This window comes from Bos grunniens, chromosome 16 (assembly GCF_055505025.1).
Source record: "Bos grunniens cultivar Pamir isolate PY7600 chromosome 16, Bosgru_T2T1.0, whole genome shotgun sequence".
NCBI classification, from domain to species: domain Eukaryota; kingdom Metazoa; phylum Chordata; class Mammalia; order Artiodactyla; family Bovidae; genus Bos; species Bos grunniens.
Window position 1 is genome coordinate 34,194,714 of NC_141180.1, and position 274,123 is coordinate 34,468,836.

The 274,123-nt window shown below is 48.0% G+C and overlaps 7 protein-coding genes and 1 long non-coding RNA gene across 20 annotated transcripts; 4 read left to right on the forward strand and 4 right to left on the reverse strand.

Moving 5' to 3' along the window:
- Positions 1-16,933: 16,933 nt before the first annotated feature.
- NOL9 (nucleolar protein 9) lies at positions 16,934-36,108 on the reverse strand. 2 transcript variants are annotated; one of them, XM_086344246.1, is made up of 12 exons: positions 34,938-36,108; positions 33,682-33,901; positions 33,049-33,176; positions 30,509-30,644; positions 30,289-30,385; positions 29,647-29,744; positions 24,306-24,467; positions 23,830-24,127; positions 23,365-23,476; positions 21,705-21,882; positions 20,755-20,888; positions 16,934-20,166 (listed from the first exon to the last, which is right to left on the reverse strand). In XM_086344246.1, exons 1-12 carry the CDS (start codon positions 35,307-35,309, stop codon positions 20,017-20,019), a joined length of 2,085 nt encoding a protein of 694 aa, XP_086200372.1. In that variant the 5' UTR covers positions 35,310-36,108; the 3' UTR covers positions 16,934-20,016. The 2 variants fall into 2 exon arrangements, 1 of the variants encoding a protein (XP_086200372.1); XR_015143335.1 differs by lacking the exons at positions 16,934-20,166; positions 20,755-20,888 and adding an exon at positions 23,078-23,241 and having other exon boundaries at positions 21,715-21,882.
- Positions 36,109-36,234: 126 nt separating this feature from the next.
- Positions 36,235-44,415, forward strand: TAS1R1 (taste 1 receptor member 1). The gene is made up of 6 exons (XM_086344273.1): positions 36,235-36,425; positions 37,980-38,286; positions 40,011-40,772; positions 41,220-41,432; positions 41,729-41,849; positions 43,183-44,415. Exons 1-6 carry the CDS (start codon positions 36,235-36,237, stop codon positions 44,112-44,114), a joined length of 2,526 nt encoding a protein of 841 aa, XP_086200399.1. The 3' UTR covers positions 44,115-44,415.
- Positions 44,416-44,602: 187 nt separating this feature from the next.
- On the forward strand, positions 44,603-52,754 carry ZBTB48 (zinc finger and BTB domain containing 48). 9 transcript variants are annotated; one of them, XM_086344250.1, is made up of 11 exons: positions 44,603-44,923; positions 45,261-45,957; positions 46,646-46,887; positions 49,662-49,776; positions 50,358-50,450; positions 50,773-50,859; positions 51,031-51,185; positions 51,578-51,714; positions 51,787-51,951; positions 52,216-52,304; positions 52,394-52,754. In XM_086344250.1, exons 2-11 carry the CDS (start codon positions 45,268-45,270, stop codon positions 52,688-52,690), a joined length of 2,070 nt encoding a protein of 689 aa, XP_086200376.1. In that variant the 5' UTR covers positions 44,603-44,923; positions 45,261-45,267; the 3' UTR covers positions 52,691-52,754. The 9 variants fall into 9 exon arrangements, 7 of the variants coding, with proteins under 7 accessions (XP_086200376.1, XP_086200379.1, XP_086200375.1 ...); XM_086344253.1 differs by having other exon boundaries at positions 49,665-49,776; XM_086344249.1 differs by having other exon boundaries at positions 44,603-44,667.
- Positions 52,755-54,738: 1,984 nt separating this feature from the next.
- KLHL21 (kelch like family member 21) lies at positions 54,739-67,825 on the reverse strand. 2 transcript variants are annotated; one of them, XM_086344256.1, is made up of 4 exons: positions 66,731-67,825; positions 63,899-64,304; positions 59,610-59,682; positions 54,739-58,118 (listed from the first exon to the last, which is right to left on the reverse strand). In XM_086344256.1, the coding sequence occupies exons 1-4, from the start codon at positions 67,749-67,751 to the stop codon at positions 57,825-57,827; spliced, it is 1,794 nt and encodes a 597-aa protein (XP_086200382.1). In that variant the 5' UTR covers positions 67,752-67,825; the 3' UTR covers positions 54,739-57,824. The 2 variants fall into 2 exon arrangements, with proteins under 2 accessions (XP_086200382.1, XP_086200384.1); XM_086344258.1 differs by lacking the exon at positions 54,739-58,118 and adding an exon at positions 58,194-58,332.
- A 7,327-nt stretch (positions 67,826-75,152) lies between these two features.
- Positions 75,153-83,549, forward strand: PHF13 (PHD finger protein 13). The gene is made up of 4 exons (XM_086344269.1): positions 75,153-75,528; positions 78,145-78,246; positions 79,898-80,432; positions 80,955-83,549. The coding sequence occupies exons 1-4, from the start codon at positions 75,490-75,492 to the stop codon at positions 81,179-81,181; spliced, it is 903 nt and encodes a 300-aa protein (XP_086200395.1). The 5' UTR covers positions 75,153-75,489; the 3' UTR covers positions 81,182-83,549.
- Positions 83,550-84,454: 905 nt separating this feature from the next.
- On the forward strand, positions 84,455-90,100 carry THAP3 (THAP domain containing 3). 3 transcript variants are annotated; one of them, XM_086344267.1, is made up of 6 exons: positions 84,455-84,554; positions 85,264-85,332; positions 86,951-87,143; positions 88,645-88,707; positions 89,064-89,168; positions 89,391-90,100. In XM_086344267.1, the coding sequence occupies exons 5-6, from the start codon at positions 89,076-89,078 to the stop codon at positions 89,673-89,675; spliced, it is 378 nt and encodes a 125-aa protein (XP_086200393.1). In that variant the 5' UTR covers positions 84,455-84,554; positions 85,264-85,332; positions 86,951-87,143; positions 88,645-88,707; positions 89,064-89,075; the 3' UTR covers positions 89,676-90,100. The 3 variants fall into 3 exon arrangements, with proteins under 3 accessions (XP_086200393.1, XP_086200391.1, XP_086200394.1); XM_086344265.1 differs by lacking the exon at positions 85,264-85,332; XM_086344268.1 differs by lacking the exons at positions 84,455-84,554; positions 85,264-85,332; positions 86,951-87,143 and adding an exon at positions 87,661-88,284.
- Positions 90,101-90,471: 371 nt separating this feature from the next.
- DNAJC11 (DnaJ heat shock protein family (Hsp40) member C11) lies at positions 90,472-160,822 on the reverse strand. Its single transcript, XM_086344264.1, has 16 exons — positions 160,732-160,822; positions 136,000-136,129; positions 133,152-133,225; positions 123,809-123,910; positions 110,695-110,823; positions 109,636-109,758; positions 108,658-108,731; positions 105,447-105,636; positions 104,905-104,990; positions 104,461-104,577; positions 94,868-95,023; positions 93,728-93,797; positions 93,204-93,261; positions 92,932-93,074; positions 92,169-92,298; positions 90,472-91,769 (listed from the first exon to the last, which is right to left on the reverse strand). The coding sequence occupies exons 1-16, from the start codon at positions 160,801-160,803 to the stop codon at positions 91,744-91,746; spliced, it is 1,680 nt and encodes a 559-aa protein (XP_086200390.1). The 5' UTR covers positions 160,804-160,822; the 3' UTR covers positions 90,472-91,743.
- Positions 160,823-253,894: 93,072 nt separating this feature from the next.
- On the reverse strand, positions 253,895-255,057 carry LOC147356569 (uncharacterized). The gene is made up of 2 exons (XR_015143339.1): positions 254,230-255,057; positions 253,895-254,059 (listed from the first exon to the last, which is right to left on the reverse strand). It is a non-coding gene; the product is annotated as an uncharacterized LOC147356569 (long non-coding RNA).
- Between the last annotated feature and the right edge of the window lie 19,066 nt (positions 255,058-274,123).

Here is a 274,123-nt window from a genome sequence, read left to right on the forward strand (position 1 = left end):
GATTTGACCCAAAGCTGCCCAAGAGCCAGAGGGGTGTGTCCTGAGCAAATGCGTGCTGATCTCAGGAACCACCCGCCTCTCCCAACTGAAGATACTGATCAGAGCATCATAGCGGCCTGGGAAAGAAATGTCCCCCTTCTAAAGCCCCATGTAGCATCGTGGGGTAGGGCAGTCAAGTAGGGAACAGCTGGAGGAAGGAACCTGGACCATGGCCTCTGATTCTGTTCCTCACTATAGCCCAGAACAAACAGTGGCATCGCCTCCTGAAAATAGAGACCCCCATTCTCTGCCCTGCCCACCTGCATGCCTGGACTCAGTAAGAAGACATGAGAGGACACACCAGAATTCCTTTCTGGGGCCACAGAAACTGTCCACACAGTTCCTGCACACCAGCCTGGGGCTGGCCAGCCACTTCCTATGGCCGAGGCTGCTGTGGGCACTTGCACATTTGTCCACCACCGCAGACTTCCTCCCCAAGGTCCTTGGAGGAACTGAGAGTGGCCGAGGGAGGAACAGGAGCAGGACTGCAGAAACTGGTGTGAGATTCCAGTTCAGGACAGTCACGCTCCGCGCATAAGCTCCCTACCCCCACCCCCATTGCGGGGCTGAGCCAGAGCTGAGGCCCACCGCCCACCCCTGATGGGCCCAGGCCAGGCGCTGGCTGGATGCAGAGGACAGAGCCCACACAGACAGCTGTGTGCCCGGCTCTCCCACTCGCCTGCCTCAGCTCACCCGTGAGGCCTGCTCACACGCTGTGACCCACCCACCATGTGCTGGGGCCACAAGGCAGGGGGTTGTGACAGTGAACAGGGCCTGGTCCTGCAGCTCCAAGGCAGAGGACGGGAGTTGTGGCATTGTGGATCTGGACACCACCACTCAGCACGCCGCTGAGCGCTGACTACCCTTTCAGAGCAAAGGGGACTGCAGGAATCATCCCTGCCTCAAAGAGGGGGCATGGAGATGCTGGGAGCCAAGGGAAGCCTTGGCACAGGACATGTCCCCTCTAAATGCTAGTCGTGGGACCGGGAGACGGCCCTGGGGCTGGGGGAAGGGGAGGAGGTTCACAGAAGTTGCTCCAGAGCCCTGGGGAGGGGTGAGGGCCCAACAGCAGCAAAGCTTGGTTGGCACTCCGCAGTGACTGGACCCAGAGACCCAGTAAGAAGCAGGGGATCTGGCCCCTGCTGGGCCTCCCCGGCTGGTGTCTGGGACTGGCTGTGTGGTCTCTAGCCAGACCTTGGCCACCTTGCCTGCCTCTGTGGATAGGAACCTGCCAGTTGAAGCAGGACAAGGGGACAGGACTCAGACTGCACCCCGTGCCACTGCCCTCAACCCACACTCTGGTTCCAGAACGGTGCCCGGCTGGGCTGGAAGAGACAGGGAACGGTGCCCAGCTGGCCCGAGCATTCCCCTGCAGTTCTCCCACCTCCCCCTGCTTCCCTCCCAGCCTCCTGCATAGGTGCCTATGGTAGGCACTCTGGCCACCCCACCCCTCCCAGCAGCCACATCCCCCTATCCATTTTGGCCAATAGGACAGCTGGCCGAACAGGGCTCCTCACAGACAGGACACCTGTCATTTACGCTCACCAGGCATCCAGTCTCCCCTCTGGGAGCAGCACCACCCTGCCTGCTGGACCCGCACCCTACATGATCTCTGTCCGTGGCGGATCCCAGGCCCACCCATCACATTCTGAGCCTTCTGGCTGCAGAGAAGGACCACCCCAGGCTGGGGAGTTGCTCCTAGGAAAGGTTCCCGCTCCTCTGGGTCTGCAACCTGGAGAGGGGGGAAGAGCCTGGGGCCTGAGACGAAGCCAACAGAGAAAAGGACCGAGGCCTGAGACGCCATGCCCTGCTGGCTTCTGCAGGCCAGACCTGGACTCCCTTTGTCCTGGGCACTGAATTGTCCCGACAGAATCGGAGGTGCCAGCCTGAGGCTGAATGCTCTGCCAGGCTGCAGTTAAATGACCATGATAACAGCTGTACAGGACCATGCCCTTGCTTTGCGGTGGGTAGCGTTTGAAGGGCTCCATGTGTCACTCCAGGTAGTCCCCTCAGCAACCCCACGATGCCACAGGTATCATTATCCCCATCAATTTGGCACCAAACAGGCTGTTGGGCTCAGCATCCCCCACCACCTGTGCTGCCTTTATCTTTTTTTCATGTGAAATCTTTCAGTTCCCTGACCAGGGATCGAACCCACGCCCCCTGCAGTGAAAGTGTGGAGTCTTAACCACTGGACTGCCAGGAAGGTCCCACTTGCTGCCTCTTGAGGGGCTTAATCTCTCTGTGCTTCTGTTTCCTCACCTACAGTGAGGAAAATAGGAGAAATGGCACATGTCCTGGCGTCTTGAACATGAATGTTCCAGAAAGACTCGTCCCACCACCCGGCCTGGATTGTGGAGGCAGAGTCTAGCCTGAAGCTCAGCACCAGCCATTGCTGCCCCTAGCCCCAGCCGCCCTGCTTCCAGCCTAGCTGTAGGGCCCACGATGCCCGCCCTGGCCTATTGTCTCTGCCCTGAAGCCCCCCTGGATCCTCCAGCTCAGGCACCTCTCCTCCATCAGCAGTGGCTCTCAGGAGGGGCCTGGTCCCCATACTGTTGCTCAGTAAGTGACTGGCAGCAGCACATATATGGTGAGTGTGCCATAGGCTCTGGCCAGAAGGAGGCGGCCAGGTAGACCAGGTGTCCAAGCCTCATGAGCACCCTCCCGGAAAATTGGGCCTGCACCTACCCCCAAGGTCCTCGATGATGTCCAGGGTGGAGCTCCAGGAGAAGCGCTCCACAGCCCCCAGCTCCAGCTCGGCCAGGGCCCTAGGCAGGGCCTCCAGCTCGTAGGCGCCCCGCTTCTTCCAGTAGAGAAACATCCTGAGGTCTGGGCAGGCCTCCCTGCCAGGCCTGTGCCCTCAGAGGCTGGGTAATCCCAGGGCCCCAGGTCCCCAAGGCCTGGACACAGTGGGTGTAGGGACTGCAGAGTGCCTGCAGAGACCCTAGGGCTGGCCTCAGGGCCAGCGAGTGCGGCCCTCCCCGGGGAGGGGAGCATGCTGGGAGTGGCCGGGGGCCTCAGAGCTGACCAATGGCCAGGGCCCCAGCCCCACACAAAGCGCCTTTCTTCCCCTCCTACAGACATTTTACAAATTTCAACTTCCCGGCCCCCTCGGAGCCCCCACCAAAGGGATGGGCTGGCCGTCTGTGGACCGCAGAGGCCCGGAAAAGAATCCGATTGTTCCGTGATCTCTTTGCTAAGATAAGTTTTCAGAAGAGAAAAATGTGCTGCCCCAGGAGCAATTCCAGCCCCCCACCCCTGACCTCTGACCCCAGCCCCCAGCCCCAGCTGGACCCCACAGGATTTCTTAATGAGGAGTGGAAGCACCCATGGGGTGCTATGGAATGAGCCCAAAGTTGTTTTCAGCAGCCTGACTGGGCCCCCTCCCCAGGAAGCACAAGGCGTTTCCCAGCTTCCCTGAGCAAAGACTGGGGGAGGCCTTCAAGGGTCAGAAGGCACGAGCTGTGGGCCAGGCCGAGGCCCAGAATCAGCCCTTCCGGCTCTCACCAAGGGCCCTTCCCTCGCTGGGCTGGCCAAGCTTCTCCAGCCTGCCCACCTGCCCCTGCCTGCCTTCTCAGACCGTGTCACCTACACTGATGGTAGCGCCATGCATGGAGCCTGGGCAGGCTGAATGGGTGCTTCAGGTATCACCACGGGGCTTCACAGCCCTCTGTCCAGTGGGCACAAGTTGTGGGGGGCAGGGAGGATGGAAGGGCTGGGGTGGAGGAGCTGGGTGGGGCAGAGCACAGATGAGGAAACTGGGACTCAGCTAGCAAGGAGCGGAACTTGAATTTGAACCTAGGACTATCTGGCTTCAAAGTCAACTCAAGGGGGACTTCCCTGGTGGCCCAGTGGCTAAGACTCCCCGCTCCCAATGCAGGAGCCCAGGTTCATTCCTGGTCAGGGAACTACATCCCACAGGCGGCAACTAAAAGTTCACATGCTGCAGCTAGGACCTGGTGCAGCCAAGTAAATATTTTTATAAAAGCCAACTTGGGGGCCCAGACAGCCACCTGGGGGAGAAGCTCAGTGGTCAGAGAGCAAAGGAGTGGCACCATGGGGATCCAGGCTGGATGAGGAAAGAGCGCCGTGCTCAGCTGCCCAGCCAGCCTCCGCCACGTTGCTGAGCCCACTCTGTGTGACCCTGCCGTGGCTCCCCAACTTTCCAGGGTGCCAAAGAAGCTAGCCTGAGTGGGGGCAGAGATGTCTGCCCCTTGCCCAACCAGATACCTGGCAACGGAGAGGCACAAGGCCTAGGCATGGGGAGTTGACAGCAAAAGGCTCTACTTTCTGGGTGGTGGGGGGGTCACCTCAGGGCTGTGGCGGGTGGGAGGGTGGTGGGGTAGCCGTCCAGGAAGCCTGCATACCCCCAGCTGAGGGATAAGGTGCCAAGAGGCAGCTCAAGTAATTCAAACCATATGCCTGCCTGCCTGCCTGCCTGCCCACCCGCCTCCTCCTCCGGCCCAGGGCCAGGGCCAGACAAATGCAGCCGGGCCCTTTGGTCTGTAATCACTGGCTCCCACGAAGCCTGGGCCCACACGAGGTGGGGGGCACCCTGGCTCGTGTTTACAGGCAAGTGGCCAGCATGGGGGTGCCAGACCGAGCTCGGGGGAGTCAGATGATTCTTTCCTGGCAGCTGTGGCTGATCTCAGGGCCCACCCGGCAGAGGCCAGGGTTGCAGAGTGCAGAGTGGTCCCTGAGCTGTCACCCAGTCTAGACCTCCCTGCATCTAGGCCCAGAGGTGCTACTACACTTGGCTGTGTTTTCAAAACAGTGAGCTCCAAGGACATCACACCCAGGGGACTGGGGGAGATGTCTTCTGATCCTCAGCTTTGGGGTGAATCCAAGGAGCCCCCCATACATGCACCCACCTGTGGAGGCCTAGCTTGGGGGCTGCTGGTGCTCAGGCCCTGGGGCTGCAGAGATGAGGCCTGGTTGTGCCCCTCCCACTCCCTGGGGCACCTACAGCCTCCTCCCAGAGGTTCTCTCTGTCCTCAAATGTGCCTCCTGCTTCCCACCTCCCTGCCTTGGCTGTACAGTCCTGCTGCCTGATATCCGCCCCCGGTTCCCACGAGCATCACCCACACTCCTCTTGTCCAGGCTGGAGGCCCCTATCCCTGGCTTGGCCTCCATCCTCCTTGTGCAGGAGAGCAGGAGGCACCCAGGGACTCTGGAAAGACGTACCCAGGGGCTCTGGGAAGACCCACCCAGGCTGATAAATGGGCCCCCAGAGTGTCCCAGGGGGGCCCACCAGCCCCCACCACCACCATGAGGCAGGTGTCAAAGGCAAGCAGACACACCTGGGTCTTTTACTGGGTCTGGGGGAACTAGGAAGCTAGACAGCTAGTAACCCTGCTTACAAACGTGGGGAGGGGGCTCTTTACCACCTCTTAGAGAGCTGAGGTGTGCATGCCTGTCTGTTTTTTTTTTTCCTTTCCTTTTCTTTTTGGCTGCGCTGGGTCTTCGTTGCTTCATTCTCTAGTTGTGGCGAGCGGGGGTTATTCCTTGTTGTGATACTTGGGCTTCTCATTGTGGTGGCTTCTCTTGTTATGGAGCACAGGCTCTAAGGGCACACGGGCTTCAGTAGTTGTGGCTCCCAGGCTCTAGAGTGCAGGTTCAGTAACTGTGGTTCACAGGCTTAGTGGCCCCGCACAAAGCATGCGGAATCTTCCTGGACCAGGGATCAAACCCATGTCCACTGCATTGCAAGGTGGATTCTTTTTTGGCTTGTTTATATATGTATGTGTGTGTATTGGCTGTATATATACATGTATATATGTGTATATATATATATATGCGTGTATTGGCTGTGTTGGGTCTTGGTTGCTATTCTGGCTTTTCTGTAGCTGTAGCAAGCAGGGCTACTCTCCAGTTGCAGTGCGAATGCTTCTCACAGTGGTTGCTTCTCTTATTTCCGAGTTCAGGCTGTAGGGTGCACGAGATTCCATAGTTGCAGCACGTGGGCTCAGTTAGTGCAGCTCCCAGGCTCCAGAGCACCGGCTCTATAGTTGTTATGCAAGGGATTATTTGCTCCACGAATTGTGGGATCTTCCTGGACCAGGGATCGAACCCGTGTCTCCTGCATTGGCATGCAGATTCTTTACCCCAGGGAAGCCCATGTCTGTCTTGTACTCTGCTCTGTCCCCAGATGGGCAGAGTGATGAGAGTTACCATGGGCCTGATGCCATGCTGAGCACAGTTCACACATTATCTCCTTTAATCCTCATGTCAGCCCCATGAGGCCTGTACTATTAGTCCATGTCAGAGGTCATGGTTGAGGCCAGGGGCCATCCAGAGCTGGCAGGGGACAAATGGGGGTGAACTCTAGAGCTGTGCTCTCACCACGAAGCTGCAGTGCCAGGCCCTCAATGATGCAGTCATAGGGTATAGAAGGGGCACCCTGTGGCCAGAGGGAGGCAAGATGGCCCTGAGCTGGAAGCCCACCATCCCACAGTCCCAGGTCCTCCTCTCTGCCTAGCTCTTCCTGGAAGCTCATGATCTCTGGACAAATGGCTCATACCCTCTACTTGGCTTGCCCCTTGGAGTGGGGAGTCTTGGTCCCAAGCAGGGAGACCCCAGAGATTTCTCCCTATTGCAAAGAGCTCTCACCAGCCAGGGACCAGGGCTGTGACAGGCAGAGGGTGGGGAGTTGGAAACCCGAGGCTGCTTCACCCAGTTCCTGGCAATGGCCTTGGACATGGGGAGGGGGGTCAAGGCCCTGGCAAACCGCAGCTGTTTCCTTGAGAGCGGAAGTGCCACGTGAGGGCCTGAGCAGGGGGCCTGGGAGGCCCGCTGAGTAAGGGGCTGAAAGAGGAAGAGGAGCAGGTGGCTCAAGCTGGCCGTCAACCCCCACACCCGCCACCTCCCAGCCAGCCACAGTCGACAGAGACCTTGGTCGGGGGTGGGCACCTTCCCTTCCTGAATTCACAGAGCAGGGGGTCCCTGGGTCCTCTAAATGCCCCTTCCTCTTCAGCCCTGGCTGGCCCCATCCCACCAGGATAGCTAAGGGCAACTCCCTGAGGAGTGGACAGGTCCAGGGGTCCTGCCTCTGCCTCACTGGCTGGGAAGCCCCAGGCATGACATTTGCTTAAGCCTCAGTTTCCACATCTGTGAAAAGGAGTGAGGTGACAAGCCACTCCCACACACTATTGTCTCTAAAAGATCCCGATCACGTGGGGCCAAGCAGAGAACAAGAGCTCGCCCCCTGGGGATGAAGACCTGGGGGGTGGTCCCTGCATCCTGCCATGAGGCCCTGCCCCTCCCCTCACCAGGCAAGGTCCTCCCTGACCCTCTGCCGTCCCTTGAGCCCCCCAGGAGCAAGTGACCACATCTTTCTTCCACCTTCCAGTGTGTGGCGAGGCCTGTCTGGACCCCCAGCGCAGTCTGGGAGCAGTAGTTGAGGGGGTGGGGTGGGGTTGGCCGCTAACAGAGCTGACATTGCCGGATGGTGCCCAGTGCCAGCTGTGCGGCTTGCGTGAGAAGTGGCCTCACGGACTGTGCTGTGCTTAAGTGCTCCCAGGTCGGACTGCAGAGCCTGTTAGGAATTATGTCTGGCCGGCCAGCCAGAGGCCTGTTATATAACACAGCACGGGGCTGGCACTAGTCACCCCCAGCACCCCCACCCCCCTCTCCCCAGCCTGAGAAGAGGTGTGTCCCCTCCCCCCACGTAACACAGCAGACCTTCAGCTCCAGGTGAAGAGAAGGGTCTGCTCCCATCTACCAGAGGCCCCTGCCAAGGACCCTCCAGGGCCAGAGCGGCCGGGTGGGTGGCTCCTCATGGGGCCGGGAGTGCATGGAGACCATCCCCCCAGGCAGCAGGCATGCACCTGCTGGAGGGATGAACAATAGGGGGTTGGCATGGGTGGCACAGACAAACAGTAAACCAATCTGAAGCCTGGATACATGGGCCTGAAGCCTCAGCCACCTCTGAGTCCCTCAGTTTGGAAGGTGCCGAGCCCCGGGGCACTTGGCTGAGGCCCAGCCTGACCCTTCAGCCCCCGCCAGGCCGGCCCAGGGCTGTCTCCCCAGACACCTCTTCACAGGGTAAGACTACTGTGTCCCACCCCCAGCAGAGCAGGCTGCGCACACCATACCAGGAGGAGTCTGGCCCAGTGTGGGTCCCTACTCCTGCTGGGCCCACACAGCCCTTTCTCAAACTCTCGGGGGCCCCAGGGGCTGGGACAGAGACTTGTGAGCCGTCAGGGCATGCTGGGTCCCAGGACGGGGTTTGCAGAGGGGACTGAGGCAGGAAGGACCCTGTGGTGGGCTTCTGCTCCATTCCCAGGCTGGGCACCGTGGGAATGGGCACCAGGCCAGCCCCCCCGGCAGCATACCCCATAGACGGGCTGTCCCAGCACTCAGTGCGTGGATGGTCAGCACTGCTGGGGGAGAGTCAGCAGGAAGCCCTGGGCCAGGCAGGGAAGAGGGCCCTGTGGCCCCGGCTGGTAGCCTGTGCATCTTTCTCCCAGGCACTCTGACACAAACCCCCAGAAGCAGAGGCTCCCACTCGGTCAGGGACCTTGGCTCAGTCCTTGTTCTCCAGCCAGCAGCTGGGCAGACAGCAGGGACACTGACACCAGCCAAACCCCTCTGTGCGCCAAGCCCTGGACCCAGAGCCCTGGAGATGGATCTCCTTTAAGCCGCTTAGCAATGCTGTCTTTGCGTTACTATCTCCCCATCATCCAGAGCCGGAAGGGAGGTTCAAGGGGGCCTAGAGACCTGCCCAGGTCAGCCGGGAAGTGGGCGGGGGCTGCTACCAGAGTCTCCTTGCCACCACCTCCACCCTGTGTCACTGCTTCCTTCAGGGTCAGAATAGTCAAGCTCCACGTGCTACCAGGGTGCAGTCAATTCATGCCGTCCCCACCCATCGCTGCCAGCACCCTGGACTGAGACACGGGGACTCTGGGGCCCCTTTCCAGGGTCCTTCCTCTCCCCAGATGCACCGTGCTTTGGGACTCTGGGACCCACTGATCACAGCCCTCCAAGAAAATGGGTCCCTTCCTGGGCTCTCTTGAGTGTGTGGGGGAGGGTGACAGCCAGACAACAGGCCCCTCAGACCCAGGCAACTCCCCAGAGGGAAGGAGTGGGAGGTCTAGCCACTGTCCAGCATCTGGCCTGACTGTCCTCATCCACCCGTCTGCTCACCACAGCCTGGGGACAAGCACACCCTCAGGCTAGCTGGCCATGGACCAGCTGCCCACATCATTCTCAGCTCTGCCTCTAGAATGCCCTGGCCCCCACTCAGGCCATCACCACTGTGTCTAGGCCCCCTGTCTCATTCTTGCCCCTCCAAGTTGGCCTCCAGAATGCAGCCTGGCACCTGGCTGAGATCCCAGCTCCTGCTGGCTGTGTGACCTTGGGCAACTTACTTAGCCTCTCTGGGCTTCCGTTCCCTCATCTATCCAGTGAAGATACTCACAGGGCAGCTGTGGGGATTAAAATGACTTAGTCCAGAAGAGCATCCTCCACAGTCGGTGGACAATGACCAAAAATCACAGCAAGAATACAAAGCAAATCTGAAAATGTCCCTGTTTTGATTAAAAATTCACTGCCTATCATCTGTGGGACAAGGTCACCCTCCCTGGCATGGCCACTCACACCTTGCTGGACCTGTCCCCACCCACTTCTCTCTGGTGGAGCCATCCCCCAACCTCAGCCAGGCAACTCTGATCCAACCTCTACTGCAGGTGACCATACAGAAAGGTACAGGCTGGATCCTTCTGCACTGAGAGCCCCTTGAAGCAGCTGTGTGTGTGTGTGTGAGTCCCTTAGTCATGTCTGACTCTTTGTGACCCCATGGGCTGTAGCCCACCAGGCTCCTCTGTCCATGGACTTCTCCAGGCAAGAATACTGGAGTGGATTGCCATTCCCTTCTCCAAGGGATCTTCCCAACCCAGGGATTGAACGTGGGTCTCCTGCACTGCAGGCGGATTCTTTTCTGTTTGAGCCACCTCCCCTGAACACAGGACTGAGGCCAGCCTGGAAAACAGCAGGTGCCAGGGATTGCTCACTGACTGAATGAGTTCATAACCAACCATTGCTCACAGGGTCAACTTCCGAATACCTCAAAACTTCGTCCAGTGAAGGTGGCCAGGAGGATCCCTGTGCAGTGGGCAGCCCACAGGCCTGAACACCCAGCCTGAGGTCAGACCTGGCCACCTCGTGGGAGGAGTAGAGACCCCAGCTAGACCCAGGCCCTGTCAGCTGGTGCGCCAGGGTTTTCCCAGCTGGGAGCGGGCGGGGGGGAAAGGAGGAAATGGAGGCCTGCCTGTATCCCCAGGGCTGTCTGTGGCTATGGCAGGGTGGCCACATTCCACTCTTGCTGCCAGCTGCTGGCCACTGCAGGCTTTCAAACCTGGCCAGACAGTCTGAAAGGCTGGGCCCTCTGGAGGGCCAAGTCTGTCCAAGGAACAAAGGCGTTTGAGCCAGGCTCCCAACCACAGAAAAGACTGGCCAGACTTCCAGGACAGCTGGGATTTCAAAATATCTATCCCATTGTTGGAACGCTGATCCCAATGGTTGGAAAGTATTGTTGCCATCCCCTTGGACATCCCTGCAGAGACCCAGGTTGCCTGGGATGGGCTTTGTTTCCTTCTTGGTCCATGGAGGCCAGAGACCTCTCCTTCCCCCCAAGGCAAGGATGCAGGCCCAGCCTACAAGACACAGTTTCTGGGCAGGGCAACTGCTGGCTGTAATAGCTTACAGTGAATGCTGGTGCTCGAAGAGCCTCCTATTGGGCCTGGAGAGGGGCTGCCTCGGTCCCGTTCATTTGTAGCGCAAGAAAAATATCTGCTAATGGACAGAGAGTGACCATGAGTGTGCAAGTGCATCTGTGTGTGTGAGTGCATATGCACACTATTGAAGATACTCCTCTCTGAGGAAGGTGAGTTGGAACAGAGACTGGAGTGATGTGAAGCAGCTAGTCGTGCAGACTAGCTGTAAAGGAGCTAGATGTGAAGGAGCAAGTGCAAGGGCCCTGGGGAAAGGACATATAATGTGCTGAAGTTAAGGTGACCAAGGTCTACTTCACCTTGCCCAGACTAAGAGGAGTCCCAGGACATAAGACTTTCAGGGGTTTTCTTTTTTAGTAATTTTTATTTATTTATTTGGCTGTGCTGGGTCTTAGTTGCAGCATGTGGGATCTAGTTCTCTGACCAGGGATGGAACCTGGGCCCCTTATATTGGGAGCACAGAACCTTAGCCACTGGACCGCCAGGCACGGAGGTCCCGGGGCTTCTAGTTTTGAAATCAGGATATGTTGGTCACCCAAAGTGAAAACAGAGGCAGGTTTTATTTTCTGCGGATCCAAAATCACTGTGGATTGTGACTGCAGCCATGAAATTAAAAGACACTTTCTCCTTGAAAGAAAAGCTATGACAAACCTAGACAGTGTATTAAAAAGCAGAGATATCACTTTGCCAACAAAGATCCAGATAGTCAAAGCTTTGGTTTTTCCAGTGGTCATGAATGGATGTGAGAATTAGACCATAAAGAAGGCTGAATGCCAAAGAACTGATGCTTTCAAACTGTGGTACTGGAGAAGACTTTGAGTCCCTTGGACAGCAAGGAGGTCAAACCAGTCCATCCTAAAGGAAATCAACCCTGTATATTCATTGGAAGGACTGATGCTGAAGCTGAACCTCCAATACTTTGGCTGCCTGATGCCAAGAGCCGACTCATTGGAAAAGACCTTGATGCTGGGAAAGATTGAAGGCAGGAGGAAAAGGTGGTGACAGAAGAGGAGATGGTTGGATGGCATCACTGACTCAATGGACATGAGTTTGAACAAACTCCGGGAGATAGTGAAGGACAGGGAAGCCTGGTATGCTGCAGTCCATGAGGTTCACGAACTCAACTTAGTGGCTAAACCACAGGAGGATCGTGGAGTGCCCTTGATGCCCCCCACCTGTGGAAGTTTCAGAGGCATGATGTCAGAGCCTGCAGCTGTCCTTGTCCCTCAGCCAAGAGCCACAGCATTTCAGTAATGGGAGTGGACAAAGAAGAGAAGTGCCTGAGGCCGTGTAAGGGGACCCCATCCAGCCACCCACACTCATGTGCCAGGGATAGGCTCCGGACAGATGATGACCAGACATAGAAAGCACACGAAGAGCTGAAATACTCTGCTCCTGGGGGACAAATGGCTTTCTGTAGCCCCTGACAACCTGGAGCTAGCCATTAAAAAGCAAAATGTCCAGCACGGCCAATAAATGAAACTATTTTTCAAAAATGTAAAATGCTAATCCTCTTCCACCCAGTAATTCCACATCCAGAAATGTATTCTATAGATACTCTTTTCACAAGTCCACAGGTATAAGGATGCTCACTACATCACCACTTACAGGAGTGAAAAACTGGAAATAACTCCAAATGTCCACTCACAGAGGGTCAGTTTAAAAATTAAGTATATCAATACATATCAATATCATGAAGCCGTTAAAAAGAACAAGGTGGACTTTTATATACTACAGTTTTTAATGTCCAAAATACAGTATTAATTGGAAAAAGCAACTGCATATTTCCCTCAATTTCATGTCAACACTTTTACATATATGTGCATATTTAGGTATGTGCGCTGTGTATATATTCAGAGAAAAAATCTGAAATACAATTGGAAATAACAGAAAATCAGAACTTATAGCTTCATTATTTATGTGCTGTTTGAGAATTTTATAATGAAAATATATTACTTGTATAAGCAGAACAGGGTTTCCCTGTTATACTCCCTTTACCATCTGGTGGCTCAGATGGTAAAGAGTCTGCCTGCAGTGCAGGAGAGCTGGGTTCAATCCCTGAGTCAGGAAGATCCCCTGGAGAAGGGAATGGCAACCCACTCCAGTATTCTCGCCTGGAGAAGTCCATGGACAGAGGAGCCTGGTGGGCTACACCCCGTGGAGTTGCAGAGAAATGGACACGACTGAGAGACTAACACACATGCCAGCAGAACAAAGTATATACACATACATATGCATGTGCATACGTGCATGTATATACTTTTTAAATTTATATGCTAACTTAAACGGTTTAAATGACCACCTTTCACTTGCATTATGGCAAAAGTGTTAGTTGCTCAGTTGTGTCCAACCCTTCATGACCTCGTGGACTGTATAGCCTGCCAGGCTCCTCTGTCCATGGAATTCTCCAGGCAAGACTACTGGAGTGGGTAACCATTTCCTTCTCCAGGGGATCTTCCCAACCTAGGGATCGAACCTGGGTCTCCTGCAGTGCAGGCAGATTCTTTACCATCTGAGCCACCATGAAGTTTCCTGATTCTTTGTCATATTCTCCTCCTCATACTCCTCCAAATCCACTCTCCAAACTGCTATCAAAAAGGATTTTCTAAAATGCAAGTCAGAAAATGCTACCTACTCTATTATAAAAATGCTTAAATGCTCATCGCCCCAAGGATGAAATCTGAATTCTGTAAGATGCTCGGCCATCCTCTCTCTGGATCAAGCACAATTTCTTTATACTCCCCCCTTCCCACAGCACCCACAAGAACCCACCCACCTCTCAGTCTTTCCAAAGTGTGTCCCAATCATGCTGCACAAAATGCCATTTCTAGCTCTTGCTTTTCTCTCTTCCTGAAATCAAACCTTTCTACCCATAGTCTTTACCTAACTGATATCACTGTATCCTTTTGGTGATGTGATTCCTTAAAAAGAATCCCCCAGATGGGTGTTATAAGAGGAACCTCTCTTATGTATGAACCCATTACCCTACAGTCGCATCGCTCTGTTTAATACACATCAAACTGCTTTTCAATTTCCTGTTTTCCTGTCCTTGGCACACAGTGGTAGGATTCTAAAAGGACGGGCATTTATCTTGCTCATCACCACCAGCCCAGCCCCTGGCACAATGCCCGACAATTAATATGACCTCAGTAAATATTCTGCCAAAGCTTGTTTAAAACTTGGAAACATGGCAAAAGCATAACTAGCGGTCCTGTGTTCTTTTCCCCCTTCTTTGGCCACACCACATGGCCTAGCAGGATCTTACTTCCCCAACCAGGGGTCAAACCCACACCCCCGGCAGTGAAAGTGAAGAATCTTAGTCACCGGACTGCCAGGGAATTTACACCACTTGTCCTTCAATATCAAAAACAAATCAGTAAAGGGCTTAAAGACATAATCAGGGACTTCCCTGGAGGTCCAGTGGTTATGACTCCAAGCTTCCACTGCTGGGGATCTGGTTCAACCCCTGGTTCGATCAGGAAACTAAGATCCCACTAACCTCATGGTGTGGCCAAAAAAATGATTAATTAATTTAAAAGACACAAACAAACTGAAGCAGCAGGGGTGGGCTCTTCTCTGATGTCCATGTGGCAGCCATGATTTGGGGCTGTAGCCCACATCTCACACAAGCCTGGAAACAATCTCCCCTGCAGTGAGTGAGCCGTGATGGACCTTGAGTGAACTGGACATGGGTCACTGGAGGCTCATATATTAGCGTGAGAGGCACCTGTCCATTTAACTCTCTGGCCACTCCCAGCAGAGACCCCAGCATGGTAGGTAAGTTTTGCATGGGGGTATGAGCTAGAGGAAGACTACATCAGCAGTGCAGACCCTTCCCGGGGAGGGGATGGCTCTGCAGGGAGGCCGAGTGAGTGCTCAGAGTCCTGTGTGATTCACTGTCTGCTTCCTAAATCTGTCTTGGTCCAGCCACGGGGGTGGAGGAGGGGGTGGTGGGCCGACAAAGGTCGGAATGAGGGCTCTTCTGTGAGTGCTGAGAGGTCAGCAGCTAACACACCTTCAAGCCATTTTCTCTTTGGCCAGGAACAGGGTGTTTCCCAGGCCAGGGTTCTGACGGTGGAGTGCTGGAAGCCTATTTGAGTCCACACACACCTTTCCTGATCCCCCATTGCCAAAATGCGTCACGGCGTGCATCAGAAGTGAACCTACAAATATCTATGGTTTCAGAGGAATGTCGTGGCCCTACAAAGCTACAGTTGGGAGCCTGCTCCTGGCCATCCTGCCAGTGGGGACCCAGCTTTAATGCACAAAACTGGTTTGCAAGTATGGGGGCTGCTTTCCCACCTACCTTCTAAATCCCAGAAGAGGAAGCTGGACAGCCTCCCCCACCGCAGGCCCTCCCAGCCCCATCCTCAGCAGCCGCCAGTGGAGCAGCTCTTCATATGGGACCCTGTTCTTTCTTCTTTCAGGGGTCGGATGGCTGAAACCGAAAGCCTCCTTTCCCTGCACCTAAGTCAGAGCTGATGGCCAACCCTGCATTCCAGGCTCTCAGTTCATTAAATCACCCCTTAGGACGGAATGTGCGCCCAGCCTGCAGGAAATGTTCTCAAATGGCCCAGGCGAATTCTGCAAGTGAGGGGTCATAACCAAGCCCCTCCAAGACCCACCAAATCCCCTTTTCTCCCTCCTCTTCAACCCTCTTTTCTGAACCAGAGGAAGAAAATATACTCACCGGTTCCTGAATGGAGGCTGAGCCAGCTGTGCGGTGGAGACCCGTGTTTTGTCAGGACAGAATTCATGTTTGACCTCAGGTGGTGGCACCTTGCCTGGCCCTTGAGCCACGTGCTAGACCCGCAGTCTCCGTCCCTCTCTGCCCGGCTGCAGTCCCAACCCTGGAGGGCTTCTCCTCAACTCAGCCCCGATCTTGATTTCTCCAGCTGAGTCGTCTGCACAGAAAACCACTGAACTCTCGGCCCTGCCAATCTGCCTCTCCTCCAACTCAGGCCCCCTGGGCGCTGTATGTTTTAACGTATGGACTCAGTGGCTGGGGTTTGCACCGTGTTTTCTTGCTGCCGGTTTCCTCTCCTTGGATTTTCCATCCCCAAGTACCCATGTGCTCCCTGGAACGCACTTCTCACACTGCTGGCTCCCTCGGCAGGGGCCTTCCCTTCTTTTCAGGAAAGCAGCACCACGAAGACCCTTCCCGGCTGGACTCCTCAGCGGGGAGGAAGGCCTGAAAGTTCGTGGCTTGTCCCTGCCGGGCTGACATTCACAGCCCGGAGACCAGCTCCGAAGCATTAGAAATATCCCAGGCACAGTCTGCTGAGCGCCACAGCAGCATCGGGGCCAGTCGCCATGGCAACCCTTGGCTTCCCAGCCCAACACATTGTCTGCCCAGCTCGACTCTGTTAGCTGATTCCCAAGACTGCTTACTCAGCTCCCGGGATCTCCAGATTGGACCCGCTGCCCCTCAACTCCAAGTGTGGCTCCTTTCAGACTGCTCCCTCACCCCGCGGCCCACCCTCTGTCCTCTTCTTTTCCTGGCAAAGCCTTGGAACTCTTTCACTCGGCCAAACCTTTCTGGAGGCCCTGCATCACGTGGCTCCTCTACTGCACAGATGGGCCCCATATTTATCTTAGCCACTGTTCAGGCTCAGCCTGGCAGCCAAGTCTCGTTGCCTCTGCCAGGTCCCACCCTGGGGCCGAGGGCAGAGGGGCCAAGCGCTCGCTCAGGAAGAGGCAGTTACAGGCACAGACCCCCGGCCTGCTGGCTGGCTTCCTTTCTATTTGTACTCTTCTGGGAACAAAATTCTTTTTCCTACTAATAGAGTCTCAAAGATAGTCCAGGAGAGACATAACATACATCCTTGAGCCTGGTGGTTCAGATGGTAAAGAATTTGCCTGCAATGCGGGAGATCGGGTTTGATCCTGGGTTGGGATCCCCTGGAGAAAGGAATGGCAGAGGCATAACTGAGTGGCTAACACTTGGAGCCCAAAAAGAGAAACGAAGCTAACTCCCCTTGGAGCTTACTCCACTTGCTAGTGAAACAGGAAAAAGGTGCGGGCGCTTGCAGGGCCCTCCCCTCTTCCCTGCCATGACACCGGTTTCACTACCCCCTTCCAATGTTTCTGCCATTTCTTCTAAGCATTCAAACCATTTCCTGGAATAAAATGGTCTATCTATATATGGAACAAAATGACACAAATTTACATTCTCAAAAATATTTATTGATACAGAAGTTCACATGTAAGTGAAAAAAGCTGGATAGAAACCATACATACAATTGGACAAACAGGACAAACAGGTAAAACACACAAACGCACATGTGCAGTTTAGAAAAATACTGGGTGAGACAAGTCACGGCGTCAACAGTGATAACACGGCGGTGGACTTCAGGATCGTTTCCTACACAGGTGAGCTGACTGTAGGATTTTAAAAGCAATAGTGGGGCTTATGAAAAACTCCCAGGGGCAGGTGACGACGGGTGGGAGCCTGAGCAGGACCCACAGCAGGAAGAACGGTGCCACTGCCTGGGGGCTGTGGCAAGATGTTTTCAGATGTGAACACTGAGTTTCCGCTCCGACCCAAGGTGACTCTGAGGAACACAGTCTTCCTCCTGTCTGCTAGGATTTACAACCCAGCCAGAGACAGGCCACAGGCCAGGAGTTACAGCTAGGCCTGCTGTGGATGCGTTTCACGCCTTCCTCATGCGGGGACCCGAGAGAAGCGCCACCCACCCATCTTAAAGAAGGTCACAGGCTCAAGTGAAACACCCCTCAAAGCTACACTGCCAGCTGGTGGCCCAGTCAGGACATGGACTTGGAGCTTCAACATCACAGCCTGCCATGATAACAGCCACATGGCCTCACCCAAATCTAAGGGAAAGAATGAGCAGACAATCTAAAAATCACCATCCCGTGTCACTTGGTCCTCTTCATGCCATCTTCCAGGCAGAGACCTGAGTATCCGCGAGGGTGGGGACCTGCCCATCACAGGGGTCCTGATATCGGCAAGGGGGGCCCCTTGGCTCAGCTGGGGCCTCACCACGTCCTCTCCACCCCCATATCCTCTCCAGGTGGCCAGTCTCAAGAGTTTGTTTTCTCAAAAGTCATAATCCCAAGGCCAGCTCACCTACTCCTCTCCCCTTTCTCAAACTTCAGTTCTACACTGGGGTCTCCAAGGACAACTGGTTCCTGTCCCCAAGACCTCCCTGGGGACCGATGGGAACAACAGAACTACCTTTCTTCACAAAATTAAATCAACCCTAAGATTGGAGGATTTTTTTCCATTTTTCATGTTTACCTGTCCTAAAAACAGGTCTGAAGAACTGATTTTAACAAACCACAAAATCAGTGATTGAGGGCTCCCATGTTCTAAGTCAGATATTAATTTGATTTTCTTAAAATAAGTTATGTACCGCTTTGACAATCACACAGAAATGACTAAGAGTTGTTTGGTTTTTCACATCCCACTTGGCATGCAGGATCTTAGTTCCTCGACCAGGGATTGAACCCTTGCCCCCTGCCATGGAAGCGCAGCGCTCTAACCAATGGACCACTAGGGAGGTCCCAGGAGTATTTGCCAAGCGTATCTCCAACACAGAGCCCTCACTGGCCATCCTGAAGCAACACATGCTGTGGAAGTGACAGAAGCCTGCACCATCAACACTGATTATCCAACGGGCCAACACCCAGGGTGTGTGCACCGCTGCCCGTCTGAACGGCACACCCAGGTGCTGACCACAGGGCCGTCTCCAGCATCTCTAGACGCTGAGAAAGGTCTCCAGGGGCTCCTCTGCCATCTCCAGCCCAGCATGGCCAGCTGACCAATGGCTGACAGCTCCCTCTAGTGGCAACGCTGTTTTCCTTACCAATGGGGACTGGGGGGGGGCAACCTTAAAGGCCCGCAGGAAACAGCCTACCAGAACTTAATGAGTCAGGATTCAATGAAAATGCAAATGACAGATCACCACTTTCATTCTTCCCAAGACTTACTGCTAAAGACCTTAAGCATCACTGTAATGATACAGGAACTTGTGAAGAAGGCAAAAAAAGTTGATGGTGGACTGACTGCAAAAGTCACCGCAAGGCCAAGACAGAACATGTATGTACAAGTTAAACTTAGATATAAATAAGATGCAACTAAGAAACTAGACTTTAAATGGTCTCTGAATATCAAAGCCGATCCTGGAGGGTGACAAGAGCTCTATGACATGAGGGATCGGCCCCCAGAACACTGAGGACAATGATGATCAACGCCTCAAATGGACGTAAGCCGTAACAACCCTCATCCTAACAGTGGTCCTTCGAGGCGTCCTGCTCGGAAGCCGGAATGCAGAGCACCAGGACGAAATGCTGCTTCTGCAGGCATCTCAGGGTCCTAAACGCAGACACGATGTGATGTGAACCGGCCCGCCTGTTTACCAAACCATTTCCAACCCTGGAGGTTAAAGAAGGCTGACTCCGGAGAGAAGATGAAGGGCCACCATTTCCTCCGAAGCCCCTGGGTCCAGCACCACCACTGGCATTTGTGTCCAGCCACCGAGACCAACAGCAGGAGCCGCTCCGCTGGGCCTTGGTCCAAACAGCCTGGTTTCCGGCCCTGCTCACTGTGCGTTTCCATCTCAGATGAGAAGTCAATCAGGACAAACTGAGTTTTAAAGAGGCTCCAGGACAAGCTTCCTGGGTTTGAGAGTATTTTTTCAGGGTAAAATTTTTCAGCATCAGATTTTTAAAAGATGAAGGGTTCTTGAGGCAAACTTTTATCTATGAAACCTTGAATAAATTTAACACCAAATATAAGCATAATCCTCAACCCATGTGTATGGCAGAGGCCAGGGAGCATCCAGTGAGCAGGGCTGGGAGCACCCCCCAAGCGAGGACCACAGGGTAACTCTGTACCTTTCTATGCTCTCCATTCCACCAGATGTCCTGCTTTCCCCTTTGAGACATTTCTGTGGTCTGGTTTCTCTATTTTTATCCAGATACCAGCAACCAGGTCCTTGAAAAACTTCATGAGGAATCGACCACGTTCTGTTTCAATGGTGCACGAACTCGTCCCTGCTTCTTGATTCCTTTAGAAAACCAAACAGAAGACTAGGGAAAACCTCTGTCATGTCAATTGAAGAGTGTACGTACGCTAAATGCATCCATGAGCTACGCAGGAAACTGCACTGTTTGCTACGTAAGCATGCTGTTCTGTTCACGGTCACAGACCCCATCGTCCAGTGATGCCAGGCTGGAGATGGTCAAGCTTTCTGGGAGGAAGGTCCTTCCTGTATTAAGAACATCAGTATGTTTTTCGATAGAACTTAGGTTTGGGATGTCCTTTCTCTTTATACGTTGCCCCACTTTCTCTTGCTCCAATTTTCTCTGATGCTCCAGGAAGCTTAAAATTATAATCTGTTGTGACATAAGGTATGGTCCCTTCGAGCCCACCCTGAAATGGAAACACAGAGAAAACATGTGGGAACACTTAGAATCTGGCCAAGATGGAAGAGAGTATTAGATCGCTCCTAAGATCCTCAGCTCCCCTTCCTTGGAAGGGCCCACTTACATTTCAACCCCCCAAACATGTCCAACAGCAAGAGATGGGGCTCTCTCTTGAATCAGCAGGTGACAAGGGGGATACCGGCTGCCTCCTCAGCTGCCTACAGGTCCTGCCGTTTGGTTTGGGGTTGGTTTGGGGCCACACGGATGCCCTTGGCCAACGTGACCTTCCGTGACCTTCCCACAGGAGCCTCTGAAGACTGTCTTCAGGAAGGGTCACCCTGGGGTCACCTCCTCTGCCCTTTTTCTCCCACATCCATGCCTGAGATGACGGCTCCACCCAGGGCTCCTGCCCAAGGTGATGGGGACTCACACTCCAGACCTTCAGGCCATGCGGACATGTCACCCGGCCTTGTCCATCTCTACAAAGGAGTGTAAGCTTCCCAAACAAGAACCTGCTCTGTGACTCCCGGCCCAACTTCAGGTCCGCACTTTGCCATGCGACCTGGAGGCCAGCGAGCTCCAGGGCTGCACACACCTGGCTCTTGAGAACACACTGTGGGATGTTCACAGCCCCAACCAGCAGACAGTTCACGTGTCTCAGCTCCTCTGGGGGCACGGGAGTGAGGATGTGGTAAAGCTTCTTCTCCATGTCGATCCCCCTGCAAATCCCTTGAAGACACACAACACACAAGATCATCCTCCCCACCACTCAGAACTGCAGAACGGCTTATGAGTTTTCTAACATCCTTGGTGCTACAGTGGAGAGGAATCCATCAGCCAATGCAGGGGACATGGGTTCCATCCCTGGTCCAGGAGGATTCCATGTGCCGCGGAGCAACTAAACCTGTGCCCCACAACTACCGAGCCCCTGAGCATGGTGAGAACAGATGAGATTGAGGAGTCTGACACTCTGAAACGAGAAGGCATCAGGCTGGTGTGTGGACTGTGATAAACGAAACGAAGGGGTGCCAAGCAGGACCCAGGGGCCTGACCCAAACACAGAGTGAATCTTTCAAGGATCATTCATGGCCAGTGCAGGGTAGGAGGAGGAGTTGCGGGCGGAATGTCAGGGAACGGCTGATGGATCTATCAGGACCTCAGTGTTGGAGTGAAGTCTTAGATGCCAGGGAGACAACTAAGCAGAACAGTGACTGGTAACACTGGCTTGGAGCTCTGATGCTGTGCCGGAGAGCGTGTACAGAGGTCAGCCTACAATGGACTGAGAGCCACAGAAAACATGTCAGATGAGAGGGAGGCCTGGCCAGGCCTTGAGGACTCCTGCGTTTAGAGGAGCTGGCAGGGCAAGCAAAGAAGAACCGCTTCCTTCCTGCCCCCTACCTCCCAGGGCCCACTTCACAGAGGACAGACAAGCTCTCTGACCACTCCAGGCAAGTGACAGCAACAAGGTCAAGCCCCGCCAATCTACAGCTGCTCAGGTGGGTCAATTTCAGTAGGTTTACACTCAGATTTTCCTCTCAGACTCACCAAACCCCACACAATCGCAGATGGGACTCTGGGCAAGCAGGATGGGCCCGCTGGCGTATCCCCTGACGTCATCCAGGATCTTGCAGAGCCCGACCCAGCTGGCATTCACGGCGTACAGGATGTGGGTGGGGGCCACATCAGCGTGGATGATCCGGAGCGCGACGGCATTGAAAGGGACCTGGAGGACACACACGCACCCCCTTCAGTGATCTGACTCCAAAGACTGCTTATGTCAGTAGTTTCTACAAGCTGACGAGTCAGCCATCTGAAGTTTTATCTGCCAAACTGCCCACCAAAACATATCTAGACGGAATGGAAATTGTTTAGTGTTTCACTGCTTTAGACTGAGAACTGAGGAAAATTACACAAAGCTCATGCACACCAACAACACTTGCTAGAAATCTAAATTGAATGCCTGCAACTCTGCCTAAAGAGACACATGAGATGCGAATTCGGAGATGTGGGCATGAGCTGAAGGTAGGAGGGAGACTGAAAACTCATCAGCAACAGGTCTCTGGGCGGAAGAAAGTAAACACCCACAGAGTGAGGAGAAGCCCCTAAGGGAATTACTGAATTAAGAAAATGGACCACCTTCCTGAGCACACAGTAAAGGACTACCTTTAACATGTAGCTCTCTGGGTAACTACACACTTTTAAAATAGCCAGATAAGTTTCAAGTCCAGTTACAGAGCATTGCCAGTGAGTATAAACAAGAGCAAATCACCCAAAAAAACTGCCTTGGGTTCTTCAGTGGAGGGGGCTTGGAAGCCTGGGGCCAATCTCTCCACTGGGCTTGGGCAACATGATGCTGCCCCCCTACCCCACACTCCCTGGTCACCGTCCCTGCCTGTGTGACCTCTGCCCAGCATCTCCACCTGCCTGCCTGCCCAGTCTTCTAGCTGTAAGTGGGGTGTGTACCAGCACCTTCCCCACAGGCTCAGCAGAGCACCTGGCCCACTGTGTGCTCAGCACTGCGCAGGCCATACAGTGGAGTGAGGGCTCTGGTCCAGAGTCAGGCCACCTGGGCGCCAGCCAGTCCCAGCCCAGACTTTTCCTATGTCCTGTGGGCAAGCTGAGTCTGCCCCTGGCCTCAGTTCCATCATCTGTAAAGTGGGGGTAATAACAGGGCCTCGGTGAGTAGAGGACAGCACAGCATAGGGTGAGCACTTAGAAATGATACCTGTCGCTATTTGATTCTTCCATCATCTGGGACCCTAATACTATGGTGGTTTCTTCCCAAAACAGTCCTTCAGAGATTGGAATCCAAGATGCACATACTTTAGAGCTAGAATCAACCTGTGACAACATCTGAAACGCATTACACGTGCTCTCTGGGCACACAAGCATCTACGAGGCCTGTAACCACCACTCACAGCCCGAGTCGCACACGGCCAGTCGGCAGAAGGGTGGAGCTGGGCTGCAGGGTGTGGTCCCAGGGCCACCTCTGGTATTAGGCAGAACATTCCTGGTCAGGATGGAAACCAGGGTCAGACCCTCTGGAGGTGGATCCACTCCCACCGGATCCTTCAGCTCCCGACTGTAAAATGGGCACAGTGGGCACATCAACACCTCAAGGCTGAGGATGACACTAGTGAAGGGGTATAAAGAGGTGAGACGGGCACACAGGAAGCCGGACAGTCCCCCTGAGAGCTCAGGTTACCTGGTAGGGGGTCAGACCGTGTAAGGCACGCAGTGGCTTCGGCACTGGGGGTTGCAACTGGCTCAGGTAACCCAGCACTGCCAGCTCACGGAGGATTCTGTTATGTGATTCTCTGAAAAGTAAATCAGAAGGTGAGAGGCCCACCTCCCGCTCCGAGACAGGGCCCACCTGTCCTGACACAGCCCACGTTCCAGCCGCGGGACCGTAGACCTTGCCTCTCCATAAACCCACTGGAGATCCTTCAGGTCAAAGCTCCGAGAGGGGCAAGCAGATCTGGAGGCCAATTCTGGGCATTTCCACTGGCAAAGGAACCGTTCGGAACAGACCTGACTCTTCTCTGTAAACAGGTAGCTCTGACAGAGATCTGAAAGATTTTAAGGGACTGACCCCTTTGAAGGAATCGAGGACAGAAGACCTTGTCAGACTGAAGAAAATGGAATTCTCCAGCCATGGTGGTTTGCTTACCTATTCCTGGACGTTTTCCCAGTCACAAACTCTGACTTCACGAACATCAGCTTGTATCCCGTAGACATAACTGGACCCTCTTTTTCTTCATCAGCAAACTCCAAACTCTCAGCAAATTCGGGCAGGTGGAACCCTCTGTTTCTGACTCTGGACCTGCGTCTTGTGTACAAGCCGTCCATGTCGTCCACGAAATCGGGGGTGAGGTCCGGCATGTATTTACTCCGGTCCGAGCTAAACTGGACGACGTGGCTGGGTGACAGCAGGCGGATCAGGTCAATGAGAAGCAAGAGACCCTGGTCTGCGAGGAAGTAAACGACAGAGCCCAGTCAGTGCACCTGGGTGGTGATGTGTGCCCATGAGAGGCTGAGACGAGGAGCCTCCTAAGGACCGGGCTTCAGCGCTAACGTCTAAAAGCCACGCACGCACCCGTTCCCATCACCCAACCCTTTCTGCCAGATGCGCCACCATGGACTTACCTGCCACCCAGCCCATGGTGTTGATGATAAGAGGGGACTCTCGCTTGTAGGAGCTGAAAACATACTTTATTACCTCAATATAGTTTTCAAAGTTGTTTTTACAAGAAGTTTTCCCATAATAGACCATTTTCTGGGGTGTCCTCTGGTGGGTGAAAGGTGGTCCTAAGAAGATAAAGGTGAGAGTCATTAATCCATGAGAACCTAAGAGGTGGCAAGGGTTATGGTCTAGCCATGATCCCTGACAAAGCTGCTCAGGAAATCTGAGCCCATCGGACCACTAGGAACAGCTGTGCTCTCACTTTTGGAAATCTAAGCTTTCAACTTCAAACACAGACACGCCTGCATTTATACACGGTTAATCCAAACTATGTCCTAATATGGCCATTCATTCAACAAACATCTACCGGACGCCTGCTGCATGCTGGGCATTGTTCTAGATACTTAGGACACATCTGTGAACAGAAAAAACACCCCCACAGGGCGTACACACAATAATTAATACAACAGTAATCACTTGCTGGAATACAGTACTTACCATGTCCTACATGTGCTACACAGAGTCTCTAGTTTTCATAAACCCCTATGACACAGGTAGTATTTACTTTCTCAATTTTTACAGACCTTGAGCAAGGTCACACAGCTAGTAGGGATCAGTGGGACTGGAACTCAAGCAGTCCAGCTTGAGAGGACACACCCTCATCACAACAGCAGTCTGTCCCATCCCCTCTGGTCAGGGCTGCGGCCAGGGCCAGCGCACATGGCAGGCAGGTGACCAGGACCACGGCACAACATAGTCACAAGGGCCTCGGTCAGTGCGGCTGGTGCGAGGCCACCTAGGGAAGAGCTGGCGAGGCGCCCCTCAAGCTTGGAGTCAGGAGACCTGGGGCAGCCCACAACTAAGAGAGGCCTGCGTGGTCTAGGGAATGAACAAATATGTAAGTACATTGAGAGTAAGTGCAGCCAGGGTTTGCACCACTGGAAAAGGGGCTGATAAATGTGGAAGGGGGAAGGTTAACTAGGAGGCACCCTGGGTGTGAGATTAGGATCTGAATGATCACAATTCCTTGCTGGTCCAGGGGACTGGGTTGGATCCCTGGTCAGGGAACAAGATCCCAAAAGCCATGGAGATTGGCCAAAAAAAGAAAAAGAAAAGAATGATCAGTGCAAATTCATGGTTCTTAATAAACAGAAACCTATACAAAGACATAAAAATATGTATTTACATATATGTGTACAGGTATGCACACATATTATGTATGTACATATATGACATGCATGGGTTTAAGTATATGTATATTCCCTAACTGTCATGTATGGATGTGAGAGTTGGGCTGTGAAGAAAGCTGAGAGCTGAAGAATTAATGCTTTTGAACTGTGGTGTTGGAGAAGACTCTTGAGAGTCCCTTGGACTGCAAGGAGATCCAACCAGTCCATTCTGAAGGAGATCAGCCCTGGGATTTCTTTGGAAGGAATGAGGCTGAAGCTGAAACTCCAGTACTTTGGCCACCTCATGCAAAGAGTTGACTCACTGGAAAAGAATCTGATGCTGGGAGGGATTGGGGGCAGGAGGAGAAGGGGACGACAGAGAATGAGATGGCTGGATGGCATCACTGACTCGATGGATATGAGTCTGAGTGAACTCCGGGAGTTGGTGCTGGACAGGGAGGCCTGGCGTGCTGCGATTCATAGGGTCGAAAAGAGTCGGACACGACTGAGCGACTGAACTGAACTAACTGTCCACCGAGGGGCTTTGGAAGCAATGACATCCAGAAGAAAATGAAAACACCACACCTAGTTAGATCAGAAAACGCTACCTTAAGCAACTGATCAAAGCTAACGTCTCTGGTAACAGGACAAACTGACAGTGTGTTGATACGACACAGAGAACACAGCGTCACTTCTAGATCTAAATATGGGAAAACCCATAAATGTACTCTTCAAACTGTCAAGGTCATAGAAGATTAGAAAAGCCAGGTAACAGTCTCCATATTAAAGAAGACTAAAGATTTTTAAGTACGCACTGGGCCTACACAGATGACTGAGACAAAAGGGACAAAACCGAGTTAACTACACTATAGCAATGTCACCATCCTGATTTTGGTGGTTGTATTTATGATGATGTATCAGTGTCCTTGTTTTTAAAAATATGGTAAAAGGGGGGAAAAATTAAATAGGACAGAGAAAATGTAAAAAGAGGAACAATGAAATCAGCTAAAAGGGAGGAATCCCCTGGCGGTGCAACAGTTAGGACTCTGTGCTTCCACTGCTGGCAGCCTGAGTTTGATCCCTGACTGGGGACTCTAAGATCCCACAAGCTGCACTGCATGGCCAAAAACAACAACAACAACAAATTGTTAAAAAAAAAAACCACATACACACTCAAAAAAACTTTTTAAATAAGAAAAAACAAACAACAAAATCCCACAAAAATCAGTATGTTCCTACAGACCAGCAATTAACAATCTGAAAAGGGAATTAGAATAGCAATTGCATTTACAATAACTAAAGAATTAAGTCCTTAGAAGTGAATCTAACCAAGGAGGTAAAATATTGCTTAAAGAAATTAAAGAAGACATAAAAAATCAGAAAGACATCCTGTGTTCATGGATAGGAAAATGTTAATACTATGTCATCTACAGATTGAATGCAATCCTTGGGCCTTCCCTGGTGGCCCAGTGATGAAGACTCTGCTTCCACTGCAGGGGTGTGGGTTCAATCCAAGGTCGGGGAACTAAGATCCCACATGCCTTGCCACCCAGCCAAGTGAAAAACAAGACTGAATACAATCCCAATCAAAATTCTAACAGCCCTTTCCCCAGAAATGAAAAAGCCTATTCTAATATTCATAAGAAATTGCAAAGGGTCTCAAAATGACCAGTCTTGAGAAAGAATAAAGCTGGAGGACTCACATTTCCCAATTTTGAACTTCTTACAAAGGTACGGTAATTAAAAGTGTGGTACTGGCCTAGGGGCTATGTGTAAACCAATGGAGTAAAGAGCACGAGAAAAAAATCCTTGCATGCACGTGCTTCCCAGGTGGCGCTAGTGGTAAAGCACCCACCTGCCAATGCAGGAGACACAGAACTGTAGGGTCCATCCCTGGGTTGGGAAGATCCCCTGGAGGAGGGCCTGGCAACCCACTCCAGTATTGTTGCCTGGAGAATCCCATGGACAGAGAAGCCTGGCAGGCTACAGACCATGGGGTCGCAAAGAGTCGGGCATGACTGAAGCAACTCAGCACGCACTGATGTATGGATGTGTGGTCAGATGATTTTCAACATGGGTGTCAAGACCATTCATTGTGGAAAGAACAAATAGATAGTGAAAACTGGACATCTGTGTACATAAGGACGAAGTGAGACCCTTCTCTTGTGTCAAACACAAAATGTAACTCAAAATCATCAAAGACCTAAGTGCTAGAGGTAAAACTAGCAGAATTCCTAGAAGAAAACATTACGGAAAATCTTTATGAGACTAGATTTAGTAACAACTTCATGGGTGATCCAAAAAGCATAGGCAGCAAAAACATAAAAATTACGAACTTTTGTGCATTTAAGGATATTGTCAAAAACAAATAAAATGACAAAGTATCTGCAAATTGCATATCTAGCAAAGAATTAACATCCAGAATATATACAGAACTCCTAAAACTCAACAAAAACAAAGAACCCAATTCAACAATGGGCAAAGGACTAAAACAGCCATTTCTCCAAAGCAGACGTACAAATGGCCAATAAACATATGGAAAGAGGCTTAACACCGTTAGTCATTAGGGAAATGCAAACCAAGACCAAAAAGAGATTACTTCCATCCACATGAAAGGCCCTGATCAAAATAACAAGTGTTGTTGAAGATGTAGAGAAATCAGAACCCTTGTGAATTACTGATGGGAACGTAAAACAGTGCAGATGCTGTAGAACAGTCTGGCAGTTTCTCAAAAAGTTACACATGACCACCCGTGGGTGTGCATGTATGTGTGTATATATATCCAAAGGAATTGAAAGCGGTGACTTGAAAAGATAGTTGTAACCAATATTCACGGCACCATTAGTCACAACAGGCAGAAAACCAGAACCAATACAGGGGCTTCCCTGGTAGTCCGCTGGTGGAATCTGCCTGCCAGTGCAGGGGACAGAGTTTGATCCGTGGTGATTCCACATGTCGTGGAGCAACTAAGCCCTGGCGCCCTAGAGCCCGTGTGCTGCAGCAAGGGAAGCCACCACAATAAGAAGCCTGCCCACCACAACAAAGAGTAGCCCCCACTTGCTGCAACTCGAGAAAGCCCATGTGTAGCAATGAAGACCCAGCACCATCAAAAATAAATAAATAAAAACACAGTTAAAAAGATAGACAAAATGTGATATACATACATTGGTATGATTTTCAACCACAAGAAGGAGTTAATTTTGATATATGCTACAACTCTATGGACATGAGTCTGAGCAAGTTCCGGGAGATGGTGAAGGACAGGGAAGCCAGGCGTGCTGCAGTCCATGGGGTTGCAAAGAGTTGGACATGACTGAAGTACCAAACAATATGAACAGACCTTGAACCCTTATACTTAGTGAAAACAGCCTGACACTGGAGCACAAGTACTGCATGATTTCACTTGGATGAGGTGCCCAGAAGAGGCAGATTCACAGGGAGGGACAGGCAGCACACCAGAGGTCCTCAGAGGCTGGAAGGGGATGCACTGTTATTTAATGGACACAGCATTTCAGCCCAGGACAAGGAAAATGTTTTGGAGGTAGACAGTGATAATGATTATACAGCGCTTCGAATGTGTTTGATGGCATGGTACTGTACATGTATCAATAGTCAAAATGATAAATAACATGTTATGTACATTTTTGTATTAAAAAAAGCAGCATGGGACTCTGATTTGGATTCTGAAACATAAAAAGGGTATTAGTAGGGTAACTAATGGATTTTGAAAAAATCTATAGATTAGTTTATTAACTATATAATATATATAGTTATATATATAATATATAATATATATAACTATATAATACTATTGTATTATATCAATGTCAATTTCTTGGTTGAAATCATTGTGTAGCATTATGTAAGATGCTCTTATTAGAGGAAAGTGTTTCTAATTTACATAAAATAAAATGGATGGTAGTTCCATTTATTAAAATAGAACTCTAGAAAGGTATCATTGGGTTTTTAGGGGTTTTTTTTTGAGACCAGAGGAATTCTTATGGGAAGACCATAAGTTTCATGGGGAGATGTGTTCATCTTTTTATATTTTATACTTTTGTACTCTTTGACTTTCTTGTATCATTACTTTTGTACTGTGTAAAACCAAGACATTTAAGAAATGTAGAATACATACCTAGAACTGGTTCTGTAATATTAAGCAAAGAAATGCAACCCGGAGGAGTAAATTCTGTCTGCCCCAGATCACATTCCAAATAATCAACGCAGGATACACTGAAAATTTAAAAGAAAGAAATCTTAACTCGTTTTATTTACCATGTCCAAGGTAAATCAGAACATAAAGATTTTATGTGACACACAGGCATACCCCACCCCGCACAGCCTTGCAGGCAGAATGCTCCGAAGATGACACCAGCATAGAGAAAATATCAGTGAAGAGAAAACGGGATGCAAGCCTGGCTACAGTGTCTATTCGCTATATGGATACAACTCTGCCTTTCCTCAAACTTTATTTTTTAAATACCACAGACTTTATCCCTGCTCCGACTCTCTGGGTTTGGACAAAAACAGATTCTGAGATCAACTGATGGCTCTCGTGAGCTCCCCGACCGGCAAGGTGGGCACACCTGAGAGGGCCATAGCTGCACCCCCAAACGGCACAACCAGGAGGCCTCCTCGGCTGAGCGGCTCTGTACAGACTTGTATGTCATCTCTATGGAGGAGCTGAGATGCAATCCCGTCTAGCTTCTCAAATCAAAAATCCTACTTCCTGCTGAAAGTCTGGCAATATGTCACAACAGGATTAAAACACTCTTACCTATTTAACAGCTGGTTAATGAGGTATCTATTAAACGTTGACTTTCCAATGTCCTGGCAGCCACAGACCAGAATGACGGGGCAGCTGTCTGCTTCTTCTGGAGGGGAAACAAACATTGACCCCTGACACGAGCTGTCGTCTTTAGGACTCTGATCATGAACAGTAATCCTCTGAGGCTCTGGCGGACGAACTCTAGACTACATCAGTTTGTATCACTCACCGCTAGAAATGCTCACTAACTCTTCCATAACTGCAAAGGCGCTCTCCGTTAAACGCAAGCCAGTTTTTTTTTTCTCTCTTCTAATACCCACAGATCTCAAGGCAAAATACTCAGAGTTAATCTGGAAAGTCCGGACCTGAAAATGATAACATAATGTGCTTCTTTTACTTTGGTTCGAAATTAATAAGCCTCAAATAGTTGTGAGCTACAAAAGATAACTTTGGGGACTTCCTTGGTGGTCCCATTGGCTAAGACTCCACACCCCTAATGCAGAGGGCCCGGGTTTGATGCCTGGTTAGGGAACTAGATCCCACAAGCCGCAAATGGGACTTCGCATGCCATAACTAAACATCCTGAGAGGTGCAACTAAGACCTGTTGAGGCTAGATAAATAAACATTAAAAAGGAGAAAAAAGATAACTCTGATCCCTCCTTTCGTCTCACCTCTCAGTTGATTCTCAACTATCAATCACTGAGGGCAAAATAAGAACATCTTATAAAATGAGATAATCTAAAGGTTACTCTCTGCCTTATATGAAAATACAATTCCAGAAGGTACTAACACATAGGCATGGGGGGAGGAGGAAGTTATCCAAGAAAGATCATAAGGAATCTAAATAGTGGTGCTTGAGTAGTTGCAGGAAAAAAAACGAACAAACCTGAAAGTAAGTGAAAAAGGAACAAGTTTGATCACAGCACCTGAAACACTCACTGCCAGGTGGGGTCTCCATGTCCACCGCTGTGGCCCTCCCAGGCTGCTAGATTCTGCACTGACTAAATTAACGTGACCGCAGAAGCCCGTGCATCATCCTGCCTGCATTTCTTAGCTTCTCCTTCCATGTCAAACCCCCAACCCCTGCCTACTCCCTATGCCTCCGCTCAGTGATCCCCCGAACCATTTCACAGAGTAAGAGGAAACAATCAGAAGAGAGCTTCGCTCCTCCATCCCTGTCCTGGGCATTTCCTCCAGCCACTCTCAAGGAAGCGCCTCTGCTCCCAAGGCCAACAGACCACACAGACACTGGAACCCCTCCCTCCATCCTCTCCCCACGGCACCATCAGCGTGCTCTTCTGTGGCTTTTTCCTACAAGCTGTGTTCAAGCATGCGGTTCTTTCCATCCATCTTAACAAAACCCAGAACTCTCTCGACCAGGCTTACTCTTCCAACCTGTTTCATCTCTTTCTTTCCTTTATAGCTAAACTCTCTAAAAGCAAAATCCCTAACCACTGAACCCTTGAGCTCCTCCTTCCCCAGCCCTTGATTCCATTCCAATCAGGCTGGTCTGCTCAGCAATGCCATAAAACCACCCTGTCCAGAAGGTGAGCCTGCACGCAATTCCTTTCTCAGGCTTCATCTCACCATCAGCAACGTCAGGCACCCCCACTTCCTTCAGAGGCTCCCTGATTACACTCACCTGCTCTCCTTTAACATGAGCACTACCACTCCTCAGTCTCTCTGTTGCTCCTCAGGCTCAGACCTTGAACTTATCATTTCTACCTGCATCAACTTCTCAGTGTCATTATCCCATCTCATGGGCTTTGGAACCCTATTCTGATAAGAATAGATACTACACTTGATCTTAGTCCAAAGGCCAAGAAGCGATGGAACCCTATTCTACTGAAAGCACCCAAATTTACATTTGAAACCTCTTCTCTGGGCTTCCTGGGTGGCTCAGTAGTAAAAAACCCTCCTGCCAATGCAGGAGACATAAGAGACACAGGTTTGATCCCTGGGTCAGGAAGATCCCTTGGAGGAGGGCATGGCAACCCACTCCAGTATTCCTGCCTGGAGAATCCCATGGACACAGAAGCCTGGCTACAGTCCCTAGGGCCACAAAGACTCAGACACAACTGAAGCGACTCAACACACACCCATGCACACAACCTCTTCTCTGAATTTGACTCACACATTCAACTGCCCAGCAGGCATCTCCAATTGGATGTCTAAGAGGCATCTTTCAGCTACAGATCTAAGTCTCCTCCTACAGCCCCATGTCTTGGCGCACTCAGACAGTCCGGCCAAAAAACCTGCTGCTGCTCCCTGATTCCTCCTCACACCTCACATGAAGTCTGATGTTCCTATAGATTTGGCTCAATTTACTGGCTCATGGGAGACAATTTTAGGAACCAATCTGACTTCAGGAAATTAATAGTAAGGACAGCAAAAATTTGGAAATGAGCAAAGGAAGAGATGGGAGAAAGTGTAAGTACGCTGAAATTACTCAGAATTTATAAAGAATTCATACTGTCTCAAGTTGGTGAATCAAAATATAAAGATAACCATTTTAAAAATATCAAAAGGCATTTAATCAACTATAACAGAAAATGGTGACTTTATCTGGGGAATGAAGCTAAGTGGCGTAGAAGAGACAATTTTTCTGATATATCCTTCTATTGACTTTTTTACTGTACACGTGTGTTACATTCTGTATGACTTATAGCACAACATGACAGACAGATAAGACTAGGGGCATCCTACATAGTCATCTGACTGTTTTGGTGAAAGTAACGAACAAAACCCTGAATGAAAACTGGTTCTACCTCTTGTACGAAAATGTAAGATAAACCTGGATGGCTGATTATAAAGTTCACGGTGGAGGTTTTCAGACGTTCCAGCAACACGATGGAACACAGTGGAGAAAAACTGCTCATCAAACAATATCTGTCATCTGTAAAGAGAGACATAAGCTGCCTTAGAAACAGCACTCCATCAAACGCTATGCCCCGCGGGACTTTCCTCTCCTCTGCTAAAGTCCACACCTTTTGAGACTAGGAATTATGTATGACAGCCTTTTTCAGGAGGCCATACTGCATGACAGAAACACACCTGGATGGAGAAATCAATCCAGGTTTGCTACCTGAACACTGTGTGGCCTTGGTGACTTTCCTCATCTGTGAAATGGTAAAAAGAGCTTCACTCTCCAGACCTTGAGGGTTTAAATACATATAGTAAAGAGTGCAAGTTTGAGGCCACAGTAAACAACTAAAAATTATTCGCCTTGGGTCTTCCCTGGTGCTCCAGTGGTTAAGACTCCAAGCTTCCACTGTAGGGGACATGGGTTCTATCAAGGGAACTAAGACCCCACATGCTGCAGGGTGTGGACAAAAAAAAAAAAAAATGTTTTTGCCTTATTATGATACATCCTCAGTAAGTCACTCAGTTCTCTTCATTACCTTGGTTCAGATAAGGTCTGAGCAGAACTCGGGCTTCTCTCTTCATCTCCTTCTTGCTTTTCTCATGCACTGAATAATGAACAGCATTGATGGTCAGACGAGAGTGGGTGTAGGTGGAGAAGACATTTTGGGCAGGCTGGCCCTGGCTGATGGTAAAACCAAACACCTGCACCTGGCCGTAGAGGCAGGTCACACGACAGATCCCACTAAAAGTAAAGCCCTGGAGGGGACGAAAAAAGAAAGGAAAAATAAGCTTACAGATTCTGCTACCAATGACAGAAAACTTCTAAGATTTTAACTGGCTCTTCAGGTTATCAAAAGGAGATGAATTAAAAAAAAAGAGAGATTTATCGCTAAGTAACAGAATAACTTGTAGGTAATGATGTATTTTAAACTAATAGATTAAAATGTGAATACTTTTAATCTAAGATCATATCCGGAGCAGCCAAAGGGACAGTCTGACGCACACTGACCTAAGGGGGCCCCCTGAACTTAGTTCTGCTGTTCTCACGGCTCCCCGTCCTTACAAAGCTATAGTGCGGGGGACCTCCCAGACCAACGCCCAGGTGAAGGGTTTGACTGCTGGCTCTGCCTCCACTTATATCTTTCCGGCAGGTTACTTAAGCTATGTTCTGTTTTTCTTTAAACATTCTTAGTGGTAATGACTCCATAGAGCATGTAGCACTAAATGAGTTCAGATACCCATAACACTTAGAGCCTGACATTTCTGAGCACTCGATAAATGCAACCTATTATTACTATTAAAGTCCTTTCAGCCCCAAAGACGGAGAAAGCAATGGCACCCCACTCCAGTACTCTTGCCTGGAGAATGCCAGGGACGGGGGAGCCTGGTGGGCTGCAGTCCATGGGGTCGCTAAGAGACGGACACGACTGAGCGACTTCACTTTCACTTTTCACGTTCATGCATTGGAGAAGGAAATGGCAACCCACTCCAGTGTTCTTGCCTGGAAAATCCCAGGGACGGGGGAGCCTGGTGGGCTGCTGTCTATGGGGTCGCACAGAGTCGGACACGACTGAAGCGACTTAGCAGCAGCAGTAGCAGCAGCAGCCCCAAAGACCTAGAATTCCCTCAGGAGGATCCTTGTTACCCTCTGTCCAGCACTACAGCCCGAGGAATGCGACTGACCCGCGGACAGATACCCGCAGGGGGAAAAGGGCCTCTCCCAGCCTGCAGCTCCCGGGGCTGTATCCCCACCCTCCCGCGCTGCCCGCCCGGCTACCCCGGCGCGACCCACCTGCCCCAGCGGCAGCAGCAGGACAGCGCGGCCCGAGCCAGCCGGCCGCACCGGCGGGATGGGGAGGATCGCGGGACCACTCGGGACCGGATCTTCGGCCGGCTCGGGGCTGGAGGCCCGCCTGCGAGCCGAGGTCTTCAGCCTCTGGAGCGCCGCGTCGCCGGACACCAGACAGCCGCCCTGCAGCCAGTCCGCGCCGGCTGCCTGGGCCTGCAGCAGCCGTCGCCGAAGCCGCCTTCGGCTGCGCCAGCGCAGGTTCCGGAGCCGGCGGCGGGGCCGGCGGCTGAGGATGAGCTGGGGCCGGGCCTTGCGGGCCCGCAGCCACGTGTGGCGGGAGGGAACCCGCTTGAGCAGCAGTAAGGAGTCCGCCATGCTGGCTGCCAGGGCCGGTCGCTCGAGAATCTCGCGAGATCCCAACGCTCCGCCCTGCGGCCCGTCAAGGGTCTGGAAGGTGCGGGCGCCCTCTGCCGGCAGTCTAGGCGGCGCACCCTGGCCTCCGCAGGCGCAAGTGTGACTCTGGCCCGTTGGAGGTGGTGAAACCTAGGGAACGAGAGCCCCATTTACATTATGCAAAAGCCTCACCCCGGCTGCGTGGAGAGGGAAAGTCAGATACCCCAAGTCCAGGGCCACCTCTCCGGAAATCCAGCTAGGATTTTCCCGACCCCTCCCCGCTCCGCTCCCCGCGACTGAAAAAGCTCCAGGATTGACGTTTTAAACAAAACCTGTCTATTTGCATACCCTCTGTTTGCATGCATTTGTCTTTGAGCTGAAGGGACCGACTGTGTTTAAGGAGGCGAAATGGGGACGATTTACTCAGAATTTCAATTTCAGGAGACTGAGGATTGGGGTGGGTCACAAGTATAACTCAAAGCCTTGTCTCGTTCGGTAAACTGAGGCCCAGGTAAACGGTTCTAAAACCTGCAGCTCGCTGAGAGCAACCTTTCACACTCAGTTCCTCAAGCCCCTCCCCAAAGAAGCTGACCCCCCTCAAATCCCGTTCTGAACCAGGTGATGCCACAGGCACCAGAGCAAGGACAGAACCCACAACCGTCCAGAGGAAGGGTCAGTGGGTGCCACCTGCTTTGCACCTGTGCCTTTACCCTGCCCAGTTCCTGAGGAGGACCTCAGGCCCGGAAGGCAGAGGCAAAGAGCCCTACAACTGGGCTCTAAGCCCGCCCCCTTTCATAGGCATGAGACTGGGAAGCATCTGGGCAACTGCTGACCATTCTGTTTAAACGGCCCAACCTGGTCACAGGGCGTGGCGTGGCCATGCCAGGCGCGGGGCTGTCTGGCCAGCATGTCACTCTGGGGGGTGCGCCTGGTCGGCCTGCAGCTCTCCCTCTCCTGCTGTTGGGCTTTCAGCTGCCACAACACCCCGTCCTCCCCCGACTTCAGCCTCCCTGGGGATTACCTGCTTGCAGGCATGTTCCCTCTCCACAGTGCCCTTCCAGAGGCGAGAGGAAGACCCACGGTGACTTTCTGTGACAGGTGAGTGGGGGGGAGGTCAGTAGAACTGTCACGTGGGGGGAGCCTGTGCCTACAGGTCCTCTGCCAGCCTGCCTCTGCAAGACCTTGTGGGTTCTATCTCTGGAGTGACCATCTGGACTGCCTCCAATCCCTACCCAACCCACAGCCAAGCCACCACCTTTAAGGGCTGGCTAGCCTTTCCCTGGCACTTTTAACACATTCTTTTGTCCTGGCTGTTAAGCGTCCTTTGTATTATAATTCCAGGTCAGTTGTTTCCTGGCTTTGTAATGTAACTAGAGAGCAAAGGTTAAGCAAGGGCACCTTTCCCTCTTCCATCTCCTATCCTACCCCAATCCTCCCCAGTTCACACTCCTTAGTCTCTCAGATGGCAAGTATGGTTCTCCAGAGGGAGAGAAGTGGGGACATATAGCAGAAGATGCTTCAGTAGCCTGAATGACTTTGGTTGGTGCCTTCCTGAAGTGGACAGTCTAGGTAGAAAAAAAAAAAAAGCAACTGCTCTTCTTATAAAGGGAATAGTATTAGATTCGGTCAGCTCGAGGATGTCTCATGGCTCAGTGGCCCAAAATGTAGCATACCTGACAGCCAGCCTGGGAGGAAGATTCTAGAAAGCCTAGCGTGGGAGGACTGGCCCAAAGAGCTACAGTTGGGAGCCTGGGAAGAGGAAATTTGAGGGAGGAGGAGATACATGAAAAACCAGGTTCAGGTGACTGAAGGGCTGTCGCGGGCAGGAGGTACTACGCTTCCTTCCAGTGACTCAAGGACAGAAGTGGTAGGAATGATGGGGGAGCCTCCCAAGAGGCAGGGAGGCTGGGAAATGGAGCAGGCTGGCACACTGCTCAAGCAGAGCTGAGTCACGGCCCTAGTGTGCCCATGTCTGTGTTTCCCAGAGAGGCCATGAGGAACACAGGCCCCCACCACAATCACGAGTGTTCCAGTGAAAGGTACTAGTTAACCGGGTATAAGCGTGTACTGTGGTTAATTTCATGTGTTAACTTGGCTAGGCCCTGCGGTCCAGGTGCTGATTAAACACCAGTCTAGATGTTGCTGTGATGTGGTTAACGTTTTAGCCGTGGTTAACATTTAAATCAATAAAGCAGATGCTCTCCATAGTGTAGTGGGGCCTCACCTAATCAGTTGAAGGTCTTAAGAGAAAAGATGGAGATCCCGAGGAAAAGATAGTCCTCTCTTTTGTTTGCGCTCCCTCTCTCTCTGTGTATATATAGCTGGCTAGCTAGCTAACTAGATGTATACATATGTGTCTCATCTTGGTTCTGTTTCTTTGGAGAACCCTAATATAGCAGATATCTCTGCTACAGGACTTGGGAGCCCTTTGATCCTAATATGCTTTGGGGGGGGCATGGTATGTATACTTTGCCAGTTTGCCCCCTACCTCTCCCAAGGCCTGTCAGCAGAACTGTGTGTGTGGTCCAGGACCCATGTTGAGGTCATGGTTGTAGGGGCTGCACAGATGACCTCAGAGGTTCCTTTCTACCCCCAAGCCTAGGGTTCCAGGAGACCAGAGGTTCTTAGCTCTCAGCCTGGCTTTCCCTACAGGTCCAACAGCTTCAACGGCCATGGCTATCACCTCTTCCAGGCCATGCGGTTCAGCATCGAGGAGATAAACAACTCCACTGCCCTGCTACCCAATGTCACCCTGGGTTACGAGCTGTACGATGTGTGCTCAGACTCAGCGAACATGTACGCCACGCTAAGCATACTGAGCACATTGGGGAGGCACTATGTGGAGATCCAGGGAGACCCTGCCCACTTTTCCCCTGCGATGGTGGCGGTGATCGGGCCTGACATCACCAAGCACGCTCTTACCACTGCAGCCCTGCTGAGCCCCTTCCTGGTGCCCCTGGTAAGCTGGAGCCCTAACAGTTCACTCATCTCCCCTCCTGGTGAGTCCAGCGTGGGCTGGGGTGGGTGTGCAGGAGCTGCTGTGCCCAAGGTGAGTCTGGACTTCAGGACCTCCTGGGCAGTCACTGCTCTTGAGTCACTCATCTGGAGTTCCTTCTTCTCCAAGTGCTGCTTCCGAGATCTCCCTGCTTCTGTGCTCACCGGAAAGTCCTTTCTCCTTGGAAACCTCTGCTCGTCTCTCTCCTCCTGCTGTCCCATCACCCCACAGGCTTCACATCTACCCCATCCTCCTCCTCCCGTCCGTTCCTCCAGGCTCAGGCTCAGCTGTGTGGTGCCCTCCCCTCCTCTGCTCATCAGCCTCTCCAGGGCCTCCTCCTCTGCTGACACACTTGCCCTGTCCCCCTCCATCCTCCGGGCACTTCTCCTCAGCCTGGCTGACCTCCCCTTCCAAGGAGACTTCTCTGCAGCCTCTCCATTCCTGCTTGCTTCTCTCTTTGCATTTACTCCTTCCTCCATGGCCTTGGGCTCTGTCCTTTGAGCAGTGCTTGAAGGTGATGACTGCGGGTTGGGTAGGGGTTGGAGATGGGTCAAGTGACCACCCCAAGGCAGAACCAGCAAGGTCTTGCTGAGAAGGACTGGTGGAGGGCCACTAGGTCTCCAACCCATCTGACCATTTTGACACTTTCCCCCAGCATTTATGACCTCCCCCTTTTCCCTTGTGCCACTTCCTTCTTGGTTTCCTTTAGGGAATTCTGTGCCCCCCTCCATCCCCCCCAAGAAGGAGGTGACTGTCTAGGACACACCCCTCCCCTTCTCAGGAAAGCAAAAGGCCCTGGCTGAATTCCCATCTCCACCTTCCATCTCCACTCCTGAGAACCAGCTTTGTCTCCAGAGCCTCACCCAGTGCCTCCACTTAATGGAGCCACCAGGGCCCCAAATGAACTTACCTACCTCATAACAAAAGCCTCTTGTCTTCCTACATCCCCTCCCCAGCCTGTCTGGCAGAGTGACTGTCTCCAAGGAAGCCAGTGCCCGCTGCATTCCCTTCTCTGCTTCCACGTCTAGCCCATCACCACGGCTTCTGCCATGCGGCCCTCTAACCACTGCCAGGTCCATCCCTTCCCTATGGCCACTGCCCCAGCTTTAACTGACTGCAATCCTCTCCCATCTAGATGATTCCATCAGTTCCTTGGGGTTCTGACTCTGGCCTTGAGCCTTTTCTAAACAGGTTCTTCATTGATCAGAGATACACTCCTACAAGTTTGATGTCACTTCGCTGCCTAAACCCCGAGGGGCTCCCTGTGGCCTTGGGGTAAAGCCCTAGCACCTCAGCTAGGCCGAGTAGGGGCTAAGTAGGGGCTAAGGCTTCCTGCCCTGACAGAATACACAGGCTCATGCTCTCCTTCCTGGATCTGCCCTCCAGCTTTCCAGCTGAGTGGAAGTCCCTGGAGGGCCCCACACATATACTATTTCACTCCCTGCTTGCAGGTTGCATTCACTTTGTCCACAGGCCAGAGTCTCCTTCCTCTCCCAGAATTCTCTCTGGGGACCTGCCCCCTTATCCATGGGTAACTTAGCAGTGCTCTGCTTGAGACCCCAGGCCAGGACCTCATCTCCATTCCCCCTTCTCCCTCCCTTCCCGCTCCTATGTCCCTGCACCAATAACAGGGCTGGCCCTGGGGGGCCCTCAGTCGAGGCTGATGCCACTGAACTTGAACTCCACAGGTCAGCTACGGAGCCAGCAGCATGGTGCTCAACGCAAGGCGGCTCTACCCCTCTTTTCTGCGCACCATCTCTAGTGATAAGCACCAGGTGGACATCTTGGTGCTGCTGCTGCAGAGGTTCGGGTGGGTCTGGATCTCCATCGTGGGTGGCGAAGGTGACTACGGGGAAGTAGGGATACAGGAGCTGGAGTACCAGGTCACCCGGCAGGGCATCTGTATTGCCTTTAGGGACATTGTGCCTTTTTCTGCCCGACCGGGCGATGAGCGGATGCAGAGCATGATACGCTGCCTGGTCCAAGCCAGGACCACCGTTGTAGTGGTTTACTCCGGCAAACAGCTGGCCAGGGTGTTCTTTGAATCCGTGGTGCTGGCCAAACTGACTGCCAAGGTGTGGATCGCCACAGAAGACTGGGCCATCTCTAGTCACATCAACAGTGTGCCTGGGATCCAGGGCATCGGCACAGTGCTGGGCGTGGCCATCCCGCACAGGCATGTCCCTGGCCTGAAGGAGTTTGAAGAGGCCTATGTCCAGGCCGACAAAGGAGTTCTTAGGCCTTGCCCCCAGGGCTCCTGGTGCAACAGCAACCAGCTGTGTACAGAATGCTGGGCTTTCACGGCACAGGCAATGCCCACGCTAGCAGAGTTCTCCATGAGCTCTGCCTACAACGCATACCAGGCTGTCTACGCTGTGGCCCATGGCCTCCACCAGCTCCTGGGCTGCTCCTCTGGAGCTTGTTTGAGGGGCCGGGTCTATCCCTGGCAGGTAAGGCACTTACCGGCCACTGGCACCCACTGTCTGCCTTCCTAAGGCAGGCAGTGTGGTTACTCTTCAGCCACCCTAAATGCTGGGGGTGGGGGGCAAAGGGTGACCGCTAGAGGCTGATCCCTTCTCTGAGGCTCCCCTTGGTCTTCTCTGAGCTGTGGCTCTACCCACCCACCAGGCCTGGGATCCAGGGCTTGAAAGCTCTGGAAAGGGCTGCCTTCTTAGAGACTTCTCTCACTCAGGAGGCTGGTTAGGAGGGTCAAGGGGCCTTCTAGGAGGGGAGGTGGGCTGAGGAAGGGACCAGAACTTCCAGGCAGGCTGAAATGCCCCAGGTAGAAGCTCAGCAAGGCCCCATGCACTTGCTTCCTGGGCCATCTGGGTCTGGAAGGACGCAGGAGGAGCAGCCAGTGTCATTGGCACCAGCTCCGTTATCCCCGTTTGTTTCAGCTTCTGGAGCAGATCCGCAAGGTGAAGTTCCTTTTACACAAAGACGCTGTGACATTTAATGACGATGGCAATACCCTCAGCAACTATGACATAATCGCCTGGGACTGGAGCGGCCCCAACTGGACCTTCAGGGTCATCGGCTCCTCCTCTCCATTTTCAGTGTTGCTGGACATAAATACGACCAAAATCCGGTGGCATGGAAACGACAACCAGGTAATAGGGACGTGGTCACTCACCAAGTGACTGCCTGATGGGCAGCCTGGGGGCAGTGCTGACAGCTCACACAGAACATGAGGTTGGATCCCAGGTACCAGGCTGCCCTGCCAGGGAAGCTCCCAGGGCTCAGAAAGACAGATGCCCAGTAGCTGCTGGTTCACATGACCAAGCCGTCTGCTCTGGGAGTGAGCTGTGAGGGCAGATGCCCAGAGACCCCGTTTTCCATCCCATGTGTGACGGTCCCTTGACATGAGCATCTCCACGTGGCTGCAGAACACCATGGCTTCTTGCAGGTGCCTACGTCTGTGTGTTCCAGGGACTGTCCTGAAGGCCACCAGAGAGTGATCACAGGTTTCCACCATTGCTGCTTTGAGTGTGTGCCCTGTGAGGCCGGGACTTTCCTCAATAAGAGTGGTGAGTGACCAGTGATGAGTGGGTGAACCACCAGCACTCCTAGGGTCTGTAGAACAAATGGAAGTGCCTCCCTTGGGCCACATGTGTGCAGAGCCAGGGTCCTGGTCACTTTCCTGCCAGTTAGGGACAGTTTGGAGGACACCTTCCACCAGACGTAAGTTCTCATCAAGCAGAAAGAAACAAGCAGTTGAAGGCCTCATATCTAGCTGTGTTCTTTTTAAGAGAGCTCCAAACCAGCACCTAGAGAGACAATTTTATCCTAAACTCAGCATCTTTATCCAAACAGATGTGAGTTTCATTCCCTTTGTACCCTCCCATATTGTCCTTTTTTTTCTTTTTTCTTCCCATTTTATCTGTATGAAATCCCATTTATTGACCATATCAGTGACACCCACTGCCTTGAACAGCTTGGCTTGAATGCAGACACTAGCATGTGTGTGGCAGGACAAAAAGTTCTTCCATCCTGCGATGCAAGGTCAAGGGCAGAGGGCAGACAGAGGTAGCTAAGGGGCTCAGCCCAGAGCTGGACTCCAGGGGCCACATGCCTTCTTTTTACCATCTTGGTGGCAGTGGGAATGCATCTCTTCCATACTGAGGGAATCAACTCAACTCAGAGAAACCACAGAGTGCAGCTCAAGAAGGTGGATTTGGCTAGGGAGAGAGCCCTGGGAGAGATGAAAATGCCCTTCCTTTGGGGCTGGCTGCTTGCCCTGGATCACAGCCTCAGGGTGGTGCGGGCGGAGCTATAGGGTAAGGCCCTCTCTATGACCTCTTGGCTTGCCAACTTCTTCTGGGATCAGGAGTCACAGAACTGACCCAAATGTCTCCATGATCTGTAGTTCACACAGGCATATTAAGGAAACACATGGCCTGGGGGCTCTCACTCAGGGCTACCCTCATCTTGCTGGGCCTGGCAGAGCCCAGCTGCTGTGCTACAGCCCCACCAGCACCTTGCAGGGTTGTTGTTGTTGTTGTTGTGCAGTCACTAAGTTGTGTCTGACTCTTCATGACCCTGTGGACTGTAGCACGCCAAGCTTCCCTGTCCTTACCTTCCTCTGTCTTTCGGAGTTGGTCAAACTCATGGATTCGAGGAGCCTGGCAGGCTGCAGTCCAAGAGGTTGCAACAGCTGGACGTGACTTAGCAACTAATCCACCACCACCATGTCCATTGAGTCGACGATGCCATCCAATATCTCACCTTCTGTTGCCCCCTTTTCCTCCTGACCTCAATCCTTCCCAGCATCAGGGGCTTTTCCAATACAAGGGTTGTACAGCCTCCCTTTCCTGCTGTCCTCACCTGGCTCTCAGGAATCCTCTCCACCTTCTCTTCCAGATCCCTATAGATGCCGGCCTTGTGGGAAAGAAGAGTGGGCACCTGAGAGAAGCCAGACTTGTTTCCCACGCACTGTGGTGTTTTTGACGTGGCACGAGCCAGTCTCTTTGGTACTGCTGGCAGCTAATACGCTGCTGCTGCTGGTGGTGGCTGGGACTGCTGGCCTGTTTGCCTGGCACCTAGACACCCCCGTGGTGAGGTCAGCTGGAGGCCGACTGTGCTTCTTCATGCTGGGCTCCTTGGCAGGGGGGACTTGGGGCCTCTATGGCTTCTTTGGGGAGCCCACACTGCCCACGTGCTTACTGCGCCAAGGCCTCTTTTCCCTCGGTTTTGCCATCTTCCTGTCCTGCCTGACGGTCCGCTCCTTCCAACTTGTCTTCATCTTCAAGTTTTCTGCCAGGTTACCCACCTTCTTCCGTGCATGGGTCCAAAACCGTGGTGCTGGCCTGTTTGTGATGATCAGCTCAACAATCCAGCTGCTTATCTGCCTAATTTGGCTTGCAGTGTGGACCCCACTGCCGACCAGGGAATACAAGCACTTCCCTCAACTGGTGGTGCTTGGCTGCACAGAGGCTAACTCACTGGGCTTCATGCTGGCTGTTACCTACAATGGCCTCCTCTCGATCAGCGCCTTTGCCTGCAGCTACCTGGGCAAGGACCTGCCAGAGAACTACAATGAGGCCAAATGTGTCACCTTCAGCCTGCTCCTCAACTTCGTGTCCTGGATCGCCTTCTTCACCATGGCCATTGTCTATCAGGGCAAGTATCTGCCCGCGGTCAACGCGCTGGCCATGCTGAGCAGCTTGAGTGGAGGCTTCAGCGGTTATTTCCTTCCCAAGTGCTACGTGATTCTGTACCGCCCGGACCTCAACAGCACCGAGCACTTCCAGGCCTCCATCCAGGACTACACCAGGCGCTGTGGTTCCACCTGACCACTGGATCGGGCGTGGTCAAGCCTGGCGGGGCGGACTCAGGGGCGAAGGTGGAACGGGGGCGTCCAGGACCTGGGTGTCTGGGGAGGCTCCTCAGCCTTGGCGTGCGAAGTGTAAGCCACGGGAGGGCTCAGTCCGGGCTGCGCCGGCTGCCAATAAAAAGATGAAATGTGTGTCTTCGTTGCGCTTCCTCTCTAGGGCGACGGTAGAGCGCTGCCTCTTCAAGCCTCAGGGCGCTGTGCGGCCCGGCTAACCGCAGGCGAAACCTCGGGACTCCCAGCAGGGCAAGACCGAATGGCCCGCTTGGCGTTGCTAGGCAACCCAGGGAGGCGGTCCCAATGCCGGGGGGCGGGGGGAACTGGACTGGTTCCGCCTCTCTCTCCATCCCATTGGCTGCTATCTATGTGGTACCGCCTCCAGGGGCCGGATTCGGAGGTAAAGGCCTGCGCCCCCGAGGCGTCCCGCCCAGGCCGGCGCGCCCTGACGTCACGTCCGGCGGCGGCGACGGCGGCGTCTCTGCACTTTCGCCGGGCACGTACGGCCGGGGGAGTTGGTCAGTGGGGTTGTGGGGGCTATCTGGCTCGGGGCTGGAGGGGTAGGCGTAGGGAGCATGGGCCAGGGTGAGGAGGTCGAGGGGCAAGGGACGAGGGAGGGGGCTCTGTGGGCCGCCGTGACTGCTGATGGAGTGTGACCGCAGCCGCCTTCCGCCAGGCTGCTCGAGACGTGTGGGCGCGGCGTGGGTTCCTCTCACCTGTCTGCAGCCGCTGTCCTCCCCTGCCTCCGGTCCTCTCGCTGTGCCAGGCTGATAGGTTCGCGCTGATTTAGCGCCTCTTTTCCCAAACTTTTGATTTCCTCCCACCAGCACCCTTTCCCGACTGTGTCCCCACCTAGTCCTCCCGCACCCCCGTCACCCACACTCTCTGCCCACCCCCGATATGGCCTGTTTGCTTGGACCCCGCCCCCAGGGAGGCTATCAGTCTCTTCCCGCCTCAGCTTGCACCTTCTAACCTTGAACTAAGTCCTGGTTGTAATAAACGTGAAAGAATAGAGTCTGTCTCCCTCTACCCTGGTCTCAGCTCCAGGGGCTTTCTCTTGCTGCCTCTGGGTTGGACTGGTCAGTGTCACTGCCGTGTTTCTTCCCTTCAGAGGGACCATGGACGGCTCCTTCGTCCAGCACAGCGTGAGGGTTCTGCAGGAACTCAACAAGCAGCGGGAGAGGGGCCAGTACTGCGATGCCACCCTGGATGTGGGGGGCCTGGTGTTCAAGGCACACTGGAGTGTTCTTGCCTGCTGCAGCCACTTCTTCCAGAGCCTCTACGGGGATGGCTCAGGCGGCAGTGTTGTCCTCCCTGCGGGCTTTGCCGAGATCTTTGGCCTCCTGCTGGATTTTTTCTACACCGGCCACCTCGCCCTCACCTCCGGGAACCGGGATCAGGTGCTCCTGGCAGCCAGGGAGTTGCGAGTGCCAGAGGCTGTGGAGTTGTGCCAGAGCTTCAAGCCCAAAGCCTCGGTGGGACAGCCACGAAGTGGCCAGAGTGGGCTTGGGAAATCTGCCCCCCGGGATGTGAACAGCCACCTCAAGGAGTCTGCGGGTGTGGAGAAGGAGGAAGTTTCAAGGACTCTGGGTCAAATCCCCAGGGATCCGGAGCTAAGCGGTAGTCTCAGCCCCCAGAGGCCCCGGCTTGGCCTCCCTGCTCAGAGTGAGAGCCCGTCCTTTCTCCGTGGGAAACTCAAGCAGGCCCTGAAGCTCTGTCCCCCTGGGGACAAGGAGCCTGAGGATTGCAAAGTGCCCCCAAGGCCCTTCGAAGCTGAAGGTGTCCAGCTGCAGGGCGGGACTAATGAGGTACTGGGCTCAGGGTGTTGGAGAAGGGGAGATGGGGAGAAGGGACTGATACTTTTCAGGGGTAATCTGGACCCAAAGGTACAGTCTGTTTTGTGGGTTTAGAACAGGGTTTTTCCAAATATAGGGCTTCCCAGGTGGCGCAGTGGTAAAGAATCTGCCTGTCAAGGCAGGAGATGCGGGTTCAATCCCTGGATCAGAAAGATCCCCTGGAGAAGGAAATGGTAACCCACTCCAGTATTCTTGCCTGGGAAATCCCATGAACAGAGGAGCCTGACGAGGTACAGTCCATGGGGTTGCAGAGTCGGACGTGATGTCTCCTAATGCAGGAAGCCAGCTCCATCCCACAGCCTCAGGCTGACCTTCCTGCCAGTTGTGTCTGTGGTTGGCAGCTTCTTGGGGCCGACGTGGGCGGCATTAGGTGTTTCCCCAGGGAAGTGAAATCCAGGTGGACCTCCAGTTACCCACATACAGAGCTCCTGCTCTCAAACCTGGGATTGGGATGTTGCTGCTGCCCTGGGACTTTGAAGGGAACAGGCACTGATGAAGGAATGGATGCTTCCGGTGGCAGGCCTGGGTTGGGACTTGAGATGAAACCAGATGGAGCTAGCCACCCTGTAGACCCATCCCCAGAACCACTGCTGATTCAGTTTGGTGACCTTGCCCCCTCCTGCTGCCTCTTCTGCTCTAGTGGGAGGTGGTGGTTCAAGTTGAGGACGACGGGGATGGCGATTATGATTCTGAAACTGAGACTGTGCCAACCAAGAGGAAAGCAAACGTAATCAGAAAGCCTTGTGCTGCTGAGCCGGCCCGGAGCGTAGGTTCCCTGGCAGCCGAGCCTGCTGAGAACAGAAAAGGTACAGCGGTGCCAGTTGAATGCCCCACATGTCATAAAAAGTTCCTCAGCAAATATTACCTAAAAGTCCACAACAGGTAAACGTTCTGTTTTTCTACTTTGTTTTCCCATCTGCTGTTCCTGTGTTGGGGGAGGGGGCCCGCGCTCCCCACTTGCGGCCCACGTAGGGGGGCTGGGGTGCCATCTCAGACCCACACGGTGCCTGGCATTGATATCCTCTGACCATTGGGGAGTGAGACTCTGACATTGGATGGCTTCCTTCTTCCTCCCCCTCCTGTGAGCTCTCTGCTGGGAGCGGGTTTGGGGACACCCAGGTGGCGTTAGTGGTAAAGAACCCGCCTGCCAATGTAGGAGACATAAGAGACAGAAGATTGCCTGGAGAAGGGCATGGCAACCCACTCCAGTATTATTGCCTGGAGAATTCCATGGACAGAGGAACCTGGCTGGCCACAGTCCATGGGGTCGCAGAGTCTAGCAGGATTGAAGCGGCCTGAAGCAGCTGTTACATCAGGCTCCACCCACTGTGGACCTTGACCTCCAGCAGGCTTCTCCCAAGGAGGTGAGAGCAGCCTGAGGGCCCATGCTGTGGCTGAGGCCTGACCGCAGGTATTACTGAAGCCTGGCAGCGTGGGCCTGGGGCCAGGATGTCCATCTGTAGGGTGGGTGCTACCTGCGTTTCTGCAGACAGGTTAAGTCTCAGGTGTCAGCGGAGCACTAGGGACCCTTTGTCGAAAGCTGCTGTGTCCGGTAAGGTGTTGACTTAAAAAATAATCACAACCTAAAAGTTGAGAGTTATGTTTTATTCAGTGGGAATTTTTAGGACTTCAAGCCCAGGAGGCAGCAGCATCTCAAGTAACCCTGAGAGAACTGCTCTGAGGAAGCGAAGGGAGGAGACAGGTTATATAGAAATTTTTGCAACCAAGGGTATATAGTCTGAACATCAAAAGATTATTGTTAAAGAAAACCAGATATCCCAAGTTAAGGAATTTTGCACTTTTCTGTGTATGGGAAGATGTAAGCTTCTGGGCTCACTGAACTCCTTGGATATGCACCTCAGCTATCTGGGACAAGTATCCTGTGTTTTTCCACATCTTGAGTGTCCTTGGGGCTCACCTCAGGAAGTGGCTGCATTTTGGTGGCCGCAGGTAACAGGTATCCTTCTCCTGAGTTCCCTTAGGGCTCACTGGCTCTCCTTGGAGGGCTACAATGACTGGTGCCTGTGACATCCAGATTCCACAGGAAGCTATTTTAACTTAAAAGTAATTAAAATTAAATAAGTTTAGTTCCTAAGTCATGCTAGCTTCATTTCAAGTGCTCAGTAGCTACTTGCAGCCCTAGCAGCTGAACGAAGGCCACAGCATGGACGTGGAGTATTGGAGTATTTCTGTCATCCCTACATCCTTGTGGAAGGCACTGCTCCCGAGGCCTTGCTTTTCCTAGGGCTTGCAGGGAGGGCAGCTAGGTGATGCGCCTTCCCTCCCTGCCCCTCTTCAGCCCCAGACAGCACTTGGTGCAATGTCTTGCCAAGCCAGGCGGGGCCATGCACGTTTTCTCACTACGACACTCTCAGAGGCCCTTGTGACTGAATGGAGTTGGAACTGAGGACAGAGGCCCCTTGCTCTCCCTGCTTTGGGGGCAGCTGCTGCCAGTGGAGCCTTTGGGCCAGTCACCCTGGGGTGACCTGTATATGCCTGCACACTCCCTAGTGTGAAACTTGGGTGCAGGTACCAGCCCTGTCCTCCTCTTATGCTGCAGGCCACTAGACTGACCGAAGTAGTTCTTAGGGGTGCCAGCTGAGGTGCCAACTGAGGCCTTGTGGGTGCGGGACAGTCAGTGTATCAGCAGGGATGAGAGAAGAGTGCCTGTGGCAGGCTGTCAGTGCTCTTCCCACACTATTCCGGGCTCTGAGGTCAGGGTTCACTTAGTTCATTCAGTGAGTTGTCTGCCAGGTGGCTGGGCGCTTCAGATACCTTCATGAAGAGAACAAAGGGACCTTGTGGAGCTTGCCTTCCAGCAGGGCGGTGAGACCCTGAATGACCAGATAAGAGACTCTGCAGTGTGCTGAAGGGCTAGAAGTGCCATGGGAAAAAAGAAAAGGGTAGGAGGGCTGGGGAGGGGGACCTGGGGAGTTCAGGGTCGGGTCAGGTTGCAATTGTAGACAGGAAACTACCCAGCAGGTTCAGAAGAAGTGAGGAAGCTTGCAGATGGCTGGGGAGCAGCTCTGGGCTGGAGGGGAGCTGGAACAGAGGCTCAGGTGGGAGGGAGGCAGCAAGGTAAGGGGCAGCAACAGGCCTTTCTCGGGGCCAGATGCCAAGTGTTAGAGGGTTGAGTAAGGTGATGAGATCTGGTTATCCTCGAGGGTCCATCCGACTCCTAAAGTGAAAACTTGTTGGGAGGCCTGCATGGAGCACAGGACCAGGTAGGAGGCCCAGCAGTGGCCTGGAGGTGGCGCGGCTGCACTGGGTGGTAGCCCGGAGGCCAGGCCGAGGTGGTCAGATTGTGGCCATGGTTTTGAAGGCCAAGCTCACAGAAGCCCCAGGCAGGCTGAGAGGTTTCTCCAGGGAGTTGGGGCCCAGAGGTTATTTCTGCCTTTGGAGAGACACTGCAGCTGGCCCTCCCAGTGGCCTGTGGTTCGGGGGTGTCCCCTACAGCGGGAAGCTGTCCCCTCCTTTGCGGAGTCTCCTGGAGGGAGGAGGGTTTCTGGACGCACCCCACAGCTTCACCAGCCATGTGGAGAGCCTCAGGCGTCAGCGCGGGCAGCTCAGCACTGTCAGCAGAGGTGCCAGAGCGGGCCCTGTGTGAGGGAGGGCGGCGAGTCTACTCAGTCTCCACACCCCTTGGCTTCTCCCAGCAGGAAACACACTGGGGAGAAACCCTTTGAGTGTCCCAAATGTGGGAAGTGTTACTTCCGGAAGGAGAACCTCCTGGAGCATGAAGCCCGGAACTGCATGAACCGCTCAGAACAGGTACCTGAGGGCCAGCCAGGGTCCTGCTGGGCAGGCACATGCTGGCTTCTGTCTCTCTTCCACCTGGGAGGGGCCCCCAGGGGACTGGCCTGACAGGACTGTAGACTCGAGAGCCGCAGGGTCCTTGGATGTCATCGGGTCCCCTCCCTGGTATGACAGTGGGGACATAGGCCCCAAGGGCAGAAGGGACAAGCCCAGGAGGGACACTGCAGGAGGTATCTTGGGTTTGCCTGCCTGGGTTCCTGGCTTTGGAGAAGGGGGCTAACTGCTGAGAAAGGCCACCTGGCCACCTCCCCCACCCCCCGGTGGCCTAAACCCCGCTTCCTAGAGGCTGGTCACCAGTCAGGGTGGGGGTCACAGGTGAGGCCATTCGGCCTTTGTCCCTGGTCTGACTCTCAGCCTGGCGTGGTGGGCTTGCAACACTCCGCGATGTCACAGTCAGGGCAAGCAGATTATGTGTTGCCCTCTCCCACCCTAGCGCCCCCACCCCTTTGGGCATACTCTTGCCAGCTGTGAGTGGAAGCCCGAGCAGAGGCCCTCCCCACACTGATGCCAGCCCCGCCTGCCCCTCATGCTGCCAGGTCTTCACGTGCTCTGTGTGCCAGGAGACGTTCCGCCGGAGGATGGAGCTGCGGGTGCACATGGTGTCCCACACGGGGGAGATGCCCTACAAGGTCAGGCTCGGCCTGTCCCCGAGGCTGGAGGCCGAGGGGCGGCCCCAGGATCTCCACCCCACCCGCCTCGCCCAGCCCTTCACGTGGGAATGGTGTCCGGGCCTCCCCTCCCTACCCGCCCAGTGCTCCTGTGTCTCTGGGCGGGATTCCATCACTGGAGGACAACCTCAGCCTCTGCCTGGGTGTGACCGTCACACTTGGTCGAGGAGCCTCCGAGCATCTCAGGCTGGGCCCTGCCTCCGATTCCCCCCCAATAGCCCTGGGGTGACCCGGCTTCCAGTGGTGTTGGCGGCTTCAGGGGTGACCGTGACCTGTCTTGCAGTGCTCCTCCTGCTCCCAGCAGTTCATGCAGAAGAAGGACCTGCAGAGCCACATGATCAAGCTGCACGGAGCCCCCAAGCCCCATGCGGTAAGTGCCAGGCCACGCCAAGGGTGGGGGCTGGGCCCGCTGCGATGCCGGGAGCCAGCCCAGGGAGGCGGTGTGGCTGGTCTAGAGCGGGCAGGCTGTGCGGTTTCCCAGGGCAGGGACTCCAGGGCGGCCCTGCTCCTCACTCTGGCCCTGCCTGCCTCTGTCCCCTAGTGTCCCACCTGTGCCAAGTGCTTCCTGTCCCGGACGGAGCTGCAGCTGCACGAGGCGTTCAAGCACCGTGGGGAGAAGCTGTTTGTGTGCGAGGAGTGCGGGCACCGGGCATCGAGCCGGAATGGCTTGCAGATGCACATCAAGGCCAAGCACAGGTGGGACTGTCCTCCCTGGACTGCCCTCCCCAGGCCCGGCCCTGCTGCCACTCACAGGGGCCAGAATGCCCCCACCTGTGTCCAAAGCCTGCAGCCTTTCTGGAGGGGAGGACCTGAGGGATCAGGCAGCTTGCCAAGCAGGGAGGCTGTGGGTGGGGATTCATGCAGGATGAGGCTCTGGGCCTCCCTGGGCAGAGTCCTGGTGTCCCGTGGCTCCTGGGATGGAGCTCATGCCCTCTTTTCCCCAGGCAGCCAGAGTCTGTTCTCACAGCTCAGGCAGGCTGGCCTCAGCCTAGCCTGTTTCCTTGGCTCTGGGATCAGGCGTGTTCCCAGCTGCAGGGGCACTAAGGGGACTGCTTCTTTTGGTGACGCCTGTGTCCCTGCCTGGACAGGAACGAGCGGCCATACGTCTGTGAGTTCTGCAGCCACGCCTTCACCCAGAAGGCCAATCTCAACATGCACCTGCGCACGCACACGGGCGAGAAGCCCTTCCAGTGCCACCTTTGTGGCAAGACCTTCCGCACCCAAGGTGAGGCAGGCCAGCCCCTCCCTGGCTCAGGGCTGAGGCCCGGCGGCTGAGCCCCCCTCCTTGTCCCCACAGCCAGCCTGGACAAGCACAACCGCACCCACACCGGCGAGAGGCCCTTCAGCTGTGAGTTCTGTGAGCAGCGCTTCACAGAGAAGGGGCCCCTGCTCAGGCATGTGGCCAGCCGCCACCAGGAGGGCCGGCCCCACTTCTGCCAGATCTGCGGGAAGACCTTCAAAGGTACCTGGGCCTGTGGAAGGCCATCGCCCTGCCCTACCCTGGGCGGAGGGAGGGCCAGGACCTTTCCCCTTTCCCCGGGAGAGGCTGGGCGCAACAGTGGCTGTCACACGCTCCTTGGCAGCAGAACCCTCTTGCCAGCAGGGAGTGGGTGGAGGCTCCTGAGGGCCCCAGGCAGTAGAGACTTCAGGGTGCCACCCAAGAACCTGGCAGGGCCGAGCCTGCCCACTTCCTGCGTCCCCTAACCCCGGCCCTTCCCTCCTGCAGCTGTGGAGCAGCTGCGCGTGCACGTGAGGAGACACAAGGGGGTCAGGAAGTTCGAGTGCACTGAATGTGGCTACAAGTTCACCCGGCAGGTAGGCCTGGCTGCCTTGCCTCCTCCCGCCCCTTCGGGCCCCTGAACCCTCCTCCCTCTGCACCCAGCCTGAGACCCCCTAACCCCTAGGCCCACCTGCGGAGGCACATGGAGATCCATGACCGGGTGGAGAACTACAACCCCAGGCAGCGCAAGCTCCGGAACTTGGTCATCGAGGACGAGAAGATGGTGGTGGTGGCACTCCAGCCGCCCCCCGACTTGGAGGTGGGCTCAGCCGAGGTCATCGTGGAGTCACTGGCCCATGGCAGCCTGGCCTCCCAGCTCCCTGGCCAGAGACTGTGTGCGGAGGAGAGCTTCACGGGTGCGGGCGTCATGGAGCCCTCGCTCATCATCACGGCCGCCATCCCCGAAGACTGTGACACATAGCCCCTGACCCGTGCACGGTCCCCTTGGTCCCAGCCCCCAATAAACCACAGGGCTTTGGACTTGACCATTCCAGCCCATCCAGTGGTCTGTTCCCATGGAACCTGGGCTCCGGGAGGAGCTGCTTTCCTGCCATGTCCTCTAAAAGAAATGGGGCACTGCCTGATCTGTGCACCCCAGATCTTGGCCAGCAGCTTCCCCAGGTTGTTGGGAAACCTCAAGGGTGAAACATGGGTTGTTAGCTTTGGGGGCCATGCCTCTGGCTCGGGGCACTTTAATTTTTCTCCCGTCTGGGTTTTAGAACTGCACCAGGTGGAGCAGTAGTGTTCCTATAGCACAGCTTCAGCGATGCCAGCTAGAGAGGGCGGAATTCATCACTCAGCCTCTGGAGTCAAAACAGGGTGGCTGGGGTCCTGATGATGGTGGCTGGCCAAGACGGGGGCCCAGTGAGCGTGGAGCCGAGTGGATCTGGGGCTGGAGGACGGGCTTGCGGCTAAGCATACTCTGGATCCTAGCTGGTGGAGAGACTACGGGCAGGTCCCTGGGGAGAACCTTGTCCAGGAGGCTGGCTTGAGGAACAGGCAAGGCCAGGCCTAGAAGGCCAGAGGCCCGGGTAGCACCCAGGTTCCGCAGCTGTGGGAAGAAGTGCGTGGGCTCAGGAGGCCACTTGCCTGCACCTATTCCTCCCCAGCTCCTTCGTGATGTCTGTGACCTGGGGCAAGTGACTAAGCGTTTCATTTCCTTATTTTTAATGGAATTAGTGATAGTGCATGCTTCGTGAAGTGAAGTCGCTCAGTCGTGTCCAACTCTTTGCTTCATAGAGAAGGATTAAATGAGGGAGCCTGCTCTTCCAGTCCCAGGACTGGATAACAGACCACCCAGAACTGCCCACGGGCTGGGGGGCAGGTCTGCTCTCAAGATGGCTCACTTGTGTGTTCCTGAGAAGGTGGCCCTGGCTGTGGGCCGGGTGCCCCTCCAGGGCTTGCCTGGGCTCCACCAGAGCATGGTAGCTGAGTGCCGAGAGCACACGTCCCAACAGGCCAAAGCTGCCTGTCTGTGATCCAGCCCTGCAAGTCCACAGTGTCACCCCGCCACATTGCGTCGGTCCAGGCAGTCACCACACATCATTCCTCAGGTTCAAGGCTAGGGAACGTGGACCCCACCACTCACTGGGGGTGTTGGAACCTACACACTTCACAGCTGCCTCACCCGGAGTGTGCCCTTCTGCTCACTGCTTAGCTTGGCAGTGTGCGCACAGTCAGCGGCAGTGACAATCACGACCCACCACTCACCTCCTCACTGGAGGATTCCCGAGGCACCTGCCCCATCCTGTGCTGAACACCTCGGACTTGAGGAAGGAAACTCCGTTTTAGAAGCAGAACCCATCCAGCAGTCTTTCCTGTTACTCCTTGACCACCAGGTAAAGAGGTAAAGATAATATTCAAGTGCAGTGACTGCCAGCCAGGTCATGAGCCACTGGAGATGGCCTGGGGACTGAGGCGGACCTGGCCTCAAGATTCCCCCTTCCTGGCTGGGCAATGACTGCTTCCTTGGGTTCAGTGGGCTCTGCAGACACGAGGAATGTTCCAAGCTTCTCAGCCTCTTCTAGGGGGATCTTCTATTTTAAGGGCCCGCAGTTTACCTGCTGCAGAGATGGGGATCTCACCACCACTTGGGACCCCGCTTTCAGGAAGGGGGCGCAAGGCAGTGGGCAGAGTGCCCTGAAGTGGAGTCAGGAGGCTGAAACAGCTCTTGGCCTCCACCACCCACCTTCTTCCCACCTCCAGGGCTCAGCCTCCTCTTTCCACTACTTCCTGCCTTGTAATGACAGAGACGAGAAAGGGCTTGAAAGGCTATGCCCCCAAAACTACCAGCACAAGTCCTGGGCGCTTCAACCTCGCCCCCATTGCCTGTGGGTACAGGGGCAGCTGCATTAATGAGTATTACACACGCTCCTCAAGTGCGCCTTTGTTCCCCTGCCCCATGTGCCTGGCCTCAGCCCGTAAGGTGCCAAGACCCGGCAGCAGCAGGATGGAGGCGATGACACCAGACATAGGAAACGTTTTTATTTCAAAAAGTTAATGTATTGAAGGCATCCTAAAACCTTAACAAGATCCCAGACACAGAAGCCTAACGAACAGACAAATAAATATGCAAACCTGCCCCACGCTCGGGGGGCTGGCACTGGGTGTCGGACCCTGGAGGGAGGGTGTGCTAGTCCAGAAGAGTCTCTGAAGTATAAATATAGAATACTTTATAACAGTAGGTCAGCATTAAATACTAGTCACCAAACTCTCATATAACTTAACTTGCCTCACAGACTCAAAGTCATGTACATCTAACACATAGAGACAGTCCCTCGCGGGGTGGCCCCGCCTGTCAGTGTGCAGTGATGCAGCGGAGCACGGAGGGCAGGCAGGGAGGGGACACTTCTCAAGGGTCGGCCCTGCTCCTGCACCCCCAGCAGGAGCCTGCTGTTGCTGAGGCTGGTGCCTCCCCTTCCCAAGGTGGGGTCTGGGGGTGGGGACCTGGGGAGTTTCTAGGAAGTGAACATCACTGCCCCCCCACCCCCAAACCATCATCTGAGTCACCACCGGCGAGTGGGGTGGCTGGTCACACAGTAAAGTACCAAAAACACAGCAAAGACCAGACCAAGGCCCAGGCTCCGGCCCTCAGCACTGACCAGAACGCCGTGGCAGGTGACAAACGCTGATTTAGGAGGAAATCATGTGTCTGCAGCCCCAGCGAAAGGCCTCCCCATAAGCCACTGCCTGTGGAGATTCCTGCCCTTGACACAGAGGAACAGCCCTGCCTGCCTGGGGGGTGGTAGGAGGAGTTCCAGTGACCATGGCACACGCTGCCTTCCACCCCCATCCTGCCTTCATGGGCTGCCCAGGCCCTCCACAGAGACAGCCCTGGAAAGGGTGTCTGGAATCTTTCCCATGAAACTGAGTCCCTGCTCCACCCCCATGACCTGTCACGTGTCACCACATCTCTCTGCGTGACGCCACACCCCCTGGGAGGGCACAGACTGGCACTGAACTGGTGACTGGGACAGAATCAGGGCTCCATGGATCCCAAGCACTCCGGCCTTGCTGTCCCCCTGCCACGCACAGGAGACGAGCCATCACATTGGGCAGCCTTGTCTGCCTGGGAACCCACGTTGGCCACTCCATGGAGCCAGACCACCTCTGGGTGGGCTTGGCCCACCAGGCAGGCACCTGGGCTGGAAGAAAGGTCACAATAAGCCCTGGGGAGTGAAGTGAGGGCAGTGGGGGGGGAGCGTCTAGGGCTGTATCCACCCTGGGGGGAGTGGGGCAAGCCAGCCCCAATTCACAAGGGAGGACACTCAGACCAGGAGGGGTGATCTGGCGGGGGAGGTCCCCAAGGAAGCAGAGGGAAAGCACTTATCTTGGCCAAGGCCCAAGGCAGGAAACGCCGACTACCTCCCCCCTGTCCCCCCACCGCCTTCCCACTGTGCCAGCTACACCGGGTGGGTGGGGGCTGGGAGTGGTCCCTGAGCCAGGGCCCAAGGGGACCTGAAGGGCCGGCTCTGGGCTGTGGCTGCTCCAGTGGGGTTTCCAGAGCAAGACGGTCGACCTGACAGCTATGGCTCCCCAAGGGCTCCTCATAGCGGGGAGGCAGGGCCCCCCCCCCCCACAGCTTCTGCCCAATAAAAGGATTGTTAAGAGCCACTTGGGAAGTGATGAGAAAACTTTTCTTGGTGAGAACATGGATGAATATCCACCCAACGAGGAAAACAAACACCCTCCCCTTTGGAAGGGAAGGAGGACAAATTCAAGCAAAGGGTACTTTGGGGACCTGGAGGGGCCAGGACCAGCATCCACTGAACACTCACACTCCTCAGAACCAGCGACACCAGCTCCGGGGTTCCCAGGGGCTCTTCCAGGCACCCACCTAGAGAAGCCCTGGCTTCTGCAGGGCTCAAAGCACATGCCAGCCCCCTAACCTCCCTGCGGAAAACTTCAGCAGTGGCCCTGGAAGAGTAAAGATCAAACCACCTGGACCTTGCTTCTAGCTGCCCTGTCTTCGTTTAAGGAAAGGCCAACTGCGTTTGAAACCTTGTGACCAACCACCGAATCCGCCCCGCCCCGGGTTCCTTGAGAAACAACCCGTTCCTCTGCTCAGGCTGCCAGGGCAAGGGCGTCCACAGCTGTTTGCCTGGCGGGGCTTCAGCGACAAAGTCCCAGGGCCTCCTGGAGAGAAGCTACGACCTTGCACTTGCAGCCTTTAGTCCTCTCCTGCACTAGCCTGGGACGAAGGTCCTAGAGGCCCCCAAGTCATATGGGGCCACATTGGCAGGTGGGCTGGACAGGAACTCCAGCCCCTGCCCCGGCCCAGGTCCACTGGAGACAGACAACCCCTAGCAGGTCCCGCTGGGCCCTCTTCAAGGCCATGCTCTTGTCCACTCCCCGCCCTGTGTCGCCAGGTCTGAGCTTACTTCCAGGAGGCCCACCCATAGCAGATATCTCGGTGCGAGGCCCCAGCAGGGTTGAGGAGCTGAGCAGGCGGACCCCTTTACTGTGGAGCTGGCCTGCCGGCTGTCCAGCCCTGACCATGGAGTGTGGAACCTCCCTGGGGCCATCGTCGGCCTGATTCTCCATGTTCTGGATAGCAGGATCTGCGAAGAGGCTGTTCTCAGACTCCTGTCTGCTTGCACCCAGAAGTGCTGGCGTTCTGCTCTCCCGGGGCAGGGGCAGGCAGGGGGGCAAGGAGGCACAGGTGGTGACTGCAGGAGGGGTGTGCCTGCATCTGTGAGGTGGGGGCCTGGGGCAGGGGGGATTCACTGGAGCCTGAGACGTGCTGACAGGGAGGCAGCTCTTCCTGGACGAAGGAGCGGGGGCACGCACACCAGCCTTGGTCCCAGCAAGCCTGCTGACAGGGAGGCAGCTCTTTCTGGACCAAGGAGCAGGAGCGTGCACATTAGCCTGGCCCCAGGAGGCCCTGAACGCACAGCAGCTCCCCAGGTATCACATCCTGAGCCTTGCTCGCTCAGCTGCCCCCGAGCCCACGCTCTGCCCGGTGGGCCCCACCTGTCCTGTGCACAAGGAAGGGGGTGCTACCCCCTGAGGTGCCAGGTTACCTGCACTGAGGCCCTCCCCGGGCCGGGCCGGGGCTAGTGCAGCTCAGCGGGGTTCTGTGGCGGCCGGGGCTGGCCCACATCCATGTCACTGCTGCCACCGTCTAGCTCAAAGCCACGCCCGCCCAGGGGTGTCTGGGGCATGAACTGGCGGAAGATGCTGACGCTGCCGTGCCAGAAGGTGGGCTCTGGGAGCCGACCCACCACGCTCCACGCCCGAGTCTCTGGGTCGTAGGCCTCCACCACGTCGGAGAGTTCGAAGGTGTTATCGTAGCCCCCAGAGACGTAGAGCTTACCTCCGAGGACGGCCAGGCTGCCCCCAACGTGCACCTGTGGGCCAAGGTGGGCAGTGAGGGGAGGCTGGCAGCCAGGACAGGGGAGAGCCCCCACAGCTCCCCCTCTGCGGGGAAGGTGCCCGGGGCCCCTGGCAGGGGTGGCCTTGGCTCTTCCTATACCCCGGCTAGGAAACAGGGGCTCCGTGCCCAGGGGTCACATGCCATGGCTGGTCCCAATGGTGGTCAAGGGCCTCCAAGCAGCATCACCCCTGTAAGACAGGCACAATCGTTCTCCCCATCTTACAGATGGGAAAACTGAGCCACACTTGGCTGACAGTGGCAGAGCTGGGCCTTGATCCAGAGTCTGGGCTCTGAACCACAAGACTGGACTATCCCACCTTTCCCAAAATCGCTATAATGAGTACGTGTAGCTCATTATGGGCTTCCCAGGTGGCGCAATGGTAAAGAACCCGCCTGGTAGTGCAGGAGATACAAGAGATGTGAGTTCAATCCCTGGGTCAGGAAGATTCCCCTGGAGAAGGAAATGGCAACACACTTCAGTATTCTTGCCTGAAGAATCCCATGGACAAGGAGCCTGGTGGCCTATAGTCCACAGAGTTGCAAAGAGTTGGACACAATTGAGCACGCATGTGCGGCAGCTCATTATGGGGACAACCAAAGTTAGATCTGGCAACAGTAAAGATGTCAAATAAACTCTGACATTGTAAATTATGACACTGGCCACACAGCGTTATCAAGAGAGAAGGTTTGGAAAATTCTTCTTTTGCTGTGGGGAGGTTGTGCCATGCAGCATGTGGGATCTTAGTTCCCCGACCAGGAATTGAACTCGTGCCCCTCGCAGTAGAAGCACAGAGTTCTAACCACTGGACCACCAGGGAAGTCCCAGGTTGAGAAGTATTAAGAAAGACAGAAAATAGAGATAGAGGTGGGTATAGATGTGTGTCTGGGAATAAGGAAAGTGTCCATGTGGCCAAATGCTACCAAACCTTCTTGGTTCCATCTTATTGTGAAACTCAACAAGCAGAGTCACACCCCATTAGGCAGAAGTGTGGGTACACAGCAGGTGCTCAATAAATGTACTCCCAAGGTCAATCCCCAGAGACCTCCTTGTCTGACCTCATCCCTCTGTTGCCCCTGTGTTCACTCTGCTCCAGCCATGCCAGGCTGAGGGCTTGTTCCATGAATGTATCAGGCATGGCCTGCCCCAGGCCCTTTGCACTTGCAGGCCCTCTGTGGAACACATTTCAAGCCTGCTCTCTGGCTCACAGCAGGCACTCGGTGAACTCTGGTCTGAACGGATGAACTAAGCTGTGTGACTCTAGCATCTTATTTAAGGTCTCTGTTTCGGTGACCCCCAAACACAAGTTGAAGATAGCAGCAGCCCACTGAGCAGTGAGACAACACTGGGGAAGTGCCCAGGACAGACCCCTGCCAGCTGGGACTGAACCCCCAAACACCTATGCTGACACTGGTTGGAAACCAGGACCAGCCAGAGCTCCCAATGCTGGCGAGTCTGCAAACTCACCTGATTCATTGACGGGATCTTATCCCATTCGTTCTTGGTGGGGTTATACACATCCACTTCGGCTGAGTCGTCCCTGGGGAGGGGGTGAGGAGGAAGAGCAGGTCAGAGTGAGTAGGAAGCCCCTGGGTGTGAGTGCTGGAGAGAGGGTCCTCCAGGCCCACCTGCTTTGGGGACCTCTGTGATGCTGTTTGGCTGCCCACTGGCCAGTGGGACCCTGCCCCTGGCTCAGGGGGCAGACTTCAGGTCCCCACACCTTGGGCTCTGAGCCTGGAACCCACCCTTGTTCCACACACCCAACAATCACACTTAAACCCTTTCCTGCAGCCCAGCACCAATGCAGCCGACCCTGACCCCCCTACCATGGTCACATGGTAGCCTCAGCTCCAAAACTGACCATGGCCCTTCCGTCCAATCTCCACTTATTCTTCTGATTTGGACTTCTGCCTCCTCTTCAGGACAGCCTTTCAGGGCTGACCAGGCTAGGCCAGGCCTCCCGCCCACTGCCCACCCCCCTGTGCCCTGGACTGCTCCTCGGCCACTGCCCTCCCACCGCCGCCAGCCCCCATCACACCCTGTTCACTGCTACATCCTAGGTGCCCAGCAGGGTGACCAGAATCGCAGGAGCAAGGACACCAGCACTGCCCCCCACTCTGGGCTCAGGCTCCTTCAATCCTGTTTGACTCACTCGTGATGACTTCACTCAAATGTGAAGGCACAGCCTCAAAAAACACTATCTCCCAAATAGTAGCGCTGATGATGATGATGGTCACAGGTCAGGGGTTAGCAGAAGGGCCAGAGAGTAAACACTTCAGGCCTTGTGGAACAGACGGCCTCTGCGGCAGGTCCCCAGCGCTGCCGCCGAGAACAAATGCAGCCATAGACGTATAAACAAAGGGGCTGGTTGCCTTCCCATAAAACCTTATTTACGGACGCAGCTTTGAATTTCACATAACTTTCCGCACGTCAGGAAGTATGACTCTCGCTTTGATTTTTTTTTTTCCCTCCAACCACTTCAGAATGTAAAAACCAACCTTAGGTTGTGGCCCATGAGATGACGATAATTGATATGGGAACCCACTGGGCTGCCCGCCCCAGCTGCAGGAACACAGAAGCTGCAGTCAGAAGGTGCCAGGCTGGACAAGGCTCTTGCCTCCTGCCTCTGTGGGGTTGGGACACCCCAGCCCAGGAGCCATGTGAAACTGGGACCAAAGTGGAGCATGGCTAAGGGGAGGGGGCTGCTGGTTGCTGCTCACAGCCAATGGCAGCTGCAGCGGACAGTGTGGGACACCTTGTCACAGCCTCTTCTAGACGGGAGCTACCCCCACAGGGGGCCTTGTGAGCAGGGGTGATGTGGCCGAGGTGCCCAATGGAGTGGACAGGGTGCATGAACGCTCACGTGCATGAGACCCAGGCCCCTGGGCTCACCCACATGCTCAGGTGAGGCCAGGTCCCCACTCTTCACTTACAGGACAAACAGGCTGCCTTTCCAGACTGCTCACACTCTTGCCAGGTTTGGTGGGAACTCTGGTGGGGGGGTGGGTGTGATGAGTAAAGTCAAGCCCGCCTACCCGGCCCTCCATAGGCTAGGTGACCATGTATGAAGGCTAACAGTGGGTCTGGGGGGGCATCCTAAGGTTCGCATGTGGGGCGGTTTAGCAGCTGACCAGCAACCCCAACCAGGAGGACCAAGGTGCTGGGGCCTTCCGCCCACACGCTGGTCCTTGGGCATATCTTGTTCTAGGACCGTGGGGTGGGGGTAGGAGGGCGTTCTCAAAGGCACACAGCCTGGAACTGCCATGAGGGGCTGAGGTCAAGTTCCTGGCACTCTGAGGAAGGTTCTGGCACACTCGTAAGGTATATTTATAGCCATCCCCACCCCCACTTTGAAGAGGTTTTCACGACTCGGGGAGGAGAGCTGGACGAAGGATCAGACGATGTGATGTTTTACAAGAGGGCCGGGAGCCGGCTGGGTCTCTGGGGCTTCCTCGGAGCCGACCTGACCTTTCTGGGAATCAGGGAGGCCTGGCCACCAGGAGACAAGCAACACCACTGGGTTCTAGCTGTGTTCTCCCAGGAAGCCTGGGAACGAGCCTCAGGTCTGGGGGAGGGCAGGCTCAGCCAGTGAGAGGTGAGTGGCCCAAGAAGCACACAGTCCCTGTCCTCGGCTCCCTATTCAAAGTCCCAGATGGAATGGGGAGGGAGGGATGATCATTCACACCTTCCCCTCCCCTCTGGGTCTGAAGCTTCAGGCAGGCTCTAGGCCAGGGTGGGGAGAGGCAGATACACAGGCCTAGGAGCACGTAGGGCTCCCTGATGGCTCAGATGGCAAAGAACCTGCCTCCCAATGCAGGAGAACCAGGTTTGGTCCCTGGGTTGGGAAGATCCCCTAGAGGAGGGCATGGCTACCTACTCCAGTATTCTTGCTTCAAGAATCTCATGGACAGAGAAGCCTGGCGGGCTATAGTCCATAAGGTCACAAAGAGTCAGATACAACTGAGCGACTAACACACACAAGCACGTATGTGTGTGCATACGTGACACACACGCAGAAGCTGTGAGCTGCAGGTGTGGAGCTCCCAGCTCCTCGGATGTCCACTGGCCGATGAGGAAGGGGCATTTGGCTGTGACAAATCGTCAAGACCCACGGATGCATGCTGACCCACTGGGTGCCCAGCTCCACGGCTCCGCAGCTGGGCCCAGGGAGGCTGGGATGTGGTGACAGCACATGGGACCTGGGTTGGAAGTTCTTGGTTCTAACCCAGTGCCACCATTTAAAGCCTGAGGGGGCCTTTCCTGGTGCTCCAGTGGCTAAGATGCCGTGCTTCTAATGCAGGGGGCCCAGGTTCGGTCCCTGGTCAGGGAACTAGATCCCACATGCCTGCATGCCACAACTGAAGATCTGAGTGCAGCAACTAAGACCTGATGCATTCGCATAAATATACATAAAAGCCTGCAGTTGTGAGCAAGTTCCTTGTTTTTTTTGCCACCTGTGAAAGGGGGACAACAGTGGTGTCATCTTATTAGACAGCCACGGGGGACTAGCCTTGAAAATGCCCATAAAGCAGGTAACCCAGAGCTCGACCCAACTGGGGATTCCAACGGGCAAACTATGGTCATTGTTCCTGCAGGCAGCTCCAGGTCGGCTTCATACCAGGCCCCTCCCTGGTCCAGGGTGGTGGCAGGATCCTGGGAGAACCGCATTCTTTCAGCAAGACTCATGAGCCCTCCTGGGCCAGGCCGGGCAGGAAGGGAAGAGACAGAACCTGCAGAGACGCACTGAACCCGGAAGTTCTGCTTTCTGCAGAGGGGGCAAGGTCAATCCATCCACCTGGTCCCTCACACCTGGCACCAGTCGGCTGATGAGCAAACTGTCTGTCAAGGCCATGCTCCCCCTCTCAAAGACTCAAGTGTCCAGAAAGCTCTCCTCTTATTAAGATTCAAAGTTCCTCTAAGGTAGGATAGGTGGCTCCTTTTGGTAAAGGTCACATGAGACCAACTTGGGTTTTTAGAGGGACCCAGCTTCCCAGGTTGAGAAGGCAATGGCAACCCACTCCAGTACTCTTGCCTGGAAAATCCCATGGATGGAGGAGCCTGGTAGGCTGCAGTCCATGGGGTCGCTAGGAGTTGGGCATGACTGAGCGAATTCACTTTAACTTCTCACTTTCATGCACTGGAGAAGGAAATGGCAACCCACTCCAGTGTTCTTGCCTGGAGAATCCCAGGGATGGGGGAGCCTGGTGGGCTGCCGTCTATGGGGTCGCACAGAGTCGGACACGACTGAAGCGACTTAGCAGCAGCAGCTTCCCAGGTGGCACTAATGGTAAAGAACCCGCCTGCCAATGCAGGAGACAAGGGTCTGATCCCTGGGTCAGGAAGATCCCCTGGAGGATGAAATGGCAACCTATTCGAGTATTTTTGCCTGGAGAATCCCACAGACAGAGAAGCCTGGTGGGCTATAGCCCACAGGGTCGCAAAAAGTCAGACACAACTGAAGCAACTTAGCGTGCATACACAGGCGAAGTCTAGCCAAAAGACATAGTTAATTTAGCATCTTTGAATCTCAAAAAGTTCTCTGCAAAGACCTAGCTCCATCCATCACACTTGGGTCTCAAGAGGCCACAGAAACCACTCTAAGGAATGAGGGGCAGAACCATGGCTCCATGTCAGAAAGATCCAACCTCAGGGCCCAGTGTGGCCTCAGTCTCCTCATCTGTGAAATGGGAGAACACTGAAGCTGTGCTTAGCTAGTAAAAAAGAGCACCCAGTGGCCTTGGCCCCTGGGGACTCACCTGATGAAGTACATGAGTCCGTTCAGAGTCACTGTCTTGGGGGCAAAGGACCAGGGTGGAAGCTGGCCACAGTCCACCAGTGACCACAGGTCCATGTCTGGGTGGTAGCACTGCATGACCATGGTCTCCTTGCCGGCCAGGGAGCCGATGGCATAGAGCCGGCCCCGGCAGGCCGTGGTAGAACAGTTGTCCATGGGATAGGTCATGGGCTGCAAGGCCTCCCAGGAGTCGGTGGTGTGGTCGTAGCGCTCCGTGCTGTCTGCAGCCACCACGTACAGCAGCCCGTCCAGCACGGAGGAGCTGTGGTACTCCCGGGCCTTCAGCATGGGCGCCACCTCTGTCCACTCATTCACGCTTGAGTTGTACCTCCACACGCAGTCGTAGAGCCGGGAGCCATCAGATCCGCCTGCCAGGGAGGACAATGGGCAGATAGATGATTAGCCCACACCAACTCAGGGTGAGTCACCCACCTGTGACTCCCTGAACTTCCTAGAGAGTAAGGATGAAACACACATCCTCTCTTACCAAGGCCCGAGCCAGGGGCTCAAGCCAGGTATAGGCTGACCATTGCCCAGGAGGATGGTCCAGCTTCATGCCATAAAAACACCACCGCACCTCTGTGGGCCAACCGGAGGCCCAGAGGCCACAATTCTGAGTACACAGTAACCTCAGTTTGGATCCCTGCACTCAGAGTCAGACACCTCAACTGGACGGGAGCACCAGGTCTTGGAGTTCATTTTCCCAGGGAGCCACAAGTCATGTGGGTAGGAGGGACTTCCCTGGTGGTCCAGTGGCTAAGACTCTGAGCTCACAATGCAGGGGGCACAGGTTCGATCCCTTGTTGGGGAACTAAGATCCTGCATGCTGTGCTTGGCCGAAAAAAAAAAGAAAAAACAAAGACAGCATATGTGGGTGGGGTGCCTGGGGACTTGTTCATTAAATTCTAGGCATCCCCTAACCAAGGCTGGGCCAGGATGAGTTAAGAGGAAACCTAAGCGCTCAGCCAGGAAGAAACCTAACACAGAAGGTGATGCTATGAGTGAACTTCTGGGGTTGTATTTCTTGATTTACGTGCAAGCTACTGACTTGTTTTGTTTGGAAAAAGTCATCAAGCTGCAAGTATGATGTCTACTTTTCCATCTATATGTCCAAAAAAAGGGCTAAAAAGCAAACAAACAAAGCCCAGTGGTACTGGCTATTGCCAAAAATTAAACCAGGCTCACCTAGGACATTAGGATTCTCACAGGGTGAAGGGACCCTAAGAACCCTGGGGGTTGGATTCCCCTCCTTGCCCGAGCCTGGGGGCACAGGGCAGAGCAGAGCCGCCATGACATTCTATCCGGCTCACAGCCCAGAGCTTTTAGAGGGAGAAGACAGCCTCCTTGTAAAGTCCTCCCAGCCTCCCTTCTTCCTTCTAAAGGAGAACTGTGTCAAAGGCAGCTGAAGCCACCTCCTCGCCCCTGTGAGATTCCCTAGAGGCAGCTGTAGGGAATGACCCAGCCACCTGTCTAAACCCAAAGGATTAGCTGAGACATTTATGGAAGGGTGTGCAAATTGGGGCGAGTCTGACCAGTTGTGGGAGTTCACTGACCAGACTTCAGTGGTGGGGGGAGGGGTGGGGTTGAAGGGGGTTGGTTCCCCAACAACACAGGGCCAACCTCAGACTGGGAACCGGCCCATTCTGGCAGATTCCCGTGGAGGCAGGACCTGGAATGGCAGCCATCCTCAGGCAGGACCTGGAGTGGCAGCCTGTCCTCAGGCTGGGTTGAGCCCAACTTCTCAGCTCAGAGCCCCCAGGACACTGGAGGGAGGCGAGGGTACCTCAGAGCTGGCTTTCTCCCGAACTAACGTGCCAGGTTGGACACAGCGCTGCGCTGGCCCAGCTGAGGCCTCCCTGCCTGATCCAGCCCCCTGCAGGCCCTGAGCGTATGCTTGGTCGGGTTCTTTCCTTATATAGCCCTCGCACAGACCGCCCCTCCTTAACCTACGCATGGAGGGAGCCTCATGTTTGAACTGGGATTCATCTTTAATAAAAAATGTGGGAGATGCCCAGGACTGGGGCGGGCTGGGACCCGCCCAGCATGACTCGGCAGTGTTTTGGGGTTTGGGCCAAGTAATTGGAAGAAAACCTCTTAGCATGTGACTCTGTTTACAGTTGCTGGGCTGGGAGCAGCCTAAACACCACGTGACCCACAGCACAGGGCCTAGGTACAAGCCTCAGGGAATGCTGTCACTGGTGACCAAGTGAGTGAGTCAGGGGACTGTGCTGCTCAGCTGGGAGGGAGAAATACCCCCTACTGGGGTAGAAAGGATGTACCACAGGGTGTCAGTCCTTGGGCTGTCCCCAGATTCCTTAGGGAGAAAAGGGAAGCACTCATAGTGCAGGGTTGGAGAAGGAAATGGCAATCCACTCCAGTGTTCTTGCCTGGGGAATCCCAGGGACGGGGGAGCCTGGTGGGCTGCCGTCTATGGGGTCGCACAGAGCCGGACACGATTGAAGCGACTTAGCAGCAGCATGCAGGGAGGCTACCCCCAGTGTCTTGCCACCAAATGGGGATACCACCTGGGCAAGGAGGGGGCTGCTCAGACAGGCCCTGTGAGAGCCACAGACGGCTACTTGTCCCACTAACACAAAGGGGTTCTTCTAGATCTTAAGTATCAACCCTAGAAACTTCTGTGCCTGCAAGTCGGGGGTAGGGGGCGTGTCCACCTGCACCCAGGTGCCGCCTGCGTTTCCAGGCACTTCGGGTTCTCTTGCAGGTGAAAGTGCCTGCTTCCCCTTGGGGTCTGGGCGGGCCAGGGTCCTCCTGACCAGCCCTCATGCCCACTCACCCGTCACGTAGATGTCGTTGCCCAGCGCCACGATGCTGTAGCCTCCGCCCAGGTGGTCGGGGAACTCGGCCAGGTAGCGCCACTGGCCCGTCTGCGGGTTGTAGCAGTCGACGGTGACCAGTTCGTCGCAGTCCTGGTCGCATCCGCCCACGAGCACGAGGATCTCGGCGAGGCCGGTGGAGGGGCGCGGCCGCATCCGAGGGCAGGGCCCGCGGTCGTGGCGGTCGTAGCGCGCCGCCTGGAAGTCGCGCGCCTCGCGCAGCAGGCGCAGGCAGGGCGGGCAGCGGGCCACCAGCGGCTCGGCCTCGACGTGCGCCAGCAGGTAGAAGCGGCGCACGAAGGGCAGGCGCACGGCCTCCAGCAGCTGCGGCCAGTGCGCCGCGCGGCGCGGCGGGTCGGCGCGTACCCAGCGCAGTGCCAGCTGGTAGGCGGCCTCCTCCTTGGGCACGCAGAGCCCGTCGTCACGCAGGTAGCGCAGCAGCCGCGCCAGGGGCAGACGCTCCAGCTGCTCGGCGCCCAGCTCGCCCACGTGGCGCAGGATGAAGCGCTGAGCCGCGCTCGCCAGCCCCGCGCAGCTGAAGGCCTCGGCGAAGTCCTGCATGTCCAGGCAGTTGGTCAGGTCGAGCTGCTGCTGCAGGAAGGCGCCGCACGCCTCCTTCACCGCCGGGAACTGCAGCAGGTCGGCGGCGCGCAGCAGCGGCTCGGCGTTGTCGCCGCTCACCGCCACGCGGCCCGTGTAGCTGAAGTCGAGAAGCAGCTGCAGCATGTCGGGCGGCACGCCGTGCAGGCGCACCCGCTCGGCGCGGCTCTCGCGCAACTGCCCAGCGAACATGGCGCGGAAGTAGGGGCTGGCAGCCGCCAGCACGGCGCGGTGAGCCGGAAAGTCGCGTCCGCCCGCCGCCTCCAGGGTCACGTCCAGGAACTTGCGCTCGGCGCGGAGCTGGCTCAGGCCACGCAGCAGGCTCAGCGCGTGCGCGGGGTCCGAGAAGGGCAGTACGGCCAGGGGCGCCGGCCGCTCCATGGCGCCTTGACTGGGGGCGCGGGGCCGCTGCTCGCGGTACTCAGGAAAGCCGCGGCCGGGGCCAGCGGAGAGACACTCGGCGCTGGGAGCCGCCGCAATAAATACGACCGGGCGCGGCGGCCTCAGGGGGGCCGGGCCGGGGGGGGCGGGCGTCACCGACACCGCCTACTTAACTCCTTTGGGTTCGGCGCCGCCGCCAGGCTGAGCGCGCCGACTCGCCTCCTCTCGCGCGCTCCCGCCCCCGCGCTCCAGGCTGAGTCACCGCCGCCTGCGCCCGTTCCCTCTCTCCGCCCTTCCGGAGCTTTCTGCGGCCTCCCGCCGACGCCGGAGCCTGGGACACCGGGTGACAAGTGTCCTTTCAGAGGGGGCGGCCCTGCCGTGCGCTGGAATCAGGCCTCCAGAGCCTGCCCATCACCCACTCGGCCCGGCTGCCGAACAAAACCCGGTGGGGGCGAACGAAGCCATCTCTTTCGCGCCAGACTTCCCAAACTGCTCCAGGGCGACTCGGTACAATGGCTTTTTTTTTTTTTTTTTGGAATTCCACTAGTTCCAAGGGTTGCTTGTTAACCCTATCTCGGGACAGATTTCTAACGACGAAATATGTTTTTACAATTCAGGATTAAAGCAAGAACAAGTATAAAGTCTTTAGGTGACGTTTTCTTCTTGGCGCATCCGTGAGGGACACGGGGCCAGATGCCAGCAATCTGCTCCGCTGCGTTCCTGCAGGAGTTTCTAACTTGACTAACTCGGTCAGTAACTTTCGTCAGCACACAAGGCGCAGTTTTAGTTTCTGAGTCATAGAGACCCTTTCAGGCTCCGAGCTCGCCTCTGAAGGGGAGGGGCCTGCCCTGGCTGTGTTTGGTCACCCTGGCCCTCTAGCCCCTCCTCTCCTGGTAATAGAAATAGGAAAGGCAGAAATCAGGGTAGGAAAGATCCATGAGAATTCGTTAGACTATACTATTAAACTGAACAAAACGCTGAAGCACCAGAATATAATTCCTAGGAAAAACAGCAGTTTTTCCTCTTCCATTTGAGGGGCGCCAGGTACCCAGAGGGAACCGGGCTCTCAGCTCAAGATCAGACGGGACTCCCTTAAAAACCAGAGATGTGCCTCTTCAATGTCACCACCACATGTGGGGTGACCACGAAGAAAGAAATCTTCCTTACTTTGGTTCCAGTAGATACAATACCAGGACTTTGCTTTCAAAGAAACCAGACGAAAAAATTCCCTCACTTGGAAGCCATTTTTTTCTTCAGTTTAATGGACGCATTTGCTCATTTTTAGAAAAGACCCTTATTGGGCTTCTTGTGTTGCAGATGAAACCTGGGTTTCTGTTACTGGGTAGCCCCCATCCCGCCCTGAAAGCTTGGCAAACACACCGGATGGAAGCCTCACTCCACTCGCGTGTGTCCTGGGGCAGGCGGGCCACACCAGGAGCTACTGTCATTTCTTGGTTCCAGCTCACTCGACTCAGCCTTTGGAGAAGACATCTTGATTTTATTCCATCTCGGAGAAGTGAACTGTAGGCCCTCTTTTCTCTTCGGGAATCTCTCACCATCTTGCCGTGAGAAGGTATCTGATCTGAATGCCAGCATGGGAAGCACAGCCCTAAGTCAGAAAACATTCAGGTACCCAGGCCGGCTGCCTGTTGCCCATAGATGGACTGTTCACACAGCTATTAACGGCAGCATTCCTGGGTCCAGGAGCCGGGCCAATAAGCTTACTTGCTCAGGCTTTGTGACAAGAAAGTCTGAGTAGCCAGGAAGTGGGATGTTTTCAGGGAAAAGTACTATAGTCCCTCTAGGTCAAAACCCACCCACCTGGTATAAATCAAATCTTTACATCAATAATGTTTCTGTAGTTAAGAACTGAGCCTACTTTTGTGTATCCCCAACAACAGGGATTAACTGTTTCAGGTTTACTTTGAAGAATAGATGTTGCTATCTATTAAAATAGAGCGATGTTCATGTAATAATGTCAAGCAAACAATCTGATTACCTGTGTGTCCCCCAATTGTTATATGTGTTTATATGCCTACCAAGAAACTGTGAAGGTAATATTTTTCTCGAGGTGGCTAGGTTTATTTTGTTTTTTGCTTACCTGCATTTTTTGTTTTCCTATATTAAACATATGTAACCTGGATATTCAAGGAATATTGAAAGTTCAAAATAAAAAGTTCAGTTCTTGAGGAAAAAAAGTATATTATTAATATCCTAGACCTAACAGGAGAGCACTTGAAGCACTTGAAGATGTGTATAAATCTAAGGCAATGAAGGAATGTAGTTAGAAAAGAAAGGAACAGATTTAGACTTATCAGCTGTGTTTGGAATTTTGAATAACCTGCTAACCCAAGCATGCTACTTGGTTCCTTTTTTTTGCTCATTAATCTCATGAGTTCAAAACGGGAATGTGAAAAATTCATTCACTGCAGTATGATAGTGTGATGCATACAGTCAGCAAACTGTATTAATATAGGGGTTTAAAAGTCTCAAATATCATCCAACACCCTGCTGCTGCTGCTAAGTCGCTTCAGTCGTGTCCGGCTCTGTGCGACCCCATAGACGGCAGCCCACCAGGCTCCCTCGTCCCTGGGATTCTCCAGGCAAGAACACTGGAGTGGGTTGCCATTTCTTTCTCCAATGCATGAAAGTGAAAAGTGAAACTGAAGTCCTTCACCCGACTCCTAGCGACCCCATGGACTGCAGCCTACCAGGCTCCTCCATCCATGGGATTTTCCAGGCAAGAGTACTGGAGTGGGGTGCCATTGCCTTCTCCAACACCCTAGGTGTGGTGCAAACACCACTTTCTGGTGAGGAGGGTGTTAACTGTAACCAACAAGCAATAGTTTGTGGGAAAATATATTTAAAGACTAAACTTCAGTCATGAATGTTTTAAAATTGTACCTCTTCTAAAATCATGAAACTGGTCTAAGTAAATTTATGATCATGTAATTCAAAGTGATTTAACAAATAATGGTACATATTTCATTAAATACCAAATTAAATAAAAACAAATTTCATTTAAAAAATGAAAACTACTTGATATTTGAATTCTGATTTTAGGCAGTCAGGACAACAGGTAACTGAGATAATTTTAAAAGCTGCTGTGACCTCCTTTTTATTTTCTTTGAGAACATACAGGAAGGCTCATAGCCTCATTGAGTTACACAAGCCTGTTTGCCATGACAAGGCTGTGATCCATGAAGGGGACAGGAACAGTATAAATACTGTAGCATTTATAAAGTCAGAAAGAGATTGTACCTTTTCCCAATTAGACATTCTGAATTTTTTCTGATTCTGGGCTGCCTAAGGTGTGGTTTGTAATGTACTTATTACATATAATTTTTTTCCTTTAAGGAATATTACAGTATTCTGTTAATTATTAAGTGTAGTATTATATGAAAATGACATGCTACAAATAAAAACATTTACATTGTTTGGGACATAGTGTTACCTATTAATCTTTATATTTTACCTGTATAAACCAAAACATGAGAAATCCGTTTGATTCATCTATGCACATCTAATTTTCATCATTATATGAAAAGTTGACAAGACCAGTTTAGAAATTATTAACAATTTAAAATTATTCACACTGAGACTTCCTTGGTGGTTAGGGGCTGAACCTCTGTGCTCCTAATGCTGGAGGCCTGGGTTCCATCCCTGGTTGGGAAACTAGGGTCCACATGCTGCAACAGAAGATCCTGCATGCGACAACTAAGATCTGGTAGAACAGCTATGACGAACCTAGACAGCGTATTAAAAAGCAGAGATGTTACTTTGCCAACAAAGGTCCATCTAGTCAAAGTTATGGTTTTTCCTGTAGTCATGTATGGATGTGAGAGTTGAATCATAAAGAAGGCTGAATGCTGAAGACTTGATGCTTTTGAGCTGTGGTGTTGGAGAAGACTCCTGAGAGTCCCTTGAACTGCAAGATCAAACCAGTTAATCCTAAAGGAAATCAATCCTGAATATTCATTAGAAGGACTGATGCAGAAGCTCTCCAGTACTTTGGACACCTGATGGAAGAACCGACTCATTAGAAAAGGCCCTGATGCTGGGAAAGATTGACAGCAGGAGAAGGGGACAACAGATGATGAGATGGGTGGATGGCATCACTGACTCAATGGATAAGAGTTTGAGCAAGCTCCAGGAGATGGTGAAGGACAAGGAAGCCTGGTGTGCTACGGTCTATAGGGTCGAAAAGTGGGACACAACTGAGTGACTGAGTAACTGAACAACAACAAAAGCCAAATAAATAAAAATAAGTATGAAAAAATTATTTACACATTCATACAGTAGGCAAGGTACTAAAAGTTCAAAATACAATTTTGAGGAATTTTCACTTATTTTCCTCTCCTGGAATTGGAAGTGAGAAAGGCAGAAAACTATGGGTAGGAAAACCCATTAAGAACCCATAAGAATATCCTATTAAACTGTGAAAAGATGAAACACCAAAAAATAATTCCTGGAAAAATATATCTTTTGTGTATAACCACATTCAGGCTGAGTTAAAACAGAAGCAGAAAAGCATTCCTGAGTTTCCCCCAAGTGAATGCAGTGTAGAGTGAGATTTAGGAAGGTGAAGCTATATTTGGTAACTCAATTAAAATAACTACATTCTCAAGTTACTTACTGGGAAACCATGGTATTCTTAGTATTTTAAAACTTGTCACAACCTGTGCTAATGTTGGCTTTTTTCTTCCTCTTCCCTGAGTAACTATAATCATCTGAGAATTAGTATTCAGTAGCAGTTTTTTTTTTTTTTTTTTTAAGCAGAAAACAAAGATATGGCTACTGTGGCTAATGCTCTTGCATGAATCATGGAATTCTAGATTTGCTCCCTGGAACCCAAGAATAGTAGAGAATACCTGAGAAATAAACTGAGTATGTTGAAGAAACCTAAGCCTGTCATACAGAGGAAACCACCTTTATTATCCCTGCAGCTACATGTATTATGCTATTGAATTGGGTCAGTTATTGGTGTTATAGTCCTTTTTTGAGGCAAGGGATGGTAGGTATTAACATCTATATCTTCTTCAAAAGCTAAGTTTCTAACAGGAATCAAAGGAAGGAGGGATAAAGAATGTCTTCCTCCATTAAGTTTTCTATTTCACTGGAGTGACAGGTAGGGAGAGAATCAGAGTACACCAGGTGTACTGGTCACCTTTATGGTGGTATTGTTGCTTAGCTGCTAAATCGTGTCCAGCTCTTTTTCCACCTCATGGACTATATAGCCTGCTAGGCACCTCTGTCCATGGGATTTCCCAGGCAAGAATAGTGGAGTGGATTGCCATTTCCTCTTCAGGGGATCTTCCCGGACCAGGGATGGATACATCTTCTGAGTTGGCAGGTGGATTCATTAGTGCTGAGCCACCAGGGAAAGCCCATCTTTGTATACTAAGAACTTAGTCACAAAATAACTATTGGATACCTACTCTAAGCAAGTTATCACTGTCACATGATATTTTCTGGGATTTTCTTAGTGTGACTGAGTGGTCCAGTATAGATCCCTGAATTCTAGGTACTTCAAGTACGTTATTATTGTAAGTTCTTTATATCAGTTTCTTAATGGGGGGGGGGGTTAATGTTTATTATGTGAAAAGTTATACTATTAGGGAATAATGATCTTTTAAAAAAAATTCCTCTATTCATTTGGACTTTGCCTCTCATAATTATTCTTTTCTTGGTATTTACACCTTTAAACTAGCAGTAGGATAATGTTCTTCTTGGCCCTTTCATATTTAGGCAAAACAAGTTGCTCTGGTGAATATGACCCTTGGCGAAACTGGCAAATCTCAGGACATTTGCTCTGGCAACAGAGATCAGATAACATCCAAATCTGGCTAAGTCACCTAAACGTGAGGACTCTGTGAGGTGTTAATGTTTTCACAGGCTAAATCTGATGTCTGTTTTTATCTTACTAGCTTTGTAAAGCACCTCAATTTACTATCACTTCTGGGGAGCTCTCCAATCTTTGAAGATCTTGCTGAAATATTTTTAAAAGTAGCAACAATGATAAAAGTAAACTACTATTTATTGAGGCAAGTAAAACATTTTATAGCTAAGGTATTAAAGGCTTAGAGAAGTAGTTCTAAGATAAATCAGCCTCTTAACCACTAAGTGTTTCCATCAGAATTATCTTAACCATCCAAACAGCAATAGACAACCAATGCAGCGTTTACTACCACGGAAATAGTCTAATTTTTTAGGGGTTCTTCCGATCATCTTTCTGATGTAGTATGTAGATAAGTTAGTTTTCTGATCTGAATTTAAATTTTATGTCATTCCTGTTTAACAGTTTGTCTTCGAAGCCACCTAATACGTTATTGAATTATTTACATTTCATATATAGACTTTTCTTTTTCAAATGGTTATTAAAAATATTAAAGTACTTGAGGCCTCTTCATGGTCAGTTTATCAGAGCAGTTAATTTTCAACTAAGTGTTCAGAGTCAATCAACCTTCAACATATAAAGTTGTAAAATACTCGGCAGTCCAGTATTTAAGTACAGCCAACTCAGTTAAATATCAGTAAACAAAGTCAATGTCAATGCCAAGTATCTCTATATCTCTATCGGGTTTTCGCCTCACCCACTGTTGTAATCCTGCGAAGAATACATTCAGGAACTAAGTCAATGCAAGTAAAAAAAAACAGGACTGATGTCAAGGTTAGGCGAATGGGAGGGAAAAAAAAATAGCGCATTTAAAACACTTTCTAAAACACCGGCAACACTGGTGTAGTTTTTTAAAATGCGCTGGTAACCCGACACTTCGAAGTGTTTGCTACGGGGGAGACTCGGGCGGTCCCATCCTTCTCGGCCTCGGTCCGCTGTCCCGGAGCCCCGGAGCCGGCCAGAAAAAGGCACAGCCGTGAAAACAAGTTCGCTTCGGCCGGTCCGAGGCGCGGGGAGTCAGCCGTGGGGCGGCTGCGACGTCAAAGCCCGCCGTCCCCGCCCGGCTGTGGAGACCCCAGCCCCACAAGGGGTACAGACCCCAAGTCCCAAAGGCATAAGAGGAGGCGCAGCCACCGCCCACCACGACCAAGGCCGTCAGCCCCGCCCCCACCCGCGGGGGCGACCCCTGACACCCCGCCCCCGCGGAGACCGAGGCGCTCTGGGTTGCGCCGCCCCTCCCCCATCGCCGTGCCGGCGCGAGTCCCCGCACCTCCCCCGCTCCGGCGGTCTCAGGTCCCCGAGCCACTGCCTCCATAGACCAAGCAGCCGCCGCGGAGCTCTCTGGGGGTTGGAGTCCTCGAGGGGGCCTTTGTGCGCCTCAGCGGCGGAGCCGAGGACTATGACTCCCACAATGCCTCGCGCCCGCCCCCTCGCCGTCCGCTTTCCGTCGCTCCCAGACTACATTTCCCGGCAGCCCTCGCGGCTCTCCCGCCCTCCCTCCCGAGACACGAGCCGAACTGGGCGTCAGGTCGGGGAGCCGGTCGGGTTCCCGCTCGCCGCCGCCGCCGCCGCCGCCCCCCGCAGCGACTCTCCCGCCTCTCCAGTCGCGCTGGTCGCAGGACCTGCATCGACAACTCTGCTCGGCTGTGGAGCCGCCGGCCCGAGAGTATAGTGTCCAGGACGCGACACACCGACCCCCCCATCATCTCCAGTCGGGGCGACCCCTCCCGGGTCCGCCTTCGCCCTGCGCGGCCGCCAGAGCCCCCGGCTCCGAGCGGCCCCGTGGCCCGGCGTCCGCATCCCGGCCCCTGCAGTCCGCGGTCGCCGCCCCCCACCCTGAACATGGACTCCGACTCCTGCGCCGCCGCTTTCCACCCGGAGGTGAGTGAGAGCTGCGCCCCGACAGCCCCTGACCACCCTCAGGCCGATCCGGTGCTCCCGAAGGCGGACCCCCGCCGGCCGAGCGCCGTTCTCCCCTCCCCCAGCTATCTCTCGTCGCCCCCCAGGCGCCCAACCCCGCCCCCCACTCGGGCCCGCGCCCGGTCTTCCCCGCCCCCCGTATCCTCCGCGTCCCTTCCGCGGGCGTCCGCGTCCTCCCGGCGCCCCTTCCCCGTGGTCGCCGCGCCCACCCTCCCCGGCTTTGCGTAGCCGGGGGACCTGTCTGCGCCCCCGGCCCCTCCTCGCCGGCCTGGCTTCCCCCTTCCCCGCCCCCGGGGACTCAGTCCGAGCCGCCTCCGCCCTGCGCTCCCGCTTTCCGGAGGAATCACCCACCCCCTCCCAGAGGGGCTCGCGGCCCCCCTCGGAAGGGGACCCCGCTCCGCGCGCCCCCCGCCTCCTCCTCTAATCCCCCCGAGCCCGGTGGCCCGCGCCCCGCCCCCTGACTCCAGCTCGGCCCCCGCCCCCTCTGGCTAGGGTGGGGGAGGCTCGTCCTTCAGGGTCCCCACCCCTGCGGGGGCCTGAGCTGTGCTCCCACCCCCAGCGCGTTTGCCTCCCTCTCCAGGGCCGCCTCCCCTTCCAGGGCCCCCTCCCCCGAGCTCGGCTCGCCCCGCCTCGGCTCCCCCTCCTTCCGGGGATCGGCCCTCGGTTCTCCCGGCCGCCCCCCAACCCCCGGGGCCCCCGCCGCGGTCCCCTCCCTCTCCCGAAGCTCGCCGAGTCTGGGGTGCGGGTCCGGCCGCCGGCGGGTGGGGGAGGGGAGGCGGCGCCGGGCGGGCTAGTCCGCCGCTCTGCCGCCTCGGGGGCTCGCGGGGCCTGTGAGTCCCGGACCCCGAATCCTGCCCGGCTACTCGCGCCCCCTCCCCCGCGGGATGGGCCCCGCACCTTCCGGGGCCGCTTGTCGGCGAGGAGCGGCTTCCGCGGGAGGGCGGGGAGGGGGCCGCACCGCCATCTGCTTTTCTTACGGGCGGCGTTGGCGGGGCCGGGGCGGCCGGCGCGGTAGGAGCGGCGCGGGTCCCCCGCCCCGGGCCCGAGGGCACCGCCGCCATCCACTGAGTCCCGGCCACTGACCCACTTAAGCACATTCCCCGCCGAAATAAAAGTTCTCCCCGCGAGTTTGAGGGCCGCAGCCCTCCCACCCAGCCGGAGGGAGGGCGGTCAGTTCTCCCTACGGGTGGGGGCAGGGTCTCCCCGGCGCTGGAAGCGCTGGGTACCGCGCGGACTCTGCCTCGCCACTGTTCTGCGCGCCTCTCCGGGTCTGGGCGGCCGAGGGCTGAGGGCAGAGGCGGTTTGCTAGCACCGAGTTGAGAAAATAAAAAGAAGTGGAGCCCTTGGAAGGAGACCTGCGGGTAGCAGGCCGCCCGCGCTGTTTTCTGGGCGCGCTGGACTGAGGGGGCGGGGGTGGTTGGACTAGGGCAGAAGCCGGAGCCCACCCCGTCGTCTCCTCTCCCTACTTTCATCCGAGTGGGGAGTGGGCCCCTCGGCTCTGGAAATGTTAGCTGAACTCCTAAGGATGGGATTGAGGTGGGTGATAAAGTGCTTAAAAAAAACCTAAGTAAAATACGCTAGTCAAATGAACCGAAGGAAAGCACAGTTGTTTTGCTTAGTAGCAAATAATCTTTTTCTTCCCAGCTCCTCTTTCTCAGCAGAGAATCAATTCTTGTTGAGGGCGATTCTTAATTGAATGGGGATGGGACACACAAGCCAAAATTCCTAGTATTTCATCTTCAGTATGCAAATGGTTTGTTGTTCAGTCCTTAAGTCATGTCCAAGTCCTTAAGCCTGCGGGACTGTAGCCCTCCAGGCTCCTCTTGAGCAGGGGATTTTCCAGGCAAGGATACTGGAATGGGTTGCCTTCTTCTCCTCCAGGGCATCTTCCCCACCCAGGGATTGAACCTGCATTGCAGGCGGCCTTTAGTGACTGTAATTATATACAGAGTTAGGTTTCCTAAATGGTAGTAGCAGGATTGTTTCTGGTTTGTTCTCTAGGTTGGGGGGTGTTGGAGGAGCCAGAGGGACCAGCAGGAAGTGTCTCCTCTGGAGGAGAGAGCTGGGTAGGAGGAGGGGGTCCTCCTGCAACCCTGCCTGGGGAGGGGTCAGGCGAGATTCAGGTCCAGGATTCCAGGTCTGAGCTCTGCAGGTTGAAAAGTAGTTCACTTCTAAAGTCACTTAAAATACTTCAGCTGCAGCAGTTTATCTTCAAAGTGGAAAATTTGTGGCAAAAAAGTTAATTATTAGGGCTCTCAATAGGCCTGTAGAAACTTAATAGATAATGTCAGAAAATGCCACATGAGCGCTAATAAATAGACTTTTGTACAGTCTTTTATCTCCTAACCAGTTTCCCAGTATTCTTGGCATAGCATCGCATACCTCCTCTTTCAACCTTCTGAAAACTGTTAATTCTTGACCCAAACTTACCTTATCTTGTTTCTAGAGCGTTTGTAAATCTAGCAGTGTGTTTTTGAGTGGCAGACTATGAAAGCTCCAGCCTGTTTAGTATTGTTTCTTTGATGTCACCTGTAAGTGTCTACTTCCAAACATGCTCCCTTTTCTCGCTGTTAACAGGAGTACTCCCCCAGTTACAAGCGGCGCAGGACCGTGGAGGATTTCAACAAATTCTGCACCTTTGTCTTGGCCTATGCAGGCTACATCCCTTATCCAAAGGAGGTAATTCAGCACTTCAGAGACCTTGCTGGCAGCAAAACCAGAGTTTTTGACAAGGTGGTGGGTCTGGAAGGGGTTGAATGGGAGGACTTGAGCCGTAATAGTCAGGCAGAAATCTTTCTTACAGACTTAGACGAGCCTGGGAAGTGGTTCCTAAGACGGATGGAAAATGTAGACTTGCCTAGAAATGGTTCGATAAACTTTAAAAGTTTGCTTACAGATAATCTAACTGATATCTTCCTAATGTTCAATGTTTATTGAGAGGTTACTGTCACTTAGTCATGTCCGACTCTTTGCGATCCTATGGACTATACAGTCCATGGAATTCTTCAGGCCAGAATACTGGAGTGGGTAGCCGACCTCTTCTCCATTGGATCTTCCCAACCCAGGAATCAAACTGGGGTCTCCTGCATTGCAGGCAGATTCTTTACCTACTGAACCACAAGGGAATCCCCGAGAGCTTACTGTGGCTAGGCACTATTTTTGGCCATTATAATGATATGAAGTAGGAGCTTTTACTTATATCCTTTTCATTAGTAGTTTATTTATTTTGGCTGTGCAACATGCCTTGTAGGATCTTAGTTCCACGACCAGGAATCCAACCCAGGGCCAGCAGTGAAAGTGCTGAATTCTAATCATTGGACTTCCTGGGGATTCCCTATTTGTTTTTTGTATTTATTTTTTCTCTTCCATTTTGAAGATGAGGACACTGGAGATGACACAGAGAGGGAACTCCTTACTCTGCGTACAGGCTCATTGGTGGTGGAGCCTGGGGTTCAAGCAGATCAAAGGGTCAGGCCCAGTCCACCCTGCCCTACCTGGTGGGTGGCCTCCTGGTTGGTGTCATTACAGAATCTTCAGGGACTCGTGGCCAGAATCCCATGTAAATTAAGGCATTTTTTCCTTGCTGAGAAATGGGCAGGTGGACCAGCGCTGCCAGGGTGCTCAAACTTCAGGGGCCTGGTTCATACTGTGCAAGACTCAAGAGAAAGGAATCCAGTATTTTTAGGAGGCCAGATCCCAGCACTGGGTTATTGTTTCCACTGCCAGCTAGGTGGATAACGCCTACATGAATGCTGCTACTGTTTGCACATCAACAAACAGTAGCAGTTTGCTTGATTGACCTGAAGGAATCAGAGAGGAACTCACTGCTTTGGGGCAGTAATTACATACTTGGATTTTGCAGTATTTTGAGATGCCTCCAAGTTTTTAAAGCAAAGTGTCAGAACATTCTCACCATTAATTTACATGCACTTAATTAAAATGTACATCCTTTGGGAGGACAGTTGTGGGGGAGATTGTAAAATCAGGAAAGATTAGAGCTTGAGGGTGGTGTGTCTTTGGCACTCCTGTCACAGAAGTGGATTGAGTATCAACTAAGTTCTTGGTGAGGGTTCACCCAGGGCTGGAGGTCCCCCTTGTGGGTTCATGTTGTAGTTGGAAGGACACACTAAATCCTAGTGATGGTGTTCCTAAAGAAGAGCACTGGTGAGAGCTGAGGAGCTCTGGGTTCTTTGTTTCCCACATCTGCAGACCTGACCTGGTAGGGAGTGGGGAGGGCGGGGTCCTGGGGAAGCTCTGCTCAGGGCCAGCTCTTGGTGTTGGAGGCTAGTTGAAATAACCAGAAGCCGCCGTGTTTTCTCTGTCCTTTCAGGAAGTCCCTCTGAGGAGCAGTCCCAGCCCTGCCAACAGCACCGCTGGTACCATCGACAGTGACGGTTGGGATGCCAGTTTTGCTGACATCTCGTCCACCGTGCCCTTGCCGGTCTCTGACCGCTGCTTTGGCCACCTGCAGCCCACCCTCCTGCAGCGAGCCAAGCCTAGTAACTTCCTGCTAGACAGAAAGAAGACCGACAAGCTGAAGAAGAAGAAGAAGAGGAAGCGAAGGGACAGTGATGTGCCTGGGAAGGAGGGCTACGTGGGGGGCTTGCTGCAGCTGGAAGCCGCCGACCCATATGCAGAGACCCCCACGAGCCCCACTCTGCAGGATATCCCCCAGGCCGCTGGAGACCCCTGTTCGGGCTGGGACTCTGATACTCCTTCCAGTGGGTCTTGCACCACGGTGTCACCGGATCAGGTCAAAGAAATAAAAACTGAAGGCAAACGGACTATCGTCCGGCAGGGCAAGCAGGTGGTGTTCCGGGACGAAGACAGCACAGGCAACGACGAAGACATCATGGTGGATTCCGGTGAGTGGCCCAGAGGTGGGATGCTAAGAGCAGGGTTTCAGGGCCCTAACCTTCCCCTTCCACTGCAGGGGTTGTGGGTTCGATCCCTGGTCGAGGAGCTGAGATCCCATGTGCCTGCCATGAGGTGCGGGGTCTCAGGGCGGTGGTTCCTTCCTTGGAAGGGGACAGGGGAGCATAACCCACCACCTTCAGGGGAAAGGGTGTGAGAAGGCGGATGCCGAGATGTTTAGGAAGCGATGATCACAGCTGAAGACAGCGAACATTCCAGAGTAGGCCTCAAAATGTGAAAATAACATAGCTTATGAGTAACCACCTTGTGGGGATTCCTCGTACCACACATTTCAGTGCTTTTTGTGCACGCGTGCATTTTCAGAGCGGGAAGTATCACCCTGAAACTTGAAATTGGTTTCACTGCAGCTCAGCTGCCCTGTCCCTTTGGAGAGTGGCTTTCCTGATGGGAGGGGTTCTGATTGGGGGTGTTGTGAGAGATTTTTCCACTCTTACATGGTTCTCTGCTTTCAGATGACGACTCCTGGGACCTGGTCACATGCTTCTGCATGAAGCCGTTTGCTGGCCGCCCCATGATAGAGTGCAACGAGTGCCACACTTGGATTCACCTGTCCTGTGCAAAGATCCGGAAGTCCAACGTTCCGGAAGTGTTTGTCTGCCAAAAGTGCCGGGACTCCAAGTTTGACATCCGCCGTTCCAACCGGTCCCGAATGGGCTCCCGGAAGCTGTTTCTGGACTGACTGCTGGAGGGCGAGGAGTCGAAAGGGACTGTGGGCCTGCTGGCCCTGGTCTTAGTTGAGCACAGGACTCTTAGCTCCAGCGCGGGCAGACCCCTGCCGTTCAGGTGCCTACATGAAAGGACCAGCTGTCCAAGGTATAAACTGTACATAGCCAGTGACTGAATAAAATCCTTGTTGGCCAGAGCTGCTGCTGGAGCCATGGTCTCTGCAGTGGAGGTGGACTGCACACCCAAGCGCAGCGGGTTTGGTCCAGCCGAACATGAGGGGGTGTGGTCGTTGTGCATTTTTGCTCTCATTGTTGACAAACCCCCGCCAATCGGAACAAGTGCTGTCTGTTACTCCTGCTTCCGCTGTGTTGGCGCGAGGAGATGATGTTTCCCCGGCCTGTTTATGAACCGCCATACGTGTGAACTTCTCCAGTCCGTCTTTTACCATAAGTGTCTGTATAGCAACCATCAAAGCCGCTCCTCCCTTAGTGGTCCGCCTCTCCCCTGCCTTAGGGGATGCCTGTTCTCCTGGGGCTGGAGTCCCTGGCCTCACCCAGGGGTGGTGAGCTGGCAAGTGAGCCCCAGGTTTCCTTCAGTTCGTCAAAGGGGACACTATGCAGCTGCTTCTCTGTGGAAAGGGGGTTGGTTCGGGGGTGGGGTCATGGTGGCCCATGTTCATAACTCAGTTTCCTGTTTTGCACGATGTAAAAAAATCTGTCTCTTTGCACGAAATAGCCAAAAGTATTGGCAGACTTCTGCCTGGGTTCCCTTCCTCTCCAGTTGGCTTTGGAGGTCCTGGGGGTGCCCAGCAAGCTGTTTTCAAGTGAGGGGGCGCCTGGATCCTCTCCTTGTCTCTCCCCCCTCACTTTGTTCTAGCAGCGACATTAAAGGTTAGGCAGTCTCTGGGGGAGGATTTTCTCCACATAGTGGGCGGGGGGAGGGAAAATGGGAGGAAGGCCTCCCTCATGGGTATAGTATGCCCCTCATACAGGCTGGCCTGCTGGTTCCACGGGGCAAGGTTAGGACTTTTGAAGCATTTTTTTGGTTTGAGTTGGTGGGTGAGTGAGATGGTAACGCTGGCCTCCAGGAAGGTACCACTGAACTTTGCAAAGTTCCTTAGATCTAAAAGGGCCCTGGACCGAGGCGACCCCTGTGCAGGCCAGCTCGGGAGAGGCCAGGGAGTTTGAAGCCCGGCGGGCCTCTACCGGAGGGCCATGTGGCGGGACACTGATGGCTCTCAGGCTTGAGGGAGAGGGAGGACGTCAGTGTTCCTCGAAACTGATGTTACTCTAGCAGTTTAAATACTCATTCTCAAAAATTTTTTTTTTGTACATTGATGAGTGTGTCTTCATAAACATTATTTCTCACGAAGCATGAAGAGGGAAGAGTGCCCAAGTCAGGCATATTTATTGACATCAAGGTGGAGCCTCAGTCTTCCCACGGGGAGACTTCTCTACGTGGTCCCCATGTGTAGGGCCATCAGGCGGACTTGTGTCCACATTCTCTCAGTGAAGCACCGGGGGGTTGAAGTGTAATTGGCTGATCGGAGCCTATATTTTGTCCTAGTATCTTTCATGCTTGACCAGCCAACTGCCTTTTTTGTTTTATTTTTAATTCTGTTGTTTCTGTTAACACAAAAAGAGAGAGAAATAGTTTTTGAAATCCATTTTATTGTGAAGAGCCCCAAGGGAGATGTTCTACTCTAGAGAAAAATAGTAAGGAGCTGGCTTAGAAACAACCTTCTCCCCAGACAACCGTCTGGCTCTGACTAGGGCAAAAGTCCAGGAAAAGTTGGAGAGAAATTTGCCAAAGATCTGCACCGTGACATTGCCTGTCCTTTGTCTTCACCATGACAGTAGCCAAAGTTTCCAAGTGTTTCTCTCTTAAAAAAAAAAAAAAAACCTCCACAGTTTTACAAGTGTGTTTAAGAATAGGTGTGATTTTAGGGTGGAGCTGCCAGTCTTGGCAATTACCATATTGCTCTTAGAAGACTCAGTTCCTGGTGACGCCTCTGGAAGGCATTTGATACTCATCTCGATTTCTGTTTCCTTCATTTGCTTTTGTTCTTTTAACAGAGTTATCCCTGTGGGTGGTGTCTTAAGAAGTCAGGACACCACGGTTTTTCTGTTAGATTGAGCTGGGCAGCTGCAATCAGCTTTATGCAAATTAGGTATGGCCCATCTCTGGGTTCCTGGTTGGTGGCTGATGGAGAAGGGAGGGAAAGTTGTCATCCCCAAAGCAAGTCCCTCTCGTCGGCTTTGGCCAGGCCAGACACTTAACATCGTTTACATTGTTCTGTGTAATTATAAAGTTTATGTGTATAAAGCGAAGCTGTTTCTGTGAAACTGTATATTTTGTAAATAAATATATTGCTACTTTGAGGTTCATGTCTAGGTGTTTGTGTTCTGTGCTGAAGGACTGACCCTCATCACCAACTCCCAAAATCATGGTTACATGAAGACTTGGGAAGTTTAGAGTGAGTTTGGTTTAGCAGGATGAAACATTCTCACATCCCTTAATACACTTTTCTAGTAAATTCTCCAGAAACAAACCACAGCATGAAGAGACGTGAATAGCTTTCACAATTTCTTCACATTGTACATTAGCTTAAATCCCAGTGAGTGGTTAACCTGCATTGTAAAAGCTGCAGCCATCTCTAAGCTTATGCAGGTGGGATTAGAATCTGCCCCGTACTCATTCTGCCCTTCCACTTGGGGGTCCCAAGGGGCTGAGCCTGTTCTGTCAGTCAGCTGTGTCTGCCTAGCCAATCTGGGACCAGCTAATGGTCAACTAGTACTTTCTAATGTGACGTTGGAGCAGCCGAAATCTATGAATCAACACCTACTGAAATCTTGAAAATACTGGCCTCGGTGGCCGGTGAGCCTGCCTTTGGTTTCCAGTTGTCCAGAGCTGGGTTGTGTGTGTGTGAATTTTGGAGGCTCAGAGCAAGGAGGTGAGGGTGACGCTTCAGCATAACTAGGGTAAAACCTGCATCGGGGATGTCCGGTCTGAGCCGGGCGTTGAAGCACCCCTTGACGGGGTCGCGGGCACTGTGCACGGGATGCTGGCTAAGGAACATAACCCGACCCGCCTTTATTCACCAGCCTCCCTGCAAGCCCCGCCCCTCACGGAGGCCCCGCCCCTCTCTCTCCAGGGCCTGTCGCCGGCAGGCCCCGCCCCAATCGCTCGCCCCGCCTCCACCGGTCAGCCCCGTCCCGTCCCGTGACCCCGCCCCTCCCGGAGTCGCTGCCGCGCCCCGCAGGCCCCGCCGCCGCCATCTTTGTTTGGGGCAGCCGGGCCTGGCGTCTGGAGATGCCGAAGTCGTGCGCGGCCCGGCAGTGCTGCAACCGCTACAGCAATCGCAGGAAGCAGCTCACCTTCCACCGGTGAGGGGCGGGGGCACCGGGGTGCGCGGGGGCCCGCTTCGCCCAGGCCGATGACCGCGGCCCCCGCGGAAGCGCCAGGCCTGGCGCGACAGGCTTGGGGACACTCGGGCCGCTGCCCGACCGCCGGGAGGCCAGAGGACGTGCGGCCGAGCCCTTTGCGGAGGGGCGGCGGCCCCCCGGGGAGTGGCGAGGTCCTGGTCCAAGAAGCCCGGCACCACCTCGGCCGCCTGGGCGTGCAGGGAGACGGTCGGAGAGGCTGAGTAACGCCCGCGGGCGCACAGCCTCTCTTGGGTCGGGGGAGGCGGTGGCGGGCCTGGTGCGCGCTCAGCGCTGCGCCCTTGCGGTGACTTGGCATGCGTCCCCTCCGCGGCCCAGGGACTGTGCAGCCTGGGACGTAGTTAAGTGTGCAGTATTTGCTGCAAGATGCGTTGCTAACCTCCCTTAGGTGTGTGGTGCGCTGCGCGCTCTGCTCACCTCTCCGGTGGTGGAGGAATGAGAACGTTCAGGCGGGTGGGGCGCGGGGCCGGGACGCGCGACCTTTGCTGGAGCCGCAGGAGGATGGTAGGACTTCTGGAGTCTGTCCCTGCGCGCCCCGCGCCCCTCAGGTGTGGGACCCGGCCGAGTGCACGGCCGCTTGCGCATCGATGGGTAGAGTGTTGCACACTTTATTGCTGGTTCCAGCCACAGCGCCTTCCTCCATCCTGCTCAGAGTGTGACTCCAAAGGGCTGCGCTCTGTTCATCTACACTTCGTCTCCTCTAAGCGTTTTCTTTTTTAACGTGAGTATGTCTATTGATATGTAACACGCCTACGGAAAAGTGCACAATTTATAAGCACACAATTTAACCAAGTGAACACCCGGTGTGACTGCCAAGAGTTTAGAACATAGAAGCCCCCAGGAGACCCGGAAACGCACCCCCTTCCAGCCCCTCACTCAGTCCCCAAGGGTAAGGCCTCTGTCAGAGGGGACTGCCTTGGCCTGTTTGGAGCCTCACTGAATGGAGCCACACGCTGTCCTTTTTCCTGTCCTTTGCTCATCACTGTGCTTGTGAGTCCTTCATGTGGCCTGAAGCAGCCGCAGCAGTTCATCCTTTTCATTGCTGTGTAGTGATCCAGGAGTATATTTACTCCAACCAACTTGTTCTGCAATTGAAGGGCATTTGGGCCCCTCTGTGTTTTGGCCATCACGGGTACGAGACTTGGGGCGTCTTTGCTGGGTCTTGTCTTCCAGCGCCTGTACCCCACCACTCCCAAAATTTGCTTGGTCAAGTCCCATTGGCCCTTCTCTGCAGCCTATGACACAACAGACTGCTGACCCCTTGAGGCCATCTACCACCTGGCTTCTGGGACACCTCTTGTTCTCTTCCTTTGTCACAGTGTCCCTTCTCAGTCTTCTTGGGTAGATTCTGCTTATTTCCAACTCCAGACAGATATTGGAGCACTTAAGGGTGCCGGCCGTGCCGCTGTCCCATCGCTGTCCACGCTGGCTCCCCAGGGCAGCCATCTCACCCAGGCTTATGGCTCTGCCACCTTTTACATGGGGATACCCGCATGGTGACAACTCCAGACAACTTTTGTCCCCCTGCCACTCAGCTTCAGCACGTGGACATCTAAAAGGCACCTGAAATTTAACATCTCATGTATATTAATAAAACCAAACTGCTGATCCCCCCCAAGCTGCCCCTCCCCCATAATCTCAGCACTTGAAAGTCCTTCCTCTGCTTCTTAGCCCACAGGCAAACTTCTCTGCCTGGCTTTCATGATGCACCCCAGATCTGCCACTCACCACCTTCTCCAGCTCCACCTCTGCCTGAGCCTCCAGGAACCCCCTTCTGACAGTGGCCTGCATCCTCTTCTTGCTCTGTGTCAGCCAGACCTGCCTCGTTGGCTCCTCACACCCTCGGGCCTTTGGACTTGCTCTTCCTTCTGTTCCCGTGTTGCTGTTCTGTGTCCCACTTTCTGCAGCCTCTGCTCCAGTGTCACCTCCTAGGTGGCCTTCCCCAACCACTTCCTATTCTATTCTTGCATGGTCCGTGACTGTCTAGTGTACTGGCTGTCTCCTTGCTCTAGAATGTAGGTTCCAAGAGGGTGGGCTCACTTCCCCTCCTGCTTCCCCACACAGGAGCAGGAATGGAGGCCTGCCTGGCAGATGTGGCTCTGGGAGCACCTCACTGAGGCTCTGGCCATATTCATGGTCTCAGATATCCTACTAAGGATGCTGTCAGCAGCCATGATGGAAGCTTCCCAACATGGAAGGATGTGGTTTAACAGGACAAGGCTATTGAGTTTTCCAGGCTGTCCAGTAAAATGCAGGGCAGGGATGCAGAAGGTCCCTGGGACCCTGAAGGTGTGTGTTTAGCCCCGCAAGTCCCTCGTGCTTCCTTGCTGTGCCCCCAGGTTCCCGTTCAGCCGCCCGGAGCTGCTGAAGGAATGGGTGCTGAACATCGGCCGGGGCGACTTCGAGCCCAAGCAGCACACGGTCATCTGCTCCGAGCACTTCCGGCCCGAGTGCTTCAGTGCCTTTGGGAACCGCAAGAACCTGAAGCACAACGCAGTGCCCACAGTGTTCGCCTTCCAGGGCCCCCCACAGGTGCACGGCCGTGGGGGTCCCCCACCTGGCAGTGGGGTGGGCAACGGTGTCATTTGTGGGGACAGCAGAGGCTGAAAACTGACAGGCCCCTAGGTCCAAAGCCCAGGGTCCCCACCTGGCCCTGAGCTTTAGGAAATCTGCAGTTCAAAGCTGCCTTAAAAACAAGTCACTTCATGATGGGTGCTACGGAAGCAGCTGATGGGGAGGGGGCCACGAGCTTGCTTCTTTCTGCACTTCACTTTGTGGGGCCTCACTTGGGCTCGAGGGAGGTGAGGACTTTCCTGTCCAGGGCACAGGAGGACGATGGTGGTGGAGTGCTGGAGGGGGACAGGGACAGCGGAGCGAGGCTGGGTGGGGGCAGGATCTGAGCATGCTCAGGAGCAGCAGCAGCTCAGGCCCTGTGGAGGGCGCAGGGCCAGGTGGTGACAGCCTTGGACAGGCGGTGGTTTTCTTCAAAGGGGCGGAAGGCTTGACATACAGGGATCTGAGTTTCCCAACCAGGGATTGAACCCTTGTCCCCTGCAGTGGAAGTGCAGAGCCCTAACCCCTGGACCGCCAGGGAAGTCCTGGACAGGAGGTGGGTTTCTGGGGGGAGGCTGGTGGGGAGGGACGTGACTTCCGAAGGTCCCTCTGGAGGCTGGTTCAGAGGCCTCTGTGGCATCGCAGGTAAGGATGGTCACAGTGGCCTGAGCCAAAAGTGGGTGTCATGATGAGAAGATGGAACAGGCCAACTCTGGAGACCTGTTGGGTTGAAAAGGAGGTGGTCTAGGGGCTAGGGGGGTCCCTGAGGGCTGGGCTTTGCTCCATGGCTTTTATTCCCATGTCCAGGAACATTGCTTGGCACAAAGTAGACGCTTAATGGGGGAGCTCTTCTTTCTTTTAAACGTAGAAGGCCTTTTGTTTTATATATATATATATATACTTATTTTATCATGGTAAGAACACTTACCCTGAGATCTGCCGTTTTAACACACATAAAGTGCACAGCACAGTATTGTGGACTGCAGGGATGTGGTACCGGGGACTCTGGAAATTACAGTTTGCTGATCTGAAACTCCCATCGTGGATCAGGAACCTGTTCAGTCAGGGTGATGACTTCCATGGCATTTGTAGGAAACTGCTCCACGGCCAGTGATGACAGGTTAACCCTAAGGAGACGTTTGTGGTCCTGCCTCTAGTGCTTTTGGTGCCTGGGGGCAGAGTGGGGGTGCAGGGAGTTGAAATTGTGGTCCCCATGGTTTCTGCTCAGTTCTTTGGAGGCCTGGGGACTGCAGGCTTTGAGTTGGGTGTTTTCCCTTGAAGAATGCCAGGTCTCTGGCTTCAGTGGGTCTCTGACCCAAGGTTTGGGGACTGTGGAGGAGGGGCACTGGTGGATGGTGAGAGGAGAGCTGGGCTGGGCTGAGCATGGGGACAGAGACAGGTGAGGCCTGATGGACCCTCTGGTGCAGATCTCCTGTGCCCACCCCGGGGCCTGTCCACAGCAGCTCTGCATCTCTTGCAGCTGGTGAGGGAGAACACGGACCCTACCGGCCGGAGTGGAGACGCCACCTCTGGGGAGAGAAAGGTGAGTTTGCCCTGCTGGTCACAAGTGTTCCAACTGAGCTCCTGCGCCTTCCCGCCAGGCCAGCCCACTGGAGCTCATCATGCTTTCCTTACAAGTCGGGGTTTGGATTCCGTTTTCCTAGAGAAGGAGAAGCTGAAGCTGTCCATGCCTCCTCCTCCCTGTTCAGTATCAAGCAGTGGCAGCCAGTCGCAAGTCTGGCTCCTGCTCATCTCTAAAGGTTTGGCCCCAGGCTGTGGAGGAGGCTAGCTGTCCTGCTGGTGCCCTGGCAGCCCCCATGTGGTGTGAAGGGACTCCTGGCAGGATAAGTAGCAGCTGGGGAGGACCCACGAACGGCTGGCTCCGCCCTGTCTTTACAGGTCCTCCCTGAGATGGGCTCCGGGGAGTGTGGCCTGGGGAGGAAGATGGATACGACAGTTGAAGTGCTGCAGCTGCCCCCCGAGGTTGGAGGCCCAGGACCACAGGTGAGGCCGGGCTTGGCGTGAAGGCAGCACAGGACTGGTCTCAGTCTGAGGGGATTTGCTTCAAACAGAATGAAGAAAACTGGTGCTCGAACCAGAGCACCAGCCTGGACCTCAGACTTTACCCGCAACAGCTGCGGCCCAGCAGTTCTGGGTGTCAGGGGAGCCCCCTTGGCCTCAGGTCCCTGGCTGCTGCTCTGGTCCCTCACTGACCTCTGTCCTCAGGTCCCGCCACACACACCAGAAGCTTCTGGGGTCCCTGGTCAGCCAGCTAGCCCCCCAGAGCTGAAGAGGCGCCTCCCCACACAGCCGTCCGATCACAGCTATGCCCTTTTGGACTTAGACACCCTGAAAAAAAAACTCTTCCTGACTCTGAAGGAGAACGAAAAGCTCCGCAGGCGCCTGAAGGCCCAGAGGCTGGTGATGCGGAGGATGTGCAGCCGGCTGCGTGCCCGCCTCGCAGGGCGGCCGGGACTCCAGGCCAGGCCTCGGCTGGGGCAGCAGAGCTGAGCTGCCTACTGGGCCGTTTGAGCCTCTGAGAGGAGGGGCCGTGGTCTCCAGACTCTCTGGCTGTGGACCTTTTGGTCCCACTTTGACCCTTAGGCCAGCGCCGCCTCAAGTGGGTGTGGTGGCCCCGGCTGGGAGGAGGCTGGGGCCCTGAACAGGACACCTTGGCTCTCCCTTCAGAAGGTGACAGCCCAGCTGCCTCTCTAGCAGAAGCTGGGTGAGCGTCCTTGGAACCACCCTGGGCCAGTGTGGCCGACCATGTCCCTGAGGGGTAGGTAGGCCCCGGCTGGGGTGGGGGATGTGGGGCGCTAGCTGACCCTAAGGCAGCGAGGCGTCCCCTCCATCACCTGGACGGCTGGCTCTGTCCCAGGAGTACCTCTGCGCGGCCGGTGTGAGTGAGCAACGTAATAAAGTGTCTTCCTACCCCGTGTGCTGCCTCCTTTATTTAAGAGTGAGCACTGGTTTGAGTTCTCCTGAGCATGGTCACAGCTGAGGAGACTGACTTCTTGTTTCCTGCTGAAGGACCAGCAGGGCGTGACCATATTTGACTTCCCAAAAAAGTTGCCTTTAATTAAAAACAAAACGAAACAAAACAAAAACCACCTAGCCTGTGATTTCAACTCTGGACTCTTAAAATTCTCAGGCAGATGTCTGGCAGAGAAAATACCCCAGCCTCAAGTCAGGTCTCACAGTTTGAACCCTGAGAACAGAGGGTGGGGCAAGGCCTGTGAGGAGGAGGCAAGTCCCTCTACCTGGTGGCTCCTAAAATGAACACACAGACGCATACAGACACTGCCCCCGGCTTTCAGGAAAGGTTTATTGTGGTAAGAGCGTGTCCTCTGTTCAGTCCCTGTTCAACAACAGGAGGGACGGCCTGCCAGGAGGGGCACAGGCTGTGGCCAAGGTCGGACTCCACTAACTCGACACTTATTGCACGATTTACATTCAGAGCAGCTGCTCTTGCAGGGAACTTTTAAGTGGAGATAAATATTACAGAATTGGACAACCTGAACTACCTTTAAACACTGGAGGAAGGGGGTTGTGAGTGACTTCTCCGGTACCGACATCAGGGGCAAGGCCTGATTGAACAGGAGCCGCACAGAGGCTGCCTGAACCCCAACCAGCCAGGCGTCTGCTCCTCCAGTGACTGTTCACCAGCCAGGCTGGTTAGGAGGGGCCTGGTCGTGAAATACTCTGCATCCTCAAAAGAGGCGTGTGAAGGAAGGTGTTCCTGGGAGCAGACACCCAAATGGGTACGGGCAGCCCAGAGGAGACTGACTGAGCCGGTGTGGGAGCAGCAGTGCCACCTGCTGGCAGCGAGCAGGGAGGGGCCCCTGGAACCCCTTGAGCCTCTTGGCTCCCACTCGGACCTCTCTGGGCCGCATGGACTGAGCTGTGTGGGGGAGGGCAGAGGCAACGCTGCTTCGCATGAGGACACAGGTGGCTCCTGGGACCGGAGTGACATCCTCTGTCCCAAGCCAGGTGCCAGTGGAATGACTTGAGAAGTTCTGGGAGGGGACGGAGGAGACTTAATTCCCAAAGCCACTCGTTCTCAGGTAAAAAGCAGATTTATAAACCCACACCATCCTGTCCAGATTCACGCAGTCACATTTCAGCAGGAAGGTGACTCAACAGGCGTTCCCTTGATCCAGAGACTCTGCTCCTGGGAACGGCTTCCCTCCTTCCGTTTTGTTTTCTGTGTTCAGTGTGGATTTTAGGAAAGGTAGCTCACGGTCACGGGCATGAGGGCGAGGTGTTCATAAATACCTCACGGCAGACAGAGCTACTGGGTGGCTCAGCCAGCGAGGGACCCTGAGGCCCTGGGGGCCGGGCCTTCCCTGCGGGGACATGATCCTTGGGAACAGACTCGGGCCCAGCTGCGGTTCCGGTCCTGGTGGGGTTGCCTCGGGGCATCTGTGTGTCCCTTCACATAATTGAGCCAGTACCACTTTCTATGCAAATACAAAATAAACATCTGATTCTGGGTTTTTTTCCCTGCTTCTTTCCAAAATTTGTTGACTCCTGGGGAAATTCTTTCGCAGCCCCTTTTGAATCTGGCTTCTCAAGTAGTTTATCCATCAGTATCAATTCTGTGAGCTGTAAAAGAAAAGACAAAATCAGCGCATCTAAAGGCAACTGTTTCCACGCACTCTTTCCACGTAGCGGGGATCAACCAGGCCCTGGCCAGAGGCTGCCTGGCCTGAAGCTGGGCAGAGGATGAGCTGCCAAAAATCACTGTGTTCTTGAACACAGAGGAGCCACTGGGTCTGCCTCATACCTAGTCACCCCGGCTGCAGTTTCCAAGAGCTCACTACCACCTGGGAAAGGGCTGACCCCTCCCTCAGGGCATCATTTCCCAGGTCTGTGTAGGTCACGATGCCCAAGCCTATGGCTCCCCGGCCAAGGATAGAAGGAAGGCTTTTGTTGCCCCCGCCACTGAGGTCCCTGGGCCTGTCTCTGGGCAAGGACAGGTGACAGCCAGGGGCAGCTACTCACACTGCTTTGGTATCCTGAGTGCCTCGCTGTCGAGCGCCATGACCTGATGAAGGACCCCGCGGAACTGGTAAAGCACTTTCAGGTTCTTCTCTTCACCCACACACGGGTCGTAGAAGCCCGGCAGCCCGGCCTGCAACAGACAGATTCTCACTGGAGACAGGCGTTTGAAGCCCAGTGGCGCTGTAGTCAGTACCTGCCCGGAGGGGCAGCGTGGACACTGCCCACGAAGGATGCAATCCTGGGAGCCTGAGTACAGGAAAGAGGATTTTAACAAGCTGCCTACTTAGTCCTAGACTTGCCCCACTGCCACACTAAAACACCCTCCATCTTCAAGGAAGCCCTGCAGAGGACGCAAGACCAGGAACCCACTCAGGGACCAGGGCACTCTGCCTGAGCTCCTCTGTGCTTTAACTCACCTCTGGCACACACCCCACTCCCCCTGAGCCTCTGGTGTACTACAGGCGGACCCCCCTTCTGGAACCAGGCAAGGCACAGAGTGTGAGCGCCCAAAGGCAGGAGGTATATTTTGTTTGCTGCTGTAACTGGCACACAGTAGGGGCTCAAAAAACAGTTGGCAATGGATGGACAGATGAGTGGCTGGATGGATGGATGACGTCAACCGCTCCAGTGTGGCTGTAACCTTGGTCCTGGGCTGCATCCCGCACAGGGAATGCGGCAGCATGACGGGTTCCACTGCAGTGACATGGCCCCTTAGAGGGTCCCTCTTCCCCAGGTGCCCCTCCCATCTACCTCGAGTGCCCACCTTGGAGGCCTCGGTGAGGATGAGCTTGGAGTCCTTCACCAGACACTGCAGGGGCACGGTCACATCAATCACCTTCACCTTCTCGCTCTTCTTGCTCTTGTCATTGACAAATTTTCCATACCAGGCGTTGACAATGATGAGCCCTGAGGACAGGGCTGGTCAGGGCAGGGCAGCCTTGGCAGGCAACCCCCGTGCAGCCTGGCTGCAGGAGCCATGTGCTCCTGCGGAAACCCAGCACCCACCCTGTCCTCAGAGAGGCCAGGCCTGCTCACCCATTCTGGACTCTTCGGCCTCAATTATTCTTCGGACAGATTCCTGCATCAACCGAACCTGCAGAGGACAAGGACGCTACTATCAGGGCCTCCGGAGGCTCCCTCAGAGCCAGGGCCACATGCCTGGTGCCTGTCTGTCCTGCCTGTCCATTTCTCTGGACGTGGCTGCTACTGCAGTCTTGGAAAAACAATTCACTCACAGGGAAGAAAAAGGACAACACCCACCACTTTTAAAAAACCTGGTTATGTCTTTGCAGGGTAACAGGGTTGACTCTTCAGGGCACAGACGCGCCCAGCACTGCATCCCACAGGCAATAACGTAAAGACTAGATGACCAGGGAGGCTGTCGGGGAAGAAAAGCCCAAGACCCAAGGCTCCTGAGACCACTGTGCAGGGTGTGAAGCATGCCCCCCACAGGTTTAAGAAACGTGGACGAGAAAGGATGGGAGCATGGTGCGGCCTGGTCCACGCTCAGATCCTCACAGGGCAGAGGCCTGGAAGGGAGCCGGTGACGCAGCACTTACGGCAGCTTCTGCCTCTTGTTTCTTCTGCAGGATGTCGGTGGCTGTGCTTTCCCTTTGCTTCTCCAGTTCCCTGAGGCGAGGAAAACACAAGCCATGTGTGAGGAACATGGGTTACCAGCACGGGAGGCCACAGTGCCCCAGGCTGGACCTGCACCCTGCCAACAGCCTGTAAATCTTACTGCGTTCCCAGTTCTAGAACTTTAAACACTATTTCCAAGGCAAGTTCAAGCAAATCTGTTTGTCCCAGGCCTGTGCAGCTGTCCTGTGGTCCCCAGATGGCTCTCCCCAACCTCAGTGGGAGGAGGACTCCTCGCAGCAGTAATCTCAGGAAAGCGGGAGAGGGTGAGACTCTCAGGAGATGCCCCCAATCAGGCATTACCACAGGACACCCTTGGCAGGGACAAGGCGCGCTTCATGCGATAAAATACAGCAGAGCACGGGGACCTGGGCAGCACACACGTGTCCTACCAGCCTTGCCCAGCACACCCTCTGCTCCAAGCCTTCAGTCTGCTGGGGAATTAGGATCCCGAACTCAAATGAATCAGAGGCTGGAGGGGCCCCCCAAGAGCCTTCCTTGGGCTCCTCGCTCCCTGACTAAGTTCAGTGATCTATTAAATGAGATCATTGTAAAGTAATGAAGTTAAACCTCCTCTTGGGTTTAATGCTGGGCTAATGGATTATCTCTAAGAAGCGGCAAAATAAATTACATCTAGATGACTTCCAAGACTGTAGTTAACATGGGCCTTGTTTGTAGGAACTCAGAGCCCGATCTCTTTGAATTCAGTGCCAGGCAAAGAAATGGTTAGAATGAGAAAAAGGAAGACTTCTCATTTCTGTGGTCATGGCTGATAGTCCCAACAGTTTGGTAAACTAACTCTAATTCTTTCTGAAAGTAGGAATGTGGACAGACAGAAGTTAACCCAAGTGTTGCCAACAGCAGTACCGCTACTACTGATAACAACTAGCTAATACTCACTGAGGTCTTGACGTGCCCAGACTCCGCAGTGAGCACTGTACACCTATCAGCTTAGGGGGTTTCCCTCACGCCCTGTGGGGCGGCTGCTACCCTCTCCACGTCACAGACAGGGGAGCTGGGCACAGGGCAGTTCGGCCCCGTCCCCGGCAGTGCTGAGAACTCACTTCTCCTTCTGAGCCCTGAGGTAGGGTCTGATGACCAGGCGGTGCAGAGCGAAGTACAGCACGAGCGGCCCCGCAGTGGCATAGAACACGGCGCTGGGCAGCAGCTGGTCTGTCAGGTGGATGGGGAAGAAGTAGGTCTGACTGGCCCTATTTAACCTGAGAACAGAACAGAGCCGAGTGCCCATGTGAGTCAGGTTCCCAGGGAAGGGGGGCTCGGCGAGGGTGTCCCAGCCTAGGAAGAACCTCTTGACCCACAGGACCTGGGGAGGCGGAACCCAGTCTGCACGCCTCACGGTCCACTCCCCTGAGCAGGCCCCTAGGTCTGGCAGAAGAAAGGGCTCGATACCTGCTGACCGCAAGCAGCAGACTCACACCCAAGCAGAGCACACATGGCCCCGGAGGCAGGGGAGGCCACGCCTCCAGATGGCCTGTCAAGCCTCAGTGACGGCCGGGTGGCTCCCACAGGTCCAGTTAGCCCACAGACATCAACTGCGAACTCTCGACCAATGTGACCCACACCCTCGGGGACCAGACAACAACAGAGGGCAGAAGCGCCAACTGGCACTGGTGAGCTGCTGGACTTTTTAAAAAAACAGCCTTTAGCCTGAAGGCAGTTCTCAGTCTATACCACAATGGATGATTACAACTGCAAAGGAATCTGTAGTCCTATTGAAGAATTAGAGTTCAGAGTCTGGGGCAACCACTGTGTCTGGGAAGAGGGGGGCCCCCCAAAGGGAAATCACAGGTGGGGAGCCCCAAGTTCTCAGTGTGCCAGAGATCTCCAAAGGATGCATGGTGCTGTGTTTTGACTGTGGCTACATGGGTAAGTCCAAGTTTGCAGCCAGACTTCACCCAAGTTCTAAAAGGAAACAAAAATTAACACTTACTACAATACCAACTATGCTACATCAGATCAGATCAGATCAGATCAGTCGCTTAGTCATGTCCGACTCTTTGCGACCCCATGAATCGCAGCACGCCAGGCCTCCCTGTCCATCACCAACTGCTGGAGTTCACTGAGACTCATGTCCATCGAGTCAGTGATGCCATCCACCCATCTCATCCTCTGTCGTCCCCTTCTCCTCCTGCCCCCAATCCCTCCCAGCATCAGAGTCTTTTCCAATGAGTCAACTCTTTGCATGAGGTGGCCAAAGTACTGGAGTTTCAGCTTTAGCATCAGTCCTTCCAAAGAAATCCCAGGGCTGATCTCCTTCAGAATGGACTGGTTGGATCTCCTTGCAGTCCAAGGGACTCTCAAGAGTCTTCTCCAACACCACAGTTCAAAAGCATCAATTCTTCGGCGCTCAGCCTTCTTCACAGTCCAACTCTCACATCCATACATGACCACAGGAAAAACCATAGCCTTGACTAGACGAACCTTTGTTGGCAAAGTAATGTCTCTGCTTTTGAATATGCTATCTAGGTTCGTCATAACTTTCTTTCCAAGGAGTAAGAGTCTTTTAATTTCATAGCTGCAGTCACCATCTGTAGTGATTTTGGAGCCCAGAAAAATAGTCTGACACTGTTTCCACTGTTTCCCCATCTATTTCCCATGAAGTGATGGGACCTTTGCTACATACCCAGATACAATGAGAAAAAGATAATAAAGAGCGATCTCAGATGCTAGAGCCAGCAGATAAGGATTTTAAAGCAACTGTTTAAACTCTGCTCAAAGACATAACATATTAATTGATGGTTTAACATCAGATTGGAGATGAGAGAAGAGTAAGAGAATTTAGTAGAAATGATCCAACGTGAAGAACAAAGAGAAAAAGGATTGAAGACAAATGCGCAGAGCCTCAGAAACCAGAGGTTTAGCACAGAAGTAATTAGGGCCCCAGAGAGGAGAGGATGATTAAAACTGCAAAAAAATATGCACTCCTACTGGACTGAAGAATCAGAGCTCAGAGTCTGGGGCAACATTGCAGCTGGGAAGAAGTATATTAAATATTTAACATTTAATGAATTAATGTCCTAAAATTTGCAAATTTAATAATTCTACATAAATAAATACATCAATTTATAGAAGCAAGAAGTTTAGCAAACCCCAAGCAGCAGACATAGAACAAAATCGCGTGTAGCTACACTCAAGTGCTGAGAAACAAGAGTAAAAAAAGTTGAGTAACCAGGGGGGAAATAAACAAAAGAGACATCAGAGTATAAAGGTTCAAAAGACCAATGACTTGTCAGGAACAGAGGAGTCAGAAGAGAGCAGAACACCATGACGGCACTGAGAGAAAACTCCATTAACCCTGAAGTCTATACCCAGTGACAAGACCCTTCAGTAACAAAAGCAACTCCAGAGATGAAGAATGCTCAACACTAAAAGGAGAACTCCAAAAACCCAATAATGAAACAGACAAAAGATATGGATAGAGACTTCACTTAAAAAAAACAAACAAAAAGGATGTCAAATCAGCACTTGAAAAGCCAGTCAACATCTCAGACAGGAGGTAAATGAGAACCAAGAGGACCAAAATGGGACACACCTACATCATCTGCTAAACAGGTGAAATTAAAAAAAAAAAGGCCCTCCCCAGGGCTGGGAAGGATGTGGAACAACTGCAACTCTCAGAGCTGCTGGTGGGAAAGGAAGATGAGACGCTGCTTTGGAAAATGGCTTGGGACTCTTATGAAGTTAAACACAGCCTCCCACATGACTCAGATCACCAGGGTACTTACCCATGAGAAATGAGACCACTTGTGTTCACACAAAACTTGAATATGAATGTTTGTACTGGCTTAATTTGTAACTTCCTGAAGCTGGAAGCAAGTGAAGTATTTACACAACAGATAAACCGTGGCACATCTACGCCATGCAGCACCCAACAGCAACAAGGAGGACCACACTGCTGATGCCTGCAACAGTGTGGATTATCTCAAATGCATGATGCTCCTGAAAGAAGCAAAGGCCTTCACCTTGGATGACTCCAATTATGTGGCATCCTGGAAAAAGGCAAAGATATAGGGAGCAAAGGCACACCAGGGCTGCTGAGGCCTGGGAGACCACACAGGGGCCTGTGGGCCTTTGAGGAACGATGGAGACGTTCTCTATACCTATCTGTGATGGCGTTTACATGTAAAACACAAGATCAAACACAGCGGGTAAATCCTGAGAGGTCTCGTCACAAGGGAAAACCATTTTTTTTTCTATTTCTTTAATTTTGTATCTACATGAGATGGTGGATATTCACTAAATGTGCTGTGATGTATGTAAGTCAAATCATTATGCCATATACCTTAAACTTATAAAGCACTGTTTGGTCAATTATATCTCAATAAAACTGGAAGTGAGAGTTGGACTCTAAAGAAAGCTGAGCACCGAAGAATTGATGCTTTTGAACTGTGGTGTTGGAGAAGACTCTTGAGAGTCCCTTGGACTGCAAGGAGATCCAATCAGTCCATTTTAAAGGAGATCAGCCCTGGGTGTTCATTGGAAGGACTGATGTTGAAGTGGAAACTCTGCTACTTTGGCCACCTGATGCAAAGAGCTGACTCATTTGAAAAGACCCTGATGTTGGGAAAGATTGAGGGCAGAAGGAGAAGGGGATGACAAAGGATGAGATGGTTGGATGGCATCACCGACTCGATGGACATGGGTTTGGGTGGACTCTGGGAGTTGGTGATGGCAGGGAGGCCTGGTGTGCTGCAGTTCATGGGGTCACAAACAGTCAGACACGACTGAGCGACTGAACTGAACTGAAAACTGGAAGGGAGGAAAAAAAGGGATGAACCAGAAAATTGGAGAAGCCCTGTATTTATGAAAGAAATTGAATTCACTATCAGAAACCTTCCTATAAATGAAAACTCAGGCTTGGTTGATTTTACTGCTAAACTCTATGAAACGGGGAAAAAAAAAACAACCAAGACCATTCTCATACAAATTCTTTCATAAAACAGAGGAAGGCATAATTCCTAACTCTTTTTATCAGGCTGGCATAACGTGGTCCAAAACCTGATAAATACATAATAAAAAGACAATTATAACTGGCATCCCTTAAAAACAAAGATTCAAAAATTCTTAGTAAGACATAAGCAAATCAAGCAATATATATAAAGTATCACATGTCATGATCCACTGGAATTTGCCTCAGGAAATATAAGGTTGGTTTAACATTCAAAGATTAGTGTGATTTGTCAAATAAATACAATATAAGTTAGCAAAGAGCAGCTGCTATTGCTGGACTGAAGTGCCTTTCAGTTATATTTACCAATATAACTCGGACAATGCAGCCTATGGACAAAGAAGCAGGCTGGCATCCTTGGGACAGGAATTCAGTTCAGACTGTGTAACGTGAGTTCTGCCGGGGAGGAGCATTTACAACAGAGAACGGTGCCTCATTGGAGGTCCCGATGTGGGAGGTAGGGGAGGAGAAGGGACTGGAATGCAGAAATCTGCCGGCTCTGTGTTCTTTATTAAATCCCGGGCATCTTCACATTTCAGGTTAGAGAAGTGCCTGACACCAACTGTGGCTATGGGGACCTGCAGACCACAGCTCCATAGCCGAGCTGTGGTCTGCTTTTTCTCACTCATGCGCTCACAGAGTCCCTCTTCAGTGCTAGGCTGTGTCCTTGGTGGCAGGAGCACAGAGAACAGAGAAAATGGACTGAGTTACGGCACTCTGAATGACGGGTGGCGAGGGATGGTGGCTTGTCAGATGGAGAAGGTACAACGGAGAATAAGAAATGGGCAAAGGGGAAGTGGACAGCTCAGGGCAAGGTGAGGGCCACCAGTTTTAACAAGGTGACGAGAGATGGTTTTGGCAATCAGATGACACTTGAGCAGAGAGACCTGAGGGAACTGAAGGAATCAGCCATGTGGCTCCCTGGGGACTGGGGAGCAGCAGGCGCCAGCCAAGCCTAGAAGCAGGAGTGGGCTTGGTGTGCTCCCGGAGCAACCTGGAGGCCAGAGTGAATAGGATCGGTGGGGGGCAGAGAAGAGACTGAGGGGCTAGATCCTGTGGGCTCTGAGGGGGCCGATTTGCCCCGAATTGAGGGAGTCCCTGAGGGCCTTAAGCACAAAGCCAAGAGGACCCCATGCCCGAAGGGCGGCGGCCAAGAGGAGTTACCCCACGTCCGAGGTCAGGGGCAGTGGCCGAGAGTACCAGACTGCGGCGGCGCAGGAACTGCCGAGAGGAGCTATCCCCGCGTCCGAGGTCAGGGGTCGGCCGAGAGGAGCTACCCCACGCCCCCACGCCCGAGGCCAGGGGCGGCGGCCGGGAGGAGCAACCCCACGTACAAGGAGCCATGGCTGCGCGGGCGCAGGAGGGCCTAGAGGAGCTATCCCACGTTGAAGGTCAGGAAGGGCAGCAGTGAGGAGATACCCCTCGTCCAAGGTAAGGAGCAATGGCTGCACTTTGCTGGAGCAGCCGTGAAGAGATACCCTACACCCACGGTAAGAAAAACCCAAGTAAGACGGTAGGTGTTGTAAGAGGGCATCAGAGGGCAAACACACTGAAACCATACTCACAGAAAACTAGTCAATCTAATCACACTAGGACCACAGCCTTGTCTAACTCAATGAAACTAAGCCATGCCCGTGGGGCAACCCAAGATGGGCAGGTCATGGTGGAGAGATCTGACAGAAATGTGGTCCACTGGAGAAGGGAATGGCAAACCACTTCAGTATTCTTGCCTTGAGAACCCCATGAACAGTATGAAAAGGCAAAATGATAGGATACTGAAAGAGAACCTCCCCAGGTCAGTAGGTGCCCAATATGCTACTGGAAACCAGTGGAGAAATAACTCCAGAAAGAATGAAGGGATGGAGCCAAAGCAAAAACAATATCTAGCTGTGGATGTGACTGGTGATAGAAGCAAGGTCCGATGCTGTAAAGAGCAATATTGCATAGGAACCTGGAATGTCAGGTCCATGAATCAAGGCAAATTGGAAGTGGTCAAATAAGAGACGGCAAGAGTGAATGTCGACATTGTATGAATCAGTGAACTGAAATGGACTGGAATGGGTGAATTTAACTCAGATGACCATTATATCTACTACTGCGGGCAGGAATCCCTCAGAAGAAATGGAGTGGCCATCATGGTCAACAAAAGAGTCCGAAATGCACTACTTGGATGCAATCTCAAAAACAACGGAATGATCTCTGTTTGTTTCCAAGGCAAACCATTCAGTATCACAGTAATCCAAGTCTATGCCCCAACCAGTAACGCTGAAGAAGCTGAAGTTGAACGGTTCTATGAAGACCTACAAGACCTTTTAGAACTAACACCCAAAAAAGATGTCCTTTTCATTACAGGGGACTGGAATGCGAAAGTAGGAAGTCAAGAAACACCTGGAGTAACAGGTAAATTTGGCCTTGGAATACGGAATGAAGCAGGGCAAAGACTAATAGAGTTTTGCCAAGAAAATGCACTGCTCATAACAAACACCCTCTTCCAACAACACAAGAGAAGACTCTACACATGGGCATCACCAGATGGTCAACACCGAAATCAGATTGATTATATTCTTTGCAGCCAAAGATGGAGAAGCTCTATACAGTCAGCAAAAACAAGACCAGGAGCTGACTGTGGCTCAGACCATGAACTCCTTATTGCCAAATTCAGACTTAAATTGAAGAAAGTAGGGAAAACCACTAGACCATTCAGGTATGACCTAAATCAAATCCCTTATGATTATACAGTGGAAGTGAGAAATAGATTTAAGGGCCTAGATCTGATAGATAGAGTGCCTGATGAACTATGGAATGAGGTTCGTGACATTGTACAGGAGACAGGGATCAAGACCATCCCCATGGAAAAGAAATGCAAAAAAGCAAAATGGCTTTCTGGGGAGGCCTTACAAATAGTTGTGAAAAGAAGACAAGCGAAAAGCAAAGGAGAAAAGGAAAGATATAAACATCTGAATGCAGAGTTCCAAAGAATAGCAAGAAGAGATAAGAAAGCCTTCTTCAGCGATCAATGCAAAGAAACAGAGGAAAACAACAGAACGGGAAAGACTAGAGATCTCTTCAAGAAAATCAGAGATATCAAAGGAACATTTCATGCAAAGATGGGCTCGATAAAGAACAGAAATGGTATGGACCTAACAGAAGCAGAAGATATTAAGAAGAGATGGCAAGAATACACAGAAGAACTGTACAAAAAAGATCTTCATGACCCAGATAATCACAATGGTGTGATCACTGACCTAGAGCCAGACATCCTGGAATGTGAAGTCAAGTGGGCCTTAGAAAGCATCACTACGAACAAAGCTAGTGGAGGTGATGGCATTCCAGTTGAGCTATTCCAAATCCTGAAAGATGATGCTGTGAAAGTGCTGCACTCAATATGCCAGCAAATGTGGAAAACTCAGCAGTGGCCACAGGACTGGAAATGGTCAGTTTTCATTCCAATCCCAAAGAAAGGCAATGCCAAAGAATGCTCAAACTACCACACAATTGCACTCCTCTCACACGCTAGTAAAGTAATGCTCAAAATTCTCCAAGCCAGGCTTCAGCAATATGTGAACCATGAACTTCCTGATGTTCAAGCTTGTTTTAGAAAAGGCAGAGGAACCAGAGATCAAATTGCCAACATCCGCTGGATCATGGAAAAAGCAAGAGAGTTCCAGAAAAACATCTATTTCTGCTTTATTGACTATGCCAAAGCCTTTGACTGCGTGGCTCACAATAGACTGTGGGAAATTCTGAGAGATGGGAATATCAGACCACCTGATCTGCCTCTTGAGAAATCTGTATGCAGGTCAGGAAGCAACAGTTAGAACTGGACATGGAACAACAGACTGGTTCCAAATAGGAAAAGGAGTACGTCAAGGCTGTATATAGTCATCCTGTTTATTTAACTTATATGCAGAGTACATCATGAGAAACGCTGGACTGGAAGAAACACAAGCTGGAATCAAGATTGCCGGGAGAAATATCAATCACCTCAGATATGCAGATGACACCACCCTTATGGCAGAAAGTGAAGAGGAACTAAAAAGCCTCTTGATGAAGGTGAAAGAGGAGAGTGAAAAAGTTGGCTTAAAGCTCAACATTCAGAAAACAAAGATCATGGCATCCGGTCCCATCACTTCATGGGAAATAGATGGGGAAACAGTGGAAACAGTGTCATACTATTTTTCTGGGCTCCAAAATCACTACAGATGATGACTGCAGCCATGAAATTAAAAGACGCTTACTCCTTGGAAGCAAAGTTATAACCAACCTAGATGGCATATTCAAAAGCAGAGACATTACTTTGCCAACAAAGGTTCGTCTAGTCAAGGCTATGGTTTTTCCTGTGGTCATGTATGGATGTGAAAGTTGGACTGTGAAGAAGGCTGAGCGCTGAAGAATTGATGCTTTTGAACTGTGGTGTTGGAGAAGACTCTTGAGAGTCCCTTGGACTGCAAGGAGATCCAACCAGTCCATTCTGAAGGAGATCAGCCCTGGGATTTCTTTGGAAGGACTGATGCTAAAGCTGAAACTCCAGTACTTTGACCACCTCATGCAAAGAGTTGACTCATTGGAAAAGACTCTGATGCTGGGAGGGATTGGGGGCAGGAGGAGAAGGGGACGACAGAGGATGAGATGGGTGGATGGCATCACTGACTCGATGGACGTGAGTCTCAGTGAACTCCGGGAGTTGGTGATGGACAGGGAGGCCTGGCGTGCTGCGATCCATGGGATCACAAAGAATCGGACACGACTGAGCGACTGATCTGATCTGATCTATAAGACACTGGCTTAGATTTTAAAAGACTATGGAGAGCAGCATCCCGAGGGAGAAGACTGGTCAGGAGGACACGAGCAGTAATTCAGACCGGAGATGGTGGCCGCAGACATTCTGAGAAATGGTCATATGAGGATGTGCTTTCTGAGGAGAGAGGATGCTAAGCTGGGAGACTGGGAAAGGGTGACTGGGAGATTCGCTGGGAGACTGGCTCCCGGCTTTCTGGCCAGAACTGGTGAAAAAACAGAGCTTGAGGTGCCGAGAGGGGGCGGACTCCAGGCCCAGCAGGCTGTGAAGGGCGCATATGACCGAGGGCGGGGGAGCATGGGAGTGGAGGTGTGACATTTGTGACGCTGTGAGGTCCCCCAGGAGAGGTGTGGGGAGGGATGAGGGATGCACAGGCTGGAGCTGGAACCCTTAGCGCTGTGTGAGCATCACGGAGCCCAACAGTGGTGAAGCCAGGAGGCTGGAGCAGACCACTGTGGGGTGAGTCTCAGCAGTCAAGGGTCTGACAGTGAGGCCTCCATTTAGAGGCAACCAGCTGGGCCACCGAGGTGGGAGGATCTGGCGCAGAGAGCCCAACGCTGACTGCCCTGCGGACCATGAGGTACATGCCACACTGTGAGCTGTGTGGCGTGTGGGTGAGCGGATGTGCGGGGCCACCCCAGGGCCTTTCAGGAGAGGGGCGGCAAGTAGGGGCAGGTGGGCACAGGAAGTTCTCTGAAGCAGAGACTTGGTCTTACTGACCGAATGTCGGGCTTCTGGACTCTACAATTGCTGACACACCCCAGACAGAAGCGAGCGCATCTCTAATGGAATTCTAAGCAAAGGCTCTTTTTTTCTTAATGCAGGTGAAGCTCAGATGAGTTACCAAGTGTGAGACAACCCTTGGCCAGAAGGACCCGAGTCCAACCTACTTGATTTTGAGGGAAACGCCCTGTGGGACTCCAATGCTGACAGCCGCCCCGAGGACACTGTGCCTGGAGATCTTCCTCTCTGCTCCGTACTCCACCACCGTCCCGAAGAAGCCAGCCCTGCAAGGAGCGGACCAGTGAGCCAGCCAGGCCCCCTGCTCCTGCTCCCCCAACAACCCTAACACCACTGGCAGCCGTCACCCAGGACGGAGGCCAGGCTCTCATCCCCAACTCTCTCGCCCTCCCACCACCCACGGGGAGGACTTTCAGGACGGACACCCCTGGTCAATGACCGGAGAGGAATCCGACATTAGACGCCGAGCTCCTCAGGGTGGGATGGCAGGGTAGCAAGTCCCACGGCCTCACAAGGGAGATGTGCATTAACCCTAGCAGGTGCCCGATGGCACAGACCGGGTGGACTCCCACGTCGGCCTGGCCAGCACTCACTTCAGGGACCCCTTCACTCGGGTCTGGTCGTCATCCTGGAATTTGTGCTGATAGCTGATGAGTGCGAAGGAGTGAGGGATTCCAAGCTGGGGAGGTGGAGGGAGAAAAGGCAGCTGAGACCGAGCTGAGGGGGTCGCCCCACCCGGCGGCCAAGCACTGTCGGGGGCAGGGGGCTTGTCCCACAGGGTGTGTAAAAATCCACCTGGAGCTGATCTTTACAAACTGGGAGATTTCACTTAAAAACCCAGTCTTCTGACTTCTCAGGAAAAATAAAAACTCCTGCACCCGAGCAAGCGTTCTCACAGGGCAGAAGCTGCCTCGAGCTCCTGCCCAGCCACCACGGCACCCCGACCCCGATCCTGTGGCCTTCGGCAGAAAAGACCTCTCACTTTATGAGGGGTGGAACACAGCTCCCCTGGAGCCTGAGCACAACCCTGTTTCAGCTCCTGAGGGTGGATGGATAGAACCTGCCTTTGGCCCTGCAGGCAGTGGACTTGGGGGTGGGGGGCAAGGGACTGGAGGATCCCCCGAGCTGTCCTCACCTGCAGGGCCACAGTGAAGTGGCTGGTCTTGGTGTCCCGGACGATGCTGGTGTTCATGGCTGACTGGACGCCCCAGCGCCACTGCAGGTAGCCCACCGTATTCTTGTCCAGGTTCCGGGCCAGGACAGTGGTGAGGCCCGGCCGGATGCCGCGGGACGAAAACTGCAGGGCACAGTGTGTCGTCACAAAGCTGGGGGGATACACAGAGAAAGTCCCTAGATGATATCGGGCTTGTTGCCAGGCTTGGCTGCGTCCTCTCCGCCAGTCCCCACCCTGCTCACCATCACTCCCGTGGTTTCCCAGGTGGCTCCCCACAAGGGGGCAGGAGGGTAATCTGGGGACTGTTCACTTATCCCCCTACCCCATCCTATTCCAACTGCAGCCACAACCACAGAGGCACCCGTGTATCTGCGTTCCTAAACCAGGAGGTCAAATCCTGCTGCAAGTTAGAACCACCTGCAGGCTCCCACCCCAGGTGTGCTGACTTATTGACTTGGCATGGAAAAGCTGGCCAAGCGGTGCTAACGTGAGGCCATGTCTAAGTGCCCCTCACCCAGAGCCCGGCCCAGACCAATGGAGTCATTTTTCTGGGGCGCAATGGGCAGGCATCAGCGTAGTTTTCAAAGCTGCAGTGTGAGGCTGATGTGCACCCACAGCCACACAGTACGACTGAAGCTGCTTGAAAAGCTAGGAAACTGTCCCTCTGCAAGGCCTGTGAAGTTCTGTTTCCAAGGGAGTCAGCCCCACCTTCTGGCTAAATAAGGGTATTTCATTTCAGTAACAAAGGGATTCACAGAACTTTACTAAAGATGAGCAAACAGCTGGTCTGCAGTGAGCAGCCCTCACTAGATGGATGCCTGTTTAGTTTTTCTCCTTCCTAAGCTCTTCCCCGCTGGCTCAGACAGTCGAGTCTGCCTGCAATGCAGGAGACATGGGTTCGATCTCTGAGTCAGAAAGATCCCCTGGAGAAGGAAATAGCAACCTACTCTAGTATTCTTGCCTGGAGAATCGCATGGATGGAGAAGCCTGGCAGGTTATAGTCTATGGGGTTGCAAAGAGTTGGACACAACTGAGTGACTAAGACTTTCACTTTCCTTTGGGTGTCTGTGTCTCGCTTTTGCCACTAAAATAATAATACAAGTGGTAACTGGTGACATTTGCTCCTGTGCATGCAAAACTCTTCTCAAGACCAGATGAATGAGGAACCAACCCCTTGCTCTCCACAGGGCCCCCAACCCAAGCCTGCCCTCATTTATCTGACACTCCAGCCACACCAGACAGAGACCCCATTATTCCGCTCTGGCCACAGTGGGATCCGGAGTCAGGGGGAAAGCAGACAGAGGACAGATAAAAGTCACCCTGAGATGTCACGAAGCAACATTTAAAAAAATCAAAACATAAAGAATGAGATCTCTGCTTAATCAAAGTAATATGATTTCGTGTTCTTATGGAGTGTGTCCTAGAGAGAGACGAACTCTGGGGAGAGAGCAGTAAGGCAGGCACTGCCCAGGGAGACTGAGAACATCCCACAGGCTGCCTGCCAGGCTCTGGGCTGATTGCACACCCACCAACAGTCACCAGTTTGGACTTGCAAATAATTTGACCCTGAGACTCAGGCACCCATAAGATGAGATAAGAGTATTAATTAGCTAGTATTCTTTCTATAAATCTTCATGATCCCAAGTCTGATAAACCAGGCACCATGATGAAATTCAATTCCAGACCCGCAAAAGCGGCAGCATGGGTGGTGACAATCCTAAGCAGACAAGGCTAGGACAACGGTGATGTGGATACATACAACCCACCGGAAGTTCTGGTTAAAAGCCTAAAGCCCTGTGTCCATCCCAGACCCAGTGGGTCTGAGTCCCAGAGGAGAGGCCAGAGAAACCATGGGGGGGTCCCCGTGCCACGGCATCCGGTTCACCCCACGCCCTCTGCCTGGAAGTCCCGCTCATCTCTGCAAGGGGCTCTGCTCATCTCCATCAGCTTCCAGCTCCATCTGTCAAGAAGCCACGCCCTCTCTCACGACACCACTCACTCTGTGTGTCACATGGCTCTGCACACTTGCCTTTACCAGGAACTGAAGGCAGGCTCGTAGATGAACATCTGACTGGGGATGAAATACTATTTTTTCTTTTTTTAAAAAGATGCTACAATCCCTGGGTTGGGAAGATCCCCTGGAGGAGGGCATGGTAACCCACTCCAGTATTCTTGCCTGGGGAATCCCATGGACAGAAGAGCCTGGTGGGCTACAGTCCATAGGGTTGCAAAGAGTGGGACACGACTGAAGCAATTTAGCACACTCTCTAGTTGTGGTATGTGGGCTTCTCACTGCGGTGGCTTCTCTTGTCATGGAGCACAGGCTCTACAGCATGGACTTCAGTAGCTGTGGCCTGTGAGCTCAGTTGCTCCGTGGCATGTGGGATCTTCTTGGATCAGGGATTGAACCCGTCCCCTGCACTGGTGGTCAGATTCCCAAACTCTGGGCCACCAGGGAAGCCCTGCTTTTCTTTTCAGACATGTGCTCCTTTCCAGGACTCCTTCAGCTGCGTTTCAATCGCCAGATGAACGAGCTGTTTATCCTCCACCCAGTTCTTCTACCTGAGCTCACACAGGTACCCCTAATGGGGAATAAGGACACGTGTGTCCTATAAGGGACAGTCCTAGGGGTGCAACATCACTGCAAAAGCAAAGATGAAGCTGGGGTGGGGGCAGTTTAATATTCCGGCCTAACACAAAGCTACCAGAGAGACAGGTTGACAGGCCGCCTCACTCACTGCCTCACTGCTTGGTAAAGCCCCATTCCAGACCCGAAACTGTTCTCTGCAACAAAGAAATGACCCACTAGTGCATAAAGACTCAGACCAGGACCCACTTCCCTGTGAGCATGCATTCCCTCCAGGGCCTCACATCATGGTCCTCACAGCCCACGTGACCAGCAGGGGCCTTTCCCCACAGAGCAGGAACCTGAGGACCATGGAGGGCCTGGTCCCTGGCTGGGACAAGGGCAGGCCCCTCCCACCCCACTGCCCAATCCAGTGCTCTCTGCACCAAGCACACTGCCTGGACCCCGTGCCAGCGTGGCAGGGTCTGCCCGCAGTGACCGTGCAGGTCAGAGATGGTAACTCCAGATGACCTGACAAGAAAAATACACAGGCTCTGGTCTAAATACACAAAGACCACCAAAGGGCATTTATTTCGATATACTTACCATCTTGGTGTGAGATTACGGAACAGCTTCAGGCCAAATAAAGGCCCCTGCAGATCCCCAGCTCCAAATTCTAACTGTTCAAAAAAGAAAAAAAGAATTAATGGTGTTTTACCTCACAGCAGTAACCAAGGTGTCAGTAAGCACTTCTGGTTCTAATTTCTTAATTTAATTCAAAGCCACCAGCCCTTGCCAGGCCTCTAAAAGTAGGGGCAGGAAGATTCTTAGTATCTCATTCTAACCTTTGACAAAGGGAGATGACGCTGTGCACAGACCCAAAGAAGCCATGTTTCAGTGAGGTAAGTCTCCTCAAGGAGCCCCTCCCCAGACAGCGCTGCGGGCCGCTGGTCCCTGTTGCCCTAGCTGGAGCCATCCGCACACCGCCTTCTGCCGGCGGGATTGGCCCTGCCCACGCAGTGCTGGCTACTGTGCAGGTCCATCTGCTCTGCCTCACCGTCTGCAGGTCTCACAGGTGACTGGAGATGGCTCTCAGGGGTCTGACGTGAAACCCACCAGCAGCTCTGCTCTCACAGCGATGAAGTCCAGCCGATCCTGGCTGCCTCATTACTAGTCTGGGTGACTTTCAAGGCAACTCCTCTATATTAATTTGATGCGGCTCAACTTGCTTGGCAGAACTGGCTGCTTAACGACTGCTGAGCAGCGAACCAGTGCACTAAGACAGAGGTGACCCGCCTTCCGAATTGTGCAGGAGACGGGAAGGGCCTGCAGGCTTGTTTAAGGAATAGAGATGCTGAGTTTCCAGATTTCTGGAAGCTCCAGGGGAATCCTGTTGCTCTGTCCTGACTGTGAGCTGATGGCAGGCTCAGCGCGCCCCTCAGATGTGAGACACAGGTTTCTAGTGGGGACCATCAGTTGATACAAGTTTGACAGCTGCATTCTGTTATACCTGATGTGGCCACTGAGGTCATTCTGAGGGTGGGCTCGGCGGCTGACAACCCGATCTCCCGCTGGCGTGCTTACCTCTCCCCAGCCCTTCGCAGAAGTGACTCGTCTGAGCGCAAAGTTAATGGAACCCCCTCCATTCCCATTCTGGGTTGAGAGGCTTCCAGAGAGGATGGCTGTGTCTGAAGCTGTCAGGGGTGCCTAGGAAATGATATCAGCCAGTAATATAGTAATCGAAGTAACTGGAAGTGCTGAGGACAGCAGTCTGCCCAATGCGCCCTGAGTGTGAGGCCAGAAGCACAGCTGTGTCTGCAGCTCGAGTGGGCAGGATGTGGGCCTGCCGCACCCCTCTCCCACTGTGCCATTGAATGGCACCTGGCCACCACGGTCAGGTTTTGCAAAAGCTTGAACGTGCAAATTCCAAAAAACTAGGACTAATGTAGGGCTAGATGCTGGTTTCCAGCGTCCCCTCAGCATCAGGCTCCATGGTGACATCACCCATGGGGACGTCCAGGACTCCCCAGTCCTGCCTGTGGCAGCACTGACTGACTGGAAGCCCCAGGAGGGGGAAAGTTTCCCTGAGTTGGGACTTCACATTCCAGGCTGATGCACTTGAGCAGAAGTGGATAAGCTGAAGGGGCAGAGACCTGCCGTAACCATCAGCAGATGGCCCAATGCTGCCATGTCCCAACGTCGGCCAGACAGATGACACTTCAGTGACCCCAGGGCTCAGCACACAGGAGCATGTGCCTTCAAATTAAGACCCATTCCTGGAATTTCCCAGAGATCTGGTTTTGCTCCTAAAATCATCATGACTTTGGCTCCCACTTCTCCTAGACCATAAGCATGGTGGTGGCCCTCCACCACCTGCTGGAAAGCCCCGGGACCCTGAAGCTAAGTGTCACCCTACCCCCTAACCCTGCACTCATGCTGCTAACATGTGGGTCAGGAAAGCAGGATAAACAAGGTTGTGACTGGAGCTATTCTTTTTTCAAGTGGCTAACTGCACCCTTTCATGAACACAGATGAGAAAACCCTGAGCAGACTGTCATTCCAGCTGTGTGTGGTGCTGCACCTCATTAACCCAAGCACCCCCCCCGAGCCCCCCTGCACTGGGGGACGTGTCTGTGGCTTTACCTCAATGGACTGTGATATGTGCATCTTGTTAATTTCAATCTGTGGAAAGCCACTTCCGGACACATCCTCGTACTCCTCCTCATAGCGATCAAAAAGGTCAGTGGCATCGATGCCAACACTGATGGTCCCCTGTGGCAGAAAAACAAGCCGTCAGCATCAGGCCTGGGATTTGTGGGAAGAAACACAATACTACACACGCCAGAAGCCGCGGGATTCATTGGGCACGCACGACTCCACTGGCCCACAGAACATGAATGTCACAGCTCACACCAAGCAGCGGCCGAGCACCAACGTCTTCTAGAGTCAGAAAACCAGGCGTGAAGTGGGCGAGTGACTTACCGAGGACAAATGGTGGGAAATGAAATGAAACTGCCCTGCTCATGGTTTGCTATTGCTTACCTATGGATTTAACCCACAAATGCAGAAAACCACCAGAAACTAGCTACATGGGAGAAACACTCTTAATATTCAATTCCAAACACTGATATGTCACAAAGTACCTTAAATTTCTTTAAAACATAAAAAAATACCTTCAAAGACAGAAGTGCAAACCAAATTATATACAAATGGGAGATTTAGAAATTGTTCTGCCTCAAGTTATGAGAAACAGAACCCCCTATTCTCTCAGGAAACAAGCCAAAATTTTGCTGACTGATAAAAATGCTCTTTACTCAGGAAATCAGTATTTACTATTTTCTTTTACTGTCATAAGACTTTTCAAATTAGACACTTAAAAAAAAAAGTACTTTATGTGGCTCTGTCAGGTCTTAGCTGTGGCACAAAGCATCTTTGTTGCAGTGTGCAGGCTCTCTAGTCGTGGTGTGTGGGCTTACTTGCCCTATAGCATGTGGGTCTTAGTTCCCCGACCAGAGCTCGAACCCATGTCCCCGGCACTGCAGGGTGGATTCTTAACTACTGGACCACCAGGGAAGTCCCTCAAATGGGCGGCTACCTTAGTCCAACATATAAAGACATGACTCCACACACATTTTCATTAAATTCTCTGCAGTGCATGAACAAAACTTTATTGAGGTTTAATTTACATATAATATAAACTGCTCCTGTTTGAAGTGTGCAATTTCATGAGTTTTGACAGGTGTGTACGCTTGTGAAACCACCTCCAAAATCACTATACAGAACACTTCTACCACCCCAAAAGAAGCTTAGGAGAATGTGTTTTTCTCCTGGGGAAGGGGACTTGTGAACGAAAATGTGTGAGGGAAACGCAGGAGGAGACAGTGAGTATCCATCTGCCTGTGAGGAGTGCAGTGGGAGGGAGGTGGCAGAGGAGGGGCTGGAGGCTGCCAGGCCTGGGTGGTCATGGGAGACGTCACAGGTGGGATTTATCTGGGATAACACAGTTTAACCCCGATGTTTTGGTTGGCTCAGCAATCACCCTAGATGTTTTTTAAAAAGTGATATCATCACCAACAGTATTTTCATCACCATCACTATACAGTCCATGGAATTCTCCAGGCCAGAATACTGGAGTGGGTAGCCTCTCCCTTCTCCAGGGGATCTTCCCAACCCAGAGATTGAACCCAGGTCTCTTGCACTGCAGGTGGATTCTTTACCAGCTGAGCTACCAGGGAAGCCCATTTTCATCACCAACAGGAATCAAACCTGTGTCCCCTACACTGGTTGGCAGATTCTTATCCACTGTGTCACCAGGGAAGTCCCTATAAACTGTTTTCTCAACACTGACCATCCACAGTGCTAATTCCAGCCATATGAAAATTAAAAGCCTCAGATCTGCCTTAGAAACACCAGCATCTTCAATAGTGAGTGTTCTTTAAAGAGTACGGCCAAAAGTGAGGCTGCCAGCAGCAGGGGTATTTACATACAGCTGTGGAAAAATGACTTTACATTTAGATCAAAAGGTAGTTCCTCTATGTTAATTTCACTCTCTTTTCCATGCTAAGGTTCATAAAGCACACATGAAAGATACAGCAATAGCTGTTTGTAAGTTGGTATCAGCAGAAGCTCACAACTGCTAATGCGCCAGTTTTACATCAGTGTCAACCAGACGTTTCAAACGAGAAATGACTGATTCTCTGAAGGTGAAACACCTGCTTACTGTAATCCTGTAAGCTCAAAAAGTTCCACACTGAATGTAAAATGGTGTGCTTTTGTGGTGATACTCAAATACCAATTTTGGTGAAGGTACAGCCTCCTGGTAAAAGTGCTTTAATTAAATCAAGAAACCCATGGAGCAGAAATAGTCTTAGAATTATAGTGTACACAATGCACAATTTTGTTAAAATGAGCTGTGATATTCTGCCTACGGAAAATAAAGCTAAAGTTGTCAAAATACACAAACACTTTTGTGTATTCAGAGTAACAAGATCATTTCTTGTGAAGCCTATTCTGAAGAGAAGAACTGCAGCATGTGTTAAATCTGTGTATTAGGAAAGTGTGAACCTTTGTAGAACTGCTTTTAAAAACCCTTAAATCATGCAACTTTAAAATATTTAAGAAACTGCAATCATTGAAAACTGTGTAACTAAGAATACTGTGAAATTGATCTCTTGAGGAAGGAAAAACTAAACAAATAAAATAAGAGCTCTGTTTATTGCATTTTGAAATTACAGAATGGCATTTTGGAATATCTCAATTTTGGGTAGGAATTGTCTGGTGGAGCTGTCATTTTCAATTAAATTTATATTCTTTCCTGGAATGGGATGAAATTAACAAGGTTTGTCTACAGTTTTATGGCATCTCAACTTGAAGCATTCAAAAAATCATAAACAATTTATTTCAGAAATTTTGTCAAAGAAAAAAAAGTATTCTGAATGGAGGCAAAAAGACAATACCTGTGAACAATATTTACATGTTCTGAAACAAAGAAATTTAAAATTGAGAGTATTTTCGCAATTAAAAATACTATGGTTTACAGACCACAGTAACAAATTATGGTGAGGATGCAGAGAAAAGGGAACCCTACCACACTGTTGGTGGGAATGTAAACCAGTACAGCCACTGTGGAAAGGTTCCTTAAAAAACTGAAACAGAGCTACCATATGGTCCAGCAATCCCATTCCTGGGTATAGAGCCAAAGAAAATGAAAACACTGATTTGAAAGATGTAAAAGGAGATCAGCCCTGGGTGTTCTTTGCAAGGAATGATGCTAAAGCTGAAACTCCAGTACTTTGGCCACCTCATGTGAAGAGCTGACTCACTGGAAAAGACTCTGATGCTGGGAGGGATTGGGGACAGGAGGAAAAGGGGACGACAGAGGATGAGATGGCTGGATTGCATCACTGACTCGACGGACGTGAGTTTGAGTGAACTCCGGGAGCTGGTGATGGACAGGGAGGCCTGGCGTGCTGTGATGCATGGGGTCGCAAAGAGTCGGACACGACTGAGCAACTGAACTGAACTGAACTGATGTACCCCTAAGTTATATCACAGCAGCATTATTTACAAAAGACAAGGAAGCAACCTAAAGTGTCCACTGACAGAGGAACAGATGGAGAGGATGTGGTATATACATACAATGGAATACTACTCAGTCGTAAAAAAAGGACAAAGGCTTGTCACTTGCAGTATGTATGAACCTAGAGGGTATTATTTTTGAATATAAATGGAGCACAATCTATAAAGATTTTGAGTCATTATGTTGTACACTTGAAACTAAAATAATACTGTAAATCGATTATACAAAGATGCTAAGTGAAGTAAGTAAAAGAAAAAGAAAATATTACAGTATACAGAGAAGAATCAAATATGCCAGAAATGTCAAAATCTACTAAATAAATATGCTCCTTGTATGAACATGGTCAGCAATGTTATGAAGGGAAAAAAAAAAAAAGACACTGAGAAGACATTCTTCAGAAAAACAGCAGTGACACAGTGCGGCCTTGAGAATCCCGCGTGCGGGAGCCCCAGGCTTCAGAGTCCCTCCTTGACCTCCATGGACCCAGGACTTGCCTTCGTCCAAGAGGATGCTGTGGACGGGATGGCGCAGACTCCAAGGCCAGGTCGCAAGGGACCCTGCAGCTTCATCTGGGGATATGCTTTTGAGGGGCAGTTAGCTACCCTGTAACAATGCAAGTACCCTGCAACTGCTGGGCTGCTGGGATGGGAGGAAGCCCGACCTAGAGCAGGGAGAGGCTGTATGTGAGAAATGGCAGGCCACCATCAGTCACCCCAGCTGTAGTTATGAGGGGCACCCGTGTGCCTCTTTTTCAACAGGACACAGCTGCCATCAGCTGTGAGCACACTCCAAGCAAGCACCATCGGGCTGAGTCTCATTAACCCACGGGTGTGTGAGAGGAGATCAAATCATTCTCACAAGCCACTGAGTTCTGGAGTGGTTTGTCATGCAGCAATATGTAACCAGAACACAAAATACCAGAGAGAGAACTTATTAAAGTATATGAGTGTGTGCCAAGAATAATGAGTCTGCTTCTGCTACTTTCTTGTAAACATCCCTTTCACTCTCAAAAATGTCCTAGTCTGGATGATGAATGGCACAGTTGCCCCGCCTACAGGTCACTGTGAGGACGCTGGCTGACCATGAAGGACATGAGCCATCAGAGCGCAGAGCAGAGCCACCTGGCCTGACCCGCTGGCTCCTCTGGCTCTGTGCTGGGGCCAGGAGGAAAGCAGGATCATGAACCACTGATTCACAAGCCACTGATTTACATATGTGGGTTTCGTCACTGGCCAACTCATTCAACTCTTGAGTTTTCAGTTTGTTCTCTCATTCTAAGTGAAAGTGGAAAGTGTTAGTCGTTCAGTCGTGTCCAACTCTTTGCAACCCCATAGACTGTAGCCTCTCAGGTTCCTCTGTCCATGGGATTCTCTGGGCAAGAACACTGCAGTGGGTAGCCATTCCCTTCTCCAGGGGATCTTCCTGACCCAGGGATCTAACCTGGGTCTCCCACATTACAGGCAGATTTTTCTTTTTTTACCATCTGAGCCACCAGGGAAGCCTCTCTTTCTTTCTAAAAGTTATTTACTTGGCTGCACCAGGTCTTAGTTGTGGCACACAAACCCTTAGCTCCAGCATGTGGGATCTTAGTTCCCTGACCAGGTATCAAACCTGGGCGCCTTGCATTGGGAACTTGGGAGTCTTAAGCACTGGACTACCAGGGCAGTCCCTCACTTGGTTCTTTAAAGAAAGGCAGTCAGGGACTTCCTGGGGGTCCACTGATTAAGACTCTGTACTCCCAGTGCAGGGGGCATGGGTTTAATCCTGCTTGGGGAACTAAGATCCCATATGTCACATGATGCGGCCAAATAAATAAATAAAGACAGGCAATCACACCACATGCAAATGATGAAAATCCTTCCAATATTTATGTCTTTTACTATTTGTCTAGTTGTATTGGCTAAAACTTCCAGAATAACATCAAAGACAGTTTTCTTTCCTTTCCCAAAGAAAACCTCTGAAATGATAAACATCTGTGTTAACTCCACATTGTGTTAACTGACTCACCAGAGGGTAGAGCAGACTCTGCTGCTGCTGCTGCTAAGTCACTTCAGTCGTGTCCGACTCTGTGCGACCCCATAGATGGCAGCCCACCAGGCTCCACCATCCCTGGGATTCTCCAGGCAAGAACACTGGAGTGGGTTGCCATTTCCTTCTCCAATGCATGAAAGTGAAAAGTGAAAGTGAGGTTGCTCGGTCGTGTCCGACCCTCAGCGACCCCATGGAGTGCAGCCTACCAGGCTCCTCCGTTCATGGGATTTTCCAGGCAAGAGTACTGGAGTGTGGTGCCATTGCCTTCTCCAAGAGCAGACTCTAGAAGTTTAAAAACAGTGCTCAAGGCATCACTTTCTCTCAACTATTTTGTTGTTTCTTTAAATAAGGCCCCAATAGTCAAAAACTCCAATGAGCCAGTCACTTTTGTGATTCGACAGCCTTTGGTGCTGACAAGTTTATGGAAAATGACCGCCCCTTCCCCTCCAAAAAAGAAAAAAATGACCCAGAGGAGTGGAGAAGTGAGGAGAACCTGAGGCTCAGGTGCCAGCCATGTCTGAGGAGCCGCCCCAGACAGGGACTGATCAGGTCACTGTGCGGCTGCAAGGACACATCCTCCTCACTTCAGAGAGTGGTCCTGATGCTTGCTTTCTGCTCTTCTTCTGTTTCCAGGAAAACGACCTTCTAAAAATTGACTGGTCACAGCACCAGAATTAGACTTCCCTATGAGTCAAACAGGGTTTCGCTGCAACTTACAATTCATTTTCACTTCCAACATAATATGCTTTTCATACAGTGGGAAGACATGACTTAGGAATGAGAGGCCGATTTGGGTTAGACTTCTTCCAACCACTAATTCAATATATGCAAGTTTATATCCTTTTATTATTAAATTGGTACTAAATCAGATTTTATCAAATGAAAAGTTTACAAAGGAAAATACTTTCAAAGAATCTTTGCTATTAAGTATGAAACACAAAACTTTTAAAGAATTTTGTTTTCTCCCTGCTACGAGCACATTTCACCTTATTTTCCTACAATAGGGTAGTCACACACTTTTCCATAAATAGCCCGGTATCAGTGCTTAAGGTTTTGTGGGCAGATGGTCTGCTCTGATGCTATAGTGCAAAACAGCCAAAGGGAATCTGTAAATGAACAAGCTTTGCTATATAACAATAAAACTGTATTTATGGACACTGAAGCCTGAGTTCCATATTATTTTTATGTATGACAAAATATTATTCTTTTGATTTCCTAAAAGCCATTGAAACAAGTAACACTTATTAGCTCCTGAGCTGGACAAAAAGAGGTAGCAGGCCACCACTGTGTGCTGACCTTTGTCCAAGGGCACCTACCTCTGCTGTCAGAGCATCAAGGACAATGACAGTGACAAGTCTCGTACAGTCTTTTCCACGCAATGATAACACTACTGAAAAACTGCCGAGAGACACCCAGCAGCTGCAGATGTTCAACTGAGAACTCTGTGACTTTTCTGAGGCTGAAAGTTTCAATCTAGAGCATGGGACAGTCACACCATGCCCCCCACCCCGGCCTCAACCAGAGCTAACAGACTCCACGGGAGCACACCCCATGGTTCCATACTATTTTCAATCAGGTCACAGTCATAAGAGTATAACACAGGTTGTCAAAAGAATCTGATTTACTTAGTTTCTCAAGTTTTGAGCTACTGAATAAAAATCACAAACTGCTAAGATTCAAAGATTTAATGAGCTAAACACAAGGGGAAGTAGCTGACTGCTACTTGTAAATACTTATTCCAATCTGTAAATTACAAACCCACTGGATCACTATCCTCCTGAATGACCAAATATCCATCCTTAAGTCAATCCCCGCCCTTTGTTCTTTAACCATTAATGAAACACTGTAAAAAATATATCTTTTTATTCTTTCATCTGTAGACTACTGCATTCTTCTATATTCTTCTCATATTCAGTTACCCATCTGAATTTCTGGGGTGGGGACGTGTAAAAACACAGATTCCCAGGTAGAAGCCTGATAATCTGAATTTTTAATAGGCAAACACATTGTGATGTACATCAGTTAACTGACTAGTTTCGCTGACGTTATTCAGTTGCTCAGTTGTGTCCTGCTCTTTGCAACCTCATGGACTACAGCATTCCAGGCTTCTCTGTCCTTCACCATCTCTTAGAGTTTGCTAAAACTCATGTCCATTAAATTGATGATGCCATCTAACCACTTCATCCTCTATGTCATCCCCTTCTCCTCTTGCCCTCAACCTTTCCCATCATCAGGGTCTTTTCCACTGAGTTGGCTCTTCGCATCAGGTGGCCAAACTATTGGAGTTTCAGCATCAGCATCAGTTCTTTCAATGAATATTCAGGGTTGATGTGCTTTAGGACAGACTGGTTTGATCTTCTTGCAGTCCAAAGGACTCTCAAGAGTCTTCTCCAGCACCACAGTTCAAAAGCATCGGTGCTTAGCCTTCCTTATGGTCCAACTCTCACATCTGTACATAACTACTGGAAAAACCACAGCTTTGACTAGGTGGACCTTTGTCGGCAAAGTGATATCTCTGTTTTTCAATATGCTGTCTATGTTTGTCATAGCTTTTCTTCCAAGGAGCAAACATCTTTTAATTTAATGGCTGCAGTCCCTGTCCACAGTGATTTTGGAGCCCAAGAAAATAAACTCTGCCACTGTTTCCATTTTTTTCCCCATCTATTTTTCATGACTGGGCCACCTTATCTGCCTCCTGAGAAATGTGTATGTAGGTCAAGAAGCAACAGTAAGAACCGGACATGGAACAATGGACTGGTTCCAAATTGGGAAAGGAGTATGTCAAGGCTGTATATTGCCATTCTGCTTATTTAACTTCTATGCAGAGTACATCATGCAAAATGCTGGGCTGGATGAAGCATAAGCTAGAATCAAGATTGCCAGAAGAAATACCAATAACTTCAGATATGCAGATTACACCACCCTTATGGCAGAAAGTGAAGAACTAAAGAACCTCTTGATCAAGGTGAAAGAGGAGAGTGAAAAAGTTGGCTTAAATCTCAACATTCAAAAAACAAAGATCACGGCATCCAGTCCCATCATTTCATGGTAAATACATGGGGAAACAATGGAAATAGTGACAGACTTTATTTTCTTGGGCTCCAAAATCAAGGCAGATGGTAACTGCAGCCATGAAAATAAAAGACATTTGCTCCTTGGAAGAAAAGCTATGACCATCCTAGACAGCATATCAATAAGCAAAAACATTACTTTTCTGACAAAGGTCCATCTAGTCAAAGTTATGGTTTTTCCAGTAGTCATGTGTGGATGTGAGAGTTGGACCATAAAGAAAGCTGAGCACTGAAATGGTTTTGAACTGTGGTGCTGGAGAAGACTCTTAAGAGTCCCTTGGACTGCAAGGAGATCCAACCAGTCCATCCTAAAGGAAATCAGTCCTGAATATTCATTGGAAGGACTGATGCTGAAGCTGAAACTCCAATACTTGGGCCACCTGATGTGAAGAACTCACTCACTGTAAAAGACCCTGATGCTGGGAAAGATTGAAGGCAGGAAGAGAAGGGGGACGACAGAAGATGAGATGGTTGGATGGCATCACTGAGTCGATGGACATGAATTTGAGCAAGCTCCAGGAGTTGGTGATGGACAGGGAAGCCGTGTGTGCTGTAGTCCATGGGGTCGCAAAGAGTTGGACATGACTCAGTAACTGAACTGACTGATTTTCCATGAAGTGATGGGACCGGATTCGGTGATCATTGTTTTCTGAATGCTGAGTTTTAAGCTGGCTTTTTAGGTTTTCAACTCAACTTACCAGGGCTTCTAAGGAAACTCGGTCCCAACTGCAATGCTGCCCTACTACCCCACCCTGTAGCCTTTAACCCTGACACTTAGTTTATCAGCCGGTCTCTCTGGCAGGATGCAGATGCAGCAGCTACGACCCAGGTAAAAGAGCTTTCTACACATCCCTCCAGTTGGCCACCTTGCCTCTCCCCCAAAGATCCACTTAATATCAAAGCACTTTTTCGACCTGGTCCCTTCTCCTTTGGTGACACCATCCTGGTTTGTTCACTTTCAACAGCAGCCCATTTCTGCATATGGTAAATTGCCCCTTTCTGCCACTGAGCACAACAAACATATGGGTTCAAACAGCTTTTCTTCTGCATGATTATCCTGTCAGCCAAGTCGATTCGGTTTACGACATTAGAGTCACTTCCATGGAACAGACTGAAGCTATAACCATGGACTCATTCCAAGGGCTATAATCATTAGGCATGGCAACCAAAACTAATCTTAAAAAAAAACAAAAACTTTATGAAACTACTTTGGGCTTACATGTCTTCCTTGACACATTATTTTATATTTTTTCTTCCTGATAAAGTTGAATTGTGATTTTCGGCTATTATAGAAAACCACACCGATAAGATGGCCCTTCTAAAATCAGGAAGACAAACTTACCAGGGAGTTTATGTCTACCTCTGTAACAGTGAAAGGAGAACAAATGGTCCAGGGAACCCAGAAACAATCTTCATGAAACTCTTATGTAACAGGGTCCAAAAGAAAGGAAATGATACTCTCAAAGTCAGACAATGAAGCCCATTAAACAATCTTTGACTTAACGTCCTGCTTCTTATGGGGTCTGGACAAGTTCATTAACAAGGCAGTGAAAAGTCTGACTCCCAGAACTGGCTCCTGTCCAGAGAGAGAAGATTTATGGGTATTAGCAAAAGAAAGGGATGACAGTAATCAATAAGACGTGAACACGGCAGAGAACAAGCCTATTGTATGATCTTAAGGATGGAAAGAGGAAGGCCAGGGTAGTCCCCTCAGACCCGTCACACTCAGCCCTCAAGGATGCAGATGAACCTCACCGTCTGTCTGATTATAAATCCCCTCCCCAATATCGGCTCAACGTGGAGTGCCCTGGAGACCCTGGGACCCAACAACCTAAGCTTGGCATTTTCCAGCAGGAAATGCAGATAGAGGAATTTGATCACACATAGCCGGAAAGACAGGAAACAGGTGATGAAGCTAAGGATTCTGGGGTCTGAGGATATGACCTTATGCTCTGGGCCTCACGGCAAACCTCTCATTTCACACAGGGAGAAACCGAGCTAAAGCTGGAGAAGTGACTGGGTCCAGGGCCCAGAGCTGGGGGTGGAGTCCAAATCCAGAGCCCCAGTGCCAAGTGCGAGGCTCCCCAGGCTGCCCTGGCATATGTGGAGCCTGTGCGCTCGATTGGGTCCCGCCGGCGACAGGGCCAGAGGGAAGGAGGCACCTGTTGGAGCTGGCACCACTCCCTTCTTCCCACCCCGCAGCACTGCCCACAGCACCCTCACGCAAGGCAGGACTCACAGGTGGCTAGCCACATGGAAGGCACTGCACTTCGGCCAAGGGAGCAGGGGGGTAGTATCTGTAGAGGGCCATTTCCAGAACCCAACTGACAGATTTCCTTCCAACAAACCCAGCTACTGGGGGCAATGGACCACCCGAGTGAGGCGAATGCTTTCCACATGGTGCTGATCGAGATACTGAAGCAAGTTCTTCACCCAACCTCGGTATGCATACCACTTTGCACTTACAGAGCAGCCTTGTCTGTCTCTAAGAAATTAACATCGATGTCATATTTCTTCAATCATTTAACAACTTGGCATGGTGGTTAGGATAAGCATCCTTATTTTACAAACTAGAAACCTGCACAGAGGTCAAAGTGTGAGCTCTGCATCCCACATCACTGCGTCAGAGGCAGTATTTCCAAACTATGGGTTTCTCCCACTTGATCTTTTTGCCTGTTCTTGGTACATACTCCAACTGGAAAATTCCTCCCCAGTGAACTCTTGTAAAAATGGAGAAACACCCACACCAGTTTCAGAGGCAGTATAACGAACATTATCCAGTCTGCCGCTCCCCTCCCCTACAAAGCCATGGTCCCCTGTGGGGTCTGGGTGACAGACCAGTGCAAGCCCCCCGGTCATCAGAAGGGTCCTCCTCCTTCTGGTCATCTCAAAAGAGATCACCCCTCTCATTTTAGGATGAGAACATGCTAAACCTCACTGCTCATCTTGCAAAGCAAAACACTTGGAAATGAAATAAGAGATCCAGCTCGAAACCTCTCTTCAAAATGCCGCAGAGCCAACATCTGGTTATCACTCAGTACTTCTGGTTAGGAAATATCCTTATTTATCCGGCAGCACTTTATAGAAGTAGTGAAGTATTGGGAATCGTACAATATCCCGCATACCCGTGTGGAATGGTCACAGCTGTGCTTCCTCATTCCACATAAACATGGCCTGGAGACACATCTCCATAGAAGCACAATAAATGATCACCACACACCCCCAGATGGACCATCTCATCCCAGGACACAGAGGCGTGGGTTGCTGTGACACTTTCCCCCTCACTGCTCTGAAAGCAGCAGAACTTTAGCCAGCAAAGCAAAGACACCACAGGAACGGCCCGCTCCTGCCAGGCACCCCTCCCCACTCCCTAACACTGACCTCCACCTGCCAACACTGACATTTACCCAGACCCCCTCTGGTGCGCTGGCTGGACCCTCGAGAAGGGAACCTGTCAGCATGGATCAGAGCACCTTGGAGATTTTCAACTGTCTGAACATCTCACAGCCCCTGACCTGGTGCAGCCCGTGTCTCAAGTCTCTGTCTTGGTTGACCCAAAGGAACTGTTCCACTGAAGCTGTCACTCACTGAAGGGTTGGGGAGAGGCCCTGGCATTTACGAATACACCCTGCAATGTAACAGGATTCGAAGAGATGGGAGTTTTCTGAATATGTGGGCCTTTAAATGATGTAGGGTCTTAGAAAAGTTCATTTTGTACAGTGCATGTGATCAGAAACTCTGAACATCAAGCTTCCCTCATGTAAGCCAGCATCTGTTCTTCTCCTTTAGAAGATCTTCAGGCTGCCTGCCGGGCTGTCCTGGCCACACTGACAGAGCCCGCCTGCCGAGTTCTCTTATTATTAAACACTGTGGAGCAGGAACCCTGAGCCAAGTGCAGTCAGTCATTCAATACCACTGGCATCGTGAACTGACCAAGTTATCCTGTGTGTCATGGGACCGAGGTGCACACGCAGAACAATCTGCCTCTCTAACGAATCACAGGAAAGAGAGACCATAACTGGACTGAAAAGTAACTCTCAGACTCAGGCGTGTCCCTGGGTTATATGACTCGGCCTCCATTGGGGACCTGACTGACGGGTAGAAGAGGTCACTCTATGGCTGCAGAAACAGTCTGTTACCCGGTGTTCACGGCGCTGCTGTCCTGGGTGATGCACACATGGCCCCCACTTAATGCGGTTTGGAAATGGCCCATGGTCTGGGCTCTCTGGCCCTCCGTATCCTAACTGGTTTGCAAGGAACCCTGGGCCTCAGTGTGCGGGCAGGAGGCTGTCCTCTCTTGACACGGGCCTCTGGCTGATTCTTACAGTCAAGAGCTCGGGCAGCGTGATTATAAGGATGGGTCTTCACCAGCTGGCCTGTGCCCGTACTCGGGATGTCCCCCGTTTTGCCTTCTCCCCAGGCATCACCAGCAGGCCTGCCAGTGGCCCTCCAGGCAGGTGGCACTCTGAGACCTGATAAGCGACACTCGGTTCCTCCCAATTCTCACGGCCTCACTGTAAGAGCCCGCAGCACTGACCACATCAGACCGCTGCTCCCCCCAGAACCAGCCACTGACCTTGGGGTTGGTGCGCTGCTGCAGTCTCCTCTCCTCCCTCTCGCGCTGCAGCCGCTCAAACTCTTCTCTGATCTCAGCTGGCGTTCTCCTCCTTTCCACAACCTGTGGGCAGAAGTGAGAGAAGTCAGCTGAGGACCCAGATGGTGAGGAAGACACAACAGACCCGAGTGTTAACCGTGTCCCGGTGCTCCTCTCCCCCGGGACCGTGAGAGCCCCCAGTGAGACCAGGGGACGTTCCTGTCCAACCGTGTGGGCCCCGGTAAAGCCAGGTTCGCCTTCACATCTGCTCAGTCCCCAGTCCGTGCTCTCCCTCAGCACTCCAGAGACTGAAGTGATTTTTTTTGGTCACTTGTCTCCAAGGCTGCAGGATTCTTACTGAGAAAATGTCACCTCAAGTATCACAGTTTAAATTTTCCAGTGAGGCCACCACAATGCAGGCTAAAAACAACGTCCAGAGAGGGGCGAGGCCTCCACAACAGCCCTGGCACATTTCCCTTGTGCACTGGGCCTCCACCGGGGGCACCCTTTGAGCTTCCTAGACCAACAACCTTAAGCCATGAGGTCTCAGTGTTTTAGCAGTAGGGCTCTTCCTCCTACAACCTGAAATGAACCTTAGGATGTACGATGTCGGCTATATATTGTCAGAGTATAAACAATACTCAGGTACCAATCAGCAGCCCTTGAGGACACACAAGGATGTCAGGCCTGCGAGCAGGCAAGGCCTTTCTTGCCCACCTCAGCCTTTCTTCAGTTCAGTTCAGCTCAGTTGCTTGAAGTGAAGTGAAGTGAAGTCGCTCAGTCGTGTCCGACTCTTTGCGACCCCACCAGATTCTCCAGGCAAGAATACTGGAGTGGGTTGCCATTTCCTTCTCCAGGGGATCTTCCTGACCCAGGGACTGAACCCCAGTCTCCCGCATTGCAGGCAGACGCTTTAACCTCTGAGCCACCAGGGAAGCCACCTCAGCCTTTCTTCAGTTCAGTTCAGCTCAGTTGCTTAGTCCTGTTCAACTCTTTGCGACCCCATGGACTGCAGCACGCCAGGCTTCCCTGTCCATCACCAACTCCCGGAGTTTACTCAAACTCATGTCCATTGAGTTGGTGGTGATGACATCCAACCATCTCATCCTCTGTTGTCCCCTTCTCCTCCTGCCTTCAATCTTTCCTAGCTTCAGGGTCTTTTCCAATGAGTCAGTTCTTTGCATCCGGTGGCCAAAGTACTGGAGTTTCAGCTTCAGCATCAGTCTTTCCAATGAATATTCAGGACTGATTTCCTTTAGGATGGATCTCCTTGCTGTCCATGACCCTCAAGAGTCTTCTCCAACACCACAGTTCAAAAGCATCAATTCTTTGGTGCTCAGCTTTATTTATAGTCCAACTCTCACATCCACACATGACTACTGAAAAACCATAGCCTTGACAAGATGGGCCTTTGTTGGCAAAGTAATGTCTCTGCTTTTTAATATGCTGTCTAGGTTGGTGATAACTTTTCTTCCAAGGAGCAAGCGTCTTTGAATTTTATGGCTCCAGTCACCATCTGCCGTGATTTTGGAGCCCCCCAAAATCACTGTTTCTATTGCTTCCCCATCTATTTGCCACGAAGTGATGGAACCAGATGCCATGATCTTAATTTTCTGAATGTTGAGTTTTAAGCCAACTTTTTCACTCTCCTCTCTCACGTTCATCAAGAGGCTCTTTAGTTCTTCTTCACTTTCTGCCATAAGGGCGGTGTCATCTGCATATCTGTGGTTATTGATATTTCTCCTGGCAATCTTGATTCCAGCTTGTGCTTCTTCCAGCCCAGCATTTCTCATGATGTACGCTGCATATAAGTTAAATAAGCAGGGTGACAACATATAGCCTTGACGTACTCCTTTCCCAATCTGGACCAGTCTGTTGTTTCACGTCCAGTTCCAACTGTTGCTTCCTGAGCTCCATACAGATTTCTCAGGAGGCAGGTCAGGTGGTCTAGTATTCCCATCTCTTTCAGAATTTTCCAGTTTGTTGTGATCCATGCAGTCAAAGGCTTTGGCATAGTCAATAAAGCAGATGTTTTTCTGGAACTCTCTTGCTTTTTCGATGATCCAACAGGTGTTGGCAATTTGATCTCTGCTTCCTCTGCCTTTTCTAAATCCAGCTTGAACATCTGGAAGTTCATGGTTTACATACTGTTGAAGCCTAGCTTGGAGAATTTTGAGCATTACTTTGCTAGCCTGTGAGATGGGTGCAATTATGCAGTAGTTTGAACATTCTTTGGCATTGCCTTTCTTTGGGATTGGAATGAAAACTGACCTTTTCCAGTCCTGTGGCCACTGCTGAGTTTTCCACATTTGCTGGCATAACGAGTGCAGCACTTTCATAACATCATCTTTTAGGATTTGGAATAGCTCAACAGGAATTCCATCACCTCCACTAGCTTTGTTTGTAGTGATGCTTACTAAGGCCCACTTGACTTCACAGGATGTCTGGCTCTAGGTGAGTGATCACACCATCATGATTAACTGGGTCATGAAGATCATTTTTGTGTAGTTCTGTGTATTCTTGCTACCTCTTCTTAATACCTTCTGCTTCTGTTAGGTCCATACTGTTTCTGTCCTTTATTGTGCTCATCTTTGCATGAAATGTTCCCTTGGTATCTCTAATTTTCTTGAAGAGATCTTTAGTCTTTCCCATTCTGTTGTTTTCCTCTATTTCTTTGCATTGACTGAAGAAGGCTTTCTTATCTCTCCTTGCTATTCTTTGGAACTCTGCATTCAAATGGGTATATCTTTCCTTTTCTCTTTTGCCTTTCACTTCTCTTCTTTTCACAGCTATTTGTAAGGCGTCCTCAGACAACCATTTTGCCTTTTTGCATTTCTTATTCTTGGCGATGGTCTTGATCCCTGCCTCCTGTACAATGTCATGAACCTCCATCTATAGTTCTTCAGGCACTGTCTATCAGATCTAATCCCTTGAATCTATTTCACTGTATAATCGTAAGGGATTTGATTTAGGTCAAATATACCCGAATGGTCTAGTGGTTTTTCCTACTGTATAGCTCATCCAAAAGCAAGATAGTCTCTGAGATTTCAAACAGGATGGGAAGGGCCACATGGGTCTTGGGTACCACACCTGTGAGAGAGGAACCCCCACCAGGTGATTCCCAAGGGCCCCAAAAGGTACAAGTCCATGAGGGACACTGAGAGTGGGAGCAGCAGAGACACCGCCAAGGTCATTGGAGGAAAAGATCAAACAGTCCTGACCCTGTGGTAGTGGGAGAAACACAGGGGAGACTGGAGGCGCTGCTCAAAGAACACCTACAAAGGCAGGTGATGTGAAAGAAAGCTATCCTGGAAATCACAAGTTTTAAAAATTATTCAAAAAATGCATGCTTATAGCAAAAAATCAAAATGGTACAGAAAAATATGAAGTAAAAAGGTATAGTCCCTCCCCATACTCCTCCTTCTCACAGGTTAACAATTTTTTATGTATCTTCCTAAAAACCTACGCATATGTATGAATATATACATTAAAATTACACACGTATGTACACATATATGTATATATGTGTGTACACATATAATACATGTACACACATATAACATATATAATATATACATTAAATTAATGTATAATTTTAATTATACATTAAAATTAATGTATAATTTTAATTATACATTAAAAACAGCCTTTGTGCAACCTGATTTCATTATTTGGCAATCCAGAAAATTAAATACAGGAGCTGGCCTACCCCCCTAAATTGAGAAATGTGTTCACTGTCGCTTTCAGCAAGTAAACAGAAAAAAATAATGAAAACATTTTCTCCTCTCCCATATAAATTGTTCATTACCAAAAAGGGGCAACTGTTTCTTTTAAACAGGGTTTTAAAATAAAAACACTGTTAAAATAATCTAGGAACTGAAAGTCCAAATGGTACAGCAACAATCCCTTTGTGACCTCACAAAAACGTCCTCGGTGATATTGAACTGATGCGGCCTGCTCACAACGCTAGTGCTTATAAACACTCAGCCTTGTCCATCTTTTCTACTTTTGTCTAAGCCCCTCGGCTTATGTAATCTTAGTTCCTGGACCACAGATCGAACCTGGGCCCCGGGTAAAGTATGGAGTCTTAGCCACTGAACTGCCAGGAAGTGCCCATGCACATCTATTTACGGCGCTTTCACTTCCCCGTCACCCCATCTTGGACTGATAGGGTGCTCCCTCCATGGGGCCCAGAGCAGAACAAGATTTATTTTCAACAATTCCAGCTGTGTGACTTTTGCAAATGACTCTCTGCCACACTATGTGACAGAATGAAGAGGCAAATATCCCAAAGGTGTTAAGTCACTCTGTTTCTAGTCTATTTGACAGAAGTTTTGCAAACAGTTGGTACGTATCAGAGCTAACTGCAGAGTCAAGCTGGCCGGCCACTCTAGAGCTATAAATACCTTGGCTGGGCATCTCATTCTAACTCCCATGGGGCCCTTTACTATTTATTTTTTCAAAAAATCCATTTGTTTACTTATTTTATTTTTGGCTGGGTCTTTGTGTCGCAGAGAGCGGGGGTTACTCTGCAGCTGTGGTGCATGGGTGCTTCTCATTGCAGTGGCTTGTTTTGGAGCACATGGGCTCTAGAACAGTCTCAGCAGTTGTGGCACACAGCATTAGTGGCTCTGTGGCATGTGGGACCTTCCCGGACCAGGGATCCAATCTGTGTCTTCTGCACTGGCAGGGAAATTCTTTACCACTGAGCCACTAGGGACACCCCCAGCCCTTTACTGTTTACATCCTTCTCTACACAGAGAACATCATGGTGGAGAGTGGAAGATGCCTAAGCCAGCTGCAAGTCACTTTTTCTTCCCTTGGGTAACCCCTTAGATACACGAGCCCGGAACACAGCATCCCAAAGTGCATTAAATTGGAAAGTACAGTTGGAAAGATATTTTCAATGTTTTTCATCAGTGAAGTGTATCACATGCAGCCCATGAGTCTGTACACCTGCACGGTCCACCCTGATCACCTATCAGCTAGGTCTATTCTGTGCTAGTCGGATGACTTATCCTGCAGACGAGGGGGTGCAGAGACCAGTAGAAGCAGGTGGCGCAGTGGGAGGAGGACAGGGACCCAGGCTTTCCGACACCACCTGAACCTCCTGGAGAACTCAGGCGAGTCACTTCACTAAGCTTCAGCTTCCTCCTATAAATGCTTCTACACTACAGTGTGTACGTGCTAGGTCACTTCAGTTATGTTCGACTCTTTGCCACCCCATGGACTGTAGTCCACCAGGCTCCTCTCTCCATGGGATTTTCCTGACAAGAATACTGGAATAGGTTGCCATTCCCTTCTCCAGGGGATCTTCCTGATCCAGGGATAGAACCCAGGTCTTTTACATCTCTTGCATTGGCAGGTGGGTTCTTTACCAATAGTGCCACCTGGGGCATTAAAATCACACAAGATGCTGTCTGTTCTATGATTCTGGTTAGACAACTTTTCACTTGAATAATTTTAGAAAATTATTTAGAACTTTAGAGAAGCTACGAAGACGACACAGAAAGTTCTCATCTACCCAGCCTCCTCCAAATGTGAACGTCTTACATAACCAAGAACAAACACCTGTCAAGTCCAGGACGCCAACATTAGTACAAAGCTATTAACTGAACCCAGACTTCTGGGATTTCACCAGTCTTTCCAGTAACATCAGAGTTACATCCTAGGATCCAATTCAGGGTCCAGGACTGCATTTAATCACGTCTCATTAGTCTCCTTTGATCTGTGGGAGTTTCTGTCTTCTTTTCCATGATCTTGACCATATTATACCTCTTAATACAGGCTGATTGTCTCTTTGGCTGTGCTGGGTCTTTGCTGTGACACGCGAGATCTTTGATCTTCATTGAGGCATGTGGGATCTAGTTCCCTGACCAAGGATTGAACTGGGCCCCTGAATGGGGAGCTCGAAGTCTCAGCTGGACCACGAGGCAATTCCCCAGGCAAATCTTCTTAGACACTGTAAGGATGATGTCAAATAGGTAGGGAAAAGTGAGATATGGATGAATGTAAAGGACTGCAGACAGAAACCAAAGCATGGATGATCCAGGCCCAAGGCTGCTCCTCTAAATGTACATCAGCTGGTCTGTAAGCGCCCTCCGGGTTGTATGGTTTCCACTCCACTTCCACAGCTCAGAGCTGGATTTCTGCCATTTAAGAGAAGAAGTGGCCAAGTTCATTTTCAACATGGGTATCTGCACAAACACTGCAACTTTGGGGACTCAGGTGGCTGGTGTTATGAGCTGTGAATGGCGGCGTCTTACTCCTTTGGAATGCTGCCAGAGGATGATCCACTTTCTTAAAGGTTAAAGACAAAAGAAGAGACAGAGACAAACAGAAAAGACCAAAACCTATCTAATGCCTGAAAACAGAACCAATATTTGATGCAACCTATAAAAGCTCAATTTCACCCCCGGCCTCCGCTGGCAGAAAGGCTGGTGGTATCATCCAGCCACCAGCATGTTGGTGGCTACTCTGACATCTTTGGATTAAAGGAGCCCCAGACACTAGGGACTTTAGCAGTGCCCTCCACCCTCCTGACCACCTGTGTGTTTAGACTAACAGATGTGTGGCAAATGGATACCAGTCGGCAAGTAAAAAGTTCAATAGTCTAAAAACACCAACAACACCCTGAGGGGAACACAGCTTCCTCTGTGGGGTGGAAGCTGTGACTGAAAAGAGAGAACCCTTGCACTGAACAAACCACCACCTGGAGAACTCCTCGAGGGAGTGGTGACGCCAGCTCTGTGAACTGCTCTTGAGTTCAGTGAGACTTTTTCTTCACAGTATGAAGAGTGGGGTCAATCTTCCTATTACATTAAGCATCGATATATCTCTTGTAAATATGTATCAGGGGAGGTAACTTCTATCTTTTCCTTCTACTGTCAGGGAAGGCTTAGTATTTATTTTTATTTTTGGCCATGCCACATGGCATGAGGGACCTTAGTTCCCTGACCAGGGACTGAACCCGGGCCCCCTGCATTGGAAGTGAAAAATCCTAACCACTGGATCACCAGGGAAGTCCCAGGGAAGGCTTAGTATTAATATCAGTGCAAAAAAAGCCAATTCTGGTGGATGAGAACTTGATTCCCTTAAAGTAGTCTACTGAAAAATGTGAACATAAAAGCTTATCCAGTTACCACCTACGACTGCTTACATACTTTTATATTTTTATTATTATTTTTAAAATTGTTTATTTATTTGGCTGCACCAGGTCTTAGTTGCAGCATTTGAACTCTTAATTGCAGCATGTGGGATCTAGTTCCCTGAGCAGGTATTGAACCTGGGCCCCGTGCACTGGGAGTGTGAAGTCTTAACCACTGGACCCCTGGGAAGGTCTCAGCCTACACGCTCTTATAATCACTGCAGTGTGTGGTGCTTCTGTTTCTAACGGGGAGACGGTTTGGTCTTATAATAGGAAACCATGATGTTTTGCTGGGAAGAAGTCACCCTGCTGTCCCACTGAGTGGGGACAATGAAAAGCCTAGACTCAGGAGGGGATGCGTACCCGAGGCCTGAGGCTTTTCAGTGGCCCCAACTGCTGCCATGAAAAACTGTAACCAACCCACATCTTCAAAACACAAGGGAGCTTTAAACTGGGGCATGAAGTGTGAGGAGAAATTCAGTAAATACAACAGGATTCTATTTTCCTTTTTTGATGAAAAAAATTGTAAGCTATTAGATCTAACACTTTGCTACCATGAACTAATGTGACACGATGCACTGTTACTTCCACCGAGCCAAAAGCCAGAAACCAAATGCTCACTGGGAGCTCACTGGGACTGTGGATGGGTCAAGGGCCAGACACGATAGGGAGTGGTGGGGACTGGGGCAAACTGGATGGTACAGTCCAGTCCAAACAGCAGGGGCTCCTCATATCTGGATCGACTGTTGCCTCAGAGGGGAATTTAGATACAGTGTTGTCAGATCTTCTAATTTTTCCAGAGAAGATAAGATACTTCTATGTAAAGCTTCCCAAATTTTAAAGTCAGCAACTACAATTCATTGTGTGGACAACCAAAACACAGCTGCATGTAGAAAATGGCCTGTAGGCTACCAGTGTTAAGCACTGGAGAAACCCCGTTTCGCTTCTCTTCCCGTCTGTACCCAAAGGTCTTTAGAAGGTTTTCATATTAGAATTAGAAGAGACAGGCATACAGGTTTGAGATCAAAGGAACTTCAAGGGAGAGTTTACACATCAATGAAGAAGTAACTCAACGACAGTTAACGTTAACATCTACCAGAATTTCTTGGGCATCAGAACCAAGTTTCTATAATGAAATTAAGTAATAACACCTGCATGTTCTTATAGCCAATACAGAGTTTTACAGTTTTCAGATTAATTTCTCTACTTGATTTGCAAATCATTATTTTTCAGATAATAACTTGGAAGCGTGAAGCAATCAAACGGCCTGCCCAAGGTTCTAAGACTGCTCAGGGGCAGAGTGAAAGAAAATGGAACCTTCTTTTTTTCACGGCTCTGGGTCTTCACTGCGGTGCACAGGCTTTCTCTAGTTGTGGTGAGTGGGGGCTACTCTCCAGTTGCAGTGCACGGGCTTCTCACTGGAGCACGGGCTTCAGGTGCGCGGGCTTGGTAGTTGTGGCCCACGGGCTTAGGTGCCCAGCAGCATGTGGGATCTTCCTGGAGTAGGGATTGAACTTGTGTCCCCACACAGAAACTTCTGGACTTCAGTGATTGTTCTCACAAGGCACGGTGGCCCAGGTTATCTACTACATAGACACTGCTATCTATTTCGTTTACTCTCTATAACATCCTAACAGTACAGCTCATTAAAGCTGGAAGGATCATTACAGAGAATGTAATCCAGTAGCTCTAAACTTTTCTCTGTTTCCATCTGGTTCACATGTACAACTCTTAATATCACCAAACAATTCCTACGTGCAGTTATGACCTCGGTTGGAGAGAGGCACTCAGGACCCTGGAGGGTGGAAGGAAGTGTGTGTGTGGAAGGACGTGTACATGTAGACAGAACTGTACCCTTGCAGACACCCTCTGACCATCACCCCGACCAGCCTGTTCCCTCCCCGGGGTTAAAACTTACTGGTCTAGTTCATCCCTCCATTCCCCTGACGGGTTAGGAAACACAGGACGAGTTCAATGACTGACGGTCCCAAGTTCTATAAAGTGGCAAAGCCAAGTGTAAAATTCAGTCTCTTAAACCAAAATATAAGGTGAGAAAGGGACTCTGACATCGTCAGACATCCTCACAGGCCCCACAGCAGGTTGCGGGGTTTTGGGGGTGTTATTCTGTAGCTGTTGAGGTGTCCCTTCCTGGGATACCAGGCGCAGAGCTTCTCTTACCTCCCAGCCTTCCATCTCCAGTCCTCTCTTGCCATAGATGTCGTAGATGGCCCTGGTCTGGGGGTCACTGAGCACTGCAAATGAAAAACCCAATGTGTTTACAAAGCACTGAATCCTCCACTTAGTTCTGACCACACCAGCAGCAGGCAAGCCCACCTCTCTTTGTCCTTCTTCCAACCACAATTTTCCCAGAGACTCTGCCATTCCTGATGTGTCTTTCCTTCTACTTGCCTTCCAGATCCAACTAAGAACATGTTTAAAGGCGGCTCCAGGTGGAAAATGTTGCATTTTTCATGTCCGAGCTACCTTGTGAGGGGTGCTGACTCTGTATCACTAAAGGATAGTTGTTTTTAAAAGACTGTCCTAAGTTTCTGTCACCGTCTATAGAGTACCTTGGCTTGAGACAGCAAATTCCAGTTTCTAATAAAGCCTAATGTAAACCTAAGGACAGGCTCCGACGGGAAAAATCTGTCTTATTTACCCTATAGAATCTCACTAACTCCTACAGCCAACTATGTAAGAAATGTTTTTTGCGCCTCTCTTCTTTGTTTACACATCAGTTAAAAAGGCGCAAACACCTGTCACTACGGTGTCAGCCATGTCACCTAAAGTGCATCAGGAAAAGACTGTTCAATAAGAATGAGAGGGACTTTACTGGCAGTCCAGTGGTTAGGACTCCACACTTCTACTGCAGGGGGCCCAAGTTTGATACCTGGTTGGAGAACTAAGATCCTGCATGCTGCATGGTGTGGCGAAAAAATTAAATAAACATTTAAAATCACTACATTAAAAAAACTAAAAGGGCGGTAGCTAACTGATTCTGAACATCTGTACAGCTATTTCTATTGGGCCAACTTCTGTTCAAGACCTTTGAATCTCCCCACTCTTCCCTACCCTGGCCCCTGAGAATTCCCATGTATTTCTAGGTCTAATTAAAAAATGATGTAAATGACACCGTGCTGTGCTATGCTTAGTCACTCAGTAGTGTCCAACTCTTTGTGACCCTATGGACTGTAGCCTGCCAGGCTCCTCTGTCCTTAGGGATTCACCGGGCAAGAATACTGAAATAGGTTGCCATGCCCTCCCCCAGGGAATCTTCCCAACCCAGGGATTGAAGCCAGGTCTCCTGCATTGCAGGTGAATTCTTTACCATCTGAGCCACCAGGGAAGCCCCAAAATACTAGAGTGGGTACCCTATCCCTTCTCCAGGGGAACTTCCCAACCCAGGAATCGAACTGGGGTCTCCTACACTGCAGGTAGATTCTTTACCAGCTGGGCTATCAGGGAAGACCTGTAAATGACTCTTGGTTTAATCGTTGGTTAAGTTGCGAAGTCATGTCCGACTCATGTGATCCCATGGACTGTAGCATGCCAGGCTCCTCTGTCCGTGGGATTCTCCAGGCAAGAATACTGGAGTGGGTTGCCCTTTCCTTCTTCAGGGGATCTTCCTGACCCAGGAATCAAACCTGGGTCTCCTGCATTGCAGGCAGATGATTTACCAGCTGAGCTATGAGGGAAGCCCATGTAAAGACTCTATCCATATTCAAATCTAACAGGGAAGAAAGAAATGCTGACCATTGTAAAACCTGGGAGCTAAACTTCTTGAGCTGATCTCTAGGAGTTAAGAAGGAATTATTTATTCACCACCTCAGTCTCCCTTCAGGCCAAATACTTGGGCCAGGCCTGCTGCTACAACATGTTCACAAGCATTGGCAGGCTTTTCTGCTAACTCTTCCCCAAATCTCCAAAACAACACAGTCCAGCTATGAGGGTAATTCAAACAACCAAATACAAGAAAAGGAACAAGCTATATTCAGACCAGACAAATAGCCCGAACAGTTACATCTGGTGAAGACACAGGCTGATTATACACACCTGTGTGCCACAGTCTCAGTTTTACTGGTCATTAAAATCTAACTTTTTGGTAAAACCATAGTGAAATACAGCAAAGTGCTTTTATGTCCACAATGAGAAATCTTTATTTCATAAAGAAAATCTAATTTTTGGTCTGTTTAATTAAGGAGCAAATCACCAAGTGGCTCTGGAATGAATAACTGACTTTACTTGGCATATATCCTAAGAGTAAGTTCACATTGTTTTAACTTTAATTTTAAAAATTGTGGTTATAATATACACAACATAAAACTGATCATTTAAACCATGTGTAAGTGCACAATTCACTGGTGTTAAATATATCACTATGTTGTATAACCATTGCCACAATCTACTAGAACTGTCTCATCCTCTCAAACTGAAACTGTACCTACGAGTGATTTTACTATTTCATAAGCAAATATATTATACACTTTTCTTTCTGAAATGTATGAGGTAAGTATAAAAATCTGAATTATTTGATTCTATTTCCTATTATGCTTTTTAACATCATTTTCTTCCTTTTGTTAGAACCTTTCCTTAACTGAATGCTACAGAACCAAGAAAATCACTTTCAGATGGAAAAAATGTTCTTTGTATCTTCTCAAAAGAAAAGTGAGAACAAAGTAAGCTTGTCTGTAGCGATCAGCCTTTCACGTTTAAGAGTTCCCTTTAGAAGAAAACGAGGAAACGATTTAAAACTGGAGTATTCCCCTAGAATTCAGATCCGGGACTATTACTTCACCTGCGGTCTCATTTTCTATTTACTGGACACATATTGATTTCCAAAGCAAAACACTACTCTTTCAAAGGACCCCGTCAGTAAAAAGCACTAAACTAACTGCCTCTTTTATGTACCTCGAAGGACTCTCTTTTTCTATCCTCTACAAATCAAACCTCTTAAAAATTGAGTGTCTGCTACAAGACACTGCTGTTTCTACACTGGTGCTCCTACAGAGCCAAGCGCCACACTGACCTTCATAAGCCTGGTGAACGAGGTTAAACAGCCGCTCGGCCTGCGATTTGAGCTCTGGGTCTCTGTGCTTGTCCGGGTGGTAAAGCATGCACAGCCGCCGGTAGGCCGCTTTTAGCTCTTCGCAAGAGGCCTGCAGGAAGAAAAATCCAATTAGAAGACAGTCGATGTGACTTAAATATTATCATGATCAGAATCAGCCTTGAAATGGGAAGCTATCAGCCACGTTCCAACACGTCTGCTGTCTACATGCAGGATATAATGAAGTTATGCTTTATTACTTCAATAAGGCCTCTTTTTTCCAGTTAATAAAGTGATCAATTATGTACATCGAAAGCAACTGTGTTTTGCTGGGAACTGCTGCTATCAGAGAGAATGAAAGCATGTGTCCCCACCCTGGTTCTCTGCGCTCTGAGTGGAAATGAGAATCGTCACAGAGACCTGCTTGCTATTTAACCCAAGTCATTCAAAGTCGATCGTGCCAAGGTATTCTCAACAGAGACTGTTCAGAAGGGGGAGAAGAGCTATAAACCATTAGAAAGAAATGCCATGCATGTACTCAGTCTTCAGACAAAGGAAACTCAGTGAATATTCATCCTTTAAAAAATCAAAGACATCAAATTGTCAAATCAACACCTTTCTATTCAACCGCTAATTCTAAAAGCAAGCACACAAGGCAGGCAGAAATGCTTCCCTATCTGTAGTAAAAACAAGCCTCCCCACCCAGAGCACCCAAAGGCTCAACACACACAACCCTGCAACTCCTTCTCATTTATTTATTGGCTGCCCCAGGTCTTAGTTGTAGCACTGGGAACTTTGATCTTTGTGGCGGCATGTGGGATCTAGTTCCCTGACCAGGAATTGAACCTGGGCCCCCTGCCCTGTGACCCGGGTTCAATTCCTGGGTCAGGAAGATCCCCTGGAGAAGGGAATGGCTCCCACTCCAGTAGTCTTGCCTGGAGAATTCCATGGACAGAGGAGCCTGGAGGGCTACAGTGCATGGGATCACAAAGAGTTGGACATGACTGAGTGACTAATACTTTCCCTTTCCTCTGCACTGGGAGCACAGAGTCTTAGCCACTGGACCACCAGGGAAGTCCCTCTCCAATCTTATAAGTAATCAGTTTGAGGGGAGAAGGTGCCATTAGAAGAGCACAGATGACACAGAGTACAGGCGGGCTCTGGGTGTGTTTTAACAACGCAGAAGGGAGGGAGGAGGAGGGCTGACAGAAATCCACTTTGTACTTTGCCTGCCTCACAGCCACCAAGAACTTCTCAGAAAGAGGCTTCACTGGAGGCTCTACAAACACCATGCCATCTCTTGCGCCACCTCGCTGGCTGGGCCCTCAGGTGTACTCTGGGAAAGTACAATGTCTGATTTTATATCAACCTCCAGGACCTTTTTAGTCTATCATAGGTGATACCAAATGTGTAGCTTTGTCAAATGATTTGTTTTTAATTGGAATATAATTGCATTACAACACTGTGTCAGTTTCTGCTATACAGCAACATGAATCAGCTATGTTGTTCTTTAGCTGCTACGTCTTGCTGGACTATTTTCGACCCCATGTACTGCAGCATGCCAGGCTTCCCTATCCTTCTCTGTCTCCCGAAGTTTGCTCATATTCATAACCATTGAGTTGGTGATGCTATCTAACCATCTCATCCTCTGCTCCCCCCCTTCTCCTCCTGCCCTTAATCTTTCCCAGCATCAGCGTCTTTTCCAGTGAGATGGCTCTTCGCATCAGATGGCCAAAATATTGGAGGTTCAGTTTCAGCACCAGTCCTTACAATGAATATTCAGGGTTGATTTCCTTTAGGATTGACTGGTCTGATCTTGCAGTCCAAGGGACTCTCCAGAATTTTCTCCAGCACCACAATTTGAAAGCATCAATTCTTTATCGCTCAGCCTTCTTTATGGTCCAACTCCCATATCCATACGTATATACATATGTCCCCTCCCTCTTGAGCCTCCCTCCCACCTACACCCCATCCCACCCCTCTCAGCCATCATCGAGCTAAGCTCCCAGTGCTATACAGCAGCTTCTTGCTAGTTATCTATTTAACACACGGTAATGTATATACACGTCAGTGCTTCTCTCCCCATCTGTACCATCCCCTCCTCCCCTCCTCCCTTTCCACAAGTCTGTTCTCCGTCTGCGTCTCTGTTCCTGCTCTGCAAATAGGTTCATCAGTACCATTTCTCCTAGATTCCATATATATGCAGTAATATATGATTTTTTTCCCTCTTTCTGACTTAGTTTGCTCTGTATGAGTCCCTAAATTCATCCATATCTCTACAAATGACTTCATTTTGTTCCTTTTCACAGCTGAGTAATATTCCATTGCATATATCTATCACATCTTCTTTATCCATTCATCTGTTGATGGACATCTAGGTTGTCCAGGTGATTTGTCAAGAACATATTTTTTTGGGAGGCAACTCCACCATTTTGACAACAGAAGCAAATTCTGGGTCACTGACAACATGCCAGAGGGGCCTGAAAAGCCAGCCCTCCAGGTGGAGGATGGGACCAGGTCCACAGTGAGGATGCTGAGGAAGGACGGGAGGTCTGGGCCCCGGAACACAGGGAAGCAGTCACAGGGGTGTGACGAATCAAGGCATCAGGGTTACAAGGGAAGACGTCAAACTGAGTTTTTCTGTAATTTCCACCGTTTTTCAATATCTTCCAATTCCAGGAGTAATGAGTGCTTCCGTTGTTGTTGTTGAGTCACTAAGTCAAGTCCGACTCTTGGAATCCCATGGACTGTAGCTCGCCAGGCTCCTTTGCCCATGGGATTCTTCAGGCAAGAATACTGGAGTGAGCAGCCATTTCCCTCTCCAGGGGATCTTCCCAACCCAGAAACTGAACTTGTGTCTCCTACATTAGCAGGTAGATTCTTTACCACCGAGCCACCAGGGAAGCCCTTAAGAACAGAGGCTTCAGGCAAATGAACTTTCTGACTCTTGGCTTTCTCACCTGCTAGAGCAGATGACAACCGTGCTCAGGGGTGGTGTGGGAATAAAATGAGACAGTGATCACAGTGCTTCTTATGGTACATGGCAACAACCTATTCTCTATAGCTCTTCTAAAATCTTTTCTTCACACTGTAGACAACAGTACCTCTCTCACACCTATTTTGAGGAGTAAATAGTATGTGTACAAGCTCTTAACAGTGCCTTGCACGTGAGAGGAATTTAATCATTACAGCTGTCATTAATGCCACAATTCAGCTTTGATACCCTTTCGGCAGCAGGAATAGGGAAACTGGGATAATTACAGCCCTTGTGGGAAGATGACAGGAGCATTCATTCATGAAGTGGCCCATGTCTGTGAAAATTTACTGAGCTGCATGCCCATGATGCAGACTCTTCTATGCAAATATTCTATTTCAATAAGAACACAAGACTCCAGGGACTTCCCTGGTGGTCCAGTGGATAAGACTCTGGGCTTCTACTGCAGGGGGCTTGGGTTTGATCCCTGGTCAAGGAACTAAGATCCTGCATGCCCTGCCTGCAGTGTGGCCCAAAACAAAACAAGACTCCACGGAAGACAGGGGCCTCAATGCTCCCATCTCTGCGGCTCCCCTTTTTCCCACCGTAAGCCTCTTTCTATACTTATGTCAACTAATTATACAACACATTCCTTGCCACATTTACCAAGATGCCACTTGCACCAAGCTTCAATGTTTTAAGCAAATAAAGAACAGCTAACCAGTGGCAAATTCAATGTCTTTTCCAGATAGGTTTACTTATGTGATGATGTAAAAGGAGCTTGTTCCTTCCTGAGGAACCAAAATGAATTAGTCCCTTTCTGCAAATTTTAATTGTTCTTTCCAGCATCTCATAAAAATTACAAGTGCAGGATTAGACAGATTTGACTGACTTTAGGTTACACTGCTATTTCCTGGTTGTAAAAAGTAAACTAGAAGACAAGGGAATAGAGTACCTAGTTCGCAATACCTTCTTTAGTCATATTAATAAATGGCTTAACGTGCTATTGATTAAGTAATAGAAACAAGAAGTTTCATTTTTAATAAATATCACATTCAATAAAAGGTTAGATTGAGCCTTTTATCATAACTGAATAGCTAAGGTCACTGGTTCGATATTTCATAAATGATAAACTCTTTCACTATCATAAAAATACAGATATCAGGACTTCCCTGGTGGTCCAGTGGTTAAGACTCTGTGTTTCCAACGCAGGGGGCATGGGTTCAACCTCTAATTGGAGAACTAAGATCACACATGCCACTTGGCATGACCAAAAAATGAATAAAATAAAAATGCTGATATCATTTCAAAATATGTGATAACATTAAAAATGATACCTCAAATTATGTACTTATTCCTAAAATTGTATATAAAATTAAGTGATGTATCATGCTGTAAGTCTGAAAAGTTTCATCATCTCAATTATCTAGTTATAATTTTAATGGAAAGTAAATCTAATATAAATTCAATCTTTATATATCATAAAATTCATAGTGAAAAGATCCCTAGAGACCTGTAGAGTTTAGTGGTCTTTTAAAACTGTTGGATTAGATGCTGTATGATACAAAAACGCAATAAAGCACAAAAAAGAAATTCAAGACAAACATAGTAAAAAGTTAAAATGTCTCTATTTATGCAGATGTCGTCTATGTAGAAAATCATAAAGAGTCTATCAGAAAACCTACTAAGTGATTTTAGCAAGGTCATGGGATACAGGATCAATAAACATCAATTTATTTCTATATATTAAAAACTGAGACTTGGTATCACTGACCAACATGAACTACTTAGGGATACACTTATGACCCGTACAGTGAAAGCTACAATGCACTGCGACAGAAACGACACAAGGCCAAAAATAACGGCACAATAAGCTACCTTCATGTACCAGAAGATTCAGTATCATTCAGACGTCAAATTTCCCCCTACAGATTCAATGCAATCCAATCAGAATTCCAGTACGCAATCCAATCAGAATTCCAGTAGGCTTTTTTTTTGGGTAGAAACTGACAAGATAATTCTAAAATTTATATGGAAAAACAATATGGAGCAAGAAGAAATTTTACTTTCCAGTTATTTTACTAACCAAAATAACTTTGAGGAAGAACTGGAGGACTCACAATACTGGACTTTAACACTGCTCTGGTAATCAAGACAGCGTGCTACCAGTAAAAGAACAGACATACACAAACCAGTGGACCAGAAGTGAGTCCACAAACAGACCCCCATGTATGTGGTCAGGCGTGCAATATGAGGTAATGCAAAGCGGAAAAGACAGTTCTTCAATAAATGACGATAGAAGAAAGGAATATTCACATGTGGAAAAACGAACCTTGACCTTTACTGTGAAACACTGGACCTGCCTGGTGAAATGAAAGGATACCAGACAGTAACTCAAAGCCACATGAAGAAATTAAGATCTCAGAAAAGGAAATACACGGGCAATTATAAAAGCTAGTATTATTATAAAAATGATTTGTAACTCCGTATCTTGTCTTCTCAATGATTTCAGACATTAAAAAAAAAGATTAATCTAAAAGGTAGTCTTATTGTAGCTCCAGCTTATAACTTCATGTTTTGTTTCTACATAATTTAAGAGACTAATGCATTCTAAAAAAAATAATCCCTAGTTTATTTTTTAGACACACAATATGTAAAAATGTAATTTTATGACATCAATAACTGAAAGAGGTAGCATACAGTTGCAAAATAAAAGTTTTGGTACATTATTCAAGTTAAACTGGAATAAGTTCAAATTAGAGTATTACAACTTTAGGATGTTAAATGTAATCTAAGGAGTTAAATGTGACCACAAAGGAAACCGTTATAGCATATACATGAAAGGATACGAGAGGTGAATTAAAATCCAGCAAACCCACTGCTGGGCATACACACTGAGGAAACCAGAAGGGAAACAGACACGTGTACCCCAATGTTCATCGCAGCACTGTTTATAATAGCCAGGACATGGAAGCAACCTAGATGTCCATCAGCAGATGAATGGATAAGAAAGCTGTGGTACATATACACAATGGAGTATTACCCAGCCATTAAAAAGAATACATTTGAATCAGTTCTAATGAGATGGATGAAACTGGAGCCTATTATACAGAGTGAAGTAAGCCAGAAAGAAAAACACCAATACAGTATACTAACGCATATATATGGAATTTAGAAAGATGGTAACAATAACCCTGTGTACGAGACAGCAAAAGAGACACTGATGTACAGATCAGTCTTATGGACTCTGTGGGAGAGGGAGAGGGTGGGGAGATTTGGGAGAATGGCATTGAAACATGTATAATATCATGTATGAAACGAGTCACCAGTCCAGGTTCGATGCACGATACTGGATGCTTGGGGCTGGTGCACTGGGACGACCCAGAGGGAGGGTATGGGGAGGGAGGAGGGAGGAGGGTTCGGGATGGGGAACACAGGTATACCTGTGGTGGATTCATTTCGATATTTGGCAAAACTAATACAATATTGTAAAGTTTAAAAATAAAATAAAAAAAAAAAATTTCACTACAAAAAATCAGCTTAACACAAAAGATAATAATGTGGGACATGAGACAAAAAAAACAAAACCACCAAAACAGTGCACAGAAAACAAGTAGCAAAAATATTCCTTCTTATAAGTAATTACTTTAAACATCAATAGATTAAACTCTCTAATCAAAGACAAAGACCAGCAGAACAGATAAAAACACATGACCACCTGTATACTACCAATGAGAGACTCAACTGAGATCCAAAACAAACAGGTAGAGAGTTGAAGGATGGAAACAGACATTCCTTGCAACCACTGTAGTAACCATAAGAGAGCAAAGCTATTAATACCAGATAATACAGACATGAAATCAGAAAAGGTTACAAGACACAAAGAAAGACATCCAATAATAATAAAAGGTTCAGTGCAGCAAGAAGACAGAATAACTATAAACTTCAGTTTCAGCATCAGTCCTTCCAGTGAATATTCAGAGTTGGTTTTCTTTAGGATTGAAAGTTTGATCTCCCTGCTGTCCAAGGGAGTCTTCTCCAACACCACAGTTTGACGGCATCAATTCTTCAGCACCCAGCCTTCTTCATGGTCAAACTTTCACATCCATACATGACTACTGGAAAAACCATAGGTTTAATATATGGACCTTCGTAGGCAAAGTGATGTTCTGCTTTTTAACACGCTGTCTAGGTTTGTCATCATTTTCCTTCCAAGGAACAAGTTTTGTTTAATTTCATGACTGCAGTTGGCGTTCACAGTGATTTTGGAGCCCGAGAAAATAAAATTTGTCATTGCTTCCACTTTTCCCCCTTCTATTTGTCATGAAATCAGACACCATGATCTTAGTTTTTTGAATGTGGAATTTCAAGTCAGCTTTTTCACTCTCCTCTTTCACCCTCATCAAGAGGCTCTTTAGTTCCTCTTCACTTTCTACAATACACACTTCTATATGTAAAATAGATAGCTAAAAAGAACCTATTGTATAGCACAGGGAACTCTATTCAATACTCTATAATGACCTATATGGGAATAGAATCTAAAAAGACGGGTGAATATGTGCGTATGTATGACTGATCCACTTTGCCGTACAGCAGAAACGAATACAGCACTGTAAATCAACTATGAGCTTCCCTGGTGGCTTAGCGGTAAAGAATCTGCCTGCAGTGCAGGAGACTTGCAGCAGATGTGGGTTCTATCCCCGGGTAAGGAGGATCCCTGGAGAAGGAATGTTAACCCACTCCAATATTCTTGCCTGGAAAATCCATTGATAGAGGAGCCTGGCAGGCTACGGTCCGTGGGGTTGCAAAGGAGTCAGACACAACTCAACAACTAAACAACAAACAACAAAATCAACTATACTCTAATAAAAATAAATTTAAACAATAAAAGGAAAAAACGAGAGAAAAAGAAAAGCTAAAATCAAAAATGGCAGAAGGAAATCATAAAGATTAGAGCAGGGATAAATGAAATAAAGAATGGATATGCAATAGAAATAAAATGAAAGTTGGTTATTCAGAAACATTACAAAAATCAACAAATCTTTGGCTAGACTGAAGGCAAAAAAGAGAGAAGATTCCAATGACTATGAAATGAAAGTGGAGCTATTACTATTCATTCTATAGAAATAGAAAATAGTTCATAAGAGAGCACTATGAATAACTGTACACCAAAAAAAATGAAAACAGATGAAATGGACAAATTACTAGAAATACAAAACCTACCGATCAAATCATGATGAAGTAGAAAATCTGCATAGACCCATGACTAATAAAGAGATTGAAAGTGAAAGTCGCTCAGTCATATTCATGGAATTCTCCAGGCCAGAATACTGAAGTAGGTAGCCTTTCCCTTCTCCAGGGGATCTTCCCAACAAAGGGATCGAACCCAGATCCCCCACATTGCAGGCAGATTCTTTACCAGCTGAGCCACAAGGGAAGCCAAGGAGACTGAATTAACAATCAAAACCTCTTGACAAAGAAATGCCCTGGACCTGATGGATTCACTGGTGAATTCTTCCAGACATTTAAAGAACTAATAGCAATCTTCAACTATTCCAAAATATTGAAGAGGAGGGGACACTTCCAAACTCATGCTATGAGGCCACTATTACCCTGATGCCAAAGGCAAACAAAGACTCCACAAAAAAGAAAAAAACCTACAGACCAGAATCCTTTATGAACAGTGATGTAAAAATCCTCAACAGTATACCAGGAGCGTTCAGCAGCATATTAAAAGGATAAACATTACAACCAAGCAGTATTAATTCTTAGAATGAAATGACAGTTCCATGTATGAAAACTGATCAATACAATACACCATATTCAAAGAAACCCCATACGATCATCTCAATAGATGCAGAAAAAGCGCTGACAAAACTCAATACTCTCTTGTGATAAAAACACTCAGCAAACTAGAAACAGAAGGAAACTAAAAGAAACAAAAACCATTAAGAGGCTTTTACAAACTGAGGAAGAAAACTCAAAGCTAACATCATATTCAATGGTAAAAGACTGAAAGTTTTCCCCCTAAGATCAGGAAAAAGGGAAAAACGTCTGTTCTTACCACTTCTATTCAACATAGTACTACTGCAGGTCCTAGCCAGAGCAATTAGGTAAGAAAAAGAAATAAAAAATATCCAAATTGGAAAGGAAGAAGTAAACTTATCTGTTTACAGATGATACAATCATATATAGAAAACTCTATAAAAATTCCACATACACAAAAACCTTGTTAGAACTAACAAATGAGTTCAGCAAAATTGCAAGCTACAAAGGCAACACACAAAAATTAGCTGCATTTCTATACATGAACAATAAACCATCTGAAAAGGAAATGAAGAAAACAGGTCCATCTACAATAGCATAAAAAACAAACAAACAAAACTTAAGAATTAGCCAGGGAGGTAAAAAAGGCTTACAAGAAATAAAGATGACATAAATAAATGAAAAAGATATTTTATGTCAAGTGTCTTTGGAAAACTTTGGATTGGAAAACAATATTACTAAAATGTCAATAATATGCAAAGCAACTAACAAAATCAATGTAATCTCTATTAAAATACCAATGACATTTTTTACAGAAATAGAAAAGTCCACTCTAAAATTCACATGAATCTCGAGGGATCCCAAAAGCCAAAGCATCTTTGTCTTGGAAAAAGACAAAGATGGAGGACTCATACTTCCCTATTTCAAAATTTACAACAAAGCTACAGTTACCAAAACGATACTGGCATAAAGACAGACATATAGACCAACAGAATAGAACAGAGAGCCCAGAAGTAAATCCTCAAACAAACGATCAAATTATTTTTGACAACTGTGCCAAGACTACTCAACAGGGAAGGGGTAGACTTGTCAACAAATGGTACCAGGATAACAGAATATCCACATGAAGAGTGAAGACCATTACCTAACACCATATAAAAAAATTAATGCAACCGATTTTTGTATGTTGACTTTGTATCCTACAATTTTGGCTAATCCACCCAAACTTGATTAAAGATTTAAATGTAAGAGCTGAAACTTTAAAACTCTTAGAAGAAAACAGACCAAAAGCTTCAAGACATTGGATTTGGTGACAATTTCTCAGATGTAACATCAAAGATTTTGGAGCCCAAAAAAATAAAGTCTGACACTGTTTCCCCATCTATTTGCCATGAAGTGATGGGACTAGATGCCATGATCTTCGTTTTCTGAATGTTGAGCTTTAAGCCAACTTCTTCACTCTCCTCTTTCACTTTCATCAAGAGGCTTTTTAGTTCCTCTTCACTTTCTGCCACAAGGGTGGTGTCATCTGCATATCTGAGGTTATTGATATTTCTCCTGGCAATCTTGATTCCAGCTTGTGCTTCTTCCAGCCCAGTGTTTCTCATGATGTACTCTGCATATAAGTTCAATAAGCAGGGTGACAATATACAAACTTGATGTACTCCTTTTCCTATTTGGAACCAGTCTGTTGTTCCATGTCCAGTTCTAACTGTTGCTTCCTGACCTGCATATCACTGTAGATGGTGACTGCAACCATGAAATTAAAAGACGCTTACTCCTTGGAAGGAAAGTTATGACCAACCTAGATAGCATATTGAAAAGCAGAGACATTACTTTGCCAACAAAGGTCCATCTAGTCAAGGCTATGGTTTTTCCAGTGGTCATGTATGGATGTGAGAGTTGGACTGTGAAGAAAGCTGGAGCACCGAAGAATTGATGCTTTTGAACTGTGCTGTTGGAGAAGACTCCTGAGCGTCCCTTGGACTGCAAGGAGATCCAACCAGTCCATTCTAAAGGAGATCAGTCCTGGGTGTTCTTTGGAAGGAATGATGCTAAAGCTGAAACTCCAGTACTTTGGCCACCTCATGCGAAGAGTTGACTCATTGGAAAAGACCCTGATGCTGGGAGGGATTGGGGACAGGAGGAGAAAGGGACGACAGAGGATGAGATGGCTGGATGGCATCACCGACTCGATGGACGTGAGTTTGAGTGAACTTCAGGAGTTGGTGATGGACAGGGAGGCCTGGCGTGCTGAGATTTATGGGGTCGCAAAGAGTCGGACACGACTGAGCGACTGAACTGAACTGGACATCTGAGATACAGGCAACAAAAGAAAGGAAAGAGAGAGAAACTGGACTTCATCAAAATTAAGAACTTTCGTGAATCAAAGAATACTATCAAGAAAGTAGAAAAACAATCTGAAGAATGGGAGAAAATAGTTGCAGATGGTATATATGATGAGAGATTAATAACTAGCATATATAAAGAATTCCTAAAACTCAAAAAAAAAAATCTGATTCAAATATGACTAAGGACTTAATACATCAAAGAAGATATATTAATGGCTAAAAGCATACGAAAAGATGCTCAATATCACTAACCACTAGGGAAAAACAAGTCAAACCCACAATGAGACATCACTCCATACCCATCAGGCTGGCTACCATTCAAAACAAAACAAAAACAGGAAAAAAATAAGTGTTGGCAAAGATGCAGAGAAACTGGAACCCATGTGCACTGCTAGGGGGAATGTAAGATGGTAGAGCTTTTATGGGAAATACATGGCAGTTCCTCAAAAACATTAAAAACAGATTTACCATACAATCCAGAAATTCCACTTCTGGGTAAATACTCAAAAGAACTGAAAGCAGGTTTTGAACAGATATTTGTACACTTATATTCAGAGCAGCATTATTCACAACAGCTAAAACATGGAAGCAGCCCAATGCCCATCAACAGATAAATCGATAAGCAAAATGTGGCATATACAGACAATGGATATTATTCAGTCTTAAAAAGGCAGGAAATCCTGACATGTGCTGCAATAAGGATGAACCCTGAGAACATTATGCTAAGTGAAATAAACGAGTCACAGAAAGAGAAATACTGTACACGTTTACTTATGTAAGGTACCTAGAAGTAGTCAAAATCATAGACATAAAGTAGAACGGTGGCAGTCAGAGGCTGGTGGAAAGGGAGGTCAGGAGTTACTGTTTAATAGGGATAGAGTTTGAGTTCTGCAAAATGAAGAGTGTATGAGATGTAAACGGTGGCAGGTGCATAACAATATGTAAACATTTAACATTGCAGAACTGTATACTTAAAAATGACTAAGAAAAAAATTGCACAGAATTTTATGTGTATCTTACAAGTTAAAAAGCTGGAAACAATCCAATCCTTTGCAACCTGGTTTGGAAACTTTCAGGACCCTCTTTAACCTATGATTTCCTTTAGTACGGGGGTCTTTTACTCCTCAATCCACTGTTAGTTATCTGATTGGCCCTTTTTACCTGTATTCTCACATCTTTTGAGAAAATTTTCTCATATTAATTGTTTAATAATGTCTTCTCCTTCATTTTACTTTATTTAACGCCTAAAAAACTTGATCTTCCAATTTTTAAAATTTACTTTTGTGGGTATTTCCTCATCTTTAACTTCCAGTTATTTGTTATCTTCTTTTTAAGTTCCAAGAACTCCTTCTTTTTTTATGTAGTATTTCTTTTCGATGAATCACCTTGCTGTTATTTCTTACATGCAGGATCTTATCTATCTGAAGGCAATCTAGTTCCCAAACTCCTTGCATTGTCTGTTTCTTCTAGTTTCTCCTTGCTGTCAGCATGATCTCTCAGAATTCCTCTGGAGGCTTCCCTCAAACACCTGATGTTCTTTGACAGCTGATTTACACTTCATAGTAAGACACTAATAGGCTATTTGGAAGCTCTGTATGTGTGAACAGGCCTTGTCATCTGATGAGGTTCTTTCTGAAATGGCTGGAAGGGAACCTAGAAGTTTCATTTGGCAGTCTTTTCTCTTTATAGGCTAGTTCCTTCAGGGAAGAGCCCAGGAATAAGGGGAAAAAAGCTAGAAGCCTCACCACGCAGGGTGCAAACACTTATGTTTCCCTGCTTTTGTTAGGGAGCCACTCTCACCCTCTACGCTCTATGTCTAAGCTCCAGAGTCTTTCTGGCTCAATTTCTCCAGGGAATAATCCTCCTGTCTTCTGGCAGGGTGGGCTAACAGATTTTCATCTGTCAGAGCTGAATACTATCATTAAAAAGGAAAAAAAAAAAAAAAACTTTGCCAATCTGGTAGAGAAAAAGCAAAACAACAAACAAACAAAAAACAGCCTTGTTTCAACCTGCATTTGTTAATTTACAAGTGAGGGTGAACATTTTTCCAATCCTTTATTTGCATTTCAGATTTCTTCTACTTGTTTCCTTTGTATTGTTTCCCTATTGGGGTATTCATTTTTTTTCCCCCCCTTTTAAAGCCAAGAGTTCCTTATATATGTTGGAAATGTGATTCTGTACCAAATATAGACTCCTTTTAAGTCTTTAAAAAAGGTTTTAGAGATGTTTCTCATTTTTGTAAAATCAAACATATCCATGCTCCTTTCTGATTTCTGCTATGGTATCCTGCTTAGAAAAGTCTCCTGATAACAATTTCATTGTATTTGCTTCCCTTAGATAATTAAGGCACAGAAGACACTGCTCCATTTTCACTTTAATTTCTAGTGACAGACACCATCTCTGCATTCAAAGTGACAGCACAGAGTCAGAGAGTATACGGTCACTCTGCTTTTATTTCCTATCTTCAATTAGCAAAGTCAGCTACAGCATGTGGGAACATTGGTATGGCTATCCATTGGACAGGCTACATCAATGGTTCTTAAGTGTGGTGTGGGGCCCCTAGGAGTTCCTGAGACCCTTTCAGGGGGTCCACAGGTCAAAACTATTTTCATAATAATACTTAGGTGTTATCTGCCTTTTCCTCATCCTTTCATAAGCATTGTTATGCAGTCGCCAAGTCGTATCTCCATGGACTGCAGCGCACCAGGCTCCCCTGTCCCTCACCATCTCCCGGAGTTTGCTCAAGTTCATGTCCATTGAATCAGTGATGCCATCCAACCGTCTCATCCTCTGTTGCCCCCTTCTCCTTCTCTCTCAATAAGCACACAGTGAGATTTTCCTGAGGTAACATGAGGTGTGATGATACCACTGCTCTGATGGTTAGTGAAGTGTGTACTTGTACACTTTCTTGCTTTCTAGAAGCTTGTAAGGTGGTAGCTTTATGCTATAAACACAAGTTTTCAGAGATCACCTCAATTGATTCTCAGTGTACTATCTTTCGTTCTGCCTGCAAACTCATTATTGTCCAATACATAGTTATTTTGAAATCCATAAGTTTTTCTCATGCTTATACTGAAATATAAGAAGTACATTTTGTGTCTTATTGTTAAATATTGATAGCTATAACCCACATAAACAAAAGCTCTTTGGGGCCCTCAATAATTTAAGAATGTAAACAGGCCCTGACATTAAAAAGTTTGAGAACTGCTGGGTTGGTGATACTGCGGTGACAAACAACCCCCAGATTCCAGTTTTTTTCTCCCTCACACTACATGTCCATCTTGGGCCAGCTAGTTCTCTGCTTGGCAATGTCCTCAGGTCCCAGGTGGACAAAACAGACCCTTTGGAACCACCGCCAATCACGGAGGCAGAGGGAAGAGCATAAGACTCCGGCTCACCTGCCCTTTAAGTGCCCCAGCCTGAGCAGCACACACATCCCTTCCACTCACGCCATTGGCTAGAGCTGGTCATGTGACCGCACTTAACCACCAGGGGACTAGGAAGTGCAGCCCCTCCCTAGTTAAGAGCCAATAATGTTTGGTGTACAGCACATCTAACTAGTACAATGATATTTCATTCAATACTTTGAAGACCCGTTAGAGTATACAAGCAACAACTTAAGCGATACCTCAGACCTTCACTTTAAGAAAAGTAAAGCTGGACTTCCCTGGTGGTCCAGTGGTTAAGAATATACCTGCTAATGCAGGGGACACAGGTTCAATCCCTGGTCCAGGAAGGTTGCACATGCCTCAGAGTAACCAAGCCTGTGAGCCACAACTACTGAGCCTGTGCATTCTAGAGCCCATGCTCAACAAGAGAAACCACTGCAATGAGAAGCCTGTACACCACAACTAGAGAGTAACCTCCCGCTTGTAACAACTAGAGAAAGCCTGCACAGCAACGAAGATCCATAAATAAATAAGTACAAATTTAAAAAAGTAAAGCTACCAGGCTTTTTATTGCCGAAGCCTATAAATTTCAAGCTCAAACTTCCAGGCTATATCTATATTACTGTATCTCAGCAACAAAACCTCCACAAACTATGTTCTTTTGGATTGTGGGAAGTCTGCCTAATTACTGCAATTGGAGATTCATGACTGCCCATATGCTCCACGACAATCTGATCGAAATAAACTGCATCAGCTAATAAAAGGCTGTAATTTTTTATGATACTTGGTGCTCACAGAATTTAAAGGAAAAGGCAGATTTCAGAGCTAATTAACAGCAAGACAGCATGGGTACTTTGTGCTGAGCGAGAGCCGCTTCACGAAGAGAAAGGGCGCTAGAGTATGTGGTGTCGTTGAGCAGATTCTGATCACACTGAGAGACTAGCTTGTGTGAAGGTTCCCACACAGTCTGCAGCTTCAGAAGACCAGAAAACTGCCCTCCGCATGGCCCTACCCTCTTCTGATGCCACTTTCCCTGCTCAGCACAGTCTTCTACTCTTTTTACTTATGGGGACATCTTTGGAGGCTCTGGAAATAAGTTCCTGCACATGGGGGTTCATCCACAAATAAAAGACCCTGACAATGTATATGGGACTTCCCAGGTGGCTCAATGGTAAAGAACCCACCTGTCAATGCAGGAGACACAGGAGACGTGGGTTTGATCCCTGGGTCGGGAAGATCCCCTGGAGGAGAGCATGGCAGCCCACTCCGGAAGAACCCTATGGACAGAGGAGCCTTGAGGGTAAAGTTGAACACAACTGACTGACAGAATGCTACTAAGTAGGTGGACTCACCCTCAAGTGTGATACAGACTGTCCTAGCATTTCAAATAGAACAGGATTTCAAGAGAAACTAACCAATGCCTATGGTAAAAATTCAGCTCTATTTAACTGACAAAAGGAAAAAGAACTGTTAAAAAATAAATCTAATCCATCTGAAGCTTTGTAGAAATACCATTACTGGTGCTAGTACAAAAGATGATAAATATGTAACCTTTTCTCATCGCAATAAAGAAACGTAAGAGAAAGATGATCAATATCTGCCGGATGAAAAAGGACAAGCCCTGCGGGGAAAGGCGTTCCTTCCTCTTCTCTCACGGCATCCAGTCTTGAACTGAGTCTCCACAGGTCTTGGCTTAAACCGGGGCCCCAGCTATGAATTTGCACTCATCCTCTGCTCCCTGACTTTAAGCAATTTTCCTAAGGGAAAGTTGAGATTTACCAAGCTGAAAATTATCAAAGTGCTTCCAATACATTCCTCTAGGATGACCTGCCACCAAAACTGCAACATGTTCCTCAATACAGGTGTCCCACAAAGTAAAATGCACCTGGACAAGGTGAGTATGGCATTAGCAAATATTTCGTCATTTCAAACCACCACGTTAACTGAATGTCAACTCTGCTCTAAGTACCACAAGAGATACAGAAGAAGTACATCATCCCTGCCCTCAAAGAGATTATAAACTAAGTGCATGTGTCCATTCCCTAAAACTTCCCACACATGGATTTAACTAAACAATAACGAAGACACGGGACTTCCCTGGTTGTGTCCAGTGGTTAAGACTTCGCCTTCCAACACAGGGGGTGCACATTTGACCTCCAGTCAGGGAGCTAAGATCCCACATGCTTCACCCCAAAACACATTAAAACAGAAACGATATTGTAACAAATTCAATAAAGACTTTAAAAATGGTCCACATTAAAAAAAAAAAAGACCTAAGTTCAGCGCTGTCAGAATGGAAAGAAAACTTCATGGAGCCAGTAGTGTTGAAATAATGCAAAAGGCAGACTGAATTTGTTTCAGTATCGACAACAGGCTGGGGCATTTCAGGGGAAAAGAGTGCCCCGAGGAAACAGGTGAGACAGAACACTGACAAACTGGCCTTATTAAAGGCAAAGAAGAAGGCAGGAAGTAGGCAAGAAATTAACGCGGATATCCACCCGCCTACTCATTCACTTGGCAAACATCTGACAGGTATGTGTCATGTGCCCACAGTGCTAGGAACCCAGTGGCGAGCCAGGCAACCACGGTGCCTGACCCCACATGGAGCCTGCTTTGCAGTGGAAGAAAACAGAACGTCAGCACAAAGTGGGCAGAAAATATAGAAAACATCTAATTTGTAAGGGGCTTTAAAAACAGAGCCAAGAATTTGACCTTTATCCAATAAAAAATAGGACGTGACAAAAGACTTCTGGCTACAGAAACGTGATCAGTACTGCGTTAATATTAACTGGTACAGCTTGACTGAAACTGACAAAAGGTGAAAACACAGAGACCTGAAGAAAATAGAAATGAGGGGGTCAAAGTCAGCTGGAGTGGAGAGGATTCATGGACTGAGTACCTGTGGGGAACCTGAGAAGGGACTCAATACTACTTGGAGAAGAAAAATCAAAGAGCATCCGAGGCTTTTCACTGGGATGCACAGGTGAGCATGAAACTGGGAGGCAGCCAGGCACAGGAGGCAAGTGATCCGAGCATGTAATCGTAACGGCCAGAAGGCAGAGATGCAGGGTCAGAGCAAAGCTAACAAAGTGCTATCACCAGTATTTCCTCCATTTGAATACTCATAAAATGCCTGGAGACTGGCGTTAGAACCCCCGTATTTCAGAGAAAAACAGTGAATATCTAAAAGGTTAACTGAGTGGCTTGTCTGAGATGGAGAAATTTACCTGATTATGTATCCCTGACCCAAAAGCTGGCTAGAAATTGGAACTTGTGTAGCCTGGCTCAAACCAAACTTTGGTTGGCAGACATTTACAAGGAGGAGAGGCAAACTACAGAAAGGGGACATTTATACTAACCTGTCAAAGGACTCATCCGAATTCTGTGAAGAACTCCTACAAATCAGTGAGAGCACTCCTTATTAACTTTTATGCTCATGATACTAATAAAAATATACTGGCATTTACTTTACATAATAATGTGCCCATTACTATGCTAAGCACTTACATGCATTCTCGATTAATTCTCCCAACAGCACTACAACAGTAAAATTATCCTCTGGATTTTATGGATGAAGAAACAGGTTCAGAGAGGTTAAGGAACTTAGCCCAGGTGGCTAGAAAGTCAAACTTGGACTAGACTTCAAAGGCTTTGCTCTTTAAGCCACTGACCTCTTCTCAAACTCCATCTTCACCTTTGGCCTTTTCAAATAATCATCAACACACTCACAGGTGCCTCACATGCCAGGTACAAGGTGAGCGATCCTAGCTGTCCCTCCCTAACGCCCACCTTTGCTGCGTATGGAGGTCAGACGCACACATTCTATTTCTCATGATTTTGGAAGTCAGCTTCCTACCACCACTTTATTTAGGACCTTTCATTTTGAGAAGGTGGGCTCTAGAGAGAAAAAATCAAATCATGAATGCATCAGAAAGGCTAAACAGGAGGTTGAGCAAACAATTCCAAGATTCTACAATTAGGAATAACCTTAGAAAACTTACATAGGTTCTCCTTAACACAGAAGGAAAAAACTTACAATTTACCCTCAAGACGGCATTGTAACTTCAAAAACAGGACTAGGGAATTGGTAAGAACAGGAACTCTAAATACTGGGGGAAAAAAAAAGGCAGGGCCTTTTTTCACCTTTAAGGTTTGTGGGGCTGACAGGGCTCCCATCCTTCAGGACAAATCCCTTCCTGACAACAACACGTGAGAACCGGGCCAAAGGAGCAGAAATTCTGATTCTTGATTAAAGGTCATTCCAAGGGCTCAGGAGAGACTTTCCTACCACTGTACAACTCTGTCTTCATTTCTCTTCCTGGTTATGTCCGTATGTTTATTTGGTGCCTTTGAGACATAAGAGTGAATAAAAAGGCCAGCATCTGAGGGCCATGAGCTTAAGTTCCTTCTTGGGTCAAAACTCACGCTTCAGATCCTCTCTTGCATCAAGGGTTCGGCTTCTTTCCCCTACATACCTGACCTTATACTGTCTGTGATCCGTGCCCATCTGCTACATCCTGCCCACTCGATGCCCACATGATTCTTGTGGTTTGATGTCTGTTGGCATTTTACTACTGAGGAATGTTCTGGCCGCAGCAAACCCGGGTGGGAACACAGTGCACTCACTGCAGGCAGAAGTGGTTCCAAAAGCCCAAGAGCCAAGCAGCCCGCAGCCGTCAGACCACAAGAGCTTCCACAAAGGAGCGTGACCCATACAATGCAGGGGCCACGGAAGCAGTAACATTCCCAGTGGTCTTCTTTTTTTCTTTTGGATGGTGCCCCCTTTTAAACATTTCTTCTATTTTGTCTTCTCATCTCTGTTAGCTGTCTTAAATCCTCTCTTTGAACATGGTAGGGTGTAAATAAAATACACGAGTGAAATTAAAATGAAAGTTTAATGAAAGTAAACTCTTAAAATTCCGTAGCCAAGCAAAACATGTGGCTTGTGTGTCCCATGGTTTCCTCTCCATTGTTTTACTGAACTCACAGCAAATAGAAAAGCTTACAACTGAATTCCCTTTAAGAAAAAAACAAAGAAAAAAGAGAGGTAGTTTGGTCAATAATGTAGAACTAGAGCATTAAAATTTCAAGACCCAATTGTTTGAAATGCCCAAAGCAGAAAGGTAGTAACTAGCTTAAGGTTCATTAAAGAAAACAATTTCAAAATTCAGCCTTGCGGTGTTTGCTAATCACAGTATGAGGTGACACTGGAACTTGAGGGGTACCCTAATGGCCCCCTCCTCACCTCAGGAAGACCCTCAAAAGCTCCACCGGTCACCGTCCTGACCGCCAGTGCTGTCATGCTGTCGCTGGAGCAGAACCTCTGCCAGGCCCTGCCCTCTCTGCCTGGTCCCTTCAAAGATGACCGCTCACAACAACTTGACCTGTGGGTCCCACTCTGCTTCCAACCCAGACGCCGTCTCTTTAAATCACCCCATGGCTCTGCACCCCACTCCCAAGCTTAGCCCAGCTGCTGGGGACCACTCCTCTCGCCACCCAAGTCAAATGCATGACCTTGCGGGAAGAGTTCAGATAACTGTCTTCTGAAGAGAATAAACTTAGTAATTTGAACAGAAAGAAGAAAGCTTTGGGAATTTAGAACCTAATACTTAGCATAAAATCTTAAATTATGCTTAGCACTATTTTTTTTTTTATTACTACCACAGTAAACTGAGCCTGGATGGGACAGACCAAAGTCTTCTATGTACATGGATGTCTTTTTCAAACAAGCAAAACCTCATGTTTATCAAAATCCAAGAAGTAGTAACAATAAACATCATTAATCAAATACCTACTTATGCGTCAGGTACTTTATACATAGCCTCATGCTCCAATATACAACACCCTGGCTCAGAGCGAGTACTTCATATTAATACATTTTTATCTGTTACCTACATTTCAAGAAAAGCTCCCAAAAAAACAGAGAGCAAAAAGGTTCAACGACTAGCTACCTAGAGGCACACACCTTCCGGGGGTAAAACTAGGATTCGAACACAGGATGGTCTGGCTGCATATCAGTAAAGGAGACTCTGAGGTTGAATGACGTGTTCAAGGTCACCCTTGGGGGCCTGAGTGGCCTGAAAGCCCTGCTCTTAAGGACTATGCTCCTCTTCACTGACAGGCAGCCTTAGGAATGTGACCATTGGGCTAAGTCAGGTTTCTGGACAACCAAGGCTCACACTACTTGCTCAGCACAAGCGGGTTCACTGTTGTAACTATCAGACTTTGAACCTAAGGCAGCAAATGGAAAACTCGATAAAGGAAACCTTTGTAGACTCACCTTCACATCCCTCATTAAGACTAATCACCTGCCCATCAGGTTAGATAAGTACCTCAGGGCTTTAGGTACCTACATGTGCCCTGGCTTACCACCCTTTTACATTCAATTTCTGTGGATGGCCCTGCCACCTTGGTTGGGGGTTGGGTGACTGTCCCCCAAGGTCAGTCTTGGCTGTGACGGGCAGACCTTCCTCATTTGCTCTAGCCTTTTCGTCTGCAGTCCAAACTCAGATTTTTCAGCCCCAACTCTGTGACTGTAACCTGCAGCCAGAGTAATCCAGACAACCAAAAACTGTGGAGAGGATGAGATGCCCTACACCAGGGAAGGAATGAAAATGCAGGGACTTTGGGAAAACTTTCCATTTAGGTGATGATTTTGCACTTCCAGTTTCATGGCTACTTTGGAAGGAAGGATGAAGATTCCAGAACACTGACCTCCATATGTGGGCTACAAGAAAAGACATTTCTACTTGAGTTTGTTTTTTATTTAATGACTGTTTTTTTTTCTTAACAAAAGTATCTACAACTTGGAAAGGAGATTGGCTCCTTTAAGGCTAAAATTGATTGGGACCAGAGATCTTACAACAGGTTATAAACGTTGCTGACTGACATACATAAAAATGAAACTCTTTCAACTACAACACTGGTTAAAGTTAAACTCAATTATTTAGGAATAAATTAGGTTTAAAATGTGTCAATTATAATGTCGATAAAAAGTATGTACATCAAGAAAATTTCACTAATTCTTCAGGAATCCTTTCTCCAAATAAATTTTGGAAAATCATCTCAGAAATCTCAGATCAGAGTTTGGGCCTCTGATGGTGCATCTGGCTACGTAAACCAGAGATGCCAATCCAGTTTCAATATGCCTAGTTAATGATAAATTATTCCCTCCCCTCAACGTGTGGCAGGCAGATAACTGCTCCACTCTGCAGACAGACAATGTAGGAACACTAGAGAAAGGGAATTAGTAAAGATCATCCAAGTTTTATCTAGCTGCCTGCTTCACTCTCTGGGATACAATTTAAAGGGGATATTTTAAAGTTTAAAACATGGCAAGGGAGATTCTTACGCAGATTTCAGACATTTCTGTATTACTCCATTTGTTATCATCATGTATCATGCTTATAAATTTAAAACTTTATTAATTAGAGTTCCCTGGTTTGGGTTCAGCTTGCTTCCATCTGAGATTCTTGGCAGAAAGTCACGAACCTCCTGAACATGAGACTTCTGAAAGCGCTCTGGGGTGCTGGTGGGAAGAGGACCTTGCCTCCTAGTTACACTTCAATGCCATCAAGCTGTAGACCTGACACATCAACAGGGTTATTACCTTCTTTTGACCACACGTGTAAGATAAAGATTACTTCTATTTTCTTCTCTAATCTTCAGCTAAATCATGGTCTTTCAACTTCAGGTTGATTTCTAATTTCACCAAAAAATCTTAGTTAAAATCAAGTCCAGAGATCACTTTCTGAGCTTCTTTTCTAATGGAACCCTGGAAAATCACACCACAGAGGATGGTGTTCTATACTGAGTTTGTTAGCAGCAGCAACACAAAATGATTTAAGCCAGAGGACTTGTTTCACAGGACTTTCACCTACAGCCAGAAATGTGGGAGGTGACTTCACTGTTCCGGAGAAGTGAAATTTCTAAAGAAATACTTCTTTGACTTTCACCCATCAGCCTAATAACAATGACAAGTCCCAACACTCTGGCAATTTCAAGGTATACCTCTGACAAATATTTACCTAGGACTTCAGCCAAGCTTACTACTCTAGACCTTTTTGATCATTTGCAGCCACTTAAGATTCCAGGCAATGGCACCCTACTCCAGTACTCTTGTCTGGCAAATCCCATGGACAGAGGAGCCTGGTAGGCTGCAGTCTATGGGGTCGCTAGGAGTCGGACACGACTGAACAACTTCCCTTTCACTTTTCACTTTCATGCATTGGAGAAGGAAATGGCAACCCACTCCAGTGTTCTTGTCTGGAGAATCCCAGGGACGGGGGAGCCTGGTGGGCTGCCGTCTATGGGGTCGCACAGAGTAGGACACGACTGAAGCGACTTAGCAGCAGCAGCAGCAGCAAGATTCTAGGGGCTTTCTAGGTGGCACTAGCGGTAAAGAACCCAACTGCCAAAGCAGATGTAGGAGAAGTGGGTTTGATCTCTGGGTGGGGAAGATCCCCTGGAGGAGGGTATGGCAACCTACTCCAGTATTCTTGCCTGGAGAATCCCATGGATAGAGGAGTCTGGTGGGCTATGGCCCACAGGGTTGCAAAGAGTCGGACACGACTGAAGTGACTTGCATGCAAGATTCAGTGAACAGGTATTAGTATCTTTCCCCAGGCAAACTATAAATGAGTGGTAAGAAAGGCTGATTTCAGAAAAGCTGGTTTCATTTACCACTTTACTTCTAAGAACTGGAGAAAAAGAATAATGAGCCAGACAGCTCCATTCAAAGGGAAAGAAACAGAGGCCAAAGAAGCCTCACCAATGACTCGTTTCAAGAATCTCTAGGTGACCCTACTGCAACCTAACAAGATCTGAAATTCACTAAAATATTTCACTGGATGTTTCCACGGTAAACAGTGACTAACACATTTAAGGAATTCCCACGTGGAGTGCCCAAAGAGTCCAGCAGCTCTGGAGTCTGAGGAGTGGTAAACCAGGCAGTACAGCACAGAGGTCAAGAACTGCGGCTTCAGAGTCAGACTGCCCAGGGGTGAATCTAGGCTCTTGCAATTCCTAGTGGTGTGGCTTTGGGCAAGTTACTTAATCTCTCTATGGTTCAGTTTCCTCAGATATCAATCAAGAACTCTCTGAATGCCTACCTTAAAGGCTAATACGGTAATTAACTGCAATAACATAAAACAAAGTGTCCATTCAGCACTGTGGCCCTGCACAAAGTGAGCACTCACAGAACATTAGCTATTATTAACATCACGCAGACCTGAGCTCACTGACATAACAGCGTGATCAGTTTTGCCAAGGACAGCCAAATGAGGCTACTTCTGATCAATGGAAAATCTGAGCCAGAATCAGAGATCCTATGGCCGGGCTGGGAAGACCCTACCTAGCAGTTTAGAGAGAAAGAGTTCACTTCATGAACATGACCTGACCTTGGAAGCCTCTCTGCCCTTCACGCTGACCTCAAATGTACTTGTCAACAAGAAAGGAAATTTAATTGGAACCCCACTATGTCCAGGACACCATGTGAGGCTCTCTAGTGTTATCTTTCAATCTGTGAGGAAACGAGGGATAAGCACTTGGCGTCTGGAAACGCGGGTGCAAGTGGTGGCGTCAACTCTTCTTCGCTTATTCCTGAGTTTATTCCTAACCTGGGCCTCCGAATGGAGGCTATTTGTCCAAGAGACTCTTTCTTCCATTTCTGGAAGCCGCTCAGGAAGAAGGAAGACACAAGACACGTGCCTCTGAGCCTGGACTCACTTCAGAGGCGGGATGTCCCCGTGGAAGACTTGGGGACCGGACAGACCCCTGGGGAGGTTCCCTGGTGGCTTTGACCTTGGCGCCTGGGACTCCGTTTCCCATCCTGCCGGCTGCGGTACGATGACACAGCCCCTCGGCCTAGGCGGGTGTGTGAGCCGAGTGTGGCAACTGGTCCTGGAGGACTTGGATTCCCCATTCCACCTTCACCTCGGGACCCTGTTTCCCCCAGGGGGCGCGGGGCCCTCTGGCTTTGCCGGGACACAGTGCACACGGCAAACCGGCCGCGGAGAGCTGGGGGAGAGGCCAGATAAGATACCCCCGGCGCAAGGGTCAGGGCGGTGGGGACAGTCTGGCCGGCCAGCGATCGCGCACGTCAGCCGGGGTCACGCGGCCTCCCCGCCAGGGTCCGGCCGCCCGAGGAGGGAACGGGGCGGTCGCTGCCAGCCCGGCCCCGCCTGAACGACCTGGCCCGGCCTCGGTCCGGACGGCGGCCCGCCGCAGGCCTCACCTCCCTGCGCACGTTCAGCAACGAGTAATAGTCTTCATTGTCCAGCTCCTCCTCGCTCAAGGCCGTCGCCATCTTCGCAACCTTTCACCCCGCCAAACCTGCAAGGCCGTGCTCAAGAGGGACTGACGGTCCGCGGCTCAGATAGCGCGGGCCGGCGAGGCTGCCCCACAGCGGCCCCTGGCGGCCTGGAGTCGCGCCGCCTCCGCGCAGCCCGGAAGGAGCGCGCCTGCGCCCTGCTCCCCGGCGCGGCCGAGGGCGGGCCCCGTCCCTCCACGTGTTGCCCGGGGACCTAAAGCCGAGCCCGGGGACCCTGGGGCTGTGCCTTGGCTAGAGACAGCGAGTTTGCGGTCACTTCCGGGGGTCGTCACGTCTGGACGCCGGGGAGACACACCTTTGCGACACCCTCTGTCTCCCCCGCCGGCGTCCAGTGCGGGGCACATCCGAATCCCAAATATAGCCTCAACTGGGCTATGTGGCCATCTCCCCACCTCCACCCTTACCCCGGTACCCCTCCGACGGGAGGCTACTGGAGGCCCCACATACTGATTTGTCTTTGCACAGGAAGCTTCCAGAATGGCATGTGTTCCTCCAGTGGTCTTTCACTTTCATCTTGACAACCCTGCCCAGGGGACAGGCCCCCTCATTTTCATTTATTATTGTCGTATATTTGGAGCATCTGGCAGTTTTTCTGCTGCTTAAACGACGAGGCTATAGCCATTGTGAAAATGAAAGTCGCTTAGTCGTGTCTGACTCTTTGCCACCCCAGGGACTATATAGTCCATCGAGTTCTCCAGGCCAGAATGCTGGAGTGGGTAGCCTTTCCCTTCTCCAGGGTATCTTCCCAACCCAGGGATCGAACCCAGGTCCCCCGCATAGCCGTTGGGTTTCCACTCTAATTGTTTCTGGCAGGCGTGTATATCTACTGACCCCACCCTGGAGCTGTTCTCTTGTAAATTTCTACCTTATGATTTAGCATTGGAGTCGAATTGATTTCAACCTTGTGCCTGTGACGTGGTGCGTTGTTGAAGATGTCTCTGCAATCATTTAAATAATTTAAATGTCTTTTAAATGATCCAATTATCAAGATAAAGTGGACAAGAGAGTGCCCCTGGTCTTGTCACCTGTTTGGTTCATGCCGACTTGTACCAATTCTTCGCTAATTCTCAGTAATGTTTGCTCTGTAACTAACCACTGACTTAGAATCATCCTTGCTGCCCTTCCTAAGCCAGTCTCCTGGGAAGCCCCAAACACCTGTCTGTGGATTTGAGAAGTTGATTTCTTTCTCTTCCTAATTTTTGACCAGATGTGCATCATCTGGGCTTGTGTACAGTCCCTTGCAAGTTGCCCAGCCCTCTTAAGGCTCTCTTGGCATGAGTCACTTAGGTGTGCTGAGACTGGTTATTCTGGAGTGTTGAGTCAGTCTGGAACAAACTGTCAGCCAGAGTTGTAAATTAAGACCTATTTCTTTATCTGTGTGAGATTTCCTCACAATAGCTTTCTTTCACACACACTCATATTCCATCAGCTAGTCCAGAAATTTTTTTGTTATGATCTTTCCTTTTTTCTCCGTTGCAGAGCAGTGATTAGGGCTAAACTGCACACTGACATTTGCTGGGTTTTAAGAAGGTCTTATCGAGAGGCTGGGGGGAAAACTAGAATGTTGTGATATTCCTTTTTTCCTCCCGTTTGTAGACATTAATTGGGCTATAATGCTCAGTTGGGTAGAGGAGCTCTTTGCCGTCTTTCCTCTGCTTTGGAAAGCACTGCCTCTCGGAATTACACAAACGGAGCACAGCGTATGTCTCAGAACGCCCAGGTCGGCGTTGGTGTGATTGAGAATGACCTGGTTTTCATCACCACTCAAACAAAATAAATAGTGACTCAGGGACGCTCTGTGCTTTTGTCCTCTCTTGGGCCCACGGTATTTTGTGTTACTTGGTTACTTGGAAAGTGATTGTGACAAATAAGAAATAAACTTAGATACACTACAGGCTCAAGCATATATTGACTTCGGAGATTGGCTCTCTTGTTTCTCTCCTCCAAAAACCATAATCTCTGATGGGCAAAATAATGAAAACTGAAAGATGTACAAATTTATAAGTTAACACACACATCCAACAAACTACTCATGCCAGAGCAAGTGACAAAACTCAGTCACATTAACTCACTGCCTTGCACTTTAGTTTTCCTTTGATTGGGTAAAGTCACAAAGCAATTTGTCACTTAGTTGCAAAGCCTAATATACCAATACTTATGTAATATGCTCTTATAAGTATATGACTATGTGTGTGTATTATTATATATGTATATAAAATTGAAATGGGGGAAGGGTAGAGGACATAACCTTTATATTTTAATTTTTTAAAAGTCTTTCTTGAATTTGTTAGAATATTGCTTCTGTTTGTTTTATGTTCGGTTTCCTGGCCCCAAGGCATATGGGATCTTAGTGCCCCCATCAGAGATTGAACCCTCAACCCCTGAACTGGAAGGTGAAGTCTTAACCACTGAACCACCAGGGAAGGTCACACAACCTTTAAAAGAATGATTGCTGTTGGGGATATACCAAGATCTGGTCGGAACTGATTATATCCAAAATGGTGGAAGAGTCAACTTCCAGTGGAACTTGAGCCTCATTACATGCTCGTTGTAATTCATTAGCTAAGTGACACACCCACAGGTGCCATGACAGATCGAACAGTGTTGGTTGCTCAGTCGTGTCAGACTTTTTGTGACCGCGTGCACTGTAGCTCACCAGGCTCGCATCCATGGACTTTTCCAGTTGAGAATACTGGAATGGGTAGCCATTCCCTTCTGTAGAGGATCTTCCTGACCCAGGTGGTGGCTCAATTCCTAGAAATCCCTGCCCCTTCCCCCAAATAGTTGGAATAATCCTCTCACTCATCAGTGACTAAGTCGTGTCTGACTCTGTGCAACCCTGTGGACAGTAGCCTGCCAGGCTCCTCTGTCCATGGGACTCTCCAGGCAAGAATACTGGAGTGAGTTGCTGTGCCCTCCCCAGGGATCTTCCTGACCCAGGAATTGAACCACATCCACCTGCATTGGCAGGCGGATTCTTTACCACTGAGCCACCTGGGAAGCCAGCCCATTAAAAACTAACTGCCGCATATTTGGGGGTCTCCCACCTTCTGAGAGCGGCCCACACTCTGTCTGTACAGTGTGTTTCTCCCAGGCTCACTCTTGCCTTTTGAGACAGACTGCATTCTGTCTCTGGAACATGTCTCTCTCTAGATAAATCCACTTCTTACCTATCACTTTGCCTCTTGTTGAATTCCTTTTGCATGGAGACATAAAGACTTAAAGAGCTTCATTAAGTCCTTACAGCAGGTATGTGATTTTAATAAAAAGACAGTGGGTTCCAGTCCCAAATCTGAGTCTTGACTGGATTCAAATCCCAACCTGAGTTGTGAGTTTTCATAACTGTTATTGAATTCTCTCATCTTAACAGTAACCATAAGGATAATTACCTCTACCATCATCATGTTCAGAGTGACCCCAGATCATCTGGCTTCTCTGAGCCATCCAGGAAGTTTCTTTTATTTAAAGACTCGACCCCAGGCCTTGCATCTAGCATGTAGGATTAGGGTTGTGAGGTGAAGTATAGGATGCTCATTAAATCTGAATTTCAGGTAAACAATGAATACTTGTCAGTAGTATTGCACCGGGCACACACATATACTAAACAAATTGAGACCCTGAGGACTGAAGAATAGCAAGAAGAGATAAGAAAGCCTTCCTCAGCGATCAATGCAAAGAAATAGAGGAAAACAACAGAATGGGAAAGACTAGAGATCGCTTCAAGAAAATTAGAGATACCAAGGGAACATTTCATGCAAAGATGGGCTTGATAAAGGACAGAAATGGTATGGACCTAACAGAAGCAGAAGGTATTAAGAAGAGGTGGCAAGAATACACAGAACTGTACAAAAAAGATCTTCACAACCCAGATAATCACGATGGTGTGATCACTGACCTAGAGCCAGACATCCTGGAATGTGAAGTCAAGTGGGCCTTAGAAAGCATCACTATGAACAAAGCTAGTGGAGGTGATGGAATTCCAGTTGAGCTATTTCAAATCCTGAAAGATGATGCTCTGAAAGTGCTGCACTCAAATTTGGAAAACTCAGCAGTGGCCACAGGACTGGAAAAGGTCAGTTTTCATTCCAATCCCAAAGAAAGGCAATGCCAAAGAATGCTCAAACTACCATACAATTGCACTCATCTCACATGCTAGTAAAGTAATGCTCAAAATTCTCCAAGCCAGGCTTCAGCAATATGTGAACCGTGAATTTCCAGATGTTCAAGCTGGTTTTAGAAAAGGCAGAGGAACCAGAGACCAAATTGCCAACATCCGCTGGATCATGGAAAAAGCAAGAGAGTTCCAGAAAAACATCTATTTCTGCTTTCTTGACTATGCCAAAGCCTTTGACTGTGTGGATCACAATAAACTGTGGAAAATTCTGAAAGAGATGAAATACCAGACCACCTGACCTGCCTCTTGAGAAACCTATATGCAGGTCAGGAAGCAACAGTTAGAACTGGACATGGAACAACACACTGGTTCCAAATAGGAAAAGGAGTACATCAAGTTTGTATATTGTCACCCTGCTTATTTAACTTCTATGAAGAGTACATCATGAGAAACACTGGGCTGGAAGAAGCACAAGCTGGAATCAAGATTGCCAGGAGAAATATCAATAACCTCAGATATGCAGATGACACCACCCTTATGGCAGAAAGTGAAGAGGAACTAAAGAGCCTCTTGATGAAAGTGAAAGAGGAGAGTGAAAAAGTTGGCTTAAAGCTCAACATTCAGAAAACGAAGATCATGGCATCTGGTCCCATCACTTCATGGGAAATAGATGGGGAAACAGTGGAAACAGTGTCAGTTTAAATAAAGTGGAAACTTTATTTTATGGGGGCTCCAAAATCACTGCAGATGGTGACTGCAGCCATGAAATTAAAAGACGCTTACTCCTTGAAAGGAAAATTAGGACCAACCTAGATAGCATATTCAAAAGCAGAGACATTACTTTGCCAACAAAGGTTCGTCTAGTCAAGGCTATGGTTTTTCCAGTGGTCAGGTATGGATGTGAGAGTTGGACTGTGAAGAAAGCTGAGTGCCGAAGAATTGATGCTTTTGAACTGTGGTGTTGGAGAAGACTCTTGAGAGTCCCTTGGACTGCAAAGAGATCCAACCAGTCCATTCTGAAGGAGATCAGCCCTGGGATTTCTTTGGAAGGAATGATGCTAAAGCTGAAACTCCAGTACTTTGGCCACCTCATGCGAAGAGTTGACTCATTGGAAAAGACCCTGATGCTGGGAGGGATTGGGGACAGGAGGAGAAAGGGACGACAGAGGATGAGATGGCTGGATGGCATCACCGACTCGATGGGCGTGAGTTTGAGTGAACTTCAGGAGTTGGTGATGGACAGGGAGGCCTGGCATGCTGCGATTCATGGGGTTGCAAAGAGTCGGACACGACTGAGCGACTGAACTGAACTGAACTGAGGACTGTAGCCTGCCAGGTTCTTCTGTCCGTGGGATTTTCCTGGCAAGAATACTGAAGTGGGTTGCCATACTCTACTCCAGGGGATCTTTCTGACCCAGGGATTGAACCCATGACTCCTGAGTCTCCTGCAGTACAGGTGGATTTTTACTGTTGAGCCACCAGGAAAGCCTATATACTAAACACAATTTATTGTTTATCTGAAATTCAAATTTAACTTACTCTGGCAACCTCAACTAGAAACACTATAATCCTTCCCCTTGATACTAAAAGCTCAGCCTCCCTGTATACTGGGGCCAAATCAAATCTCAGAGTTTTGAATGAAGTGGAAAAGAATAGATTTATCACTTTGCCAGGCAAAGAGAGACACAGCAGGTTCTTGCTCTGGAAAATGATGTGTCTCAACCCAGGAGAGTTTGGTGAGGAGTTTAGGAGGAGATTGCTGACAGGATCAGGATGTGTGCAGGGTCTCAGGTGGTGGGTGTCCTAATCTTGATGAGCTTCTCTGGTCCCTTTCATCTTGCCTCCAGTGATTTCTTGGCTGCTCCTCTCCCTATTGGGCTTCCTAGATGGCACTAGTGGTAAAGAACCCGAGTGCCCATGTTGTTGTTCAGTCGGTAAGTTGTGACTCTTTGAGACCCCACGGACCGCAGCACTCCAGGCTTCTCTGTCCTTCACCATCTCTCAGAGTTTGCTCAGATTCATGTCAATTGAGTTGATGATGCCATCCAGCCATCTCATCCTCTGTCACTGCCTTCTCCTCCTGCCTTCAATCTTTCCCAGCATCAGGGGCTTTTCCAGTGAGTTGGCTCTTCACAGCAGGTGGCCAAACTAGGAGGCACAATTGAAGATCTTCCTGGGTCAGGAAGATCCCCTGGAGATGGAAATGGTAACCGACTCCAGTATTCTTGCCCAGAGAATCCCATGGGCAGAGGAGCCTGGCAGGTTACAGTCCATGGGGTGGCAAAGAGTCAGACATGACTGAATGACTTAGCATGTACACCTCTCTTGATTAGCAGCTGTTTGAATCTGCCCTTTGGGATTCAAGGAAGGTCATGGCAGCTGGAATCTTGCCTACAAGAAACAGGGGACCTAAAAGGCCTCCAAGCCCAGAGGCCCCAGAGGGCCCCACTCGGTTTCACCCTTTTCCTGAGAGATGCTCTGGAGAGATGAGGTGAACAGTCTGAATCTACACCCCTATCTCTATAATTCAGAAGGAAAAGTCACCTGTACTTTTTCGGTTATTCTCTTGTCACTGAGCCTGGATGGGGATGTTGTTGCTTGCTTGCCAGCTATTCATAGTCAGCTTTCCGTTTCCTCTCATGAGCTCTGATAACCTCGTTAAGCAGAGTTAAGGAGGAAAAAAAATCCTTAGCTGGGGAAAAGAAGGGAGAATCTGCGGGCACTCAAGAATTAAATTTTCTTGATGTTATCTTTTCCCTTAGCATTTAAGTGACTTGTCCTTTTCCTCTTTATCCAAGATGATAATTGTAGGAGGGTTGAGTCAGGCAGAGGAAGAGCCATACCTGCTTGAATGAGATAGTGGCTGAGTGGCTTGCAGAGCCTGACCCCAGAGGCAGCCTTGGTAGGGGTGGCAGGCGGTGCAAACAGATGGGACGCCTTGGGACTCTGCAGTTTTAGACCTCACCATCCCATCAAAGTATGCACCTCCAGGGACTTCACTGGTGGTCCAGGGGCTAAGACTCCACCCTTCCACTTCAGGGACTGGGGGTTCGATCCCTGGTCAGGGAACTAGGATCCACATGCCACAAACAAAATGTTCACATGCGGCAACTAAATATGCTGCATGCTGCAGCTAAGATCCGGTGCAGCCAAGTAAGTAATGAAATTTAAAATATATATATATATATATATATTTTAAAAGTATGCATCTTCAGGGCTTCCCAGGTGGCCTTAGTGGTAAAGAACCCACCTGCCAGTGCAGGTAGACATAAGAGATGAAGGTTCAGTCCCTGGGCTGGGAAGATCCCCTGGAGGAGGGCGTGGCAGCACACTCCAGTATTCTTGCCCAGAGAATCCTGTGGACAGAGGAGCCTGGGAGGCTACAGTCCATAGGGTCTCAAAGAGTCAGACACGACTAAAACAACTTAGCACGCATGCACAGGCATCTTCAAAGTCTCTGGTTCAGAGCTTCTGTCTTGGGAACTCGGTGTTCTGTCTACAGTGTTATCCATTTGTTGTGCCTAGGGGAACTTCGGAGAAGGCAATGGCAACCCACTCCAGTGTTCTTGCCTGGAGAATCCCAGGGACGGGGGAGCCTGGTGGGCTGCCGTCTATGGGACTGCACAGAGTCGGACATGACTGAAGTGACTTAGCAGTAGCAGGGGAACTTACTGGTGTTTCTTGCTGTTTGCATCTTCAGGTCCTCAGTGCCTATGTGTTCATCTGTCCTAATCCATAAGTTCCCAGCTAGGGTTCCATTCCAATCTGTTTTCTCAGCTGCTTAGTGATATCATGGCTTCCCTGAGAACTCAGTTGGTAAAGAATCCTCCTGCAATGCGGGAGACCCTGATTCGACTCTTGGGTAGGGAAGATCTCCTGGAGAAGGGATAGGCTACCCACTCCAATATTCTTGGGCTTCCCTTGTGGCTCAGCTGGTAAAGAATCTGCCTGCAATGCAGGAGACCTGAGTTTGATCCTTGGGTTGGGAAGATCCCCTAGAGAAGGGAAAGGCTACCCACTGCAGTATTCTAGCCTGGAGAATTCCATGGACTGTACAGTCCGTGGGGGTCACAAAGAGTTGGACATGACTGAGCAACTTTCACTTTCACTTAGTGATATCATAATCTTTTGGCCTTTGACCCTGTCCACCACATCCATTCCCAATTCTGTTTGTCTCTCTTATCTACCTCTCCACCCACCTCCCAGGTTATTGAGGGTGGTCCAGGAAAGTCCTGGAAGATATAAAGTTGGTGCTTACTGATGCTAAAATTTTGGCCTTTGTGCACTGGTGCCAAATCAAATCTCGGAGATAGTTTTGGGTGAAGTGAAAAAGTAGGGGAAAAAATAGTAGGAAAGCCAACAAAGGTCTGTATAGTCAAAGCTGTGATTTTTCTAGTAATCATGTACCAATGTGAGATCTGGACCATAGAGAAGGCTGAGCACAAAAGAATTGGTGTTTTCAAACTGGAGTACTGGAGAAGACTCTTGAGAGTCCCTTAGACTGCAAGGAGATCAAACCAGTCATTCCTAAAGGAAATAAACTCTGTATATTCATTGGAAGGACTGATGCTAAAGCTGAAGCTCCAGTACTTTGCCACCTGATGGGAAGAACTGACTCACTGGAAAAGACCCTGATGCTCGGAAAGATTGAAGGCAGGAGAAGGGGCCAACAGAGGGCGAGATGGTTGGATGGCATCACTGACTCAATGGACATAAGTTTGAGCAAACTCTGGAAGATGGTGAAAGGAAAGGAAGCTTGGCATGCTGCAGTCCATGGGGTCACAAAGAGTCGGACACAACTTAGCGACTGAACACCAACAAGAAGGAAATAGTAGCTTTATTGCTTTGCCAGGCAAATGGAGACAGAGCAGGCTTCTGCCCTGAAAACTTGTGTGTCCTGACCCAGGGGGGTTTGGTGAGGAGTTTCATAGCAATGATTCAAGGGTAAGGTTGCTGATAAGATTAGGGTATGTGCAGAGCCTGCACTCTCTTAATTTGGTTAGAGGTGGTCTCTTGATGAGTTTCTCTGGTTCTGTTAATCTGGTGTTCTCTGAAATGCCGAGTTTTAGTTCTGTAAAGAGCTTAAAGATATTGTTAAGTGTATCCCTTGAGGTGGAACCAGGACCCCACCCCCAGGCTGTATAGACTACCATTTCTTGGCTATTCCTCCCTTGACTGTGCATCCCTTCTCTGATTAGCAACTGTTGGAATCAGCCCTTTGGAACTCAGGGAAGGTCCTGGAGGCTGAACAGAAAGGCTCTCCATGCCCACGAGCCCCACAGGGTCCTGTTTGGTGTCATTATTTGACTTTAACTGGCCACCAGTGTCACTTGGCAGTCCTACTGTTGATGCTGTTCAGTTGCTGTCATGTCTGACTCTCTGTGACCCCATGGACTGCACCATGCCAGACTTCCCTGTCCTTCACGGTCTCCTGGAGTTTGCTCAGATTCATGTCCATTGAGTCGGTGGTGCTGTCCAACAATCTCATCTTCAGGTACTCTTTTCTCCTCCTGCCTTCAATCTTTCCCAGCATCAGGGTCTTTTTCAGTGAGTTGGGCCTTCACATCAGGTGGCCAAAGTATTGGAGCTTCAGCTTTAGCATAAGTCCTTCCAAAAAAAAAAAAAAAAAGGGTTGGTTCTCTTCAGGATTGGCTGGTTTGATCTCCTTGCTGTCCAAAGGACTCTCAAGAGTCTTCTCCAGCACTACAATTCAAAGCATCAATTCCTCAGCCTTCTTTATGGTCCAACTCTCACATCCATACATGACTACTGGAAAAAGCATAGCTTTGACTATATGGACTTTTGTCAGCAAAATGACATCTTTGCTTTTGAATATGCTGTCTATGTCTATGAGAGTCTGTTGGACAGCAAGGGACAGCAAGTAAATCCTAAAGGAAATCAACCCTGAATATTCATTGGAAGGATTGATGCTGAAGTTGAAACTTCAATACTTTGGCCACCTGATGCAAAGAGCTGACTCATTGGAAAAAACCCTGATGTTGGGAAAGATTGAGAGCAAGAGGAGAAAGGGGCAACAGAGCATGAGACAGTTGGATGGCATCGTCAACTCAATGGACATGAGTTTGAACAAATTCCAGGGATAGTGAAGGACAGGGAAGCCTGGCATGTTGCAGTGTTGGACATGACTGAGTGACTGAACAATAGCAACAATGTTTGTCATAGGTTTCTTTCCAAGGAACAACTGTCTTTTAATTTCCTGGCTGCAGTCACCATCCACAGTGATTTTGGAGCCCAAGAAAATTAAATCTGTCCTATTAAACTCACCTCTTATAACACCCTACACATTACCCCACAGTTCTATTCAGCTTATCTTTAAATTTGAGACAATATCCGGAAATGGGCATTGATCTTTCAGCAATTGGCAAGAGGAAAATGATTTGTTCTAGTGGAATTAACACTCCAATGAGTGGGGAAGGAGAGATGACAATAAACAAGATAACTTCAGATGCTAAGTAGTATGAGTAAAATAAAACACTGATGTGATAATGTAATATCTCACATGTTGGTCACGTGAGCTGGGTTGGTTATGAAAGATCTATCTGGGAATGTAAATTTGAACTGAATGACAGGGAAGATCCTGCTTTGCAAAGCCTAAAGGAAGAACCTTCTAGTGCAAAGTCTTGGAGACAAAAACAAGTCTGGTGTGCTCCAGGGACAGAGAGAGAGCCAGCAAGCATGCAGCTGGTGCAGGTAGGGGAGGGCAGTTGGAAGAGATGGAGAGGTTGTTAGTGGAGGAGGGGCTCATGGAGGGGAGGATGGTGATCAAGAAATTAATTTTTATTCTGACCACAATGGCAAGCACTGAAAAGTTTTAAGCAGGAAGGAATGTGTGTATTGTGTGCGTGCTCAGTTGCTTCAGTCATGTCCAACTCTTTGCGACCCCATGGACTATAGCCCGCCAGCTTCCTCTGTCCAGGGGATTCTCCAGGCAAGAATACTGGAGTGGTTTGCCATTTCCTTCTCCAGGGGAACTTCCCAAACCCAGGATCGAACCTGCGACTCTTGCATGTCATGCATTGGCAGGCAGATAGATTCTTTACCACTTGTGCTACCTGGGAAGCCCAGAAGAAACATGGTCTGGCTTTCCTCCCGCTAAAGATCAGGAGAGTTAGACTAGGTGAGAGGTTCCTGGAATGGAACATCCCCTCACCCCTACTCTGTTAAAATTTCTTGCGGTGTTCCTGGGAGGAAAGGATGGTGGCCTTGCAGTTGGACTAAGTAATGGGATGGCCAGGCATAGAATGCACCTTGGGCTGCTTTCAGCAGGAACTGCTGATAGGTTGGGTCTGGGGTATGAAGGGGAAAGAGAGGAATAGGTGTTATGCCTGCATTTTTAAAATTTGGGGTATAATTGTTTTATGATGTGTTATTTTCTGCTGTGCAAGAAAGTGAATCAGCTATATGTATACATATATCCCTTCCCTCCTTAAGCCTCCCTCCCACCCACTCTCATTCAACCCCTCTAGGTTTTCACAAAGCTCCCAGCTGAGCTTCCTGTTATGCCTCCATTTTGGCTTGAGCTATTGGGTAGTAAAGCCATGTATGGAGCTGAGGAAGATTAGGGAAGAGGCAGGCTTGGAAGGGGAGTGACCAAGTTCTATTTTGGGGATGGAGGTCTTTGTTAGGTCTTCCTGTGGAGAGGACACCTTCTACTTCCTTTTCTGCTCTCTCTTTCATTTATGCAAGCAGGCTCTCACCCCCATCATTTCCTTAAGATTCTCGTCTCAGAGATTCCTGTGGCTTCTTGAACCCAAATCCAAATGGACTATGTTGAATTGCCTACTCTTTGGACTCTAGCCAGTATTTCAGTGTTGTTCACCTTCTTTATTGCAACGTTTCTGTCCTTGAATGTTTGATTTTTCCTCTCCCTTAGCTTCCATATTTCTCTGTCTTGATCTCCCTTTCCTCTTGCCCCCACCTGGAATTCAAGATCTTTGTGTTCTGGATTCACAGATCTTTCAGCCTTATACCTCCTAATCTTCCTTCATGGATCTTTGGTTCTAGCCAGAAAACAAATATTATTCAAGTTCAAAAAATATTGAACTTCTTTGCTTTTTGTCTTTTGCTTCATCTCTGAGCTTCCACTGGGGGGTCAATGACCCTCAGTCTAAAAAACGCTCTGTGAAATTGCTTTGAATGTGGGTCTGCTGTTGAGAACTCCCTCAACATTTGTCTCTATCTGCATCATTAATATTAAACCATGTTTTCTCAGGGTAGAGAAGTGTAGTTAGACATTTATTTTGTTTTCCAGCACTTTCAGTTCAGTTCAGCTGCTCAGTCATGTCCAACTCATTGCGACCCCATGGACTGTAGCACACCAGGCTTCCCTGTCCATCACCAACACTTTGACGATATTGATTCACTTCTTTTAGGTTTCTGCTAATGCTGTTGTGAAGTGTTAATTTTTTCTCTTTGGGGGACTTCGATTAGACCTTCTCAGTGTAGTATCTCTTTTCTGCATTTTTTTTTAAGTTAAAAAAATTATTTATTTATTTGTCTGTGCTGGATCTTGGTTGTGGTATGCAAGATCCTTGATCTTCATTGCTGTATTCAGGATCTTTATTGTGGCATGCGAGCTCTTAGCTGTGGCATGCAGGATCTTAGTTCCCTGACCAGCGATCGAACCTCAGGACCCTGCATTGGAAGCATGGAGTCATAGCCACTGGACCACCAGGAAAGTCCCTGTCTTATTTTCTTTTTTTTATCTCTATGACTTCTTTGTGGACCCTCTGACCAATCTTCCACTTCACTAATTCTTTCATTTCCTTAAAAAAACTTTATTGAATATAGTTTATGTCCACTATAATGCATGTATTTTTAAAAATTTACAGTTGATTTATAATGTGTTAATGTCAGGTGTACACCAAAGTGATTCAGTTATATTACCTATTCTTTTTCAGATTCTTTTCCCTTATAGATTATTACAAAATATTGAGTATAGTTCCCTGTGCTATACAGTAGATCCTTGTTGGCTATCTATTTTGTATATAGTAGTGTTTATAAGGAGAAGGCAATGGCACCCCACTCCAGTACTCTTGCCTGGAAAATCCCATGGACAGAGGAACCTGGTGGGCTGCTGTCTATGGGGTCACACAGAATTGGACATGACTGAAGCGACTTAGCAGCAGCAGCAGCAATGTTTATAAGTTAGTCCCAAACTCATAATTTATCCCCTCCCCTCTTTTCTCCTTTAGTAACTATAAGTTTGTTTTCTATGTCTATGGTCTATTTTTGTTTTATGTATAAGTTCATATGTATCATGTTTTTTTAGGTTCTGCATATAAGTGATGTTGTATGATATTTGTCTTTCTTTGGCTTACTTCGCTTAGATATTCTTTCAATTCAGTTCAGTTCAGTTCAGTTGCTCAGTTGTGTCCGACTCTTTGCGACCCCATGAATCGCAGCACGCCAGGCCTCCCTGTCCATCACCAACTCCTGGAGTTCACTCAGACTCACGTCTATCGAGTCGGTGATGCCATCCAGCCATCTCATCCTCTGTCGTCCCCTTCTCCTCCTGCCCCCAATCCCTCCCAGCATCAGAGTCTTTTCCAATGAGCCAACTCTTCGCATGATATTCTTTAGGTCTACCCGTGTTCCTGCAAATGTAATGTATATATTTAAAGTGAACAATTTTATGAGTTTTAATCCATGTAAACACCCATGAATCCATGACTATAATTAAAATAATGACCATTTTCGTCACCTCCCAAAGCTTCCTCGTGCCCTTTTATAAGCTACCTCTCTCTTTGCTCCTATCCCCAGACAACCACAAATCTACTATCTGTCAATATAGGTTAGTTTGTGTTTTCTCAAATTTTATATATGAAATCATATAGTTTGCTCCAAAGTTATCATCCTGTATCTTCCCTATATTATCACTGCAAGAAGACCCTTTTCCTCTCTTCACTGTTGACACTCTTGTTTCTTGAATCCTGTTTCCTATTTCTTGTTTTATTCTATTCTTTTCATGGAAAAATATTCCTCCCAGTTTTGTATTTTTTGAAAACTTGGATGCTCTTATCTTACCTTTATATTTGATGGCAGTTTGATAGTAGATAGTTTGGTGGAGGATAAAAGTCTGGTTGTAAAATTTTTTTCCTCAGAATTTTGAAAGCATTGTTTTAGTATCTTTTGTTTCCAGTATTGCTGACTATAAGACTGATTCTATTCTAATTCCTGAGACTTTGTAAATCTCTTTTTTTCCCCCATTTGGAAACACTTTTTATTTCTGGTGTTCTGAAATTCTGTGATGATGTACCTTGTCTGGGACCTTAAAAAATTACTGTGCTATGCACTCAGTGGGCTCTTTTAACCAGGAAACTTTTTCTTCAGCCACATGTTGTATCATGCAGGATCTTAGTTCCCTGACTAGGGATCAAACCCATAGCCCCTTCAGTGGGAACATGGAGTCTTAACTATTGGATCACAAGTGAAGTCCCTAACCAGGTAACATCTGTCCATCATTTCTGGAAATTTTTATCTGATTATTTGATAACAATTCCATTGATTTTCTTGGTTTGTTCTTCCTGGAACTTAGTGTTTTGTGAGGTTGGACCTCTTGGACTGATTCCCTCATTTTTTTTTTCCATTTTCAATCTTCATTTTCCTTTTAAGTCTTTATTGGAGATATCAACAATATCTACCATCCTTTTTGTTGATTTTTAAAAAATGTCTGTAACAGTATTTTCAGACGACAATTATATATATTACTGTCGGCAAGAATCCTTTAGAAGAAGTGGAGCAGCCCTCATAGTCAACAAAAGAGTCTGAAATGCAGTACTTGGGTGCAATCTCAAAAATGACAGAATGATCTCTGTTTATTTCCAAGGCAAACTCTTCAATATCACAGTAATCCAAGTCTATGCCCCAACCACTAATGCCGAAGAAGCTGAAGTTGAACACTTCTATGAAGATCTACAAGACCTTCTAGAACTAACACCAAAAAATATATATATATCCTTGTCATCATAGGGGACTGGAATGCAAAGGTAGGAAGTCAGGAGATATCTGGAGTAACAGGCAAGCTTGGCCTTAAAGCAGGGAAAAGGCTAACAGACTTTCACCGAGAGAATGCACTGGTAATAGTAAACACCCACTTCCAACAACGCAAGAGACCACGCTACACATGGACATCACCAACATCAGACTGATTCTGTTCTTTGCAGCTGAAGACGGAGTTCTATACAGTCAGCAAAAACAAGACCGGGAGCTGACTGTGGCTCAGATCATGAACGCCTTATTGCAAAATTCAGACTTAAGCTGAAGAAAGTAGGGAAAACCACTAGACCATTCAGGTATGACCTAAATCAAATCCCTAACGATTATACAGTGGAAATGACAAATAGATTTAAGGGATTAGATCTGATAGATGGAGTGCCTAAAGAACTATGGATGGAGATTCGAAACATTGTACAGGAAGTGGTGATCAAAACCATCCCCAAGAAGAAGAAATGCAAAAAAGACAAAACGGTTGTCTGAGGAGGTCTTAAAAATAGCTGTGAAAAGAAGACAAGCGAAAGGCAAAGGAGAAAAGAAAAGATATATTCATGCAGAGTTCCAAAGAATAGCAAGGAGAGATAAGAAAAGTCTTCTTCAGTGATCAATGCAAAGAAATAGAGGAAAACAATAGAATGGGAAAGACTAGAGATCTCTTCAAGAAAATTAGAGATACCAAAGGAAAATTTCATGCAAAATAGGCACAATAAAGGACAGAAACAGTATGGACCTAACAGAAGCAGAAGATATTAAGAAGCGGTGGCAAGACTACACAGAAGAACTATACAAAAAAGATCTTCATAACCCAGATAATCACGATGGTGTGATCACTCACCTAGAGCCAGACATCATGCAAAGTCAAGTGGGCCTTAGGAGGCATCACTACAAACAAAGCTAGTGGAAGTGTTGGAATTCCAGCTGAGCTATTTCAAATGTTAAGAGATGCTGCTGTTAAAGAGCTGCACTCATTATGCCAGCAAATCTGGAAAACTCAGCAGTGGCCACAGGACTGGAAAAGGTCAGTTTTCATTCCAGTTCCAAAGAAAGACAATGCTACCGCACAATTGCACTCATCTCACACGCTAGCAAAGTAATGCTCAAAATTCTCCAAGTGAGGATTCACAGTATGTGAACCGTGAACTTCCAGATGTTCAAGCTAGATTTTGAAAAGGCAGAGGAAGCAGAGATCAAATTGCCAACATCTGTTGGATCATCGAAAAAGCAACAGAATTCCAGAAAAACATCTGCTTCATTGACTACTCTAAAGCCTTTGACTCTGTGGATCACAACAAACTGTGGAAAATTCTTAAAGAGATGGGATTACCAGAGCACCTGACTTGCCTCCTGAGAAATCTGTTTGCAGGTAAAGAGCAACAATTAGAACCAGACATGGAACAACAGACTGGTTCCAAATTGGAAAAGGAATACGTCAAGGCTGTATATTGTCACCCTGCTTATTTAACTTATATGCAGAGTGTATCATGTGAAATGCCGGACTGAATGAATCACAAGCTGAAATCAAGGTTGCAGGGAGAAATATCAATAACCTCAGATATGCAGATGACACCACCCTTATGGCAGAAAGCGAAGAGGAACTGAAGAGCCTATTGATAAAAATGAAAGAGGAGAGTGAGAAAGCTGGCCTAAAACTCAACATTCAAAAAACTCAGATCATGGCATCTTCCCACCACTTCATGGTAAATAGATGGGGAAGCAATGGAAACAGTGACAGACATTATTTTCTTGGGCTCCAAAATCACTGCAGATGGTGACTGCAGCCATGAACTTCAAAGAAGTTTGCTCTTTGGAAGAAAAGTTATGACCAACCTAGACAGCTTATTAAAAAGCAGAGACATTACTTTGCCAACAAAGGTCCGTCTAGTCAAAGCTGTGGTTTTTCCAGTAGTCATGTATGAATGTGAGAATTGGACTATAAAGGAAGCTGAACACCAAAGAATTGATGCTTTTGAACTGTGGTGTTGGAGAAGACTCTTGAGAGTCCCTTGGACTACAAGGAGATCAAACCAGTCAATCTTAAAGGAAATTAGTCCTGAATATTCATTGGAAGGACTGATGCTGAAATTCCAATACTTTGGCCACTTGATAAGAAGAACTGACTCATTTGAAAGGACCCTGATGCTGGGAAAAATTGAAGGCAGGAGGAGAAGGGGACGACAGAGGATGAGATGGTTGGATGGCATCACCGACTCGATGGACACGAGTTTGAGCAAACTCCAGGAGATGGTGATGGACAAGGAAGCCTGGCGTACTGCAGTCCATGGGGTCACAAACAGCTGGACACAACTGAGTGACTAAATGGACTCAACAGTATTTTTTTTATTTTTCCACATTTCTTTCTTGTTCTCTGATATTTTCCTTTACAATAACTTTGTGGATGCAATTAGTTCTCTCCTCATACACCTAGTTTTATTCCACTCCCTTACTGTTTCTAGTCCTCCTAGTTATTTCTTTCCTGTATTTTTTTTTGGGGGGGGGGAGGGTGGAGGGGAGAGTGCTTTTATTATAGCTCTGATGATCCTTGGCTGTCTATTGATGAGAGTTCCACATATATGTTCAAGGCTTGCCTTCTGGTGGGCCTGTTGAAGAGCTGTCAGATAAAGTCCCCCAGATGTTGATTCTGTAGGTCTTTTCTCTTAGGTGGATTGGTTTTCCCAGAGAGGAGTCTTCCTTTCTTCGGCCTGGGGTAGGTAAAAGCCATGCAGAGGAAGGGGCCAGGAATAGTATTTTAGTACCTAGACATTTACAAAATTCCCATTTTTTTTTTTAGTACAACATTTGGTATCTAGCTGTGCTCTGGTATCTAGACTTTAGAGCCTTTTCTTACCAGATAATAAATCTCCAATAGGGGTGGAGATGGAATCATTGCCTGGCTGAGTACACTGGTGAGGAAATCTGGCATATTTAACTATTTTTAATGTAAACTATCACCACCCCTGCCAGCCTGCAGTTCCTGAACCACTTGTGGATCCTGCAGCACAAACCAGCACACTTTCCAGTAGTCTTCCCATACCCCATGGGCATTTAGCAGAGTGGAGAAAGCTGTAGCCTAAGTCATTTCCAACGGCCCTTCCAGGTTGCATTTTCCAAAATTTTGTTGACAATCATTCATTTTGTCCATGTGCGTTTGTACCCGTTTAATTCTTTTATCATCATTTTATTGGGATTTCTGGAGGGAGCAAAGACAGACTTCGTGTTCTGTCAGTTTTCAATCTAAGTCCCTTTGTTCCAAACAATGTTCTGATACTTCCCCATTTGGGGAAGGGCTTCCCTGATAGCTCAGTTGGTAAAGAATCTGCCTGCCATGCAGGAGACCCCAGATCCGCTGGAGAAGGGATAGGCTACCCACTCCAGTATTCTTGGGCTTCCCTTGTGGCCCAGCTGGTAAAGAATCCACACGCAATGTGGGAGACCTGGGTCCAATCCTTGGGTTTGGGAAGATCCCCTGGAGAAAGGAAAGGCCACCCACTCCAGTATTCTGACCCGGGGAATTCCACGGAGTATTAGTCCATGGGGTCACAAAGAATTGGACACTGAGTGACTTTCACCTTCACTTTCAGGCTCTTCATTGCGGCATGAGTGCTTCTGCAGTTGTGGCCCTCAGGCTTTTCTCTAGTTGTTGCTGCAGGCTCTAGAACAGGAAGGCTCAGTACTTGCAGTGCCCAGGCTCTCTATTGTGGTACACGAGCTGTGGAGTGTGGGCTCAGGAGTTGTGGTGTGTCAGCTTAGTTGCCCTGGGTCATGTGGGATTGAACCTCTGTCCCTTGAATTGTAAGGTGGATTCTTTTTTAGCTACTGGGCCGCTAGGGAAGTCTCTGTAATTTCCTTGAAGCAAGTGTATTTTGTGTCTACATTTCCAACAGCATTGTGTGCTTGGCGTATAAGAAGTGCTTAAGACACAAGCATGTATTTAACTTGTGCTAAAACTAGGAGAAGAGGAGGAGCTGGAAACAAAAGATGATGGAGATGGAGAAGCATAGACAAGTTTTTACCCACTGAGAGAGTGACAGAGTTCAGATGGGAGTGCCAAGGACCCCCAGGGGCAGGACAATGCCAAGGAAAGCCCTCAATCCCTCTGAATTGGGGCAGACCAGCCCTCTCCCCAGCATCCCTGATCTCAGGAAGTTCATGCCTCTGCAATTTGGTTGCTGTCCATCTCCCTTTCCATCCAGTGGGAATCCCAAGAAGAGACAGGCCAGGGAGTAGTTGTCACTGAGGGTGGTTGAGTTGAGTGGGCACCAGCCTTGACAACAGAGTCAGGCTAGGCTTGGAGAAATGGCTCCTTTTAAATGTAATGCCAATTTCAAATAAAAACCTCTGGGGTTGTTTTTTTTTTTTTGGCTTGTTTTTTGGTTTCTTTTGTTTTAATTTGTTTTTACATTCCCCCCCAAATGGTAAGAAGTTTATTATCCAACAGTACCAGCAGCCCAAAGTCAAGCAATGTAATGTAATGTAATGTAATGTAATGTAATGTAATGTAATGTAATGTAATGTAATGAAAGTGGATGGTCCACCACTCCATTACATCAGCAAGGAGGGAAGCTCTTTCCATGTTGCCTCCTTCTGTTCTTGGGAATTGTGACTGCTTAGACTGGATGCCCTTATGGTACCTAGATGGCTGCTGAAGGTCAGTTTAGAAAAATTAGTATTGTTATGGTTATTCAGACAATCGTGTTTGACTCTTTGCGATCCCATGGACTGCAGCACACCAGGCTTCCCTGTCCTTTGCCATCTCCTGAAGCGTGCTCAAAATCATGTCCATTGAGTCGGTGATGCTATCCAACCATCTCGTCCTCTGTCGACCCCTTCTCCTCCTGCCTTCAATCTTTCTCAGCATCAGAGTCTTTTCCAATGGCTCTTCACATCAAGTGGCCAAAGTATTGGAGTATCTTCTCTTACAAAATTACCAGAAGTTCTTGAAGGGAGGGGACTGGGGAGTTGTTTTTTGGGTACAGAAGTTCAGTGTAGATAGATGGAAAGTGTTCTGGAGATGGGCTGCATAACAATGTGAATGTACTTAATACTACAAAAGGATACACTTATACCTGGTTAAGGTGGTAAATTGTATGTTATGTATATATTACCACAATTTTTAAATCTTTATGGAATCTTGACCTCTTAACTTTGGGTGGCTTTTGAATCCAGACGCCTTACTTCTTTATTTTTTAAATAACTTTATTTATTTCTTTATTTGGCTGTGCTGAGTCTTTGTTGCTGCACAAGCTTTTCTTTAGTTGCAGTGAGCAGGGGCTACTGTTTCGTTGCGATGCGCGGGCTTCTTATCGCAGTGGCTTCCCTCGTTGCAGAGCACAGGCTCTAGAGCACAGGCTCTAGAGCACAGGCTCGGCAGTTGTGGCCTACACGTTTAGTTGCCCCACGCTATGTGAGATCTTCCTGGACCAGGGATCAAACCTGTGTCTCCTGCATTGGCAGATAGATTCTTTACCACTGAACTACCAGGGAAGCCCCAGAGGCCTTACTTCTAATCTCACTGTCACCTAGAAAGCGGAGCGGAAATGCAGAAATGCTACCCATCTGTCAGGTACTGAAAGTTCTGGAACCCAGCAGAGAGTCCCCACTGCTTAAAGCCACACCTGACACGTGGTGAGGGCTTGTAGCCTGCATCTCTGAATGGGTTTTCAAGTTGAGGGAAGCATAGCTTCATCTGTAGGTAGCTGGTGGCTGAGGCCTTAGTTCCTCGGTGTTAAAGCTAAAGACGCTTCTAGAAAGGCTGGAGCAGTTTTCCACCTTGGTGCTAAGAACATTTAGTGCCGTGGGTCTATCCTGTGCACCATGGCATGCTAAGTAGCATTCCAGCCTCCACCCGCTAGATGTTGGTGGTACCGTTCCCCAGCTGGGACAACCCAAAACGTCTCCAGACATTGCCAAAATCCCCCTGGGGGACACAGGTTGAGAACTGTTCGGCCAGAGGTGATGATGTTATTTACAAACTATAGAATCTCAGGGCCCATTTTTCATTGCTGAGATTGGCTTCTCCTACTGCAGCCAGTAGCAAAGAAAAATACTTACTCTTTTATGTCATGTATGGAATACTGACCATGTGCCAGACATTGTGGCAACGAATTCACTATCTCATTGAGTCTTTTGGAAAACTTGCTGATGTACTGGGTTGGCTAAAAAGTTCATTTGGGCTTTTCCATAAAATGTTACAGAAAAATCCGAATGACCTTTTTGCCAGCTTCGTAAGTATTGTTGCTGTTGTTTAGTCGCTAAGTGGTGTCTGACTCTTTGCTACCCTATGAACTGCAGCATGCCAGGCTTCCCTGTCCTTCACTGTCTCCAGGAGTTTGCTCAAACTTGTGTCCATTGAGTCAGTATTGGTGGCTCAGACGGTAAAGAATTTGCCTGCAATGCAGGAGACGCAGGTTCGATCACTGGGTCAGGAAGATCTCCCAGAGAAGAGAATGGCAACCCACTCCAGTATTCTTGTCTGGAGAATTCCATGGACAGAGGAACTTGGTGGGCTGCAGTCCATGGGGTCGCCAAGAGTCGGACACAAGTAATCCTTTCAGTAAGTATTAGCAGCCTCATTTTCAGATGAGGAAACTAGGTTGAGATCTGCTTTTTCCAGCTTGTGCAACTAGCACATTGTGAAACCAGGGTTCCACTGAAGGTCTGTCTCCTTTTATGACGGCCTTTACTTTTTGTTTTTCTTTTTCAGTTTAATTTATATAGTGATGTTTCAGATATGTGTGTGGGAAGTTGCCCACTCAAGAGCTCTGACTCTGAGATAAAGTCTCCATGAAATAGAGGGGGAGGGGTAAATTAGGAAATTGGGATTGACATATACATGCTACTATATATAAAATAGGCAAACGACAAGGACCTATGGTATAGCACAGGGAAGACTACTCAGTATTCTGTAAGGGCCTATATGGGAAAAATCTAAAGAAGAGTGGGCCAAGGCTTCCCTGGTGGCCAAGTTGTTAAGAATCTACCTTGCAATGCAGGGGACTCAGGTTCCATCCCTGGTTGGGGAAGCTAGGATCACGCACGCCTTGGAGCAACTAAGCCTACGTCCTGCAGCTCCTGAGCCCACACACTCGGGAGCCCATGTGCCACAGCTAGAGAGTCTACACGCTGCCACAAAAACTCCTATGGACCGCAACGAAGATCCCTCACCGTCTAATAAATAAATATTTAAAAAAAGAGGACTTCCCATGATGGTCCAGTGGTTAGGAATTTCCTTGCAATGCAAAGGGAGCTGGTTCAATCCCAGGTCCAGAAAGATTCCACATGCCACAGGGTGCTACAGGGCAACTAAGCCTGTGTGCCACAACCACTGAAGCCTGCTCACCTGGGCCCGTGCTCCACAACAAGAGAAGCCGCCACAGAGAGAAGCCTGTGCATGTCAACTAGAGAGCACCCCCCCTTGCTGCAACTAGAGAAAGCCGCTGCACTGCAACAAAGACCCAGTGTACCCAAAAGCAAATACATAAATACATTTTAAAAACAAAAAACAAACCAAAGTTAAAAAAAAGAGAATGGATATATGTCGATGTGTAACTGATGCTGGGAAAGACTGAAGCAAAAGAAAAAGGGGACGGCAGAAGATGAGATGGTTGGATGGTATCACTGACTCAATGGATATGAATTTGAACAAACTCTGGGAGATTACAGAGGAGAGGAGCCTGGGGGGCTTCAATCCATGGGATCACGAAGAGTCAGACACATGATAATTATTTTTTAAAAGTCTCTGAATTAGGAGATTCAGCACATTTCTGCATCTCTGGCAAGGCAGCTGGGAAATTGGCCCGACAGCCATCCCCTTTCCAGTTGTAATGATGCTGAACTGTCCCTTCACCAGCAGAGGGCAGACCTGTGGTCCTGATCAACAGAAGTGGGCAAAGCAAACTGTTCTTGAAGGTTTAGAACAGAGAGGGTAACGATTTCAGGAAAATGTTACTGTCATCACTTCCTTGTCCAGAGGTGGGGCCTTTTAAATAATTTTGTGGACAATATGTTTAATTATCCTATTCTTTTAAAAACGCACAACCTCCTTCTGTAAAGAGAACTTGAAAATTTTTTTCTTGAGAACCCTAAGTTTGAAGACCATCTTAACTTTGTTGTCCTATTTCTGACATTTCATTTTTGAAAGCAAATTTATTTTTGGCTGCACTGGGTCTTCGTTGCTGCTTGCAGGCTTTCTCTAGTTTCGGAGAGTGGCAGCTACTCTCTCATTGAAATGCGTGGGCTTCTCATTGCAGTGGCTTCTCTTGTGGAGCATGGGCTTTAGGGCATGTGGGCTCCGTAGACGTAGCACAAGGGCTCAGTTGCTCCATGGCATGTGGGATCTTCCCAGACCAGGATCAAACCCATGTCCCCTGCACTGGCAGGCATAATCAATGGATCACCAGGCAGGTCCTGATGTTTCATTTTTAAGCTGATCACAGTCTGTAACTGTGATAGGAGCAAAAACTGTATCTATTGTGAAATATTATTGAGAAGGAGAGGGTTTCCTCTGCATTTTCCTTTCTCTGGAGCTCCATGCCATGACTGCCGCGTGGGGCCACGTGTTCACATCCCCGCATGCTACCAAGGCAAGGTGCTGAATTCTTGCCTTGGTGATGGATGAAGTGAAGAGGGTAGTCACAGCTGTCTTTATTCACAGAGCAGAGAATCATCCACAGAACCTTCAGCCAAAATTCTGTCTAGGATGAAACTCTGATGCGTTTACTAAAATCATTCCTCTTACATGCCTACCTGCATGAAAATCCCAGGAAGGGTGAACAAAAAAGACAGGGTGTCTCCAAGAAATAGGCTTTCACCTGCTGCCTGGCCCTTCTGCCAGCTCCTTGTAACGTGTTCTGCGCCTGGCAGAGCGTATCCATCATGATAAACTATTGATACTGAGGCTTTTCCTCTTCTGTCCGTGTTACCCCTGGCCTTTTCTTTCTCTTTCTCTCTCTCTCTTTTTGGCTATGCCCCACATCGTGTGGGATTTTAGTTCCCCGACCAGGGATTGAATTGGGGATTGAACCTGCAGCCCCTGCATTGGAAGCATGGAGTCTTTTTTTTCTTTTTTTTTGGAAGTATGGAGTCTTAATCACTGGACAACCAGGGAAGTCCAAAGACCAGCATTTTCAAAGTCTCTTCTGAGCTGGAGTGGTGGAGGGCACTAAGTATGGGTGGTACTTCTCTCCGCTCTTACCAAATGTGTCTGATTGTGAGTTTAAGGTTACTGCTAAGGCTAGGACAATGGTCATTTGGGGAAATCCAAAGGATGTCACAGATTCTGTTTGCTTGATGAGAGGGAAGTTCCCACTCTGAGCAACAGTTTTCCTCCAGAAACAGCCCATCTATTTGATTCATGAGTTTCATGTGATGGTAGAGCAATTAGTTCCTTGCAAACAATACAAAAGGACAAAAGTTTCAAGGTTTGGAATTGCCATGGCAACGCCTCAGCTTTCCTGTGTTGGCAGGTCTCAGTGTGATGGAAACTGGTCTTGCCGTGCCTCTGAAATTGGCCAAAGCCTCAGGACTCATGGCATCACCTTGTTGGTGCACAGAGTGAATTTTTGCAGCTCCCAGGGCAGAGTCTCCTGTGATGTGGGGATAGTGGTCCCCCCAGATACATGTTCAGGTCTTAATCTTTGGAATCTGTGAATGCAAGCTCATTTGGGGAAAGGGTCTTTGCATATTTAAAAATCTCAAGTTGACATTCTCCTGGATTTTGATTGGGCCCTAAATCCAAAGACAGGCGTCCTTATAAGAAGAAGGCAGAGGAGATTTGAGACATAGACGCAGGGAAGGCATTCACGTCAACACAGGGGCAGGGGTTGGAGCGATGCTGCCAGAAGCCAGAGGGTGCCAGGAGACACCAGAAGTCGGCAGGATCCAAGAAGGATCCTGCCCTAGGATCCTTCAGAGGAAGTGTGGTTCTGCTGACACTCTGATTTCAGGCTTCTGGCTTTCAGAACTGTGAAAGAATAGATGTCTGCTTTTTTTTTGTTTGTTTATTTTTGGCTGTGCTGGGTCTTCATTGCTGCGTGGGCTTTTCTCTAGTTGTGGCATCTGGGGGCTACTCTCTAAATGCGGTGCCCGGGCTTCTCATTGTGGAGGCTTCTCTTGTCATGGAGCGTGGGCTCTAGAGCATGTGGACTTCCGCAGCTGTGGCTTCTGGACTCTGGTGCCATAGGCTTGGTAGTTGTGGCACATGGCCTTAGTTGCCCTGTGCCATGTGGGATCTTCCCAGATCAGCGATTGAACTAGTGTCGCCTGCGTTGTCAGGTGGGTTCTGTACCACTGGGCCCCCAGGGTAGCCCCACATGTCTGCTTTTTAAGTCCTCCAGTTTGTGGCACTTTATATGGCAGTCACAGGAAACTGACACCACGGGTCCCTTCTACTCTCCCATCCCATGCCTCTCCTTATAGAGGAGAGCCATTGACTGAAGAACGTGTGGTTTTTCTTAAGAAAACAAAAATAAGGCAGTCTTGGACTTCCCCAATGGTACAGGGGATGGGAGTCCACCTGCCACTGCAGGGGCCAGGGGTTCGATCCATGGTCCAGGATGATGCCACATGCGGAGGAGCAACCTAAGCCTGTGCGCCACAACTCCCGAGCCGTCAAGCCCTGGAGCACGTGCTCTGCAACAAGAGAAGCCACAGCAGTGAGAAGCCCGTGCACAGCAGCTAGAGAAAGCCTGTGCATAGCCACAAAGACCTAGTGTAGCCAAAAGTAAATAAATCAATTAAAAAATAAAAGCCGTTTTGGATGAACCACCCAGCCACCTAGATGATCAGAATCAGCTCAGGGGTCAGCAGGCTCTGCTTGGGCGGCGAGTTCTCATTCTGCGTGTCTTGAGAGCATCACTCTCCCTAACAATAGCTTTAGGTACCTGGAGCTCCTCTTGGTTTTCTCCTGTCCTTCCTTTTACCAGAAGCTTATCTGAAAGCAAGTTTCATCACTTCTACTCCTTTCTCACTCTGGTCAGAATCCTCTTTTTGTAGCCTCATACATGGTTTCCATGGAAATGAGAGGTTGAGCTAGAACCATGCCAACGTGCATATAAACTTCAGAATTAAACAAGGGCTATTGTTTTTGCCTACCACGGGGTTTCACTCACTGTGAAGGTGTCAGAGGGGATTTTGGAATGCATGCCCTTAACTTCCTGCTTGTCTACCATATTCCAGCCCACCTAGTGAAGGAAGCATGGAGTGGCCTGGGAACACCCCAGATCTTCTCATCCCTCATTCTTCGGGCTTTCTTTTAGTTTTGGCATGTGCATGTAAATGTCAACAGGTGAAGTGAGATTTGCTGTAAATAAGCAGATGGTGGCCCCAGGGTAGGCTGTGGGAGAGAGGCGCGTTCTAGCAGGAGATGTCAGAGGCAGAGTCTTTACGAGTCGAAACTCATCCTTTGTCAGGGCATCAGAACCAGTGAGTGAAAGAAACAAGGGGACACAAGGCTATGTGCTTGTCCTTGTGACCCTTAGCACAGGGGCCTGGAGTTCACACCTGCTTCCAGCCGGTCCCAAAGGCACAGCCTTGAACATGCACAGATTTCTCCAGGATGGTTTAGTCATAGAGAGAAGCAGACTGTAACCAATCCTCTAAATGGCTCCCAGTAATGAGCTGAGTGTCTGGTGGGGCAGCCCGGGTGAGGATTCTGAGTCACTGCAGCTCTGCATATTCCCTTCATGGGAGATGCCACCTGGTAACTCTTACTTCAGTGTAGATGAGATGTAGGTGGGGTGTAGGTGGGGTGACCATATTATCACCCACACTGGAGCACTTTTCAGAGTGGAAGGAGCCACTATTAATTATCCTAGGGCCATAAGCACAGTTGGAACTGTCCCTGGCAAAGAGGGTAACAGCTCTAGGAGGACTGTACTCAGCTCTGCCATAGATCTCAGTGTTAAAGTGCCCTCTGACTCCGGGCGTGGACCTCTGCCTCTTCTGTTTGTTTTTATTTATATGTCTGTGCTGGGCCTTAGTCGTGGCATGCAGGATCTTTAGTTGTGGCATTTGAACTCTTAGTTGTGGCCTGTGGAATCTAGCTCCCCAACCAGGGCTTGAATCCTGGGACCCTGCATTGGGAACACAGAGTCTTAGCCACTGGGCCACCAGGGAAGTCGAAGCTTCTTTTTTATATTTTCTGTATTCCTAACCAGTGCTGTCCAGTGGAGTTTTATGTGATGATGGGGATGTTCTGGATCTGTGCTGTCCAATGCAATAGCCGCTAGTCACATGTGTTTAGAGAGTACCTGAAATGTTGCTAAGGAATTAAAGTTTTAGTTAATTTCAATTAATAGAAAGGTAAATGACCATATGTGGCTTGAGGCTACTCTGTTGAATGACACAGACCTAGATGGTTTCAGCCAGTGTGATGACTTTAAATATCATCTGTAGGGGACTTCCCTGGTGGTCCGGTGGCTAAGACTCTGAACTCCCAATGCAGGGGGCGCGGGTTTGATCCCTTGACAGGGAGTTAGATCCCATATGCCACAACTAAGACCTGGCACAGCCAAATAAATGAATAAATATTAATAAACAAATAAACTCCATTGGTAAGCTCTGATTCGCAAATTGGTGTAGCTGGTCTGACCTTTCCGCTAAAATCCATACTGAAGATGTGGAGAAATTGGAACTCTTGTGCATTGCATATAGGGATGTAAAATGGTGCGGCTGCAGTGGGAAATGGCAGGACAGTTCTTTGAAAACTTAGGCAGAATTACCGTATGATTCAGTAACTCTACTCCTAAATATATGTCCAGAACTGAAAACAGGAACTCACACTGATACTTGTCCACTCAAGTTCATAGCAGTGTTACTTGCAGTAACCAATGAGTGGAGGCAACCCGAGTGTCCGTCAATGGATGAATGGAGAATTCAAATGTGATACCTACTCACGCTGGAATATTATTCAGCTTTAAAAAGGAAGGGAATGTTGACATGCCTCAATTTGACGGAGGCTTGATGACATTATGCTAGGTGAAATGAGCCAGCCACAAAAGGACAAATACTGTATGATTCCTCTTACATGAGATTCTAGACTAGTCCAATTCATAGAGACAAAGTATCAATAGAATGGTGATTGCTGGGGAGAAGGGGTGGGGTAATAGGTACACAGTCTCAGCTGGAGAAGCTATAACAGTACCAGAGATGGAGGGTGGTGGTGGTTGTACAACAATGAATGAATTAAATGACACAGAACTGTATACTTCAAAATGGTTAGAGTGGTAAATTTTGTTATTTATATTTACTACATTAAAAAACCTTAATCCTCTGATAATGCCTCCAAACACACTCCTTCTTCAGACTTCCCATCTCAATTTTTTAAAAAATAAAGAAACTTCAGATTAGCACATTAAAAAATTTTTTTTGGAAAATTTTATTTATTTATTATTTCTGGCTGTGCTGGGTCTTTGTTGCTGGACAGGCTTTTCTCTAGTTGTGGCAAGCGGGGCCTACTCTCTAGTTGAGGCGCACGGGCTTCTCACTGCAGTGACTTGTCTTATTGTGGAGCACATGGGCTCTAGAGCGCAGGCTCAGTAGTCGTGGCACATGGGCTTAGTTTCTCTGAGGCATGCGGAATCTTCCTGGACCAGGGATGGAACCCGTGTCTCCTGCATTGGCTGGCAAATTCTTTACCACTGAGCCACCAGGGAAGCCCACCCTCGCCCATCTCAATTAATACTGACTGTTTTTCCATTAGTCAAAGCCAAAGACTGATTCTCCGTTCAGCACATCAGTAAGTCTTCTTGACGGTACCTTCAAATACGTGCATTTAGAATCTCACCACGTCTCACACCACCCAACACACTGGTCCACGTTCATCCCTCCGCACATATCTCCACTGGCTTTTCACATCATTTGGAGTGACGGCATGCCTTTACTCGGACCACAAACCCTGTATTGTCTGTACCCTGAGGTTACCTCCCTGACTTCCCCTCCTACCGTCCCCTCTTATCGCTTTCTCTGTTCCACAGGCCTCCTGATGTTCAGACACCTTGGGAATATCTCTGCCTCAGGGCCTTGGCCCCTGCCCTCCCCTCTGCCTACATGACCTCTGCCCAAATTTCCCTGGCTTGCCTCCATTTCTAAGACTTGCATCCACATTTCAGTGAGCTCTTCCTAGGCCACTCTGGAAAAATTTCAGCATCCTCCCAACACTTCCTACCTTCCTTGCCAGCTTTAGTTTTTTTTGCATTCACAGGTAGCATTATTTACCATACTATGCTTGACCCTTGAAGAACGTGAGGTTTCAGGGTGCCAATCCTCCTCACAGTCAAAATCCAAGTGTGACTTACGGTTGGCCTTCTAATACACACGGTCTCTCTGTATCCCCACTTGGGAATCCGCAGATTTAGCCTACTGGGACGCCTGTGGGACTGTACTATTAAAAAAATCTGCATGTAAGGGGACCCATGCAGTTTGAAACTGTGTTGCTGGAGGGCCAACTGTATATATTTTATTTACCTCATACTTTTGGTCTTTCTCGCTGAAATAGATGATGTGTTTTGTTTGTTTGCTTGCTTATTTTTGGTCAAGCTATGTGGCTTGCGGAGACTTAGTTTCCTGACCAGGGATCAAACCCATGTGCCCTGCAGTAGAAGCATGGAGTCCTAACCACTGGACTGCCAGGGAATCCCCTGAAACACATGATGTTTAAGGCAGAGGTTTCAAATCAATGCGGTTGTCTATTTTTCTCCCGGTGCTCAGATCAGTCCCGTACCTGATATATAGTTGGCACTCAGTAAATAATCGCTGAATAAATGAAAGAAAATCCAGATGTTTAGGGAGCTGCTTAGGATTCATATCTTCTAGGAAACCTTTGATTGATGCATATCTAACCTAACCTCTTTGTATGCATTCAACCTACTGTGATGCTCAGTTGCTTAGTCATGTCTGACTCTTTGCAACCCCGTGGACTATTGCTCACCAGGCTCCTCTGTGGGGATTTTCCAGGCAGGAATACTGGAGCGAGTTGCAATTTCCTCCTCCAGAGGAATCTTCCTGACCCAGGGATCCAACACGTGGCACCTTTATAAGCTTGGTTTTCATTTCATTTAAGCCAGTGATTCTCAACCAGGGGTAATTGTGCCCAGTCAGGGGTCTTTTTGGCAATATCTAGAGACAGCCTGTCACAAGGGTGGAGGAGTGTTCTGGCATCTCTAATTGGCAGAAGCAAGAGATTTTGCTAAACCTCCTCCAGTGCCCAGGACGACTCCCCACAGTGAAGAATTGCCTGGACAATATGTCCTATATGCCAAGGTTGAGAAACCCTGATGTAACCTAACCATGTTAGGAGTTATCTAGTCAGTACTTAGTAAGAGGTCAGTTCCTTGAGGGCTGTTACAGCTTAAATCGTGTCTTCTAAAAAAAAGACATGTTAAAGTCCTAAACCCTAGTATCTTACAATATGCTTTTCTCTGGAAATGTGGAACGCCAGTGATTGCTGGAAGCCTCCAAAGCTGGATGAAGCCAGGAAGGATTCTCCTTGGGAGCCCTTAGGGAAGGCACAGCCCTGCCGACACCTTGATTTCAGAGTTCTAGCCTCCACCCAAATTTCTGTTGTTTTGTTATTACTGTTGGTTTCTTTGGCTGTATTGACTCTTCCTTGTGAAATAGGCTTCTCTAGCTGTGGCATGAAAGTTTAGATGCTCTGGGTGTGTGGGATCCTAGTTCCCTGACCGGGGATCAAACTCGAGTCCCTGCATTGGAAGGCAGATTCTTAACCACTGGGCCACTGGGGAAGTCCCTTGTTGTTTTGAGACATCCAGTGTTTGGTATTGTGTTAAGGCAGCCCTAGGAAACTACAACCAGGGCAGACCCAGTGCTAAACCCAAACCTGATCTGAGTGGGACAATCAAATTAGTTTCTTGGAAAAATGAGAGACTTCCAGGATGGAGTTGACATCCTACTGAGGAAGGAGAGACAAGATGTCCAGTCTCTTGCATACTTATGGGTCACCTGACCAAGGGCACATGTATAAAAGCGTTCAAATCCACCAGCCACCAAAGCCTTTCTCGGGAAAATTACCCCAGCACAAACTTTTTTTTTTTTTTGGCTAATATTAACTTTGGTTCTCTGTCAGACCCGTGGGTGTTAAAAACAAGATCCCATAAATCCCACTGAGCTTGTCGTAGCTGGCACATTGCTATTCCATTGCTCAGTTGTGTCTGACTCTTTGCGACCCCATGTACTGTAGCCTGACAGGCTCCTCTCTGTCCATGGGATTCTCCAGGCAAGGATACTGGAAAGAAAGTGAAAGTGAAAGTCGCTCAGTCATGTCCGAGTCTTTGCCACCCCATGAACTATATAGTTCATGGAATTCTCCAGGCCACAAAACCTTTCCCTTCTCCAGGGGATCTTCCCAACCCAGGGATTGAACCCAGGTCTCAGATTCTTTACCAGCTGAGCTACTAGGGAAGCTCAAGAATTTTTGAGTGGGTAGTCTATCCCTTCTCCAGCAGATCTTCCTAACCCAGACATCAAATGGGGTCTCCTGCATTGCAGGTGGATTCTTTACCAGCTGAGCTATGAGGGAAGCCCTAAGGCTACTGGAGTGGGTTGCTATTTCCTTCTCCAGGAGATCTTCTGGACCCAGGGATCAAATCTACTTCTTCTGCACTGGAGGCAGATTCTTTACCACTGAACCACCAGAGAAGCCCAGCTGCCACATTATGCCTTGATGAAACTTCTGGTGGCTAAAGTTATGGCTCTTTACCCATGGGTGGGAGGGACTTTCTGAAGGGCACTGGCCCACCGTGGAGACACTTGTCATGGGGTGTTTTCTGAAGGCTTGTTGGTGCTAATGAAGGGTGAAGCTTTATATATGATTATTTCTTTAAAAAAAAAGGGGGAATAATTTTTAAATAAACAAAGGCCTGGATTTAAGAGCTACTTACTGTCCCAGGACCAAGATGAATGGTGAATGGTAAGTTTTCATGAAGATCTTCTGTAGCCTGATTAGCCATGCTGGGATTCCAGAGAGATAATGTCTTTTCACACAGAAAACATCCTATTGATTTCCTGTTAGTATTATCCCGAAAATGTGCAGTGTAGCTATGGAGCAGAGACAATCTTCCATCAGTTGCTTTATGGGAAGAGAATGGTTATTGTATCTCTTCCCATAAAATATAATCTCTTTTTCTCTTCCAGAATCTACCCGTCCCTCTGGGAATTACCAGTTGTAATCTGTGGAAGTGAATTGATTTTTCTTTTCTTTTCTTCTGCATGTGCCAGTATTTTTATATTTGGCTTTTCTACATTTTCTCATTGTTCTCTGGAGTCTGGCTTTTTGAGATTGTTATTTGAGCTTGTCTAAAAATTCTTTCTGAAAAATCAGTCCCATTGAAACACATGCAGGGTGGGGGTGCTAGCAACTGTGTGACTTGCTCAGATGGGAGACGCCCCCCCCCCCCATCCTCCACTGGGGGCTGCTGTTTGCCTTGTTGGGATTCAGGGATGCTGAGAGGTTGTCTAGTGTATTCCAACAGGATAAAAATGCAAAACCCCAAGTCATCGAAGGAAGCAAGTGCTCTTTCAGCATCGAATCTGGGCATCTCTTCAGGATCAGTTAAGATGCGAGGGCAAAGTCCTTCATATTTAATTTATTATTATTTTTTTTTACTTCCTCGGCTGTGCTGGGTCTTAGGTGCAGCACGCAGGATCTTTTAGTTGCAGCATGTGGGATCTAGTTCCCTGAGCAGGGATCAAACCTGGGCCCCCTGCGTTTTGAATGCGAGTCTTAGCCATTGGACCACCAGGGAAGTCCCCAGCCCTTCAAATTTAAATATCATGCTCTGAGCAGCACATCCTAACCTAGTGAATTTGGGCCAGAAGCCCCCAGTAGTGCAGTCTTGTCCAGACTTTACAGATGGAGGTCTGCAAACACTGGTTCCAGCGGCAAAGCCTGTACTTGGGTTCTTTCTTCACCTCTTTTTAAATGTAGCTGCTGCTACTGCTGCTAAGTCACTTCAATCGTGTCCGACTCTGTGTGACCCCATAGACGGCAGCCCACCAGGCTCCCCCGTCCCTGGGACTCTCCAGGCAAGAACACTGGAGTGAGTTGCCATTTCCTTCTCCAATGCATGAAAGTGAAAAGTGAAAGTGAAGTCGCTCAGTCGAGTCCGACCCTTAGCGACCCCATGGACTGCAGCCTACCAGGCTCCTCCATCCATGGGATTTTCCAGGCAAGAGTACTGGAGTGGGGTGCCATTGCCTTCTCCGTTTTAAAATGTAGACCCTCCCTCAACTCAGATTGTAAAGAATCTGCCTGCATTTTAGGAGACCCGGGTTCATCCCTGGGTTGGGAAGATCCCCTGGCGAAGGGAATGGCAACGCATTCCAGTGTTCTTGCCTGGAGAATCCCATGGACAGAGCAGCCTAGTGGGCTACAGTCCATGGGGTTGCAAGGAGTCGGACATGATTGAGCTACTAACACTTTTGCTTTTTCACTCCCTCAGCTCTCCTATCTGAAATCCACCCCTTGAGATGTGAGCCCTCCACAAGCCCCTGGCCACACACGGAACTCCCATGGTATGCATGGACTGGACTGCACCTTCCGAGCCAGCAAGTAATTACAGTTGTTGTTTATTCCTTGCTTATTGCATGTGCACTATTTTACAGCTCTGCAGTGGGCTGTGTCTTCAGGCTTTTCTCTTTTCTAACTCTCTCCACTTTTGCACTATGCCTGGAGCCAATCAATTTTTTTTTGCCCTATTGCCAGATGAATTTTTTTTAAAGCCTAAAAATATGTATTTATCTATGTATGATATAAATATAAATCTCATTGTTATGGGCTGAAAGGTGTGCCTTCCAAATTTGTTTGGTGAAGTCTTAACTCCTGGTACCTAAGAATATGACTGCATTTAAACTGGGTCTTCAAAGAAGTAATCTAAAAAGAGGTCACTTGGGTGGGCCCTAATCCGATATGATTTGTGTCCCTAAGATGAGGAGATTAGGACACACACACAGAGGGAAGACCGTGTGAAGACCCAGAGAGAAGATGGCTGTCTGTTAGCCAGGGAGAGAGGCTTCAGAAGAAAGCAACCTGACTACATCCTGATCTTGAACTTCTAGCTTCTAGAAATATGATTTAGAGATTTTCTTGGTGGTCCAGTGGTTAATTAAGACCACCTTCCAATGCAGGGGGTGCAGGTTCGATACCTGGTCAGAAAGCTAAGACCCTACATGCCTCATGGCCCACAACCCCAAACCATAAAACAGAAGCAATATTGTAACAAATTCAATGACATCTTTAAAAATGGTCCACATAGGACTTCCCTGGTGGTACAGTGGATAAGAGTCCACCTGCCAATACAGGGGACATGGGTTTGACCCCTGGTCAGGAAAGATCCTTCAAGCCTCGGAGCAACTAAGCCCCTGCTTGACAACTGCTGAAGCCCATGTGCCTAGAGCCTGTGCTCCACAGTAAGAGAAGGCAGTGCAATGACAAGCCCATGCACCGCAATGAAGAGTAACCCCAGCTTGCCGCAACCAGGGAAAGTCCATGTGCAGCAACGAAGACCCAGTACAATCAAAGATAAAATAACCACAGTCCACATAAAAAGAAAATCTTAAAAAAAAATGTCTGTCTTACAGGCCCCCTAGTCTGTGACTCTTTGTCATGGCAGCCCTGGCAAAGTGATACAATCAGTCACAAGACAAAGGTCAAATTTCTTAACTTGATGTTCAAGACCCGCTGTGTCCTTGTCCCACCCCACTTTCCAGTCTCTCTTCTTCCTGTCCCGTCTTGGTCCTCCTGTTCCCCATTGCCTCCTAGGCTCCTGCCATCCCAGACTCCCTCCCACCCCTCCCCCTTCGCCTAAGCACATTGTCTTCCCAGGCAGTGCTCACCTCCCTCTCTAGTTGTACAGACCCACACCAGGGCCAAGCCAAGTCCAGCCCTTCCCCAAGGCTTCAGTGACACTCTATTAACTAGGAAAGAGGCGTGGAGGTTTACTGTGGATCGTGCAGTGGTTTTCAAACTGTGCCCCCAGGACCCTCTCTCGGGGGCTTCGGTGTGTAATGGGGGATGACAACAAAGCCATAGAGGTCAGGCTCCCCTTAGCATCCACTAACCAGAGCTTTGGACTTTGTCCTGTGTGATTCGCTTGTCCTCCCATACATTATTCAAAAACTGTTCTGTGGGGGTGAAAATGATGCCTGAGATCTCTGCTGAAAACCCTACCCAGGATGGAATGACAACAAAATGTCCAAAAAAGTCGTAGGAAGCTAATGGTCCTGCTCAGGAAACACTTAAGCAAACAAAGCCCGTAACGCTTTTTATCTAGATTTCCTAGAACTGTACTCATTGTGTGAGATAAACTCAATTATCAAAACTCATTGACTCTGAAAATGTAGCTTCCATATACACTTCTGCCCGTTGCAATTCATCAGACAGGCAGCTGTGACACCGTTAATGCAATCATCGCTTGCTGTGTTATTAATCTGTTTTCTAAGTATGAGAGGAGGGCAGTTTGGATTCTCTGATACAGATGTGGACACTGGCCAGGTCACCTCTGGCCAGGGGTTTGCAGCACGATGACTTCATGAAGAAATCAATTTCTGTTCCCCTTGGCTGACCTTAGGGCCTTCTTCTCAGGCTTGCTTGTCTCCATTGTAATATAAAAATTAAATTTCAGTCTTTATGATTTATGCAGTGCTATTTGTTTCAGAAGTTTAATGGCACATCTTGCATGTTAGTGAGGTCCCAATGAGGCAGGGAGGGGGTGGGCTGTAATTATTTCTCTCTAAGCATTAAGCTAAGGTCCTTCTCCAAAGTTTAGACCAAATTTCCTTGGAGGCGGTTTTTTTTTTTTTTTCTTAAAATTTTTTTATTGAAGTATAGTTGATTTATAATGTGTTAATTTCCACTCAGCAAAGTGATTATATATATATATATATATATGTGCATTGTTTTTCATATTCTTTTCCACTCTGGTGTATCACAGGATATTGAATATAATTCCCTGTGCTATGCAGTAGGATGGGCCTCCCTGGTGGCTCAGTGGTAAAGAATCCACCTGCAATCCCAGAGACTCAGGTCTGAGGGTTCAATCCCTGGGTCAAGAAGATTCCCTGGAAAAGGAAACGGCAACTCACTCACTCCAGTACTCTTGCCTGGGAAATCCCACGGACAGAGGAGCTTGGCAGGCTACTGTCCATGGGGTCATAAGAGTCAAACACGACTTAGCGACTGAATCATCACCACTTACAGTAGCGCCTTGTTGGGAGCTTGGGATAAGCAGATGCAAACTAGTATATATAGGATGCTTAAACAACAGGGTCCTTGGGCCCTTTTGCTCCGGAGACCTGGCAAGATTTCCCACCTGTAGGACTTAGTGCTTTCTTAAAGTAGCCTTTCAGTATGAAGCGTCAAGCTGTGAATTTGCAGTGGATTTATTGAATGACCATGAGATGAGTCATGAAAGAGTGGTTAGATACTCCCCAGAGAAATATACAAGTTTTCCCTCATTCTCTGCTCCCCTGAAACCCCACCCCACCAATAAACACACGGCTTTTGAGTCTCAAATCCCTGGACTTCTTCAGAGAAATGGACAATTCCTTTGGAATCTAGGTGAGGTTATTTACTCTGATGCAGATGGATGTTTGTTGATATGTGAACCCCTTCTTTTCTCTGAAGGTATAATTCCTTTTCTAATAAAATTTCATAACTGGATTCATAAGTCAGTATCATCTACTCAGATTACTCTGTTTCATCAGTGATTCCTAGGCCATAGATTTCCTATGTTTCTGATCAGTTACCATGGATATGCTTTGGTTATCACAGTTCTTAGTAACCAGGAGCTGCACTTTTGTGGACTTCAGTCCATCGTCAGAACCAACCTGCGCAGAGCTCTCAGGATCAACCGTGTTTGTTTGTTTTTAATTCTTTTGTCGTGCGACTGGAAGAATTACAGATACAGGGAAACAGTGGGGAGGAGGAGGGAAACTAATCCGCCATATGCTTGTTTATTATCAAACATTTGCCTCTCGTCTTCCCTCGGAGCAAACATTTCGAATGAGGTTTAAGCTTCGGAGGCACTTCCCTCTGAGGTGGCTGAGTTTGGGAGACCATTTCCATCACTGCCTTCCTCTCTTGATCATGCTCATCACAGCACAGCCTAATTACTTGTTTACCTGTCTGTCTTCTCCCTTCCCCCAATCTGGCTGTGATGTTCCTGAATGTGTGTGTGTGTTACTCACTCGGTCGTGTCCGACTCTTTGTGACCCCATGACTGAAGTCCTCCAGGCTACTCTGTCCTTGGAATTCTCCAGGTAAGAATAGTGGAATGGGTAGCCATTTCCTTCTCCAGGGAATCTTTCTAACTCAGGGATCGAACCCCAGTCTTCTGCATTGCAGGCAGAGTCTTTACTTTCTGAGCCACCAAGGAAGCCTATTGTTAATATCCCCAAAGGAGTATGGGGACAAGGTTTTCAGTATGAATGAATGAATGGATGAATAAATGAATGGCTATTTTCTTGTATTCCTTGTCTCTCACTCAGCTGACAAGTGCAGTTAGAAATCTAAGATCCCTTGCTTGAGACAGGGCTCCTCTGGTTGTAAAGAAACACAAAAACAGTCAAAGAACGGTGGTGGGAGAGGAAGGGGAGGGCTAGGCACAGGTAAGGAGTCCAGGAAATGCTGGATATGCAGACTCAGAAATTCCAGCAGCTAGAGGGCTGTTCTGATTCAGGGCTGCCCTGGTGATCAAACTGCTCACAGGAGCAGTTTGTACGTTTTACTCTGGCTACTGCCATTAACACAAGTCAGCTTCTCCAAGCTCCTCTGCTCCCCTCGCCTGCTTCTCACTCTTTAGTCAACATGTTTTCTGTCCTCTAGAGCTTAAGCTTGTCCAGGCTTTCTTCTTCCTCATGACTTCAGGTGCTCAAGACCCCCTGTAGCCTCTCTGACTTCTTTCTACATTGCTATGTTTAAACTTCAAATTTGCATACTGACTGCCTTCTTCTCTCAGCCCTGTAGTTTCTCTTTTTTTTTTAATATTAAAATGTAGTTGATTCACAATGCTGTGTTAATTTCTGCTGTAAAGGAAAGTGATTCACTTATATATACACATATATAATATATATGTATAATATAATATATACGTATATTATAATATGTATAATATAATGTATAATGTATATACACATATAATCTATATTCTTGTTCACATTCTCTTCCATTATGGTTTGTCACAGCGTACTGCACATCGTTCCCTGTGCTATGCAGTAGGACCTTGTTGTCTATCCATTCTATATATACTAGTTTGCATCTGCTAATCCCAAACTCCCCATCCATCTCTCCCCCACCTGCCTCCTCCTTGGCAACAAGTCTGTTCTCTATGTCTGTGAATGTGTTTCTGCTTTGTAGATAAGTTCATTTGTGTCGTATTTTAGATTCCACATGTCAACCATATCATGCAGCATTGGTCTTTCTCTTTCTGACTTACTTCACTTGGTATGATGATCTCTAGTTCCATCCACGTTGCTGCAAATGGTATTATTTTGTTCTGTTTTATTACTGAGTAGTATTCCATTGTCTATATGTACCACACCATCTTTATCGATTCATCTGTTGGTGGACCAGTCTTATAATTTCTTCTTCAAATGCTCAGAGCAACAATCCGGCCCAGTTCATCTTTCTCTGCATTGTACGGCCAACGGATTGGAGGTCCCCAGATCAGAATACTCATGGTCCAATCAGACGTAGCTGGAGGTCAATGCAATGTGCTAGAAAACATGGCTGCCCATGGCAGCTGTCACCAAGGGGTGCGGGCGCAGTCTCTGTAACACCCTGTACTGTGGAGTAGCCATGTGTGCAGGGACTGGACCTCAGTTGGACCAGGAAAGGGCTGCTGAAGTCAACTGAGGTAATTTCACTTCTCTGACCCTTGCCAGGTCTTGGTCAGAGGACCCCAGGTTGGGCCAGCACACAACATTCCTCTGTGCAGGGTTTGGTCCGGGGATGTGGGTTTATCAGTCAGACTGATATTTCACAGGGGAGATAAGCAGAGCACTGCTGGGAGGTTTCTCTTCTTTGGGACATTGTGTTGCACAGTGGGAAGGTCCAGAGCTTATGCAGCCATCCTTGCTTCTGGCTGGAGGATGATATCACCGCCCAAGTGAACAAACCCAGGGCAGGCCAGGAAAACATCCAGAGACCATGGCCCATGTAGGTCCTGAAGCCCACCCTCTCTCTTGACTGCTAGTCATGTGATCCAATACATTTCCTTATTGTGTAAGCCAGTTTGGGCTGTGTGTTTGTAATTTGCAGCTGCTTTACAGAGATGGAGGGGTAAGAGGGGAGAGGCCTTGGGTATGGAAGGCAGTGGGTTGCTGATGTTTCAAACGGTCAGTTCTGAATGTCAGCAGGAGGAAGGCTGGTTTTACAGGTGGCCACCTAGGTCATCACACAGTGCTCTGAGCTTGGCTTGATGCTCCATGTTGCCATCCTGAGATTCCTAAAAATTTTTAAACAAGGGTTTGCATTTTCATCTTGCACAGATTTTATAGCTTGCCCCAGGCAGGTGATATGATGTATGGTAAAGGACTTCTAAATCATAAACCACTGTACATGGGACTTCCCTGGTGGTCCAGTGTGGTTAAGACTCTGCACTTCCACTGCAGGAGGCACGGATTCAACCCCTGGTCAGGGAACTAAGATCCCGTATGCCACATCGTGGACAAAATGATGTAATTTTGAAAAAAATTAAACTGTAAAGCACTATTCAAAGCATTAATTGTTATTTAAAAGCCTCTCATCTCCTCAGGGATAAAAAAGACTGTGTGGACCCACCCCCCCGTCTGGGGTTTTCCTGCCGGGAAATCTTCCATTCCCACAGTCCGACCATCTGACCTGACCCAGGGAACCTGCACAGATGGGAACCTGCAGGTGAGTTTAGACCTTCTGAGAGACAGGTGGAGAATCCGCTGCTCATAGAAGTATACTATCTGTCTCTAGAAGTTTAGGGAAGTATGTGGCCAAAGGTAAACTTTTTGTTTAATTGTTACATAAGCAAGCAAAGCAAACACATGCACGCATGCACAAATACACACACACACACATACAGATTACCTTGTTTTTTATTTAATTTTTATTTTATATTGGACTATTGTGTTAATTTCAGGTGTACAGCAAAGTGATTCAGTTATACATATATACATATTTTTCTTTTTCAGATACTTTCCCCATGTATATTATTACAGAATTATTACAGAGCAGAGTTCCCTGTGCTGTGCAGTTGTCGTTTAGTTGCTAAGTCGTGTCCAACTCTTTTGCAGACCCCTGGACTGTAGCCCTCCAGGCTCTTCTGTCCATGGGGTTTCCCAGGCAAGAATACTGGAGTGGATTGTCATTTCCTTTTCTAGGCTGTCTTCCCAATCCAGGGATCGAACTTGCGTCTCCCACATTGGTAGGCTAGTTCTTTCCCACTAAGCCACTAGGGAAGCCCGTGCCATACAGTAGGTCCTTGCTTTTTGAAATATTTTATTTATTTTTGGTTGTCCTGGGTCTTCATTGCTGCTTGTGGGCTTTCTCAAGTTGCAGAGAGTGGGGGCTCCTCTCTAATTGCCATGCCCTGGGGCTTCTCATTGCGGTGGCTTCTCTTGTTGCAAAGCACGAGCTCTAGAGCTTGGGCTCAGTAGCTGCAGGGCCCCAGTGCAGTCGTCCCATGTCATGTGGGACCAGGGATGGAGTCTGTGTCCCCTGCGCTGGCAGCTGGATTCTTAACCACTGGACCACCAGGGAAGTCCAGTAGGTCCTTGTTGATTATCAGTCTTGTGTGTGTGTTCATCCTCAAACTCCTAATATATCCCACTTCACATGGATTACTTCATTCGCCTGAATTAAATCCACTACCCTGTTTGCAGTCTTCCTCTGCTCTTCAGGGACCTGTCTTCAACCCGTGGGCCAAACTATCCCACCTTTATCCCGCACATGTGTGTGTGTGTGTGTGTGTGTCTCAGGTGGAAAGAACGACTGTCTGGTTCAGCCTGTCCTTTCATCTTGCTAACGTTGTTACTGAGTGAGTGTTACTTTGGAGATAATTAATGTGTCCCATTTTGGTGCAAAAATATACCTTGTCCTGGGTCACATGACAAATGTAACCATAAAAAGTTTAAAATGCTATTATTTAAAATTTATTTTCTCATAAAAAAGGTTCCTGAAATGATCATAATTTGAATAACTTACTATATAGTTATAATACATTATGCCTTGGCCTGGGGCCAGGTCTGGAAATCCTGGAGCCTCGCGAGATCGCTGTCAGAGCGAGAACTCTGCGGCCCAGAAGCCGTCGTCTCTGTTAGCAAGTCCGTTCCAGTTTGCATTAACCTGAAACTCCAGCTGCACAATGTCCGTTTTATATTCTTGCCTCTTTGCTCCTAAAACAGCATATCTTTGGGATGTTACTGTGGAGATATAGAGGTTCTTAAAAAGTGGGTTTATCTCTCAGCTAAAGGAAATGCCTGATGTGGCTGGAATCCTCTGTCTAGCATCCCCTTTGTGCGTCACCAGTGATTCCAAATCTTTGCTTTGGGGACCCTCTTCCCCCAAGCTTGTCTGACCTCAGAATCATCTGGAGTGCTTGGGAGTGGGAAGTCTTGGTCATCATTTAGTGATGAACAGGGGTCTGAGAAACCTTCAGTGTTCCTAGCACAGGGTGAGGGTGGCAGCCATCACCTGGCAAGGCTGCACCCCTGCTAATGACGGCAGGGAAGCCTGGGGGTCCTTGCTGTGTACCCGCTAACAGGTGCAGCTCACCTGGTGCCAGGCACTGTATGTTGTTCATGCATCTTTGCAACCATCCTGTGGGAAAGTGTATTTGTTTCCTGTAACTGCTGGAACTGGTTACCACAGATTTAGTGACCCACACCCCCCAAGCAACACAAAGGCAGCGCTACTGGTAAAGATCCTGCTTGCCAATGAAGGGGAGGCAGATTTGATCCCTGGGTCAGGAAGATCCCCTGGAGGAGGGCATAGCAACCCACTCCAATATTCTTGCCTGGAGAATCCCATGGACAGAGGAGCCTGGAGGGCCATGGTCCATAAGATCTCAGAGAGTTGGACATGACTGAAGTGACTTAGCATGCAAACAACACAAATTTATTTATCTTACAATTCTGGAGGAAATGGGTCATCTGGAGTTAAAACCAAGGTGTGGAAAGACTTGTTTCCTTCTGTTCCTTCCAAGGCTCTAGGGGAGAATCCGGTTCCTCACCTTTTCCGGCTTCTAGAGACACCCATAGTCCTTGGTCTGTAATCCCTTCCTCCCATAGCACCTTCAAATCTCTCTGTCTAACCTTTGCTTCATCCTCACATCCTCTTGCCTTGTTCTGATCTTCCTATCTCCCATTTTTAAAAAAAAATTAATTCTTCTGGCCACACTGCGTGACATGTGGGGGTCTTAGTTCCCTGAAGTAGAGTCGAATCTGTGCTTCCTGCAGTAAAAGCATGGGATCTCAACCACTGGACCACCATGAAAGCCCCCCTATCTCCCTCTTATAAACACTCTTGTGATTAATTGGGCCCACCCTATGCCCGTAATCTAGGAGAATCTCTAACCCAAGATGTTTAATTTAATCACACCTGCAAAGACCCTTTGGCTACATAAAGGTACACAGTCTCAGGTTCTGGGGATAATGATATATACTTCTTTGGGGGTCATTATTCTGTCTACCATGGAAAGTACCATTATTCGTCCCACTTTACAAATAAGGAAATTGAGGATCAGAATGACTTACCCAAGGTCACACAGCTGGTGTGGAACATCTGGGACTTGGACCCCATCTGTCAATGTTTAGTGTGTCTGACTCCCTGGCTTATACGTTTGGGTCAACGTGTACCCTTTCTGCCATGACTCACAGTCCACTAGTGGTGAGTGGGTCCCTGTAGCCCCCAAACTCACAAGGGGTCCTGGGCAGTGCCTACGCTGAGTCAAATTTACCCACGTGGTGGATTCAAAATCATGGGCTGTTGGCTTCCATGCTGAGCTGCATGGCAAAGCTGAGCTGCATGGCAAGCCAAGCTGAGAAATTGTCATATTGAGTGAAGTATGGTTTCAGAGGGCTCAAGCAAAACCTTGTGCACAGCAGGACCCAGAGACCCCACAGTGACTAAGCTAGACCTGCCTTGAGTGTTTGAGTGTCTCCTGTGGAGGCACAGGTCAACAGTGGCCTGCTGCAGGGCCAGAGGCTCTGGCTGCAACAGACCTGGGACATGCAGCATGTGGCATAAATCCTCTTGGAGGAGGTTGCCATTAGTGCCACCATAGAACCACTGAGCAGAAGACCCACAAACTGCAGAATAATTATACCAAAGAAATTCTTGCACTGTTAAGAAAGTTCTAGGACCCACAACAGATTTCCCAACCTGGGGATCTGGCAAAGAGACTGAGAACTCCCAGTGTATTTGACTTTGGAGGCCAGTGGGATTTGATTACAGAACTTACACAGGACTGGGGAAACAGACTCTTGGAGGGCACAAACAAACTTTGTGTGCACCAGGAGCCAGGAGAAAGGAGCAGTGTCCCCATAAGAGACTGAGCCAGACTTGCCTGTGAGTGTCCAGGAGTCTCTGGCAGAGGCATGGGTCAACACTAGCCTGCTGTGGGGTCAGGAGCACTGAATACAACGGGGCATGCACAAGTCCTTTTGAAGGAGGTTGCCATTACCGCCATTGCCCCTACCATAGTTTGGCCTCAGGCTAGACAACAGGGAGGGAACACAGCCCCGCCCATCAACAGGAAATTGGATTAAAAATTTACTGAGCATGGCCCTGCCCATAAGAACAAGACCCGGATTCCCCCTGTCAGTCTCTCCCATCAGGAAGCTTCCACACTCCTCTTATACTCATCCATCAGAGGGCAGACAGAATGAAAACCAGAATCACAGAAAACTAACCAAACTGATCACATGGATCACAGCCTTGTCTAACTCAATGAAACTATGAGCCATGCTCTGTAGGGCCACCCAAGATGGACAGGTCATGGCAGAGAGTTCTGACAAAACATGGTCCCCTGGAGAAGGGAATGGCAAACCACTTCAGTTTTCTTGCTTTGAGAACTCCATGAACAGTCTGAAGAAGCAAAAAGATATGACACTGAAAGATGGACTCCCCAGGTCAGCAGGTGCCCAATATTGCTACTGGAGAAGAGTGGAGAAATAACTCCAGAAAGAGTGAGGAAGAATGGATACATGTATATGTATGGCTGAGCCCCTTTGCGGTACACCTGAAACTAACACGACACTGTTAATCATCTATATCCCAACACAAAGTAAGGAGTTAAAAAAAGAAAATGCTCTCCATCCTCCAAACCAGGAGCTTTCCACATCTGAGCTGCCTTTAGCCTCACCCACATCCCCATCCTTCTTTGCTCTGTGTGTCTGATGGGTTTCTGTCTCACTCCTGGCCCATGGACCAGCAGCATCTGCCTACCAGGGCACTTGTTCGAGATGCAGAATCTCTGGCCCTACCCAGACCTGCTGAACCTGAAACTGCACTTGAACCAGATGTCAGGTGATGCATTTGCACCTATGGTGTGAGAAGCAGGGTCTGGAGGACTGAGCTCCATCTGGGCGGTTTGCCTTCTCTCCCGCCCCCTCTGCAGGTGTCTGGGGCTCTGGCTCCAGCAGTTTGGAAGAAAGCATCGGGGAAATGTCTATGTTGCTCTTTCTGTCTTGGCTTCTGTGAGTTGGCACAAGAAGAGTCATTGTCTGGCAGGACTCGGTGAGCCCTGCAGCTGGTGGGGGCAGTGAGTCTGTGGCTGGCATGGCCAGGGGCCTCGCCAGTTCCTCCTGCTCCCGCCTCTCTCCTGGGTGGTGGCTGGACAGCTGGCCAGTGCAGTGCTGGGCACCTGGTCCCTCCTCTGTGCACCAGCCTGGGGAGAGGCGAGGGCTGTGAAATGGCTTTGACCTTGGTGTTTGGTCCGGTTCCGCTTGCTCTGAGAGTGCTTCAACGTGTTGGCCTGGTACGTTCTGAGTGCTGTGGAGTTTTGGCAGAGTGGCCGATAAGTATTTTTAGTTCCTTCCTTCTTAATGTTTGCCAGAAAACCACAGTCATTACTCACAAGCAGGGCAAGCTTCCTCCCTCCTGGTCTCTAGGAGAGTTGGATTTGCCCCCAGATGCCCACTTAGGGCCTCTGCCTTGTCTCTGAAACAGTATAACACTTACACCTACAACAAAGCACAATGTGGGATTTTTAAACAGCATAAGTTCTAAAGCTTTCAACAATCAAATTATTTTCTGAATTGTGGATGGGACTGTATACTCAAGAGCTGCAGGATCCTTGCATGTCATTGGGTTCCCCACCCCCCCCCACCCCGGTATGTCCGTGGGTTCACAGGTCCCAAAGGTGGAAGGGACAGGCCCAAGAGGGACGATGCAGGCGGCATCTTGGGTTTGCCTGTCTGGGCCCCTGGGGTTTGGAGAAGTTGGCCTTTGGTGGGGAGTGACCGCTGAGAAAGTCCACCTGGCCACCTCCCTCCACCCCCTTGCTTTCTGGGTGATGCCGTGATAAAGAACCCGCCTGCCAATGCAGGAGGTGCAAGAGACACAGGTTTGATCCCTGGGTTGGGAAGATCTCCTGGAGAAGGGAAAGGCTACCCACTCCAGTATTCTTGCCTGGAGAATTCCATGGACAGAGGAGTCTGGTGGGTTACAGTCCATGAGGTTGTGAAGAGTCAGACACGAGTGAGCACACACACTTCATGTAAAAGGTAAAATTGGCCATCTTAACAATTTTATGAGGATAGTTCACATTGTTGTGCAACCATCCCCACTGTCTTTCTCCAGAACTTTACCAACTTCCCAAACTCAACCCTGTTCCCTTAAACACTAACTCCGCATCCCTACCCCTACCCATCTTTGGTAAACACCATCCTTTTACTGTCTCTATGGATTTGACTCCTCTAGGCACCAGCAGGGCAAAGGCTAACAGAGTTTTGCCAAGAGAACACACTGGTCATAGCAAACACCCTTTTCCAGCAACACAAGAGACAACTCTACACATGGACATCCCTAGTTGGTCAATACCGAAATCAGATTGATTATATTCTTTGCAGCCAAAGAGAGAGAAGCTCTATACAGTTAGTAAAAACAAGACTGGGAGCTGACTATGGCTCAGATTATCAGCTCCTTATTGCAAAATTCAGGCTTAAATTGAAGGAAGTAGGAAAGATCTAAATCAAATCCCTTATGATTATACAATGGAGGTGATGATTAGATTCAAGGAATTAGATCTGGTGAACAGAGTGCCTGAAGAACTATGAACGGAGATTTGTAACATTGTATAGGAAGTGGTGACTAAAACCACCAAAGAAAAAGAAATGCAAGAAGGCAAAGTATGAGGAGGCCTTACAAATAACTGAGAAAAGAAGAGAAGCAAAAGGCAAAGGAGAAAGGGAAAGATATTTCCATCTGAAAGCAGAGTTCCAGAGATTAGCAAGGAGAGAAAAGAAAGCTTTCTTAAGTGCACAATGTAAAGGAGCAGAGGAAAACTATAGCATGGGAAAGACTAGAGACCTCTTCAAGAGAACTGGAGATACCAAGGGAACAGTCATGAAGGATGAGCACAATAAAAGACAAAAATGGTATGGACTTAACAAAAGCAGAAGGGATTAGGAAGAAGTGGCAAGAATACACAGAACTATACAAAAAAAAGTCTTAATCACCTGGTTAACCACAATGGTGTGGTCACTTACCTAGAGCCAGACATCCTGAAGTGTGAAGTCAAGTGGGCCTTAAGAAGCTTTACTATAAACAAAGCTAGTGGAGGTGATGGAATTCCAGCTGAGCTACTTAAAATCCTAATGATGCTGTTAAATTGGTGCACTCACTATGTCAGCAAATTTGGAAAACTCAGTAATGGCCATAGGACTGGAAAAGATTAGTTTTCATTCCAGTGTCAAAGAAAGACAACGCCAAAGAGTGTTCAAACTACCACACAATTATGCTCTTTTCACACGCTATCAAGGTAATGCTCAAAATCCTTCAAGTTAGGATTCAGCAGTATGTGAACCTAGAACTTCCAGATGTACAAGCTGGATTTAGAAAAGGCAGAGGAACCAGAGATCAAATTGCCAACATCTGTTGGATCATAGACAGCAAGAGAGTTCCAGAAAAACATCTGCTTCATTGACTACACTAAAACCTTTGCCTGTGTGGCTCACAACAAACTGTGGAAAATTCTTCAAGAAAATTCTTCTACTAGATCACCTTACCAGTCTCCTGAGAAAGCTGTATGTAGGTCAAGAAGCAACAGTTAGAACTGAACATGGAACAATGGACTGGTTCCATTGGATTTGGGAAAGGAGTACGTCAAGGCTGTATGTTGTCATGCCGCTTATTTAACTTATATGTAGAGTATATCATGCGAAATGCTGGGCTGTATGAAGCACAAGCTAGAGTCTAGATTGCTGGGAGAAAAATCAACAACCTCAGATATGAAGATGATACCACTCACGTGGCAGAAAGTGAAGAGGAGCTAAAGAGCCTCTTGATGAGGGTGAAAGAAGAGGGTAAAAAAGCTGGTTTGAAACTCAACATTTAAAAACTAAGATCACGGCATCTGTCCCTTCACTTCATGGCAAATAGATGGGGAAAAAGCGACAGGTTTAATTTTCTTGGGCTCCAGAATCACTGCAGATGAAGACTGCAGTCATGAAATTCAAAGAAGTTTTCTCTTTGGAAGAAAAGCTATGACAACCTTGTGTGAAAGTGTTAGTCTCACTCAGTCGTGTCTGACTCTTTGTGACCCCATGGACTGGAGCTCTCCAGGCTTCTCTGTCCATGGAATTCTCTAGGCAAGAATACTGGAGTGGGTTGCCATGACAAACTTAGACAGTGTATTAAAAAGCAGAGACATCACTTTGCAGACAAAGGTCTTTATAGCCAAAGCTATGGTTTTTCTAGTAGTCATGTATGAATGTGAGAGTTGGACCATAAAAAAAGCTGAGCATCAAAGAATTGATGGTTTCGAACAGATGTGCTGGAAAAGACTCTTGAGAATCCCCTGGAGTTTACATTTAAAGCAAGGTGATCGAACCAGTCAATCCTAAAGAAAATCAGCCTTTGATATTCATTGAAAGGAGTGATGCTGAAGCTCCAATACTTGGGCCACTTGATATGTAGAGCTATCTCATTGGAAAAATCCTGATGCTGGGAAAGATCGAGGGCAGGAGGAGAAGGGGAGACAGAAGATGAAATGGTTGGATGGTATCACTGACTCAGTGGACATGAGCTTGAGCAAACTCCGGGAGATGGTAAAGGACAGGGAATCTTGGCACGCTGCAGTCCATAGGGTCGCAAATGAGTCAGATAAGATTAGTGATTGAACAATAACAACAACAGGGACCTCATATGAATGGAATCCTGCAATATTTATCCTTTTGTGACTGGCATATTTCACTGGGAATAAGGTTTTTCAGGTTTATCCATGTTGCAACATCCTAAGCTTAAAAAAAAAATCACTCATGAACAAAGAAAATTAAGAAAGAAAAGACGGAACTTCCCTGGTGGTCTAGTGGTTAAGTCTCTGGGTTTCTGCTGCACGGGTATGAGTTTGATCCCTCTTTGGGGAACTACAATCCCACATGCCATGTGGCTTGTCCAAGTAATAGAAATTAAAAAAAAAATCATTCACCTAATTGATAAAAGTAGTGCTAAATTGAAGCACAACTACATTTTTGTTTGTTTGTTTGTTTTAGGCAAGCAGTTTCTGATTACTCCTAGCCCCCGTATCTGCTAAGGGCAGCATGTGCTTTCAAAACAGCAATGGCAAACTAGGAGCTTGCCAAATGCAGACCACCCTTCATCTGCCTTGTAGGAATGGTCTGGGGAAAGCTGGCTTGACACTGTCAGCCCAGGAAAGTGAAGTCTGCAAGATTAGGGCTTGCACATCCTCCCACAAATGCCAGGATGCCAATTACCTCTGCCAAGGGGAAAGTGCCTGCTTTGTCAGCATCTTCAGTTCTGGTTCCCTGTGTGGATCTTACATTTAATGGCAGTACCTTCCAGACCACAAGGGATGAGACTCCCTCCGAAAAACCTCACCATTGGTGGAAGGATAATGGCCCTAAGGATCTAGTTCAGTAAACACAGGGTTCTTTTGTGATGTTCTTTCCAAATGAAGCGCACACTTTGGGATTAATTAAACTCTTTTCTAGCTGCCTGCCAGTGTAACCTTTCCTTTATGCTTCTTAGGGGGGCACACGATGTAAAAAGTCAAATCTATTATGTTCATGACTTGGAGGGAAAGATCTGGGACAAAATTGCCTTACATACTGTGTTTTATTTATTTATTTTTAAAATTTCCAAATATTGGATCAAACGTAGAGCTTTCTGAGCTGTATGTTAGCTAAAAAACAGATTCAACCCAGAAGAGTGATTAGAAATTAAAGACATAAAGACCACTGAGGACAGAGTGAACCCCCGATTTCTCAGCACACTTCGGAACATTAGAGACTTATTTGAAAGTTAGGTGCTGACTGTTTAAACCAGAGCCCCCATTCTTCTTCCAATCTTGCTGCGATTTTGAGTGCATGACATTTAATTAATTTTACAGTTAATTCTTTCCAGCGTTCCTTTTTTGACAGCATCACACGAAGATCTCTCAGCTGGTTAGGAAAAATCTGTATCAGTCATTACTCTTGCTGGAGCCTAGACAGGGTCATCTGGCCGCAGCAGGAGACTGTAAGGAGGAGCAGCAGGCGTGGAGCTGAGACAAGATTTCAGTACGAGGACGGTTTCCTGGAAGAAGCTCTGGTCCAGAAGCTCCACCTCAGTGTCTCATGAGTACCTGTTAAAACTCCCCTTTCCCTGGCCTCAAGCTCCAGGAGCATAAAAAAAAAATGCTTGCATTTTCAAGATTTTTAAGAAATTTTGTATCAATGTAACACACACGTATACACCCACACACTCACCTGGAGGTACACACACATAGAGTAACAAATTAAAAAGTAGAGAAGAGATAACTGTTGTAAAGCTTCATTCTTATTCAGCCCTCTCTCCAAAGCGACTTTGTTCCTTCCTTTAATTCTTCTGGAGCTTTCTCTGCTGTTTTATGATTATACCTCTATTGTTTGATTTTTTTCCAATTTTGGGCACTATCTTTTGACTCCCAAGGAGAAAGATAAGGATTCATTTCACCTACCCCATCCTTTCCTTCTTGTCTCTCTCTCTCTTTTATTTTTATAACTGCTTTATTGAGCTAGAATTCACATACCATAAAACTCTCTCTATTAAAGTGTATCATTCAGCGGGGTTTTGTATGTTCACAAAGTTGTGCAATCGTTTCTAAGCCCAGGGTGCACCCAGGGCATTTTGTCTCCTACAGGGAAGCCCCCCACCCTCCTCATCTACCCTCCTCCCAACTTTTAGCAACTATTAATTTTTCCACATCCCCAGCAGGACTTCTTTTTTTTCTATGTGCTCTTTTGAAGTTAAAATTTTTTTTTTAATTATGAAAATACGATAACACATTTATAGGAGACTTGGAAAGTACAGAACAAGGTTACATATACTTCCACTATATGTTACATTTATTTTCTTAGGTAAATAAATTAAGATTTTTCGTTGGAGTTTCAATATCAAACTCTCAAAAATTAGTAGAATGAATATACAGAGATGTAGAAGGATATAGTAGATCTGAAAAGCACTGTGAACCAATTCAACATAATTAAGATTTATACAATTTTCACACAACAGTAGGATGCAAATTCTATTCAAGTTCCCATAGACTATAAATTAGGAGACACTGCAACATATCCAGGGATGTAAAGCAAAGTGCAAAAATTTCATAATCTAAAGGTATGGAAATCATGCAGAGTCTGTTCTCTTATCATTGCCCACCAGCACTTCTTATCTGTCTTTCTTTCTCACAATCATTCTAGTGGATGTGAAGTAGTTTCTGACTGTGGTTTTGATTTGGCTGTCCCTACATTACTTTGCCAACAAAGGTCCGTCTAGTCAAGGCTATGGTTTTTCCAGTGTTCATGTATGGATGTGAGAGTTGGACTGTGAAGAAAGCTGAGCGCAAAAAAGAATTGATGCTTTTGAACTGTGGTGTTGAAGACTCTTGAGAGTCCCTTGGACTGCAAGGAGATCCAACCAGTCCATTCTGAAGGAGATCAGCCCTGGGATTTCTTTGGAAGGAATGATGCTAAAGCTGAAACTCCAGTACTTTGGCCACCTCATGCGAAGACTTGACTCATTGGAAAAGATTCTGATGCTGGGAAGGATTGGGGGCAGGAGGAGAAGGGGATGACAGAGGATGAGATGGCTGGATGGCATTACCAACTTGATGGATGTGAGTTTGAGTGAACTTCAGGAGTTGGTGATGGACAGGGAGGCCTGGCGTGCTGCAATTCATGGGGTCTCAAAGAGTCAGACACGACTGAGTGACTTAACTGAACTGAACTGAACACGCCAGTACTCTTGCCTGGAAAATGCCATGGACGGAGGAGCCTGGTAGGCTGCAGTCCATGGGGTGGCTAAGAGTCGGATATGACTGAGCGACTTCACTTTTCATTTTTCACTTTCATGCATTGGAGAAGGAAATGGCAACCCACTCCAGTGTTCTTGCCTGGAAAATCCCAGGAACAGGCGAGCCTGCTGGGCTGCCGTCTGTGGGGTTGCACAGAGTCGGACACGATTGAAGCGACTTAGCAGCAGCAGCAGCAGCAGCAACTACTAATGAGTTTGAGGAACTTTTCATGAACTGAATGGTCATTTATAGATCTTCTTTGCAGAAATGTCTTTTCACATCCTTTGTCTTTTTAAGTTGGATTTCTTGTTTATTGTTGATGTGTAAGAATTCCTTGTATATTCTGGTTACTAGATCCTCATTGGCTATATGATTCACAACTGTTTTCTCCCTTTCTCTGGCTTGACCTTTCTTTATGGTGTCCTTCGAATTACAAAAATTTTAAATTTTGACGAAATCTAATTAATCTGTTTTTTCTTTGGTCACTTATATTTTGGTATTATATCTAAGAAACCATTGCCTAATCCAAGGCTATGAAGGTTTTTCTAAGACTTGTATAGTCTTGGCTCTTACATTTAGGTCTCTGATAGGGACTATGTTGCTGTGGATAAGTTTGGGGAGTTGCCATTTTAACAATATTAAGTCTTCCAGTTCATGAACATGGATTTCATTTATTTGTCTTCTTTAATTTTATTTTCAGTAATTTTCCCCCCATTTTTAGTCTTTGATGTTGTTTTAAATAGAATTGTTTGCTTAATTTCATTTTCAGATTGTTCATAGCTAGCATGTAGAAATACAATTGATTTTTGTATATTGATTTTGTATCCTGCAGCCTTGCTGGACTTGTTTATTAGTTCTAATAGTTTGTGTGTATGTGTATGTGTGTGTATTTCTTAGGATTTCCTTTTTATCATCTGTGATTAGATAGTTTTACTTCTTCTCTTCCAATATAGATTTTTTTTTTCACCTAATTGCCCTGGGTAGAACTTTCAGTACAATGTTCAGTAGAAGTGCTAAGAGTGGCTATCCTTGTCTCAGTTGTAGGGGGAAAATGTTTCCTCTTTCACCATTAAGTATGGTGTTAACTGTGGACTCTCTATAGGTGTCCTTTACCAAGTTGAGAAAGTTTCCTTCTGTGCCTAGTTAGTCAAGTGCTTTTAATGTGAAAGAGTGTTGTGTGTGTGTGTGAAAGTCTCTCAGTCATGTCCGACTCTTTGCCACCCCATGGACTATATAGTCCATGGTATTCTCTGCGCCAGAATACTGGAGAGGTGTTGGATTTTGTTAAATGCTTTTTTTGTGTGTCTATGAGAGGATTGTGTACTTTTGGTCCTTTATTCTATTAACACAGTGTATTACATTGATTTATTCTATATGTGAAACCAACATTGCATTCCTGGAATAAATCCCGTTTGGTCATATAATCCTTGTTTTAAAAAACTCCTAAGTTTTTTTATCAGTAGTGATTTGGCTGTGGTGGGTCTTAGTTGTGGCATGTGGGACCTAGTTCCCTGAGCGGGGACTGATCCCAGCTCCCTGCACTGAAAGTGCAAAGTCTTAGCCAGTCTTAGCCACTGGACTACCAGGAAAATTGCTGGATTTGATTTGCTGGCATTTTGTTGAGGATTTTTGCATCTTTTTTTGTTGTTGTTGTTGTTGTTGAGTTGCTTAGTCCTGTTAGACTCTTTCGACCCCGTGGACTGCAGCACACTAGCCTCCTCTGTCCTCCACCGTCTCCTGGAGATTGCTCAAATTCATGTTCATTGAGTCGGTGATGCCATCCAACCATCTCGTCCTCTGTCTTCCCCTTTTCCTCCTGTCCTCAGTCTTTCCCAGTGTCAGGGTTTTTTCCAATGAGTTGGCTCTTTACATCAGGTTGCCAAAATTTTGGAGCTTCAACTTCAGCATCAGTCCTTCCAATGAATATTCAGAATTGATTTCCTTTAGGATTGATGATTTTGATTTCCTTGCAGTCCCAAGAACTCTCAAGAGTCTTGTCCAGAACCACAATTTGAAAACATCAATTCAAAACATCCATACATGAATGCTGGAAAAACCATAGCTTTGATTACAGAGACTTTAGTCTGCAAAGTGATGTCTCTGTTTTTTAATACACTGTCTAGGTTTGTCATAACTTTTCTTCCCAGAAACAAGCATCTTTGAATTTCATGGCTGCAGTCCACCAACTGCAGTGATTTGGAGCCCAAGAGAAGAAAATCTGTCACTGCTTCTAGTTTTTCTCCTTCTATTTGCCATGACATGATGGGACTAGATGCCATCATTTTAGTTTTTGGAATGTTGACTTTTAAGCCAGCTTTTCCACCCTCCTCTTTCACTCTCACTAAGAGGCCCTTTAGTTCCTCTTTGCTTTCTGCCATTAGAGTGGTATCTTCTACATATCTGAGGTTGTTGACATTTTTCCTGGCAATCTTGATTCCAGCTTGTGATTCATACAACCCGGCATTTCACATGATGTGCTCTGCATGTAAGCTAAATAAGCAGGGTGACAATATATAGCCTTGACATATTCCTTTCCCAGTTTTGAACAGGTCAGTTGTTTCATGTCTGGTTTCAACTGTTGCTTCTTAAAGTGCATCCAGGTTTCTCAGGAGACAGGTAAGGTGGTCTGGTGGTCAGAGAACACTGGTTTCATAGAATGAGTTGGGACGTGTTGTTACCTGCTTTATTTTTATGGATGAGTTTGTGAGGGATTGGTATCAATTCTTCTTTGAATATTTGGCAGGACTCATCAGTGAAGAAACTAAACCTAGGCTTTTGTGCGTGTGTTCAGGGGCAGGAGGGCAAGTTTGTAATTACTAATTCAGTCTTTTTACTTATTATCAGTCTGTTGATATTTCCTATTTCTTCTTCATTCCTTTGTTGAGTTTTCTTTCTTCTCCTAAAGTTTGGAATTTATGTTATTATTTAAAGTTCTTCTATCAGTCTCTTTTTCTAACTTTTTTTTTTTAATTTAAAAATTTTTAATTATTTTTGGTTGCTCTGGGACTTCATTGCTGTGCACAAGGTTTCTCTAGTTGGGGCAAGTAGGGGCTACTCTTCAATGTGGTCCTCAGACTTCTCACTGTGGTGGCTTCTCTTGGGAGCCTCTAGGGCATGTGGGGTCAGGAGTGGCAGCTCTAGAGTGCAGACTTAGAAGTTGTGGCACATGGGCTTAGTTGCTCCACGGCATGAGGGATCTTCCTGGACCAGGGATCAAACCTGTGTCCCTTGCATTGGCAGCCAGATTCTTATCCACCAGGGAAGTCTACTTTTTCTAATTTTAAATAATGGACTTGTCTCTTGTTTCTTTGTGCATCAGCTCTCCACAATTTCATTTCAACATCTCTTTTGTCAGATACGGATTTTTACTTCCTGCCTTCCTTCCCCTTTTCCTTGTTAATATATTTTAGCTATACTTTCAGAACATCAAAGTTGGTGATGTTTGTATTCTGTCCTGAGGACACAACAAACTTTTGTGTGCTGTCTGCTGTTTGAATGAAAAATTAAAAAACAATGAACGGAGACTTCCCTGGTGGTTCAGTGGTTAAGAATCTGCCTGCCAATGCAGGGAACACAGGTTCAACCCCTTGTCCAGGAAGATTCCGAATGCCTTGGGGCAACTCAGCCGGTGCACCACAACTACAGAAGCCTGTAGGTCCTAGAGCCCGTCTTCCACAATGAGAGGAGTCACTGCAATGAGAAGAATATGCAGCGTGACTACAGAGTAGCCCCCACGTGGGGCAACGAGATAAAGCCTGAGCACAGCAACAAAGACCAACAAAACAAAACAAAAAACCAACGAATGCCTTTACACTCCAATAATGTATTTAGGAGGGTTGATGCAGGTCCTAAGAGTGAACTCTGTGCCATTTTTCTGAATACAAAAATATTATTATTATCATATTCCATGGTTGCTTAAAATGATGACATTTTATTTGCTTCATTCTTCAACCTTAATTTCTTATGTACTTTTTATTGTTTTTTCTGGAAGGCCTGATCACCATTCCCCCCCACCCCCCCACCCCCGCTTTTTTTTTTTCAGCATGGCTTGTCTTCATCCTATTCTCAAATATTTTTCAAGCTCTATTACACCATCTATTCTCACCAGAGACCATTCCTCTGGAGCTCTCTGCTTTCCTGCTCCAAACTGGACAGTTGCTTGCTTGATTCCCAGCTGCTTTTTTTAAAATTCCCTGCTTCATTTTTTTATTGAGATATAATTAATATATAACATTGTATGCAAAGTGTTGTGGTATACAAAGTATTAAGGTGTACAATCCTAATCAGGAAATCAGTCCTGAATATTCATTGGAAAGACTGAGGCTAAAGCTGAAACTCCAATACTTTGGCTACCTGATGTGAAGAACTGACTCATTAGAAAAGACCCTGATGCTGGGAAAGATTGAAAGCAGGAGGAGAAGGGGATGACAGAGGATGAGATGGTTGGATGGCATCAATGGACAAAGTTTGAGCAAGCTCTGGAAGATGGTGAAGGACAGGGAAGCCTGGCATGCTGCAGTCTATGGGGCCGCAAAGAGCCAGACACAACTGAGAGACTGACACTGTTTCCACTGTTTCCCCATCTATTTCCCATGAAGTGATGGGACCAGATGCCATGATCTTCGTTTTCTGAATGTTGAGCTTTAAGCCAACTTTTTCACTCTCCTCTTTCACTTTCATCAAGAGGCTCTTTAGTTCCTCTTCACTTTCTGCCATAAGGGTGGTGTCATCTGCATATCTGAGGTTATTGATATTTCTCCTGGCAATCTTGATTCCAGCTTGTGCTTCTTCCAGCCCAACGTTTCTCATGATGTACTCTGGATAGAAGTTCAATAAGCAGGGTGACAATATACAGCCTTGACGTACTCCTTTCCCAATTTGGAACCAGTGTGTTGTTCCATGTCCAGTTCTAACTGTTGCTTCCTGACCTGCATATAGGTTTCTCAAGAGGCAGGTCAGATGGTCTGGTATTCCCATCTCTTTCAGAATTTTCCACAGTTTATTGTGATCCACACAGTCAAAGGCTTTGGCATAGTCAATAAAGCAGAAATAGATGTTTTTCTGGAACTCTCTTGCTTTTTCCATGATCCAGCGGATGTTGGCAGTTTGATCTCTGGTTCCTCTGCCTTTCCTAAAATCAGCTTGAACATCTGGAAGTTCACGGTTTATGTATTGCGGAAGCCTGGCTTGGAGAATTTTGAGCATTACTTTACTAGCATGTGAGATGAGTGCAATTGTGCAGTAGTTTGAGCATTCTTTGGCATTGCCTTTCTTTGGGATTGGAATGAAAACTGACCTTTTCCAGTCCTGTGGCCACTGCTGAGTTTTCCAAATTTGCTGGCATATTGAGTGCAGCACTTTCACAGCATCATCTTTCAGGATTTGAAATAGCTCAACTGGAATTCTATCACCTCCACTAGCTTTGTTCGTAGTGATGCTTTCTAAGGCCCACTTGACTTCACATTCCAGGATATCTGGCTCTAGGTGAGTGATCATACCATCGTGATTATCTTGGTCATGAAGATCTTTTTTGTACAGTTCTTCTGTGTATTCTTGCCACCTCTTCTTAAAATCTTCTGCTCCTGTTAGGTCCATACCATTTCTGTCCTTTATCGAGCCCATCTTTGCATGAAATGTTCCTTTGGTATCTCTAGTTTTCTTGAAGAGATCTCTAGTCTTTCCCATTATGTTGTTTTATTTTATTGGGCTCCAAAATCACTGCAGATGGTGACTGCAGCCATGAAATTAAAAGACGCCTACTCCTTGGAAGAAAAGTTATGACCAACCTAGATAGCATATTGAAAAGCAGAGACATTACTTTGCCAACAAAGGTCCATCTAGTCAAGACTATGGTTTTTCCTGTGGTCATGTATGGATGTGAGAGTTGGACTGTGAAGAAAGCTGAGTGCCGAAGAATTGATGCTTTTGAACTGTGGTGTTGGAGAAGACCCCTCAGAGTCCCTTGGACTGCAAGGAGATCCAACCAGTCCATTCTGAAGGAGATCAGCCCTGGGATTTCTTTGGAAGGAATGAGGCTGAAGCTGAAACTCCAGTACTTTGGCCACCTCATGTGAAGAGTTGACTCATTGGAAAAGACTCTGATACTGGGAGGGATTGGGGGCAGGAGGAGAAGGGGACAACAGAGGATGAGATGGCTGGATGGCATCACTGACTCGATGGACATGAGTTTGAGTGAACTCCGGGAGTTGGTGATGGACAGGGAGGCCTGGCGTGCTGCGATTCATGGGGTCGCAAAGAGTCGGACATGACTGAGCGACTGAACTGAACTGAACTGAGCGACAACTGAATTGAAGGTGTACAAAATGTTGATTTGATACAATTGTATACATATATACATAATTTTGTATACATATAATTTCCAAAACATTGATTACAGAAAAGAAAATCTGTAATGATTAAGTGATAACTCCCCATTTCCCCAACCCCTGGAACTCACCACTCTGCTTTCTATGATTTTGATAACTCCATTTACCTCGTGTAGATGGAATCACACAGAGTGTGTCTTTGTGACTGACTTATTTTACTTGGCAAGATGTCTTCAAGGTTCATCCATATTGTACCACATGTCAGAGTTTCCTCCCATTTATGCTGAATTCCATTGTATATTTGGAGCTTACCTTGTGGCTCAGATGGTAAAGAATCAGCCTGCAGTGCAGGAGACTTGGGATCGTTCCCTGTGTTGGGAAGATCCCCTGGAGAAGGGAATGACTACCCGCTCCAGTATATTCTTGCCTGGAGAATTCCAAGGACAGAGGAGCCTGGTGGGCTACAGTCTATGAGGTCAAATAAGGGTCGGACACAGCTGAGTGAATAACACACTCCATTATATGTATATAACACATTAAAAAAAATCTTTTGTTTTCACTTTGGGGTGCAAAGAACATTGGCATGCAAGGATTTGTTTCAGTCCCTGCTTTTTTTTTTAATTGAAGTGTAATTGACTTACAAAGTGTTAGTTTCAGGTATACAGCAAAGTGATTCAGTTGTACATGTACATGTATCTACTCTGTTTTTGTTTTGTATTTTTTGATCAGTCCCTGCTTTAAATTCCTGTGAGTATATGACCAGGTAATTTCTCCCCTCCATTGCCATTCTCTTGGCATTCACTCTCTTCTTGTTTGGGTCACCTCAGCCACTCTGAACACTGGCTCTTTCCTATTCCCCAGTGTCTTTCTGAATCATTTCTTCTCTCTTTCCTTTCTGTCATCCGAGAACTTTGCCTTACCTCAGTTTTCCCATCTCGAAAAAGAACTGTCTAGATCTTTCTGTAATATAGCTTCAGCAGAATTAGAAGAAGGCAATGAGCTCACATTGGAGATCTGCCTGAAAACGCCCAGGAGAAAGAGATGTGACACACAATCAAGGAATTGATTTCATTGTTAATTTCTTGTGACTTTTCCCTGGTTTTGACTAATTATCCATCCTGCAGGCTAGATTAATTTTTGAATTTAATATCATTGTATAGCGTTCAATCAGAAAAAGGGATAATCAAGGTTAAATTGTTATACAATTAAGTCATAGGTTTCCTTTCCTCCTAAAACGGATCTGTTAAGGATTTACTTCTTTAACATTACAATCAATCTAAATATTGATGTCTATCAGCAAGTTTTTGAGGACGATAATTTATTGCATAATCCCTGCTGAGCACTTAAGTAAACATAAGACAGTCTATTTTAATGGACAGAATTAGGTGCTTCGCTAGAAATTCTTTGGCTAAATTCAACACATTTTTTTCAAAAGGAAAAGCAAACTGGATGTGCAACTCTTCTTTGTAAGAAGGAAAATCATTTTATTATGAGCAGTAAATTAAAGAATCAAGTTTTTACACCTGTGAGCTGTAGGGGCACGCTGAGTGGGTTGCTCAGACCCTGACCGATCTCATGGTATTCTACTTTGTATTATGGAACAAATGGCAGTGATTCAAATTTTTTAATTTGCATGAAAAATTCAGGCCAGAAATACATTAGGGTAAATTGAAAGATGTCAAAATCATATAAGAATTAAGATGTTTGGCCTCACATGTAATTTTTAAGATTTTTAAGAAGTATCTTTGCCTTTATTAACACAAACCTTTGGGCAAATATTAGATCAGATGTGCAAGTAATTCCAAGAAAAATTGCCAGCTCATAAAATGTTTTATTTGTCTGTTATTCCCTTGTGTGGTAAATAAGGAAGAAAACCTTATCTTTGACCTCCTTTCTGGCCAGAATAATTAATAGTTGAAGCAAGGGGGCTTAGTAGCTATTTGTGAAGCAGAGTCAAACGAATACCATCCCAAAGATAATGCATATCACTTAGAACTTGAAATTGACACATCATAGGTTTCCCTTCCTTAATTTATAGTGCAATAAAAGCGGTCATAAATGCAGGTGCACTCCACCCTTACAAAGAGTTACCATTTTTACGATTTTGACAAGTTCACACTCTTGGTTTTACCCTTATGCTGTCCTGGGCTCCAGTATTTAATATTTAACCATCTGTATTCTATAAATAATAGATGTGCCTGTCTTCACAACTGAAGATCAGCAGCAGATTTTATTGTTGACAAGAGTGATAATGTTCTCTCACCTTCTTAACTTTTTATGTTACTGTTAATTTTCCCTTTGTGGCTAAGACTGGAGGGAGGGGTGTGGGTCATTCCAGAGAGAAATGGGCTGTAATAACCCAATTGGAACCAAGCATTAGGAGAAGCTTGGATAACTCCAGGCCATTTCAGCAGTTTGAGGTCACAGACTCATGCATGCGCTGGAGCTAAGAAGCACCTTAGTCATTGTCCACTGACTTCCTGTTATCATGAGCTGACCCCAAATCTTCATCTAGCAAATATGGGGCTCATGCCTACTAAGAGCAAAGATGACCCTGTGGGAGATTTGTTGGTGGAGAGGTTTGGCTAAGGTCATATGGCTGGTGTTGGCAGAATGGACAAAGTCTGTTCAGTTCAGCAACTGGAGGACTTCCTTGGTGGTCCAGTGGTTAAGAATCCACCTGCCAATGCAGGGGACATGGGTTCAATCCCTGGTCTGAGAAGATTCCACATGCTGCGAAGCAATTAAGCCCATGTGCCACAACTGCTGAGCCAGTGCTAGAGCCTATGCTCCGCAACGAGAAGCCACAGCAGTGAGAAGCTCCCACACCACATTTAGAGAGTAGCTGTGGCTTATCACAACTAGAGAAGGCCTGCATGCAGTGACAAAGACTCAGCACTCTCAAAAATAAATTAATTAATTTAAAAAATATATGGTTGGAAACCATTAAGAAATAGTCTTGGGGAACCCATTGAGAAACAGAGTCTTGGCTCTCCCCAAAGTTGAAATCATGTGATTTCCCCTTGCTGAAAACCCTATAAATAGACTTCTACTACATTTGCAATAAAATCCAAACTTCTCATCTGGGCCAACAAGTCCCCTTGAGTTCTGGCTCCTTTCTTCCTGGTTTGGTGGTCATATTTTCTCCTTACACTGAGCTGATTGCATTCCTTGGGTCATTGTTCAGGCCTTTTCTGTCCCTAACATGCATTTCCTCAGATATTCCCATGAAAGTGAAGTGTTAGTCACTCAGTCATGTCTGACTTTTTGTGAACCCATGGACTGTAGCCCACCAGTCTTCTCTGTCCAAGGGATTCTCCAGGCAAGAATACTGTAGTGGGTAGCCATTCCTTTTTCCAGGGGATGTTCCCAACCCAGGGCTCGAACTTGAGTCTCCTGTGTTGCAGGTGGATTCTTTACCATCTGAGCCACCAGGGAAGCCAGATATTCCCATAGTTCCAGCTAAAACAGCATCCCATGTGCCCAGCAAGGAAATCGTTATCCTCTTTCTCTGCTTTGTTGACTTCAGAACCATGGTATGTCCAGATGAAACATTATTTCTGGGTGTGCCTGTGAGGGTGTTTCTAAGTGAGATTGGCAATTCAATCGGTGGACTCGGCAAAGGAGATGGCCCTCTCCTATGCAGGTGGGTATCACCTCATCCATGGAGGCCTGAATAGAACAAAAAGGAGAGGGAGGAGGATTCACCCCATTTTGTTCTCTGCCTGCCTGCTTCATCTGGGATCTCTTATATCATCTTTTCCAGCTCTCAGATTGGAAGTTAAACCATTGGGTCCCTGGTTCTCAGCCTTCGGTCTCCGTTCGAATTATATCACCCACCAGTTTAGTTTTCTTGGGGAGAAGGCAATGGCACCCCACTCCAGTACTCTTGCCTGTAGAATCCCAGGGACGGGGGAGCCTGGTGGGCTGCCGTCTATGGGGTCTCACAGAGTCAGACACGAGGGAAGCGACTTAGCAGCAGCAGCAGTTTTCCTGGGTCTCCACCTTGCAGCTGGTGGATGGTGGGACTTCTCAGTCTCCATAACCATGTGAGCCAATTCCTGTAATGAATCACTCTCTCAGTCTCCCTATCTCCTTATATAAATCTAAATCTATATCTGCAGTAAGCCCCCTACATTCAAACAAGTTCCATTATGAGAGCACATTCAGAAGTCCAATTTGTTCATAAGCCCATCAGAGTTAACCTAGGTACCTAACTAACACAACTGGCTACTTTTATGCTTGCTTCTTGACTTCCTGGGCTTGAAATAAAGATCCCCTACTGCTGTACTCTGTATAGTACTATACAGTAAAGAACACAAAAGTACAACCAATTGTGGGGGATGCACGCACGTGACAATGCCTGCTAAACATACGAACTAATTGATGTGATCAGACTTGCGAATAAACATTCTTATCTTTGAAAGTTCACAGCTTGAAGGTTCATATGTAGGGGACTTACTGTATATCTATATGTGTGTGCTCAGTCACTCAGTCGTGTCTGACTCTTTGAGACCCTGTGGACTGTATGTAGCATGCCAAGCTTCTCTGTCCATGGAATTTTCCAGGCAAGCATATTGGAGTGGATAGCCATTTCCTACTCCAGGGGATCTTCCTGACCCAGGGATAGAACCCACGTCTCTTGCATTAGTAGGCAGATTCTTTATCACTAGCACCAGCTTGGAAGCCTATATCAGTATCTACATCTCTCCTAATAGTTCTGTTTCTCTGGAGAACCCTCACCAACACTGTTACCCTTAGGTCTTCCTTGGAGGGCAGCTTAGAGTTCCTTCTTTAAGCCTAATGCTGCTGCTGCTGCTAAGTTGCTTCAGTCGTGTCTGACTCTGTGCGACCCCATGGACGGTAGCCCACTGGGCTCCTCCATCCCTGGGATTCTCCAGGCAAGAATACTGGAGTGGGTTGCCATTTCCTTCTTCGATAATGACCAGCAAAATCCTTAGAGCTTCTGGAAGGTTAGTGAATGAGAAAAGGTAGTTGAATGAATAGAACTGAGTGTTGGGACTTTGTATAAGGCACTTCTCATAAATCTTGAGCATATTATTTGCTCTAGTTTGAGCTCCCCTTTACCCTAAAGTTAATATGGATGAAGCCTGCATTTCCTCCTTGTTTTCTGGTCCCATGATGAAGGCGGTCAAGTTCTATTACTTCAACACAATGGATTAAATAAGCTTGGTAAATACAAACAGGAAATAACACAGAAAAAACAAACACAATGTGGGTTGAAAGTCTCCATTGAAGTCTCCAGGGCTTGCTTTCTTATTTCCTACAACCTCAAACAAGGGTACTGCAGTTTAAAGTGGGAACAAAAGGACTTCCCTGGTGGCCCAGTGGTTAAGAATCTGACCTGTGGGCTTCCCTGGTAGCTCAGTGATAAAGAATTCGCCTATCAGAGCAGTGGACATGGGTTCCATCCCTGATCTGGGCAGATCCCACAAGCCTTGCAGCAGCTAAGCCCATGCACCACAGCTATTAAGCCTGTGCCCTAGAGCCTGGGAGCCACAATACTGAGTCCACATGCCTTAGAGCCTGTGCTCCATGACAAGAGAAGACACTGCAATGAGAGGCCTGTGCACCACAGCTAGAAAAGAGCCTGCACAGCAACAAACACCCAGCACAGTCAAAAATAAATAAAAAATTTTAAATAGAGAATCTGTCTTGTAATGCAGGGGATGCAGTGGTTGGGGAACTAAGATCCCTTGTGCTTTGGGAGTCTTCCCAATCTAGAGCCTGTGTGCCACAATGAAGACCTGATGCAGTCAAATAAGTAAATATTTTTTAAAAAATAATGGAAAAAAAAACTATGGAAATGACTGGCTAGATAAGCAGAGGGCTGCTGCCGAACTGTAAGTGATTAACAGCAAATAGCAATTGTTATCCCTTCTATTTTAGTATATTTTGCATTTTCAAGAGAATACTTTATCAGGTGTTCTGACATTCATAATAACTTGTGCTGTGTACCTGTAGGACTATGCACATTTTCAGATGAGTTGGGCAGAGCTCACAGAAGGATGACTTGCCCCATGCTGGCGGGCTGGTGACTCGGCAGGGGCAGGTGGTAGAATGCAGGCCTGCCTATCGGTCCAGCTCCGATGCTCCCAAATTGCAAAGTAACAGTGGGAACCACAGTGAAGGAAGCAGAGGAGTTTCTGCTGATACCATGAGACCAGCGGCCAGATCGATGAGTTGGGATGCAGACGCCCTCAGATTCATTTCCTCTCCATTTCCTTTGCCATCTTTTGTGATGGTTTGGAGAATTAGGCTTGAGAGCAACTTCACCTTGTCTATCATCTTCATGGCACGTGGATGCCCTGGTCTTGTTAACTAATCCTCTACTGGACTTTCCTGGTGGCCCAGTGGTTAAGAATCTGCCTGCCAATGCAGGGGACACAGGTACGATCCCTGATCTGGGAAGATCCCACATGCTTCAGGGCAACTAAGCCCATGTGCCATTGAGCCCCTGAACTCTAGAGCCCACACTCCACAACGAGAGAAGCACCACAGTGAGAGGCTTGCCCACTGCAATGAAGAGTAGCCCACGCTTGCTGCAACTAGAGAAAGCCCACACATAGCAATGAAGACCTAGGGCAGGCCAAAAATAAACAAATATTTAGAAAAATAAATAATCCTCTGCAGCATTTTGTTATGTCTCTGGGGAGGCTGGAGTATCACCTGTAAGGAGGTACTAGGGGTCGTACACACACAGGGCGGTTCCTCGGGAAATGCTGCACCCCAGGGCCCTGTCTTGCCCACCCCATATCCTGGCTCTGGCATGGAGTGCCCACAAAGCCTGCTGTTGAGGGGAATGCTGAGGGTGGGGAGAGAGTTGCATCAGTTAAGCATTGTCCTGTTAGGATCTGGCTGGCTCATGGACATTGCCCTGAAGTGTAGACAGAACTTCTTTTCTATTTATGTTCTTCCCACACCCTATGTCTAGGAGCAGACTTGGTTTATTCCCTAATGAAGGACAGCTCTGCCAGGCATTCCCTTCCCACTCCCAGAGCCTCTCGTTCTTTTCTATTTTTTTGAAATATTTATTTTTATTTACTTATTTGGCTGTGCCGGGTCTTAGTGGTGGCAGGATCTTTAATTCCAGCATGTGATCTCTTAGTTGTGGCATGTGGGATCTAGTTCCCTGAGCAGGGATCGAACCTGGGCCCCCTGCACTGGGAGCACGGGGTCTTAGCCACTGGACCACCAGGAAAGTCCCGAGCCCATCATTCTAACTTGGGACTATTCATATCCAGAGAAAGTGGTCTCTGAGGAATGGTATCGAAAATGAGGGAATTTTCTCACCACCCTCGACAGAGTCCCTGTGTGCATTCGTGCTGTGTGCTAAGTCGCTTCACTTGTGTCTGACTCTGTGATCCCATGGACTGTAACCCGCCAGGCTCCTCTGTCTGTGAGATTCTTCAGGCAAGAATACTGGAGTGGGTTGCCATTTCCTTCTCTAGGGGATCTTCCCCATCCAGGGATCGAACCTGTGTCTCTTGCATCTCTTGCATTGACAGGTGGGTTCTTTACTACTAGTGCTATCTGAGACTTCCCGCGTATGCACGGGGGCAGGCAGCTTCTCCTCCTGATGCAGCATTTGCAGCTCTGGACGGTAGCTAACAGTCTGGTGACCTGTCTCATCGGACCCATAAGAAAATCTGATATGACAAATCAATGCTGACTCAGCATCTACTGCTCATATGAAATTCCAGGCAGAGCTGTTTTCCTGCAAGTCCCACGAACGTATCAATGAATGAGAGACAGTCAGATTAGATGGATACCCCCAGACTGTGGGGCTGTAAGAAGGGATAGATAACTCCAAGTGGTTCTGAACCCGTATTTGGGAAGCTCGGTCGTGTCTCATTAAGCCTACCTCTGCTCCTGCTGCTGCTAAGTTGCTTCAGTCGTGTCCGACTCTATGCGACTCCATAGACGGCAGCCCACCAGGCTCCCCCGTCCCTGGGATTCTCCAGGCAAGAACACTGGAGTAGGTTGCCATTTCCTTCTTCAATGCATGAAAGTGAAAAGTCAAAGTGAAGTCGCTCAGTCATGTCCAACTCTTCGCAACCCCATGGACTGCAGCCTACCAGGCTCCTCCATCCATGGGATTTTCCAGGCAAGAGTACTGGAGTGGGGTGCCATCGCCTTCTCCAAGCCTACCTCTAGACTACTGTAAAGACTCAAACTTTTAGAACAGAAAAGAAAAAGGACTGAGTTTTCATGCATTTCAAGCTGTAAGGCAGGCTAGCTTAGAAGGGTTTCCCCTATACCCTATTTAGAAAGAGTGATACACGAAAAAGACGCCACGCCAAAAGAACAGTTGGTTTTATCTCAATCGCACAAACATTGAAAAAGGGAGCCTCATGTTTGACTAGTGTTTAAAAAAACAACAACACTTGGCATTTTTTACCACTGTTTTCCTCTGTAGAGAAACTTTGTGACTGGCACAAGATGAAAAAGCTTTCCACGTTGCCATTCTTACCATTAGAAATTGTGGAAATCATCTGGTTGTGTCATGCTTTGCCAAGCAACTGGACATGTGTGAGTGTTGTTGGTTGGGTGCCCATGACAAAAGGCTTGGATGTGGTCCCTGGGGCTTACATGGGTGCATCTTTTTTGGATGGTTTTTATTTTTTGAAACATAGTTGATTTGCAGTGTTGTATTAATTTCTGCTGTACAGAAAAATGATTCAGTTATACATATATGTACAATCTCTTTCTATTTAATCATAAATAGACATAATTTCACCAGACTGTTAGCTACCGTCCAGAGCTGCAAATGCTGCATCAGGAGGAGAAGCTGCCTGCCCCCGTGCATACGCGGGAAGTCTCAGATAGCACTAGTAGTAAAGAACCCACCTGTCAATGCAAGAGATGCAAGAGACACAGGTTCGATCCCTGTCAGTTTTTTTTTTAATGTGGACCATTTTAATAGTCTTTATTGAATTTGTTACAATATTGCTTTGGGGCTTCCCGGGTGGCACAGTGGTAAAGAATCCGCCTGCCAATGCAGGAGACACAAGAGATAAGGTTTCAGTCCTGAGCCCCTGGAGTAGGATATGGCAACCCACTCCAGTATTCTTGCCTGGAAAATTCTATGGACAGAGGAGCTTGGTGGGCGAGAGTCCATGAGGTAGCAAAGAGTTGGACACAATTGATCGGCTGAGCACAAGCACAGTATTGCTTCTGTTTGATGTTTTGTTATTTTGGCAATGAGGGATGTGGGATCCTAGCTCCCCAACCAGAGATTAAACTTGCACCCCCTGCATTGTAAGGTGAAGTCTTTACTTAAGGAAAAGTCACTTCCCCCTCCACCTTCTGGCTTCCTGGACCTCCAGGGAAGTCCCTATACAGTCTTTTTTAAAAAATACTCTTTTCCATTATGTTTATCATAGGATATTGAATATAGTTCTCTGTGCTGTTCAATATGGCACCCCACTCCAGTACTCTTGCCTGGAAAACCCCATGGATGGAGGAGCCTGGTGGGCTGCAGTCCATGGGGTCGCGAAGAGTCGGACACGACTGAGTGACTTCACTTTCACTTTTCATTTTCCTGCATTGGAGAAGGATATGGCAACCCACTCCAGTGTTCTTGCCTGGAGAATCCCAGGGACGGGGGAGCCTGTTGGGCTGCCGTCTATGGGGTCGCACAGAGTCGGACACGACTGAAGCGACTTAGCAGCAGCAGCAGCTGTCCAATAAGTCCCCATGTATGAACCTTCAAGTCGTGAACTTTCAAAGATGCGTGCATGTTTGCCAGCCCCTCTACGCCAGCTGTTGTACTGTGCTACTATGCTTTTCAAGTACTGTACTGTCAGATTAAAAATGTTTATTTTTTGCATTTGTTTTTTGTATGTGTTATTTATGTGAAAAGTATTAGAAACCTATTATAGTACAGATAGCATCACCAACTCAATGAACATGAGTTTGAGCAAACTCTGGGAGACAGTGAAGGCCAGAGGAGCCTGGAGTGCTGCATTCCATGGGGTCACAAAGAGTCAGATATGACTTAGCGATTGAACAACAGCAAAATTACAGTACAGTACTATATAGCTGATTTTGCTAGTTGGGGACTGAGGCTAACTTTGTTGGACTTACGAACAAATAGGATTTATGCACGTGCTCTTGGAATGGAACTCATTCACGTGTAGGGGACTTACTGTACAATATGTGTGCTTCTTAAATAAAGAAACTTCCAGACAGGGCACTTAGACGGTAAAGGCATAAAGAAAAGTTGCTTCCCCCTCCATCTTCCAACTTCTTAGTGTTTCCTCCTCCCAGAGGTAAGCACTAAAGGGCGTGGCAGCCGGTCATCCAGGGCAGTGCTTCTCAAACTTCAGCTTTGGTCCAGGTGTCCAGAATCACTTGGATGATTTGTTAAGACACAGAGCTCGGGGCTCTGTCCTCCAGGAGATGCTGATCCAGTAGGTGGACTGGGTCCCCGGTATCTGCCTTTCTCATAGATCTCTGGAAAATGATGATGCAGCTAATCTAGGGACTCCACTTTGAGAACCACCAATCCTGAGCCACATCTCACAAGAAAAGGGTGTGGACACCCCTACTTCTGACACATCCGATTCCTCTGAAGGTGGACGGGTATTTACAGAACTGTCCGTGCTTAACAAAGAAAACCTGAAATCCACCCTTCATTCTCTCCTGGCACCTAAGTCATACTGACATTGACTCATCAAGAAACGATGGGGCTGTGTTCTGGCTGCGTTCCATTTCACTAAGAAAAGGCTACAAAAATATTCACATTTTATTCCTAACTATTGCTGATGATTAACATTTTATTCTTAAATGATTAACGTTGACTAGAGGTTATTCTTTTTATAAAATTTAATTTACTTATTTATATATTTAAATTTATTGGTTTTTTTGGCTGCGCTGGCCTTCATCGCTGCGGGTGGGCTTGTTTCTGTTGTGGCAAGCAGGGTCTGCCCTCTAGTTGCAGTTCGTGGGCCTCTCATTGCAGTGGCTTCTCTTGTGGAGCACTGGCTCTAGGGCCTGCGGGCTTCAGTAGCTGTGGGACATGGGCTTAGTTGCCCTGCAGCTTGTGGGATCTTCCTGAACCAGGGATGGATTCCATGTTCCCTACACTGGCAGGTACGTTCTTAACCTCTGGACCACCAGTGAAGTCCAAGAGGTTGGTTTATTTTTGATTTACCAATGGCAGAATAAGTGGAAAGTAAACTCTTGATTATGAACTTTGTGACCTGAAGTTCACATCTCCTGAGTGAAGCTGGAGGAAGGATGCTAGGAAGTAGTGAGCTTGCCAGGGGCAATAACTGGTCCAGAGAACAGTGCAGCCATTTGGTGATGAGCTTAATCCTCTCCACAAACACACATCCCCTTCTTGGAATCATCCTTTTTTCAAAAGTATAGTTGATTTACAATACTGTGTTAGTTTCAGGTGTATAGCAAAGTGAATAATACATTTTTAGATTCTTTCCTATTATGTTATTACAAGTTATTGAATTTAGTTCCCAGAGCTCTACAGTAGGACCTTGCTGTTTATTTGATATCTTATGTATAATAGTGTGTATCTCTTAATCCCAAACTCTTAATTTATCCCTCCCCCATTTCCCCTTTGGGAACTGTTGTAAGACTGTGTGAGTCTGTTTCTGGTTTGTAAATAAGTTCATTCATATCACTTTTTTAGGTCTCCTCTTGCTTGACTCTTACCTTTCTCTTGCACTCCACGTGTGGTCTGCCAACAGATTCTGACAGTTCTGCCTTCAACATCGATCCAGAGCCTGACTCCTTCTCACCAGCCCCATTGCTCTCACGCCAGAGTCCCCGACCTTCACCTCCTACCAGATGAGCTGTTACTTCGTAACTGGTCTCCCTGCTTTTCCCGCTGCCCCTCCTCCTGGCCCTCAAGTGTCTGTTCTCCACACTGAGTCCAGATTGACGGTTCCTGGGTCAGATCCGGGTGCCCCCATCCCCTCTGATGGCTACCCTCTGCACCCAGAACGAGAGCCACAGTCCTCCCCCAGCTAGCAGAGCCACAGCCCATGAGATCTGCTCACTGGCTCCTTTGAACTCTGAGCACATCTCTCACTGAGCCCTGTGCTCACTCTGTTAGGGTGGTTTAGCTTCCCTGCTCCCCCTCCAATCCTCAAGGGAAGCACTGGCCTCAGGGCCTTTGCAGTGGCCCCCTCCCCTGCCGGGTTTGTTTTCCCTTCCAGAGACCCACCAGGATCTTTCTCACCTGCTTCCATCTCTGGCCAAATATCACCTGAAGGCTACCCTTCCTGACAGATCTTTAGGAAACTGCAGTTCCATCCTTCACTTTTGTTCCCCTCATCTCCCTTTCCAGCCTTATTCTTCCCCCATAGTGCTGGCCACTATCTGATATGTGTACTTAACTTTTGAACTGTACCGTCTAGTTCCCATTATAAGAATGCTGAAATCCACAAGGGTGGTTTTGCTACAGGTGCTGCCCTAGAGTCGGTACTAGCGAATATTTGCTGAATGAACTCTGATGTCAAGTGTAAGAGGAGGTGTGCTAAAGAATGAGAGGAGGAGGGAAGGGAAGGTCTGCAAAGGCAGGAATTGGGGCGGTACATGCTGAGCAATCGAAATGTCTTCAACTTGTTGGTCTCAAAGAGCAAGAAGCTGCACAGAACCCAAAAAGCACATGCCGAAGATACCGTCCTCTGAGAGCACCTGTGCATGCAATTTCTCTTCTCCCTTCCCCTCCTCCTGGTGGGTAGCTGGCTCTACCTTCCATTGCTTCCAACAAGCTCTGGGGCCGGCAGATTGCAGGGGGAGCTGCAAGACTCTACTTTGACCCTGAAAGCCCAAACCCATGAGAAAACAGAAGAATGTTCACAAGAGAGATGAAAGGGTGGCCCAAAGTGGCTTGGAAGAGAAAAGAGGGTCCTCTGGTGGGGGGTTCTGAGGTGCTTCCTCCATGCTTTGGCAGGATTTGGGACCCAGGCATGACTAGGGGAGTGGGAGGGACCAGGGATGACTGAGACTGTGTTCCCCACCCTTTAGCTGTCACCTGCCTTTCCCTTGCCTTCTGGGGCACCTGGGTCAGTCTTAACTTCCTTCCTTCATGCCCCTTCTTTCAGCTGATCTGTTTAACTCACTGTAGTTTGACTTCTGCCCTTTTGCCTCCACAGAAATCATGCTCATCAAAACCTCTGGTAAATTTTGAGCTTGATTTACACCCATCTTCTAACTTAATGTTTGTTTTATTGTGGTAAAATATAATCATATATAACATAAAATGTGTCATTAAAATTTTTATTGAAGTATATAGTTTATTTACAATGCTGTGTTAGTTTTTGGTGTACAACAAAGTGATTCAGTCATATATATATATATATAAAAATATTCTTTTTCAGATTCTTTTCCCTTATGGTTTATTACAGGATATTGACTATAGTTGCCTGTGCTATACAGTAGGACTTGTAGTTTATCCATTTTATATATAGTAGTGTGCATCTACCAGTCCCAAACTCCTAATCTATCCCTTCTCCCTCCCCCTAACTTTCCCCTTTGGTAGCCATAAGTTTGTTTTCTATGTCTGTGAATCTGTTTTGTAAATAAGTTCATTTGTATCTATTTATTTTTATTTTTTAAACTTCATGATTCCACTTATTTCTTTTTAAAAATTAATTAATTTAATTACTTTAAAATTTTTCGGTTGAGCTTGGCCTTCCTTGCCCTGTGCAGCCTTTGTCTAGCTTCGGAGAGCAGGGGCTACTCTTTGTTGCGGTGTGCGGGCTTCTCATTGTGGTGGCTTCTCTTGCTGGGGAGCACAGGCTCTAGGCGCGAGGATTTCAGGAGTTGCAGCAACTAGCTCAGTAGTTGTGGCTCCCTGGCCCTAGAGTGTGTAGGCTTCGGTAGCTGTGCTGCATGGGCTTCGTTGCTCTATGGTATGTGGGATCTTCCTGGACCAGGGATTGAACTCATCCCCTGCAATGGCAGGAAGATTCTTGTGCACTGTACCACCAGGGACATCCTGTACCATATTTTAGATTCCACATATAAGTGGTATCACATGGTACTTGTCTTTCTTTTTCTGACTTACTCACTTAGTATGATAATCTCTAGGTCCATCCATGTTGCAGCAAATGGCATTATTTCATTCTTTTATATGGCTGAGTAGTATTCCATTGTATATATACATACACCACATCTTCTTTATCCGTTCACCTGTCAGTGGACTTTCAGGTTATTTCCTTTTGGTGGGGATATATTGTGGCAGCCACTATGGAAAGCAGTATGGAGGTTCCTTGAAAAACTAAAAATACTGTTACTGCATGATCCAGCAATCTCACTCCTGGGCGTATATCCAGAGAAGACTCTAATTCGAAAACACATGCACTCCAGTGTTCATGGCAGTACTGTTCATAGTTCACCATTTTAAGTGTATAGCTCAGTGATATTAAGTATGATTGCTGTGCAACCATCCCCACCATTCATCCACAGAAACTCTTGTTTTCCCCAGTGAAAAGTCTGCACCCATTAGACACTCAGTCCCCATGTTCCCCTCCCCCCAACCCCAGCAAACACTGTTCTATTCTCTGTCTATGCATTTGATTACCCTAGGGACCTCATATAAGTAGAATTCTAGAATATTTGTCCTTTTGTGATTGTCTTGCTTGTGACTTACCATAATGTCCTCAAGATTCATCCATTAAGCGTTGTCAGAATGTCATTCCTTTTTACAGCTGGATAGTATTCAACCGTATAAATACCACATTTTGTTTATCCATTCATCCACTGATGGACACTTAGGTTGCTTTTACTTTCTGTCTCTCGCGAATTAGTTCAGTAGCTCAGTTGTGTCTGACCCTTTGTGACTCCATGGACTGCAGGATGCCAGGCTTCCCTGCCCATCACCAGCTCCTGGAGCTTGCTTAAACTCATGTCCATCAAGTCAGTGGTGCCATCCAACCATCTCATCCTCTGTCGTCCCCTCCTCCTCCTGCCTTCAATCTTACATGTACACTATAAACATGGATGTAAAAATATCTGTTTATACATCCTCCTTCATCTCTGTACACCCTGTACATCCTTGCTTTCAAGTCTCTGGGGTACATGCCCAGGAGCGGAATTGCTGAATCACATGATCATGTAGGGTTTGGTGCTTGATTTTTTGAGGAAACTCCACACTATTTTCCAGAGCAGCTGTGCCATTTTGTATTCCCACCAGCAACGTACAAGGTTCCAATTCCTCCACATTCTTGCCGATGCTTGTTGTTCAGTTTTTCTTTTCTCTCTCATTTGATAATAGGCAATATATTGGATGTGAAGTGGTTTTAGCTTGACTTTTCTGTGGCATTTTTCTCTGAGGAGACTTCCTTCTCAAAACCATCTACCCCCCTTTCCTCCACATTTTCTGTGTTTTCTACTTTTCTGGTTGCTTTTCCCCCTTCAGTTTCCAATCACCTCATTAATGCTAACATTGTCCAGGGCTACATTCAGGGTTTCTCATCCTATATACTCGTATATTCCCAATAATTCATAACCTCCATATACTCATAACCTCTATATACTCATTGTATATTCATTATAACTTCTTTGACGTCGTGACTTCACCTCCTGCTTGAATGGTGTGGACTGTTGAATCTGTATCTCTAATCCAGATTTTCCAGAGCTCTGGACTTGTCTGTCCAACCATCTACTAAAAACAAGAGTTAAAAAGCATTTGAAAAAGCTGATATTTGTGTCAGGCACAGGAGTCTGTGGTTTATAAGCACTTTGTCCTTTAAAATTTGTCTTTAATCCTTTGACACTCTCACCAACCTGTTATTAACTCTGTATTGCTATTTGGGAAACGGAGGCTTAGAGAGGCACGTGTTTTTCATCCTGGCCTCCAGGTGACCATTCCTGGCTATTCCATACTCCTTAGAGAAAGTATTTCTCACCCTGAGATGCAATCATGTATTTTCTTCTGAATATGTGAGGATAGGGACAAAACTTCTTATTTAAACTTTTTATTTACTTCTGGGACTTCCCTGGTGGCTCAGTGGTAAAGAATCTGCCTGCCAATGCAGGAGACATGAGTTCAATCCCTGGTCCGGGAAGATTGCACATGTGTTGAAGCAACTAAGCCCACATGCCACGACTAACTGAGCCTGTGCTCTGGAGCTCGGGAGCCACAGCTACTGAGTGCATGTGTCACAACTACTGAAGCCCTGGCACTCTAGAGCCCATGCTCCATAACAATAGCAGCCACCACAATGAGAAGCCCGCAACCTGCAGCTAGAAAGTAACCTCTCTAGCTGTAGCTTGCCACAACTAGAGAAAAGCCCACACAGCAATGAAAACCCAGCACAGCCATAAAAAAATAAAATTATTTAAAAAAATTTCTTCTGGATTCCCAGGTTCATAGTGCTTGGTGTCAGAGTATGTGCCCAGCTAGTGGTTCCTTGGCACATGAATGAATGAGTGGACGACTTGCATCTCATACCATCATTATTCATGATGACTGGACACCGATGTCCTTGTTATGTATACATGTCACGTATGCTTGTACTAAAGGAATTAATATGACTCAATTTTTGTTGTATTAGAGCTAAACTTTCATAATTAAATGTTACTTGTAGATAGAATCTCACAGGATGTGAAATCGGATGCACTTTTCTCCTGGATAAGGAAAGAAACAGTAGAGAAATAATTCACAGATGCTAAAGAGAGAGAGAGTGTAAATGTTTAAGTTCACTATTAAATCACTCAATGATATTTAAGAATTATCTAATTATATGGATTAATAGTAATAATTATTTAATCATTTCCAATCACTGTTGTTCAGTAATTGGTTTTTCTTCAGAAGATAGCTATCATTTGAATGATGATAGTGAATTCATTTTAAAAAAAGAATTGCTGCTTTAAAAAACAATGTGTTTTTTTTTTTAAACAATGTGTTTTTATTTGTAGCTTTACTGGAAATGTACTTCCACCGCCTTCCTGAGTTTTACTTAATTGTTGCTGTTGTTCCGTTGCTAAGTCGTGTCTGACTCTTTGCGACCCCAGGGACTGCAGCACACAAGGTCCCCTTGTCCTTCACTATCTCCTGGAGTTCACTCAAATTCATGTCCATTGAGTCAGTGATGCTATTTAACCACTTCATCTTCTGCCACCCCCTTCTCCTTTTGCCTTCAATCTTTCCCAGCATCAGGGCCTTTTCCAATGAGTCAGCCCTTTGCATCATAAAATAATTTATTTTAAAAAAAAAGAAAAACAATGTGTTTTTAAAATAGGTAATGTGTATATGTTGGGGAAAAAAACAGATAGTGTGGAAGGGTTTACGATGAGATGTCTCCTCCTCACTCATGTCTCTGGATCCCAGGCCTTTATCTCAGAGGTAAGCCCCTGTCAGAAGCTTCCTGGGTATCACTGAGTTGCCATTTGCCCCTCCAGGAGATTTTCTTGACCCAGGGATTGAATCGTCTCTCTTTTGTGTCTCCTGCGTTGGCTGGCGGATTCTTTACCACTGAGCCATCATGGAAGCCCATGCTTGGCATTCACAAGCATTTATAAATGTCAATCTCCTCCCCCAACCACACATCTTTCTTTCTTAAACAAAGGGAATCACCTTGTTTTGCACCTGGATTGTTCTCTCTTTAATACATCTTGACAATTGTTCCGTATCCATGCATGGAGAGCACCCTCATACGTCTTCACCATCTTAACCAGCATTGCTTAAATTTTTCTTACCCAAGTACCCAGGGTGGCAGAAATACCTAGGTGGTGGCAAGACGTGAGTTATCTGAAATCTTCAGTTTTATTTGCCTTTCGCGCCAATTTGCCATTCTGCTTTCTAGTGCATCTGTGCTTATTTTAACATAAGGATCATCTTTTAAAACAGGTGCTCTAGGAAGATGGGTTTGTGTGTCAGGATATGTATAGACGTCTGGAGGCACGTGCACCCAATTTAACATGGAAACATGACCTCACCGGACCATCACAGGAAGGCTATGAGGCAGGCAGGATAGAAATTATTAAGCCCTTTCTGAGGATGAGGTCCAGCAATGGTAGGTGACCTGCCCCAGGTCATCTTGTCTCTGAGAACACAGGCTGGAGGACACCAGCACCTGAGAACATGGCCCACCACCTCTTAAAACAGATAAAAGAAGATAGAAAACCAGGATCTTGAAAGACAAAGTGCAGCTGGGTTTACATTGAAGGGATATTTATATAATATGGTTTGCTGAGTGAGTGATGAAAGACTCGGGAAACGCAGCCATAGTTAACATGGCAGGAAATGGGACCAGTGCTCTTTTTATTTTTACATTTTGGCTACATGTGTGGTATGGAGAATCTTCGTTTCCTGAGCTCAAATCGCCAACTTCCATTGGATCTTAGAAAAAGCAAGAGAATTCCAGAAAAACATCTACTTCTGCTTCATTGACTACACCAAAGCCTTTGACTCTGTGGATCACAACAAACTGTGGAAAATTCTTCAAGAGATGGAAATACCAGACCACCTTACCTTGCTCCTGAGAAATCTGTATGCAGGTCAAGAAGCAATACTTAGAACCGGACTTGGAACAATAGACTGGTTCCAAATTGGGAAAGGAGTACGTCAAGGCTGTATATTGTCACCCTGCTTATTTAACTTACATGCAGAGTACGTCATGCAAAATGCCAGGCTGGATGAAGCACAAGCTGGAATCAGGGTTGCAGGGAGAAATATCAATAACCTCAGATATGCAGATAACACCACCCTTATAGCAGAAAGTGAAGAGGAACTAAAGAGCCTCTTGATAAAAGTGAAAGAGGAGAGTGAAAAAGCTGGCTTAAAACTCAACATTCAGAAAACAAAGATCATGACATCTGGTCCCATCACTTCATGGCAAATAGATGCGGGAACAATGGAAACAGTGAAAGACTTTATTTTTTTGGGCTCCAGAATCACTGCAGATGGTGACTACAGCCATGAAATTCAAAGAAGCTTGCTCCTTGGAAGAAAAGCTATGACCAACCTAGACAGCATATTAAAAAGCAGAGACATTACTGACAAAGGTCTGTCTAGTCAAAGCTATGGTTTTTCCAGTAGTCATGTATGGATGTGAAAATTGGACCATAAAGAAAGCTGAGCACTGAAGAATTGATGCTTTTGAACTGTGGTGTTGCAGAAGACTCTTGAGAGTCCCTTGGACAGCAAGGAGATCCAACCAGTCAATCCTAAGGAAATCAGTCCTGAATATTCATTGGAAGGACTGATGCTGAAGCTGAAGCTCCAATAATTTTGTCACATGATGTGAAGAGCTAACTCATTTGAAAAGACCCTGATGCTGGGAAAGATTGAAGGCAGGAGAAGGGGACGACCGAGGATGTGATGTTTGGATGACATCACCGACTCAATGGGCATGAGTTTGAGCAAGATGATGAAGGACAGGGAAGCCTGGCGTGCTGCAGTCCATGGGGTCACAAAGAGTTGGACATGACTGAACGATTGAACTGAACTGAGTTCCCGGAGTGGGGATCGAACCTGCACCCTCTCCACCAGAAGCTCAGAGTCCTAACCACGAAACTACCATGGAAATCTCACCAGTGCTTTTTTTTTTTTTTTTTAAATTGGACGATAATTGCTTTACAATATTGTGCTGGCTTCTGCCATATGGCAACATGAATCAACCATTGTGTTACGTGTTAGTGGCTCAGTCATGTCTGACTCTTTGGGACCCCATTGTCTGTAGCCTGCCAGGCTCCTCTGTCCCTAGAATTCTCCAGGCAAGAATACTGGAGTGGGTAGCCATTTCTTTTTCCAGGGGATCTTCAGTATACATATGTCCTCTACATCTTGAACCTCTCCCAACTCCCCACCCCATCCGACCACTGGGAGGTTGTCACAGAGCACCTCACCCGTGCTCTTTTAAGAAGCACCAAAGTTTGAATGTTAGCGTGACCACAGTCCCTGTAAGTTATGGGTTGAACTGTATTCCCCCTAGGTTGTTTCTTGAAACCTTAACCTCAGGTACCTCAGAATGTGACTCTATAAATTTGGAGATGGGGCCCTGAAAGTAGGTGATGATATACAGGTGAGGTTATTAGGGTGCACCCTGACCCAGTATAACTGGTGTCCTCGTAAGGAGAGGAAATCTGGACATGCAGAGAGACACCATGAATGCTTAGGTGCAGAGGAAAGACCCTTCAAAGACACAGAGAGAAGATGGCCATCTACAAACCCAGAGGAAAGGTCTTCGGAGAAACCGAATCTGCTGAGAGACCTTAATTTGATCTTGGACGTCTTGCCTCCAGAACGGTGAGAAAATACAGTCCTGTTGGTCATGCCACCCTAGTCTTGGTACTGTTACTGTGGCTCAAGTTGATGAATACAGCATCCATTCAAGGGCTATCTTTAATTCTTCTCTCTGTGAATTTCCTGCCCTACAGTTGGTTCCTTTGGATAGGGCTGGGCTGAATGTTCACTCATTCATACAGTATTTACTGCACAGTGTCCTGTGTATGGTCCAATCTACATGCCGGGCACATAGCAGTACCCGTGGCAAAGTCCTTGTTATCCTGAACCTATCATCTGATACCCCACGTCCAAAATGAGCTGTTCTCCACTGTCCTCCTTGGGAGAAACACTGCAAACATTTACCAGGGGAAAAGGGGGAAAGTGAAAATGTTAGTCGCTCAGTCCTGTCCAACACTTTGTGACCTCATGGAAGGTAGCCCACCAGGCTCCTCCGTGCATGGGATTTCCCAGGCAAGAATACTGGAGTGGGTTGCCATTTCCTCTTTCAGGGGCTTTTCCCAACCTAGGAATCAAATCCAGGTCTCCCACATTGCAGGCGTGTTCTTTACCAGCTGAGCCACCAGGGAACCGTCCCCCCCCCCCCCCCGCCGTTATCCTGAACCTACCATCTGATACCCCACATCCAAAGTGACCCATTCTTCACTGTCTTCCCTGAGTGAGACACTGCAAACATTTACCAGAAAAAAAGGGAAAGAAAGTAAATTAAATGATCCAAATCAGCAGTTCTAAATCAGCAGTTCCAAATGTTTGTTAGTGTGTTTTTGCTTTTATATGTAAGCTTTGCTTATGGGTTGCCTTGCTGACATGGACATGCAAGAAAAAGTAATGGAGGTGGATTATAATTATGCCTCTCCTCATTATGGAAGTGGTTCAAAGTGCCCAGCACAGCCAATTTGGAGCCCGGCGGCTCTGACAGTGCTCAGAGCTATTGATTTCTTTGCCTGTGTTTGTGTGTTTCCAGCGAGCGACCACCCAGGCTCAGCGAAGAGTCTGGATGCTACGGGCGCTGTTGAAGTTCGGTTCCTCCTCTTGGCAGGAAAGATGAGGGGTGAGACGGAATGACCGGCATGTGGATCGGCTTCTCTCTCCATCAGCAGCCCTGCCTGCTTCCCCTCCTCTTTGTGCTGCTGGGTGCCAGAAAGAGCTGGAGAATCTGGCTATGGTTCATCTGCCTCCCCAACTTTGCCCTCAAAATGTGCTCTCTGGACTTTTTCAGGTGAGCCTGAGTGGCTCATGGCAGGTGCCTGGCATTAATGTGCCTTTCACGCTTCGTAATTCCCTCCAGAACTTTCACAGTCATCACAGACATGGGCAGGTTATTCTTCCCAGAGCAAGGCATCTATCATGATGGTACCCGGCCTCCAGTGCAGGAATCACTCCCATTGCCAGTGGGAAGAGGGAGCCAACAGGTATTTTTAAAGAGGCTCTATCCACTGGAGAATCGAAAAGAAAATATCCCCTTTGTGCATTTAGTCACACACATCAAAGGAAACAACAGTTTCAATCTTCATTTGCATCGTACAGGCATTAGATGTGGTCCAGTTACACTGAGCTTCGCTTGAAAAGGCAGGAGTGCCAGTAGTTTTCAAGCCTTGACGGAGACAGAGAGAAAATGCAGCCAGGCAAATAATATATCACCCTGCCAAGGCATTTTCCATTTTTAAAAGGACAGAACAATTTTACATTATTTCTGGAGCCTCTTTGCAGCATATATCCCTTGACATTTGTTTCAGCACCCTGGCCAGCCGGCCTAAAAGCACCGGCTGGTCCCAGCCTACTGCCCCTGTGTGCTGGGGACCACATTCTGCCTTTGGATCTTAAGGCACCAGACGTAAGAAGGACAAGTGGGCACTTTTTTTTTTTTTTTTTTGTGAGCGCAGGCAGACGGGAGGCTGGCTCTGCAGAAGGGGCCAATTAAGACACCACCCTAGTGGAAAGAACACAGCGTTTCAGGTCACTTGAAGATGCCCAGTGGAAAATCAACACTCAGGGCTTCTAGCCACAGGGGTGAAAATACAAGGAGGGTTTGGGATTTTTCAGTGAACTCCCTAGAAGGCCCAAGGGGATTCAGAGATAAAAACAATGAAGTGTGCCTGCGTTCCCAAGATGGTGCGGCCTCTTGGGAAAGCAGAAAACGGCCACTAGTTCTGGAATAATTAGCACAAATGACTTCTAGTTAGGGTGACAAATGAACACATTTTCCTAGATATGGAGAATCAAGATCAGGCTATTTGGTTAAAATGTCCCAGACTGTCCTTTCTCAGGTGGTCTCATGTCAACACCTGGACAAGCGTGAGGTCTTCCTTTAGAGGGCAAACCCTGGTTTTATTGTTTCTAATCCCTAGCCCTGGCTGGCCTGAGCAACCTCAGGATGCAAAATGATTAATTCCAACCTGCCCTAGAAAAACGTTAGTCAGCTGGCAAAAGGAAATAGCCTAACAGGAAGGCAAAAAAGAGCAAATTGACTTTATCTGGGAGTGATTATGTTTGACAAGATGAAAAAGAAAGAAATCTTTTGTCACTGAAGAAAATTGTACTTTAAGAAATCTTTGCATAAGTCTTAAGGTTTTGCTTTGTGTGCGTGCTAACTCGCTTGATGTGTCCAATTCTTTGTGACTCCATGGACTGTAGCCTGCAAGGCTCCTCTGTCCATGGGATTCTCTAGGCAAGAATACTGGAGAGGGTTGCCATGCCCTCCTCCAGGGGATCTTGCAGATCCAGGGATCGAAACCATATCTCTTATATCCTCTGAGTTGGCAAGCTGGTTCTTTGCCTCTAGTGCCATCTGGGAAGCCCAGGGCTCTGCTTTACCCAGTTCGAATTAAAATGGAAACAATCCTGACCCCCTCCCCCTCCAAATAAAGAGCAGGGAAACAAAACTGAAATTCCCCACATTGACTACAGCAGAGTTTTGGAAATCAGATCAGGAGTTCCAGATCTACTCCAGAGCAGCACTTTCATTAACTAGCAAACAGTCTCTTTCAAGAGACCTATTTTTGAGTTGCTATTTACTACTAAGATTTTCATTTTCCCTTAAGTATTGTCACACACACAGTCTGATTCTTTGTGGGCGGGACTGTGAGGTACTTGGATCTCTCCTCCAATGAAAATGAAGAGCCAATTTTCCTTCTGAAAGGGGAAAAGATCAGGACTGTTAAAATTATTCTTCTGATTTCACATTTATCTCATACTCACAGCATCCGTCTGCTAAGAATTTGAAAGAATGAGTCGTAGGCAGGAAAACAAACTGTTTTGACTCAATCTAGGATTTCAATTTTGCTGCTTTTTTCCCTTCACTAATTAAAAATAAAACAAACCTTCTTTTAAAGAAATTCTGAACTCTTTTTATATTTTCAGCATTTTTTTCTGCAATAGTCACAAGGCTAACTCCCTTACCTCTTTTGAGTCTTGGTCCAAATGTCAATTTCTTTGTGCTTTAAAGGTTTTTTTTCACTGTGGATAATTTTTAAAGTCTTTACTGAGCTTGTTACAATATTGCTTCTGTTTATGTTTTTTTTTTTTTTTTTTGTCACCTGGCATGTGGGATCTTAGCTCCCCACCCAGGGATCAAACTCCCTTGTGCTGAAAGGTAAAGTCTTAACCACTGGACCACCAGGGAAGTCCTCAAATATCAATTTCTTAATGATCTACACTGATCAAAAAACTGTTTCCAAACACGGGTACTCCTGATCCCCTTCAAACTGCTCCACTTTCTATTTTTTCCATACCATTGACAACCTTCTCCCGCATTACAGAATTTCTTTGTTATGTTTATTGTCCCCTGCTAGAAGAAAAGTACCAAGAGACCAGGAATCTGGGTTTTGTTCAGTGATGTACTCTAATTTTGCAGAATGGTGTGTGTCCTTTAGTAGATGTTCAATACATGCCAAATGATGCAGCCACTATGGAGAACAGTATGGAGGTTCCTCAGAAACTAAAGACAGAGTTGCCACATGATTCAGCAACCCGACTCCCAGGCATATATCTGGACAAAATCATAATTCAAAGAGATACATGCACCCCTATGTTCAGAGCAGTACTATTTACAATAGCCAAGACATGGAAACCACCTAAATGTCTATTGATAGATGAATGCATAAAGAAGATGTGGTGTATATGTACAATAGAATACTAATCCATTCATAAAGAAGAATGAAATAATGTCATTTTCAGCGACATGGACGGACCTAGAGGGGACCATGCTAAGTGAAATAAGTCAGAAAGAGAAAGATCAACATCATATTGTGTTATTTATATGTAGAATCTAAAATATGACACAGATGAACTTATCTACAAAACAGAAACATACCTACTGATACAGAGAATAGACGTGCATTGCCAAGGGGCTCGTGTGCTGAGGGAGGAATGGGATGAGAGTTTGAGATCAGCAGATGCAAACTATTACATATAGAATAGATGAACAGCAAGGTCCTACTGTGTAACACAGGGAACTGTATTCAACATTCAGTGATAAACCGTAATGGGAGAGAATATGAAAAAGAATATATATATATGTATAAGTGAATCACTTTGCTGTACAGCAGAAATTAACACAACATTGTAAATCAACTACACTTCAATAATATAAATTTTAAAAATGCCGAACGACAACGTCAGGAAAAATTTGCCTGTGATTTGGAAATGAGCAGGAGCATTCTTTCAGCCAAGGCTTGGGCATTGCCCAGTGGACCCTCTGGGGAGGAGTCGATTCTTCAGGAGTGAGCATCTTTCTCCTGGCTTTCTATGGACTCAGCACAAGTAGAAAACTGGGAGTATTGCAAATGATTCTTGCCCGTGGATGTAAGTGATTCTTGTTCTGTAGAAAAGATAACCCCAAATATGACACTTTTCCTTCTGGTTGCACTCAGTGTTCGTTGCTTTGCCCAGGCTTTCTCTAGTGGTGGCAGGTGGAGACTACTCTCTAGTTGCGGTGCTTCTCATTGCAGTGGTTTCTCTTGTTGCAGAACACAGGCTCTAGGTGCTTGGGCTTCAGTAGTTGTGGCACACAGACCAGTAGTTGCCGCTTGCAGGCTCTAGAGTGTGGGCTCAGTAGTTGTGGCACATGGGCTTACTCACTCCCTAGCATGTGGGATCTGCCTGGACCAGGGATCAAACCTGTGTCCCCTGCATTGGCAGGCATATTCTTATCCACTGGGCCCCCAGGGAAGTCCCACATGACACTATTGCCCTATAGGATATGAATGCATTTTGCATCTTTTAGCAAGCATTCTTCCTTGTCTATACTTATATCTCTGTTCTTCAGATTTTCTTTTGGACTGGTTTCAACACCTTACTTGTTCCCTCACTAATTAAAGAAAATTTTCGATACATATGCACTATATTTTTATGACAGTCATGATTCTAAAAATTTTTTGAAAATTATGATTGAGTAAAGAGTGAACTACACTCTCCTCTCCCCCAGGAAGCCTTATCAGGTCCCATAGTTGTAGAAACCACTGAATACTGGTTACTTCCCAATTTCTATCTGTAGCCACACCTCTCTGTGCCTCACATGCATATACTTACTTGCCTTCTTGATATCTCCACTTGAGTATCTGATAGACATTTCAGAATGAACAAGTCCTAAATGGAAGTGTTATCTTTAACTTGCTCTGCCCCTGACTTTAAATGACAACACCATTTACTCAGTTGTTCAGGCAAAATTCTTAAGAGTCAAATCTTGGCCCAGAGCATTTCTTTCCTATATACTTCACATCTAATTCATCAGCAAAACTTGGGCAATGGCCTACCTTCAATACATATTCCAAATCCACGTATCTCCAAGACTTCCACTTTGATCTAAGACCTGAGGACGGTTTTTTTTTTAGTTCTTTTTGGAATGTAGGCATGCCCACTGGTTTCCATATTGTCTATGGTTGCTTATTTAAAAAAAAAAAACACATTCATTTATTAATTTTTGGCTGTGCTGGGTCTTTGCTGTTGAGCAGACTTTTGTCTAGTTGAGGGATTGGGGCTATTATCTAGTTGAGGGAGCAGGGACAACTCTCTAGTTGCAGCTCCTTATTGTGGTGGCTTCTCTTATTGCAGAGCATGGGCTTTAGAGTGTTTGGGCTTCAGTAATTATGGCATTTGGGCTCATTAGTTTCAGCTCCCGGGCTCTTGAGCACAGGCTCAATAATTGTGGCAGACCAGTTTTGTTGCTCTTAGAAATGTGGGATCTTCCCAGACCAGGGATTGAACCTGTGTCTTGAATCTATCCACTGAGACAGCAGGGAAGCCCTGTCCACTGTTGCGTTTGCCTGTTCTATGACAGTTGTGACAGTTGAGTAGTTGTGACAGAGACCACAGGGTATGCAAAGCTTAAATATTTACTGTCTGGTCCTTTGCTAAAACAGTTTGCCACCCCTTGGTATGCTGGACTGATTGATGGCCCCAAAGATATGAGGTCATAATCCTTGGAACTTGTCACTTTCACCTCATTTGGAAAAAGGATCTTTGTAGATGTGACCAAGTTAAGGACCTTGAGATGAGGGAGATTATCCAGGATTGTCTGGGTGGTCTCTAAATGCTGTCACAAGTGTCCTTATAAGAGAGACACAGAGGGGTATTTGAAACACATACACGGGAAAGGGCAACGTGAAGATGGGACAGAGAAAGATCTGAAGGTCTGCCTCAGAGATAGGCATGGTGACCACAAGCCAAGGATGCCGACAGCCACTGGAAGCTGGAAGAGGCCAGCAACGGATATTCCCTGGAGCCTCTGGAGAGAGTACAGCCCTTCCGGCACCTTGATTTGGGCTCAATGAAACTGTTTTCTGACTTTAAGCCTCCAGAACAGTAAGAGAGTAAACTTAGCTTGTGTTAAGCCGCTAAGGTAATTAGTTACAGCAGCCACAGGAAAGGGAAAGTGCCTTAAACCACTGTCAAGTCTTGGTGATTGCAAGAGTCTCCCAGCCAGTCTCTCTGCTACCTCACTTGCTCCCTTGCAGTCTGTTTTCCACATCACGGCAGACAGATCCTTTTATGACACCACTGAGATTACACTCCCAGCTCAGTGTCCTCCACCAGCTTTCTACAACCTCCAGAATAAAACCCAGAGATTTCACCATGGAACTCAGTCCTGTGTGATAAAGCTTTAGCTTCCTCTTTGGATTCCTGTCCCAGAGCCCTTTGCGAATGATGTATCCCAGTTCCTGCTGCACACCAAGTGTGCCCCTGCCCCAGGGCTTTTGCACTTGCTGTTTCCTCTGTCCAGAATGTTCCTCCGCCTGCTGTAACTGCCTGGCTCCCTCCAGCTTCCTTCAGGTCCGAGATCTTGCTTACCTAAGGCAGCACCCTCCTTCTTCCTCCCTCTCACACTACTTTATTTTTCTTCTAGCATTTTTCTTCTCTAACCTGTGATGATACATATGCTTGTTTATCGTGTCTCTCCCACTTCCACATCAGCTCCTTGAGGCCAGGATTTTTGTCTGTTTTGTTCACTGTTGTATCCCCAGCGCCTTGAACCAGGGTCTGGCACATCAGAGGCACCCAGTAAATACTGCTTGGCTGAATGTACCTGACGAACAATTTAAACAATATAAAACTAAGAGTGAGCTTTCTATTTTTTTTTATCTCATCCTGAAAGCTAACTACAGGCAATAGACTTCTTGCTATTCTTCCAGAAACTTTTTTTCTGTATATACAAGAATATCTATATAGACAATGAACATTGTATCTGTACGCACACAAGAATCCTATGTACTATGCCCTGTGCCTTCCTTCTTATCAGTGACACATTTAAGCTGAAGAACCTTCCATAGCAGGACATATGGATTTACCCTGACCTTTGGGCTTCCCCCGTGGCTCAGCTGGTAAAGAATCCACATGCAGAGCGGGAGACCTGAGTTTGATCCCTGCATTGGGAAGATCCCCTGGAGAAGGGAATGGCTACCACTCCAATATTACGGCCTGGAGATTTCTACGGACTACAGTCCATGGGGTCACAAAGAGTCAGACATGACTGAGTGACTTTCACTTTCACTTTAAATGGCTGTGTAATATGCCACAGCTTAAGACACAAAGAAAATTACCGGGCTGGCCAAAAAATTCATTCAAGTTTTTCTATAACATGTTACATTACTTACTTCATTTGAAAAATGGAAAAGATGACAACGAAATGCCTCTGAGTCTACACTTTTTTTTTCTTCAAATTTTCTTTGGTAGATAGCATTGGTATAATTCTTCTCCAGCCCTGGCTTCTTAGCGACCATCAAAGACAATAGTGCTGATGGAACGGCAGCTTTTTCCTTCAGGTGTTTTGACAGATCATTTTGCTTTCGACAACTAAACAAAGTTTCCCTGGGAGATGGAGAGTCAACATAAATGATGTTGGAAAGTGTTGAGGCAAATAAATGAGGAAACAGACAAAACAGAGCCCTCCACATGGTCTCACCAGGCTTCAGTGGTGGCTGGGCAGGGGGGACCTTGAGAAACCTTACCATCCCCATCAGCCTCCTGGAAGCACTCCGAATAAACAAGACAATGCATGTGAAAACTGGGCCTTGCTGTGCAGACACTAAAGTCCCCTCTCTCCAGTCATACTGCTGCCCCAAGTCCTTGTTCGGTAGGGATTTTGGGGGGCTCCACAGATGTCTTGCTGGGTTCCAGGAAGCAGAGGTGGCATCCTGGTCTTATAAATCTATTGACTTTGGAAGTCATTACACACCCATCTGAACCAGCCAAGCCCCATCTCTTTAATCTTTTTCCTTTTTAGAAAAAAAAAAAAGCATTTCTTTGGTCCTGAGTTTGGATTGAATAAGAGAAACTATACAGTTGTCATACCAGAAAGCTCAAGAGGGAGAGGAAAGGCTCTAGTTTAAAAGGGAAAGTCTAGAAAAAGCTGGGTTGACTTTTTAAGTAGGGTATGGAGGTGAGATACACTCAGTCAAAGGCATTGAGCTGTAACTCCAAGGGGGGTCTCTAGACAGCAGGTGCACTCAGGTATGTTTTATGCAATAGCTGGGTGATAGGGAGAGATTTTATGATTATAGCTATTGTAAACAACATCTCTTTTTTAATTGAAGGATAGTTGATTTACAATGTTGTGCCAATTTCTGATGCACAGGAAGGTGATTCAGTTATATTCAATACATATACAGACATTCTTTTTTAAAATATTATTTTCCATTGTGGTTTGTTGTTTAGTTGCTCAGTTGTGTCGCTTCTTTGCGACCCTGTTTACTGCAGCATGCCAGGCTTCCCTGTCCATTGTGGTTTATCATAGGATATTGAGTATAGTACCCTGTGCTATACCATCGGACCTTGTTGTCTATCCACCCTATATATAGTATTTTGCATCTGCTAATTGCAAGCTTCCACGCCATCTCTCCCCCACCCTACTGTCTGTCCCCCTTGGCAACTGCAAGTCTGTTCTCTAGGTCTGTGAGTCTGTTTCTGTTCTGCAGATAAATCCATTTGTGTTACATTTTAGACTCAACATATAGATAATATCATATGATATTTGTCTTTCTCTTTCCGACTTATTTCACTTAGTATGATCATCTCCAGGTCCATCCTGTTGCTGCAAATGGCATTACTTCATTCTTTTATATGACTGAGTAGTATTCCATTAAACAACATCTCTTGAAACCCCTATTGTGATGGATAAGGTTCTTGGTTTTGATACTAAAAGGAAAATAAAACCAACCGAAGTGGTGTGGTTGGTCCTTAGACCTACTGTCCATTCTTACTACACTTACGGAATATTGAACAAGGGAAACCGCATATTCATTTCAAAATTTCAACAGATTCCTGGTCCACAAATCAGAACTTTTATGTTCAAATCACATTTCAAATGACCTGAAATTAAGGCCTACTAGGCCCAGATAGCTCCTTATATTGCAGGTATCTGACAAATCTTTACTCTTGTATGCTAATGTTAGATATTCTGGGATAGCAATAGCTGACAGATTTCCTGAACAGATGTGGGGAGGCCGCAAGATGAGGGTTTGTAGGGTAGGAAAACAAGGAATATTAGTGAAAGGTTACTTTTAAGAAGCTCACAAGGGGATTTCCCTGGCAATCCAGTGGTTAAAAGTCTGCCCTTCTACTGTAGGGAGTGTCATTTTGATCCCTGGTTAGGGAATCCTATGTGTTGTTCAGTGTGGTAGAAAAAAAAAAACAAGCCCACAAGTTTTTATTATGTTTTATCTTGAAAAGGCAGTGGGACAAGGGATATCTCTGTAGTATTTCCTAAAATTGCATGCAAATCTACAATTACCTCCAAATTAAAAGAATTAATTAAAGGAAAGGCAAGGGGAGAAAGTTTTTGAAATTAGGACTGTAAAATGTTATTGCTTTTCACAATGCAGCCCCTTCAAATCTAAGGAAGGCATAGACAGAATAATTATTTCTTCCTCATCCTGTGTTGGTGAGTTGCCCTTATAGGAGTCATTAAGCTCTCAGATGGGTTCAGTTCAGCCCTAGCTTTCCTCTTCCATCCCAGTAACATGGAGCTTCACTAATGAGTTGAAGGAAGCAAGTCCAAGCATTTCTACTATTTTATTTTTTTAACTTTTTATTTTGTATTGAAGTATAGTTGTGGTTCAGTTGCTCCGTCGTGTCTCACTCTTTGAGACCCCATTGACTGCAGCACACCAGGCTTCCCTGTCCTTCACTATCTCCCTGAGTTTGCTCAAACTCATGTCCATTGAGTCGGTGATGCCATCCAACCATCTCATCCTCTGCCACCCCCTTCTCCTGCCTTCAATCTTCCCCAGCATCAGGGTCTTTTCCAACGAGTCAGTTCTTGGCATCAGGTGGCCAAATTATTGGAGCTTCAGCTTCAGCATCTGTCCTTCCGATGAATATTCAGGACTGACTTCCTTTAGGATTGACCTCCGTGCTGTCCAAGGGACTCTCAAGAGTTTTCTCCAGCACCACAGTTTGAAAGAATCAATTCTCTAGCATTCAGCCTTTGTTATGGTCCAAGTCTTACATCCATACAAGACTACTGGAAAAACAGTAGCTTTGACTATATGGTCCTTTGTCAGCAAAGTGATATCTCTGCCTTTTGATACGCTGTCTAGGTTTGTCATAGCTTTTCTTCCAAGGAGCAAGTGGCTTCCAGTTTTATGGCTGCAGTCACTGTCCACAATGATTGCAGTATAGCTGATTAACAATGTTGTGATAGTTTCAGGTGGACAGCAAAGGGACTCAGCCATACATATACTATATCCATTCTCCCTTAAACTCCCCTCCCGTACAGGCTGCCACATAACACTGAGCGGAATTCCTCCAAGCACTTTTATTATTATCATCAGCAGTAATAACAAACAGTCACTTTTAAGTACTTCAGCATGCTGACCAGGAAAGGACACTCTTTTACAAGTATTTTTGAGGTAGAAAAGTAACTTCTTAATATTCCCATTATTCATGTATGTCCATCTGGTCCTGGACAGTAACATCCTTTCTGGGAAGAACATTAAGGCCAAAATGGGCAAGGATTCAGATGGTGGGGTGTCCAGCGTGTGTTCTGACTGCTCTCCTTTCTAACTGGGTTCTTAAAAAAATTTTTTTTAAATTATTTTTAAAAATTTTTGGTTGCACTGGGTCTTCGCTGCTGCTCGTGGGCTTTCTCTAGTTGGGGCAGTCGGGGTTACTCTCTAGTTGCTGGTGTGCAGGTTTCTCATTGTGGTGGTTTCTCTTGGGGAGCCTGGGCTCTAGGCACGCAGGCTCAGAAGCTGTGTTACGTGGGCTCAGCTGTTGCAGCTCTTGGGCTCTAGAGCACAGGCTCAGTAGTTGTGGCACATGGGCTTCATTGCCTTGGTGGGATCTTCCTGGACCAGGGATCGAACCCATATCTTCCACATTGGCATGTGGAGTCTCAACCACCGAATTACCAGGAAGCCCTTCTAACTGAGCTTTTTAAAATTTTTTTAGCAACACAGGCCACTTTCCCTACTGAAAATACCCATCTCTTGGTTACCCTCCTAGGCAAAGACAAACACCAGCTATTATGGACTGAATGCTTGTGTCCCCCTCCCCGCCTCCCCCCCCAAATCCATGTGCTGAAATTCTACCTTCCACATGACGGTATTAAGAAATGGGGCCTTGGGGGGGTGATTAGGATTAGATGAGACGATGGTAGGGGGGTGCCATGATGGGGTTAGCGCCCTTTTAAGAGTCATGAGAGGGTTCACTTCCTCTTTCTGCCATGTGAGGAGCTCCCTGACTTCAACTTCCAGCCTTCAGAACTGCGGGAAGTAAATTTCTGTTGCTATAAGCCACCCAGTCTTTGAAGCTTTGTTATAGCAATTGGAATGGTCTAGGAGACCAGCCAACCAGTCCCCCTCCCCACAAAACATCTCATTCTCCAGTGCAGAGGCTTTCAAACTTGTTGGTCTCAGGATATCTTTCCATTCTTAAAAATAATTGAGGACTCTGAAGAACTTTTTTTTTTTTTTTTGTAAATATTCATTTACTTGGTTGCATCAGATCTTAGTTTCAGCACATGGGATCTTCTTTGGGTCATTCGGGATCTTTTGTTGTGGCATGCAGGATCCATAGTTGTGGCTCACTGACTTAGTTACCCGGTGGCATGTGGGATCCTAGTTGCCCCCACCAGGAATTGAACCTACATCCCGTGCATTGCAAAGTGTATTCTTAACCACCGGACTACCAGGGAAGTCCTGAGCTTCTGTTTTGTGATTTACCTGTAGTGTATGTGCTGTGTAGACATACAAAATTTTTTATTAGTTCATTAAAAATAGAAACCCATTACACATTCAGTTTTCAGTCACTCAGTCGTATCCGACTCTTTTCCACATCTCAGACTGCAGCACGCCAGGACTCCCTGTCCATCACCAACTCCTGGAGCTTGCTCAAACTCATTTCCATCGAGTCGGTGATGCCATCCAACCATCTCATCCTCTGTCATCTCCTTCTCCTCCTGCCTTCAGTCTTACCCAGCATCAGGGTCTTTTCAAATGAGTCAGTTCTTTGTATCAGGTGGCCAAAGTATTGGAGTTTCAGCTTCAGCATCAGTCCTTCCATGAATATTCAGGACTGATTTCCTTTAGGATTGACTGGTTTGATCTCCTTGCTATTCAAGGGACTCTCAAGAGTCTTCTCCAACACCGCAGTTCAAAAGCATCAATTCTTCAGTGCTCAGCTTTCTTTATGGTCCAGCTCTTACATCCGTACATAACTACTGGAAAAGCCATAGTGTTGACTAGACGGACCTTTGTCAGCAAAGTAATGTCTCTGCTTTTTAATATGCTGTCTAGGTTTGTCATAGCTTTTCTTCCAAGGAGCAAGCATCTTTGAACTTCATGACTGCAGTCACCATTACACATTAACATCCATCATATTTTTTATAACTACATTTTCCTAAACAAAAAATTAGCGATCAGAGTGGTATTGTTTTATAGTTTTACAGGCTGGACTTGAGGCCCAGGTGATAGTATCTTCTCCTGTTTCCCCATTGCACTTGACCTGCTGTTTTTCACATATGTCAACCCCACTAGGCTTTACCCCTTGGAGGGAGACCATCTTATTCAACTTCACATCCTCAGCATCTAACAGTGTCTAGTCTCTAGTGAACATTTGAAAGAATTATTTTAAATTTAAATATATATATTTATTTATAGTTTTTAAATTAAAAAAATTTTTTTTAGGCCACACCATGAAGCAAGTGAGATCTAATTCCCTGACCAGGGATGGAACTGGCACCCCCTGCATTGAAAGCATGGAGTCTTAACCACTGGACTGCCAAAGAAGTCTAGGTTTAAACATATATCTTAATTATAAAAGCAGAGACATTACTTTGCCAACAAAGGTTCATCTAGTCCAGGCTATGGTTTTTCCTGTGGTCATGTTTGGATGTGAGAGTTGGACTGTGAAGAAGGCTAAGCACTGAAGAATTGACGCTTTTCAACTGTGGTGTTGGAGAAGACTCTTGAGAGTTCCTTGGACTGCAAGGAGATCCAACCAGTCCATTCTGAAGGAGATCAGCCCTGGGAGTTCTTTGGAAGGACTGATGCTAAAGCTGAAACTCCAGTACTTTGGCCACCTCATGCGAAGACTTGACTCATTGGAAAAGACTCTGATGCTGGGAGGGGTTGGGGGCAAGAGGAGAAGGGGACGACAGAGGATGAGATGGCTGGATGGCACCACCGACTGGATGGATGTGGGTGTGGGTGAACTCCGGGAGTTGGTGCTGGACAGGGAGGCCTGGCGTGCTGCGATTCATGGGGTCGCAAAGAGTTGGACACGACTGAGCGACTGATCTGATCTGATCTGATCTGATAGTTATATTACAGAAAATAGAGACAATAAGAAAAACCACTCACAATCTCCCAAATTTCATTTTTTGGGTGTTTATCAAGTCTTTTTTCAAAATGCAGTTTTTTCCTACCTAGAATTACATCACATGTAACAGAATGCCATTTTTCGGAAAACTATCTCTCCCCCCAGCCCCCGCAACTAGCAATGAGTAAATTTTCCTTTCTGTTTCTAATGTCTGTGACTACCATGATGTTCTCTTGTATAGATACAACATGATTTACTTATTAAACATCCAACATTAGCACATTTTCCTTGTTGTAATAAATACGGTGATCCTGTGAAGAATACCTTCACACATATAGTTTTTTTGGCATTTAGTGTTATTTCCTTAGAATAGATTCCCAGAAGTAAGATTACTGGGTCAAAAGATGCAGACGTTTTTTATGGCTTTTAATACATACTGTAAAATTGCTTTTCAAAAGGGTTACATTAATTTTCAAGGCCACCGGCACTTCTAAGAATATGCTTCACCACACAAATCGTCAACACAGGTGCTATTAAGAATGCTAATCGATAAAATGTTATGCCCTCGTTGTTAAAATGTTGCATTTTTTGACCCTCATAAAATGAAAGTTTGTTGAAGAATTAGTCTCTAAAGCAAAACTTTTTTGGGGGGAACATTTTTATTTCCGGGAAATAAGAAATTTTCACTTGAGAAAACAAGAAAAAGAACACATGTTGTTACAACTGGAGCAAAATTCACTCTGACAGTCAACTTGGTGTCAAAATACTCAAACGAGGACCCTGCGCAGCTCCTGCTAGTTGTCACCTACGGGTAGAAAAGGACAAAATAAAATGTAGAGGATTGAAAGGTTCTCACTGCAAACTGTACAAGATCCACACAGAGGGGTTGGAGCTCTGCTTTTCATTCAACTTTTCTTCTTTTTTTTTTTTTTCAAACTTGGAGCTTTCAGCCCTCTCCTTTGTTTCCGGTACTACCTGTCCACGTGCACAATTCCTGAATTTTTCTGCGACGGGGCATTTTCATCTTTGCCATTTCCTCTGGCTTTAGGCTTCTCTGTGCAGTGTGTGTTGGTTTTCTAGGTGTGGATGGATTTGCAGAGAAGCTGCAGCGGTGTGTCTGTCCCTCCCTTCTCCCTCCCAGGATGGCCCGTAACCCGCTTCTGGGTTCTCTCTCCGCGACTGAAACCTCGCTGGTCTCCTCGTCTTGCACCGGGCGTGAGTGCGGTGGACGCTGGAATATTCGCTCGGGAAAGCCACGAATGTGAGCCCAGGATGGAAGCAAACTTGGCTCGCCTCGCCCTCCGAGCAGGCTCGCCGAGGATCAACGTTTCTCTAAGATTTTGCTCGGCAGCCTCATCCTGGGACAGGCATCTATGAGTCATCGGCTCTGCGGGTCACATGGCCAACGTGACCAAAATAAAGTTTCAGTATTTTAAGCCGCTAGAAAAGGGGACAACGGAGCACACCGGGGGCGGGCGACAGCGGTCACAGGCTGGCCGGGCACCCGCGCGAGGGGCCGCGGCGGCGCGGGCCGAGGGGGCGGGGAGGGGAAGGGGCGGGGCCTGGCTGAGACGCGCCCCACCCCCCACGGCCCGCAGCGACGCCCGGACTCCCGGGCCGGCGGGCCGGCCGGCTCCCGAGCGCTGCGACCGGCGGAAGCCAGCCCCGAGCCCCCACGGCTCCCGCTGCTCCCCGGAAGCGGGAGGCTGAGGGATCCCGGAGATCCCGCTGCATTCTCCACTGCCACCGGGACCCCACGCGCCGGCAGCGGCTTCCCCGGGAACGTCCTTCAGCCCCGGGAGCACGCGGGAAAAGCCCCAGCGCGCCAATGAACGAGCGCCTTCCTCATGACGGTCACGCTCGGGGGCGGGGCTTCCCTTCGCCGCTCCCGAGTTCCGGGAACCCCCTTTGATTGGTCTGGACGGTCTGGGAAACACTGTAGGAAGGCCCAATCAAAATGCCACGTCTCGGCCTCGAGGAAATATTCCGTGTCGGCCCCTTTCTGATTGGGCAGTTGTTTCGGGCTCTGGCCACTGGAAAGCTTTGTTTAGGTCTGGAAGGCGGGCTTTCCTGGGAGTGGGTGGGGAGGGGGCGTTGAGTCTTGACCAATCCTTTCATTCCGTTGGGTGGTGACCAGCCAATGGGCCGGATGGATAGGACGCTCCTCCCGGAGAGTAGTGAGACCCCTGGTGCGGGGCGATTGGTGGTGGGAGCGATGAATGGCAGCCGCGCGGCCCAACGGGTGCAGTGCGTGGGCCGCGGGGCGGGGCCAGGGCGGGTGCGCGGCGGCGGCGGGGTGGCTGGGCCGGCGGCGGCGGCGGTACGAGGCGCGCGCTCGGGGTCCCGGTCGCGAGGAGGAGGAGGATGTGGCGCGCGGAGGGGAAATGGCTGCCGAAAACAAGCCGGAAGGTAAGAGCTGGAGCGTGAGGGGCTGGGGGTGGCGCGGCGGGCAGCGGGACCCGGCCCCGCCGGACATCCCGGGCATCGGCGGCGCCGGGCGGGAGCGCGGGGGCGCGGCGGCGGCGGCGGCGGCGGGCGGGCGCCCCGGGCCGGGGAGGGGGCGGCGGGTGGGGGGGCGGAGCGCGGCCGGGTCCTGAGGTGACTCGCGGGGCGGCGGAGCGCGGCGCCGCACACCCCCACCCGGGGGCGGGCTGGGGCCGGAGGGGCGGGGGGCCGGCGGGCGGGGGCCGGGCCCAGCGAAGAGGAGGAGCCGCGGAGGGAGGGCCGGCGCCTCCCCCACCCGGACCGGGCATCCCCGCCGCTCCCGGGCCCGGCGCGGCCCCCGCCCCCCGCGCCGGTGGGGGCCGCGGGGCGGAAAGTTTATCCTCCTCAGGCCCCCTCCGGCCTCGCGCCCCGCTGCCCCGGGCCGGTTCCCGTCGGGGCACGGCCGGCGCTCAGCCTCGCCGCCTCTGGCTCTCGGCGGCGGGGCCGGGCGGACTCTGTCCAGCCTCACCCTGGAGCCCCGTGGGCGCCTCCCAGAGCCGGCGGGGTCCCCGCGCTTCTCCCCACCAGGGGGACCCTCTCCTGCTGAGCGTCCCCGGACAGAAGGGCCTCGTGTGACCCCTCCCCCTTTCCTTCCGGGGAGGGGGCCTGCGCAGCCCCTAGCAGTCGCTCCCATCCCACTCTTGCCCTTGCGCCCCTCGCAGCCAGGAGGGTGGGGTCTCCGATGCTATGGCGAGTGAGGCTCTCCATACTCCCTTGCCCTTTACCTTCTGTGACCCTGATCCTTCTCTGGCAGAGGGGTCCGCCTCATCCTCTCATCTTCTGTGGAATCTTTGGGGCCTCTGCACACCATCTGTTGACCCTTTTGCCAGGACAAGGGGACTCGGGCTCCCCTTGTTCTTCTCCCTCTCCCAGTGGGTCATAGGGGCCTGGGCAGCTCTGAAGTCATTTCTAAATAGGAAAGCAGACACTTCTTACAGAGGAGGCATCCTCTCCGCACACTTTCCTGGGTTGGGGTGAGCTCATTTCCTGAATACCCTTTGAGTTGCCCTCTCTCTCTCTTTTGGGAGGAACTGGACATTCCAGGGCTCCTTTCCCCCTTTCTCTGTCTCCCCTGTCGTGTCCCTCTCCTTGGAGTTCCTCCTCTGGGTGAGGGTTGTTGCCCCATCAGATGTAGGGCAGGGCTTCCAGTACCTGTGCCTGGTACTGGAGTGAGAAGGGGTCCCAGCAGCAAGCCTGTGTCTGAGGGAAACGGGTCTGCTCTTGCTTCCAGTTTACTCTTGCTCTTAGGTGGGGGAAGCATTCATCTATTGACACTGCCCCACCCCCCACCTCCCCCAGGAAGAGGTTCCTGTGCCCTTGGCTTTGGGTGTTCATGATTACTGTCTTCTGTGCACTGAGAACCAGACTTCGTACATCTTTCATTCAAGAGACTTTGAACCTTCCCTGGAAATAAACTTCCCATTTCTTTTTTAAGAGAACTCATATCCTCCTTATGGCTTCTGTTTCCCAGTCAGCCATATTTAGTGAGCCTGTTACCTTGACTTTTTCTAATTTTCTTAAATTGTATTCATGTTGGCTGGGTAAGAAGAAGCCATATGCCTTTCCATCCAGAAAAGGGAGTGGAGACACCCATGTCGCCCACATGCCATTCAGGAAGAGGTTGCTAGTGGGCTCCTTGTTGTACTAGAACCTTCCTTGGGTCCTGGTGTTGTCTCTTGTGGGATCCAAACATTTCTTTCGAGCTTACAGGTTTCAGGGAAGGGGAAATGGAGAGGCTTTCTATTTTTTTGTGGCTTTGGTTCTCTTTTGGCAAAAGAAAAAGGATACTATGCATTTGTTTATATTTACACACATACAGGCAAATATTTATAGGTGGAATTACATCCATTACGTTTATACAGGAAGTTGAAAGGGTTAGATGACTATCTCTACATCTTGGGTGTATATGGAGACTTTAATGTGTAAGGACATAGATATGCATCACGGTTGTTGGGAACTCTTCAGCTTAGAGGAATCTGAAGACTCATTGATAAATGGCCACTTCTTGCCGCTCTTTCCTCTGTCATTTGTACTGGACAGAATAAGCAGAATGACATCCTGAATGTTCACCAGGTCCCTGAACAGGCAAAGTGTAGAGGGCTCGCCCCTGCCCGCCGTGACTTAGGCGTTCTGAATTTAAGTGATCATCCCTGCTTGATCCTTCACAGGGTGAAAAGTTCTCATCTCTACTTCTTTACTGCGGTGTAGGAGAGAGAGATTTCCTGTATTTTGGGGCAAAGGATAGGAGCGGGGGAGAGGAATATGTGTTTCTGTGACAGAACTAGGAATGAATAGCCGTAAATATGTCACTGTTTTATTTTGGCCATTTAAATAATTGAGAGAGGTTGAGCATGCTAGGAAAAGGTACCTTTGGGAGGGCCTGTGACACTTTGTGAGAGGGTGGGAGGGATGATCCTCCAGGTTTTCTGTGAGCCGCACAGTTTGTGTATTTGGCTGGTTCCCCTTGGCTCAGGGTCCCTCCCTTCTGTAGCTCCAGTGGTTGCTTCTGCCTCGTTCATCAGCTGAGTCTTACTTTGGGACAGGCTGAGTATGGAGCCTCATCACCGCCATCCCCCTGCCCCAGCTCTGTCAGGGTTCTGCACTGGGGGTCCTTGAAGAGCTCTTCTAGTGAGGAGCCCTTCCACCTGGGTTACTGAGTCTGGAGGCAGTTACCTGGAGGATGGCTCAGCATCAGTCGTTGACTTCACAGCCTTGCCCCTCAGTCTGTATTGAGCTCTCCAGTGGGCATCATACTCAACGTCTGACAGTTGTGCTTTTGACCTCAATTTCCTTTTTTTTTTTTTTATTAATTTGGTTTTTAAAAGTTTTTGTACTATTTCTATTCTGCCTGCCTCTATATTCAGTTGATGGAATTGTGTATTTTTAGGATATAGTATTAAGGACCGTGGGAAAACAGTTGACTACCTGCTGTCTGTGTTGGCGTGTTCCCAGCAGATTCCTCTCCCTTCCAGTGCTGGATCTTCTCCTGCCCTGCCCAGTAACGCTGCCTGCCTTTTGGAATTTTCCCTGCCCTCTGGGGTGCTCCATCTGTGGGCAGTAGGAGGAAATTGCTAAAGTTAGAGGAACACGCTCGAGGTTAGTGTGCGAAGTTAGGTTCCTTTCTGTGAGTTTAATGCGCTGGTGCTTTCTGTGAGACCTGTCCTCACAGATTATTAGAGCTCAGCTTCTCTGTCTTCCCCTTCCAGTGCACCGTCAGGCTAGACGGGTTCTGTCCTCTTATGGACCTTTCTTATGTCTTTCTGTTAGAGCATCCCTCGCCCCTCCCCTGCACCCCTTACCCCTCTGCCCAGCTGTCTGGACAAAGGTGGGTGACCCATGGGACATGTCTTCCCTTGCCTTTTGGACAATCTGACTTATCCTGCTTCTGGGAAATGTTGAGTTTCTCCATCCATGTTCAGTGGCTTCAGAAGGTTGACATGTGCGCAGCAACCTCTACTCAAGGTCAGAGTGGGTCAGGTTTTTCTTTTCAAACAGGTAGGGTTGCTCTTGCCTCCTCTCTGAGACATCTTTATACATCCTGCTCATCCACGTTTTCTGTTTCTTTAGTTTTTAGGCTTTCCTCTTAAAATAACCTGTTTGTTAGAGGCATGTGGCGTTATTTAGCTCTGTTTATGCTGGGTGTGGCCCCCGTACCTGGGGGATTGTATTTCTTCCGGCCTGCTTCTCAGTGCGCGTCTTCTGGCTGGATGTTGCCTCCATTCCTCCTTCCTCTGGGCCAGTCTCCGTTTCCTTTCTCCTGAGTTTTGGGGAAGCACATCTTTGTGTGCAGATGTACGTCTTTCCAATTTCCTCATGGAAAAAACAACAGAAGGTGACTCTCACGCGTCCTCTTCCTTTCACTTCCTGATTGTGCCTCTTGCCTCCTTTGTGGGACCTTTGCATTTGGCCTTTTGGACAGAAGTTGTCTTTACATCCATGTTCCCATCATTGAGTGTGTTCATCCTAGAGACCTTCAGTGAGCTGGTATTTCATGCAGGAGTGTGTGTCTGTGTGTGTGTCTGTCTCTGTGTGTGTGTGTGTCTGTGTTGGGGGGGTGAGGGTTTATGTGACTCTATTTGAGACCATAGGGGTTTCCTTTACGTTTTAGTGAGCATGACATTTCAGTTTGTCTTACACTTGTCTTTTTATATATTCGTGCAGGGAATTCTCTTGTGAACTTTAATTTTTTGGATTGTAATCTTACAAAGACATACTCTAGCAGTGTACTATCCCATTGAGCTCTTCCCCACCCCTGCAGGAGTGGGGGTGGTGGAGAGGGTGGAGGGCAGACTGGGAGAAGCACTTAACAGCTTTCCTTCAGACAGTGTGTGGGGTGTATGTGTGTGGGTGTGGGTGTGTGTGTAGAAAAAAGTAGTCAATCTTCGTTCTGTCTCGGTGTAACTTCCAGGTCATTTAGATATATGTTGATGCTTGTGTAGCATTTGAAGAGCAGCATAGTAAGTATTGTAGAGAATATGAGATCATAGATGTCCTTTATAGAAAACAGTGATAGAATAAGAGAGAGAATATTCTCTTAAGGTTAACATTTCATATCATCAGATAGTAAGGAGTGTATGAACTGTCACATTTTCACTACCAGAAAGTGTTGTATCTAAATTTTGTGCCTAATTCTAGTGACTGTTCTTAGGCCAGGTATCTGGTATACTTATTACAGTTTTTATTTATTATGTGATTTAATTCTTTACACTTTTTAAAGGTATTGTTATTTGTACCTTTTCTTTATTTTGGTCAATAGCTTCAGTGTTTTGGGGTATAGGTTTGGTGTATATAGTGGTGACAGTAATAATAAAGAATTAACCTGAAATGTACTTCTTCTTTCCCTCCTATGTTAAACCAGATTTCCCCTCTCCAGTGTCTGTAGAAACCAATTCTGCTAGTATTTCATTCTTAGGAAGAGCTTTTGTGTAAGACTCTTGTAGTATGGGGTCCTTTATCCATGTGAAGATGTGACTGAATATTTTTTGTGGTGGCAGGTGATGTGTGTTTCTTTTGAATTTCCATTATCACAGACCATTTTCTAAAATGTTCTGTATCTTCTAGAATCACTTACCATGACCTTTTTTTTTTTCTTTTGATGTTCTGGATGACTTAAATCCTACCTCCCTTTTTTCCCATAAGGTTTCTTTATTGCCCTTCTCATCATTATTTTTAAAAAAATATTTGTAGATCTGCTGTATTTATAGCCTTTCTGTCATTAAAGAGGGATGCCCACAATTCTTTTTGTCCTGTAGTGAGAGGCAGTGCTACTTCTTGGTAGGGAGATTGGGATTTAAGCCACAACGTAAGGGGTGATGGTTGCATCTGTGACTGGACAGCATCCTTGGTGAAACACTGTGTCCTTCCAGCGCCTGGGCCTCCCCATGTGGGATTTTGGAAATTTTTCTTTTTGCTACATTTAGCCAACTTCCTTCAGTTTCTTTGGCTTGATAATGATACATTTCTTTGGGTAGAGCCAGCAAGTCTAGACTTCATCTGGGGCCTTCATCCAGGAGGTGGTGTGGGGTCTTGAAATGTCACTCTGCCTTTTACAGTACTGTTTCTGTGGTCTTTGGTGTCTCTGAGGGTGAGGGTAAGGAGTGTCCTGGCTCCACTTCTCTGTCCATAGAACATGAGTTAGAGTGCATGGTCACTCACGCCCTGTTCTGCATTACAGCATGTGATGGCTCTGTCTTGTCTTTTTGTTTATTTTCAGAAAATCTAATCAAGTTCAGGATTTAGTTGATCAGATGTCGTCAGATCTCTATTTTGTGCTATCCATGGATGTCGTGGCCATCAGTCCTGTGATTAACATGTATTGCTGTTCTGTCATTAGAAAGGGAAACTTGTAGACATGTGGATGGTCTTCCATCCCATAATATTTGTCATGTGTTTGTAAGGAAAGTGTTTCTCTGTATATATTGACAGTAGACAGCAATCCTCGATTTTTTTATGTGATGGGACAAAGTAAAGGGTGTTTTTTTCCTCTCCCCTATCAGTATGCTGGCTGTGTATTTCTAAGGTTCTGTTGCGTCTTTCTGCTTTGAATGGCATTGCTTGTAGAAGGTCATGGGCCTCCTTGTGTAAAGATTGGTAATGCTTCCTGAGCATTTTTTAGTTCATTACCTTGGACTAAAAAAGAAATATTATGTACCCCGCTGCAAAGAGAGGCCAAGTGTCAGCCACATTACTTCCCTTTTTTTTTTTTTTTTAATTAAAGAGGGTTCATTTAGTTTCAGCCAATTGACATCTTGTAAGATGTATTTTTGAAATGGTTCTTGTGTGTTTACCCCAGTGTTCTGCTCACTCTTGATGGAATTGCATGTTCTGTCATACATGAGTCCCTTGCTTATTTGGAAAAGTGCAGTCACATTTTATTTACTCCTAAGATTTAGCAAGGCCCTTCGACAGGTAACCAACACATGCCTTTCTGAGACTGTTAGCAGAGGGTGGCTGCGAGGAGAAAGATGTGCTGGGTTGGGGCTGATTCCCTGCTCAGTTCTCTGCCATGTGGTTTTGTAGTTACAAGTGCACATAGTGATGTGCCTTGAAATAAATGTTCAAGGCTGAGTTCGGAACAGTTTCAAACATGCTATCACCTGGACGCTAATTAAGTGGCATTAATCTCACCCCCGATCTCACTTCTTAATATCATCCAAATACCCCCTTTCCCTTTCTCTCCCACTGAAATCTAAAACCAGCAGTCATAACGAATCCCCGAAAAGGAAGCCACAAAGGCTAGCTCTGACCCCCTTCCCTCTGGCTCAGCTGCTGGCTTTGGGCACTTTGTCAGTTGCTTCTTTTTGCATAGACAGGCTCTGTTGGGGTGAGCAGGTGATGTGGAGCGTTCAGTCATTTAACAGACCAGGCCTGTCTCTCCAGTCTTTCCTTATCAGTTACCACAAGGTAAGATCATGTATTGAGTCACTTAAAAACACTTGCTAAGTGGATGATCCTTCCTCCTTTATTTCTGCCTAGCCGTTAGAATGAATACTGGAGTTAGTCTTCTCATGGGACTAGTGAATCGCTGGTCCCTGCTTTTGTGTCTAAGATCCGTGAGAAAAGGGGGCGCTGACTCCCCAAAACTGGAGTCTGACCCTTCAGGACTCGGACCTTCTCTCCGGAGCCTGCACGTTACTGCGGAGGTGATTTATACTTCCAGCTAAATCTAGTATCTCTACCAAGTGGTAAACCAGTTATTTAAGTTTACATTTAGCAGTATGTGTCTGTGTTACATTAGAATGGTATGCAGCTACAGCCAAAGACATTCCTGCAACTAGAAAACAAAAAATGAAAAGAAAGAAAGCCCTTTTCTCTAGTTTTGAAAGCCAGGTTCTGTTTTTTTTTTTTCCTTCATCAGAGTTGATTTAGATGGTCAGAAAGCATTTCTGAGGGTACAGCAGTACAGTCAAGAATTAGTCTTTTTAAGACTTAAGATTTGGCTTTTAATGCTTATCTGAAAAGTTCTTGAGGATGTATGTGCCCCACTGGTTTTCTGGGGCACATGGATATCAAACCATTTGGAAGCAATAAAAAGAAATTGTTATAAAGTGGGAAATTATCAAAGAGAAAAAATGTGATAGTGAAGAAATTACCAATTACATTAAAAAAAAATAATCTTAAAATGATGACTGTAAGTATAAATTCAGGTATCCTAAGGAAAAAATGGATTGTTGGTATGATTACCATGTTGAAATCTGCAAATATACTTATTGTATGAGAGAAACTCCCTGAAATTGGGATGCTTAGAAGATAAAGAAGTTGATTGGATTGGTGATTTTTAAATTGTTAAGTGTTTTTTCTCTTTTAAAAAGTAATTGAAATAAAATAACCCCTTAGTGAAGAGAATGTAAACTTTAATGGAAGTTCAGGAGAATTAAACATTTAAAAAGTGAAGATTGAAGATAAGGATTTTTTATTGTGAATCCACAAGGGGGTAGTGATGCTCTATCAAAGATATTTGTGGTAAAAATGTGAGATGATCTCTTTTAACACTTTGGATTTACAGATAAAACCAGTAGGCTTGCATTTTAACTTAAGATCTTCTTTTCAAAATGTTTATTGGCAAAATTGTTTACTGCTTAAATTTTAAAAAAGTCCATTTTGGGTGAGTGGCTATTTTAAGCCACGTGAATGGTAAAGAAGAGAGAATGTCCTTCTCGTTCTGTGCTCTGGAGAGGTTACTGAGGCTCTGAGGGTCACTTATTTTCTAAGAATGTAATAATCTTAAATTTCCTAGGAAACATTAGGACTCTAGGAATCACTTACTTAAGTGTCCTGAATAAAAGGATCTTAGTAAATTATGTTTAAGCTTTATAGAAGTTTGTATTGCTAGTTGTATTTTAAATTCTGTCAGGAGATGAAAAATGTAGACCGTCTGCACACTAGCTGTTTTTAATAGTTCTAAGTAAATCCAATTTTTATAATCTCTCTTTTTTATTAGTTTATATTCCATCATTAGATAAAAGCATTCCTCTCCCCCTGTCCCCTGACATAAAAATTCCAGTATCTTGCCTGAGATCACTGAGTCCCTCCCTGTTATATTCAGAATTGCTCAAAATTAGGCATGGTTTGGCAGTGCCAGGTAGTTTTTAGTGAAGAACTAATCTATACGGTGTGCTCTTTTTTGAATGTGGTGGTGCATGGTGGGAGGAAGATTTAAGATGGGAATGAGACTATGTTCTTATTTAGAGACATAGCTAACCATATTTTTTTTTTTAAATAGTGCTTTTAACAATAATATGAAATATTTCCATGGTTTAGAAGTGATGATTGTTTGTAGCATGTACACCGTGTATTTTTCATGTTTGGTCGAGGGAAAAGCTTGTTCGTTTGGCTTTCTCTCTCTTTCTCCCTGTCCCTTCCCCCCCCCCCCCCGCCTCCCCTCTTCTTTTCCTTTCCTTATCTTGGGCAAGGGCTTTTTCTCTCTTGTATGTGTTTCAGTCATCAGTCCTGTCTGACTCTTTGTGACCCCATGGACTGTAGCCCACTAGGCTTCTCTGTCCATGGAATTTTCCAGGCAAGAATACTGGAGCTGGTTGTCATTTACTTCTTCAGGGGATCTTTCTGACCCAGGGACTGAACCCGCGTCTTTTGCATTGGCAGGCGAATTCTTTACCACTGAGCCACCTGGGAAGTCCTTTTCTATCTTGTACCCTTTAGTAAATAACTAGTGATTTAACACCCCCAAAGACGCACTGTTTCTTTGTGGACTACCCGAAGCTCCGCTGGAAGCTGAACTATGACGTCAGCGTTTTCATTCATGAATTCGGTTCTTCCAAATCTCTTGTTCTGTGCTCCTGAGCTGACTTCTGGCACATATACAAATCAGTTCACCATCAGTCAGCTGATAAGTCAGCGATAAAAGGTAAAACAAAAGATGCTGGAGTTGTTTTGATGGAGCCATGGTTGCTCATGCTGATTTGCATCAGTGTAGTTTGGACAAGGTTTCTGGCGAAACAGATTGAAACCTAAAAACAGTCAGTTTAATTATCTCATGATTCTGTGGATTGAGTTGTGTTGTGAACATATTGACACTACATTTTTGTTCTCCCATGAAGTTCAGGGTGCTGTGCTGTAGCTCCTTTGTTATGAAGTAGCATTCCTGTTGTAATTTGACTGAATTGGAGGACTGTGCTTTATTTCAGAGAGGCCTGCAGATTAAATTACGTTCTACACAGATTACTTTTGGAATGCACTTGGGTTTTTTTTTGTTGGGGGGGGGGTGGTGTTCCATTGCTCTGGAAATATTTTAAATAACTGTTTGATGCCTAGAGTTTCACTGTGTTGTGACCATAGTTATGTAACTGGCATGGCCGTCCTTGTGTTGGAGTTGGGTTTCCTTTTCCTCAATCCCGCACTTCTGTAGCTGTCGACGCCAGCTTCTCCTCCAGGGAGGTCGCTGCTTGTAATTTAGTGCTGCCTGAGAGCAGTTCTTGAAGAAATCTTGTTTGGAGTTGGCCTTTGCAGGGCCAGGCTGGGGGCTGAGCCTCTAGCGGCTGGCATCTTTCGGGCCTCCTGTAGTTGATGAATGGTGAGCTTGAAAAAAGTTCATTTTCTCTGGTTTCTTGGGGGTTTGTTGACTTTCCAGTTATTTAATTGCCAAGAAACATGTAGAAGTAAAGTGTGTTATATTTAGAAATCATTTTAGCTCAGTTACAATTTATGGTTAGAGATGATTCGAACTGCAACCATTTTGATTGATATCCAGTGTTACTCCTGAGATGACTTCTTAAACCTCCTGACAACTCAGAGATACTGTCTTCTCCCAGCCCTAAATGAAACTAGAGCTTTGTGTTCTTTTCGGATGACCCGAGTTTTCTGATGGGGAACAGAGATTTGTGGTCTGTTGTCTGGCGTTCTCCTTTAAGTAGATGCTCCGAGAAAAAAAAACTTGAGAGCAAGTAGACATGAATAAGCATTTGAAGCTGACTCAAAGACGTTTATTATTTTCTCTAAGAACTAAATCGTTTTAAAATTATTTAAATACAATTTCCAGGAAGGAATCTGATTGTAAATACTATTGAAGAAAGGAATATTTAATGGTATAGAGTTTCCGTAAACACTGCCTCATTTTCAAAACCATGCTTTCCTGTGGACTGCTGTAGGATTTATGAAAAGTTATGGGTTTAGAGCTCAGATTTCAAAATGTTGGGCAGTCTAGCTGTGGTGTCAGCATTATCATTTTTGTCTTACCCTGAACCAAACAGTGCTAGATGAGTCCTCTGGCCACGGAGGCTTAGGTTTCCTGTGTGGCTTTGAGAACAAGTCCACAGTGGTTCCCAGCTCATCCCTTCTCTTTCTGTAGCCAGAAACACTGGGGAACGAGAGCAGGGACTCTGGCCAGAGGTGTGTGTTTTCTGCTGTCCTGGCTGCCTCTTCTTCAGGCCAGGTGTGAGGAGCCTGTCTCCCTGGCCTCTGCCGCCTGCTCCTCCTCACCCCCTCCTACTTCATTGCTCTCCATTTTGGCTCAGCATCTTCTCTTGGTTTTCTGAGGCTTCAGCTCTCACATAATGAGTTAGTCGGTCCTAATTTTAAGGGGAGTCACGTGTTGAGTAGAGGGTAGTCCTGGTGACGACCTCTAAGTTCCTTCCCATTCTGACTTGCAATGATAAGAAAATGAAGCTGGATGTGTGGGATTTCACTTCATGGCTTGCTGTGCTGGTACGCAGCTGTCTTTTCCTGTGTAACTCTATCTTTTCTTTTTGAGGTACTTGCTCCAGGTCAAGAATTAATGTGTTGGCTCAGGCCGTCAGTGTGGGAGGAATTTGAACCGTAGTCGCTCAGGCGCCTCCTTTCTGGTGTACCGAGAGGGCTTAACTCTTTAGGTCTAACATGCTGTGAGTTAAAAATTGTAAAAAGATTGTTCAAGTTGTTAAGGATGCACAGCACAAAAATGTTCATTCTGCTTAGTTATTCCCCGTGACACATTTCAGGTCTTTATTCTGATATGGATGAGAGTTTATAGTTTTGGAAAAATAGACTTAAATAATACATGAGTACAGATGCAAAAGTGTCTGCTAACCTCAGACATTTTCTGTGTAAGGTAGTATTATTTATATTCATTTAGCTTTATTTCCCAGAGTTGATTAATATAACTGCTACGAAGATGTATTGATTGCTAGACTCTTCCTACTGAGAAACTCGGGTAGACTGGGGAGTTGCGGCGGGGCCACTGTAATTGATCATATTGCATCTTCACTTGGGCACATTCCCTGGGCTGCTCAAGGCCTGGCATCAGGGTTGGCACATTTCTTTCCTGTTTAAAGATACTGAGGGGCAAGTGAAAGTTCCCGGTGTTCTTGGCAATACACTGCCTTATCCTTTCTGTCTCTACCATGTTGAAATGTGCTGGCTGAACCATTTTCTTTGATGAAGCTTCTGATGGAGGTCTCTTCCTCATTTACTTTTATTGATATAGGCTGTTGTGCTTACAAAGAAAGCCATAACAAGTGGAAGGTAGGGAGTGGGTACTCAACATTTTTGAAGTACTTGTTTTTCATCCTAGGGGTCCTCCAGAAATTGATTATGGATTACTTGACCAAATTCAAGGCCCAGAGATTTATTCCAGGCACTCTGGGAGGTGAGGCCCATCAGTCTTTCTCTACTGCATCTGATTATTCTCCAAATGACCCATTGCTGCCTGGCTGTCTTCTGATGCAAATCTGGTGATAGTGGCAACCTTTCTAACCGAGCTGAGTCTCCTTGACAGCTGTTATCTGTCCTCTCCAGGTATTTTTAGTCTCCGGCCTCTGTGGCCACGTCTAGAGGATCCGAGCATGAATTTAGCAGCTCTGGGGCTGCTCCAAGTGGTTGCGGGTGTTCTCTGCTCCCTCCTCTCCAGCCTCCCGCAGCGCCACCTCTCTGGAGGCTCAGTGCCCTTGTCGCTCGATGACCGAGCAGAGACAGGAATCATTTGTTTAATAAGAATGAAAAAGTCAGGATTTTTCAGGATGCTTTTCAAGATAAACAGCGGGGAGCAGGGATGGTGCACAGCAGTAGCGTGAGTGGACTTCACGCCACTGAATTGTACATTCAAAAAGGGCTAAAGTGGTTAGTTTTACATTATGTATGTTTTTTCATGATTAAAACCACCCTCCAAATGGATATAAAACCCAGTGAGAAAAGTATCTATAAGGAGCTGAGAGTAACTATGTGGCAGTATTTTCATTATTCTAAGTTGGCAGGTGGTGCCTTAAATGGAGGTTCAGAATCCACCTCATGCCACATGTGTGTGTAGACACACACACACACACACCCCCACAGTGAACGCACAGTGGTCATCAGCTCTGTGGTTCATTTGTTCAGAAGAGGGTGGGCGCTGGACGCTGGTGTCACAGGGGAAGCAGTTGGAGCAGTTTCCTGCAGGGAACGTGGGCGCTCGTGCTAGGTGCAGTGAAGGCTGCTTTTGTGTAAGGATAGTGGAGCCACCTCAGCCTCGCGGGAAGGAGACCAAAGGGAGCCGCAAGTCTGCAGTGGACTCGAGCCTGGGGCTGAGCCTGGCCCTGCCAGCTCCCCTCTGTGCTGGTCCCTCTGCCTGTCCTCGCTGACACGATGCCTCGCTCATACCTTCCATGCCGTGTGGCTTCCCGGGGCTCTCTGTCCTCTGACTCCAGTCTCTGTGGCGTGTGTTTAAAGGGCTCAGGACGGAGGGTCGGACTGACTTCTCTCAGTTGGTGGTTTTGTTTCCAGAGGCCGGGGGTTCACCTGGTCTGGTCCACGCTGAAGGAGGGTGGGCTCGGATCTGCTGGTCGTCTGATCACTTTGAGGGGCTCACGGCCAAGGACTGTGGGAGGAGGGGACCGTAGCATGGGGTCCTGATGCCTTAACCTCTCTCTGTCAAACCATGTAAAAGGAAGAATACTGACCCCAAAATGGATTTCCTGCATTCACTTGCTATAGTGAGTAAACTTTAAAAAAAAATTCCTTTCTAAAAATCATTTATTTATCTGGCTGGGTCGGATCTTAGTTGCAGCATGCAGGATCTTCCTTGTGTCCTGTGGAATCTTTTATTTTTGCTGTGATGCACGGCTTAGTTACCTTGTGGCTTGTGGGATCCTAATTCCTCAACCAGGGATTGAACCTGTGTCCCCTGCATTGCAAGGTGGATTCTTTTTCTTTTTTTAATTGGGGTGGAAAATTGCTTCACAATTTTGTGTTGGTTTCTGCTGTACAACAACACGAATCAGTCATAATTATATACATATGTGTGTATATGTTGTTTCCCTCCTGAGCCTCCCTTCCGTTCTCCATCCCACTCCTCTAGGTCATCACAGAGCACCAGGCTGGGCTCCCTGCAGCTTCCCACTAACTATTTTACATATGATAGTGTATATATGCAAGGCGGATTCTTAACCGCCAGATACCAGGGAGTAAACTTTTTACTGAGAAAATGTTCACTGTGGCTCCAGTCACGAGGCCCAGCACCCTCAGCCTGCCTGGGCGTGTGTACGGGTAAATCAGGGGTGACGATGCAGGCAATGCACGCGGGAGCCTCGTGGTCCGGCAGCCTCTGCCCTGTGGTTCTCAGGGAGAACTAGCAGTTGGCGGGGGGTGTGTGCCTGTGTCTTTTGAGGTGTCCCCCGGTTCACATACTTGGGTGGGCTTCCTTGCCTTTCCCCTCGTCGTGGGCCACAAAACCTGGGAGGCTGGAGGTGTTGTCTCTGAAGAGGGCGGAGGTCTTTAGGAGGAAACAGGGAGCAGTGATGTCTTAAGGACGTATGGCCACTGAATGCACACTTGTTTGCTTTTCCTTCTCATCCTTCCTGCATCTACTCTCAGGTTTTTCTTGATTTCTCATGGGAGAAGAGGAAGGAAAAGGAGAGCAAACAGGTGGAAGGCTGAGAGAGCAGGTTTGGAGGTCTGTGTAAGAGGCTAGTAGCCAGCACACCATTGAGGTCTGTGAGCTGCTCAGTGACTGATGCTTCATAGTGATGACCTTGAGTGTATTCACAAAAGCAACACCACATATGCTCTGCTTAACAAACGAGGCAAGTATATAATGTTTAAAAGAAACATTGTCATCAGGTGGTTTTAGTAGTCAAAGGGATTTGACACTTTTTTCACTATAACAGTTTTGGGTGGGAGGTGGGAAGAAGGTTCAAGAGGAAGGTGACATCAACCTATGGCTGATTCATGTTGATGTATGGCAGAAACCATCACAATATTGTAAAGTAATTATCCTCCAATTAAAAATAAATAACTTTTAAAAATGTAAAATGATAGCTTTACTGAGGTATAACTCTTTTACCATAAAATTCACCCTTTTAAAACATACCATTAAGTGGTTTTTGGTGTGTTTAAACACAGCTGTGTAACTGTCATCACTGTCTGATTCCAGAACATCTTCATCACTCCTGAAAGAAACCTCTGCCTGTTAGCAGCCGCTCTGCTTTCCTCCCTCCCCTCTGCTCCAGGCAATTAATAGTCCACTCTCTCTTCCTGGACTTGGCTGTTCTGGACATTTCATACAAATGGAATCCTACACCATGTGGCCTTTGGTGGCTGTCTTCTTTCCCTTAGCATAATGTTTTCATCCACATTATCAGTTCAGTCGCTCAGTCGTGTCTGACTCTTTACGACCCCATGAAGCGCAGCACGCCAGGCCTCCCTGTCCATCACCAACTCCCGGAGTTCACTCAGACTCATGTCCATCGAGTTGGTGATGCCATCCAGCCATCTCATCCTCTGTCGTCCCCTTCTCCTCCTGCCCCCAGTCCCTCCCAGCATCAGGGTCTTTTCTAGTGAGTCAACTCTTCGCATGAGGTGGCATTGGAGTTTCAGCTTTAGCATCAGTCCTTCCAATGAACATCCAGGACTGATCTTTAGGATGGACTGGTTGGATCTCCTTGCAGTCCAAGGGACTCTCAAGAGTCTTCTCCAACACCACAGTTCAAAAGCATCAATTCTTCGGTGCTCAGCTTTCTTCACAGTCCAACTCTCACATCCGTACATGACCACTGGAAAAACCATAGCCTTGACTAGACAGACCTTTGTTGGCAAAGTAATGTCTCTGCTTTTCAATATGCTATCTAGGTTGGTCATAACTTTCCTTCCAAGGAGTAAGCATCTTTTAATTTCATGGCTGCAATCACCATCTGCAGTGATTTTGGAGCCCAGAAAAATAAAGTCTGACACTGTTTCCACTGTTTCTCCCTCTATATCCCATGAAGTGATGGGACCAGATACCATGATCTTAGTTTTCTGAATATTGAGCTTTAAGCCAACTTTTTCACTCTCCTCTTTCACTTTCATCAAGAGGCTTTTTAGTTCCTCTTCACTTTCTGCCATAAGGGTGGTGTCATCTGCATATCTGAGGTTATTGATATTTCTCCTGGCAATCTTGATTCCAGCTTGTGCTTCTTCCAGCCCAGCATTATAGTTTATATCAAAACTTCATTCCTTTTATTGTGGCATAGTACTCTATTGATTAGACACACTGCATTTTATTTATCTGTTAACCAGTTGATGGACATTTATTTCCCCTTTTTAGCTCCTATGAATAATGCTGCTGTGAACATTTATGTACATGCTTTTGTGTGGACAGTGTTTTCGGTTCTCTTGTACAGCTAGGCGTAGAATCGCTAGGTCATATGGTAACTCTGTGTTTAACTTTTGGAGGACCTGCCAAACTGTTTTCCAAAATGGCTGCATCATATTACATTCCTGCCAACAATGTTTGAAAGTTCCAGTTTCTCCACATCCTTGTTGGCACTTGCTGTTGTCTGTCTTTTTGATTGTAGTCATTCTTATGGACACAGCTGAGCGGCTGAACAGGAGCAGCATCTTGGGGATGTGAAGTGGTGTCCTACTGTAGTTTTCGTTTGCATTTCCTGAAGGCCACTGATGGGGAGCATCTTTTCTTGTGCTCATTGGCCATTTGCATGTCTGCTTTGAAGGATGTCTGTTCAAGGCTGCGGCCCATTTTTGAATGGAGTTAGTTTTTTGCTTTTGAGTTGTAGGCATTTTTTGATATATTCTGGATAACAGTGCCTTATCAGATGTAGGATTTGCAAATATTTTCTCTCATTCTGTGGATTCATTTTCTTGTGGGTTTCCTTTGAAGCACAAAAGTTCTCAATTTTGAGTTCCATTTACCTGCTGTTTGTTGCTTTTGCTTTCATAATTAAACTATTGCTTAGTCCAAGGTTATGAAAATTAACACCTGTGTTTTCTTGTCAGAGTTGAATAATTTTAGCTTTCACATTTAGGTCTCTGGTTCACCTTCAGTTAATTTTTGTATGTTGTGAGATAGATAGGCTTCCAGCTTCATCGTTTTGTGTGAGGATATCCAGTTGTCCTGGAACATTTTTTGAAAAGACCATTCTTTTCCCAATGAAGTATTTAGCACCCTTGTAAGAAACCAGCTGCCCATAAGGGTGTGGGCTTCATTTTGGAGTTTCATTTCTAATCCAGTGACCTATGTCTGTCCTTACGCCAGTACCACGCTGTCTTGATTACTGTAGCTTTGTAGTTAAGTTTTGATATCAGAAAATGTCTGTCCCTGAACTGTTCTTTTTAAAGATTGTTTTGACTATTCTGGGTGCCTTGAATTGTCATGTGAATATTAGGATCAGTTTGTCAATTTCTACGAAAAAGGCAGTTTTTATATTGATACGGCTTATATATTGAATGTAGGGATCAATTTGGGCAGTTTAAATCCATTTTATGGATCCACCGTTTGGGAACTAGTATTGGCTAACTCGGGATTCCTAGATGGCACACTGGTAAAGAATCCACCTGCCGGTGCAGGAGATGCAAGTTCGATCCCTGGGTTGGGAAGGTCCCTTGGAGTAGGAAGTGGCATCCCACTCCAGTATTCTTGCCTGGAAGATCTGATGAACAGAGGAGCCTGGCAGGCTGCAGTCCATGGAGTCACAAAGAGTCAAACACGGCTGAGCTACTGAGCACACACATTCGCACTGGCTAACTCAAGCAGCCAAGCATCTAGCCCTAAAAAAATGTTTTGATTCATTACTACAGTAGGCTTTGTTGTTGAAAAACTCTAATTCCCTGTTAGGCTAGAATTGGACTGTTCGGATTCCAGGAGAGCAAATAGTTATTCATGTAGCCTGTGTGTGTAGGCTTCTTGTGCTGTGTGTTTTTACGATGTGAAAGTTTGCTGATGCCTTGCATGTTTAGAAAAGATGTGGTAGTCTGGTTAGCATTCATTCTGATTAATAGAGAATTAGCAGGTTCCATGTATGAACATTTAATTTCAAAGTGTTGGAATATGTTACAATAATATTGTGACCTTAAAATTTATATTATTATTATTGGAGGTGTCAGAAAATATTTTAGAATCTTGTAGTCCTGTGGGGGCTGTGTGACTCTCAGTTACTGTTACAGTCTTAAGGCAGTTTATTTACTCAACAAGTAATAATAAAGTGCCAGCCCAGAGAAGGACAGACATGGTCCCTGTCCTCATGCAGCTGATGGGGAGACCAGTGTTAATTAAAGTGTGTGTTTAGTTGCTCAGTCGTATCTGACTCTCTTACGACCCCATGGACTGTAGCCCGCCAGGCTCCTCTGTCCATAGGATTCTCCAGGCAAGAATACTGGAGTGGGTTGCCATTTCCTTCTCTATGGGATCTCCCCAACCTAGAGATTGAACCTGCGTCTCCTGCATTGGCAGGTGGATTCTTTACCACTGAGACAGTTAACGAAGGTGTCATGTGTAATTATGTAAGGCTGATACACTGCAGGCGTCTTCCTAGTGCTGTGTCTGGTCCATACTATGCTGGTGAGCATAGGGCATCAGAAAGGGATCTGTTCATGTGGGAGCTTCGGAGATCCTTCCTGAGCTGCACCTGAAGGAAACCAGGCATTAAGTGAGGGAAGAATGGGGGAAGCCTTAGGTAATCAGAGGGCTGGCTAGTGAGATATGTGG

Coding starts and splice junctions, on each gene's coding strand:
- KLHL21 (XM_086344256.1), bottom strand. CDS start 67,751: ATGGAGCGGCCGGCGCCCCTGGCCGTACTGCCCTTCTCGGACCCCGCG. Junction 64,305..66,730: donor CAACGACATCTACGTGACGG/GTGAGTGGGCAT, acceptor CCTCCCTGGCAG/GCGGATCTGATGGCTCCCGG. Junction 59,683..63,898: donor GGACTCATGTACTTCATCAG/GTGAGTCCCCAG, acceptor CCCCCTCCCCAG/GGACGACTCAGCCGAAGTGG.
- ZBTB48 (XM_086344250.1), top strand. CDS start 45,268: ATGGACGGCTCCTTCGTCCAGCACAGCGTGAGGGTTCTGCAGGAACTC. Junction 45,958..46,645: donor TGCAGGGCGGGACTAATGAG/GTACTGGGCTCA, acceptor CTTCTGCTCTAG/TGGGAGGTGGTGGTTCAAGT. Junction 49,777..50,357: donor GCATGAACCGCTCAGAACAG/GTACCTGAGGGC, acceptor TCATGCTGCCAG/GTCTTCACGTGCTCTGTGTG.
- NOL9 (XM_086344246.1), bottom strand. CDS start 35,309: ATGGCGGACTCCTTACTGCTGCTCAAGCGGGTTCCCTCCCGCCACACG. Junction 33,902..34,937: donor TGCTGCTGCCGCTGGGGCAG/GTGGGTCGCGCC, acceptor CGTCCCCTCCAG/GGCTTTACTTTTAGTGGGAT. Junction 20,889..21,704: donor CTGCGATTGTGTGGGGTTTG/GTGAGTCTGAGA, acceptor TGTGTCTTCAAG/GGATTTGCAGGGGGATCGAC.
- TAS1R1 (XM_086344273.1), top strand. CDS start 36,235: ATGTCACTCTGGGGGGTGCGCCTGGTCGGCCTGCAGCTCTCCCTCTCC. Junction 41,433..41,728: donor GGCATGGAAACGACAACCAG/GTAATAGGGACG, acceptor GGCTTCTTGCAG/GTGCCTACGTCTGTGTGTTC. Junction 41,850..43,182: donor GACTTTCCTCAATAAGAGTG/GTGAGTGACCAG, acceptor CTTCTCTTCCAG/ATCCCTATAGATGCCGGCCT.
- DNAJC11 (XM_086344264.1), bottom strand. CDS start 160,803: ATGGCGACGGCCTTGAGCGAGGAGGAGCTGGACAATGAAGACTATTAC. Junction 110,824..123,808: donor AGCAGCGCACCAACCCCAAG/GTCAGTGGCTGG, acceptor TTTCTGCCACAG/GGGACCATCAGTGTTGGCAT. Junction 109,759..110,694: donor ACATATCACAGTCCATTGAG/GTAAAGCCACAG, acceptor ATCATTTCCTAG/GCACCCCTGACAGCTTCAGA.
- PHF13 (XM_086344269.1), top strand. CDS start 75,490: ATGGACTCCGACTCCTGCGCCGCCGCTTTCCACCCGGAG. Junction 78,247..79,897: donor ACATCCCTTATCCAAAGGAG/GTAATTCAGCAC, acceptor CTGTCCTTTCAG/GAAGTCCCTCTGAGGAGCAG. Junction 80,433..80,954: donor AGACATCATGGTGGATTCCG/GTGAGTGGCCCA, acceptor CTCTGCTTTCAG/ATGACGACTCCTGGGACCTG.
- THAP3 (XM_086344265.1), top strand. CDS start 84,481: ATGCCGAAGTCGTGCGCGGCCCGGCAGTGCTGCAACCGCTACAGCAAT. Junction 84,555..86,950: donor AAGCAGCTCACCTTCCACCG/GTGAGGGGCGGG, acceptor CTGTGCCCCCAG/GTTCCCGTTCAGCCGCCCGG. Junction 89,169..89,390: donor TTGGAGGCCCAGGACCACAG/GTGAGGCCGGGC, acceptor CTCTGTCCTCAG/GTCCCGCCACACACACCAGA.